Raw genomic sequence first — 288,358 nt, 5'->3', positions numbered from 1 at the left:
GTGTTTAGATCAGAGAATGGTCAATGAAATCTACAGTTCTCCATCCCTCTGTGGTTTTTAGCTTGTTTAGAGACATGGACAGTTCCCATAAATACTGTGCCTTTGGGGCTGACTCCATGCCAGGCAGACTTACATATTTTGGTTTCCATGCTGGATCACCTTGAAAAGCCCAGCCTTGAGCGCTGTCCCCAGGTCACCTCTAGCCCTGTTCTGGAGGAAGGCTGAGAGCAGCAGCACTGACCATTGGGACACATCAGGTCTCCTGCTTGCTGATAATTTTCTCTAGTAAACTGCTCGCCAGCATTCATATTTTCCGTCTTGCTTTGACTTTGGACAAACGAAGTCTTTAAGGAGTAGATTAATTCCTATGGAGACCCTAAGTTCATCAGGACAGGGTTGGGGTCTCACTGTCCAAATATACTGAACTTAAAACAGCTGGCACCTGCCAAGAGCTGGGCTGCAGAACCAGGGATTGTCTTGAACCAAATTGTACTCTTTTTTTCCTAGTGTCTCTGCCTGCCTTCCTACAGCCCCTTTGGGATCTGACCACACAGAGCGTGTGCGCTTAATTAAAATTAGTTTAAAAACAGAAGCAGTTGAAAAGATGCAGAAGATGCTGGGGACACAGCTGGCAAATGCAGAGCCTCAAGTTAAACTGAATTTTAAAAAATAGGTTTAAATCCACTGAGAGTATCTACACAAGGGTTTCTACCAGTGTAAGTTAATTGGTTTAAAAGAATGCTTTTAATTAATCCTGTGTGTTCCTATAGGTGGCTGAGACCTTCCTTGGAGGCAGCAGAAAGTGGCCAACATTCTCAGACAGGGCTGATGGCAGGAAGAAGAATTTTTAGCTCCCATGGGAGCCTGGCTGCTGTGCCAGGGATGCTGATTCAGACCCATGAAGTATCATAAAACTTTCTGTGTCACTTGGGGCAAGCTGCTTAACATTTTACCCATTTCTCTGCCCAAGAAGAAAAGGATAATTGCATTGAATTCCCTGGGGTGCCTAAGAATAAATATATAAAGCATTAGGAGGGGAGAAGATGCTGTAGTAATGGGGGCCATGTTAAATGTACCTCTTCCTTTCTATGAGCGAGTTCTAATGATGAATTTTGCTTTGCAGGGTAGCTGCTGGCCATACATTACTTTTCAGACAATGAAGGTTTTAGATGTGTCACTAGAATGATTACTGTCAAAAATGTGATGTATATTTTTTATGAAATTTAAACGTTTATAGTGCCTTGAAAAAATAAAGCAAAAAAAAAAAAAAAGAGGAAAATTAAAAATCTACAAACCTTTCACCCCTAACATCTTTCAACAGATCTTGTGGTGTTGGATGGAAAATGAATTTAACAGGATATTACAGTTCTGTTGCAATATTTCTGGTGTACAACAATATTATAGTTGGTGTTAAACTTTATTACTAGCCCTGTGATAAAATTAGTTCAATATCAGCTGCTTTTATAATGTGGTTTTACAATTGCAAACATGGGATAATGTGATAGTACCAAAAAAAAAAAAAAATCACAAACAAACCTAAATCCCCTAAACCCAAAAACATGGAGTGGAGGGAAGGAGCATAAAGTTACCTAGCAGGAAGGTGCAGGACAGGGGTTGCATTTTAATGTGGGGTGCTGTGAAAATTTTTTCTGCAGTGGCTTGAAGCCAGAATCAGCTTTTTGATTATATTATACACAGGCTGATGAGTGTCACTGTGAAAAGAGTCAAATGGGGAAGAGGCAGGAAAGACAGGAAAGAAGGTAACAATTTCATGGCAGTGATTGGTTTGCCCAAAGGAGAATTTAGAGCAAGGTTGAACTGACACTGGCTCCCCAAGGAACAAAGGCTTCCCAAATGGGGCTTTTTGAGGTTATTTGTGTTCTTGAATTGGGTGAGCTTAATCACACAAGAGTTTAGTATCTTAGGGTGGAAATACAAGCCTAAGCAGTGCTGTAAAAGCAAAACCAGTGTGTGGTGTTCAGACACCCAACCTGCAACACTCTGCCATGTTCCATCAGACATCTCCGTGTCACTGTGGTGTCATTCCCTGTTTCATTTAGAATCATGGAATCTTAGAATCCTTAAGGTTGGAAAAAGACTCCAAGTCCACCAAGTCCAATTGTTAATGCAGTACCACCATATTCACCACTAAACAATGTCCCCAAGTCACCACACCTACATGGCTTTCAAATAGTCCCAGTTATGGTGATTCTACCACTTCATTGGGCAACCTGTTCCAATGCCTGACAACCCTTTCAGGAAAGAAATTTTTCCTACTATCCAATCTAAATCTCACCTGCTGCAACTCATGGACATTTCCTATTGTCCTATTGCTTCTTACTTAGGAGAACAGCCCCCACCTCACTGCACCATCCTGTCACGGAATTTTAAGACAGTGAGAAGATCCCTCCTCTCCACCTTGAGCTTCCTTTTCTCCAGGCTGAGATCTCCAGCTCCCTCAGATGCTCCACATCAGACTTGTACTCCAGCACCTTTCCCATCTCCATTCCCTCCTCTGGACACGTTCCAGATCCTCAGTGGGTAGGGAGGGGCCTTTTTCTTTTAGTGAGCTTCTTCAGATATTATATAGTTTATATATCTCTTACTCCGTGCTTGTGTAGAACTTGGCGCAGCAGGAACTATTCCCTGGTGTTATCTGTGGTTTCTAGACCAGCATAAACCCCAGAAGATTTACGACTGGATAGCCTAGATCTGAACTGGTACAAACCTGGGCACCTCTGCTGGAGCCAGGACAAAGCAGACAGAGAAGGAGGGAGGAAAGCTCTGCTAAAGGTGGCTGAAAATCTATGTCTGGAAGCAGTGACTTCAAGGTTGTGTTTAGGATGGTGTTTCAAAGGTATATTATAGCTGATGTCTTGCTGTGTCTCCTTTGCTCTTAGGGATACCCTTCAGGGAACACCTGGCCCTTGCTACACCTTGTCATAGAGTACAAGATGATATCACACTAATGTCTTCATTAGTATTTGTTATACTATTATTTTATTTTTTTTTCTTCTTTGTGAAAGTAGGAATTTTACTTTTTGAGATTTATGGCATCTGCTATTAGAAGCAAGGCTGGAATTAAACAAACTGTTACACAAGCAGTTACTGTTGTCTGTGCAGAGCTCTGTGCTGATTTCCAAAGAAATTTCTGCTATAAAACTACTGGGCCAACATGGCTGCAACATTTCCTCTGCTTCAGCTTATTCTGTTCTCATGTTGGAGCACATCTCTAGTAAAAAGGAGGAAGGTGGAAAGAATCTGGAAAATGTATTGCCTATATGAGCAGTAAATGCAGCCAGCAGAAGCAGCTTTTCCTAGTAAAGCGAGCTGGGAATAATTAGGGACACTCACTGAAGAGTATAAAACCCTTTGGGCTTTGTTGTAAAGATCTAGCGATACAGATATGTGGTAGTTTCCAGAAGGAAAACACAGCTTAATGAAAAGGCATGGCAAAGTTTCAAAACTTGGAGGTGAAGTTGAGACATTCCCAAATTAACAGCTAAGCTGCAAACTGCCTGTGGAAGCCTGGGCTGTGCTAACACTTTTTTAACCCATCAGGCGCTGAAACCAGGGAATGCTTTGTGCTGGATACTTGAACTAGATTGCATCAGCACAGACCTGGTATGACAACCACACCTCAGTCCAGAAAGAGAACAGGGTGGGTGTAAGGACCTGCTCAGGAGGACATCACTGCCAGAATCTGTATCTAGTGTCTGGTGGTTCTAACATGCTTCAGTCTCACGATGATTGCTTTGTTTTGCTGTTCCTGTAACTCAAGACACTTCGGTTTTCTCAGACGCTTCTCAGATGAGTTGGTCCTGAAAGCCTCCTCTCCCTGAGACTTCTCTCCTCCAACCAATCCATGCATATTTGGGTTTGTGCAGGACTTTTTTTGAAGCAATTTGTTCGGCTCTGAATTGCCAGATTCTCCACAGCACTCCGTCCATTTTATGGATGAGTGGAAATGCACCTCACTGGATGCATTTCAGTGAGCAAGGTGAAGGATTGGAGAGCAGCATCATTCATTGCTCCATGATCTTAAGGGCCTTTTCCAGCTGAAATCGTTCTGTGTTTCTATGAGCAACACTTAAAGGAGAACATAGCATTGTGGATGATTTGATTAAAAGTAAAAGTGGCTGAAGGGTACGTGAACATGTAGGTGGGGAGAATTTAAAATGGTGAACAATTAAAGCCTGCATATAAACTGTCTACTTAACCCTGCAATGGCCTTGGTAGCTAACAGCATTGCCTCCACCCATGTCTGGAATCGGTGGAATGCTTAAGCTACACTGAAGAGGGGAAAAACTTCTTGAAATCTTTTGTCCTTTCCCACAGATGTTTATTTGTCTCCTCTGCAGCACTGTCCATTGAAGAAAGTACAGCATAAGCTCAGCCAGAAGGACTGGCTCCACCCGTGGTGACACCGGTGGACCTGAGCTGGGTGACACCAGCTCCCCTCTGCTCCTGAATGCGCATCCAAAAGCCTCCTGCCTCCGTGTCCCAGCTTTTGCCCTTGGGCAGGGTGTCCCCATCTCTCTCTGGTCACCAGGGGCCATCTGTGTCCCCTGCAGCATCCTCCGGAGCAGGAGCAGCGCTGCCCCAGCCTGGCCCCACGGGCAGCCACCCCAGGGTGCCCAGCGGAGCACGGAGCGAGGCCTTTTCAGGGGTGATTAGGAATACAAAGGGCTGTGCCTGACAATTAGAGAGAGGCTGTGGGAGTGTGACAGGCATGACTGGAATTTGGAGCAGATGAGCACTAAAATCACCCATGGCCGCGGCCTCAGCTTTATGTTTCAGCAGCAAGTTTTAAATTTGGGGGGACATGTCTTGTTGTTTTAGGTTTTTATTAATATAGATTTTTTTTTTTTTACAGCTTTCTCAGGGAGTTGGAAGGAAATTGTGCTACCGAATCATCCTGTGGTGGAGGTGGGAGGTTTTGCAGCATTTAGACCTGGAGTAAAGAACGGTACCCAGAAACAAACTGTAATGAGAGCCTGTCCTTTCAGAGCCAACCATCAGGGAGAGCAAATCAATCATGCCTCGCCCTCCGCTGGGACCAGGGATGATTGATTCAGCTCCTGTCGGCTGTCCATGGGCCGGGATGTGCAGGACATGAAAGGAGCAGAACAAAGACCCCATTACCGCAGTGGGCAGAGAGAAGGCTCCCCTGCTGCTTGATGCATCTCTCCCTCTCTAAGCCATTGCAGCCTCCCCCTCTTTGTCCTCCTTTCTCCTCTAGTGCTTTGATCCTTCCTGCCCCTGCTTTCCAGCCAGCCTGGCCCCAGTTCCCTTTTCCAGCTACTCCCAATTGTGATATTTCCTTGTCAGGGAAGTCCCAATACCCTCACGTTGCAACTGCTGTTCCTGGCCTATCCTTGTGGTCAGTCCTTCTTTCCCATCTATTTTTTCTTTCCTCAGCCCTGTTCACCCACCCTTGCAGAAGTGATAATAAAACTCAGGCTCAGACAAGTGTCTGCATTTTGGGATCCATTACTGGTGATGCACTGGCCTCCCAGTTCTTGCCTGTGGTTCCTGATGTCTGTTTCTCTCCTTCTGGGATGCTCCCATTTTTCTTTATTTATTTGTCTCAGTTAGGACCACGGAGTTGAGTCACAGAAGTGGAATGGAGCATAGTTATTTTGGTTTGAAAAGAGTTTCTGTCCCTTCCCACTGCACAGAGGAGTGTGAAGGGATGAAAATTTGCCTGTGATTTTTCTTCCCTACACTTCTTGTTTTCACCCACATTATTCATAGTCCCTGGCTCTTCCCCCTCAGGGCTTTTCTGGGCTCCTGTTGCTGAGTACCCCAGAAAGCTGATGGCTGCAGCTGGCAGTGCCAAGGCATTGGCTAAAGGGTGTGAGAGGTGTGGGGCTGCCTGGAGCTGACTCGCTCCTCTGCTGAGTGCCTGACGAGTTTCTGGTACCCCAAAGATGGATGGTGTGAACCTTCAAGCTGTAGCATCTCAGGTACCTTCTAAGACCAAGGGCCAGTGGGGGCTTTTCCCAGCTCCAGATGTCCCCAGATGTGGCTCTTGATGAATATTGAGTCCATCCTGCTGGAGTTCACAGGCTGTGCTGTCTTGGGCGCTGCTTTCTCTGGGACTCCCTGACTTCCTGAGGAAGAACATGAGTGCTCAGAGCTCCAGCAACCCAAATGCTGCTCTGGTTGGCCTTTGGCTTGTGAAGACAGATCCTGTTGCTTGTTTTGCCAGGAACAAGCCCTAGAGCCACAAACACATTTCATAAGGCCAGAGGAAGGTTTGATACTCCAGGGTACCCGCAGTTCAGTAGCTCTTTACTCAGTCCAAAATATATAGAGTGGATCAAAACATGGAAGACTGGCCCTTCCTCTGCTGATTCATGGGACAGTCCTCCCTTTAATGCATCCTTCCTTTCTCAGCTCTGTTTAATCGCCCCTTCATTGCTCATTCAGTCTCAAGGAAGTTTCTGGTTGTGCCGAGTGAAGAATTTTTATTTCTCCAATCCATATGCCCATGCAAGCTCAGCAAAATCCACTGGCACAGAGCAGCTTGGTTAGAATTCTGCAGCTCCAGGGGTAGGCTTTGAGCATGTTTTTTTCCCCTTTGTGTGGACACATATACACACACAAGGAGAGGGCAAAGGCTAAAACCTCAGAGGGGCTGCTTACAGTTTCATCAATATTTCATGATTAAGAAGGTGACAGAATTCTGCTTTATTTAATAAGAATATTCCCTAGGTAGGTCCTGTTTTCCCAGCCTGCTCCTGTAATTACAAACTGTTTGTGCATTAGCTGAGCAGCTTCAATGGGTTATCCCCCCCTCAACTGTTTTAAATTAAAGGGTTGACTTTTGCCTTGGTCAGACCCATGCTTTTTCTGGAAACCAGTGACATTTTTCATAGATTATTTTAAATGAATCAGGGAGGGGAGAAAAGAAAGTGTGAGAGAGAAACTGGGTGTGATTGGAGGAGCTGAATTTCACCCTCTCTGAGCACAGCTTGCGAGCATCAGGCCGTAGTAGTCAAAATGTCAAAAGAGACTCTCTAAATTAAGAATTGTAATCTGGGGGCAGCATTGCCCACCAGCTGGATAAATGGTGGCCTGCAGAGAGGTGGGTTTGGAATCATGTTCACCACTGCTACAGCTTCCTGCAGCAAAAGCTGTCACTGGGGGTTCCCACAACACAGAGTGCAATGGGCCAGTACCTGGTTGGCTTCTTAGGGCTGCCACAAAATACCTTTTTGTGAGTATGCTCAGTGCTCTGCAAGTCCCTGGTGCTTTTCAGACAACAGAAGCATGAGGAGCATGGCCATTTTCTGAGCTCCCAGCATAGAGATTGGAAGGGGCTACAAAAAAGCACTGCAGATTTTTGGCTCTTCTGCATTCCTGTAGCTCAGTCTGGGGATGGACACAGCTTCAGTGTGAGATGGGAACAGGTCATGTCCATTGGAGTGTTGTCTCACCAGGGGAGTGTGCAGTGGTGTCAATAAGGGAGAAAGGAGGGCTTAAGACTCCTTAGCACCCTTGTCTAATTAAATCTGTGACAAGTTTAGAAGTGTTTCTGTGGCTGGGGCCATGTTGGTTCATCTCTACCTCCTGATGTTTTGAGACACAGGATGCATCAGGGGCAATCACAGGAGCTCATGCTGGGAGCTTTTACCCTTGGGGAACTCATCTTGGTTGGTGTAGCACACTCTTCTGTGAGCTTCTGTGACAAAAGCTGATTTTCCCCTTGGACAAAGCAATGGACATCAGGACCCTAGGAACTCTGCAGCCCTTGGGATTACCCCCTAAACAGGATATGTTTCATTAACATCTCCAAGGGATGCTGTTAGATGGTCTGGAGGTGTCACTGTGGGAAAGCTCTGTCCTTTCAGGACTCCCCAATGCCTTCTGTTTCAGTCCACAGTCACAGCTTAAAGGAAGCAGTGTTTGCAGTGAGAACATGGCAAGCAAATGATAAAGTGAGCCACTGAGGGGTGCAGGAGGACATGGGCAGAATTCTGTGAGGTCGCTGCTGTTGTCTTGCCTCCCCACATTCTTCTGACTTCTTTGTTCCAGCCTTAGGAGGGCAAATTCCACAGGCGATCAGCCATTCAGCCTGTGGCAGCATCAAAGCAGCCTCATTTCCAGGGTTTGTCTGATGTTTGGATTCCCTGGCACAGGGACAAAGTCAGGATTATCCATCAGCTGGGGCACTGACAGCTATATGTGTCCATATGTGTGTATGTCTCTATTTGGCTCCTCTCACATCTAACACTCCTGGGGGTCTCCACTCTTCCTTCTTCTTGGAGCTCTCTCACCTACCTGGCTGCCTATTTTTATGAAACCTGTAGGAACCTCTAAGCTTTGGGAATGTTTAATCTCTTCATTTTTGGTGTGAAGTGTCTATTTGGTTCAAAAGTTATTTGGGATGAAGATACATCATCAAGAGTTTAGGATTTCATAAATAAAGTAGAAGTGACCCTTCATTTTCAGTGTCACAACTCCCACCTTGCCTCTCAATAGGAGTTAAGAGTACATTTAAAAAAAAATGTGGGTTCCCCCCCCCCCCCCCCCCATTTAAATGAATATCTGAATACATGTAGTTGGAAATGCTCAGTCAATGCGATGAACATGTGCTCTGGGTAAAGATAATTAGTGTGATGTGAACATCACTGCTTACTGGTCTTTTCCCTCTGAACACATCCCAGCAATCCCTCCTTCTCCTGGATAGTTTTCCCTCAGCCAACACCACATGGAGTCAGTGTGGTGCAGCAATAGGATCTGAACAAAGAGGGAAAAACCCTAATCTGTGCCTATATACCCCAAAGAGCATTTAAGACCTCCTGAAAATGTTTTCTGGGGCATGGGGACAACTTTCAGTAACCTTGAACCTGTGGTCTCCTTGTGGGGCACCAGCATGAGTGGCTCAAACCAACAGGCAGAATTATGTCCCACATTTGCCTACATTTATTTGGGACTCTGATGATGTGGTCTGTGGTTTCCACCTTCTCTGTGCTGCAATTTTCCTTTGGTGAAATGGAGTGCTGCTACTGACCTTGTGTAAAGTGCTTTGGGGTCTTCAGTTGGGAAGCAGCCCATGAAAATTATGTATTGTTGGGAAGAACACTATAAAGTCCTAAGTTCAGAATGTGACTGAAAGAGTTGTTGGCAGTTCAGCTGTTCTCTCTGAGGGATACTCTGAAAACCTAATGTCAATAAATGGGCACTGTGATGGCTCTGAAAACTCGTGCCACATAAAGGCAAGATGGGAGTGACTGAGAGGCTGCAAAGGTTTCTTTCTCTGTGGCAAATCACCAGTTAAATCTGAGCTGAGATTAGGCACATTTACTGTTCCAGGTTTAGAAAAGGACTATCAGGCTCTAGAGGGTAGACATGTCTGGTAGGGATAGTGCTCAATCTTTTTTTTTTTGAGACCAAAATTTATAAATTATGTTGTCCTCAGAAAATAAGTTGCCTTACTAAACTTTTTCACAGGTCAAGTCCAGCTCTTATCTGACTCCAGGACATGGATTTACTTTTAATGGAAGTCTTGAAACTAAACAAACAAAAAACCAAACAAAATATAATAACTACTTATTATCTGTTTATGCTCTAGCTGAGGGCTTATGGCTTCAGGAGTTTGCCCTTATTTCATGGGTAATTTTTCTACATTCCTGCATGTGGATGAGTTTATACCATTCTGTTAGAGCTTTTCAGAGGTCGGGAGGCAGCTGGGGTCAATAGGAGGCACGGGCTGTGCTCTGCTTCATGGAAGAGCCTTCTTGCAACAATTAGAAGTGAATGCAGTTCTGTGACAGCTTTACAAGGGACCTCCAGTTTAATTAGGCTGAATATCCCCCTAGCACAAGTGCCTCAAGAGTAGGAGAAGCAGCTGGACTTCATGCTCCCATGTGAGATGCAGGACAGTGATCCAGAGGCATAGGGAAGTTAGGGGGTCTCTGAAGAAAATTTCCATTTGGAAATTTTTCCAGGCTCTTCCATGGCTCCCAGTCCTGTGGCTGATCTGCAAGGTCAGACTGCCCTGTGCTCCCAGGCAGCTCTGGAAGATGAAACATCAGAATCAGCCTTGGGCATTTAGGGAAAGGATGGAGTCTGTTTGCTCTGTGGGGCTTTAGTCCTTCACCCCTTGGTTTGGCCAAGTGAGATTCTGCTACATGCTGGAGCATGTCACCAAATCCAAGGGCAGCCCCTGGAGTTGGGAGCAGAGCTGGGTGCCCCAAACAGCCTCTCTTGCACCACAAGGCACACTGAGGTCTGAAATCACCAGCTGCATCCATGGACAGCAGGTCTCTGATCTCATGAACTAAAACACCATCCACCCTTCAATCCTACAGGTGCTAAAGCATCTGTAGGACCTTCAAAAGTTGTCTATCACTCCAGGGGTGTCCCCAGCTGCTCAGCCTCCCTGCCCCAGCTGACCCAGGGTGTCTCCAAAGAGGAGCCTTGGTGCTGGGCTATGAAGGCTGCTGGATGAGCAGCAACACTTGAGTGTGTGCCCACGAACACAGCCTGTCAGCACTGATTGTGTGTCTCACTCTTTTCAGAGGACATTTTTTCCTGCTTTGAATGTACAGGCAGGATTTTTTTTTTTTGGAAACCAGCACTGACTGGACTAGCAGTGGAGCAGCTTGGGTACATGGATCTGTAGAACTGGCTATGGCATAGGCATGGCCAGCAGTGGTAGAGTGGAGGCAGGAAGGGCAACTCCGTGAAAAGATGGGTAAATAGTCCCAGTTCTTCCATCAGGATCTGTCTCCCACCAGCCAGAATACAGCAGAATGATACACACAACTGAAGAAATACCAGGCACTATTCCTGGAGTTCTCTGCAGCCTTTCAGAAAGACAGCCTAGCCAGGGAGGGGGAAGTCACAAGTTATTTTCCCTTTTAAACACAATACATGGATGGGTCTCTCACAAGCATCTCCGAAGCTCTGCTTGTGCTGATGACTCTGTTTGCTGCAGTGACACTCACTGAGACAATGAGAAAAAACTTTCTAGAATAAAATTTCTCAGAAGAGGTTGGCTCACCTGAAAATCAGCTGTTGGTTAATAAACCTTGATCTGCTGAGTCACGTCTTTGTGCAGTCTGGGCTGGTCTGCTCTGACCCAGGGAGGGTTTTGTGGATCTGAATGCAGAAATCTTTGGCATCCCTGTGCTGCTACAGAATCCTTGAAAACAGTTTTATCAAGAGTAGTTGTTACTGCAAAACACTCTGCCTCACTTGCAGTATGTTTCATGCAGTCAAGGACTAGGAGAAAGTTATATAGCAGATAGTAAACCCCACCTACACTACCTTTTTTTTCCTTTTTTTAATTTTTTTTTCTTTTTACAGACAGATGTCAGTGTCTTTGAGTGTATGCTACTTTTCAAAGGGGCTTTGTAAGCTGATAACACATTCTTCCAAGGCTACACAATACTTAGCACTGCTCTAACAATTTTTATCTTCAAAGTGCTCTCCCCTGTGCGAGAGGAAAATCAGTCTCTTCCCTGCAGAATTTCAGTTCTAAAAAGACAAAAAGGGGTTAGTGGAGAATGGAGCTACGTGAAACAAGTTCTCAGACAGTAGTTCACTCACTATAAACAAGTAATTTTTGGTTAAACTGAAACTTGGCAAAATCACACATTTTCAAATTTTTTCATCCCCAAAAAAGTAAAAAAATTTACACTTTTGAAAATATTGCAGTCTTGCACCTTACTGTTTGCTAAACCAAAACTTTGCATATAAAACCAGTATTTTCTTTGGAAATATATATATTTTTTTTTCTTTTAAAAGTCATAAATATGAAAGAACCTCATAGAATGAAACAGATAATTCATTTTCTGTTTCCTGGTTCAGACACTGAATCATGGAAAATAAAATAAATGCAGGGAAGCACTCTGAAAAAAGAGAAACATTATAACCCCTCCTGTAAAATGGAGAAACTAAATGGTGGTGGATACCACTGCACTGATTTTTATGGTCGACCTCTGGCTACCCTTGCCCTTCCCAGCCCCATGTCATGCATCAAAGCCAGCTTCGCTATACTCATGATTACTTGAGCACAGCGCTGAGATGCAGCTGAATTCCTTCATCTTGTACAGACCAGGAATTCCCTCTCAGGAATGGCTCTGCACAGCACTTCTGCCCCTTAGCTACTCTTTCTTCAGGACCAGCAGGCAGCAGAAGGAATACAGGAGCTTCTGGAGGTAATAAAAAATACTGTGGGATACCCACTGCAGATCACTTCTGTTGTATGATCCTGTTTGGGGTATGGGTAATACCAAACCCCACAGACACTGTGCTGGCAGCAGTGAGACATGAAACATCAACCTTCACCACAGGATAGCTCTTTGGTTTAGGCTGAACAGCCACTGGGCTGAGAGTTTTAGGTATGTGGTTGCCAGATAAGAGCAATATTCCCTTGAAAATTCATCTTCAGTATCAGTGGAGAACCAGTAAGCATCTGTGTTGATTGGAGGGACAGTTTGGACCATTCATGGGATCCTGGTTTTGAGTTACGTTTGCAAACTGCATAAGCTGTGTCCTATAAATGAGTGTGGCAATGGCCAAGGGAATGCTGCCTTAGTGGAGGGGATGAAGCATCTTCCTTGATGGAAGAGTGTGGAGAAGGTGCCCTCAGCTTCAGATTCAGGAACATCCAGTCTTCCTGCTCTGAGGTAGCACCAGTGTTCAGTTTGTGGCTCTCAAACTCCTTTCTCTTCTCATTTCAGGCATGAGGCTGCTTGAAGGGGCCTTGAAGGAATCTTTTCTCCTAAAACAAAGATCTGAGCATGGTTCTATCCTTGAAAGTCGGGAGTTTTTTGGAAATCTCCCATCTTGCAAAGGACTCAAAGTATGAAGTCCATCCCTCACTGGGGTTTGCACACCCTGCTGCAGACAGAGGTTGTACAAGGTGCTGGAGAGTACAGTGAGACTAAACAGTGGGACTTTCCCTTTCCTCAGAGCACCCTTGCTCTGCACACCTCGATAACGGCTCACACTGCAAATTTACAAAAGAAGCAATAAAAGATCACCATGAGCACTCTGAGAAGCCCCAGCAAAAGGCCTCAGCCTTAAAATAATTAGTATTGATTTGCTCCAATAACTCGGGCTGCATGTGATAGTTCCACAAGCTACATCTGCCTAGAGGCTTTGTGCCCAAAATAGCTTCCTTTTCCGCTCTCCTTCAGCTCCCGCTTCCTTCGCTCCTCCAAATCACTGCAGAGTAGCGTTCTGCAGGGAGCTATGAGAAAAATCCCATTATAGACTGTGTGGGAGCTCAAAAGATATTCAAAAAATGTGAGCCAGGTTAAGTGAGGTTGGAGTATTAGAAGACAAATTGCTGAAAACCAGGCCATGCTTCTGTGGTGTTTCGCAGAAAACAACCAAAATCAGCGCCGACAAAATATGTTCCTTCAAAATTTTGTTTGAGAAGAGGAAATGCCATGTTGTCTGCAGGTGCTAAAAGCTGGCTCAAAGTGTTGGTGAATAACTTTTTAAAAGCCCCCAGTGCTTACCACAGCTGTGCTAACATCACAAAAATGCTCCTTGGTCTTACCATTTTGGAATATAATCCCTGCAGAAGGGGGAGGTCTGCATTTTCCCATTAGTGACCAGCACAGTGGGTGTAACAGAAAGTTTAATTCTGGTTGGGCTGAGGGACATGAGAGAGCCACAAAGGAAGAAAAGGTTCTCTAACTGACTACCATTTCTCATCCTCCTCCTCCTTCTTCCCTGGTTTCTCAGATAACCTCAGGGAAGTTTCTCATGCTTGTCCACAAACAGAATGGGAAGGATTTTAAAGAAAAATTTGGGGGAGGTTGGAAGAAAATCAGTTCAATGTGTTCTGCCAGTTGATCTCCTTATGCAGCCATTATCGTCTGTGTTGGTTACCTTAAAGCTTTTCTGATGTGTGCAATTACTGATCCCCAGAGAGAAAACACACTTCACAATGTGATGCTGGGGCTACCCCTGGGCTCCAACTCCCTCCTCTCATAGCTGGGCACTCCTCAACCCCCATGTGCATTAATACATTCCAGCTTGTCCCATAGCAAAGATTTGGGTAATTTTTTCCCCCATTTTATTATTTGTAAAGCCTAAATAAATAAAGTCTCAAAGCTTCCAATAGAATTATATAAATCATTGGGCTAGTAAAATAGTCATGCCCTGAAAAACACACTTATACCATTCTTATGCTCTTTTGGGAACAGCCCCACTCTCCAAATGGTAGGAAATCTCTTCCTGTAACTTTCCAGAGATGCATGCCCCAAAAGGGGAGAGAAATATCCTTCCAGGCAGCTAAGAAGCAACAAAATTTTGGACTATGATTTAAAGGAATGAATGTTATGATAACAATACTTACCATGGAAATGAAGCCTTTAGGTGTGAGGTCATTGTGGATGAAACTGGACCAGTATCAAGATCCAAAATGATGAAATAAAATGGAAGCCATGTATGAGATGAACTTCTCAGGACAGATCAATTTTCTCCCTGCTTTAAAAGTGCTTTATTTCTGAGGGAAATAGGTAAGGGATGCAATGACATGGGGAAAAGGAACAATATTCCATCAGTGCTGTTGCCTGGAGAGTGATCTGATGGTTTCAGTGTCATGTGGGACATGTGTGGTGGTGTGTCCCAGGCTGTGCACACGTAGATCCACTGCACACACATCATACTCCTGGGTCTGGGCCTTCCAGGTCTGCAGGCCTGTCCTCAGACTAGATTTAACCTCTACGTTGGGCTGAGTAGTTGGGGCATGAGGAGAGGGGGAGCAGATGGACTTCCCCTGCTCAGCCTCTGTCTCGTTCAGAGGGACTCAGCCTTGCTTTGATCACACTTGCAAGTCTCGCAGCTGAACAGATGCCAAAATAGGAGCTGCTTTCTTGAAAATCTGGCCTCTAATAGCCTTCTCTGCTGAAAATGAGGAGACCTGGACATTTTTTGGGTGGGATTCAGCCCACAGGTTTAGATGTCCAGCTGTCCAAATTCCCATTGTAGTCAATGAAGGTCAAGGATGTCATGCATTTGTCTAAACATAGGCATTTGATGTCATTTCAAATGCCCTCTTTGATCCAGGATATCTCCCTGGAGCTAGCAAACATTACCCAAAATCTACTGAAAACTGCACCCCTATGGAGCAATAGCAGGGAGCTAGCAAGGGCACCCCAGAACCTCTAATGGTACCAGATGCCTCTTTTAGGCAAAATATTTTATCTCCTGATCAGTATTATGTAGAATCCAGAACAATGGACTTCTACAGATGATGAGCATTGACTAGATCTCCATTGGCTACAAAAGACATTAAACACCTACCTTACAACACACTTAAATTTAAGAGTCAATTTGACCCTTGATCCCATAATTAAGAGCTGATTCCTTCCTTTTGCTTCCTACAATTCATCACCCAAGTGGAACAGCCCTGAACTCTGGACTGGTGGCTCCTATCCCAAGCCCCGGTGGTGGGCAGGACACCTGCTAGGTCTGGTTCCTTTGGGACCTCTTGGCTGGTTCATTTGGAGACAATGACAAGGCCATGCCCCAGGTGGCTCCAAAGGGTCCAGTGGCACAGTAGAGCAGCCTGATGGCCAAAACCTGGGATGTTTCCAGTTCACAAAGCTCTGGAGCAACCCATGCCCAGCTCTCCATGTAATCTTTGACCTGGCTTTTCCCTTCTGCTTTGTTCTGTTTGCACTGTGTTCATATTATCCAGGTTTCAAGTGGTGGTCATGGTGCTTTCACTCCTTTGGAATTAAGGTAGGCTTTTTTGCTTAATTTTCAGGCTTATATAAATTAAAGAGCTAAGAAAGTGTATATGAATATGACCTCATTTTTCCCTCCTACCTCCCCCCACACACTTCCCCAGTTGACATGTTTGTGCAAATGTTGAAGATGAATAACGTAAATAGACTTCTTTAACAGTGATAGCTTATTAAAATAGCATGGGTGTGTGAATTTCTATCGCTAACCGGGAACCCTGCTGCTTACCAGTGGCAATGCCATCCATGCATTATTCAGCAGATGAAAAAGGCCATTGTTCCTGTGTTCTGGAATTAATCTGTTCAATATGAAGATTACCTGTCACCAAAATATCGTGTTTACTCAGTCCATCAAAACAGCCCTCTCTGACAGCAGTTGGGTTTCCCCCATAGAGCCCTTTGTGCTAAAATGTGTGTTTGTAAATATGACAGAGACCTGGTGGTGTTAAGGAGAATGCAAGGAACAACCTTTTTAATCTGTCTTGTGTGCTGGAGTTTAAAGCCTGTTGTGGGGGCAAGAAGGAAGAAATGCATGGAACAAGGAGCACCTGTGAGTTATAATTCAATCAGTCTGAAAACCATCGTGCTATTGTGACAGATCTAAATCCGACTTTCAGGCTTAAGCGCTTTCCAGCTGCAGCAGAGGCATGTGAGGTCCTTGACTTCATTATTTTGCTTCCATGCCCTTTCTGAGCTTGGGTACTTTTTTTTTACGGAAAGTTGTGGCCTTTCTCCCATTTCTCTTCTCCTGGCCCTTGACCTCTTACTCTGTTTGCTTCTCCTGCTGCCAAAGTGAGGTATTTGAACATCTGGCCTTGCCTATTTTCACCACTCTGCTGTATCAGATTAAGGAGGCCCAAGGCTGAGCAGTGCTGTGGCACATCTCAAAAGACTATTGTGGACAGACTGATGGAACCAAGATCTGGGTGGACAAAACCAAAAACCTGTGTAAAGTAGAAGAGTGGCCTGCCTGGGTTTTTTATTTTTGCTTCTCAATGCCCAGGATATTTAAAATAGGTAGAAATGCTACTTACACATAGTACCCTCCATTTTTTATTTATGCACAGTTTTCCCCCAACAAATACATAATAAAATATCCATTAAATGGGATCCTATGCCTTCAGATGCATGTGCATTTGCACAATCTCAGCTATAAACCAGTGATTTATTGAGTGGTGACGGAGGAGGTGGATAGAGCTGTCCCTGTCGTGTCTCCAGGTCCTTGCAGAGCCCCGGCTGAGCAGAGGCAGATGTGCAGCAGCAAGGTGCTGCCTGCCTCTTTGTCTGCAGAGGCACTGATTTCAGTCTCTCTCCCTTAATTTGCCCAGATGCTGCTTTTAATTAAGCTCCAAAAGTTTCATGGTCTTTGAGACCTCTTCCACTCTGTCAATTTTCGTAGGAGCTGGCAGGCAGCATGATCACAGCCTTGCTTCTGCTTAAATTCAGGCTGAGGTTTGTGCACAGAGATGACTGTTTCCAAGCAGGGTTAATGCATTCACCTGGGGTGTGAAGTATCAGCGATGCTGCGTGTTTCCCAGATGACCTTGACTCGGAGAGTGACTGGCCATATGCTCACTTAAGCTGATGGTAATTTTTTCTCCCTCTTGTTGACTTCAGGGGGTGTCTGATCAGGGCCCTAATCTCCATGTGTCTGTAATCCCAATCAGTAAATGAGCACGCACTTTGCTTCATTTAAAATGCGAGCTCCTCACGAACGCTGTTTGTACAGATTCCAGGATGGTGATGTGGGGGCTGGTGTCTCCTTCTGGATCAACTACATCCAGTAATAAATACCAAGCCTTGCCACCCTCCCAGAGTGGTGCTGTCCCATGGCCAAGGACTTTCAGAGTGTGTCACTGTCTCTGACTCACAGCTGTAATTCAACTGTGACATCGGCAAGGAGGGTAATCCAGGGAATAGCTTGGCCTTGTTACAGGAGGAATATGTCCCCTCACAGAAAGACAACTGTCTCCATGTCTGTTTGCTCTTAACTAGATAAAATCTGGTTGCTTTGAAAAGATGTTTTAAGGTTGTTCTGCCATTTTTGAAATTTCCCAAGGAGAAGAATGGATTATTTTAATGGAGGGAGCCAAAAGAAAGATAATCTCTTTAAAAAATATTTGGGGGCAGGAGTGGGGGGGAACTAGATAATGATATTTCTTTTAAAAATTCCAATTAGTACTTTTCGAAGAAATCTGTTTTCAGAAGTGTTTCTTTGCTCTTTCAACTGGCTGAGGCCCATTTTGTCAGTCTGAATGCTGGTGTCTCTGTTCTTACTGTATGGATCATGCCCCTGGCCTGGCCATTTGAATCCCCTAAGCTAGAAACAGCTTCATTCATTGCAAGTATGTCATCTCTGCTCCAGGCTCTGTATTAATAACTCTTTCACTTCAGCTGATGAGATCTAGATACCAATCTTGCTGAGGTCACCAAAGGAAAAAAAAGTGAGCTTGGTCACTTCTTCATTGACAATTCAACACAAACCATATATCTCTGCCTAGGGCATCTCACACTTCCTCCTTATTTTATCCAAATTGCACAAAAAAGCACCACTGAGGTTTCACTGAGCTTAAAAAAAATGAAAAAAAAAAAAAAAGGACTCCATGACATCATTCATATTTGGTACCTCGAATGTCATAGGGACAAGTGGCAAAAGGGTTCTCGTTTTATTAATGCAAACCATCTCTAATGGAAAGAAGCTGTGAGGCTGACCTAAGCTCTTCTCAAATGCAAAGCACAAAAACCCTGTACCCAGAGACATTACATAAAGCTAGTAACAGCCTTTTCTCTGGTGCTACTGAGTAGAGAAAAAGGAGCAAATGAATTCAAGTCTGTTTATCCCCATCTGGTTAGATGATGTGTTATTGGCAGGCCTGGCTGAATTTGCTTTGTGTGGCACCTTATACAAGACACCTAAGGCATATGTCTTCCAGATAAAAGCCAAGTCCCCTGATTAAAGGGTCAAAGCAGAGTGCTGACAGTAGGAAGACGAAGCAAGCTGTTACTGAGCTCTGTGGAGGGATGGGAGCAGAGATTTCAGAGCAAGACAGTGAAAAGCTGAGAAAAGACGCATTTCATCCAGGCGGAGATACCAGCATTGAAAGGACTGCACAGGATGCAAAAAAGAGCACCTGCTGTTCATGAAAACTGGAGAGAATTCCCCTCCAAGGACCCAGGCAGGGGCAGTGGGAGTGGTGTGTGAAGGAGACCTGGAAGGGGCAGATGCTGCAGTGTGCTCCTGCAGCAGGTACTGCACTGGTGGCCTTCACCACACCCCTCGCCTTGCCTGTCCCACCATCACCTCCTTCTTTCTCCTCACCCCCCCACTCTGGGTTAGCTGTGAGGACCTTGGCCTCAGGTCCAACACACAGGATTGGGGCTGTCCCAGGAACAGGCACTGACCTTTACTAAGCAGCTCCAGGTCCTCCTGCAGGACCAGCACCAGCACAGGGGTGTAAGAGCAGTTAGTCACCACCATTTGTCCCTTTCTTGTCTCTATTGCCTATTCCTTCAGGTTTTTGCCATTTCACATCTCCTCTGGGGACAGCAAAGCAGCCCTCCCTGCCTCCCAGGAGTAGAGAGTTGAACCTTTCCTGCATGAAATATTTCTACCCCCCAGCACCAGGCATGCTCTGGCAGCTCTGGCTCCATTCCTGGGGGCTGGCTCGTGGTGCCCTGTGGAAAAGACTGCTGCACATGATCCCTGAAGCAAAGATTAATTAATGAGTGTTTGCACAGCACTTTAAAGGTGTGAAGAGCCATATAGATGCTGCTAAGTATCATTGTTAATTATGATTAGGTGTAATATTGTAATATATAAATATTGCACAGTAAATAGCGTGAAGAGCATGAGAGAGGATTTCTGAGCAGTCATAGGTGTTTTGTCTTTATAGCTGGAGACACATCTACCCATTGGACACAAACCTGGTCTGGAAATTTGAAGGGTGCAAGCAGTGGGAAGAGAATAGTCAAAAAGCTATTTTGGTGGTAGACTGACTGTATGGATTTTTTTGTAGAGAGTGGGGAGAAGACAGAACAAAGTGGCATTTTTAAACAAAACATTGGAAAAAATGATTATTGAATAAGCATGATTTCTTCAGCCCATTTTAAGGACACTAAAACCTCACCAGCAGCAATGTTTTTGCCAAGATGTGTTTTGTCCAAAGGCAGGTTTTGGTACTGAGCACTGAGAGGGGTGACTGCAGCCCAGGGACTGTCCCTAGGGTGATCCAAACAGCCACGTAGAACTTTTCCTTCCTCTGTTATAGGAACTTTGGTGGTTCCTGGAGGATTTTCATCTGCGCCCCTTGGTGTCTGTGCCAAATGTTCAGGTCTCTATCTGGGCAGGCAGGTGTGGACTTTTCTGTGAGCACTGGCATCTGTGTGTCCACTCTGGTCACACAGAGGGACCAAGGTGGACAAAACCTGCCCTCCACATTGCCTCTGTGCTCAGACTGAGCAAATGGGCTGTAAATCTGAGGGTTAACCTCTTGACCCAACACACCTGACAGACTTGCAATTTTAAGTGAAATTCTGTTAAAGTCAAACACCTGAGTATTCTTGAGCCTGGGGCCCTAATTCCTCAGATTCTCACTTTCCTCACCTGTAAGACTGAGGACAATAATTCCCTTTATGAAACAGGTGGAGATGTATGGCCAAAGGGCCTGAAGACAAGGAGAGTTAACTTTTATTAAGTGGATTCTGAAGGCCAGAAGGACCACTGTGATCGATAGGTCTTGTCCGCATACCCTTCCTCTGCACACTCTTTGTACCAATCCTTTAGCCTCTGTTTTAGTGCTGGTTTGTTGTTATTCTATGCCTTAACCCACCCCTGAGACCTCCATCTGCCTCCCCCAGTGCCATCCAGATCTGCTACCTGGTGCCTTTGATATAGGGGTTGCAATGAGGATGAATTTATTAATATTTGTTAAAGGCTATAATTTGAGGGGCAGGTATATTAATCAGGGGCATGTGAATTCTATTGAAACCATAATTTGCCAGAAAGAAAAGAGAAGGAGTGAGTAGAGCAGGGAATTAGCACATGATAAATCTACTTAATATACAGAAGGAGAAACTTATAGGGAGCGAGCTGCTCTGCTTCCTCTCCTTTCTGTCATTCATGCCTTATTAATAATGCTTGTGATGTTAATTTTCATCTCACACAAATGACAAATAAAAAGGCCTGATTTATATTGTTCTTGAAATACAAAGATTCATACACAGCCTTGGAGAGAAACTCTGATCACTCATTCCCCCTGGTAAACATAAATATTCAATAATTAATATTGAATTTTCGAAAGGCTGATCTGTTCTCTTGATCTCTACAGCAGCCTGTTGACCCTGTCATGTGTTACAGGCAGCATGAGATTGAAAATTGAGCTTCATCTGTATCTGCACATACCAAGTGAATCCCAGCTAAAAGCTGCTGTATTAACTGTCTCTGACTTGCCACCACTGCGTTACTGCCTTGCTGAAGAAGTAGCCTTGAGTGCACCTTTCATGCCAAGCTTTGGAAATTGTTATCCAGTATTTGCTTAAGGGAGTCCTTGATATGTCCCATTCCAGCTTGCAGAGAGAGAGCTCTGCTGCACAACAGATGGCAGGAGAGCCTGGTTTTCCCAGGATGTGCCCACTCCTACCCCAAGAGTCCTTTGAGGTACACTGCAACCTATCTATCATAAATGTTCTTCTATACCATGTGATGGTCTGTGCTTTCTCCAACCCTCTACAGAGAACCCAAGCACCCTCTGGAGGGAAGGAAATGCCTTGAAGAAGAAAGAGAAGAAGCAAACAGTTCAGTCCTGCAGGGAACTTGGACCTGACTCCTTCCTTGGTGCTGGTGTATGGAGACCAGCAGGAAAGAGAGCAGGGAGTTGGAATTTTTGGCTGGTAACCACTGCTTCTTTCATCCACGAGGGCAGCAGTGAGGAAAAGCCTGCCCATTAATTCTCCCAGCTCAGAGCAGCTCATTGCTTCTGTAATTGCAATTTTTTGCAGTTTTGGATGGCACAGACCACTCTTGACAGGAGGGTATCAGCTCTTCTTGAGGCTGAGTCCACAGAGGACCATCTCTGTCAACTCACCAAGAGCCACCAGCACAGAAACCTCTCATGACCTGCTGTGTCATCTCTGAGAAGAGTCTTCAGCACTCACTCTTTTCTAGACCATCACTGCCAAAACAGCCACAGAAGAGGAACATGGAAAAATCAAAAGAAGGAATAACTTCCAATGCATGTTATTTTGTAAGTGAGCGTTAAAAGAAAAAGTAACGAAAAACCCAACAACTCCAAGAACACTCCTAGCAAAATTCCTCTCTGGACTCCCTAGTGGTTTAATCAGAATTTCTTCCTCTTTGTTTGACCTCTCACAACACCCCTGAACTATAAATAAACTTGTGATAGTTATGACACAAGCCAGGCTGCCAAAGCAGGCGCGGAAAGTGATGGAGATGCTATGAATGGTCTCTACCATTTGAAGTGTTAACCTTACTGTACTTCTTCCCAGCGACCAAGACAAGAGAAAAAACAGTTGAAAAATATCTTCTCATTTTGCACTTTCAAAATCATTCCCTTTTCAAAAAAATGCTTTTAAATGTATAGGTGCTTTTTTTGCCCATAAATGAATTGCTCTTTTGTGCAATAAACATGTAAATTGGGCTATCAAGCATTTCAAATACACTGTGTTCCCTTTTGGGTGTCATAAATATCACAGTGTAACCCCTGCCTCTGTTAGTTTTCGTTTCATAGTCAAGACATAGGAAGAATCATTCTCACAGAAATACCTTACTCCCTGGAAATGGCTCATTGTAGGTTACTAATCAATCCCTTGGGAGTCTGTAGGCAGACCTTTTCTTGCTATAAATTTGTGGCACTCCACTGAAGTCAATGGAGATTATATAAATCGAGGGTCTGACTCTGTGTGTATGTCTCCCACTCCCTCATGCATGGCGTGCTTTAATCAGCTGAAGTAGAGAGCTTGCTGTAGAATTTACCTGAGGATGGAGAAAAAAATGACATTAGAGAAGTGATCTTCTTTATCTAGGGCATGGATTTTCTGTTTGATGCTCGGGCTCGTGGTGATGGCTGGGAGAAACCTTATTTGTGAGTCTTTGGAGGTCTGCAGTGACTGAGAAGAGAACATTCTTTTAAATATTCTAAACAATTTTTCAGGGGTTTCTTGTTTATGAAGTGCACCTCTGCTGGTGGCACCTCTGACCACAGCAGCATTACTTGTCTGAGGCTGCACTCTTGAGTTCTGTTTGCTGACCCATTACTGCATCAAAAAGGGAGAGATTGAATTTAGCTCCAATAAAATTGCGTTAAGTTTCCAATAGACATCTTTTATTTCTAATTGGATATGGCATCTCCCTTTGAAAAAGAACCAAGTGCAGTGTTTCCAACAAAAACCTCTGGGGGTCCTATCTGTGACCTTCTCTCCAGAACTTTTAGTCAAGTCCTCTTGGATTAGGTACTTTGTTAGAAAACATACCTTTGAACTATATTGATAAACATTTCTGGCTTGACAACACTTGTAAACTTGTATTTGCAATGCAGCTAGACACATAGGACAGTCCAGAACACTTGAATATGATTTTTTTTTGTAGATTAAGGAGATGATGTGCTGTAGAGTGGGGCATATTTCTCTGTTTCCGTAAATGTCTATGTGAAAGAGGGAAATTTTGAACACCATCTTATTTTTGTCTAGACATTAACCACATCTTCATGAGTATTTGCTACTCAGAACTCAATTTTTTCAGACAGCAATGATCAGGTGTTTGTTTCTTAAACTGTTTGTTCTGCACATCCACTATATCCACTGGGTGACTAGCTCCTATATGATTAAAAAAATACTCCAAACAGGAAAATAATAGGATGCAGCATTGTGTTTTATTGAATGCTGAATATTATTAGTTCAGCCTGGCACAAATTCGGAAGCATTCTGGGCATTGCGTTTGGGTTTTTTTGAATGCTCAAAGTCCTAGCTCTACTTGTTTACAAAGAACAAGCAAAGCAATTCCACAAAATACCAGGAATCAAATTCAAGCTGTTTTGTTTACACTCATTTACCAAATCTGTTTCCATTCTCTGACTAGCTCTCATTGTAACTAGAGTTTATCAACATTTTTCAAACGCCAACATTTCAGTGAAACAGATTTGTTTGGGGGGAGGAAGAGGAAATGTTCACTTCATTCCAAAAAAAGAAGACTACTCATGAGTCAAATTGTTCAATTTGATTTTAAAAAATCCCATTTTCAATTTAATTCCACACATCTTGCAAGGTTCTCAACTGACTTAGAAAGTTTTCAAGATATTTCCAAAACACCCCTAAAAAAGCTGCTGAATGACAATTGCAAATTTACCTTGTTTCTGTCCAGTGAGACTGAGTTTCTGAGTATCCCTGTGTAGGACAAGTACTTCATTTCTCTTCACATCTCTGGCACTTCAAGGTTTAATAATTATAAATTATGAATTTATCTAGAACTGCAAGTGTACATAGACACCCTGAGGGCTTTAGAGAAATAATACAGAAGGAACTAGAGCTAAGGGGGACTAAATCAATATGTCCTTGTCATTGCTTTGAAGGTGATACATATCAGGTTATTGGCTTCACCTGTTCTCCTGACCTGTTTCCCCACCTGATTGCAATCACTGATATACATACTGAGAGTAATCTGTGGCACAGACTTGTCTGTAATTTCTCATTCTTACTCAAATCAGAAAACCCAAAAGATTGTGCATGGGCTCCAATGAAATGGCGCCTGAGTTAGGGCTGTGCTTGCAGCAGAAATGAGCCCGACATTTATGGCTGGGATTGCTGATCTCTAACATTACTGATTACTTAATATCAAATGTTTTGTGTCTGAAATAAGTTTCCTGGTAGTTTGACTTAACAAGTACGGTTTGTACAGCCCACATACTTTTAAAATAATTATTTTCCTCCCACAGCTATTAGTGAAAGCTGTGACATCTTCCCCTTCTTCGCAGTGATATGTCATCTCTGTTTCAGCACCAGATGGTCCAGGAAAATGAGCAGGAGAAATAAGCGTGTCTATTTTCCCCTTCCTTAACACAGCAAGAAAATAAATGTGAAATAAAGAATGTGTTACCTGTGCTAGGATAAAGCCTCTGGATATGATGGCTCTCTCTGCCAATTTCCTCCTTTGCTCTTTCCTCCTTGCCCCCTCCACCAGTGCAGTCATGGCTTGTAACTGGTCACTATGGATGGACTGGTCCTTCCCTCAGACCATCCTCCTGGAGATTCAGGTGCAGGAAACACCTCAGCTGTCTTTTTTTATCAAAACAGGTTGCACATTATGTATCATACCTGACCCATCTCATGATTAAGGCTTTCTGTTGGGATTAAGAGGAGTAACACTGGTTTCTGACTCTGCTGTGGAGACCTCCAATGACTTTAAATGTTGTTAATGCTTCGTGTTCCCTCAGCTGTCAAGAGGAGACAGTAGTTGTTGCTTTTTCTCCTGCATACTTAGGTAAAGGGCTTGTCTATGGTTCCTGAGTCAGACAGTCAGAGCAGGGATTCACTCCCAAGTCTAGAAAAGTGATCCTTACACTCACACCTGTGAAGTAAATAATATCTATCTATACAGGTGTAGAGGCAACTGACACAATAGTTTGGAAGAACATGACAAGGAAATCATTGTCCCACCACCACCAGACTCCCAGGCCACAGTGCCAGGCCATTCATGCCTTAGCTTTGACTGGAAACTGAAGATGGCAGTAAGTGGCAGCAAATATCCTCTGATTACTGGATTAATAAGAGAGGATCTTTTACTGACCCTCATGGCCTTGCCCTGGACAAGTGCTCTCCAGGCCAGTGTCCAAGCTGTCTAGGAGGGTTCAAAGCTGTGGTGTTCCCTCTTGTGATGTTCCCTAGCCAGTATTTATCTTTATTCAGCCTCAGCGTTCAGAGATAAAGGAGGAAGAAAGAGGAGTCAAGGATGGCCTTTCCAGTCCTCCTGCAGCCAGAATTCCTCACACATTAAGGCTGCTTACACACATCTGCCCTACAAATCCTCCACAGAATCACAAACTGGGGGAGGTTGGAACGGACCACGTGGGTCATCTAGTCCAACATCCCTGCTCAGCCAGGCTCTTCCCAGAGCACATTGCACAGGATTGCATCCAGACAGTTCTAGAATACCTCTGGTAAGAGAGATTCCACAACCACTCTGGGAAATCTGCTCCACTGCACAGTCACCAGCACAGTGAAGAAGTTCTTCCTCTTCACTCAGGCTGGAGCAAGAACAAAGGGAAGACAATTTGGACTTTAGGTCCAGTGAGCATGTAGAGCTTCATCCTCCATTTTATTTTGAGCTGGAGCTGCTAAACCAGCCTGAAGTTCAAACTGTCCTACCACTGCTGCCCTAAACTGCTACGTCAGGTCAGCAATCCATGCAGGAGACAGACGTTTTACACTGGAGACACATTCTCCCTGCCCTAGTGCAGATCCAGTCTCCCAGTCTAATCTGCTTGCATGGGAGGGAACAGCATTCATGAGGGTGTGAGCATGAAATTCAGCTGTGAAATGTCTGGCCCCTTGTTTCATTCTGCTGTCTGCTCATCAAAGTGTTTGTTAATCTTCAAATTCCCTTCAACTTCTGCTCCAGTGAATACATGTTTCAGAGTTTCCTAATACATGTTTCTTGTCCTTTTTCTTGAAAGCCCTGTCATTTATCAGATAATAGAAACAGTATGACTGAGATCTAGCACAACACAATAAGGATATAAAATATTCTGGATGAACATTTTATGAAGAAAAAGGTCTTGAACTTCCTTCAGCAAATTCCTTGACAAATGCAGGAATAAAGAGTACCTTTGCAAAAGCATAGATTGGGTCATAAGTATTTTCTGGCCCAAATTACAGCTGTTTATCTCCTCTTATAGGCATCCCTCAGAAATGGTTTGAGCAGTCACCCATAGTTTTTATTCTTGGCAAAATGCCATGCTTCCATTTTCTTTTCATTACTGGCTTACAATAAATTGCACTCATGTCCCAAAAGCAAAAGTCTCTCCAGTCCATTATCATTCCCTAGGGTCATTCTTTCAAACATAGTTAAACTTGGATCTCTCTTGCCTCTGAGGCATCTCTCTTTTTTAGACCCTTTTCCATTTGGACTGACTAAAGTTCTAAAAGGTTAAATGACTTGGCTGGGGTCATATAGAGACCCTGCACATGACAATAACCAGCCAAGCCCCTAAGCCCCAAGCCCTCAAGCAGTATAAGAGGATTTTATAGGCAAACCAGCTCAGAAAATTGCAGACTCTTAAATAGTTGAGTTTATAATGGAAATACTAAGAGAAACCTGACTGTAGCAGTGGAATAGTAGTAATGCATTACTTATTCCATTAATGGCTGTGTTCTTAATAGAAACAGGTTCATTACATGGTAAGAAGCAAAGTTTGCATTAAATAGAAACATCATTTGGTGTTTTATTGATTAAAAGGAGATTAGATTTCCATGATGTTCTTTAGCAAATAGGATGCCTCAGAGGAAATGTATATATTTATATTATAAGCAGGAGGGTTTTATTACAGCATAATGGAAAGAAAATGTATCTCATAATGATAGTTTATATCACACTAGGGATCTGATAACTAAAAGTTTAACTCCTAACCTAGCAGTGAAGTCCAGAAATCTGTATTCATGTATTAGTGCAAAACTAACCTTCTCCATTTGGAAAGTCTATTGTTCCATGCTGCAGGTGACATTGAGGTTAGACCCTCGCTTCTCAACCAGAAGATCAAATCAAACCTGTCCCTGTGGACTACATGGTGAGGGCAAATTATTACACTGAAATATCAGCAGAAACATAATCATCTCCAATCAGTAAATACATGGCACACCCTTGTTTCACTTCTCCCTGGATCCTTAATGGTATAAATATCAGCAATGCTAATTACCCTCGATTGATTTCATTGCTCTGTTTCACACATGTGTGGCTGTGAAGGCGTGCTCATTCTCAGCTTTAGGACTGTGGGTGATGGGCTGAAATTCAGCTGTGTGAGAGCCACCTTTCCACCTGCCCTGCTGCTGTAGTGGGGTCAATCCTGGTATCCCAAAATCACCACAGAAACTTTGGATAGCAGACCAGAAAATCTTCCTAGACCAGAATCACATCAGCTCAAATTGGAGAACAACCTGATGAAGGCCAGGGTGGCATAAGACACCTTGCAGTCTGCTCTGACTTACACCTTGAAGCATCCTCCAAATGCTCTGATACATATTCCCCAAGGACTGTCCTGGATTCAGGCTGATGGATTTAAAAACTAAATCTTTAAAACACTGTGTGGATCCCTGTGCTGATATGAGTGTGGGGGATGTGTAGACTGACTTAGAAACAAGCACCACCATGCCCCAGTGTGTATTTCCAGTTCAAGAAGAGAAGAAATAGGTGAGCACTTCTTCTGGGGTGGATGAGATTTTAGTGAGTGCCCCAAAGTGGATGGGTTGTTTCAAACACTCCCTCAGTGTGTAGCCTCTCTGAGACAATGTCCCTGTAGCAGATGTTGTCATTCATGGATCTATGGCTTGAAAAGAAACCCATCACTTTTCTATCTGCCATCCATCAAGTCAGTCAAGAGTTAATTGAAAGGCTGCCATTAACTTCAATGGGGCCAGACTTTGCTCCTAAATAATTCTGAGGAGTTCAATTAATGTTAATGGACACCTAATGCCGGTAACTAACAATCTCCCTTTAACAACCTAATTATTTCTTGACAGATGTTGGACTAGTAAATAATCTAGTGGTCTTTGGTGGTAGCTGTAAGACAGCTTTGGAAAAATGCCTCTCAAGGCAGTGTAAAAATGGTTTTCCATCAACCACCCTGCAGATGGTCAGATTTTACAACATGGCTGTGTTTTGATGACCTTTTTTTTTTTTTTTTACTGTGGCTGAAATATGTATGTTAGGAAGGAAATACTCTGAAAGTAGCTTGGTTGGCTTTACTGTTCTTCCAGAGCACAAGATTATAGTTCCTAAGTACTTACTGGCAAGTGTGACCTGATCATTTGTAGTCTAAATTTCTGTAAAATAAAATACCTGTTTCTAAATGTCTGTAAAGTGGGGTTGAGGACTCCTGTGCCTGACTATGAGCTTTACCCAGGGAGCAGCAACAGCTCTAACCATCCTTTCACCAAGGAATGCTGCATGTAAGGATGCAGCTGTTCAGAGACACAGCAGCTCAGGGTTTCCAGATGGGTGCAAGGGATGAGGTGGGATCAAAGACCATTTTAGAGGTCTCCCAAAACTTTTATTACTTAATATGACAAATGCCTCTTTCTAATAGCCAAACACAAAAAAAAGGACAATGTCAGAGGAGTAAAAGCCAGAGAAACCTGTGGAAATTACAATCGACTTCATCCACTGCCCTCTAAAGCCCAAGTCCCTGTTGTGCTGTCCTTTTGTGCTGCAAACAAGGGTTCCCAAAAGATAGCTCACATTTGTCACACAGGATGTAATCCAGCTGGTCTGTAGGTAATGAAGATAGCAATAGGAGCATGGAATAAATGAACAACAACAGTTTCAGGAAATGCTGCAGTGCTTCTAGATCAAAAATGACAAATTTCTGAAGCATTTGTGGAATATCTAAATTTCTGTTGAAAAATCAAAACTCTTCCATAAGAGAGGATAGGAAGGCATAATTAGAGTTGAAAATTAATGTGATTCCCCTCATTTTAACCAAAGTGTCATTGAGTTTGCCCCTGCAGCTCACCCAAGCTGTGAGATCGATGCAGCATACCGCCTTCCTTTGCATCTGCCTGCTTTTCATGTGTAACCTGTGTGAAAAACTTCACTCACAGAAGCCTTTTTCACCATTTTCAGAGGCCAGATCTAGAAAAGAGTGTTTCTGTAACCATGTCCACCTCCTGCCTGGCAGCTTGCCTTGCACTGCCTGGCACCAGCTTTGCCTTCTAGGCAAACAACAAAGCTCTCAATACTTATTGTTTTTATAGGAATGAGGCATAATGATGATATTTATACAGTCCAGCATGTGTCTGATTCAGATTAAACTGTGTGAGGACCATTTTTTAAGGATATGGTTTCCTTTTGGAGGGTACTGAAAGTCTTCTCAGTGTGTTTAATGGTGCTAGACCTGGACAGGAAAAAGGTAAATTTGATACATCTGTGAATTCTGTGTGTTCAAGAGCCTACTGGGGAAATGCCAAATAATTTCCCAACACAGTCCTACCTGAAGATAAATACTAGGGTGTTTATTACAGAGTGTGCTTGAAGGCAGCAGTTCCATATTTCAGGGAATTTGCCTGGCCTGAGTGTTGGCATGATGGTCAGAGCAGAGACTGAGGTGGGCACTGAAGGGGCCACAAATGGCTTCTTTTTTAGCCAATGTAGAGAAAATGGGTGTGACTATCTGACCTTAAAGCTGTGTGCTTTAGGATGAGCTGAACTGCACAACACAAGTGTCTGCTTCTCTGCACAGAGCTGTTCAGTGCAAGCACTGGGTCAGCTGAATCTCTCCCTCCAGACTTTGGACATGGATCCCTCAGGGGGCTGTTAAGTGGTCACTGGACCAGTGTTAGCCCAGGCCAAAGATGATGATTTACTTCTGTGAGAACTGTGATCACATACTGATCTGAGATGATTCCTGTGAGTTAATTCTTTCATTTGCTGACATCTGTTCTTCAGTAACTTGGTAATAATGCATTGCTTTTGCTTCCTGAATTTTGTGGCAACATCAAGTGTGACTTATCTCAGTGTAAGGCATTGCTGAGAGCTGGGACACTGTGTGGATGAGGAATTTTGGATGGGATTGGTTGAGATGCAGAGAAGGAAAAAATATGATGACTAAAGACATAATGCTTACATCTCTGCTTATAAATAAAATAGGCCAAGGCCTGTGCTCTGGTGCTAGAGCCACTGGCATCTCTCAGCTCACCTCCATGCATCTGAACTCTCTTACACTCATAATTAGACTAAAAAATGCCCCAGACTTAAATAATCTAAAGATTTTTTTTATTTATTTTTGGTAGATCAGATACAGATGCTGATCACTTAATTCCTATTTGGGGATGAAGAAAGCTTAGAGATGTGATCTGTGAAAGTCAGGAGGAGGTAATGGAAGGTAGGAAGGTTGTACCTCTCTTGTCAAACAGGGGAGGCTTTGCATCACTGGTGACAGAGAAGGGACAGAAGGCCTTACAAGGTTTTAGGCATGATGTTATCTGCTTGTCCAGGCTTACAACCCTGAGTGAACCTGCTACTGCTTTATCCAGGCCTTTCTCAACAATCACAAGCACTGGAGACTCCTCCAGGTGACAATTTTGTGGTTCTGCAAGAGTGCAGGACTTCATGGAGCTGAAATAATGTGCCAATCTACATCTGTGAAGCTTCACATCTGTCCACTGGCTGATAGTTTGAGGAACATAATTTTATGGTCATGTTTATTGCTCTGTGTGGCTGTAAATGCAGATTAGTCCATTTCCAAAGTAAGAACAAGACTTAAGATGATAAGCAGACATTGAAGAAGAGTATGGGGACACCTGGAACTTGTCAGCGCTGAAAAAAGTAAGGAGAGATTGTTTGAAGAAGTGAGATTTAAAGACAGATTTGGATGTGTGAAGATAGAGGCCCAGATTCTCAACTGTTCCCAGATGCTCTTGAAATACAACACAGCAATAAAATTAGGATTTGAAGCTCTGGGTGGCACAGAACTGGCAGATCCCTGGGGGTTTTTATACCATTCACTTCAGGAATTAAAATTAGGAAATCCTGCTTGTTGGAACTGTTTCTTAGGATCACATGTGTAAGTCAGAGAAGCTCTACTTCTGATGGATTTGAGTTGTAGATGGAGCAATTCAAAGTCATTTATAACCCCCTTTGGTCATCCACTAGAAGTATTTCAATGAATACCAGAGGAATGTGGCCCAGGAAACATCCTCAAAAAGAAGGTTAGATTCTGGAGCAAAACAAAAACAAGAATGGGAAAATGCAGCGATAGAACCAAGAAGACAAAAATACCTATGGAATAGTGTGGAGAAGGGAAAGATGAGGTCAGAGGCATCACAGAAAGAACAAGCTGTATATTCTCTGTCCCCTTGCAGCATCTGCTAGCTAACACATTCTCTCTCTCTTTTTCTCACTTTCATTTTCTGCACAACTCAAAGATGAAACTGCTCGTGGCTTTATTTTTGGCTTTTCAATATCTGTGTCCATATGAATTTTGCTCATCTGTATATCTCAAATAAGTGAGATATGAAATGTAATTAAGCAAGTAAATTAAATTAGTGTGATTTGTCCTGTCCTTGTTCTTTGCCTCAAGTCCATCTCTTACAAGTTTCCATGACTTATTCTTTCTGTGGGGAAGTAGATTGAAAGCCTAAAAAGAATAATGTGTTGAAATTAGCTTGGTGCTCATGGGGTTCTGGATTTAGTCAGGTTGTACTTTAGCAACATTAAAAGGTCAAGATCTATCCCCTCACAGCTCTTGAGCAGTGACTATTTCCTGGGCTATATTTACTTATGAAGGGAAGCAAATGAGGAAAGATGAAGGTACATGGTGTATCTACTCATACTGCTGCAACAGAAGCTCTCACAGTTCATCCCAGTGCTGTAACCACCAGGTGAATGATCAGGTTGAGTGTGTAAGGCAGAAGAAATGCTGACCTGGGTCAAGAGGCCCTGTGGGTTTTGAAGTGAGGAAAAAGAGCCTTGTGTGAATTTTGCATTTTTATCACTCTAAGTAGCTTGGGTAGAAATTTTTCCTTTCAATTTCTCCCAGTACTTGGAGCTGGTGAGATGATTGCTTTGTATTTTGCATTCTCCTTTCTTTTTGTGTTTGTTTGCTTTGTGGAAATGCATATTGCAAATGTCAAGAGCCTCCTGTTTCTGTATCAATTTCATCTCAACATCATGCACTTCTTGGGCTGACAGATAATTCATTGTAACACTACAGTGTTATGAAAACATGAACCCGTAGACCAGATCTGCTTTCCAGGCTTCTTAAAAGTGATACTTGGCCTCTGGCTCGTGGCCTCCTGTGCCCACCCCCAACAGCACTGTCTTCTGTCTTATCATCAGGGTTTATCATGCACTGACCCCTGTGGGGAAATGATGGTGAAAAGAGGCTCTATCAGCCTAGGACAGCAGCCAGTGGCCACCACCAGGTATTGGAGGGGACAGCTGAAGAGCCCTGTGGTAGCCAGAAGATTACTTTTCCCCTACCATGCTCACAACTCAATTTCCTTGTTTAGACATTGCCAAGCACCCTGACAGGTTTATCCTCCCCTTCTGCTGCACTCAATTCCAAATTCTGTGCCTTAATTAACTCTGTGACACATCTGGGTAGTCTGAGGTCTTTTTAAATGGCCTTTCCCTTTTGTGCATCCTTCCGAGCTCTCAGCCTTGGTCAAGATGCCATCGTTTCCTTGGTGCAGCATGCCACTGCTGAGTTACACATGGTGACAAGTATCATTCTCCTGCAGAATTCTGAATTTGTCCTGTGAGCTATGTAATATCTGTTAAAAGTTGTACAGTTCTTGCCAACCTGCTACTATTAAGGGAATAGTGTTACCTTAACCTAGAGTGTTCAAAAGAGGAATGGAGGAGCTGTTCCTGATTCTCCACCTACTCCAAAAGCTGATTTTTATCTTTTACACCCCCATTTTTCTGTTCTTTGGGGCTTGTTTTCTTAATTCCAGCTGCTTTGGAAGAGACCATACTAGCACCAAGGTGAATGGCTTGACCTTGCAGAGGAAAGTGTAACATGTCCTGGGGTTTTTCTCCTACTTCTGCCCCTGAGCATTAGGGACACTTATTTCAATGATTTAACTTGCCTCTGGCTTATGAGATGTGATTTTCCCTTTGGTCATGCCTGCTCTGAGTGCTCCTGGCCCTGGGGCAGAGAGAGGCTTGAAGGTGCTGGAGAAGAGGACTGTTTGCTTGACCCTAGCCACTTCTGGTAGTGGTAACCTACACACTGCTACCTGTGACAAGCTCATTAACCAGTCTGCTTATTGGCTCTTACCTCCTCCTGAAGAACTTCCCTCTAGAGCTCACGGTGCATTAGCTGGAGTGCAGCTTTTATGATGGAAATAAAGTGGCTCAGACAGAAACATGAAGTGTCCTCTTGGGGAGTGCTTCAAACAAGACACAAACCTCAGCGGTGGTCGAGATGTGGTTCCCCTTTTGTCTGACACCAGAAGGGGACAGGAGGAATCAGATAATAGCCACCATGAAAACAGCCCAGGCAGTGGAGAGAGATTGAATTGCATGATTAGAGAAAGATGCACTTAGTCGAGTTATTTGCAAGATATGAGCCATGTCAGAAGAGAGAGAAGACTCTTCCCAGGAGTATGAACACAGTGTTCTGGTGGAAACCTGAACAGAACCATTCAAAACCTTGTGCAGGCAACCTCATTCTCTCCTTCACCATCCTGCCAACAGCAATGAAACCCAGAGAACTTCCCCTGGGGTCTCTTGGCTGCTACTCATGGTCTTTGCCCATGTGGTACATGTGAACTGTGGTTTAATGATGAAAAAGAATGTAGAGCTCTTCTCTTCTTGGAAGCACAGCCAGTAAAACTCCTTCTCAGAGGAAAATAAGACCAAGTGCCACAGTATATTTGCTCCCTCAAAACTCTGGGAGGCACTGGTGCAAGTCACCCCTCTGCAGCCCTTTCAGTGGACACAGCAGCAGTGAGAAGAACCAGTCAAGTCCCCTGACACCGAAGTTTTCCCATCTTGCCGAGGACACAGGAGTTCATTTTCTTCTCATCCCAGCTGCCTGTCACAAGGACTATTCACTGTGTGTTGTGTTACCCCATACCAGAGGGATCTGCAGGTTGGCTTTCCACCCCAAAGGAGCACAGCAGGCCTTTTGGGCAGTGCTGCCACCTCCACAGCAGTTTCTCTCCTTCAATTAAATACAACAGGACTTCCTGGCTTTCTGCACATGAAGAAATGAGCAGAGTAGAACTTTATGACCTGAGTCAAAATCTTGTCTAGGTCCTTGGATGCTTCCCTACAAGCAATATCTGGAGGATATTCATTTACACTGCTACCAGGGAAGCCCCTACATCTGCTGTTCAAGGACTATGCTTTGCACCAGTTGGTGCTAATGGCTGGGTGGGTTTTTCTCGCTGGGTCAATGCCAATAAAGACCTGAACACAACCTCAATTCTGCACCATTGCCAAACTGGACCACTGGACTGAAAATTTATAATACTGGAATGAGCTGAATGCAGGAGAGACAGAGATCTTTTGAGAGAGAACATAATGTGCACAAACCTGGCCCAGGACACTTTTACTCCCAGTGGTCTGAGCAGGTTTGATAGTACACGTCATCTGGCCCAGACACTTTACTGGAAAAAGTTGTGTCAGAGCAGCAAACTCCAGCTCAGCTTGCTTTGTGAGGATGTGGATGCCTTTAAACCACGTGCTTTACAGGTCTCTCATCTCTGCATAACTGCTCCTGGTATATGGGAGGACTGGGCTCATTCGTGAGCCTTCATTAATTGCAGATGGCAGCACTGTTAAGGGAGTGGTAGATTTTGGTTTCTGGGGAGAAACTTTGCCTTGCTTTCACCTTCACACCGCATCAATTTACCCCAGTGTTCTCCTGATATGCCCTCCCCCTCCACTCCACCTCGTTAAAATAGTTGCACAATAATTGTAAATTTTACAGCCCTCAAATTAGATTATTTCCCTTGACACAGAAACAAACAGACTGCTAGGAAATGACCATTTCAGATTACTGGAAGGGTCACACAATGCTGCCGAGCCCAGGCCAATAGCTGTTCTTGCTTGCACATGTGCAATCCCAGGGATATCATTGAGGGCTGTGCACATGAAAAGAGAGCGTGCATTGCGCCCCAACATGCATAAATAGCCACGAACCCCATCCTGTGTACTGCTGTCATCAAGTCCAGACCGCTGTGCTCATAAACCAAACACAGTAAATTTAATTAAAGGATGATCCCACAATGCTAATCAGATACATGTGCAGATTCCAACCACGGGATCAGGCCCAGAGCTCTTGAGGGCTGAGACACATCCACTGCTGAGGATTTGTTAAATAATTTGGGGACTGATGAACCACAGGATTGGGCTTTGGGTTGTTTTGCTGGTGAGCCGAAGCACATGCCAAGAAATGCACCCAGAGGTTTTTCTTCCCCCTCCATGATGTCCCTGTGGCTGGCAGCAGCAACAAGCAGAGCTCCCTGCACCATTCAGGCAGGCAGGTTGCCCAGAGCAGTGCCAGGAACAGGCTGCTTTGATCCAGCACCAGGCTATGCCCGCTGTGAATTTAGCTCAGACCTGCTCTGGATTCACCAGGCCACACAGCAGCAAGGCTCTGTTCAGCTTCCAGCAGCTGCCAACACTTCAGAGGGAATATCAGCCTGGCATTAAACCTGATAGATGCTGTACAGGGACATCACTGTCGTGGCCATGCTGTAGCCTGAAGCCTGTAGGCACTTGGGTCCCGGCTCAGAAATTCTGAAAATAAAGAGCAAGTGAAAAAATTTTACCATAATTGTTTGTTGATAATCATCCTCACAGGAACTGTGGCAGCAGGAAGGCATCATCTGCTTGTGTGTGGAGACCACAGGATAATTTACATGGGTTAGAAGGTGTAGGAGAGGCTTGTACGGCTTTTACTTGTGCTGGGTTTGGGCTACAGCCTCTGTGCTGAGAGCTTGAGCTGAAGCCCACGCCCTGTCTCCTTTATCCCTGTGATCTGCTCTTTGGTGGAGGAGGAAAGGAGTTCAGCCTGCTTTATTGGGCACCTCTCCTCCTTTGACAGGAGAATGAAAGGCCCTGCCCCGAGTGTCTGTTGTGCAAACAGGAGCGGGAAGCCCCATTTCCCACGAGCTGCTCACCGCAATGCTGCCGCCGGCTGCTGCGAGGAGGAATCCAAGCTAATGATAGCAGTTATTCCAACAGTGTTAATGATTTGTAGAAAGATGAATTAAGCAAAGAGAGGGAGCTGCACAAGTCTATTATTACCCTGTGCCTAACTCTATTAAAAAGAGCTGAGCTGTTCATCCATTTATGAGCCATTGACAGGGAGGCATATATCTCCATGAAAAAGGTCAGATTGCTCCAAAATGGTCATGGGCACATTTCTTTTCAAGGAGGAGCTCTCTGTGACAGAAAGTCTGTGTTTGGCAGAGGGTTTCCAGATGCAAGGCTGTCTGAAAGACTTCTTTCCTGCCTGCTGCATGCACAAGGACTTACCTTCAGCTTTTGAGGTGCTGATTAAGGTGACAAGAAACCAAATTCTGCTTTGACTGCTTGCTTGCACCCTGCACATGGCAAATACAACCCTCTGGCAGAGGAAAACTCCTCATTTCTGGGGCTGGGGCAGGGGCAGGTCAGCCTTGAGGAAAGTTTAGTGTTTTGGCTAAGTGTCATTCCTCTGCCCCGCTCCAGTCTAACCCATGGAGCTTTCCCTGACTATCTGTCTCAGAGTATTTTAGGAAGCTGTCATTGTGGTATTGAAGTGCCACTTGTTTAGTGCAGTTGGGATGAGACAGAGCTGAAGTTCTCTATTGATCTGCAGAAGAAAAATAGCCTCAGCAGCAGGGGGGATAGCATTGCTGGCAGCAGCACAGCCTGCCTGGGAGGAGGTGGGGATGCTGAGAACCTGGCTCCTCACCCCTGTGGATGCACACACACCAGAGAGGACCTGGCCAAGGGCAAGACAGATTTGAAACAGGAATTACTGAGCTCTGAGTCTGTTTTTGTATAGCTCTTGGTACCACGGAGAGCAGATTAGCTGTCAGCACCTCAGTATGGATGCACCAGGGTCTGCCAGTCCTGCCCTGCCATTCCCCCTCAGCCATCAAGCCTTTCTCTCTGGTGGTGGCAAAGTCTACTGTTGTTAATTCACAATGGAAGTCAAGTGACAATGGATCTTACCTACCTTGTGAGCTACACGAGATTTAGCTGGAAATTATGACTTAGAAATAAAGCTTCATATCTCCTTCTGTCTAACAACCTGATGTCTAGTGCTGCTCTCTTCCTCAGAGCAGCTTGACAATGAAGGCAAAACCTGGCCAAGCTGCAGGTTCATCTGTTGGAAGCTGTGAAACTCCTGCAAAGTGTACATCCTTTGCAGGATCTACTCCTGTCTCTCCCTGCCAGCTGCAAAGAAGTTCAGGAGTGGGTATGTGCATGCCTGAAATTTTTGTCATGTCTTGGTTTCAGCGTGTTGTGTCACTTCTGTTTTGTCAGGGCGTGGTGTATCATCCTTGATGCCATGATATTATTTGCTGACATCTAAGGAAATAAGATGCAAGCAGGGTTTCAGCTGTCAGTGCAGCTTAATATTTGCACTGTGGTCATGTCTAGACAGCTGAAGTGAGACAAGGCTCTGCAATGATGGCAGCACAGCAAAAACAAGGTAAGAAGTAGACCATTGCCTGATTGCTTTAAGCTGAACATGAAAGGAAGGCATGAGAGGAGGGAAATATCATGTCTGTGTTTTCCATGGCAGCCTGGGCCACAGAGAAAATATGTTACTGATCAAGAGCACAAAAACCCTTATCATGGGAGTGGGATGGACCCTGCTCTGCCTGATCCCACTTCCACACTTCATTAGATCTGTCCATCCTTGCCTGCCATTAAAAACAGAGGCTGTACCAAAAAAGTAACTCCAACACCAAACTCTACCCTTCAAACCTTTAAGAGCAGTCTGTGCTCTGTACTGTCTAGACAAGGCACACAGTCCTAAATATTTCCTGATATTTCCTCTTATTGATAATGATGTGCAACACAAGATAAGCCCCTGCTGAAGATCAAGTGTTTTTTGTGACATGCAATCCAATTTGCCCATCCCCTGCTGCCAGCCAGAGCCACACCATTGCAGCTACTTCATGCAAGACAGGAAAGATGCTTGTAAAGCTCCTTTCAAGGGACATTGCTTCCAAACCAAACCCAGCATGTAGGTTATGGAAGGTCGTTCCCTGAGACCAGTGATGGGTGAACAGGTTTGTGTCAAATAAAAGATAGCCCTGACCTCTTTCTCCAGGCCTGGAAAAACTCCATTCAAAAGTTTGCATGCAAAGTTTGCTGTTAGCCAATTTTTTGTAGGGTTTTTCTGGATATGTGGGAAGGACATATCCCTCCAGTGTGTTGGCTCCATTGTGTTCACTTAACAGAGCTTGAAAAAGTCCTGTTAAAACCCAGCACAGCTGTGGGGAAGAGCCTAGGTTATATCCTTTAAGTCCAGATCTCATCGTGGCTTTTCAGTCCTCATCAATTACCACAATTCAGAACGAATGTCTTTTTTGCTAATTCAAACCAAATGACCCTAGAAGACATTCAATTGACATCCTAAATAACACATGTCATCTGTCCATTACTCAGGCAGATGGCTGCAGTTCCCCAAAATCAATGTCCCTCTGCCCCAATGCTGCTAAAGGACTCAATTCTACCTCCACACATTTCCGAGTCTCCTTACTAAAATCACTCTGATAGATCTCTGGAGACAACGCTGAAGGTTATGTTAATGAAGATAAAAGGGTTTAAGCAGAACTGCTTGGTGCTTTTGGTATCCAGCCCTATTTCCCCCAGTTTTGTGAGAAGAAGTTCATAAAGCAGTTAAACAAAACAAAGCAACAGGTTAAGCAAAGCAACAGGTTCCCAGTTGGAGTAAAGTGTTTGCTGTGGCCTGAGAAGACCTTTGTTAAAAAAAAAAAAAAAAGCCTGGAACTGGAAACTTCTTGGACAAGTGGAGTCCTTAAGGAAGAAAACAAGGGCTGCAAGCAATACAGTGGATAGTAGGGCTGCTATTTTCTTTCAGAACAGATTTTAGATAAGAACCAACAGGCACCAAGCAAAATTGATTTCTGTAGCAATTAAACCTACTCACCTTTGAGGAGTTTGTTACAACCTCAGAAAAGAGGAGATAAATGCTTGGGAAAGCTGCAGAAGATGTAACAGAGCATTGTGCACCACAGCCAAACAATTTGGTTGTCTCCTTTGAGTTTCATGGGATGAGGAGATGATGTAGCTGAATATGTGGCAGAGCTGGAGGGGCTAATTGAATGTTGTTTGATTAGCAGCCTCCTGAGGGATCTGCTGTGAGACAGATGGAATTTCATCATTACGAGTGCCATAAACCATCGCTGATTGCTGGTGGAGAACTTCACCTGGCCCAGAGCAGCACTGTCGGCAGCAGCAGTGGAGGAAACTGAAAGGCTGAAAAGATGGGTATTTATAAATACCCGAATCAACTGAGCTGGCCAACCATAAAATGGAAAAACTCAATGAAAGAGCAGCTCATTTTGTAGCAAAATTTGCATCTGAGCTAGCCCAGAGTCATTTATGCCTCAAGATGGGATGTGCAGACAAAAAAAGCAATGGCAGCTTTCAAAAACAGTCTCTGAAATCCATTTTTTCATCCAGAGGTAAAGGAAGGGAGCAGGGGAGGGTTTTATTTTGAGAAGGAGGAAGATGCAAGAAATATCTGCTTTCTAAAAGGCAGTGATGGACTTTATGGCATAAATGTAGAGTTGAACTGCCTGTCACTTTCCACAGAAGCACATCCAACACCCATCAATGAATTTATATCCCAAAAGGCAAAAGAGGTGAACCCACTGCTGAGTGCCACCCTGATATGTGGGCTTGCTTTGAAGGACTCCTTCTGGTGACAGACTCATGGTCTGTTTCTCTAAAACACAAATTCAGAGATAAAATACGGATTTGTCCTAAATACCTAGGCCAAACCCCAAACCTGACACATAGATATTGTTTGAAAGAATTAAAAGGGAAATATCAAATAGACCTTGTAGATAGAGTATTTCTCTGTGAAAATACATGCAGGTGCATGTAAAGTGTTAGGACTTCTAGAAAGGAGAATAACAGGGATTCATGGAGAGGATGGGTTCATCCTGAAATAGCTGCTGTAGGGTGAGCTCCCCATGCCCTTGGAGGGAGGATTGAGGAGGGGTGGTGAAGGAGGGCACCATTCACAGCTGCTCTTATCTGCCTGGATTGTACTGTGAGTTTCTGTGTTTGAACCAGGGGAAAAAAATGTTTCCTCTGCAGCAACTGAACACAAAGCCACATGGAATCAAGTCTCTGGAGGAAAAGAGCATCCTGTCCCTCAGACACGGGCTGTCAGGGTGGGGCAAGGGGCTGGAAAGTTTAGTGGAGTGGGTGCACAGCAACTGTCTCTGCAGACAGGGATAGATGAACAGTGAGGATCTGATTACCAGAAGAACAAAATAGGCAATGAGAAGTCTCAGAAAGCATCAAAGAGCAAATGAAACCTCACTGAAAGGGAGCCTGTATTTTACAGCAAGAGTAGTGGTGGCCTCAAGTCCAAGAGAAGTTATTTCAGAAACTGGGGGCAGCACGACTTCATAACCAAGTATCTGTTCTCTTGTAAAACTAGAAGTGTTGTAAGACCCAAAGGGTAGTATTTGGAGTACCTGGTGGGCAGGGAGAGGATTTACCTTACAGCTGTTCACTTGTGGCCTTTAAATAGGCTGGCCACCTCAGAGGCAACCAGCTTATGAAACACAGAAAACATTTTATGATAGATGCTCTCAAATACTTAAATTCCTTTAGAGTCATCACATGAAAAGCTGAGGTGACTTGGTACCAGGAGAAAAAGCCATAGAGGATCATGAGAAATCTAAAAAGCCATGAGGTCATGGCAAGTGCTTTCCATTTGGAGCGTCTTAAAGATCATCAGTGCCACATCCTGTGACATTTTGGTACATAACGTGAAGGCTACTGAAGGGTGGACAGATGGCTTCATCTTCAGGTCAGTGACTAGGGCAGAAAAGACTAAATTAGCTGATAAAGGAAAGCTAAGTTGTTGTGCTGTGAATAAAACATCTTCATCACTGTCTACATGGGAAGTATTTTATTTTTCTGGCATATCATAGCCTACCGAAAGGATTCTTCCATGGAAAAAAGGCAGGTTGGGCAGTGCACCCAAAAAGGAAATAGTCTGTAAGGTGAAGGATAATGTAGACATCCTCCCTCCACCAATTACTGGTATTGCAGAGATGGAGTCACTCCAAAAAGAGAAGGAATCTCCTTGGAAGATTGGAATGGGTAGCTTGGGCACAACACATGTTCTGTGCACAGTGCACACTGTTTTACACTCAGAGAGCAAGAATTATAGCAAATGCATTGACTATTTTTTGTCTAAAATATTTTCAAAGATGATGAGGACATGAGAAGTCCACCAGGGTATCTTCTTGCAAGGAACCCTCTCCTTCTTCCCCTCTCCAGCATCACTGGCATGCTCAAGGGATGTAGGATTGATCTCTTGTGATTTAAAAATTTGTACTGTGGGACATATACACCCACAGAACAAGGATGTTCATGGTGGCCTCAGTGGCCTCCACTGCCACGTCCCTGCCATGTCAAGGAGGTGCCATGGGGAACAGGTAGAAATAAGTGACATGAAAGAGCCTCTGATTTTTAATGCAGTGCATAGGAACTCTAGTTAATCATCTTGGTGATTAATGCAATGGGGGGATAGGTGTCACACAAGTGTTAATATCTTAACCAGGGCACTATGGAATGCAAGACACCCTCATTGCCTCTTTTCTGCAGCTCTGTGATAAATAAGACAGCAGGTTCCCACCTGCAGTGCTGTGAGCAGTGTTTGGTATTCTTCAACCAAACAGTCTCTTTGCTCAAGGAATCATTTTTTCCCCCCCACCTTGGTTGAAGCCCTGAGGAGCTTGATCCTTTTTGGGTAAACATGCTCCTCAGCTATATGAAGTTATTTCCTTTTACTCCCTTTTCTTTGTTTCAAGGAGATCATATGAAAAAAGCTGGGCTAGTCTGGAAGACTTTTATCTGCTCCCTGGAGGCACATCAGTCTGTGCAACAGCCCTGGGGAAGTGTTTGCGATTGCGTGGGTGCCAGATACGTGCCTGAACCCGATCAGCCCAGGTTTGGAGCCTACAAGTGCTCCTAGAGAAGGATACAAGGACCCGTGAAGGGAAAAGATGAGCTGACCTGCTGATGGACATGGGAAGTGTAGCCTCTTCTTCCTTCCATCCCCAAGTCCACACCAGCTCCTAACACAGAGCAGAGAGCTCAGGAAGGCCATGCAGTGAAGAGCCCAAAAGCAAGCCCACATTGAACTAGTTTGTGCCTGCAGCAAAGAAATAAATAAACCCCCATGGCAGTCGGCTGCTCAGCCGTGAGCGTGCAGAGAGGTGTGTGCTGTGCGTGGGACCGCAGCCTCCCTGCCAGCACCTCTCAAATCTGAGCACAAAAGAGCACGGTTTGGCTTAGCAGCTGCTTTTTGGAGTTGTCTCTGGCTGTCATTTTTGGGAAGGGATGGGGGCAGGGAAATTGGGTTGGGTGGCAGATGGTGTTAAACAGGAAAGGAGGCAGTGTTTGTTTGCAAACATGGCGAGGTGTCGTTCCATTATTGCCCGGCGCTCTTGACAAAATCAGTGTGGGAGCTTTCCTGCCAGCTACCGCAGCCCCTCAGCGCTGCTCGGCAGATGAATCAACGCCAACCCGGGAGCAGCTCCCTGCCCCGAGAGTCCCGGAGCGACGAGCAGGGGCAGAACGCGGCAGAGATTCGCTGCCAGGCACGAACGAGGACGGCGCTGCCCCGCATTTCAAGGCTAGCACGGGGCACTGGCAGCCTACCTTCAGCCTGCCTGCATCTCTAGCTGTTTGTTTCTCCCCGTCCTCGGAGATGGAGCGATATCGGCGGGGAGAGGGAAGTGCAGACGTTCTGGGAGGCGGCGGGCTCGTCTGGCTGTGCCCACGCGGCGGGATGCGGGTGTTTGGGGCCAGCGCTCATTCCTTCCTCGCCGCTTCCCTCTCATTCTCATGGCAGGGAGCAGGGCTCGATGTCACAGCCCTTCCGTGGTGGCACGAAAAGGGCCAAGCTTATGTCTGCAGCCACCGCAGGTCCCTTCCAGGGGGGAACCCAGCTGTGGGTGCTGATGGAGATGGTGATGCTCCCCTCCTGCATGGAGAGCATCCTGCACCCTCTGCACCTCTCTGGCCATGCGGCCGTGAAACCTCTGCACCTTTTGCACATCGGGTATAGCCACTGACAGCTCCTAGAGCAAGGTGGGAGTCTCAGGAGTTTGGCGTGTTCTGGAAAGACAGCTTTGCTGTGGTCTCAAGTTTAGGGATGATGGGGTTGGGAGCGGAATCAGAGATTTTATCCGTCCCCGTAAGGCCCCGGTCGCACTCAGCCTGGCAGGGTTTTGGGTGGCGGTCCCCGGAGCCAGATGTGGGCAGCAGGAGGGACTCAGCAGTGCCCTGCTGGACCTGCTGTAGTGGGCATCCCCCTGCCTGCAGGCCCAGGGCAGGGGGAGCGCTGGCAGTCAATGCCCTGCTAATCCTGGGGCTGCAGCCAAGGCTGCCTCCACGGGCACTAAGGGGGTTAAGCACTGAGGAAGAGATGGTTGCTTTTATGACCATTCCCCTAAGCCACCACAGACCCTCTTTTTTCTTGCATTTTTCTGAAAACACGATGCTTTAGGACACTGCTGCTTGTGCATCTCCTTTCCTCTCCTGCCGGGAGAGCCAGGATTGATGACTCAGAAATTGCTAAAAACATCACGCTTGGCACTGCCACGATCAGGAGTCTGGCTTAAAAATCATAAGATTTCTACCAAACAGAAATCAATTCTTCTCCCTTGTCCTCTAGTGTTTTTGATGTAGAGGTCATGCTTCAGTCCTCAGCTCTGAGGAATGTATGATTTTATTTGGTTTGCTTTTTAATGGAAAATAGGAGTTGTCATCTTGTCCCTGGGAGGGCTTGAGCACAGTACCAAGTTATGTGCGTGTCCCATGAAAAATGGGAGTACTGCCCACATGAAAGTGTAGGAAACACCAGGAAGGACAAATGCAAACACCCAATTCTGCACCATTAGCTTTTATATGAATATTAATGGCCAAGGCACCACTGCAGTGAGTCAAGATCCGGGGAAGCAGGTTGTCTCCAGATCCTGTGACCACTTGCCAACAGGAAAAATGAGTGAACTTTCACTGGCTGTTTTCAGGGCTAGATATTGTACTTTAACGAACAATCAGAAGGCAACTGGCTGGAAAATAACTGGACCTTTAACAGCCTTGGTGCTTAATTTACCATGTACTTTTTCTTACATTCTCCCTCTCATTGCTGATATTATATCAGCATGACCGCCTCCCTGACATCAGTTTTATTCAGATACTGCTGTTTCGTCTCGTCTCTGCTCCTCACTCTGCTTCCCTGGGCTGTTTCACCAGGTCTGCCTCACCTGTCAGGACAGCCCATCACTGTCTCCTCAACCACAGCCCGTTAGGAAAGGCTGCACCCTGGAAACCTCCATCTCCATGGTTCAAGCACCATCTTCTCCATCGGATTTGGGGCTGGTTTCAGGGGTGCTGAGCCCACCCTATTGGTGGAGGGGCCTTGTGTGGCGGCTCTTTGGATGGAATAATTTAAATCCGGGATTTATGTGTTCTCCATGCTTTAATTGCATCAAGGAATCTCTCACTCTGGCAGTGTGTAATCTCTCGACATTTCACATGCTCTGCCCGCACGGTGTCAGAAGATGAATGGCCCTTTCAGATGGGGAGTGCTTCACACCCAGATACACTGACTTACAATGCTGATAGACTGGAGCAAGAGATAAAGGATAGAACTTGTGTTGCCTACCAAACCTCACGGATTCAAAAATAAACTGCACTCTGTATTTATCTGTAAATTATGTCATTTTCACTCGCCTGGCTTTCTCCTTGCATCTTCCAGCAGATCTCCTCCCTCTTTCCTAGTCTCTAAACAATCTGCAAAGCATATCTTTGCCCTCAGGGTTTGCAGGGTGGTGCTCCAGAGCCAGCCTTGGTAGAACAGGCTGTTGAGGAAATGTGAAAGCTCTCTTTAGAATATGTATGTGAGTATTGTTACTGTTTGGCACTGAATCTGTCACCTGAAATGACTGAGATTTTCTTAATGGTGCATGCACATTTGGCTGGCTCCTTTTCTCTGCTCTCCTTAAAATAATTTTTGCTGTTAAATACTGTGGAGCTGAAGTCCTAAATTTAATTTTTTGGCGTTGTAACAAATAAGAAGAGACCACACCATACCGTCAGACAGAGTGGGAGAAAAGAGGTGACTTTATCTTCATCAGAGGAGCTAACATTAAATAATTTGCCCAAGGTCATACAGAAAATCTGTATCATCAGATCAAGGAACTAAAACCAGGTCTTTTTTCAGGGTTTTGATTATAGGACAAGTTTTATCATCCCAATCTGCTATATTTTCACACTGAAATATATTACTTACCTCTAGAACGGGCAAAACTTGCTTACAAAGGATATTTGCTATGTGTTCCCATCCAGTCAGAAGATCCACTGTGGATAAGTTCATATGCTCTTCTATAATTTGTGTATTTGTGCTGAAGTGTTTGGAATAGATGAAGGAGTTAATCTGCACTGAGATGTGGTACAGCACATGCAAGAACAGTCATATCAGACAAGTTTATGTAAATAAATAGATAAATAGAAGCACGAGTCAGAAGTTGGCTGATCTAAAATCTCAATGCTTATAAATCAGCAAATGTGAAGGTTCATCCAAGGAAGGAGTAGAAGGGAATGTGTCTCACTGAAACTGAAATGTTCTGTTTATTACAACCACCCAGATGATAGCTAGTAAATCTTATTTGCTTGACTAATAAACATTAAGTTACTTGTGCAGAAGAGGAGCAGCTCTGGCAGAATCTGAGGCTTAGCTCAGAGCAATCCCTACTCTGGCTGGACCTAGTTGAAGAATTTTGCACAACTGCTCCTTGGTGATTGAATCTCTCCATAATTTTCAGTCTGGAGGCTTTCTGTCCGGCCCATATGAAAATTCTTGGAATTCTGGAAACATGTCTGAGAGAAGATAATCGGTTTTGGCCCATGTTTATTCTTGAAGTGCAAGGTCAGGGTAGAGCACAGGGACGGGATGGAAAGGGAGGGGTGGTCTTTGCATTTCAGTTGCAGTCTTATGAAGCACTTGCAGCTTGAAAAATTGATATAATTACATGTATTTGAGCAGTCATATAGTTGAAAGTCAGGAAGAGAGAGGCCTGTCTGCCATAACTCAGGTGTGGTCCAGGGGAGGATGTGTGCATTCAGCTCCCAAAGACCCAAAGGATTCTGCCCTCTAACCCACCAGCTGAAGTTATGTTCTCAATATTCATTTTCTGGGTTGAAGTTTCCTGGCCATATCCCTCTGTATATGTACATGAACTGCCTTGGAAATGTTGATCAAATATAGCTTAAATTATATCTTTCTCTTCTTCTGAGAACATATGAAGAGTGATATGAAAATCTGGACTTTTTTTAACACAGAAATCACAGTTGTAAATGTTGTCCTGCATTTGAATAAGACCAGCAAATAACTGCCTTTAAAAGGGGGGATGGGGCTTTGAAATGGATACAACAGTAAATTTGCTTGTTTAATACTGCAGAGAGTAACATGATGAGCTGCTGTCTACTTTAATTTCCACTAATTTGGCAAGTTACTGGAGTAAATCTAGCTCCAGATTTTTGGAAGATCTTGGAGGCTTTTGAGCATATCTGAAAATCTGGCTCTTATTTTGGGTGTCTAAATGGGAATCAAACACTTGTAAAACAATCTAGTCCAGTTGTGGGTGCTGAGCACTTAGAAATATGGCCTTCAGTTGTCTAGAAAATCTGGCTGCTAACATATTTTAAGACTGAGAAAAACATGGCTGGAACATCAGGCCAAAGGAAACAATTTGTCTTGTAATGACAGGGTTGAGGGGTAGATGATATTATTTTAAATATGTACAGTACCTAGGTCCGGATGATCTCTGCTTCCAACTAGATGAGGATATAAAGACACTGGTAATGAGATTCATTACAGCAGTTTTCTAATCTCTTTCGCTGCAAAATACATTACATTTGGAATTTAACCGTGTGTGCAGCACACCAGGTGGCCAAGCTGCTTTTACTGGGAGAAAATAAAGAAGCTGAAATGCACTGCTATGTAGTGCTCTCAATGCCTAATAATGTCATAGAGGAAGAAGTATGCTCCTGCTCTCTGTTGCTGATGACTGCCGAGTGAAGCACATGTTATACAAAGTCACATATGCTGGAGAATAACGCTGCTGTGGGAGCCCTTAGCTCACTGGTATGTGACACTGCAATGTGATTAGGAAAGAAATTACATACTGGCAAAGAGCTTTCCCCCATTTTGAGAGTGAGAGAGAAGAATCACCCCCTTGGAAATGTTATATCTGAGTGAATTTACTTTTCTGTGGGCTGATATTCTTCTAAGGAAGAAGGATGCTCCAGCCACTGCTCAGCAGAAAGGACATTTTTTTGACTTTATTGGCCCAAAGTGGTCATGCGGCTGTGGAACAAATTTCACCTTGGCTGAAGCGGACAGCATTTCTCCAGTTACAGGAGAAATTTAGTCCGAGATTTGTGTTGTGCTCAATTTGAATATGGAGACTTAAAAATAGGGCTTCTAGTTCACATCCCAGTCTCTGAGGTGTTCCTGCTAACGCTGGAGGTGTGTTGACATGGCAACTCCCTAAATCTAGCCCTGAATGCTGTAAGCTTAGCTCCTGGCCTACCAGGACTCAGAACTCTTCTGATTGAAAGACTAAGTCAAGGCTTTCTGTCTGCTGAGGATGATGCTTTATCATGTAGGTGAGGCTGACCTATGGTTTCTTTCCTCCTAATCGCATAAAACCCCTCAGAAATTTTGCATTTTAATTTAATAAGAGAAGAGCTGGGCTGCTCACCTCTAGTATGTGATCATTATAAAACTCTGGCAAACTCCATTTCCCCCTTTTACTTCCTGAGCCTCTCATGATGCAGAATTCCTTTACCTTTCTCTTTCCCCCTATATTTTTTTGATTTGGATTGGAAGCTGTGTACAGGCTGTGAGGCACAGTGCAAGAAATAAATGCTATTCCCAGCTGTTTGCCATGGCTCAGATTCACTCTTTGCCATGGGCTGGGATCCAGTTGCAGGACAGATGCTTTAGAGTTTTGTTTATTGGATTTTCTACACAAAGGGTTGTGCTCCACATTGACTGGGAGCAGGTGGTTTGCAGAAAGGAGAAAAAACACACGCCATGTTTTTGTAATTTTTTCGACTGTCTAAGGATTCTTGTGACATACTGATTGCAGCTGGGTGTGCTAGAAGGCAGGGCTGGAAGTATCCATGAGACTGACATCCCATCACTCACACAAAAACACTGATACTCTAGGACTTCTGTATTTTCCAGAGCTCAGTGTTGCTGGTGATGTGACCCATGGGCAAGCTTGGCCAGCTCATTCCCCTTTCCCTTCTCCCATAAGTTCTTATTCTTTGGGAAAGCTGTGGACTGTGTGGATGACTCTGGAAGTCTACCATGTGAGATCCCAAAAATGCTGGAGAACCACCTAAGGGTGACCAAAATGCAGCCAACCCTCACCACGTACCTGTGAGCACACCTGTGTCCAGCAGGTCTGCTTCCGCCTCTCATCACTGCGTGGAGGAAACTGCCACCTTGGTGACAACTATGTTGGATATTTCCTCAGCCTGTCTTCACTGCTGCCATGGACATGGCTTAGAATGGATTGAGAAATGAAGCTATAGAAATATCTAGGAAAATTGACTCACTTGAAAAAAATAGAAGGAAACTGAATAGACCACTGAAGTCCAGCTTTTGAGGTTGGCCCCAGATGGACCTGAACAGTGCCTGGGCTCCCTTCCTGATCTTTTTCCTTCATCATTTGAACAGACATGATCCCCTGTATGGGTGAAATTTAGGTGTCTCCCCATCCTTGATGGATCATAGCAGTCATATAAAGGTATGGGCAAGAAATTCCCTTTATAGGACTGAGGGATACCTGGGTGTGGTCTGTGTGAAATCCCACATCCCTGGGGACTCCAAAGGAAAAGCAACAGCAGCAAAAATAGACTAGTTTGGGTGGCAATCCATGGAATGTCTTCAGCATATAATTTTAAGGTGAAATTCAAGGAGGATGTGGGGGGGCTCTCAAAAAATAACCATATAGAAGGCTCGAGAGCCATTTCTGTCAGCACATTACAGCAGTGCTGGGTTTGGATTTGGATTGCTCTGAGCAACTTGGTCTACTGGAAGGTGTCCATGACCATGGCAGGGAAGTTGAGACTGAGTGATCTTTAAGGTCTCTTCCAACTTAAACCATTCTATAATTCTGTGACTCTCGTTTTATGCAGTTAAAGGATGGGATGAGGTGCATGGTCCCAACAGCATGAGGAGCAGATGAGGCAGGATCCTTTTATTCATAGCTGTGATGATCAGTGTGTGAGCAATCCTGATGCCAGCATAGGTTTGTATAAACCAGCTGAGCTAATGAAGTGTGAGTAGGTGCAGATTTGGGAAGGATCAGCATCTATCAGTGGCAAAGTCACAAACAGGAAAAGAAGCTAACTTTCTGACACTGCTCACAGCCAGCAGGTTGCCAAGCTCTGGGCATGACTGAAGAACTTCTGTGGAAATTTAGGAACTAAGGATAAAAATTACTTTACTTTAATATACAGGGAGGTTAACAGGAGTCTGCTGGAACCCTTTAAATTGGCAAATAGCCCCATGGAGCCTGGGACATGTTAAGTGATTGTCGTGGTAACTCAAAGCACAGCTAGGCTGGAAGTGTTCACCTCTGTCTTGTGAATTCCTTAAATAACAAACACAGTACAAAACTCAATAAACAACCAGATCAAATCTCGATGGAGAGCCACTAGGAAAGCAGCTCCACAGAAGCATCTCTGGAGCAATACTGTGTAGAGAGGAGAAAATCACACAGAGATGCAGGCTGGAGCTGATGTCTGCTCTGGAAGGATTTACTGGCAGCATGGGGTGAAATGTTTTGGGCAGGGCAGGTTCTTTTTATTCAGCATTTTGAAGCAGGAATTGGAAGACTTTTCCAAGGGCTGAATCAGTCCTTCAGACTTGTTTGATGGATCAGAAAGGAATGTCAGTCCCTATTAATGCCAAGAAACATTGTGTTCATGAGCTATATGAAATGGAATTGTGGCTTGCAGAAAGGCCACAAGTACTCCATTCCCATGTCCGAAGTACATGGGATTCAGTGCAACAAATCTCTTTCCAAAACCTTCCTCACTATCTGTTACTTCTCTCTGTTGGGGAAATTTCAGTGTCTCTAGATTCTCATAAACTCAAAGGATCTTCTCCCTGAAGCACCATTATATCTCCCCGCTGATGGAAGTAGGTTCCTAAACCAGTGGCATGAATCTACAAAATGATGCCTCCAGGAAATGTCATGGGTGGGATGACTGGGGCAGTCAGCTTGGTCCCAGCTGAGTGGCAGGGATTAGGAGCTGTGGTAGGATAAGACCAAGCAGAGGCAGCTTGGAGGTACCCACGAGGAGCAGCTGAGCATCCCTCTCTGGGTGAATCCCAGTTCAGGCCTGCTGGATGAGGTTTGTGGAGCAGTTTGTGGCTCAGGGAGGAGGAGGGCTGTGATGTTACACTGTTGGGTGTATGGGTGGGTGGGATTTTGGGGGTATGTGAGGGATGTGGACCATAGTGGGATCTATGGGGTTACACATAGGAGGGTACTGTGCCCTGCACAGGGCTGAGGGAGGTGAGGAGCAAATAGGGGAGGGCTGAGGGATTGTGTGGATGGGTCAAAGTTCACTCACAGACATTGCACTGAGGGTGCTGATGTATCCTGGACAAATATTGCTAAGACATTACAGTCCTTGAAAAGCAAAAATTATTGGTATCTCATATTTGACCAGAATGGAAATATCTGAGCCTTGTGGATATAACATCCTTGACATGTTTGCATGTGAACTGCTGGCTTTCCTCCAGCCTACCTGCACTTTTGCCTAAGCCCTTATGCCAGGCCCCTTACCATGCCACACTTTGCTGTTTGCAGCTTGCTGATGGGCTGTCAAGACAGTGCACGGAAATGTCACCGTGCAGTTTGTCACCGTGTCATCTGAGTGGAAGAAGGTGCTGGTGACATGCAGGTCTTCTTCCCTGCCTGCCTCTTCCCTGCTCTGCTGCTCACAGCAGCACCACCATGACTCTTTCCAGCTCTTCATCACCCCTTGCAGAAGGTGGATGTGACTGGGAGCATCTCCCAGGGGCCCCAGGTCTCTGTCCTGGGCTGGAGGATGGAGTTCAGCTTTTTCCTGCCATGGCACCATGATTCCCAACAGCAGTGGGAATCCCAGGGCAGTGGCACTGGAGGGAGTCTGGTCCCTGCTGTGAGTGCTAGAGGACAGACAGCCCACCCAAACCCACTGTGGATATTGGAGCTGATTTCTTCAGTGAAAAAAGAGGAGAAGAAAAAAAAAAAAGCTTCATGCACAGTCTCATTCTCTGCCATCGTGTCCAATGCAAAAACCAGTTAAAAGAAGGAAATACAACTGCTGCCCTCATGGAAGGTCAGTATTTGGGCTTTGTAAGGTTGTTTTTTTTTCAGGATGAGGATGCAGTGAAGTGGGCCAGGTACCAAATTGATATGATTTCATCTATTCACCAAAGAATATCAACAAAATCCTGCTTCTCTAAATGCAGTGGAGACAATGAACAGGCATCCCCATCTACTTAAAAAGCTCTTAAGTGTAAGCAGCTTGTCTTTTTGTCTCTTCTTAAGACCCTGTTTTTTCAAGACTTCATTTCACCAGCATAAATCCTTGGCTCAGCATGGCCAAATGCAGGGAATTCCTCCTCTAAGAGTCTTCAGACACAGCTTGAGGTGGGATGAGCCCATGGGCAGTGCTACACACTGTAGATCAACATGACAAAACCTGGCAGACTTCTTGGCTCTGATAGGGTCAAACTTGATGTTACATTCAAATCCTGTGAGCAAGAGGGACATGGGTGATGAGCTCTGGAAGGTGGAGCAGCAGTGAGCTGTAGGTGTTATATGAGGATGTCAGGAGAAGCAGAATTCATCAAATCAGTCAGATTGCTGGTGGGTCTGGTTGTAAACAAGCTATTGCTGAATTGCCATCAGGTCTCAAAGTACAATAGTGTGAGTAAAACACCAGTTTATGGTTGTGGGGGCTTTGAATGAAGTGATCTCTACCCTGGTCTCCAGGAAATGAAGCAGAGGAAGCTGGATGGGGGCTGGATCACCCAGGTTTCTGTTATCCTCCTTGAACATAGAGCACACACCAAAATATCACACTTAAAAGGTAAAAGAGAATACTCACCATGATTTAAACCACTCCCTTGCCTGCCCTCTAAGTATTTTTAAAACTGAAGGATAATGTCAGACCTTTGTCTTGCATGAAGAATGAGTTCATTTCCTATTGAAGTATGACTAGCAGAGCCAGCTATTGGTACGGCAGTGGGTGATTTGTACACTGCTGCACACAGTTTGTCCCCCAAAAACATTGGCTGAGTCTTTAGCTGTTTCCCAAATCTTGGTCTTGGGAAATTCACTGGGATCTTTCTGCATTCAACTGGGTGAAGATTCAGGAGCCTCTGAGGAAGAGAGTCTTCTGCCTAGGTCTAGCTCTGCAAAGGGTGTTTGATCGTCCCATGGAAGTGAAAGAAGCGTGGTCACTTGTAGGGAAGCCTTCTGCTGCTGCACCTTTCTTAGGAGCTGATGTTCCTACAGAGGGGAGCAAAATCCCATGAGAAACAGGGTGGAGGATTTACACCTGTCTTGCTTGAGATGTGATTTAGCTGGCCTAGTTTATGTGCCTAAAAGACAGTTTTAGTTGCAAGCTCAGAGAAAGCTTGAGTTTGAAACTGTTCAGGGCATCTATTCTAGCCAAGTGAAGAGGGAAAGAGAATGCAGCTCCTCCAAGAAGTGCCCACAGAGTCCTTGCATTGTTTGAACTTGGTTCACCACCAAAAACAGAAAGCTCTGTCCTAAATGTTTCATTTACAGAAGCCTAAGGAATTTGTGGTTAGGCCCAAATCATCTAAATCAGGTCTTCTATCCTTTTGTCCTAATGATACATATCTGAGGACAAAGTAGTGTGCTGCTGCAAGAATAATGTCAGCAGGATTTCCTGATCTCATTATTTCCCAGCTCCAGGGGGAGACAATGGTCTGCATGGGTGATGAGTCAAGGTTTCTCATGCCACCTCCTGTGTTGGCAAGGATTCTGTCAAGTGCAGGTTTAGATCAGCTTGGCAGAAGGGTCAGAGGGACCTGTTGGCTGTTGCTTAAACCCTGGGGTAAGTCAGCACCTAGATGATTCTTCAATTTATTATTTTTTTTTAAACCTAATTCTGACCATTTGAAAACATTGAGTCATTGCATTACTGCAGGTAGAGCTTGTCTCTTTACACAGTGCAGCAGCTCAGCTGGTCCTTCTCAGAGCTCTCAGCATCTCATGTGGGCACTGGTTGCTGGACCAATGCATTGATGTGAAATTTTGGTCTCTAGGATTGTGTAAATATGCGTTTCTTAAGTTTGCCCTGAAAATTGGACAGATCCCTGGATTCAATTTGCCTGGACCTAAGAAGACAATGGGATGACAACAGGAAGGATTTGTGGGATGTGTGTTGCATGTCTCTGAAGTCAGCATCCCCGCAACAGAGGGACAAGATTTGGTCTTGGCTGCAGGAACCTCGAGCTTGACACTGTGTCTCATTGCACCCCAAAGCCACACAATGTAAATGTTTATTGCCTTCTTCCCGTGGGCCTGTGGCTTGTGTTTCGTGTCCCATGCAAGGCAGTGGGGATCCCCTCCGGAGAGCAGGGCTACAAAGGAACCAGGGGCCAGATGTGTACGAGACTCCAGCCCAGAGAAAAGTCCCCGCAGTTTGACTCCGCCAGGGCTGCAGGGCACGGAGAACAAGGGAAAATTGAGTCAGCCCCAGGATGCCATCCGGTCTTTAGGGCAGACAAATGCCTGTAATCTCGGCCGGGGCTGTAAAGCAGCATTGCTAGGCTGGAAGAGAGGAATGCGAGGCCGGGGAGCTGCGATAATGGAAGGAGGGGCTCGGCAGGAACGGGAGAGGAGCGGCATTCCCTCTCCCTATCTCTGAACCTGATGCGGGGAGACGTTCGTAGTTTCCAATAAGCAGTTCATTTATCTTAACTTAATGCCTTTTTACTCCATCGCTAGCAGAGTGATCCCAATTAAGGCAGCACAGCAGGGCTTCCTGTATAAACCTCCTAACACCGCCAGCTACGTTATTTGCTACAACCAGCCAGAGTTATGATCACCAGTGAAAAATAAGCTTCCTACCTGGCAGCTGGCCAGATTCATCCCAGCAAAGCAGCGGAGTAGCAGGGCTGGGAGAGGGAACGCATTGAAATGTAAAACAGTTAACATTTCTACAATACATGTCAGCATCCACCAAGCAGTGTGGGCAATTAAGTAATGTTACATTGTACACTTCACCTTGGAAGAAAAGCTCATTTTGATAGAATAAAATACCCAAATGCCACAGTCTCTACTGCTGAATTCAAACCTAAAGCAGTGTTTTCCCTTCTATGCACAACGCCTAGCGCAGAAATAAGAAGGGAGAATAAAGCAGCATGATTTTAGACTTAGAAGATAAGTAAAAGTGTGGGCCCTCTGCCAAGTTTCTCACCATTTAGCAGTGCTGAGATGGGATAAAGAGCAGATTTCTGACTGCTTCCCACAGCCACTTTTCTCGTTTTGCAGAACTGTTTTATATTAGAAAATAGTTGAAAATCTTTCACTGCATCTTTCTTTTCCCCCTCTGATTTAAGGGATCTTGGTGTCTCCTCCTCCCCCCGGTTTTCTGTGGAAGCAGCTCCTTTAGGGGTCCTGACATCACTCTGCATGGCAGCAGTTTACTTATAAGAATGATAAAGCCCTTCAGTGGAGTGACCCGGGAAATTGGTTGTGGCTGCACATGTCAGTCCTGCTGCACTTCTGGGTTTAATGTAGGGTGTCCCAAAATTTAGTGTGATAGCACTGCTGGAACCCTATGGACAGCCTTGAAACTGTGCAGTGACTTCACTGAAAAATCAAACAATGTATGTGCTTCTGGGCCTTTAGAATAGCTGAACTCAAGAGATGAATGGAAATTGCCTGTTGCTTGAGTTTACCACAATGGAAAACCTGTCTGTCCTTACACACACACACACACAAAAAAAAAAAAAAAAAAAAAGGATATAAGCAAAAAAGTGTAGTCTTTAGATTCCTGTGGGTTCTATTAAAATTCTTCCTCTGTTGCTAAGTTATTGGAGAGCCTTTAGCTTTCAGAACTGATTGTCCAGTATTGCTGGCTTGTCTTTTAAAAAAACCTGGATGCTGACTGGAACCAGACGAAAAAATTTAGCTGAAACATCTATTAGGAAACTAATTCTGGGAGATATTCAACAGACTTTCAGGCTCATTTATGATACCTCCAGATTCCAAAATGCTAAAGAGATACTGCACATGCTGCAGAGAAATAGAAGGACAGGAATGGGGAAGGGAGGGAGCAAAAATAAAGTGGCAAAAGTGTTAGCAACACTGGGAGGTGGATCATTTTAACCAGGTCTTCTTTTATCTTTGATCCAGGAGTCTCATGAATGCTACTGTTAGTTTAGTCACTAAACATAATATAATCATGATATTCAATGAATAAAGGTCCTAACTGCATTTATGTGAAGTTTCTGAGAGGTGTTTTGAACACAAAACCTGTTGTCATTGAAATGTAAAATGTCTTTTTCTGCCTTTTTTTCTGAACCTCTCTGTTTGAGGGCATTGTATCCTGGTGCTGCGTCTTCCTTTGGTGTGGTATTTTGGAAATTGGACTCAGATTCCAAAGGCAGGCTCTGCTCTTAACACTTTGAGGGTGTAGGAGGCTGGCTTTGATATTTTGCATCGGTTCTGCTGAACCTATTTCAGGCTGCAGTTTGATGGTTTACACAAGAAAATAATCTGAAGAAAGTAACATTTAAAACCTGATTGTTCATAAGCTACCAAAGCCAGGAGGAATTGTGTGTAATGGGAGAACTGGGAATCACAATTGTGCAGAGATTCCCTTCTGGTCAGTAATTTTATGCTTCCAAGTAGTCACTGGTTATTCATACCATACAGGGAATAATTTTTTCAGACGTCCCAGAAGAACAAAACTGGGTTTTGCAGGCAGCCAGGACTAAATTACCCCCAACAATGCTGTGTCTAAATAGTGGGACACTCAGATTGCAATGGAGAGTCCTCCTAGAAAGTGCCCATGTGACATTAGGGACATCTGAGCCATGGAGACTCCACTGAAGTGAAATGCCAAACACAAAATATCCTTCTGCCACCACTCCACTATGGAGCTGAATGCTTTTGTGTTATGGGCACATGTGCAAATTGTTTGCTGGGCTTTGCCTTACCATTTAGCAGGTAAGAACAAAGAACCTCCTGTTCTTTGTTTGAGGTAGAGCTGTGACACAGACAGAAAGTCCAGAAGGTCTAAGGCCCTGATCCTGCAAGGACTTTGCCCCCTGAACACATGGACTTAATTGGGGCTACCTGAGCCTATTGTTAAGCATACATGCAAGCCTTTCCCAGGCTGGAGTCTGGATTAGTAACCAGGACAATAAACTGCTAGTGGTGGCTTAGAATGCCAAGAAGCAGGTTTAAAATATTTAGGCTTGTGGGACCTGAATCCAAAGAAAGCAGATTCTGTATTTCCATATTCTGAACTGATGTGCCTGACGTGGGGTTGTTTTTAATGTTCCTGCAGCACTTTGTTATTATCTATTCCTTTTATTAACTGGGTAATGAAGTTGCTGCCTGTGGTAGCAGCCTGGTTCACCTTCTTGGAACAGCTCTGGTTGCATGGCAGATCCAGCAACAGGCTAGGATGAGCCATGCTTTTGCTGTGTTGTTTTCTGTTGTGTTTCCTGATTTCGTTACCTATCTCTTTGGCCTTTTAATGATTGCAGTGGTCATGTTAGTTTGCAGCAGAATTCATAGGCTGTTCTGTCTTTCCTAAAAACCTTTGAATAGAGCTCACCCTGTTAATTGAGTGCTGCAGTTGTTAATGTGTCCTGTTACACCCAAGTCATGAGCATTATGACTCTTGTATCTTTCTTCCAAACTTCTCTTTATCCAGTTAACACCCTTTTAATGACTTTTTAATCATCTGAAACTATTAATGATGCAACTCCAAACACCTTCTCCTGCTGTTTTGTCCTATACAGATTCCAACACAGGACCTGTGAGCTTGAATGGTGTCTGACTATGGAAAATCATTCCTACATCACTGGCAGCTGTTCTGTGTAGGAGAATGGGAGATGGGTCAGGCTGGATGAACTTGTTACCCATATTTTTGGGCCACTTATGACAACAAATAGGCACTGGAGTGAGTCCAGAGAAGGGCTATGGAGCTGGGGAAGGGTCTGGAGCACAAGTCTGATGAGAAGCAGCTGAGGGAGCTGGGGTTGTTTAGCCTGGAGGAGGGTCAGGGGGGACCTTATCGCTCTGCAACTACCTGGAAGGATGCTGTAGCCAGGTGGGAATCAGTCTCTTCTCCCAAGGAACAAGCAATAAGATGAGAGAGAAGAGCCTCAAGTTGTGCAGGGGAGGTTTAAATTGGATATTAGAAAAAAGCTCTTTGCTTCAAGGTTACAAAGCATTAGAACAGTCTGCTCGGGGAAGTGGTAGAGTCACCATTCCTGGAAGTGTTCAGGTACATGTGGATTTATAAACATGGATGTGGCACGTCAGGGGACACATAGCTCACTCCTGCAACTGTGGTTTGTGAGGCTTTAGTCCACCCCATTAAAAAGCAGTTCACATGCTGTTACTTGGAAAGATTCTTGGTTAGTTCAATAGCATAAATTCATTCTCTGCCTGATTTCAGAGAGTTTTAGAGCAGCCCTGGATGTTACTCCCTGTGCTCAGCTGAGACAACTCTGGGTAAAGCCAGCAGTGAGGAGAGCTGCTCTGTCATTTGCTTAAGGATCACTGCTACAAGCACAAAGCACTATCAGCAAAATGTCCCTAAATGTGAAATCCTATCACACATTCTGCAGAATGATTGCAGAAAATCCCCCTGTGTAAGCTGAAATACTGAGTACCCCAGATCCAGTGCCCTGAGTTCCAATTCCTTGTGTGGTACCCTGGAGATGTTTTAGCCCAAAATAATCCACAATGGTTTCTGTGAGCCAGAAGCTCTCCTGTGCACAAAAAGCCTGTGCTGATCTGTGACACAGAGAATAAATTCAACCCATGGCTTGAATGCACTGTGCAGTCTCTGGGTTTCCTGAGCCTCTGTGAAATTAGGCAAAGCAAAGCTCTGACAGCCCCAGCACACAGTGGTCACTCACCAGCAAATTCATATGGCCCTTGATAGGCCCAAGATATGGAAAGGTCCCAAACCTTTTTGTCCCAGTTTCAGCAAGAGGAGAAATGAGGCTTAAAGACTGCCTTTGCTCTCTCTAAATCCAATTCTCTTGGCAAGATGGGTAAAATTCATCTCCACTATAAACATCTTCAAATATTTACATACAATAACAATTATGGGCATTTTGATTTAAATGATTAAAACACCAGGCTTGACTAGACACTAATTGCTATTGATTGTTTAATGATATTGTGGAATGGTAATGCAGGCTTCATATTGACAGTCAAAAGCAATTGACCGAAAAGTCATTATCCATTTTTAGCCTTACAAGTAAATTGCCTGAATTTTGATTGAAAAATATTGCACTAAAAGTAGAAGACTTCCTAAAGAAAAAGGATGAAAACTCTAACCTCCATATTATTGAAAGCATTTAAATTACTCTCCTGACCACACAGCAGGAATACAAGAAGAAATGTAACCTTCATTTCCAGAAGGAAGCTTTGACTACAGTCAGTGGTTAGAGCACTAATCTTTTGGTTCTGGGACTGGGATTTAAGTTCCTTCTCTGATTTTTATGTGCAGTATGTTTATGGCCTCATCTCACTCCTATAATTGGCATTGCATTTCATCACAAAACCATTATACATAATTTAGCTGTGTTCTTCATAGGTCAGATCTGAGTAGAAGGTCACATTGAAGCTACCTAAACCATATGCATTCTGAAGATAAACACTTAATCTTGATTTTCATTCTGCTGCCAATTCTTTTTCTTTTTCTTTTTCTTTTTCTTTTTCTTTTTCTTTTTCTTTTTCTTTTTCTTTTTCTTTTTCTTTTTCTTTTTCTTTTTCTTTTTCTTTTTCTTTTTCTTTTTCTTTTTCTTTTTCTTTTTCTTTTTCTCTTTTTCTTTTTCTTTTTCTTTTTCTTTTTCTTTTTCTTTTTCTTTTTCTCTTTTTCTTTTTCTTTTTTTCTTTTTCTTTTTCTTTTTCTTTTTCTTTTTCTTTTTCTTTTTCTTTTTCTCTTTTTCTTTTTCTTTTTCTTTTTCTTTTTCTTTTTCTTTTTCTTTTTCTTTTTCTTTTTCTCTTTTTCTTTCTCTCTTTCTCTTTCTCTTTCTCTTTCTCTTTCTCTTTCTCTTTCTCTTTCTCTTTCTCTTTCTCTTTCTCTTTCTCTTTCTCTTTCTCTCTCTCTCTCTCTCTCTCTCTCTCTTTCTCTTTCTCTTTCTCTTTCTCTTTCTCTTTCTCTTTCTCTTTCTCTTTCTCTTTCTCTTTCTCTTTCTCTTTCTCTTTCTCTTTCTCTTTCTTTTTTTCTTTTTGTTTTTTTTTTTAATTTTTATGGGAAAGGAAGAAGAATGAATCCTGAAAAATTCTGTATTTTCTCAATAACAGTATACTTTTAGTGTTCTCACTGTATGTTGTTATGCATGCAGCTTACAGCATAATATGGAAACCTACTGGGTAAGGATACAGGTCCACAAATTCATTATCTTTCTGATCATGGCCTGTATGGGAACTGTGATGATATTATTTGAGTTAATGTTCCTCAAGATGTATGTGAATTAAGGCAGAATCAAAGCAGAATCATGGACTCCAGGATCCTCCTTTGGGAGGATCAGAGCTGGACTCAGCTTAAACAGAGCTAGTCAGCTCCAAAACAACCACCCTGATGTTGGCCAGGCCCAAATTCTGCATCTCATCTCATCTCATCTCTCCTACTCAAGTCAATGGTTGTCCAGGTTTCAAATCAGATCCAGTTTCAGGAACCAGACTGATTGCCCCGGAGAAGTGACTTCTATGGATTTCAGTTCAATGCTGGAATTCTGCCCCTCCTGAAAATATGAAGTCATAGTTAACTTGGGAAACAGGAATGACCCTTTAATTAAAGCAAGGATTTGAGGAGATGAGAATTTCATTTGACCTGGTAACTGAAGGATGGGCATCAGCTAAATGATCTGAATGTCCAGAAATTCCCCACATAGGTGTTCTCCTGGATTTCTCTACGGAGTGGTCAAGACAGGGCTGGCTGGATTGCAGTGCTGAGATTGTTGGGCACAGCCATACCAAAATCCAGCCTTGCCTGCAGTGTGGAATCTGGCACCCACAGGGGCATATCCTGAGTATGTTTTGGTTTTCTTTGCACTGGGGTGAGCCATCTCCCATGCCTAGATTGTCCTGGTCAAATTCATTGGGGGAAACAGAATAGCTCCACCAGAACACTTAGAAGAGAGAAGTGCAATTTTTGCACTTCAATTGGTTAAGAAAAACATGCCTTTTCTGTACCACTTATTGTGATACTCAGAAATCTCTTCCAAGAAAGTGAAAACAGTCACTCTTCTGAGAGTACACAGAAATCTCATCTTTTCTCCTTGTTCGAAGCACAAAGCTATTTCATTACAACTCTGAGAGGATGGGCTGCTAAATAGGATGCCTCAATCAATATTAAATCACAACTGCTTCTCAGGCTCTAAGAACAAAAATACACACTTTGATAATGCTGCTGTGACCCCATTATATGACAGGTATAAACCACGGTAACTAATGAGTTGTCATGAAATAATGTGAAAGGGATCGAATAAATTTATAAATAGCAATTTTGTTTTGAAACAATTCAGAATGTATTTTCTTAAATGAAATACTCAAAAATACTGGTCTTCAGAAAATGTGGAAATATTTGTGTATGGTACAATTTAGAATGGAAATTTATATTAGAAGGTATTACCTGCCCATCCAGCACAAATCATGACCTTCCAATCAAGGAATGCACTGAGGTTTGCTTCTATGTAAGACCAATGTTTTCAAATGTTTGTTTTCACTGTCAGACACCTAAAAGCTAAACATAATCAACTCAAATTTGCCTGATTTTTATAAGACCATTGGACTCTGAATGGCTATGGAACCTGAGAACAAATTTAATTCATTTTTAAGGCCAGAAAACCTTTAAAACAGCTCATGAAAAAAACCCTAAAAATCCCATTGTTACCCTACCCCTGCTATATCCTAGTGCTATATCCAGCTAAGTATTATCTTCCTGAAAAAAAATCTCATTTTGTCTGGGATAACACCATCCATGGATTCTTGGTATTCTGCTAAATTTTTTGCATTACTTGACTTTTAGGAAAGGATCATGGGTATTTTTCAGTTCAAAATAAATTGACGCTCCACATGCTGAATCTAGCACAAAAAATTTCTTTGCTAAAAATCCCATTAGGACCTGTGTTCTCTCACTGTGAAGATGCTTGATGATGTATAATTACCTTTGAGATTGACCAGTTTTAGGCTGAGTTCTGAGAGCTTTGGTCCTCTCATGCATCTTGGCAGACCCTATTGCCCTGTTTGGGACTTAAAGGGGAAAACCAAATTGCCCTGGTGTTCAGGGGCACTGAGAAGCTGGGAGTCAGGGACTCTGCTCCCTGATTTTGAGTGATAGAAGAGGTGAGTCTAATCTGGGATGACAGCTTCCCTGATGTGTGCAGCTCTTCCCTGACACCACATCCATTCTCTGTGCTGTTCCTGCATGAAGAACACACATGAACCAGATGGGCTTCTCCTGCCCATGAGCATTGGCATGAGAGTGGAAAGACACTGGCCAAGCTTCTCTGCTTGATGTTTATTATGTTGTTTCATTGGAATCATAGCTGCCTCATCCTGGGGAAGGATGGAGGTGATATTACCCAATTCTCCTAAGACACCTAAGCCCTGGGTGCAGTAACACACCTCTGGTCTCTAAGTTGTGCTCAGCAGGAGCAGCATGGATCCCTTTTGTCCACCCCAACCAGTGCCCAACAATGCTGGGACATCCTCTGCCTTCACTGCTCTCCAAGGGCTGCAGAATAGCCAGGACTGGCAGATTCACAGGGCTGGCCAGAGGGGAAGGAAAAATCTAACTTTAGCCTAACTGTAAGGGCTCTGAGCTGGGGGAAATCACAACTGGGCTCCAGGCCCGGCTTCCTGGCAATCCCGTAAGTTTTCCTTAACTCATCAAGGGAGGAGCTGTGAAAAGGTCTGTAGCAGGGACCACAAGCCCAGGTCTTTTCCCTTGACCACCAATCAATCCTTCCCCCAGTCTTTGCCTAGTTCTTGGGAAACATCCAAAATGTCCCACTGAGGATGAGCATTTAATTGCTAAAAAAATTAGCGCCACAAACACTGGCAGAGAGCATCCATCAGCCCGTACCACCACCTTTGCTGCAGCCCTGATCCCATCTTTGTACCTCTAGCAAAGTAAGAGACAGCCATCATGTATTCAATCAAGAATGCCTGGTGATGGTTGGGGAACATCTATGCAGACAGCAAGCTTTGAGGCTTAGTGCCTTTACACAGCTCCAGGGAAAGAGTCTTGGTGTGTACACAGCCTGTTTGGGACTTTTGATGAATTTCGAGTGTTTAGGTCTCATTTGAAACAGGATTTCAGCTACCTAGATCCTTTTGTAAATAACTACAAATTTTTATATATTTGTGCCTTGATATATGGTCTTTGGGTAGGATTCACAAGTATTGCTTTGGGAAATGAAATACTTTTGAAACGTCTGGCTAGGAGAATGCAATGGCTTTATTTCAAGTCACAAAGACTTTTGCTGTTTATTTTAGGACACTCAGTCATGCCTCTAGTGTGACACTGGAATTAGAGATGAAGAGCTATGTGTTTCTTTACAAGATCTATTTTTTCTTAGGTGATGGGTCCTCTACCCTTAAACTGAAAAGTTTCTATCTGAAACTGTGAAGCTCCAATTATGGGCAGTGCTGTCTTCTGCATATACATTCCATCTGCATTGAAACCTGACCATTCTGGTGTCAACAAGAGATTTACTAAACTTTGGATAGGTAAAACACTCTGAAAAAAAAAGCATATAGGCACTTTTTCTACATCTTTGTTTGTATCCCAGGTTGAATATGCTGGAATGCAATGCAGGTATTCATTACAATCCCTTTTGCTGTGCAATTAGAATAACATAGGAAATACTTTCCACTCTTCGGGCAGTAGCCCTGACCCAGCTAAGCACTTAAATGTAAGATTCCATTCAAATGGACAGGAATTTCATAGGATGAGAGTCAAAGGGTATATCAAAAGGATTTTTTGTATGTATCTGAGAACATGTATGCATACACACATATATTTCAGATTAATTTTTTTTTTCTTGTTAAATACCTAAAAGAAAATTCTTTATTTTCTGAATATTAAAGTCAGATCTAAAAGGAGGCAAATGCTGTTCTTCACAGCATTTACTTGAGGCATCTGTCTGTTTGATAGTACTTCTACTAACCCACATGCAGCACCATGCCAAGGTGGCCATATATGACCCTCAGAGAAGAGCTGGCTGGTGTGATGAGTGGGAAGGAGCTGTTCGTCCATCCATGTACACATGCCCTTAGTCATGCTGAGTGAATCACTTTTTAAAGAAAAAAAATAAATTCCTAGATGAGAACATCCAGTTCTTTGGAACTTATGATAGTATAGTCTGAAGTTAGATCCAAAATCCATGGCTGACTCTTCCCGCCAACAATCCAAGCCAAAATTCTTGACAGGAATAAATATCCTGGAACTCTTGGAGAGCCTGAGATCCAGACCCAACTTCTGCAACTTGTATTCCTTTCCAAGGGATTGAAAGGTATTTTTTAATTGAATTGTTGTTTTCTTCAAATAATGTAAGGTTTTGAATTTGTCCTTTCACCTCCAGCTCTGTTTTGTCACTCGCGAGCAATCCATACTAACATGTCCAGGTCAAGCATCCAAGGTTTACAAACACAGATTTGCATATCTCTCTCTCTTTCCTTGTCTCAAAAAAAGACAAATCTTACATGCACTTTACTTACAAGCATAACTTTTATTCCTTTTTAAGCTTTCAGCTAAGACGGAAACATTTAAAGTTCTTAGTGCTTGTAGCTCTTAAGGTCTGACTAGACACCGCCAGCAAGGAAGGTGACAAGCACTGGTGATTAGGGGATCAGCACTGTGGCTTCCTCCCTACACCTCTTCTGATTAGTTGTAAGGACATTCCCTTGCAGCCTTCAGGCCTCAATCCTCCAAAAAATTCATAGCTCTGCTTAATATCACACACAGAAACCTGATATATGAGGAGATCTGCAGAGTCAGGGCCCTGATGAACAAGGCATTGACTGAGAGAAGTGCAGGGAAGGAACAGTTTGATCGTGGTCAAATCAACTGGGAGTAGCACCAGAAACAAAATCTTGTTCTCCTTAGCATCAGTCCACCAAACCCTCCTGAGTGGCTCCTTCAATGAAGAAGCTGTTGCTGTCCTTTCTGAAGGACACTTTGCAGTACTGCTGCAGGTGGTTTTTCACCTGGGAATGTGCAAGCACAAGCTCTGAAGAGGTAGAGGCAGATAAAGAACATCTAGAGCTCAAGAGAGGCTGCAGCTGATGGAATGAGAATGCAGGAAAGCTGCTTTCTCACTTCTCCTGAAGAAAATCCTACAAGACCAGTTGGAGTCCCCTAATTCTATAACACCTGGCAAAGAGTTAAGTACTACAAAGGCTCCAGCCTAACAGCCACACTCTTTGTGAGTAGTTAGGAGCTCTCTGGCCCATTCTTCACGCTTTAGGAGGCCCCTCTCAAAGCAAATATACGTCAATAGTTTAGAGGCAGAAACTATCAAATCATGCTGTGTTACTCAGGAACAGAGAGAAGAAACTGGTATAATGGGAAAAAGAAATGATCTCACCTGCCTGGTGGTAGAGAGGCATTTCTCACAACACTTGATCTAAGAACCATCTAAGCCGCTGGCCATGTCTATCATTCATCATGACTTAATGAGAGAGGAATTGTCTCATGTTGGGTGCAGAGCTGTGCAACAGCAACAACAGTAAACATTTTTGTGCTTGTAGTGGAATCCTCATACCTTTCCTTTTTTTTTTTCCTTTTTTTTTCCTGTTTTTCCCCCCCCTTTTTTTTTTTTTTTTTGCTTTCGACATTTTCAGCACCACATTTTCAGCAGGGACTAGTTTGCCTTTATTTAGAGCTGTACACTCACTATGTGCTTTGCAAAGTGATGGATTGGTGTAGTAGCAGCAATGCAATGTGCCACTTGGACTGTCAGCTCAGCAAGGGCTCACCAGTGGATGTGGAGTCTACGGAGGTGGAGTGATGGTCAGGGCTTTAGAGAGATCCTCCTCCTTCAGGATTTGCAGTCATCATTTTCCAGAAGGATAAAAATATGAATTGCAAAAATGCCACTGGACCTTAGTGATCCTTCACATTTGAACACAGCTCCTGAGGCTGTGGCACGAGGATCACACAACTCCATTTCCAACAAGGTCATCCAGATACTGGATTCATTTTAGCTGGAGTGATACCAGGGTCCACAAAGACCCATAAATACCTGCCTCTACATCTTAGCCCTGTGGCACGGTGTCTGTGCAGGGTCCTGGCTTTTCTCTGCTTTACTCAGGAGAAGTGAAATGTCATCTTTTAGCCACTTCTTGTTTTCCCTGTGCCTCTTGCTCATGTCAGGTGAACATGGAGGTGTCTCCTTTTCTTTGAGTGCACTTGCCTTCCAAAATTTTCTCTCTGTGCCCAGCCACCATATCACAAAGGACAACGTATATTCAAGGCCAAGCCTACTACTGTGAAAATCTGATACAGGAAAGGGCAACCCTAGCGAAGTTACCATGAAACTATATGGAAAAAGGCATCGTCCAGAGAACAATAAATTGCTATTAAAATCTGGGTTTCGATATGTTATTTAATGATGTCAAATCCAGCTCTCTAGAGATTTTGTTTTCTGGCAGATGACTGCAGTCAGAGGCATGACAGCCTCAGGTTTTGGTAGAAAAAACACTTGGCAAAATAAGTAAGAAAGTGAGTGCTTCTTAAAACAAATAGCCCATTCTGGGAAGGGAAGGGGATTCAGAGGACTCACTGGTTCTTTAGGAAGATGGCTTTTCTTGCCTCTGCTATCCCCTCCAGGGCATGAGGATCACAGTGATCCACCTAGACCAAAATAAAAGTGGTAGTTGAATAAACAAACTGAGAAGTAAAAAATATTCTTTCTCTCCCAAAATCTACTCTCCTCTAGACAGAGATTGGAACAACTTACCAAGAAACAATAGGGCATTGAAAAATCACAGTGAATTACAGGGTGTAAAAAATGCTATGAAAAATTACACCCTTTCTCCCAAATATCAAGTCTCTCATCCTAAGGAAAAAGGTAATGGGAAGTTTTGGGGAAAAAAAAAAAAAAAAAGATAGTGATATTTAATATTAGTAAGCTGGACTCTTTTCCCCCAAGAGTGTTCTTAGAAAATCCTGGACTGCTTCTGATTAGATTGAAAAAAATCAACCTGAGGCAACCACTCAATGAGGAAAACCTTCTCTTATACAGCCAAAAATTTGCAGAGTTATAGGAAATGGAAAGCAGAACATTTTAATGAAAAGCATTGGCTTATATTAGTAATAGGCAGTATTAGCTTCTGTTAAAACAGTATTGCTTATCCATGGATGAGATTACAAATAACCACATTTCTAAGAACAAATTATGGCATGTTCATAGGAGCTGCTCCAAAACCCCTTGAAGTCCATGCAAGCCTTTCCACCAATTTCACTGGATTTTCATTTGGATCAAGACCAAGGACCTGAATTTGTTAAAACAGCTTAAGACGGGAGAGTGTTACTTTGAGCTAAAATTTGCAGCTAATTATAAAAATAGCTGGCTGTTGAAGTAATGTACAGGGAAACCACTGTTTGTTAATGAGAATAGCAATGGGCTTAGTATGTCTACCTAGAGGTAATAAATAAATGAGTCTCAGATTTAAAGTCTGGGTAGTTACCTGAAGCCAGGGTGAAAGAAACTGTAATATTCTTACATATGCTGCATAATAAGCACTGAATTTGATAAGGATTTTGGAGATTTGTCTAGTGACAATGGAGCTTTAGTATTTGAGTGTTTTTTTATAAACCTTCTTACACTAGCACTATTTGAATACATTACTGGATTATAGGCATTTAAAAAAGGACTTATGTCAAGATTCCGGTCCCACACTGCTTGGCACAAAGCATCAAAACTCAGGTCTTTGCATGTCCTGTTCCTGTATGTCTTGTACATACAGCCCTTTTGAACTTTTAGGTGATTTTGATCCTATTCAAATAGCTTTCTTCCTTCATCCTATAAATTTCAGTCTGTTAGATCACACTAGCAGAATAGTACAGTTTTCTTTCAGCAGATAAAACAACTCCTTTAAATTCTTGTGGGTGTTAAATGTCTACTACCCCAGTGCTAGTTGTTATAAAAACTGATTCCAAGCTATGTTCCACCTGGAAATGCTTTCATTGGAAATTTCTTCAAGTCTTTTTACAGTGAGCAGGTAATTTTAGAGTTTTTCCTTTTCATTGCCTGTATAAATTCATAGACTGTGAGTCTAATTCCTGTCTGAAGGCAGGTACAGGTCTTACTCTGAAGGTGCCTGGAAATGATTCTGTAGAGCATCAGCTAAGTCTTGGTACTGGGGTTAGCAGGGGAAGTTCTGCACTGTAACCAATGCATAGTCTGACTTCCCATGTACATTTTTGTAGAGTTTGTAAAAAATGAAGTTAAAGTAGCCAGAACATTGAGCAGATCTGGGTAACAGTTCAGTGCAGTGTGTGGTCAGGGACACTGTTAAGAGCCTGATCTGCATGTGTGAGTTAATTTATGGATGTTGGGGTGGAGAACTGAGGTCCACAGTTCTGTGCAGGTGTGTGGGGTGGTCGCTCAGGTGTCTGGATGCAGCACCCATGGCATCCCCAGCTCTCTCTTTGCTTGCCAGGCACAGCTGAAGAGAGTCTTTTAGGAACATCCTACCAATTCAAGTGTGGTTGGGGTTTATAAGGTCACTGGTTCTTGGTCTGTGCCTTGTGAGGGCAAGCAAGGCTGCTTGGAGCTAAGGCAGAGCACAGAAGGGACTTGGGACAGCCTGTTTTTCTGGAAAGCCAAGGGAAGCTCTGTGTATCCAACAGATGCTGCAGCCCTTGTCGTGAACAGGAGATTAATTGAGAGCTGCTTGGCCTCAGCTGAACCTGAAAGCAACCCTCCTTCCTTCTCCTCTGTCACTTTTGGCCCAAAAACAGCGGAATACTTGTGTCTCGGAGTTGTCCTTTCCATTTATGAGCCCTACACACACTCCCACAGGCAAAAGCACGGAGACTACTAAATCAGGAATGTTCTCTCTTTGTAGGTGGGAGAAAGAAATGGGAAGGAAGAAGATGTACCTGGAGACAGGGTGGGGAAAAGCTACAGGGCTAATTTAGGAAAGATGGCTTACTTTGCACAATATACAAACACTCAAAGGGACAGCGTGCAGAAACACCCACCGTCCTGGGGTGGAAGAGAGAACTCACACAAAAGAGCATTTGCAGAGCAAGACTTTGAGCAAGGACATGGAAATGTCCTTCTCTCTCTGCACCCAGAGTAGTTCCCTCACAGTCATCTGCCACCTTCTCTCCCAGTGGGGTTTTTTGAGGGTAATAGTTAAGGTGGGTCAGGGAAAAAAAAAAAAAAAAAATATATATATATATATATATTTTTTTTTTAATTTATATATATAGATATATATATATAAAATACATATATATATATAAAGATGTAGCAGCTAGAATGGCTCAGGCAGGTCAAAGATATCCCTTCTCTTCAGAGCAATCAGTCAACACAGAGAAAAGTTGAGGCTGATGGTGGAAAGGGATGAAATTTCTGCATCTGCCCCAGGCCAGGGAGGTGGGGTGTGAGGCTCTTTGGGAGGGATCTTTAGGCAGTTCGGGCACAGCTGATGAGAGGTGAAATAGAATTGAGTTGTAAGGATGGCAGAAAGGCAGATGAGGTCCAGCTGCTGGGCAAGGAGACAGACAAAAGGTGGGCACACAGAAGGTTGGGAAGAATGGGCTTTCCATGGCTTCCCAGATGACTCTGAAGCTGCATGCATTAAAACTTGCTTATTAGAGGTGACAGACTGACCTTTGTGACTCAGACAGGCTTTTCCATCCAGACTGGCCCATCCCACTGTATATATGGGATGTTGGAATGGAGGTAGGTAAAACCCACAGCTGTTGAGAGGCTCTTGGCATAGCCACAGCAAGGCATGTTCTGATCCTTCTTCCAAGGGAGCATGCTGCTGCTGAAACATCTGCAGCCTCTGGGATGGCCAGCTTTTGGGAAAACAGCAAGGAAGGGGTTGACTCTGAGATTTGAAGCAATAGAAGTAGGAGGATGGCATCTAGGAAGAGGGGTCTGATCTGAATATTGTGGAGTGAGGAGGCACCAGTACAAACTGAAGATCTTTGAAGACCCCAGCTTTCCTCTTCCTCCTCCAAGCTACATGAGCATGGTTCACGTGTGGAGCAGAGGCTGTTCTAGCTCCTGGACTTGCTCACAGCAAAACAGCTTTCAGTTTGGCTTTCAGTTAGCATAAAACCCTCAGACTTCTTGAAAAAAAAAAGTAAAATAAAATAAAATACCCTCTTGTAGCTGAGAAATGGGGGAACAAACTCTAAGTCTTTCTGTTGTTTCAGTTTTCTTTATTAAAGAGTAAAAACACTAATGGCTGAAATGCAATAGTCATGGGGGTGGGTTGTGTCATTCTGCTCCATCATCTAACTCAGGCTGAAAGGACACAATGAGGGACAGTGATGCCATACAGCATCCAGCATACTCTGGCATTATTAATATTGCATTGTGAAAGGTTTTTATCAGCTAGATTGCAATGGCAGTGGCAATAACACAAGGAAATTCCTGTACATGTCAGTACAATAATAATTATATAATTGTGCCCCAGAACTACTCTGTCATTAAAGAGGGCTCCAAGATATAAAAAAATTCAGCATCTGAATTCAAAAGAAATTAATTTGGCCAAAGTCCCTCTCACCAGTAACCTATTTTTTTGCCTGTTGAAGAAAGAGGCTGATGATTGGCCTGCTGTGCTCGTTTAAGGATCACCTCCAAAATAATGCCCTTTATGAAAAATTTCAATCAGGTTTCAGACCTTATCATATTGCGGAGGCAGCTCTTCTCAGGGTCAGCAACGATTTACATATGTCTGGTTTGCTGATCGCAACTTACTGTCAGCTGTTTTATTTTTGGATTTCTCATCTACTTTTCACAGGACAGACCACACAGTCTTGAGCTCAGCCTGGGGAAAAGTGACTGTACGATTTCCAGCATGGCTTTCGGTGAGTTCAGTCCCTATGTTACCACATCCACCAACTGATTTAGCAAACAAGATGGGATTTTGTTTTTTTTTTTTTAAATCCTCCCACAGCTTTGCCTACCAGTTTCCTGAAAATCAGAGCTTTGGGTTCATGCTTTAGTAGAGATAGTATCTTTTGTATTGGCAATTAAGCAGCATTAGAACTGAGTCGTGTGTGTGTGTGTCTCACTGACACCAGGGCTAATCTGTCACTGAATTCCCCTCCTGCCAAAAAAGGCAACATATTCCTTAAATAATCCACACATCAGCAGAGAAATGGGTCTGAATTTTCCTTTTGACTTCATCACTTTTATATTGCTCCTCTCCTTTTCCTCCTTTTGCACTATTCAACAGGAAAAATACAATCATGCCACTGAAGCTTGTGTTTGTATTCAGGGAGTCATTGTGTATTTTTAAAAACTACTGTTAAATATCAATTTTGTAATCAGAACAGAAAGAAGGATAGGGCCTCAAAACACCTTAGCCCTTTCCAAGTATCCAAATCAGGCTGCAGAACAAGGATTTTTTAGGGGGCTCATTGAACTTATATTCCTAAAAAGTGGCCAATTTCGAGCCATATACCTGGGGCATGAACTCGTGTATTCCAGCACCTCAGGTAGGGAATGCTCCTCTTAAAGGTCTTAACCCCATTGCTGTCACTGAGAGAAAATAGTTCTAAACTGCCTTATTTTTGAGAATCTGGGTCTTGTTGAAATGAATTAGGAGTACTCAGACCTATGAACCAGCACGTACCCAGCACAGAGCAGGTGTTGTTGTGAGTAGAGCTGGGACAGGCATCTGATATTAAAATGTCTTTTCTGGGTCTGGTCTTTGCTTTTATTTGCTTCATTTGCACTTCTTAAAACAGAAATAATGACTGTGAAAGGCACTTCAGGGTCTGAGAAAGTCAAGAGCAATTATTCTTCCTCTTCACTTCGAGGAAAGAAACCTAACAGAGAATAGAAATGTTTTCCCACAGAAAGGCTCATCTTTGTGACACTTTGCAGTGATATCAACCAAGACATGCCAACATACACAACCTCTGATTAATCCTGTTACCTTCAGGATCTTTCTTACATTCTTAAATCGAACCACGTGTCTTAGCATGGTGCTAGACCAGCCCGTGGTGCTTCACTTCTCTGCTCATGAAGACAAATTGGTTTAATGAAAAATTCACCTGAGCTTCTTGAATCCATTTGGAAAACAGAAACCTACTCTGGAGTACTTTGCTTTTTGTTTTTCTTATATTTCTTTGAGTTAGAAAAGGAATCAGGCATAGAGAATTAGCGTCCATGCAGAATCCAAGCGCAGCACGTCTGACACTTTAACAAAGTAATCGAACAAAAACCTTCATGAACCTGGTTTGTCCAGTTTTTATTTTCTCTTCCTAAACCCCACTTTTCCTCCTGCTCCTTCTTGTGTTTCATGACAGCACCTCAGGGCTTCAGTCATGACAGATGTCTCTTCTGCTCATACAAACACTAAGAGAAGTTTCCTGCCTTGAAGAGATTGTGATTTAATAGAAGGCAATGCAGCAAAGGCAGCAGAGAAAGAAGAAAAGGGAAAGAAGCACACTGAGAGCATGAGAAAAGCACATGGTGGCTTAGTTGGATGATTAGATGCTTTTAAAAGGCCATAACCCACAGGTATAGAGAGTGTAAGAGCTAAGAGGTCTGTTACAGCTTTTTCATTTCTTTCAATATTTGTTCCCTTTAAAAGATATTGGAGCCAGGTTTGGAGGATGTAATAGACTAAGTTTTGTAATTTTTTTAGGAGCAGTACGTTGTTCTATTTTTTTACCCCTTCATCTTTTTAACACCCTTCCATGTGTCTAGAGATTCTGAAAAAATGAGTCAGTAGGACAGCAAATTCATCAGTGAAGCTCCCTTTGATGTCCTCAGAATAGATGTCTGCAGATATTCCCTCAAGTCCCCTGTCCACTTCTTATTGACAGATTTGACTGCAACTAAACAGTAGGAGGCCAGAAACAATCTGTCAAAACCCCTTTTTATTTTTAATGTTTTAGTAAACACAGCTCTTTAGGGATAACATCTGCTTCCTGAAGAAGACTTCCACTTTGGCAGAAAAGCACTGGCATTTACACACAAATTTCCTTTCTCTTCCCTTCTTCTCTCTTGCCCTGCCTTGCTTTCTCTTCCCTTTATGAATTTTTTTCTTGATATTCTCCTAAAGTTGATGTTGTTGCCCATTACTTGTCAAGGCCAGGTTGGATGGGACTTTGAGCAACCTGGGCTGGAGGAAGGTGTCTCTGCCCATGGCAGAGGAGTGAAATCAATTGATCTTTAAGGTCCCTTCCAGCCCAAACCGCTCTATTAATCTCCAATTCTATAACTCCAACCTTACACAAGAGTTACTTGCTAAGTGAAGCAATACAGAGGAGGCTACAGCTCCACATACCCTGACTACAGCACAATAAAAGGGAGTGGAAGATGAAGTTGACTGGGATATAGTCCCTCAAATAGATAAATAAGCAAAGTTTGGGGTCTATGACTCTTCCCTTATTTTAAAATTGGCAAAATTTGCATTTAATCTAAAAAGCATGGTGGGCTCTTATGTACATCAGACTGATTGCCTGAATCTTGGCTGGTCACCCTCAGCTCCCTCTCTAGTCAGTGGAGTCCAGGGAGCCAACAATTCATTTCATCATAATTAAGTATTTAAAATGGATGAGAGAATCCTGCCTTAGGTACTTGTTTGTCTCCACTGACTGTGAGGGAATGATTTCTTGAGTGACCGACTCACCTGTGACATCTACTTAAAAGCACCTGGAGGTTGTCAAGGCAGACTCTGCCTTCTCAGGCTGATTCCTCAAGTTTCATTTCAGTCTCTCTCTGCTTTTGTGCCTCTTCCTTCTTTGTTAGCTAATGAACCTAAATTCTGTCTTCAGATGCTGCAAGTTGGGCCTGGGAGGATTGTATTTAATTATCACAAAAGTTGCAAATATTTACATTTCTACTGTTGTATACTGGCAGGTGTGCCTTTTCTTGTGGAAATATATCACTGCATTTGTTTGATATAGACATCAAAAAATCTGTTTCATATCCAAGTGGGTTTATTTACACCAACTATTGAGAAAATAATCACTTACCAGAGAAATAGTTTCTATTAATATTCATTATCATATGCCTTGAAAACCCATACAGAAAATGTAATCACAGCCTGAATTAGTTCTGTAATTTGTGCACCTGACACACAATTGTCTAAGACAAACTTTCCCTTTGCAATGTTCCACAGCATCCAGATGGGAAAGAAGAAATGCTGAAAAGATTTGTGTTACTTCAACTGCAGTCCGAAAGGGCTAGCCAGGTTGAGTTCTCTGTAAAAATTGAGAGTTTTAAAAGCTTAACATAGAAATTGGAGGAGGAAGAAGGTCCTGAGGCACTGCTGAGGTGTGTATATACTGAAGGGCTTCACTCAAACCCTTCAAAAAAAGGGTTGGAAGATTATGAGCTTCACTTCAGCTTGGAAATGGAATTTGAAAAATAAACATCAAAATGTTTTTATCGTGGTTCAGTTGGAGATGGAGGAAAAGTGAAGTAAAACCTAACTTGAGCAACTGATTTAGTGCTATAGCACGTTGGAAACTCAGCAGCAGACACAAAAAGAGAGGAACAAGACATAGGGGTGAGATTCATCTCTCCTAACTTCAGGGATAGGATCCATCTTGCAGAAATGTGGGTGGATAGAGAGTGATTCACTGACCAGACGTAGGAGTCTGCTTTACAGTGAGACAAATCGCTTCCTAGGCTCCACCGACCACGTTCAGCAGATCCCCGGAGCCGGCAGTGGGAGTGCAGACTTCCAGCTCACATGTAGACTCTTGCATTACACCATCCCACACTACCTCCTACCAGGCTGGCTTTGGGGACGGGATTTACTTCGTCTAATTTCAGACATCTCCGCAGCGCACATCTACATCAAGCTGGTCACCCTGGGCTCCCTGCACAGTCAATGGAGAGACGCGGATATTTTTAGGGAGTGAGTCACACCAATGCAGATCTGTCCCTCCCAACTGCTGGGCTACAAAGCCAAAGCCCCTCTTGCTTGATCCTGTGAATCCTGTACGCTCGTCTATATTTAAAAAAAGGAAAAGGAGAGGCTGTCACCTCAGACTTGCTGCAACCTGTAGAACGGGGAGCTGCAGGCTCAGTTTTGCAGAAGGCTTGGGAGACAGGTTTTCCCTTTCCCCATCTGCAGATACTTTTCAGCTCAGTCCCTGTGCCTACAGACAGCTCCAGGCCTTCAGTCCAGGTGGTGCTGTCACCTTGTCCACAGCCCTGATTCTGGCATCAACATCTGCAGCCCAGTGCAATTCCAGACCTGTGGTGCCCCAATCTGTGTGTTCAGAGCTTGATGTACCTCCAGGTTCTACCCAAGTGATGTGTAAGCCCAGCTCTGGTGACTTCCACACCACGGCCAGGTAGCCAGAGGTGTCACCATCACCTCAGTCATGAGCACGTGTTCTCTCTGGGTCATTGCTAGCACTATTATTTCAGCAAGGTATTTGCCAGGGGAAATTGGTTATGGCAAACTTCATTGTGATTTTTCCTTTATTTTCAGAGAGTTCTGAGCTTGGGGAAACACTGCTTTACCTGTTCTCAGCTTCTAAGATCTTGTGCCACAGTTGCAAGACCAATAAGAAAGGAAACAAAACCCAGCACTTGCACATTGCTTCTCTCCTTTGCCCAATTCCTAAAGTCCCAAAGTCTTTCAAACTGCACAGAGGAGACTTGTAGCCATGATTCTATGGAGAGTGAGTATCCAGCAGCCAGCTGGGCTGTTCAACTGCTGTTTTGGACAGGAAGGGAAGAAAATTGCTAAATGGCAGGGAAAATGGAGGAAGAAATTTAGATAAGTGGGAATAATTACCTGAGTTGGGACAGAGCCAGGACATTGAAGCAGAATATCTTCATTGTTTGGGCTCCCCAGTGCCATTAAATCTTCCTGGATCAGGACTTTGGTCTTTAGCTATGCATGAAAGGGGTCCCTGAGCAATGGCACTGTTGGTGGGCTACACTCTGAGCCAACAGCCTCAAAATGTTTCCCTGTAGGACTTTGTCCCTGCCACTTCCAAATTTACTTAGTTCTAAGAGATGTCCAGAATGGCTTCTTTTGAACAGGCAACTGTTGATTTTATAGTGAGCCACAGTTTTTCCAAGCACAAAACACAAAATATAACAAGCAGCACATCTGTCTCTGCATGGAGAGCTGCAGTCCAAATCCACTGGAGACAGGAAGAGCTAATTCAGCACTCTTGCTGAGCTCTATTAATCCACATATTTAATACAAACACAACATTAGAACTAATTCAGGCTCTGATGTAGAAAGCAGATGTAAAGGGTGCATGTGTGTCAGAAAATCCAGCTTTTCAGATTACCCATCATTTGTGGTTTGGATGTTAATGTGGTAGTCAAACCTCTTAGGATTATCTACCTGTCAAGAGGAGAAAAGTAGTAGTATTTTCTGCTAGGCAAATGTTAAACCACATAAATGAAGTTAGTCCATTGCCAGCTGCCTTAGAGGATTGTCTAAGGATCCACTGTGGTTACCCTGTTTCAGAACTAAAACTTGTTTATCTAGCTAAGTGAATTTAATTACTTGAATTATGTATGGAGGGCAAGATCATCAAGGATAACTTCATGTTCTCTGATTCCATGTCTGGGTGCTCAGCAAAGTTACACCAGAGAGGACAAAACTTGCAGCACATCCAGGAGCTCTGCCCTGCTGGCCTCTCTACAGGCTCAAATGCTCATGCAGGTATCCCCCAATAAAATTAATTATTTTCCTGTGCCAAAGGCATGCAGAAATCTGTAGGGCAGAGATTAGCAGTTAACACCGATAAATTTCTTTCCCATCCTTGAGGATGTGACCTCCTGAATTCCCTTTGTGTCTTACCTGTCAGGTCCTTACTGTGACATATTCCAGCTCGCCCTTGAAAGGGAGGTGTCTGCTGGGGGCAAAGCTGGGGCTGGTGCGAGCAGCAGTCGAGAGGAGATGGGATGAAAAGTATTTAAGGGTAGCCACTGTGCAGTTTCCTGCACATTCAGTGTAAAAAGTTTCCTTTCCCCTGCACAAAATCGATGAAGCCCTCCTTGTGCAGAGGAAGCCACCAGCACAGAGCCTGGCTGGGGCAATAGAGGTGTCCCCGTGCCCCTGGGAAAGGCAGGGAAAACAAAGAGCAACATTGCCATAAGGTAAAAACTCTTCGGTGGGGGAGGGATATTTAGTGCTGGTTCTTGTGATCTTTACCATCTGTAGAACAGATGGAGCTTCATTATGAGGAAGGGAACACCTTGAGAAGCATTATAATCTCACACCGGCCCGGAGAGAAGCAAAACCTGACTGCAGCCGAGATCTCTCTCGGAGGATTTTGGCTTGTGTTTATGGAGGTTTAGGGAGCAGGGAAAGGAGGCTAATGAGTGATTGGCTCAAAAAACCCTCTGCCATTAATTTTGTTAGCATGTGAGACGAGATGAGATGAGCAGGAGTGGCTTTATTTAGTTCTCTGTCTCAAATAGTGGAGTGCATATTTTTTAATCTGGGGAGCAAGCCTCATGCTTGCACCTCAGAGCTGAAGTTAGCCGGGTGGTTTTTGCTCACAGGTTTTGGTGCAAATGCTTGTTGCAGCCTGCAACCTCAGGATCTCGTCCAGGGAAGCAGCAGGATTCTGGGGACCAGCATGAAACACCAACGAGACGGGCTCCCGTTCATGAAACCATTTATTCAGCATGAGAACAAACTCAGGTCCAGAACAGAGAGCCCCGAACAGAGGCACAGCAGGGGTTTTTGAGGGACAGAACCGAGGGTTTCCACCTTTGAGGGTGGAGTTCAGGGTCAGGGACCATTAGAAACACAGCAAGGGAGAACCCCCCAGGGACTCAAACCCAATCAGAACTCCTGGGCCGCCCTTCACAAGGGGTTTGGGGTGGGACAATGTAACTCTTTGTCTCCCTGAGGCCGCTGCAACATCTGCTCCTTTTTTTTTTTTTTTTTTTTTTTTTTTCAAATTTTAATTAGGAGCTTAAAACGTTTCCAAACATACACCTTAAAATCTCACCTCTTCCACAGAGCACCCACTTTGCTTTGTGGGACACCAATAGCTCAATAACAAAACACATTAAGCAAACAGAAAAAACAAAATTGAAAACAAACACTTAAATCTCGGACTACGCCGGGCAAATTAAACGGTGATGGTACTTAATACAAACATAATGGTTTTTTAGTTCAGTCTCTTCCACTTTAGGATTCTCTGTTAGGAAGGGTGCAGCTCTTAGATCTCCTCTTACGAGGGGCAGAATTCTTCGATCTCCAGCTTCGGCTCCGGCTCCCATGTGGGTGTCGCCCTTTAGATGATCTCAGTGTGACACTGGCTTTCGGAGCTCGGTTACAGTTTCGATTTCCCCGGAGGAGGTGTTGCCCACGATGGAGAAGCACAGCCCCCAGGGGTGGAGCACCGAACAAAGGGATGGGGCCAAGCAGGAGTTACTGGGAGGTTCGGGAAGGGAAGGTTTGGGACCGGAAAAGAAGGAGCAAGGCGGGAAACAAGGGATCCCAGACCGCGTGGCCGGCGCCATCTTGGGATGGGGGGGGAGGCCGGGATGGACTTTCCCGGACAGGGAACGGGGAATATGGAAAGACAGGGGGTAAAGGAGGACACGGAACGGCGGGCAGACGGCAGCAACCCCGAGCCATCTTAGCTTTTTTCACCCTTTGTCCTGCCCTTAGGAACAGAGGAAAGGGGAAGGTACAGGGAGGTATACACCAAAAAAAAAAAAAGGAACTTCACAGAAGACAGAAACAGTCCACCGGAAGATCCATACCGTCCATAATCGTCCATAATGTTAATCGTCCATAATGTTGATATCGTCCATAGTGTTGATATCGTCCATAATCGTCCATAATACGTCTCGTTGGGTGATGTTAGGTGCTTGTCCCAGTGTCTGGTCTCGGCTCCCACACCTCCGTAATCCCTTTACTTCCCCCATGCCCGAGGCACTCCCAACCCAGTCTCCCTGCCAGGTACTCTCGAGTCCTCCTTTCCAAGGCGGGGGTCTCGCCGGCTCTCAAGCCATCAGCCGGGGACTTACGAGGTGTCCATGGAGCCGCTCCTGCTGTTCTCCTGGATGCCACGCATTCTCTCACCATTTGTTGCAGCCTGCAACCTCAGGATCTCGTCCAGGGAAGCAGCAGGATTCTGGGGACCAGCATGAAACACCAACGAGACGGGCTCCCGTTCATGAAACCATTTATTCAGCATGAGAACAAACTCAGGTCCAGAACAGAGAGCCCCGAACAGAGGCACAGCAGGGGTTTTTGAGGGACAGAACCGAGGGTTTCCACCTTTGAGGGTGGAGTTCAGGGTCAGGGACCATTAGAAACACAGCAAGGGAGAACCCCCCAGGGACTCAAACCCAATCAGAACTCCTGGGCCGCCCTTCACAAGGGGTTTGGGGTGGGACAATGTAACTCTTTGTCTCCCTGAGGCCGCTGCAACAAATGCTTTTATTTTTTCTTGTTTAACCTTTGTGCCTTCACCCTCTGTTTGCCCTTTGGAGCGTCTCTGAATCTGGCATTCTTGCAAATCCCAAACTCTCAGTGGCAAATCTCAGCCTTACCCTCTGTGTTTTTTCTGCATTGGCATGCAAATACCCGGAAACTGAGATTCATCCAGCTTATGAGAGGATGCAGCACAGATCCCCAGGAGGCTGTGCAGGCATTCCTGCCTCACAAGCCCAGGGGAGAGCCGGCTGCAGGGAGCCCTGGCCTGGGGGGAAAGCAGACCTGAACCCCCTGGAAAGTCTGCACCTGGCTTTGGCACCTCAGAGCCATAAATCAGCATCAGCAGCCCCTGGGATTCACCACCATCCTGGCAAAACACAGCTGAGCTTCAAGTGTGAAATGAAATCCAGGTGAGTTGGAGAGCAGCAGAAACAACGCCAGGAAGCTTCAGATCCCATGGGGTGAAGAAGTGCAGCTTTGGGACAACAGCCTTTGCTCTAGATGATGTCCTAAATTTCCCCTCTGCAAATTCTCATGGTCAGATTTTCCTGATCTCAAAAATTGTAACCAACAAGAAAATCTGGAATGTTCTTACCACTGCTGCAACAACTATGATGTTTGCCTGCTAGAGGCCTGGGAAGCTTTTTGGTGAAACATCTGGTCCACTGGGTACAGAGCACAGGACTGGGCAGCCAGACCTCAGCCACACTCTTTCTCCAGCTTCTCCATACAGCTTTTTTCTGTCTCTGCCTTGTCTCTCCCCTGTGTTTTTGCAGTGCCTGGCACTATGGGGCTGGGGGCTCAGCTTGCCTGCAGCAAGCAGCCCTATCCCACAATAAAGACATGCCTCTTTAGAAACTCTACCACCTTCTGTGAATAGCTGCAAGTTTGGTTCTGATCCAAGCAACCTTATCCACAAAGTACAGAGAGAACCTGTCATGGTGTGAAATACTGAACTCTGCCTCTATTTGGAGGAAAGCCATGATTTATCAAGATGAACACCACAAGGAGCAGATCCGTCTGCCTACCTAAATCTTCCTTGCTAGTTAACAGCTAGGCAGAAAGTTTTGTCTTCAACTTCTTTTTTTTTTTTTATTTTTTTTTTTATTTATTTTTTAAAACTCAGATCATTTATTCAAAGTGTAATGACGGCAGTAGATGGGGCTCATAACAGCTTCAAAATTAACATAATTATATTTGATAATAATCATAACATTTCATAATATTGATTGCTGGAGAGAACTGACAGCAAAAGAATGTACCAGCTGTCTGTACATGTAACATCTCCCAGCATTTTAACTTTTTGTCTCCTGATGGAAAGTATCTAACAGAGGCTTCATTTATGTATTTATTTATGTATTTATTTACTTATTTGGAGCTTGTTCCTTCATAGAGAGGGAACAGAGAGACAGCAGAAATACAAACTTTAAAGTCTGTTTCAAGGGAGGTAAAGACCTAAAATCTTTGATCTGGGCTCAGATGTATTTTCTGACCTCAACACCTCTTTCTTGACCATTCTGATCACACCACCTTTTGCTTGGCCATCCTTGAGCATTCCAAAGAAAACATCCTGATCCAGCAGCTCTGGATGCCCAGTGGGACTCCCTGGGATCCAGAAGCCCGTGCCCAAATCCACAGATGGTGGCTGTGGCTGAAGCTGGCTGAAGGGATTACTCCCTCACCTGCAGCCAGGAGCAGTGACACTTTATACCTGCACTGCTAAATAATTTCCCCTCTTTTCTCCTTCAGTCTTGGGGTGGCAGTGTCCAAATAGCTTCCTGTCCATGGCCAGGTGGACAAACCCCTGACAGGGACAGGAGCAGAGAGCATGAGCCAAGAAACCCCCCAGGAACAGGGCAGCCATGTGGGTCACCACAGGCCTGCCCTGGACATGAAGCTGTGATTTTATTTATGGGTATTCATGGAGCCTGGATGCTTTGCTGGTCCTAATTTCACATTTAATCCTTTGCTGGGCAGAGCTGCTGTGGTGCTGGTGTGGCATTTCCAATGGCCAGATGCTTTGAACTTCTTCATTTTTACCCTAGTGGATGCCTGCAGATGCAAGGCAGGGATTTAACTTTCCAGGTGCTTAGCAAGCTCTGAAAAGCTGTGTATGTCAAGAGGAACATTCAAAATCACGAGTCACATCAGCCAGCATTGTCTGGGGAAGTGAAGTGTTTCTCGAGAATATGCAAGTTTGAAGAAGAGAAATCAGCCTACCTCTCTCAAGCCTTATTCCAGCTCTTTAATTATAAAATCTTACGGTTGCTGAGCTTCTTTTGACCACTCAAAGGAGAATGAATTGCTAAATTTGTACTGTGGGGAATTTGTATTGTGGGAAATTATTACCACTCCTACCACAACTTTAGGGTATAAACACTTCTCCCTGCTAAGGAACAGCTCAGAGGGTCTGTGCATGGGGATATTTGTGTGTCTGAGAATTCCTTAGCGCCCTTCCCCCAGCTTTAACTCCTCTCCTACATTATGGAATAAGTAATAATACAACCCTGGAAATTTTTGGTGAGGAATTTGTTATGCGCATGCAATATAATGAAGTGTAGGCAACATCTGTGGCTGGCATTTTCCATCGTGCCGTGGAGTTTAACAGTGAAATCAGGGCTGAGATGCATTATCTGAGAGAGAAGGAGGGAAGGAGTGAGGGAGAGTCTGTTGACTTAAGAATCCCTCCAAAGAGCATGGGATAAGAAAATAAGGAGACTGGTGGAACAGTCAGTCCTTGTTTGGTTGGCTGACTGCAGATTGAACAGATCAAATATTTACTGGTGCTCCCAGTGCAGAAGAATAGCTGGATCTCTGGGTGATTGGAAGCAAAATGATACTGAGCTCTGTTAAAATATCATAATGCCTAATGCATAATGCAGTTTTTCAGCCTCTACGCTGCTTTTCAGCTAAACTCTGCTTGGGAAATCTGCTCATCACTGAAATAATTTTCTCCTTAGAGGAAGGTGAGCTGGGGAAGAAAAGCCACATTAGGATTGGGGTAATGAGTGATTTTTGTGAAGGGAAAAAGGTGCCACTGTTGTGAGTGGAAAGAAATCCTCTGAGGGAAGAATTCATCTCTTGCTGGCAATTCAGTGGGCAGGAGAGGATGGAGACACTCATCTCTCCCCAATCCTTGCTGGGGAGAGCAATCCCTGCTCCAGGGCTGCTCCTTTGCTCCTCCCTGAGACACAGGCACCAGGCACGGGAGCAGCCTACATGGAAACCTGCTTTTGGCAGAGGGCACTGCAGAACTTTGACCTGGCTTTTGTTGATGAGCTGTCCAAGCCCATGAAAACAGAGCGTTCATGGGTGAGAGCACCCCAAACAATTTCACACTTTAGGCTTTAGGCACAGCTGGTTTAGGATGGCAGCAGTGCCCAGGTCCCAGTCCGTGTGCTGGGAGATGTGCATGAGGCAGCAGCTGTTCCAAGAGAGAAGATCTCCTTTATAGCAATCAGGGAAGCAAAAGGAAGGAAGACACAACCTGAGTTTTCAGAATTGCTGAAATCCTTCAGTCTAATGACTTCAGCTGGTTTTACAAACACTTGGCACCCCTACGAGCTTTTCTTCTTGGAACAGCAGATGCAAAACTAGGGTGACTGCATTGAGATGGTAGGTGAAAGGAGAATGAGGTTCAAAAGACACATGTGCTTTAGCTTGGTACTTTCCAGCCTTTTAAAGCCTCAGTAAAATCCTGAGGCTTTTACCTAATGTTGATTCATCCTTGCTAAAGGAAAACATTCTCTTGTTGCAGCAGATAAGTCGCCAGAGGAAATTCTTAAGGATTTGTCTGATAATGAAAAGATGATTGGAATGGCTGAGTAAAAAGCATAAAATGGTGAGAAAGTAGCAGCAGAGTGGTTTGAAAATAACACGTTCACTTCTCTGTGTGTATAGCTCCACTGAATCTTTTGTGTAAACTCTCAGAATTCCTGGAAAAGAAAAATATCAACCAAAGGTGGCATTTTCCAGGAAACTCTTTTAAAAGAATCATCCTCATATTCATTCAGTAGGCTCTGCCAATAAATTTGTGTGTGAAATTGTAAAGCCTTTTGAGAGAGCAGTTGAATTAAAATTTGCAGTTGTTGGTTTGTGAGACAGAGAATTTTCCCAAATATATTGTTCCATAACCCCTTCCTCCTTTTTTCCTGTTGGTGACAAAGTCAGTCATTTTAAGTAATTGGTTTGTCCAAAACAGGTTTTTTAGGAATAAGAATTGAACCAATTTCTAAACATGAAAAATGGAAACTTTTGGAGTAGAAGTGCTTAAAATGTTCAGCAATCATGTATCAATATTTAATGCAGTGATTATTTCAGGTGCTGGAATGTGAAAATCAGTTTAATAAACATTTACTGTGTTTATTTATATGTGGACCTGTGGATCTAATAATTGACTTGATGGTGGTAGAACATGAAAATGAAGGATTCAGGAGTGAGAATTAGTAGAAAGTGAGCAAATTGCTCAGCACTTAAATTCCTACATCAAGTAATTTAGTCATGGTCTCCACTAATGAGCAACAGCCCACAGTTTTTCATCCAGTGTGCTTTTAATTCCCATGTGTTTTGATTTTCTGGAGGGCCTATTGAAGAACCAGGTGAGAAGTTCTGTTGCCATCCAGCCTGCACGCAGCTGCAGACTTCAGTCTGAATTGACCCATGTAGGAGACACTGATTTATTGAAGAGGATTGAACACATTAGAGATGGTCTGCTGGAGAGGAAAGAATGCATTGAAACACTAAGAGAATCTTCAGGGTCAGCCAGATTCAAAATGGAAATCACAGCTAATATTAGTTAATAAACTACTGGGAGAATGGCAGGAGAAAAGATGATTTTTGATCTTGCCAAGCGTGTCAGCTTGTTGGTGGGATGACTGAAGTGCCTTAGATGCTCTCCATAAATGTCAGAGAGAAAAATGCACCCTCTGAGGAAAAATTTGGGGTGTGTGAGATCAGAATGCCCTGTTGGGGAGTTCTGACTCCCTCTGTTACAGAAGCAGCCTGAGGAGATTAAATTTCCAACTTGGATTCCCTAACGATGTGCTCTGTGAGGAATCCTGAGATTGCCACATCCCAGAGCTGGTTCCTGAGGAGGGTGAATTTACATCCCTGCTTTTCTCTGCAGGGAAGGATGGCTCCCCAGGAGGAGGAGGAGAATGGCTAAAGCCATACAAATGAGAGGGAGGTTTAGAGCTCCTGAATGCATCCTGGTCTCTGCTTCTTATGCTAAGAAGCAATTGAAATATTAAAGGTAATAAAACATGATTTAGTTCATGCTGTGAACTTCAGTTATTTACTTCAGTTCACGCTTTGCATTTTATCTGCTGGGCCTCAGACTGTCTATGTTGATAAATCACCATGTTCCAAGTACAGAAAGGGGAAAGAACACTTTATTTCATAACTGTTCAATTATGAAAGCAGGGGAGGAGGTAAAAATGCATGGATCAATATCACTTTTTCCAGAGTTATCAATATCTCTAGTGTCATCATTATTTCACCCTTTCTTAGCCAGGGATCCTCACCCCCATTTTAAAGGCAGGAATAGCCACTTGTCCAAGAAGCCAGGGATAAAAATGAAGTTTCACACTGGGTTTAACTTCCTCCACTCTACAGAACTGCAGAGTAACACAGTGCTACGATTAAAAAAGCATTTCCTCCACCCAGGGAACCTCTGGACCCAAATCTTCCATGCAAGCACCATGTAGCACGTGGAGGTTGTCAACAGCAGCACAGGGATGCTCAGAGAGGAGCTGTTATTGCAGCTTTAGGGGCCTACCCTTAAAATGATGAATTCAGATACTAATTGACAGAGGCTCCCATAATTAAATGGAAAGTTGAAAATTATTTTCTTTTTTTCCTTGCTGTTCTATCCTTTTGCCACTCCCAACAAAGGAAAAAATGTCAGTCATAACATCAGCCCAGCAGAGCTTTGTCACTTTATCTCAGTTTTAAATGTTATTTGAATGTTAGCTCTTTACATTAGCTTTTCTTTTTTTTGATAAAAAAAGGCAAACTGATCATAATAGGCATAAAAGCATCATGAGAAGGTCATAAAATGCATCACTGAAATGAACAGGACATCTCCCACCCTATCTATTTGGTAAATAAATGCTGAAGGAAGTTTCTCTATCTTGCTGTTGTTTATACATTTCTTAGTGTACCCCAAGCTGGTATAAAGTGCCAGATTGACAACTCTGCTTGTTGCCAGAATAGTGACAGAATAGACTCCAGGCAGGGTGAGACACCATCATGCAAATGTGTTCCAAGCCTGTTTTGGACCAGACTGGGATGAAAGAAAATGTTAGGGGTGAAATATCCTGTGTGTAGCCCATAAAATCTTTTGTCACTATAGTCTACCATAGATGATGGCTGCATGCATCAGAATACAGAAGGAAAAAAAAAAAAAAGAAAAAAGAAAAAAGAAAATAAAACAGTATTAAAATATTTACTAAGCAGAGACTTGTCCAAGATTTACAAATACAGTGATTTCAGTGGGGTTGATGCCATTATTTGTGTGTGCACATTAAAACACCTTAGAGAGGTGATTTTCAGAGATCATAGAGCACTCCTCTGTGAAAAGTGTGCTTCTAAAACAACACACCTCTCCCTCAAAACCTAAACAATACTTCTGAGTACCCCACTGACATAAACAGGACATGAAAACGCCAACAGCTTGTGGCAAGTAGGAAGTTTCACTCTGTAAACTGCCTTTGGATTCTACCCAATCAAACATTAATTAAAATGGAAAGAAATCCCCTGACCCCCAGGTTGCCAGGAAGTCCTTTAGAAACTTGAATAATTACCTGGGACCTGTATGTATTCCCAGCCCAGGAGTCAAATAGGTGCTTTTCCTGATGATTCTGATTTTGTCAGAGTGGGGGGATTTAAAACTGTCCAGACCCTCATCATTTCTCGCTGATCCATCGTGTAACTCTGGGACAAAAATCAGGCCAGGGCCCTCCTGCTGAAGCTGAAGGTTGCACAGCAAAGTAAATGTATGCATCTATAAAGTATGTGATCTATACATTATAGCTACCAGTAGAAGCAGAAAAGAAATTTCCTTAACCTCTGTGGTCATTTGGGGAAGAAAAAGGACAAAAATTACTTTTTCTAACCAGAGAGGTAGAGTGGCTCATAGGAAAATTGTTTAGAGGTTTGATGAGGATGTCATCTTGAAACAGAAGGTGAGGTAAGATAAACCAATACTTCCATGTTTAAACACACATCTGATGGACAAAGCAGCAACATGGGTGTTTTTCACCTTGCATTTCACAGGCCAGGAGATGTCACGTCAGCTTTTGGGGGAGTTTTGCAATAAACTCCAACCTTTGGCTGAAAAACCTGCAATCCTTCCATTTATTGCTGCCACAAGAGCTGCTGCCAGGGCACAAACACCTCGGCAGAGGTTGGTGTGGCTCAGGGGCTGGTGCTGGTGTGCCCCTGAGAGGTCTGTACACACCAACACAGCCACAGGAAGGGGAACCCAACTGTGTTGCTTCATCAGCTCTTGCAGTTAATTGCATTTAATAGCAGGACCAAACAATAGCAATTGATGACTTAATGAGTTAGCAAGAAATGATTAGGAGAACATGATGTGGCTTTCAGAGCCTTATGACTGACACTGGGATTTGAAAGGGAAGAAAAACCAGGAATGAACAAATGTTTCCATCCACCCATCTTGCCTTCCTCTCCTCAGGAATGGGAAAGGCTCATGGGCAAAGAGCTCCTGGAAGAGTTAAGGCTCATCATAGGAAACAAATCTCACACTGAAGAACCTGAAGTAGGTGAAGGAGCAGGGATGGACGGGATGGGAGAAGTGCAGAATCATTTTTGCCAGAGCACCCTAATTCCCCAGTTAGATTCATGAACTTGGAGTTCTTTGTGCAGGAGACACACAGCAGAGCCTTGGACCAAATGCACAGCTCTGCATTTAGGACAGCTCAAAGATGAGTGCTTAACCTTACACTTGGGCTAAAGCTCCCTCCAAAACGGTCAAGAGCTATCCAAGAACTCAGAAACAGCAAATGCATTTCTCTGCCTTTTCAAGGGCCACACCTCTTTTAGAAACTGATTTCAAGCCATTTTCAGCCCATTGGGCATTTTGCTTAAATCCTCTCTTGGACCCTACTGACTGGCTGCTTTGATATTAGGAATGTTCTCCAGCTCACCCTGGACAGCAACACTGCCCTGAATTGGGACCATGTGAACGGTGATCATAAAATCTGATTCATTTTGTCCTTTTCTTCTACATGTTACTCTTATTTCCCTTATTGCTGGGCTTACACTGCTGGGAAGCACTCTGGCCTGGGACATTGAACACATTCATGTGTGTTATACATTTCCTTCCCTCTTTGTGATGGAAGGAGTCAGGGAAATTTGTGACCAAGCCTGAAATGAAAAGCAACCCATTGCCCCTTCAGTTTGGACGAGCAGCTGTAGGCAAAATTCTACCCTTTGAAAAGCTACGAGCTTTTGAGACCCCACAGGGTTTTCTGCTTGGCAAACCACGTGCTTTTGGGGGAAAGGAAAGTTTGGGTGCCTTTCCTGGAACGTGTCTGGGTGATTCCCGTTCAGATGTTACGTTTGTACCCGATGAACACTTAGCCAGGTTCAGCAAGCCAAGGAAGTGCTTGGCTGAGCAAAAGAGTTATTTGGGGCTTGAGTCATGGTGGAAATGAGCCTCTCTGAACATTGAGGCCCCAGCCAGGGTTGTGAAATCACTGTGTGTCCAGAGATCTCTCGTCTTCTGTGAATAACAGCTTTGCTCAGTTGACTTTTAGAATCCCTCTTTTTGGTCCTAATTCTCCTACAACAACATCTTGGGGAAATTTGTCTTAATCCACAACATGCTTGTGTTTCTGTTCATCATAGTCTAAATTTAGGCAAAGAGGAAACTACAGTCCACTTACTCTCCCTGCTGAAAAAAGAGGCTGAGATGGAGCTTTTACTATTTGCACAAGCTAATGGAGATACATCTCCTAATTCCTGCTTTGTCTCACAGATTTGAAGCTGCTTCTTGCTTGCTGTTAGGGCTGGTAACTGATAATAAAGGTAGCAATTATTTTTACATTGCAGGATGCTCAGTACAGAGGCTATGCAGGAATGTCATTACTAAACAGCATTCGATATTTATTCATGTATGTAAATTCCACTGGTTGAAATCTTGACACATTCACAGCATCCCATATTTCATTCAGTTTATCCTCTGTAATTGTTCCCAACTGCTCAACAGCTCTGAACGATGAGTCCCATTGAGAGCAGGAGGTACAATGAGTGTAGTGGCTGTTGCTTCATAAATAATCTCAGAGCCCTGAGGACTGCAAATGACCTTCTTGCATTTGAGACTGGAAAAAAGAGCACACTGCTAAAAAGCTCTTTGAGTTTTGACTTTTACAGTTTGAGTCACAGACGTGCTTCCTTACTCTGTCTTCATGAGAGGGTGGATGGCACAAAGGGCTATAAGGAACATGTGTTGTAAGGGTCATTGCTGTAAGCAAAGTTGATATATTTACTCTGGTTTGCTTTTTTTTTTTTTTCTTTTATACAGACTTCTTGTACAGAATCAGATTGTGCAATTGACAGGAGCTTTTCATAATTTAGAAGTATTTTAGGAACAAAAAAATTAAAGTGGATGTATGTCATAGTAGGTGGAGATTGAAGAGCAGTAGATTCGCATGCTATAGTTTTTATTTAAAATTTTTCTCCTGAATCCAAAGATTCTTCATCTTTGTCTGGAAAGCATTTTGGCATGACTGACTACATTCAGAAGGATTAATTCAGTGGAACTTCTGAACCTGACATGGTGGGCATGTGCAATACCCAAATTTTTTCCTAAATCTGTGTTCACATTGGTGGCCTTGGTACCATTGGAAATGCTTGGGAACTATCCCTGAAGTGCCTGGCATTTATACTGCAGAGTTACTGCTGCTTTGCAGTGGTCCAGCCAAAGATAAGCCCAAGAAAATGGAGTTCTGACTTTATTTAGGCACTGCTTTATTTACTTACTTCTTAGATACATCAGTGCTGAAATTTCACTCTCTCATTGCTGCTATGCCCCAGGGTACTTTCTGCCTCTGAAAGCTTCAGCTAGTTCAGCTGAGGGAAAGAGACCCCTCTGAGAGATCTGAGCTTTAATAAGACAGGGATTATGCCTTTCACCTTCACACAGGGCAATTTGGAAGACACTGCTAAACATGTTGAAAGACAAAATCAGGAGGCGAATATCTTCACGAGGCAAATCAACACCAGCACAAGGAAAGGAGGAGAACAAAACACCCAAGATTTTTTTAACATATCTGCATGTTGTTTGTTGCTTTAAGCAACACTTGAGCATTGAAATGAAGCCCAGAGAGGAGGTGGAAGAATACAAACATTATTACTATGTGTAAATGTGGATGTTTTTGAAGAAAGACTTGCCACAAATAATCACAGACTAGAAACTTGCACTGGGGAACCAAAAAGTGAATGGCTGGAGTCCCAAGCCCAGACAAGTGAAAGATAATCAGCAGGCTTGATCTTGCAGAAGGAAAGTAGTGAGGAGACTTGAACTCTCATTTAAAAACAAACAAAACTGATCTTGGCACAAAAGTGATCTTGGCCTTATTATTGCTGCCTAAAGTTTAAGAACTGCACAGTAGTGATTATCATCATGGAAGGGGAGAGAAACTGCTCCAGGCTCTGGCTGAAATTACAGCATCTTGTCTTCCACATACCAATCCTCTGCAGCTCCAAATCACTGCCTATGTGGCAAGAGGCTGTCATTGAAACCCTGTGTGCTACAGACAAGACACACTTGCTGAGCTGATGTTCATGGTCCTTTGACATTTGTCCTTTTTTATTGTTTTCTTTGAACTAGGTGATGTTAGACTGAAAGCATATGTTGGCTGCTTGTACAAAGAAAATCATGATCAACCAGCGCATATAAATTACAGCTGGTCTTGTTACTTCTTATTAATAAGAACAAATTTGAGAGGATGTGGTTTATGCTCACCCTGACAAGGATCTTACATCGTGTCTGTCTCCAGAGCAGACTTTGGAGCTTCAGAGTTTTGTATTTCTGCTCTTCCATGATGTAACCTGGCCCATCTGCTAAGTTCAGACTGCATCACAAGCTTAGCAGGAGTTACTGTGCAGAGAGCAGAGTATGAATGATGAAAAGGAGTCTTGACCAGCTAAGCTGCAAAGGCATTTGACAAAAAAAAGTCTGTGTAACTGTCACAGTAATTAATACTGAAGAGCATTTTGGTGCCATGAATATTGTACTTAAGGAATTATATCAGCTTGTTCAAAATGCATCATGAGAGGGCACATTTCATTTGACTTAGTTTCAAAAAGGAACAAGTAATAATACAATTACATAAAACCATGCCAGCAGGGAAAATCATCCTTTCTTCTCTTAGATTACTATAACCAGACTCTTTCAATTATTAAGATCCCAAGAATGTGTGCATTCATTGAATTTGAGCTTATCAAGACTCCAGCAATATTGTCCAGTGTTGCCAACTATTTATCAGGTGGTCTCAACAGGAAAATGAAACCTTTCCAAAAATTGCATGCTGAACTAAAGGTGTGACCACATCTTTTGTGCAGGGTGCAGCTCTGGTCCTCCAAGCCAGAGAAATATCCATTATAACTACAAAAAAATGTTACTAAAAAGGTGAGGAGGTTGCTTGCAAATATAAAAAGGCTTTAGTAGAAGAGGGCTATACCTGTGCTACTAAATTAAATGGTCTGGGGCCCTGAGGACAGGTAGCCCAGCCCAGCTTTCTTGTGAACAGATAAACCCTTCTTCTGCAACAAAGCAGGTGGGTCTGCTCCCTGCTGCCTCCTGGCAATCCCTGTTTGGATCTGTCCTGGGGAAGATGTAGCATTTTCACTGCTGAAGAGTTAAGAGGTTAAGAAAAAAACAGGTTAAAAAACATCAGGAATAGTTAAGCTCTACCTGAACCTGCCCTGCGACTGGGACTCGGTATCTTTCTTCCAGCTCCAGTGCTTTCAGTTCTGTTGGTTTATAAATATAACACTTTTTGCCCTCAGACATGCTACAGTTTTTCCAAGCACTTTTCAAGTCTTACCTTTAACTCTCTTCTGAAGTGGCTGCAGGAGGTGGTGAAGTAATCCTTGTTCATAACAATCTTTGTATTGTCTGTCTGCACACAATGTCCCTTGGGATCCAGCCCCGGGATTGGATGTGTACTAGACGTGACTATTTTAGCTATCACCTTTCTATTTAAGCTGTAGGATGCTGCTCTGCTCTTCCTTTTATTTGATGGCATCATCTGTCCTATTCTTCTTCCAGCTTTTTTGTTTGTTTTTGTGTTTGCGGAAAGTTCCTTGATTCTGAACTAAATAGAGAGGTCACTAATGGAAACCCTGAATCTGAAACACTGGGAAATGAGAGAAAAACTCTGCCCAGCTTTGAGGGACAACTTCTGGGTATGTTATGAAATTGGCCTCCCTTTTTTGTGCCTGTGGCAAGGGACACTACCCTGGAAGCACAGGAACATCGACTGTTCCGCATAGATCAGCTCCTGGCTCCATCTCCAGTGACCTGTACCCTGAGCAGTTATTTGCACCAGGATGTACTCGAGTTTTACATCCACCCCATGCAGTTATTGATCTTCAGAGGGCAAAGAGCAGCAGGGAGATGGGAGGAGAGGGCGAGTGACACCAGGGTACAAAGCTGCCATCTGGGGACTGAGTTCCCAGGAGAATAAATGTTCCAGCTGAGCTTTGTGCTCTTCCCCACTGAGTGTTAGATGCCAAGTCTGATTAATTCAGCCTTCTCTTGCTTTGTCATTGAAACCTTCATTGTGGTCTAAATTCATGAAAAACATGTTTCTTTTACCAACAAATTGATTTGATTTTCTTTGATAAATTATGAGTTATCATAAAAGAAAAAGCACTTTGTGTGCCTGGTGACAACTTCCTTTGAGGTACAGCATATTAATCTACATCCTGCATTTGCTTTGAAGCCAGAACAAAATCCTGAATCGTGATGTGTGTGCATGAAAAAGAGACAGACAGCAAGCTCAGTTCTGTTCTGCTACATCTGTGTAAATCCAGATCAATGCCAAGGCTGCAACAAGGATAAGGATCAGGTCCAGTATGTTATCTCCATGTATATCCCATGCTTGGTAGGAAGCAGGAGACAGGAAAGGAAGAAGTGAAATTTCCCCATTTTGCCCAAATGTCATCTCGCTGGTGAATGATGTGTTGACCGAAGGATGATCTTGCACATTAAAGGTAATATTGTGTATCTATATAGAACAGCTTAAAGTGAAGCAGTAATAAAAACAGTCAAAGGAAGCAGTTATGGTGGTAAATATCAGGGTAGCACAGACAAAATAAGTCAAAATGTTTTTTACTGACACAGCGTCAGGAAGATGTAGAGCTTGTTTCTCCACTTGTACCAGTTTTACAGCCACATAACTCACTGGATGGCAACAGAATAATCCTTGATTTGTGCTAGTTCAAGAGGGTCAAGCCATTACCCAAATTCTTAGACCAGCACTCTCATTTGATTTTGCCATAATACAACCTCTTCCTTCTCAAATCTGCCATTACCAAGCCTGTGTCTCCTGCTCTGACACCTCCAGCACTGAGGGACTGGATATCTGCAGGAAGATCCTCCTGCCCCGTGTCAGCATCCCATTTGCAAAAACCCTGTCCAAAGGCAATCTGCATAATGCTGAATGCAAGGCTGCAGCCCATGGAAAAGTGAAGAAAGGGTTATGGTGCAAGGGAGATATTTTACCTTTTGTTCATCATTCATCACTTCCCTTTGGTCTCCTCTGTTTTGGACTAATTATGGACCTCACTATCACTCTTGAATTTGAGCATATGTATATTAATGTGGCTTGAGATTTATACTTCCCAGACATGTCTAAACACACCTTGGTAAAGGAAAACTACTGGGTAGGAAGAGGTTAATACAGAGAAGGCAATGGATCAGGAAAAGATATCACAGGCATCTGTGCTTGGATAACATGGGAAAACCACAGAATAAAATAAAGAGGTGGTGAAATCATTGGAAAGGGCTGGTTTTATTAACATCATTGTTGGAGTCTCCACCACAGCCTGTAACACCCAAAACCACAGAAGCAGCTGGTCCCCTTTCAGTGAGAGAGACTCCCTGCATTCAGTGAGGTGGGGATGTGCTCTGCAGAAGGTGGGGACAGTGTACCCCCACCCAGCACAGGGCCACTGGGGCAGGTTGCCCAGGATCTGTGCCTGCTGAGCTTTAGTATCTGTGTCACACAGTCTCTGGCAGCCTGTTTCAATGCTTGACCACCCTCGTTGTAAAAAAGTTCTTATTTAATTTAAATGGTGTTGTACATATTTCAATGTATGCCCATTGCCTCTTGTCCTGTCCCTGGACAGTGCTGAGAAGAATCTGGTTCCATCTTCTGTACACCCCACGTTAGGTATTTATCCACTGCCTTCTTGTTCTTTAAGTGTTTGGAAAAGGATTCCATGAAGATTTTCTGCGTCATCATCCCAAGGATCAAGGCAGGGCTGACTGGACTGTATTGAAGGCCTTGGTGACATTTGCTTTCCTCCAGTGCTCGGGAACCAGTCCCAGTTGCTATGACCTTCCAAAAATAAAATAGAATGATGTTTGGCCAAGTCCTTCAGTGCTCCTGGGTGCACACCACAAGGTTCCAGGGACTTCTGTATTTTCAGATATTTCATGTGTTCTTTAACCTGATCCTACTCTACTGAGGGTGACTCTCCTTGCTCCATACTTTGATACAGGGTTCTGGTTCCTAAAGGCTGGGCTTATCAGTGAAGACAAGAAAAACACAACATCCAGCCACAAAAACCAAGGCAGCCTCTCATTTTTTTTACCTTGTAAACAATAGCAAGAAATGGTGTTTAAACTGAGATGAAACAATGTAGAATGTAGAGGCCAAGTAGTGTAGTGTCAGGAGAGGACACTAATGCAGTTCAGTCTTTCCTACTGTTCATGTGATTGCCAAATAGATGTTTTTTTTTCTTAAATAGCAGCCTCTTTGACCTATTCAGTATGTTACAACCACTAATGCCGCAGTTTACTCTTGTGCATTTTCCTTACAAACCTATAAATACTGCAGAGTCTTGCTTATAAATACTCTCTTAATTACACAAAAGGCTCTTGGGGTCTTCAAATGGCTTCCCTTTAAACACACCTGGCTAAAGCATCTGATGTTCTTCTCAGTGGGTGATTGTAACTGAGACAACCAGAAAGGAAAATATGCAATCTGGATGGGTTTGGATCTATTTCAACAATTATTTTAGTGTGTGTTATATGTAAGAGATCATTTGCATCTGTACAAGCCTTGGCTTTTCTTAAAATAAAAAAAACCCAAAACAAACCACCAAAATAAAACCACTTTTTTTTTTTTTCTATGAAGGCAGAGTGAGAGGGGAAAGAATTGTTTCTGAATCTTATCAAGAAATAAAATAACACAAAGTACATTTTACGAAAGAAGAGGCACACTGTGTCTTTTTTTCCACTGGCCTACAGCCTAAGGGAAACATTCACTGGCAAATCTAAAACTTGTTCAAAACCCTTTGGAGAAGCAGACTATTATTAAATTATTTATTTTATCTTTGAAGTGTTTCCATTTTTATACTGTTAAGGATTTCTCTGTAAAAGCCAGGGTGCCTGAGAATATTTGGCCTGTAGTGATCTTTGAAACATAAGCCCCCTTTTTTTTCCTCGCTGTCTTTTCTTCTCCCTCACTCTCTCCGTCCCAGTTTCTTCCCAAAATGAATGAGGATCTGTCTATTGCAGAGAGTCTGCACTCATTGGGGAAATTTAAGGAGATCTTAGTAGCTGAAAAAACTAGACCCTGGTTTGCACAGTTTGCTCAAATTTATTTTAGGAGAAACAAACCTGGCAGAATCAGAAAGGGTGGGAGACATATTCAAATGCTCTCGAGCACTTATTAAAATGTTATGTAATTAAATGTTAAGATCATGCCTGTAGCAGTGTCTTTTGAAATAGCTGCACTAGCTGGGCCTCCTGAAACCAGCATAGGAAAGTAATTCATTTAAAAGGTTATTGGCCATTGAGGCATATGCCTTGGGGACCTAATTTAATGGGAGAACTCCCACTGACTTGCGTGGGCTTGGATAGGGCCTGCTGTTGTTTCCCAACACGATCCTTGCAGGCTTGGAGGACAGAGAAATTCCGTGGCCATATGAGGAGCGCAGAGCTTGGTGTCGGGGTGAGGAGCTGGTGTGACCCCGAGGGGGATGGCAGCAGGGCTGGGGGGCTGTGCCTCCATGGGTGGTGGGTACAGGGCACAGGAAGGAGGCTCTGCTGGGTGCTGGATGCAGCACTGCTGCCAGCAGGAGCTGCACTACTTGAAGACACAGGGACCATCATTGTCTCTGCAGGATTCCTTACTGGATAGCAGGAAGAGGGAGCGCAATACACAGGCTGGCATGTGAGCCTGGTAGAAATGTGCTTTTTAAAACAGCATGACAGGGCTTTCTTTTCAGTGTTGGTTTCCCAGTTACTCCAAGGAGGGTAAATCTGTTCTTGCTGCTACAGGCTCAGGGAGCAGAAATGGTCTGAGTGTTGGGGGAATGGATGTAGAGGTGCAGCCTGGGCACTACAAGCAACTGTGTGTCAGCAGCTCCATCCCCCAGTGTGAGACATCCCACGCTGAGAGGGTGAGTTGTGTGGAGCTGTGTGTGTGTGGAGGAATTAAATAGAAAAAGGATGTGCTCTCCCATCAGTGGGATGGGAAGGGAGCATTTCTATGCAGCAGGGCTAAAGCTGAGCTCAGCAGTGAGGAGTGGGAAGGCTAGGGCAGGTTCCAGTGGTTAATGAGGCTGTTGGTGCTCCTTCCCACCAGTTAGTCCTAACCCAAACACTCAGTGACCATCATGGGGAATTTCTAACTCCAAGACTGCTGGTAGTGAGAGGTTTTGCCTTCTAGCCAGATCTCTTATTAGAGGGCACAGCTAAAATGCACTGGAAGCATGTGCACAATGCTCCATTTGTATTGCTGGACTTCATTCCACAAGGGAGGGCTTCTGTGCTGGTCTGTTTTGTCTTGTGCAACGTCCTTTGCTGTTTTACCTGCATATGATGATTGGGAAAATGAGTCTCTTCCTTCTGGGGAGTAATGAGAATCTTCCTTTAGTGCAGTCTGGGTAGCAGTGGATCATATCACACTTTTATCACCCAGCATATTGCCTGTCATTAGAAATCTGCTCATCTTTCCTTCATTTCTAAGGTTGGTTAAGTGCACTCAGCTGAAAATGCCTTCAGGTGCTGCCCCTGCTCTTACACCTCTCCTTCTACAAAATATTTGAAACTTAAGGTGCTGGAAGGGCATCTTGCGAGGGGAATTCTGCTGCTGCAAATTTAAAATCATTCTTCCATGATCTCTAGTGTCAGGTCTCTGCAAGACCAGATCAGACACATCTACAGACCTGAGTCTGGGCAGCCACATACCTTCCATGAACTTGCAGGAGTGGGAAGAGATAATTGTGGGAAGACTAACAACGGAATGATTCCTCATATGGGGTGAACCTCTGAATAGCTCTGAACAACTAATAAGCCCCTACCAAACCAGTTCTCTATGCCACATGGTCCTTTAGATCCTGAACTTTGACCCCAAAGCCAGAAGTGGTGTGTCATCAATCCATGGCTTAAGTTTGCTTCAGGATCCATGTTATGATGGGAAAGCATAATAAATCTGATGCCAAGATGTCCACATTTTCTGTGAAATAACTCAAATGGTTTCAAGTAATGATTATAGGACACCAAAAATATAAGAATATTAATGATTGAGAGGTTGTTGTAGTTCTGGGTAGCCAGAACAATAGTCTAGCTTTTGGTTCCAGGGAAATCAGTGGAATCCAGTAAACCAGCCACATTTCAGCTCTCAAAAGGGCCAAGGAAGGGCCCCAGTAAAATCAAAGGAATTGTGTGTGTCTGGGAGTGTCCCTGAGGCAACTGCTTCTGCTAGACTGAAGGATTTGCTGAACAGGGTACAAGGAGAGAAGGAAAGACATTTTCCTTGTGTACAGCAGAAAAACCAGATCCAACAAACAACATTATTTTTATGTCCCCTGAACAACACTGTGGGGTTTTTTTTTCAGTTTTTAACATTTTCATCTACTGCATGCAAAGCCTTACAGTCCGGCTCCGTTTTAGCAGATGGAAATTGGAGGGGAAGAGAAAAAAAAAAGGCTGCATGTGCTGACATATCCATATGGCATCCAAGTGAGAAATCACTTGGAACATGGGGCCTCCTGTGGGGTCACAGCCTCCATACGTTCTTTGACGGGTGCAAAGGGTCCTGGAACTTGTTGCTGCTGTAGCAGCAGGGGAATGGGGTTGGTGCAGCACAGGCTGGAAATTCCTGACAGAGACAGAGGGGAAGGCAAGAGATATGAACATCCCCCAAGGTGTTTCATTGCCTATCTGCCCCCAAAATCCCAGGCACCACTGGGAAGCCAGGCTCCTGAGTGATTTGCAGCCTCTTGCTGTAAAACGATAATTGCACCAGCTTTTCACGCGCAATAAACTCCATCTGAGAGAAACCCTCTCCAGCACGGAGGATCTGCAGAGGATGCTGCAAGCCATGTGGGGAGGGTTCCAGTGCTGGAGGAGGCTCATGTGGGCTTTCTGCCTCTCCAGGAGGACATGTGAGGACTGCACGTGCTACGGCAGAGCACGAGCAGATAAAGTAGATGTTTGTGTGTTGCTCTGAGAGGCTCAGTTTCTGCTTGAGTCATCTGAGCAGACACTCTAATGAGCAGGGTCTTTTCCCTTATCCCTTCCATTACCTGAACCTGTTCTGAAGTCATCTGGTACATCCATCCTTGGGTTCTCGTTGACTTCAGCAGGTTTGGCATCAGCCCTGTGTATTCCTGTATCTGTCAGTGATTCTCCTCTCTGTTTATATATCTGTCTGATGTGTTTATTTTCCCTAGTACCCATCACTGCAGTACACAAGGCAGGAATCATCCTCCACAATGCCAGTTTCTTTTGGCTTCTTTCCTGGGCGTGTTTGGCTTTGCACTTTCCCTCTAAAGTTACGGCTGGGATTCTCGGTTATCCTGCAGTGTTGCTCTGACTCTGCTGAGATGAAGGGTCTCCCGCCAGCTTCACTGGGAGCAGACTCAGAGCAGGGCTGACTTTTGCTGGGTATCCTGCCTTATCCTGCAGCAGAAACAGCCTGGAGCTGCTGTGTATCCTCCAACAAAGAAAAGGCAGTTGACTGTGACTTTCCCAGTAAATCACAAGGGCTTCAGACCCCCTTTCCCCTGCTGTCCAGGCTTAAGTGTTAGTTGTTGCATCTCTAATAAGGAGCTAAAATAGAGGAGATGGAAATAGTTTATAAGAAAAGAATATCATATGCAGAAAGGAAACTATTCAAAATGCATTCAGAATCATATATATAGATGTGGAATCAGAATTCTCTATATTTATATATATACACACACACATACAAATATAAAATCATATAAATTCAGAATCAAGGCAATGTGTGCTTGCAGCCCAGAAATCCAACTGTATCCTCAAAAGAAGGATGGCCAGCAGGTCGAGGGAGGTGTTTCTCCTCCTCTGCTCCACTCTTGTGAGACTCCACCTGTAGTGCTGTGTTCAGCTCTGGGGCCCTCAACACAAGAAAGACATGGACCTGTTGGAATTAATCCAAAAGAGCCCACAAAGATTATCAGAGGGCTGGATATTCACTTCTCCTATAGAGCTAGCCTAAGAAAACTGGGATTGTTCATCCTGGAGAAGAGAAGGTTCCAGAGAGACCTTAGAGCCCCTTCCAGTGCCTAAAGGGGCTCCAAGAGAGCTGGAGAGGGACTTTGGATAAGGGTGTGGAGTGATCGAACAAGGGGAAATGGATTTGAACTAAAAGTGGGTAGGTTAATTTTGGTATTAGGAAGAAATTCTTCCCTGTGAGGATGATGAGGTGCTGGAACAGGTTTTCCAGAGAAGATATGACTATCCCATCCCTGAAAGTGTTCAAGGCCAAGCTGGAAGGGCCTTGGAGCAACCTGGGGTAGTGGAAAGTGTCCCTGCCCACTGCAGGGGTCGGAAATGGGTGAACTTCAAGGTCCCTTCCAACCCAAACTATTCTAGGATTCTAGGATTCTATACCCATAGCCCCAAAATTCCACGTGTGTAAGTCAAGGGCACAATCCCCTTGCTCATGTTCAGAGTGCCAAGAGGAGTCTGCAGAGAAGTTACAGGACTGCAGCACTTGCAGTCTTCAGGATCCTCCAATCCCAGCTCTGGTTCAGCCTTTCTTCAGTTGTTTGCTGTGATCCTTCCCGAGCTCCTTTGCAGGGAAAACCAGACAGCAGATGCTCCTAAATCCACTGAAGTCTTGGGCTGAAAACCAGCTCTAAGACCTTCATGCACCCAGTGTTAGTGACTCAGCTCCAGGCCAACAAACACATTAGATTTGTGCCCCCTGTAGCTCTTTGCCAAAAAATCTGCCCATTTATGTGCCCTTATTTTATATTAAATACTAATCTTCATTACAAGCTCTAAAATGGGCGCCTCATTAGTAACTATCTGCAAACTTCAACTGTTTCAGATCAAGTCAGTTTTTACTTCTAATTGTTCAAAAGAAAAGAGTTCTGTGGAATTCCACCCTGCTCATAATTTTCTTGCTTGTACCTAAGCAGTCCTTGTAGGGCCTTATAAGAGGTGTGCACCTGTAAGAATGTGTTCTTGTAGCAATAAAACAAAAGATAACCACATTTAAATGCAGCTAACACTCATTAATCTATTGTGGACTAGAAGTCCAAGAAGTCAGTCATTATGAATGGACAGTTTTATACCAGGCATGAGTATTGCTTGGCATGGGTCCTTCTTTAATTGCATTATACAAACATAACAGAAAATTGACCCAAAGGGGGAAAACAATTTTATCCTTAGAACACTCTTCTGACTAAGTACAGAGCTTTTAATTAAATTCCCTATACAAAGTGACTGCCTGTCTCTCATGTTGAGCCTAATTGATATCAAAGCCATCCTTAAAATCAATATTTTTTTCTGGAAAAAAGAGCAAATACCCTCTCCACCCCAACAGAATTCAATAAATAATTTGATAGTACTTGACTCCTAACTGTAATCTTTGTCTCATTTGAACAGAATATAAAGTGAAAATTTGTCCCTACCGCCCCCCAGCATCCCCATTGCATCACAAATCAGGCACCACAAAATGTCACTATTCCTCCTCAGCAGGTCTGCTGTTTCCATTTATTTCAGTGCACCACGCTGAGTAAGGGAGGAATTTGAAACCTTCAAGTGGCAACACATTTATTCGGCTTTTGCTACCTGTTTTATATTTTTCACTTATTTATGATTACGGTTGCAATTGGATCCCATTAGAAGTCTCAGGAAGATCAAAGGCTTGTTAGAGCAGACAGTAGACAAACCCACACTCCTCCAAGGCTGCTGGGGAGGGTTTGCAGTGCATTGTAGCCCAGCTGCAAACCCCTAAGCAGGTGCCTCTACTCCTGGAAAAAATGGTGTGCAAAATGGGACCTTGCTTTGAGATGTCAAACACCCAAATCAAAGACCAGGACTTGTTCCTCACCTTTTCTTTCTCCTCTCCTTCATGTGTCCTTCTTGCTTTGTGCAGGGACCCTGTCAATCTGTCTCGTCAGAGCTGGCAAGAGAGTTAGCTCCCTTTGCCAGGAGCAGCTTATAAAACCAATGGAAAAGAGCAAGAATATTAAGCTAAATAATAGGGCTGTTGGTTTTGAGGTTTTTATAATTATTCAGCCAGATTTAGTGAAGCGCAGAGCTGAGAGCCTGGCATTGATTATTGCCCCACCAAAAAGATGGTCTAACCATAAGTCAAAGCAGTCACCATGTGCAGTCCTTTTGCAATGTCTGTTCCTGATAAAAGCGGGAATAATCTCTGCAGAGACCATTGCCTAGCGAGGGAGCACAGACTTGAAAGCTCAGCCCTGATCTCCAGTTTCTCTCTGTAATGTCTCTCTGTTGATACTGGCCCTCAGGGACTCTTGCTACAAGCACAATTTTCTTTCAAGAGCGTATGCTAATCGTGGCATTAGGGGTGTATTTATGATCTCTGGCTGACTGTGGCAGGTAAGATTGGGAGGGAAGTGATACTGAGTCTGCAGACAGATCACACTCATAAAGCATGATTTTGTGCTTCCCCTGCACCGTGACACCCTGAAGCACGGGGGATTAGCATAAAGAGAAACCCGCCTCAGTGTTATTGGAATAAAATTTCCTCCACGACCCAGGCAGCTGAGCCAGCCCATAGACCTGGCAGTGTGTTTGTGCATCAGAATAATGACCTGAGAGCTGGTTTTCCTAGGCAAACAGCAAGGCAGCCTGCTGTCCTGTGGTTTGGGAAAGGAGCAAGGCTGGGGAAGACTGGTGGCATGGAAAGATTATGTTATTTTACTTCATTGTACCCGGTCCTTTTTTCCAAGAAAACATCATTCATTTAGTCCAGAAGTTTATTTTGCTTCCAAGGTGGTTTCATGCCTTTACACCTCCCTGTAGTCCAAGTCAGAAGCAAAATCTGCTGGTTGCAAAAGGAGCCAGCTAGCCCTCCTGAAACATCTCCTTTTGGGGGGGTTTCTCTTGTGGGGTCGGCATCCCACAGCCCTTTTAAAGCTTTTCTGCTGTCTTTGGCAGATGAACACGACCGGAGCGCCGTGTGAGGGTGTTTGTGCACACCTGGGACCGACTGCAGCTGCCGGAGGGGAGCGGAGCCAGCGCCGCCGCCGCGCACAGAAGGCCCTTGTGGACGGCGTGTATTCAAACACACCTCCATCCCTCACCCAACCTAAACTTGCTTCAGCCACACGCAACGTAAATTAAATATTTAGCCAAGGCTGGCCGTACATCTGAACACCAGAGGAAAGTGAGAAGGTCGGGAAATAAATATTGACGTGGAGGTGTTGAGGCTCGCGGGAAGCCAGGTGGATGCATCATTGTTTTACAGGTTTTACTAAATGATCAGAGCCTGGCTCTGCTGCGTAAATCTGAAATAACTCTGCCAACATTAGAGCTACACCACCTCAAAACTGCTGTGCAGGAGCCTCTGTCCAGTGGGGTTGAGTATCTCAATGCTGTCAAGAAGACCCAGACCCCCACTTCCCATTAATATTTATGAAGTAGCCCTCAGGCGTCTTCGGGAGAGCCACCATAAAATTTCTGTTGCTGTAGGGAGAGGCCTGAAAGAACAATTTGCAGGCAGTTATTATTAGACATGGTAATTGAATTAGTAGTTATTTAATTATTATTATTAGTGTAATAAATACTCCTCACCTCTTTGGTCCTTCAAAATGAAGCCTGAGGAAATCCCAGTAAGTGGGAAGAGCTCCATATGGAGACAGCTATTAGGAAAACATGCAGTGAAGGAAGAACCAAAGGAAATATCCATAACCACCCAGAAGGCAACTTCTGCACACTCTGAAATATAGCAGAAGATGCCACTTCCAGAGGTGTTTTTTAGTTCTGGAGGAGTTACACTGGGAGACAAAATTGCTGATTTATATGTAAGTATATATAATGGGTTTTGCTTCATTAAATATGTGGCATACAGCTCCCCAGTGTAACCAGTTAACTTTCCCAGGGACAAGTTGCTTGGAGTTAGGAGAAACATTTATTTCCTGATGGAGGCTGTGTGGTGACAACACAGCCTGTGAAGGAAGGCAGGTGGAAGGAAGGGTCCATCTTGGCCAGTCTTTAACACAAGCTCAAGAGATAAGTGTTTGCAGTGCAGCATGCCAAAGCCACGTGGGGAGATTTGTCTCCTACCCAAGCTAATGATGGAGCAATGTCACCATATGTGTGGTTAGCTTCCAGCAGCTCCTCGCCTTTCCAGCACGAATGCAGGGTGACAGATTGTATATTAGACAAATTACTCTTCTCTTGAAAGCAGCCGTCTCAGTGATATCCAAGTGCCTTCTTCACTCTCTCTTCACTGAACTGTTTCTGCCCCATCATTCAGAGCTCTGTGCAATAAAAAGGTGGTCGGTGAGCAAGACTCACAGTGCTGCTCCTTAGGTCCCAGCCAGTGCTTCCCAAGGCTGTGCCTGGACCAGTGACTGCAGCAGGCTGCCATCCATCCTCCCATCTCCCTGCCATGTGGCTCAGCCACGCTGTCATCCACATGGGCAAACCCTCTTCCTCTGAAAAGAAAAGGAGGCCATATCCCAGCTGCCTGCTGAGAGCAGCCCTGCAGACTGCAGCCAGGGAGGAAGGGGACAATGCCAATGTCTCCTGGAAGGGGTTTGAGCCAGGCTGTGAACCTGTGTCTAGCCTGGGAAGGGTGATGGGGGGCATCTCCAGGCATTGCAGGTTGGAATGGTTTCCTCATCTTGGGGCTGCTCCCTGGAAAGTCTCCAAAGAAACAGATCCATCAGCACTGTGGGAAAGTGATGGGGAATTGATGTCCTTAAGGGGAGCCTTAGTGGTTGTCTCAGAAAGCAAATTCAGTAGTTGCCCTGGGGGAACTGGAAGGGACACTAGTTCCTTAAAAACATCATGTCCCTGGGAACACTTTGGTAGAGATGAATATTTTTCCCACTGTTTTCAGCTTTCAAAGACAGATTCCTGTTGCAAGCTTAAAATTTTAAGGCCTTTTAAAGACTGACCTCAGTTATCAGTTGATCCCCAAGTTCCCACTGGTCATTGCCTGTGGATACTGCATGAGGATCACCCAGCTGCTGGTGACAACTGTCCTGAGAAGTCTCCTCCTGGGCTACCTTCCTTTGAGGACACACTTGTAGGTCCCATCAGCCAGATGTTGTCAGGGGTCTGGTGCTCCATGTTACCCTCTGTTCATCTACATTTGATCTTTTTGCATTTTCTCTTTGACTATCACTTCTGCCCTTCTCTTTGACCCCTCCTGAAGCTCCTCCTGCTGCTCTGTCTCCAGGACATCACTATGGATTGTGCATTGCCCTCTAATGGATAGATTTCAAACTCCTCCATACACCAGAACTTTTGGTAAGATCCTTAGACCAATTAATGAGGTAGGAGGCTTGCTAGCCGCATCCAGATCTCTTTATATTCCCTGATCCCTTGAATCAAAATAAAATACCTTTCTTTTTTTCTCTTGTCTTTTTTTTTTTTTTTTAATAGCACAGACATGGGACTGAATCTTCCAGCTATTTTTATGAAGAGGCAGAGGAAATCTGTGCCAGTACGAACTCTGGTTCCTTCATGTCCGTGAATGCTTTAATTGGCTTCAGAGTTAGGAATGCATTAACAAATCTGATTCTGTGATTCCACGCATCTGGATTTCAGGGTGGGTTTTGGGTTTTTTAGCTTGCCTAATCCTGCTTAAAGTCTTAAGATTTATTTGTATGTTTATAAGACACAGCTTTTCTCATTATATGTATGTTATAGTCACCATTAAAGTAATACAAACAAAAGGGAAAACAGAATGGACTTGCAAGCAGCTGATAATTAATTACGGAGGACTTTTGAAAGGGTGGCTTAGCATCTTAAGCAATTCTTTTTGCTGCCAGATACATGGGCTTGTTTTATAAACTACAATCAATCTGCCATTGGGGGGGAAACTGCAAAATGAACTTAGTCATCTGAGCTCATTTTCAGTTTCAAAAACTGAAAGGCCTTGGAGTATAAAGTACCCTCTTCTTTTAATGTCAGTAAATAACTTGATTTGTTTATATGGTTTTCGATACAAGTAAACTGCTTGCCATTTAAACAAGTTCAATCAGCTGTGAAAATTGACATTTTTAACCATAAAATCAGACTTCATCCTACCACGATATTAAATATTAAGGAATCATTTAAAGGACAGTATACATTTCAGGAACCTGCCTGGAGAGATGAATGCCAATTTCTGCCATTCAGAAGAATGTACAAAAAAAAGAGCCCTTTGGCTGGTGGCCTGCTGCTCTGTAAAAGCCACTTTACAGACTTATTCCAACATGGTAAACCATCACTGCTCTAAGGAGACATCCAAGCTTCACATTCAGCCCTTGCATGGCAAAAACACATCCTCAAAGAGGAGGGATGGAAAAAGGGCGTTGTGTGCTGCTGCTGTCCCTGATGGTGTGTCCAGGGCTGTGGGAGGCTCAGGCAGGGCTCAGCATCCTCTGCTCCCTGGGGCCAGGGGTTTTGCAGGCCTGGGAGGCATCTACCTGCCTGTGGAAGTGAGCACTGGGATTTCCAGCTCCCCTCACTCACCCATGAGGCTGCTCTTGCAAGTGGCACTTGGAAATGGGACATTCCTACTATTACCAAGACTTCAGAGGTCTGCGCATACTCTTCTGGCCCCCACATTCTTTTCTTTTTTCCTCTTCTCCTTCCTTTTTATCCTCCCTGTTTCAATCAAATTTTGGGGACAAAAACACCCTGTGCTGGTTCTGACCAGGCTTACAACTGACACAGCTCTTCACAGCTCAACACCCCTGATGTCCTGCCTGTGCCAAAGGGGTCTCATTGTGTAAGGGGTTTCCTTCTGAATAGGACAAAGCAAAACAGCGAAGCACAGGGATTACTGGGCTGCTGAAGGGAGACAATGGGGAAACAAAACTCAGGCCAGAGAGACATTTATTTTTCGGAGGGGCATGGCTGCCCTTACACAATCCCTTTTAAAGCTCTGTGAAGTTTCTCTAACAAAATCCAGTCCTGCAGCCAGGCAGAAATCCAGAGCATTCAAAACCTTTTCATTCCATCTTTAATGTAAAAAATGTGCACTCATTTACTACTGCAAACTGCAAGGGTATTTAAGGTATAGGAAGTTTTAACAGCAGGCTTTGGGGTGTCTCTGCTTGAGCATCTCTGGCTGTTTCAAGCACAGAATGAGGATGGCAGTCAGCTCTTTCTGTGCTGATGAGCTATTGCGGAAATCCAAGTGGATGTAGGTTTTGGTGATCTGCTGCCTTCTGACTGAGCACATCCCTGTCATTCCCTGTCCCATACTGACTCATTTTTGCCTTCCCACCTAAATTTTGGCTCTATTTCCCCCCAGATCACCTGAGGTTTTTCTGATCCGGGCAAGGGGTGGGTACATCCCTCTCTTTCTGGCTGTGGTAGGGACTTGCATCCACAGTGGGGTGAAAAGTGGGTATTAATTCTGGGGGTGATGGGGTGCTGTTAGGATCAGAGTTTGCTGGCTGTTGTGGATTCAGGCTGTGACTGTGTTTTTCTCTTGTAGAAATTTTCCCTGGACACCCCCTGCCACCTCCAGTGCTGGAAGGTGACCTTGTAGCCATCCAGGAGCACTGAGCTGTCTCACTTGGCACAAGGGCTGGGTATGAACCCTCCAGATGAGCCCTAGGGATTCATTTCCTCTTAGCTTCCTACATGCCAGGCTGTGACTCTCTCCCTGCCCTGGGCATAATGGGAAAAATGCTGGAGAGAGAGCACTAACTCATCCCAAGAGGCTGCTTGCTATAGGGCTAGCTCTTGGCACTCCTTTGTTCCCCTACAAAGGCATGTGGGATGGGGGGAAGCCAATCCCATCATAAGTAAACAAATGCGCTGGGTTAAATTTTTTAAATGGAGTCATAAATAAAGAACTATCATTGGAGAAATCCCTAAAGACACTGTTTTTGCTAAGGGTTTTTTTTAATGTTGGCAGCTTCAGCAACTTTTGCAGAGATGTCAGAGTAAATAGCCTGCGATCCTACAGCATTTTATAAAAGTCTTTAACAACAAGAAGATGTTTATGCTTTCATATTATATGTGTTCCTAATAGACATTCTGTTCATGTCTCCTCATTTTATGTAGTGTAGAAAAAAATAATAATCCCTGTCTGCAGCATATCTCAAAATGTACATCTTTAGCAATTTCTGACATAAGAAAGAAAGAACTAAATGCCTTTTGGACAGAAGATAATCAGGGTTTTCTGGAGTTTAGAACATCCCATAGCTTCTGCATCAGCCATAAAAGGGGAGGGAGGGGAAAAGAGGTTTATTCTATTTAACTTAGCAAACAGAAATTTACTTGAGACTTAATCACACTGTGCAGCTAAATTTCCTGATACACTATTAGAAAGCTCTTTCATCTTGCAGATTAAAGGCTACCTGGGGAAGCTGTTGCTGTGAGGTAAAGGGTGCATCAACTCTCCTGGCTCAGTAAATACAAGGAGGCCCATTTCACTTTCAAAGTGGAGTAAATTTTCCTCATGAGTAGAATTATTACAAGCATTAGTTCTGTGTTCTATATTTACAGCTTGTATTTGGTTGTTTTCCCCCCAACAGAAGTGATCAAATCCATGATGAAATACAGTAGCTGAAAGCTGAATATCTCAAAATTTAACCTAAAAGTGAGCATGCACACATAACCATAGGCATTTTTAGCTCCTGGAACAACTTACCTAAATTCCCCATGATCTGACAGCTTTAAATCGAGTCTGGATGTGTTCCTAGAAAATACACTAAATTAGCTGAAAGTCAAGAGTCTGATTCGTGATTCCCATAGGGAGAGTCTGCAGTCTGTATTATGAGGGAGGTGAGACCAAATGGGCAGAATGGTCCTAGAGATGCCAAAGCCAAAGAACAACATGTTCCACACTGCTCTCAACCAACTGCATCTCCATGCAGAAAGAGTGACTTCATAAATCTCATTTATTTCCTTGCGATATCAATCCTTTTTTCCAGAGTTGAGTTCCTTCACCAAAGCTGGCAAGAAACTTTTGGGCTCAGGGTAAATACAGGTTTTCTGGAAGTGGTGATCCCATTTTCTGCACAGAAAATCTTGAGGGGTAAGTTCTGCCAAAAGGTGCTCAGTTCCTCAGACCACAGTTCCACATAATTGCAGGAGCTGTGCTGGCTGTGTACAGGGACAGCTCAAGCCTTGCCTGGGCAGAGCTACCTCCAGTCCTCTCTGAAAAGGGTTTTTTCTCTTTTCCTTTCCATGCTTGCAATCCACCACCAGAAGCTCAGTGTTTTCTTTAATGTTGTAAACAGTCAGACTGCTGCTTTGCTGCTTCCATGGCTGTGTCTGGCTGTACAACATTTTCAATATTTCTTTCATGAATGTCTCTCGTCCTTGTTTCAGTCCATTATCAAATCCATGCAGACTCACAATGGAGATACTTACAACACTTTTCAATGGGGTAGAAATCATTCCAGCTACAATTGCATCTGTTTTTGCTGCAAAGGCATGTCCTTTGTACTGCCCCTACACAGATAACCTTGGAGACATTGTTAGGGCAGAGAAGAAGTTTGGAAAGAGTGCCTCTACCAAATCTGGAGCAGTGACTGCAACTGAGATGGAGGCCTAATGAGCTTGGGCAGATCTTCACGCTCCTGTGGGTACTGGAGGCTTGATTAAAGCCAGGGCACTGATGTGGTGCTGCATAGTCAAGGCAGACCATTCAGAAGTAGATCTGGCATCTCCCACCACTCCACATGTCCATTTTATGGTGTTCATAAGGCAGTTTAAAGAGGCCAAAGTCTGGGCCAAAGGAATGCCATCCTAGAAATCATGATAATTTCATAACAAGGCAATCTCTTGCACTGTGGAATGATTTCCAGTGGCAGCTCTAGTTCTTGGGGCATTTAAATCTAGATCTGGAAATATTAAAATTAGCCATAGGGTATGACCATCCAAAAGGCAGCCTCCAGCTCCACTTCCACTGAAACCATGAACAAAAAAATGATTATAGATTTGCTATCTTGGGTAATTCTGAGGCCATTCCTGGCAGATGGCACTAGACCTGCTCTGCAAGGCTCTACACAGACACCACCTTCCCTGCTCCATAGCCTATGACTGCTACCAGGTACTGGGTGAGACACTTTTCTCAAGCAGGCAGAACAAAGCTCTTCAAATCTTCTGCTGAGCCACAAGGAAGTCACTGTTCCACCAGGATGTAACAAGGGATGATTTAGATTATCCTGTTCATATCTGTGCTGGTCATATTAATTTGGCATCCAAGGGCACTTAAGCATTAAGACAGCTTTTTGCACAAACAGCAGGGTAATGTACAGGGGTTTTTAAGTGGTTCTAAAATCTCTGCAGACAAATTTATGTCTTTAGTGCATAGAGCTTCAGGAATTATCTTGGTGGTTATGGTGTCTTTGAAGCGCAGAACATCCTGGATACCAAAAGCAAAAGGCAAGTACCAACTGGAGGTAGATGGAATTAGGGTGGCGTTGTTGTGTGGAGATGTGAAGTGAGGCTGGGTTCAGACAAGGACCTTCTTGTTGGATCATGAATTTCTTGTTTACACAGTTCTGCATTAGCACTTTCTGATCCAGCAAATCTGTTGCAGCTAAGCCACATGTGGGCCCACTTATAAAGGTTGGTAAAAAAAGAATTGGGAGTTCAACAGTAACCAAAAACATAGATATCCCTTGTCCACTCCCAGAACTGAGGAATATGCAGCTGCAACAATACACTGGGGACCCAGACTTATGTTCCCTAGGAAAAAAACTTTGGTGTATCATAGTTCTAAAAGTTACAGTTGGCAGATCATGGAAACTCCAGTGGGTCTATAAAAATCACAGATCTTCTTAAAGGGACTTTGAAGAAAGCAGAAATAAATAGGCTGAATATGGGTGGACTTCCTGATTAGTCTCCCTTCTGTTTATCAGGACCCACACCCTGTCTCATTCCCTTTATGCTCTTTCACATCAAATGGCTGAACAGCTATTGTGAGTAAATCTGTCATTAAGACCTTACTTACCTTTTTGATCAACTTTCCTGATGGATGCAATTTGTGGGATCCTAACCTTGCAGACCTAAGGCAACTTGGATGAATTGTGTTGATATGAACCAAAGCTTGTGCGTTTTGAAATGTTGCAATCAAATAATCCCATCTGTACTTGGGAGCCTTTAGCAGGCTGACTTACTGTTGTCTTTTTGCAGTAATTATAGAGCTGCATTGGTATGGAACTGCATTTTGGCTGAGCTAAAGCTTAGTCCCCTTAGCTTTCATCTCCCTTGCAAGATGAGTTGTAAAACCAGTGGAAAACTCCACATTTTTCTATTTAATGATTTCTAGGAAGACTGATCTCTTAGTGGCAGCGTCTCCTACTGTTTTCAAAATATCTCATCTTCTAAACTTCAATATCCCTGTAAGCTTCCTAGATGATAGGAATGTATTTTTATCTAGCTCTTCCCTGATTTTTGGGCATTTCAATTTTTTTGTTAACTACAGGAAGAACAAGAGAAGGTTCCTGTCGTCTTCCAATTCAAGCTTTGCCCAAACTCCTGATAATGAAATGTGATAATGCTTGGTTCCTTCTTGCACAGAATTTACGTGATATACAAAGAAATCTTCATCAACATTAAAAATTGAAATTATATTTCCCTGCTGCTTATTTGTACTGTATTTTGAAAGTATAGGCAAAGATTTTTTTTATATACTGGATTTCCAAGGATCTGGGTTTGAGGTCTGCATACAGGATAATAAGGGTTTTCTAAATGCTAGTCTCCTCCTGTGACTGGTGAGGTTTGCTTAGTAGTTCTGAAAAATCAGATCCATTGCTAAAATGTGCTGCCAGACAGAATTTGATATCTATTGTTAAAGTTCATTAGACTAAAGCCAAAAAAAAATCCCCGTCTGGTTTGGTGCAAAGCGCTTTTTCCCCTGAGTGCCTTTGGCTATGAATTCTGCATATTCTAATTTTAAAGTATCATTCATTTTCTATTTGGTGATAAATGCTTTCCTGTGTAAGAGTCTTTTGATTGCTCTGCTAATTAAAGTGGATAGTTTCCTTTTATGTTAGGTGGCTGGGCTTCTGGGTAACTGCAGTTTGCAGGGAACAGCCAAGGTTACATGGCAATGTTTATTACCTTTGCTCTCATCATTGATGGGTACATGTTCTGCAGCTCCAAATTCTCAGTGTATTAAATGAATTAAGAAAATGAGGAATTTGTCATTTTGGAAGCTTTTTGGTCTTCCTTTCCTAGAAATGGCTTTTTATCTCTTTGCTTTCCCTGCTTCATTACACTTTTGAGAAAGTTTTGATGATTTAAATGGCACAGAGGCAGACGTGGGAATGGAACTTCCATGTTGTCCCTTTTTTTTTGTTCCCTCTGAGCCTATTTTGGTTAGCATAGATACTTGTGATAGTGGCACATGAAAGTGCTTGGGAACTCACTCTTTTTGTGGATATTGTTTTAGTTGCCAAATGACACTGGGCCTTCTCTTCTGCGCAAATTCCTCTCTCTTGATCTGAACTGCTCTGGCAAGTGCAGGGGACTTGATATGAAATATTAGAAAAAACACCCAGAACAGGACAGATATCTATGTCCAGTCAGAGCAATCTATTCAAAGAAAACCTCTGTGGGTGGAGATCCAGCTACCATGCAGGTTGTTCTCACAGGCTGGATTTCTTCCGTGGTGGAAGGTGGCCTCGAAATCGCTCAGATGAGTATCTGACAAAGGACACTGTGGTAATCAAAGAGAACTACTGTATAAGCAAAACTCTTTCTAGGGAATGGGACTTGCTGACTGCACAGCAAAAGATCAAGGGGAAGATGTGGAAGTTTTGGGGTCATTCTGGAGGGATGTTACCCAGATTTTCAGGTGTGTGTTCCTGCAGGTCTGTAACTATGATGGCGTGTCTGTGCTGAGTGTGCACAGGGTTTAGGAGTGCTGTTAAAATGTGCCATTGGGATGTTTAGCTGCTTTCACATTGTCAAGGGGACCAGGAGTTCTGCTGATGGTGTGGAAATGTTGTTGGTGAGGGGAAAGGTTCCTGTTGGATTTAAAGACTATGTAAACTGATCTTCAGGAATCATATGGTGCAGGAAGGGGTACAGACCCAAAGACCACCTCCAGAGCCAGTGGCTAAAGGAATCTTAGACTCAAGAGTATCAAAAACTGATGGACCAAAATTTAGGTTTAATCCTGATGACAGTTCTTAAGGAAGCCCTTCCAATTGTCTTCAAGAGAAATTTGAAGATGTCTAGAGGCCTAGACTGCCTACTCTCCTCTTCATGCTAATTATCCCTTTCAGACCCCAGTTTCACTGATCCTGGGTAGTGGCAGAAATTATCAACCCTGCAGGTCACTTCAGCAAGGGAAAGCCACCATGGATGCAATATCTGTGGATAGGGCACCTTGTTTCAGACAGAGCCCTCAAGCAGCAGGAGCCATAAACTGAAAACGCTGTAACAGCATCCTTTTCAAACTGCACAGGAATAGCAGAAACCCAAACTGAAACTCTTTAGGCTTGGATGTTTTGATCCTCACAGGATCAGATAACCTGAGCTGTGAACAATTAAATCACCCTCCCAAACTAAACAGGCTTTTGAGATTAAGAGTTTGAAAGGCAATGTGTGCTGATACCTCCATAACCATGTCTTCTGGTTATCATGTGAGGGAAAAAATAAATCTAAAAATAATTTTGCCCTATTATTGGGGATATAGCTCTCTGCCTGCCTGGGCTAAGGTGCTGGGTGCAAGGTGAGATCAGCCCTGCCCTACATGCAACCCTCCCTTTGTACTTCCAGCAGCAGTCTGCATGGCACACTGCATTAGACATAAAGCTACACTACTTAGATTTGGCTACAGTAACCAGGATTTTCCTTTTATAACTTAGACAGGACATATTGTCTATATGACTTCCCTAGAACCATCTCTCCTGTTCTCCCTGAGGCAGAGCCACTGTGTGAATCACCAGCAGGATTAAAGAAGCTGCTGTAGTCTTCATGTTCTTCGCTTCTGCAGATGTGCCCCTTCCTTAGGAACAGAAACAAAGAGCTCAGACCTCAGGAACCTGCACAACACAGCCTCCAGTCTTGTTTACACCGTGTTTCCCATTTCTAGGAGCTGAAAGGAAGCCATCACCTCCACCTGCAGGGATGCCAGCACATTTAAACAGGAGGGATCATGACTCTTATTCCATGTTTTGTATCTGCAATTGCAGTGACAAATGAAGGCTACTACATCTTCAAAGTCAAGACATTCTCAGGTGGGTGCCTTTGAAATTCTCCTCCTTACACACTGGGGCACAGAGCTCAGGATTTTGCCTTTGGACCATCCCTACCCACCAGCTGTCATCAACAGTGAGTCTGACTTTTTCTACCTTGTTCTGAAGCCTCTTTTAAAACACAGAGGGACCCAGGGGAAAAAACCCACACTGCAACAGACATGAGTCCAACACCCTTTTGCTCTGTCTGTAATGGCTGTAACAGGCTGCCATTCATTACCAGGCAGTCTTACACGGAAAACAAATGTTCATTTTCCAGGTATCCTCTTGTGGGCAGGATGCTGTCTGCCCTGTGGAGGTTAATTTGCTGTTTTAGAAGTGCCACTTCAGGGTAATGCACTGCTAATAGGTAGCCAGCAGGTCCTGAAAACAAATATTCAACCGAATAATTCCAGAAATCTGAATTTCTCTGGATATTACGGAGTCCCCATGAATCCTCCTAATAATGCATTTTAAGCCTGGCTGCATTGGTTCACTGCAGTCGTAATTCCAGAGCCCCTGTAGAGCTGATGTGGATCAGGGGAGTTGTTTAACAGATGGTTTCTTTCAGAAGTTGCATAAGAAGAGCTGCTTCTTAGGCACAGGGCAAGCATCTGTGTGAGGATTTTTTGAGTGTTCAGGTAGCCTTCCAGCTCAGCACATCTCTGTCTGAGGCAGCAAGGTTAGGCATGGGAGGAGAGACTCAGGCCAAAACTCTGCCACCAGCACATAGATGAGAGACCCTGGGGAGGGAGCTGCTCTCCAAGTCCTCAGTCAGGGTTAGAAGTCCCTTTCTGTGATTCCCTGATACTATTGTGGTATCTGTACTGTATCTGTGTGGGCTACTGTAAAGTCTAGGAGAAACACTTTATGATTCCCTATTTCTTTCTGGCATAGCCAGGATCTGCAGCCTGGTATGTTTGTTCTGAATGACTGAGTCCCAAGGTCGTTGGGTGAAGCTGTTGCAATCATCTGCGGTTCTGCTCATGCCAGAAAAGTTGGACTTGTACAAACCAGGTTCAAGATTTCTTGGTCTTGCAATGACCAAGTGAGGGGTTCCCATGGGAATTGCATCCTCCATCAGTGAGATTTTCAACAGAGGTTACATGAAGATTTTTGGTGTATTCCTGCCTTGGGAAATCATAGGGTCATAAAAGGCTTAGGTTGGAAGAGACCTTATATCAAGCCCAGCCTCCCTGGAATGGGCAGGCACACCTCCCACTATCTCAGGTCACTCAGAGCCCTGTCCAGCCTGGCCCTAAACACTTATGGGACACACACAACTTCTCTGGGAAACCTCTGCCAGGTCCTCACCACCCTCATAGGAAAGAGTTGACCTTACCTTCCTACAGGTGTGCCCTGACCTCCTCCAGTCCTGGTAACCATTGGCAGTGACAGCCTTGTGCCATTGTGGGGATTTTGCCTCCTCTGTGAGAAGATAAACTCATGGTCAGACCCACCGCTGTGTGTTTGTGATCAAGGAGAAAGAGTTCTCATCGGCTTTGATGAACATTGGTTCATGTTTCCTACCATGCAGCCCCAAGAGGTAAGAAGCAAGTTCTGGAAGAAGTGATGTTTGATGTTCATATCACATCAGTAATTGCTCATTATGGCATGCAGAACAAAGTGAGCTGGATGATTTCCCCTTGATGTGGACAGGTTTTCTATAGGATTCTTGGTGACACCCTTGCTAAAGGTCAGACAGACCCCTTAAATGCATCGCTACCGCTGTGAACAGCACCACGAGGAGCAGGTGAGTGTGTGCTGTACCAGGAGTGCAACTGTAAAGAATTTCAAATCAATATAGGTCTAATCTAAGTTGAACCGAGCTTTAGGGATTAATTAAATCTTAATTACAGATCAAACCACACAGCCACAGTTATTTCTAAATTCAGAGGATGAGCATTCATGCGAGTGCTGGAAACTAAATATCACCTTTTTGCATTACTGTTATTAAACATTACACATTCATAACCTTTTCAGTTGTAAATTTTTAATGTGTGTAGTTATACTTTTAATTAAGACAAACTCTTAGGGACGCATTCTGCTGCTGTTATTTACCTTGGGCCCTTTTCCATCAGGACTTCTCTTAACTACAGCGGTTTGTGTGACAAAAGCACTATTAATTTATATTTATTTTTGGAAGTGTGCATAGCATGTTAGACCATATATTCAACAAGGGAACGTTTGAATCCAAAATAACTTGAAATGTAGGACTGACAGGCAAGAAGACACAAACTAATAGAGAAGAAAGAGCAATACAGGAAAAGGATGGAAAGGCAAGGTGGTAAAATTTATGGCTAACATCACTCCTGTGTCCACAATAGGTTATAAAGAATTTCTGAAGGTCATAACTGAAATAGGCGAGTGGACAGCGTGAAGAGACCTGACAAGTCAGTATTAGCAGCAGCCTTATTTTGTGGGCTTAGCTGTGGATCAAGGTCTTACTTTGTTAGGCACCACATAAACCCACATCAAGGTGAGAGACCTTGCCCTGCTATCCTTCAGTTAAACCATTGCTGTTGAATGGAAAATAATCCATATACAAGAGGTAGCAAGGAATATGAGACTGCTTATCAGTTGCAGATGCAGCACTATCATAAGACTGCTGCAGTGATAGATGGCAGGGTGTCTCAGGGTAATTTAAAGGGACTTCAAAAGGTGTATAAAAAACTTCTACTAATCACAAAGACTTTTTTAAAAAATCCTGAGTTGTGTTAGCTTGTTTTGTCTCAATAGCAGTTCTCTATGGGGGCCAGTGAATGTTTATCTCTGCAGCCACTAATTAGAGATGCCTCCTCCACCCTGGAGGACCTGAGCTGCTGGCAGCAGTGGGAGGTAGTTTGCAGTTCCCTATCTGGAGTATTGCATTGGAAATATGAGCTCAAAGGGGGAATGGCCTTGCAGAAAGCTTTAGAAACAATGAATTATTTTAGTAACAGCACTGACCAACAGAAAATATCTCTGAATCATTATTGCACCCTTCTCACTTAAGTTTTCAGCTCGAGTGCAGCTTCTGTCAAACAGGCAAACAAAAGGTTAGGATGTGTAAGAAATGGGATGGAGTAAATTTCAGTGTGGTATAAAACCAAGGCTTTTCTCTCATCTGGAATGCTATAAGTCACTGCCAAGGGAATTAAAGGATGTTCAGATAAGGATGACAAGAATAATTTGAGACTTGGGGGGGAAAAAAATCTTATATGGAGAGAGATTGAAAAGATAAGTGGTGTTTACGGTGGAAGGGAGCTAAATAGAAGGGCTGTGATAAAAGCCCGTGCTGTCAGGCCTGTGGCAAGGGAAAGAGGGGGAGTGGTGAGAGGAACCCAGGAGGTGTGAAAGTGCCTGAGCCCACTGGGGAAGGCTTCAGGCAGGGTGATGGGAGAGCTGGGAGGATCAGGGAGGAGCCAGAAATCCTGCTAGGCTGGAGGACATGAGGGCTCTGAAGGGAAGGGAGCTCGTGTTTGGGGCTTTTTCATGTCTCCCAACACATAGTGCAAAATGAAAGAGTAGAAGGCAGGAAATTCGAGATTAGATGTCACCATGGAAAATGTGGTGGCTTTGTGGAGCTCAGTTCCACCAGATGTTGTGGTGGTCAAGAGCTCAAGGAGATTAAGGAGGGACTGACCATTCCTGTGAGGAGTTAAAACCCAGTTCTGCCACAGTGAACATGAACAGACTGTTTAGAGTATTTGGCCATCAGTGAGTGCCACTAGCCTTACTCCAAATAAGAGTTAAGCATTTCCTCTCCATCTCATTCTGAAAAACATTTCAGCAGGAGGTCAAATTAAGTTTATCCAAAAGCATTTAATTCAGTTTCAGAAAGACAGCTATCCTATATTAGATAAATACCCACTGGATCTTAAGAGCATATTTATTTGAAGATTAACTGCAAGACAGAGTTGTTTATCCAGTGGAACAACTGGATTAATGAGGTGAAAACTGAAGCACCTATCTTATTCTTCTACAACTGATGGCCAAGCTTCGATACTTCTATATTTTAATTTATCCTGAGACGCTTTCCCTTGTGCTTCTCCTGCTCCTCCTGCCCAAGCAAAGCTGCTGACATCAGTCTGTGCAGCTTCAGAACAGGGAACTCAGTTAAAAATGGGTCAGTAGGGTCAATGATGTTAAAGAAGTCTTTGGGACGCAGTCTGGGGTCTTTGTTCTCCTTCTTGCCCTGCTCCCAGGACCCATCTTCTCTAATTGTTCTGCATTACAGGATGCCTGCAGACCTCAAATCTTTATTCTTCAGCTTCTTCCAAAATTTCATCCTTTGTTTTGCAGTAGGTTTGGATCCATTTGTCCAATAATGTTCCTCAAAGCAAATTCTTTCAGTTAGCCAGAAGAAGCATGTTCAGTTCCCTGGAGATATCTGTCCAGTGCCATCAGAAATGGTCAAACTTCTCCCACCTGCTGCTGCAGAGAAGCACAAGATTTTATATGCTTTATATGACTTGCCCCAAGTGCCCTGGGTATCCCTACATCCATTTACCACATACCCATTTTGACAACCTAATCATGCATTTTTGTGCTTTATTAGATGCCTCCTCCTTGGGGATATGAGAAATAGAACTTGGGATGTGAAAGCATTATGGCTGTAAATTTAGACTTTCAAAGCAGAGGAACAAGTTTCAGGTCCTGTTGATTTTTCAGCATATTCTCTGAATTTGTTTGAAAATACCAGCCTTCCTTGCAAGGCCAAAAGTAGCAGCACTACACAGCATCAACAGCATCCCAAACCAGCCATGATAACCTTGCCTAAGCCAGCTCAAAGAACTGCTTTAATCACAAGAGCAGCAAAATGTTCACCTCTACAAATCAGTGACAAATCAAAATCTCCAACATACCTTTAATCAGGGAAACATGAGGGAGTTTGTTGCTGTTTTCACAGAAAAGGCAACAGATATTCCAGACTAAAAATGTGCAGCACAAGACTAGACCTTGTGGGCATTAGTTAAATGCATCTAACTTCAAACTGGCTGCAGTTTTCATCATCATTCTCCACCCACCTAAGCCTCTAGTTTTTATGCAATGGCACATAAAAAACAATCAGTTGGCAAAAACAAGAATAAGCAGTAGACTGTGAGAAGGGCAAGGAATTAGCTTGGGGAGCTAGGAATCAGTTGAGTTGAACAGTGACTTCTTTAGGGGACACAAGATACAGATAGATCCTGACACCAAAGGTAGAAGGGAGGGAAAGAAATGTGTTGGTGACATCAAGCTGAGAGGCATTATCAGTCCTGAAGGGGCTTCAGATATCCTACAGGAATGTCTGGATGACCTCACAGATTAAAATAGCAGAAAGGGGGTGAAACTGTAAACCCTGAATGCACTTTGCATTAATTCCTGACATAATCAAAGATTCTGTGGGTTTGCTGAGATTGCAGACCCAGATGCATTGGTTAATCATGAGATGTCTGAGCTACCAACATCACATCACGTCATGTCAGGCTCATCCAAGCCTGTGATGCATCAGGAGACATTTCTAGCAAAGCTGCAGCTGCATTAATGCCACCATACACGTGGCTGGTGGAGCCTCCTCTGGAACAGCGTGTACAATTCTCATCCCTGGTGTTCAAAGATGATGAATTCAGATGGAGACAGGAAGGACCACTGATGAGGGAAACACCAAACTGCTCTGCAAGAGCAGATTACAGATGTGACTCCTTCTGCCTGGGAAAGACAGATGTACATAATGATAGGCCTATCAGGAAGGTAAACGTTAAGGGGGGAATAGACCTGTAAGTCTGAAGGACAACACTATCAGGAGAATAAACAAGAATTAATTGTCTATAAATGTAAGGTAGTAGGGAGGAAGAGGAGTTCAAGCAACAGAAGTGAGTCTGTAACAGAATCTTCTCTAAGTCATGGAGGCAAACCCCTGGCTAGTTGTTATTTGGAGTGTGATAATTTCTGAAAAGGAAAATATGGAATATCTGCTGCTGTAGGGACTTGTTTAATAAAAGCAAAACGCAAAGAACCCAAATAAAACAAAACAGAACCACCTTTAAACCTTGAATAACTTTCTTGCTTTTTATTTTCTCTTTTTTTCAAGTCCATTGCCCACAATTATGTTGTGTTGATATGAAGGGGGAAGATAACAACCTTCTAAGCAGAACTCCAGAACCCACAGTAAAAGTAAGCCCTCACTGACACACAATGTTGCTGTTGCTTAACTATTCTTCATACACTGAACCCAAGAGATTAATTTCTCCAGGCATTCTACAAGTGCATAAGTGCAGTTCCTGTTCCAAAATCTTAAAAAGTAAGGCAGGACCTTTTGTTTTGTTAAAAATGTTTTATGGTGTCTCAGGATACTTTCCACAGGGGGGTCAAAGCACTGAAATAAATTCAAAATATGCTTTTAGTGTTCAACTGATATATTAAACTGGATTATAGAGTTGTATCATAGGAAATTATCCTTGTGCTTTAGTTCCATTAGCCTACTTTAAGCATCGGTATTAAAAGCAGATACTTACTTAAATACCAAACTGTGCCTGGGTTATAATCTGTTTCTCTGATATCATAGATCATTTGCAAGCCACAAAGCCCCTTTGATCTCGCAGAATGCTCAGCTGAACTTAAAAGGAAATTAAATGCAGAGCTCAATTTTTCATTAAATTGTCACCCACTGTTTTAGAGTTATGACTCTTCAGATCTGTTTCTTCCAACAGGTGGACAAACAGAATGCTAATACCGTGGTATCTATGGAGTTATAAAATCTGCACCAGCCAGGAGATTTTCTAATTATTATCACTACTTTATTAGCAAGGCTAAAGCCTCGTTTTTCATTACAGTCCCAGGACACCCTAAAATGCAAGTGAAAAATCAGGTCTTTAAAAAACTGGGGACAATTCTGTAACCTCCGATGGTTTAAGGCAATGAGACCTGAACACATTTTATAAAATTGGAGCTACAAAGATCAGGGCTTATGTGCAATTAAAGAAGTCCTTAATGAGTGTTTTGCCTTCATAAAAAATGTTAACAACTCCTTAAGTCCTGCAATACAGTCTCAGACTTTTATTGTAAACTCAAACTGCAGCATGAATTCTTGCAGGTGCTTTTGCCAAGGGACATTCAGGGGGAAGGAGCCAACCTCCCTCGCTGTGTCTCACCTGACAGGGATGCAGAAGTTGTTGTGCACCCTAGGAGTGCATCTCCAGCTCCCCAAAACGCTGGCTGTGCAGGGGCTCTGAGAGGCTGGGCTGGGAAGCTGGGTGACAGAAGCCATAGGTGTGTGTTGCATGACTCCCTCGCTATCTCACCCTCAGAGAAAAGATCAATTGCAGCTCCACCAAGACAGCCTTTGGTGCCTTTAATCCAAAATGTGTCAGCTCCCCATTTTAGGCTTGAAAGCCTGTGGGCTTTGGCCAAGATTGTGGTGGTAATGGATGGGCTCATGCAGCTGCCTATTAAGGGCACAGTCAGATGCTGCAGATACGGTGGAGACTGGCTGGAGGGGAGAGGAGATTAGAACTCTGCCTGTTGAATGCAGCCATTAGTAACATCCATCCTTTTGGACTGGGGTGAGGGTCAAGATGTGCTAAGAGCAAAGCAGAATTAAAAGCTGAGTTGGATCTGTGAATTACCTGATCTCCAAACTCCGGTTTTCACATTCCAGAAAGAGGCTGGTGAAGGGGAATGACTGCAATGAACGAGGCTACTCTCTGTAGCACTTTGTCTGAATTAAACGCTTCTCTGCTTCTTATTTCTTTGCTTTAAACTATTTTTTAATTTTTTTTAGAATTTAATTTCTAATTGCAGCAGTCTTTAAATTGGAGGAATTTTGGGTGGATTCTGTCAGGTCCAGCAAATCCTGTTCTTGGAAATCTGGAGTTTCATGATACTGTTTTGGATAAATCTCACTCAGAGACTTGAAAAAACTTTCAGTTTTGAGAACTTGGCTGAGCTTTTGTTTGTTCACACAGGCATCCCTCTCTCCCAGAAAATGGGCTTGGATCTAACATCTTCATCTGTGTGCAGCCTGGCTGGCTCCTGGGCTGTTAGGAGCAGCCCTGCTAGATGTGTTCATTGCTTTTGTACCAGAACCACTAAGAAATGCAGGGCAGAGGATGTTTTCAAACAGTGCAGGGAAAAAAATGGTGGGGTTGTCTGAGCCTAGGTTGGGAAACAGACACCCCATTTCTCATCCTGAATTTCAGTGAAACAGTGAAAGCACAGCTGTTATTTCCCAGCAGAAGACTTTGGAAATACCAGGCAGATGTTTTTATTATAGGAATACAGTCAATGCTAGTACAATAAAAACTGAAGACAGCCATCTCCTCTGAGCCAGGGAGAGAGAAGACATTGTTTTTGTGCCCTCTTTACACAGAGAGTGTGGCAGGAGCTGTATTTTAGGATGCCTTGGTAAAATTAAGATGAAGGTGTATGGATTCCATGTCCAAGGCCTATTGGGAAGCACTGTTAGTTGAGTATCACAAAAAATTGCAATTGAAGACTGTCAGCCCAGGCTGTTTATAGCTGAACCCTGGAGAAAGTAGAAGCTCCAACTGTAGCCTAGTGGAAAAAAAAGCTCATAAAGTTTCCTTTTCCAGCTACATATCTGCAAGATCACAGCTGTACTGGAAAAAAAAATCCTAACCATAAGGTTGTAAGTGGATCACATCTGAGAGATATCCTCTCCTCTTGGCACAGGACACATTCTCTGCATTTTTTACAGGGTGAGAGGACATAGCATCAAGCTGCACCAGGGGAGATTCAGGTTGGGTGTAAGGAGAAATTTCTTCTTGGCAAGGGTTATTAAACATTGGGATGGGCTGCCCAGAGAAGTGGGAGTCATCATCCCTGGGGTGTTCAAGGAATGACTGGACATGGCACTCAGTGGTCAGTCAAAGGTTGCACTCGATGGTCTCAGAAGCTTTTTCCCAACCTGAATGTTTCTGTGATTCTGTGACACCTGAGTGAGAGCGATTCTACTGACACAGACTTGGCTGATTCTGATGGATTTCTTTGTCTGATTGGTTTGGAAATCTTTCCTTAATTAGTAAACCAGTATTAAAGGAATAGCTCCAAAGCCCTTTTGAGTCTCCTAGGGCTCAGATCAAGCTCCGGGTGACATTATTCTCCAGCAGGGGTGAAGATGTGGCAAGACTAAGAGTTTCTGTTGGGGTCTCTCTCCTGACCACCCATCGAGCCTTATCAGGACATGCACTTGCACTCACACAAAGAGAACATCCCTGGCTAGGAAGCAGCTTCAGGAGGAGGCTGAAAAAAATAACAGATGGGTGCAAACATAGCAGAAGAGCATGAGGTAACAGCGAGACAGTTAAAACTAGACTGAAAATACCTTTAGCCTTTGACCCGTGCCCCATCCCCGCTGTGGTGGTTTAGCTATTGTGTGCAAACAAAGAGCAGGGAGGAGCAGCTCTGGAAATGGCTCTGCAGTCAAAGAATTTTTAAAAAATTCTTTACACTTAGTCTCCATTAGTCTCATAATGTTAATTAGGTCTCCTGGGAAGTAAATGTTCTTCCAGGACAGCCTTTTGCTGGGAGGGAGAGTATGGATGGGAGGGAACATGATTATTCTTTGGGAACAGAAGGATTAGAAATCCCCTCTGATAATTGACAGGTCTAGCTTACTCTAAGATTCCCCAAGATAATACCTGTCTATCTGGGTGGGAGAACCAAAACCCAGGAAATCCAGTAGCGAGGGTTAAGTCTTTCTTTGCAAGGTCATAATTTTTCAACTTCAAAAAATGATGCGGCCTTACCCTGTGGTGGTTGGAGGACTCCTTAGGGCCCTGACTAACATCAGTGATGTGTTTGATATATTTAATGCCTAGGTTCAACTAGCTAACTGCCAATAATTAGCACTTAACCAGAAATAGTTGGCTTCTGAAGGTCTGAGAGAGGATACTCATGGTACAGGGATGCTGCAAGCTTCCAAGTGTGTCTCATTCAGAACCTGTGACAGCAGGAAATGCTCTACCCAAGGGGATCATCATTTGCACCATGGTGCTTGGAGGGTCTTGATCCATTTAAGCATTTCAAGGAACAGTTTACTGACAAATCGAAAACTTTACACCATCTTCCAGGCTCAGGAGAGCAAAGCTACCAGTGTATTATACAGCTACACCACACATAACCTCCAGACAGAATACGTTATTAGGATTTATTAGCTTATAATCCTTTTTTGATTAAAAATTATAAATCAGCTCATGTTTGATGTTAACCCATAAATGCATAGCACATGTCAAGCAAAGCACAGTGTACGTGGCCCCTGGGCATGCATGGAGGCGCCCACCCTGCTGCTTCCATCACTTTGCACAAAATAATGGCCCCGATCAAAGGAGTGTGGCCCTCTCTGTGTCGGGGATGTGGCTTTCAAGAGGTTAACTCTCAGAGATGGAGCATGCTAAGCTGTTGCGTTTGATTTATTGTCCCTCCTTTGTTCTTGTTTCTCCTTGAAACATAAAAGCTTGCAGCCCACAGACTCTTGACATTTCTTTTAAATGCTCTTGTCATTCAGAAATTGCCACAGTCATCTCCTGCAACTCTGCACTTAGTGTTCCCAGCCTGTTTGGGGTTACTTGCAGAAGGAAATGTGAATAGATTACAGGGCTCAGTCCAGCAAGGTGGAGAGTGTCCTAGCTCTGAACCAGCAACACACTTAACCACTTACTTAACTTCCAGGGTGGGAGTAGTCTGACAGAACTGTGTGGCCAATAACTGAATAATAATCTTGAGAATGAAGTGCTGAAGAAGTCTGCAATGTAAACAGCCTCTCAGCTACCGGGAGCAGCTGATGTTGTGTGGGATTTTTACAGGATCTTGTTGATTCAGGGGCACAATTGTGCCTTGCACTGGAGCCTGCCACTTCAATGCTTTTCTAAAAATCTCCCTCTCTAGGATCTGAGGTCAGGTCTCTGGGCACTTTGAATCCTCTGCCTCACATCTCAGCTGCTTTTCTGCCCATCCTGACCACACCACGCAGGTTTCCCTTTCTCTGGCAGGTGCTCCTGAGGGATGAAGAGTTCCAATGTGTGAGACATTTTGAAAGGCTCAGAACCTATTACCCTAGACCCAAACAACTCCATGGGAAACTCATTCTCCAGGCTTTGTAGTCATCTAGGGTTAAGAATGAAAGTTGAGGGCTAAGAATAAAAGTGAGGAAAGTCCTGAACTCTTGTGAAAGCACCCAAACTTTAATTTAAGCAAGCCTTATTTGCTTCAAGGCAAAGCAGGAATGCCGGGCTGCCAGGTGGAGCTTTCATACCTTTATGAGCCATTGAACTAACAGCACATTTTTTAGCTCTATTAGCTACATATATAAACAGTGATGGAGCTAATCAGCTTGTAAATGGCTCCATACTCAATATGAAAACAAGCTTAATATCACCTTCAACCGTGCCTTCTGAAAGGCAGCTGAAGAGAGGGAGGGCATTTATCAGGACCTTCACCTACCTCCTGACCTGAGTGGTGCTGTGGATCACAGAGAGTACTCAACTCACCTGTTGTGAATCTTATCCTCCAACCAGTGCTCACATCCAGGATAAACTCTCTGTAATCTAGTTCCTGTAAACTTTTTTTTTCCCTTTTTTCTTTTTTAATTTTCTTGGATATTTTCTTCATTTATCCTTTTTGGTGAAATTTATGTTTTTGTGACTTATGCTTCCAAAATCCTTTTCTTTCAGCCCTGAGCTACAGGGAGCTTGAATACTAGCCAGCTCTTCCAAGGACACATAGAACTTATATTTCCTAGTTGAATCCTGACAGTTCACTGGGCAAGAATTTATTTTTCTTCTCACTCATGCTGTAAATTGGGATAAAAATCTTAAGTTTTTCAAGTTGTTTGTGGCTGAATGTAGCAGTTGTTTCAATGAAAAGTCATGCAGGAAAAGCAGAGCAGGGTGGTGGCAGATGGGGGTTTCAGACATCTCCTGACAGATGAAAGGAATGGATCCACGTTCTCAGCTTCTTGGGTGATTGAGGACAAGGCATCCATGGGAAATGTGTTCCCTTCTCTTTTCACTCTAGCCTGTCAAATGCAGTGCTGCTGGAGTCCAGAGAGCACCTTGCTTCTGGCTAGGGCATCCTGGACATTTTGGGCAGACACAAGTGTGGGTGTGGGACCTGGATGGGCCTGGCAAAGGCAGCAAAACTTCAGGGAGTCTCCTCAGATGATTTTGCAGGGAGACGGAGACGCAGCTTTGCAGGCACCTGGGTGGGATGGCCTTATTTTTTTCCCAGATCTCTCAGTTCAGCTGAGGTGTCTATGCTCTGTGAAACTGCTGTTTTAAATGTTGCCCTCTGGGATTTGCAAGATGAGGCCTCAGGTGGCTTCAGGAAGCTGTGCTGCACTGAAGAGGCACAGCTTTGTCTCAGAGATCCTGGGTATGATAGCAGTGACAAGTGACATGAAAGGTGTGTTTTGCATGATGTACATGGAAAAGCCAATTACATGTAATTAATGTTGGTTAAATGCTTTGAAGATGAAAAGCTTTTATAGAAGTGTGATTAACATCTCTTCTGTCAAAATGATTGTCTTTCTAATGTTTTAAGAAGCTTAATAGCATGCTTCAGCTTTTCAGTGTTTATCTCTGAGATGTGATGACCCCATGGAAAGCATTCATGGAAAACTATATAAGAAAGGCCTTCAGTGGGAGTTGATGTTGGCCACAAACCAAGAGTAAAGACTGAGCCACTGTGGGATAGAGATGATCTGCCTGCTGACAGCTCAGTATCTTACAAATGTCCCTAATCACCAAACCAGTTGAACAATGCTAAAGTATTGTTTGATAAAAGGCTTTAATTGGGAGTGCTCACTGCAGGATGGCTCATGTGGCCTATGTAAGGATGACCTGTGTGTGCTGGATCCAGGTTTAGAAGGTGGATGGTAAGGTGTACCAGTTTAGGCTTAGCAGGACCCCAGCACCTGGCACAGGACTGAACTGACACCTCCAAATGGGAATTTTGCCACTGGTTTCAATGAACGCAAGAAATGACTACATTTTAGCATGCACAAAAATAAGCTGTTATTGACTGAAGGCTTATAGTCAATTGTCTTGCTCTGACATATTTTGCTTTTTACTGTAAATAAAGCGGATTTGATTGTAAACCACTCAAAGGAGATGAGAAACAATAAGGGCCGGACGCTGAACAATAGACGTTCTGAGAAAATAGTGATTTCATACATTGGCACTTGTTGTTATTTTCTGAAAATGAGTGCAGATGTTTTACTGTGCTGAAATCACTCAAGACTTTTATGGCAGAAAGAGGACACAGAGTAAATAAACTGGTGACAGGTATAATGAAAGACATTCCATTTATTTGCCTGTTCAGAGTTCGTTTATTCAAGGGAGCCCTGTTTTGCCTACTACAGGCAAATCCTTGAGACCATCTTGAAGGAGCACCTTCCTGGAAAAAAGAATTGTGCAAGATCATTTAGCAAGCCCAGGACTTCTGGATGACAATCAAATAGATTACTTAATTCTTTGCAAGCAATTCCTAGAAAGCATCAGTTCCCAGAAAAGACATATACGAAGGCTCTGCTCTTTATTTGCTGGTGGGGGAACACAAGAGATGTGCCTCCAGTAGTGAAGTGAATGTCATTTGAATTGTTCTCAGTGCTGTTGCCAAGAAAAGTGTCCAGATATCACTCAACATCAGCCAGATAAAGGTCAGGGAGATTTGCAGGCCTGTAGGAATGGCACAGATCATACACTTTCAGTTATCTTCTGTATGAGCCAATCCATTTGGGTTAGGAACAGTCACTGCAGCTTTTCCCTGTTCAGTGAAGGTTTCCAGATAACTCTGAGTTGCTGGGACCACCTTCTCCTCCAATGTCCAGCCAACCTGGCAAAACCCTTCCCTGCCCTGCCCTCCTGGCAGTGGTGGGTGAGGGGGTGCTGGGGTCAGTATTGACCCCAAGAGCTGGAGCCAGATTTGCTCTTGAGCAGCAGGGCAGTGCCATTCTGAGCTGTCATCCTTCAGGACACTCGTTCTGAGGTCCCACAGATCCCTCAAAAGCACCAGTGATGGGAGGTGGGAGCATTCAGGACTCACAAGGTGCCACCTTTACCCAGTGCAAGGTCTGTCAGTCTACCCAAGGCAAACCAGGTGAGACAACTTCAGCTTCACTTGGACCTGCTAACACACAGGGAAGATAGATGAGGTCCTCAGGGCTTATCTCTGTCAGTTCACATTTATTAATACTTTGTCTGCCTTGCCTTCACTGGGATTTTACCTCAGGTTAATTACTCTGTATTTGCTAATGCCTTGTAGGAACATGCATCCTTTCTCCCCGTGAAGAGAAGCTGGATCCAGAGAAAAGCTTGCTTTTCCTGCAGCTTGCTGGAGCACTGGCATATTTGTCTTTCAAAAATGCAGTTGGAAAAAATATCAAAACCATTCCCACACAGCTCTCTCTGCAGGTGAGGATTTACACCCTCTCCCACAAGGCACCAAGCAATGCTGCTAGGAATCAGCTTTGTACCTATCCCTGGTATTTATTGTGATCAGATTTTCAAGTCCACCACCATTCCTAAACACAAAATGCCCAGAAAAAATGTTTTAGAGAGAACTGCAAGACAACCTTTTGCTCAAAGGAAGGCATATGATAACTTCAGCTTTTGTTCTTGTGACCTGCCCTTGCAAGACTGAAAAGAGCTTTGAGCACACACCCAGGAGAGCAGGAAATCTCTCCTAGGGATCACTTGTAAAATGGCCTGGTTTGAAAAACATGCTGCAGAAAGAATGAAGCCTGACTGCAAAGGAGAGCAGGGTTTTTTTTTCACCCATGAATAGGATTTCGAACTAGCAGCCAAAGTGAATCATTATACATCCTTGCCATATGCCACTTTCAATCAATAAGGCCTTATGCTCTGCTAACAATCATCCTAAACTATACCTATTAACAAGAATGCACATTTTGGTAGTAATATTCCATGCACGTCACTGCACACAGACTGCAAACAGTCGAGAGTGATCACAGCCGAAGGGAGATGGCTTCTGAAACAACGTGTGGACACACACCACACTGTAGAGGCTGCCACTCTTACACGTGTAGGCTGGTTTTTTGCTTTTTACTCCTACAGTCTGATGGGTTTTTTTCTCTCTTTCAAGCACACACATTCTTGATGACCCAGACAGTTTATTTCCTGATGGCCCAAGACTTCCTCAGAAGCAGCTGATGCTCTGAGGATAAGGTGCAGCAATAGCCTGGGGAATGAGATATGGCTACAACAGGACCACTTCAGTTTGGAGGGAGATGACAGCAGTCATCATGGACTAATCATCAGTATGATGAGTTCACACCTGAGCTAATCTCTCTGTGAAGATTTGAAAACCTGCTATAAAAGAGACACAGGTTTTGAGGCATGTGGTGCAGGAGCAGGAAGAACAGACTTTATTTCCTACTGGGAAATTCCTTCCTATTTCCTACAGGGCACCTCTGTTTCCCACTTGCTGTTTCTTTTATCTACTTAACATTGCAAACTCCTCCTGAGGGGTGTCATTTCTCCAAAAATACTGAGCTTGCTGAAGCAGCTATTGACTGGAATGCCCCAGTTTGAGCTGCTCAGGGCAGCCAAGTCCTCCACCACGGGCAGGAAGCTCTCAGCAGGTTCACCCCAATGAAGCAGAAATCTGCTCTTGGGCAGGTCACCTGTGGCTCCCCTGCGAGTCAATGGAGAGCCAGTCAATACTGTTGATGGAGTCTACAGTGATTCATCTCTTCCTAAAGGAGATGTTTAAAACCGAGCAGATGAATGGCATAATAACCCCCCATTTCTCCTTGCTGCCTGGAAAGCCCAGCGTGACAGCTCGCACTTAGAAGTCTACTCTGTAAATAGCTGATATGAGTGGACCCTAATCCCTCCCAACCTTCCCCTGCCCTGGTGCTCTCGGTGCACCTCAGGCATTTGGTGGTGCAGCTCTCCCTGCTGCCCAGAGATTTACAGCTGGACTGAAGGATGCCACAGCAGAGAGGCAGCCCCAAACTCAGCTAGCTGAATCATTCCTTCCCTGAGCAACAGCTTACAGCCCCTAAGACCCCAAGCCCCCAGTTCCAGGCATGAGCCAGAGCCACAGCAGTGTGTGAGCTGGGGTTGCAGCAGCCCTGCTGTCTGGCTGTGCAGAGCTCTAACAGACTGTACAAAGTCCTGTGACTGAGGATCCTGGATTAGCAAAGCATGTACAGTATGGCAAGTCCTAAAACAATGGCCTTCAGATGATACCACATCAAACCCCCTTCTATCTTCCTCCCAAAGGGTGAATTTAAGCTCTGCTTATTCCTGTTTTATATCTAAAGGCTGCTTCTGCAAACCTTGTGTGGATAATTGCACGTGGTCTATGTGACACTCTTCATGGGTAATCCTTGTGTGTTTTGCAAGGTTCAACATAAAAATTTGTTGCTAATCAAAAGGCATTGCTGCTTGGATGTTTTCTGTGTTGCAAGATAACCCCCAGTCAATCAAAACTCCTTCAAACAAGCCCTGCCTTTGCTTTTTGCTTTGCAACCTGGTTTCCTGTGGGCGAAGGTGGGAAAAGGAGAACGTGCTTACCTTTGAGCACAAAGCTGTGCAACTTTGGGTGTCAGTGATACCTCCAAAATATAGCTGAGGTGCTGCAGTGCCCTTTTTCTGGCTTTCTGTGCAAGTACACATCCATAATAGCATCATTTGTTGCAAAGATTTCACTCTGTTTCTTCCTCTCTGACACAGCCTGCACTCATTGAATTGAGAAATCCTTATTCCTCAGACAATCCTTCTGGCCTCTGATGAAGATTTGCAATCCTGGAAGGACTGTGCAAAATTTATACTAGTAATTTATCATATTTGGAGATATTAATGATATACAAGCTACTGGATTTGGTACCAGAGAACTGGCCAAACTGCTGCTGTCTATTTTATGTGTGAAGTAAATAAACATGATCAAAGGGTTACCTCTGGCTTGAAAATGCAGTCATACTACTAATATCAGCTGAAGTAATTAAAACATATGTATTTGTTTAAGTGTTTTGTGTAGATGTTATCCCTATGGCATCCTTTCTCTTCTTTTTAATAACCACAGACATTTTGACAATGGTGAGATCTTTAGAAATGAGGGCAGTCAAGGTAGGCAAAAAATAAGATTTTTCCATCACAAGCATGCTCAAGATCATGTGGGATGAAATTTCAAAATCACAGCCCCAGAATCCAATCCCTACAATCACAAAACCAGACAGTCCCATCTAGTTTCACATCTGGAAAATACAGACAAACACCTCCTAACACATTTGGCTGCTGTTTCTGGCCAATACAAGATGCACCTGCTCCCAAAGCATCCCTGGGGATCCTGTGAATGCACGGATGGGGGTGCAAGGCCTTCCTTATGGTAAAGCCAACAGATGGCTTTAGTTGGGGCTGAGCAAACAAGGTGGTGGATATTTCACATGGAAAGGTTCCTTTTACATGGCTTCAAAGGGCTGTGGCTGGTTTAAAGATGAACTCTGATTTGCCTGTGGCTATTTCTCCCTGTGGTGTCCCCAGGCAGGACACGCTGAACATTTGGGACACAGAGCTGCTTTCTCACACGTGTCCTCTCTGACTTTGCAGGAAGGATGGCACCTATTGAGATAATGATTCCATTACTCCCCACTACACCCAGAAATGCAGCTCAATCTCCTATATTAGTGTGTTTTTCCAGACACAGCCAGTGGGACCGACTCTGCATGGACATGTTGGGCTGCATTCGGAGCAAACTCAACTCCCTGAGCTGCAGCTAATTAGAAGCTGCTTCCAGTGGGTGAGAGAAGAGCTTTAGCCAAACTGTGATCTCCAGCCAGACTTCAAATCCACACCCCCAGTAACAGCACAGTGTTTCCTACTGGTGCAGACATTTATTAGTATTTGTGTGTTGTCAGTTTTTTCATCCCTCATTTCCCTTTACATAGTTTTATTTTTCCCAGTCAATAAGAGTGATTTTATTGTTCTTAATTAGATTTCTTTAGGTTTCCCATAGTAATTAATGCACTTTTCTTCAGCAGTATAACCTATTACAGTAGTTAAAATATTAAATCATGACTGTTGCCAGATGTAAGGGAACAAGAAACATAGGTTTTTCAATAACCACTTTGTCTTCATCTTTTGAATTAGTTTGCAGCCTGCTTTACATTTTTGGGTAAGTAATAAGATTTGTTGATTTGAATGAAGAACGATATAAAAATAAATTGCATTGTACTTTTAATTACATAGTCTTAATTTTTTGTGGTGACACTCCAGGCTCTCATATAATGTTGTTTAATGCTTACATCTCTTTATTGATTTGATAATTTAGATACAGAAATGTGGTTTAACTTGCAAATTTCTACATTCATTGTTGGGGTGTTGTGCTCATTAAGGAATCAAGGGAATTCTGCATTTCCCCCATCTCCTTCACACACACACACAGAGGGATGTGTGTTCTGTATTTGCTTTTTCTCAGGCATGAAATCTCAGCTACAGAGATGTTTTTCTTCTCCACCGCTGTGGGACCATGAACCTCCCTGTGCCTGACACATCAAAGCAGGGGGCTCAGTGTGATGTGGGTTGCTGCTCCAGGGAGCCCTTTTTTGGGGGATTGCTTGGAGGTGCTTGAAGGTCGTGGTGGGTAGTGGGCACATCAGCCTTGATTGGGCTTTTTTCTTCACCTGGGAAGTCAAATACCCTCACAGAAGTGAGAAGGGTTTGAGTCCACCCTCCCCACTGCAGAGGGCACGGTGGGAGCAGATCTTGCAGAGCCCCACAGAAAATGTGGGATGAGCCCCAGCATCTCTAACCCACCTGTTCACTCACCTCAGCTCTCCTGGAATAGAGCCTTGGACATCTCTCCATCCTATCCCAGGCACTGTCAGCCCCTTGGCTAAATTCCACCTCTACAAACTGTCTCTGAGGCGGTGGTAGTTTAGGTTTACTGTTCCAAGCATATTTCAGAGTTTCTACAAGTTAAGCAAAATTAAACTTTTCCTTCAAAAATCCATCACCACAAAACTGTTTTCCCCTCCTCTTCATTAATGATTTACTTTCTGTGGAATAAATGCACCAACTGAGGACAGAATCATTATTAAAATCTCAGTTAACAACACAATATTACTTTGGTCCTTTCATTTCCTCCACTATTATAAAATTCAAGATTCATTTCACTTATTAATATTAGCAATCTAATTTTTTTTAAATTTTGATCAGGCACAAATTAAAAGGGGAATGGTATTATGGAACTGGCACTAGAACTGATTCCTTTTTATTCTTTTTTGTAAAATTTTTTTTCCCCCTTCCATCAGTTCTTTCTTTGCATCTAATACTGCCTTATTTTGCATTGATATTCTGGGTGACTTCATTTGATACCTTGCATTATTCCCATGGAATTCAACTGGAAGGGGCCAAGAGAATTTATTGGATGGTGATTAAAATTAAGGGCCAATGAAGAGAAAGGCTGGCACATGGGTTTGGGAGCAAGAGAGCTGGACTCTAGTCTGAGCCCTGCCATGAAATTGCTCTGTGACTCTGTGCACATCATTTTATTTCTCTGTTCTGCAGTTTCCATGTGTTTAAAATAGGAGCAGAAGTGTTTGCTGCTCATTGTTCAAGTCTCCCAGCAAATAAAACATGATGTATCAGGGCTAACTGAGCAGGCAGGCACAGACCCTCCTCTCAGGAAAGCTGTGTCCTACAGCAGCAGCAGACAGTGAGGACAAGGCAGAAGAGAGACACAATATTTTTCTGAGGGCTTACAAATTGCTCCTATTCCCTTTATAACAGATTATTGTCGTTGGGCTCTAATGAGATTTCCCTAGTGCCCCTGTAACACTAAATATAACCTGTGATATTCCTCATGTGCAGCATCTCCTTGTGGAAGAAAAGCTGGATTTTCAATCCTTTAGAGTAAGCAACTTCTACAGTTATGGCACACGTACTTCTCAGCTTGATTCTGTGCCCCCACAATCCTGGGAGCTGCACATCAGCTCAATATGCATTTGATTGCTCTTGCAATCCTCTTGATTACAAACAGGGGATTGCTATTGTGACAGGACTTCCCAAACGCTGAAGAACTGAATTCCAATTACTTCAGTGGCTACTGGAAGAAATAAGAAAAAAACAGATGGATAAATCCCTTTAAGAGGCTCCCAGTATAATCAACAACACCTCAACCATCCCTGCAAGAGCTTTGTCTAACAACTTCCTGCAGTGCCAATCCCGCAAGAGCCTCTGGGAATATCCCTGAGCTGAACTATCCGAAACACTGGAAAGTTTTTCCTGGTCTTTTACCTATGTTTTTCCTGCTGTAGCTGAAGCCCATTACTCACCCTACTTGCAGAAGGTACAAGGACACATTGTGCCATTCCTCTTTGCAGCAGGCCTTGCACGTATTTGGCAATTTGTTTTGTCTCAGCTCAGTCCCCTCCTCTCTCTCAGCTTTATCTCAATGGCAAGTGTTCTACACCTCCAACCACTCTTTATGCACCGCTCTGGGCTTTTCCCAGCTAAGCCAAATGTTTCCTGAGATGTTGAAAATGTCCTTGAGCCAAGACCACTGCCAAGAGAATTGGAGAGGTTGTCCCATGCCTTCTGCAATGTGCCCCTCAGAACAGGCATCCCAGCAGAGCTGCTGGATTTTTGCAGCACTGGGTTTCTGCTGTACTCCCAAGCATCACAGCCCTGCATCTTTTTCCCCATGGCAGAAGCCTGGCCAATTCCTCTTCATCTTGCATCTGAGAAATTGATTTTAACTCCTCTGCCAGGGAGTGCAACATTTTAATTACTTCTGTGGATAAAGTCTGTAGTTCCCATTCTGATCTGGACTTAAGAGATAAGTAAAGCAAAGCCTATCAGAAATTCTGCAGAATCCTGAGCTGGAACCAGGACACCAGAATACCCCAACCAGTACCTCTGCCATATGTCCTTCATTCTTCTCATCCTTGCCTCAAATTATCCTTGGTTTTTTAAAAAAAAATCTTCTTTCTCCCTCCTCATCTTTATAATAATTCTTTCTTCATCTGGTATTAGGAGCATTTGCACCTGCAAGCATTTGAACAAATGTAGGTGAACAATTTAAGGGTCTGTGCACCATCCCACAGCATGGATAGGCCACAAGAATAGAAAACAGATTGTTTGCATTCTGTATTGCTGATAATTTCCCAGCTGTCAGTACCTGTTTCTCAATGCAAATGAGTGGCAAAAATAAAGGACAAGATCAGTGGCCTTTGGGAGCAAGAGAGGCCTGGGTGCATAAAGGGCCAGGAAAGTCAAGACATAAAATGCAGTCTTCCTTCCAAAGGATCTAGTCCCTATTTAAGGAGTACCAAGACACCTACAAATAGATAAAAACTTGGGTCTGGCTATAAAAATATTTCTGTTTCATTTGTCTGAAATCCACTGAGAGGCACTGCTGATGCCAAGAACCCATAATACCCTGGCATCACAACCTGCAGGGCTGTCTGCTCTCACTTGTGAATACATTTATCACTGATAATGTGCCAAAATGTCCAAGAGCTGAATACTGGGGAGCACTGGGAAAGGGAGCAAGTTCTCATAGGCATGACTGGGTGCAGCAGGACCTTTTCTGCATCTATACTGGCAATGTGTCTCTCTCAGGTCCTTACAAAAGTGTTGGATCAGTTACTGGAATCTTAACAGAATAGTTTTTATACTTTATATTTGTTATGACACATGGAATGTCCTATGCAGAAGGTGCAAGGCAAGAAATAGTTGGTATAGGCAGGTAAAGAGGCAAGACCAAGGTGGAAGCACATAAAAGCCAGAAATGGCTTGGATGAGCCCATCAGAAAGCTCTTTGGCACACCAATGACCTGAAATTCAGCTGGGAGGGATGAGTCCAGTGGAATGGATTCAGAGCTCAGAGCTGAGGAGTGGATGTCAGAGATGTTGGCATGGGGAGTCCAGGATTTCAGTAAGGAAATTTAGCCCCTGGGATATGGGTAAGGAGCCGAGGGATGGAGTGAGGGTCATGCTGCACCACCAGAAATACAAGAAAGGGACAAAAGAATTTGCTTGCTTGGCTTTGGCAGGGTGAAGAGAGACAATCTTCCCATGTGAAAAAGCTGAAGAAGACAGAAAAGGGGGAATTGTTTCCCATGAGCTCAGTAAGGACCAAATTACATCAGGAAAGGCTGAGGCTACACAGGAGGAAGAAAGTTCTGCAGGTGAAACTCTTAATACCCTGGGAGACTGGAGCACTGCAGCAAGAGGTTGGATGAGCATTTACCAGGAATGCCATGGGTCAATTAACCACTGCCAAAGGCAGGAGGATGGATGGGATGGCGTGTGAAGATCTCTTCCAACATTAGCTCCCTGCTTGTACACTGGCAGGATGTGGGATGAGCTTTGTCCAGGAGAGTTACACCAGCATTTCCCCACAAGACAGGCACTTCATGGTGTGAAAAACCAACTCTGCTCCCAATAAAGAAAAAAAGGAAAACTACCTTGTTATAATGTCCAATTCATTACTCAATACAATGCAACACAATAAAGTTGCACTTTCAATCCTAGTGCATCTGCCTTGCTCTATTTATACTGTGGTCTTGAGTGTTTATCATCTCCTGCTAATGGCAATAGAGGATTTGCCACAAAAACTTAATTATTTGCCTTCTCTGAGAGGGTATTTTTCCTGATTAAAGCCTTCCTGAGAGCAAGGCAGGAAGCACTCAGCCCCACCGGGCATTCTTATACCCTAACCACTGAAATCTGGGACAAAGGCCAATAATCTGGGACAAACTCTAAAAATACACCAAACACTCCAGGACATATTTTATTGGTCCTTCCACACATGCCTTGAGTGTGTCAGGAGGCACAAGGCCACAGGTAACAGTGAAAATTAACCCTGCAGTGCAGTCCAGCTGGCTGCAGCAGGGATATGGATGATTTTCTTCAGCAAAGCCATTTCCAAGGGACATGGCACCTCTGCAAGAACTTTCCTGTTGTTTAAATCTTAATTGCAACCAGTTAAAAACCTCGAGTTGAGCTTTTTAAATAAAATGCTGGAATTTGAAAGATGTTCTTCTGCCAACTAAATGCCTGGGGAGAGAGGAAGGTGAGGGAGCGGGAGAGATGACAGGCTTTGGCTCTAGGCTGCTGTAGCCACCATATGTGCTTTAAAAGACCTGCATTGCATTTCCAGGTAAAACACCTGAACACAATGTGAGTAAATAATTCCTGTCCTCTTTTCCAGGGGATGGTGACTCTAAAAAGTCAAGGGCTGTTGTATTCCCAGGCCCTTTTTCAGGTGCTGCAAAACCCCAGAGGTTCTGCTGGCAGCCACCCAAAGGCATGCAGCACTTCAGGCTGCCCTGACCTGGCCCAGACACTCTCCAAGCTCAGAGCAGGTTTCACACCTCACCCTTCCCCCTGACAGTGTCAGCAACGTGGGCTGTTGTGCACAGCAAGGTGGAACAACCCGAGCACATCAGCAGCTCCTGAGCCCCACGTCTGCAGTGTCACATCTTGGCTGGCCTCATGCCAACGATGGGGACATTTTCTTTAGCCCTTCTGCTTGTCACTCTCACTCAGAGGCTTTGTAGACAGCAAGAATGCAAGTAAAATGGGACCTGCATTTATTTACACTCAGCTTTTAATGGAAGGAGGACAGAATGCTTTATGGCCACAGAGCAAGAGATTAATAGACTGCCATTACTGGAGGCTGTCAGTCAATAGGGTTGTCACCAAAAGTGATTCCAGTGTTACTACACCAATTTGGGAACACATTTTCCTGCCAGGCAACCAGCCAGTCTTAAACAGAGGAATTTTGCTGCCGTGGCACTTGGTAAACTGTTTGAATGGTCACGTACCATCAGCTGGTAGAAATACCTTCCACTGAATTTAACCTGCATTGACTTCAACTGGCTGCAGCACATGCTCTTGGAAGTTAGAAATATTTACTTTTTTATGAGCTACACCTCATCAATGCTGTTATTTGTATTTTACAGGGAATCTGAGGAGAGCTGAAAAGCAGGGGATGTCTAAATTTAGGATTGTAGTTTGCTTATATATATATGTATATATCTCTCTAAACTGTGCTTTTCCTGACTTCTGGCCACTGTCTTTGGAGCAGGCATAGTTTTTGTACCTGAGGTTGAGAGAAGGCCCCCTGTGAGCTGAGAAAGCAGCACAGCCTGGTGTTCCAGAGGAATTAGAATGCTGGTTTCTCAACACTAAAAGGCACAGTACTGCTCGAGGGCATAAGACAAAGCTGGCAACCACAGGAGCCTTAAGTACAGTGCATCTCAATGGAGAAAATACCTGAAAGGAACCTCAAACATCAGGCAGTCAGTCCTTTAGCACTGTGACCTGGGTTAAAAAAGGATAGAAAAGGCAGTCCTTTACCAATTAAATATATTTATTCTGTCAGTGCAGAATTAGTCATGTGGTGTACATTATCCTCCTTGTCTGAGCACAGGAGTCTCCAACTTGAGTGTGGGTGTGCTTTGGTACCCAGCAAGCTGACATGACTTGGGGGTATGGATTAGAGCCTGGATTCTCCTTTTTGGGGGCAGGTAACACGCCAATGGCATGGTTACTATCAGCATCAACCGTCCTCTAGAGCCTTCATGCAATTAAGTTCCCCACCCAAAAAGCCAGACAAGTTTTCCTGGATTTAAAGAGGAATAATTATACAATGACTGCTGGTTACAGTGGTAAAAATAATGACCTATGCCTCAGAAGTCCTAACAAAATCCATGGATGAGTAAAATGACACTAAAGCTCCGACCTGAACAAAGCTTTGGCACGTGGCTCTCATGCCAGCTGACATGTGCCAGCGGCTGGTATTTACACTCTAATCAAAATGCAGCTGAAAACCAAGGGAAAAGTTCAAATTCTGGGGGACAGCAGAACTGCTGGATTGTGGGCATTTTAGTAACAAATCCCTTTGCTCTGTAAATTCCCTGCTAATTTGTCAACATCTGATGCCTTGCTCTTTAGTCTGGAGCTAAGAAAAGCTATCAAAAAATATAGTTTAGGGCCCATTCTGTCTGCTGTATCACTTGCTATTTTTGCCAGACACATTGAAGACAGACTGCAAAGGGCAAATTTGTCAACACGGGTGGGTTTTTTTAGTGTGAAGCCCAAGGGCTCATACAGACAGTAGCAAAGACTATCTGCATCCACGTCTGGAAGTTCAGGCTCTGATTTCAAGCTGCTTCAAATATAGAAATTCCAACAAAGTTAATTGTAGCTGCATTATGGAGAGGTGACAGCAGTGAGTCCTTAGAAAGCTGGGGAAGGTCTAAATCTGCCTCAGTCTTGTTCCCTTTGGAGTTAGGCAAATCCACTGGGAGCAGAGGTTATTCCCCAGGCTAATTCTGGGTAAAAACCCCATCAGGAAATTCGGCCAGTGAGATTTGATTTTGTTGACCACAAAGCAGCAGCCTTCCTTGAAAATAAGGACAAAACACTTGAGCAAAACCACCTTTTGTCCACGTGTTGAGAACTGTGCAACATCACCATGATGTATCAACTGGTCTGTGCTTTTAAAAGCTTCCTAATTCTGCTCACAGCTGAGAACTTGCCTTACCGTTATATTAAGAAACAGCTCCATAGTGTGGGTTGGTTATTACCAGGAAGCGCTTAATTACAATAAAATGTGTAGTTAAAGTGACAATTTATTTACTCAAGGTTATGAATATAAATTGGTTTTTCTTACCCATGCATTTTGAAACAGGGAGGCAGAGGCTGGGATCCCAGGAGTTTCTTTAGGCTGGGTGATTTTCAGCAAGCAGCTTTAGGGACCAGTGTGGAAAGTGAAGCCTGTGAACCAGTTTGCTGCCTCCAGGCCACAGCACACAGCTCCCACCTGTTGCAAGTAATGTGAGTTTTGCTTAAGAAGTCTGGAAACAGGTCCCTTTAATTGCCCCAGAGCTCTGTAACCTGCAATGAACCAAAGCTGAGCTGAAAAATAAATCCCGTTAGTGAGCACTCGAAGAGATAATGAAAATGTTGGGCCCTCTCCTCCCAGTATTTTCCATGTTTTATAACACCTCTGTCAGTATAAATTTCCATTCACTGAAAAAATTACACTTCACGAGAGCTACAATAGGATTTTAAGATAAATGACATGCGAGCACTGCAGTTTTGTGCAGGCTTAAGTGATCCAAGTATCTTAATCACGTGCACGGTATCAAAATACATGAATTTGACTTGTTACAAGAGTCACACGAGAAAGATTGAGTGTCATATGAGGCTGCAGAGCACAAACCATCTTAGCTAAAATTTATTTTAGGACAGGAGAGTTTTTTTAACTGTTAAGTATAATTATTAAAAAGCAGTCTGAGCTGTGCAGCTCTAATGACAGTGAAAACAGAAAACAGCTCTTGAAAGTGCTGCTGGGAAGGGCTCTTCTTGTGAGCACTGCCTGCTCTTAGCGCTTGCTGCCTTTATTCACCACTATTTCCGAAATTCTTGGAAGGCTGATGAAGTTTTTATGTGTCATCTTGCCAAAGCTGTAACATTATCTCCAGTGACAACACTCACTCCTGGGCTTTTGTGTTGCAAGTAGAGAAAATATTTTAACTTTTCGAGCTGGTAAACACCTCCCTGTGAAACAAGATGGGAGGAAATTTAATAAATGAAACTCCACGGAGCAAGAATTCCCCGGGGTGCAGCTCTTGGGGGTGGCTGGGTTTGTCCCGGTGCAGGAGCTGCGCCCGTCTCACCCTAAAGGGTGGCTTTAGGACAACATCCCAAACACCCTGCACTTGTTTCCTCAAAAGCGATGACAGCCGTGTGATAAACGTGCTCCCGAGTCCCTGCCTGCGATTCAGGTGCTGTGAAACGCGGCTTTTCATAGCGCTGCCATTAAAAATAGCCCTGGCCAGGGAGTGTTTGGAGCCCGGGCAGGGACGCAGCCCAAGCGATCCCGTGTTACTCACCCCGCTTGCTCCCCAGGGCTGATGCTTTCTTGGACCCAGCTAAATGTCTCGTTTTAGCTGATCATGGGGATGCTGGTACAGTGAAACACTAGGTCGTATTTTATCACCCTACACATTTCTCCATACTTCAGCCACGTGGTAGTTGTTTAACAATTTAATCCCCAGATGAAATAAGCAGAAATTTTGACCTATTATTTGCTTTCAAATGAAACAAGCAGCTTTATAGGAAATATTTACCCATTATTTGTCACTTCTCTTGAGGTTCCAGATGTATCCTGAGCTGCTGTAGCCCAAAGCCAGGACATTTACTTCTCCTTTGACAACTGTTTTGCATTCCATTTCACATATTGCCTGGCCTTCTCAGTGAGTTTTGCCACCATCAAGTGACAAACATTTTGGTGGCAAAATCAGTCCTCACTGTGAGCAGATTAAGAAGCAACAAACCCAAACCCTACTTGTGTTTTCCTGAATAAACAGTGATCACCCCTGACCCATCCCTTTGACAGACACATCTTATTTTCTGTTCTGTGTGGCAGTATCCACCTTGCTTTTTCTGTGCCACAGAACCACTTCACAACTACATCTTTCTGGGCTTGTTTTTTCACCCTTTTTGCTCTAAATACAATTTTCTTGAGCCTTTTTCATAGCTTTACTACATTGCCCTTCAGTGCATGTGTTAGCTGTAACTTTTCCCCCCCAAGAGTATCGTGTTTAAAGTCACGACCACTGTCTTCCTGCCAATGTATTCCTCTTAACTTACAGGAAACCTATGAATGAGGTATGATACCATGAATGATACTATTAATCACTTTATTGCAACTGCACCCTGGAATCCCATTCACTGTTGAGACTTTGTTACGCAAGTGCTGTATGTATATAAAAACAGTCTCCAGCTTCAAAGTGCTTACAAGCCTTTGTAAAAGCCTCCTGAAGTTTTCTGTGAACTTGTTACTGTAAGAAGAAGAAGAAGAAGAAAAAAATTACATAGTCTTCTTGGAACAAAATGCTTCTCAAACTTTTAGAAGAATGATTCATGTTTACTCTTATCTCCCTCCAGAGGAAAAAGAAAATGAGTTTAGGAATATTTTCAGCCTTAGTCCCCATCGGATGAATTTGAGGGAGCTGACCTGCGATTCACTGCTGTGCACAGCATCCATCTGTGCCACGTTCCTTTCTCCAGTGACTCAGTGGACCTCACAGACCCACAGTCTTTGGAATGACCCAACTTCAGCATCTCCCCCTTTCTCTTCCACTAAGATTCCTTTGGTGCTCCCTTTAGCCATATTATTTAGTTAAAATAAATCGTGGAGAGTGCTCAATTCCTGTAATCCTGGCAATGGAGAAAACCTTATTAACCCTGAAATGCCCTAAAAATGGTTTCTGCTGATGTGTCCCTTCTGCTCTGGGGACTCTGGACAATGTCATTGAGCCATTGCTCCTGCTGGATCTTGGGGTCAAGGGGCTGTTAGGGTGCAGGGGCTCCAGGACACGAGCAGGGAGCACACATTCCCACTGCCTGGAAGGGGATTGTTTTTTCTACAAGGACATGGTTTATTCTTGGCCCTGTTGGGGGCTGTGCTGCCCTCTCCACTTGGGAAGGCAAGGGGCCAGAGAATTTCTCCAAAACAATGAGATGGCTTTGCCCTGTTCTACCCCACCCTCCACCCCATCCATAGCCCTGCCCTCCACCACTCCCTGACCCCAATCCCCCCCAGCCCTTAAAACCTCCCCTGCCAGCCCCCTCTGCCATCCCCTGCCCCTGTTTGCACTCCTCCAATTCCTGCTCCTAATGCCCCCAGTCATTCCCAGTCCCTAAATCTTCTGCCCTGTCACTCCCTGCCCCTAAACCTGCCCCCTGCAGCCTCCTGCCCCTAGACCTGACCACAGTCCCCTGTCCCTATCCACACACCCCCTCTGCCACCCCCTGGCCTGATCCACTTCCCTAACCCTAACCCCCTATGCCCTCCACCATTCCCTGCCCTATTTGCACATCCCACAACCCCTGCCCCTAAACCCCCTAAGCCATCCCTGCCCCATAACCTGCCCCATTCACACACACACCTTCCACCACCCTCTTCCCCCAAACCTTCCTCTCTAGACACTGCCCCTAAAACTGCCTCCCTACCCCTAAACCTCCTTTCCTTTCCTCCATGCCCCTAAATCTCCCCCCTTCTCCTAAACCTTCCCCCTGCAGCCCCTTGCCCAAAACCTGCTTCTATCCACACTGCCAAGTTCTATCTCTAAATCTCCCCCTTCCCCTCAAGCTTCCCCCAGCAGCACCCTGTCCCCAAACCTGCCCCTATCCACACATATCCTCCACCTTGCCCTGTCCCTAAATCTTTTGCTCCCAAGCCCTCTGCCCCTAAATTTCTCCTGCCAGCCTGTTCCACTATCCCCTGCCCTATTTGCATTTCCCCCACCCTCTGCCCCATAGTCTCTTCCTGCCACCCCTATGCCCCTAAAACCTGCACCCGTCCAAACACACAATCTCTGCCACCTTCTGGCCCTAAATCTCCCCCTCCAGCCCCGGCCCCTAAAACTGCTGCCATGCACACATCCCCTCAGCCACCTTCTGCCCCTAAACCTCCACCTCCCCACAACCTTCTGTTCCTAAACCTGCCCCTATCCACAGACACCCTCCACACACTTTTCTCCTAAACCTCTCCTTCCAGCTCCTGCCCTTAAACCCTCTCCCAAACCTCCCCCCAGCAGTGCCCTGCCCCTACCAACACAGACTCACCCTTCTACCCCTAAATCTGCCCCTTCCCACACACCCCCCTCTGCCTCCTTATGCCCTTAAATCTGTACTCCTACCCTCTGCCCCTAAATCTCTCCTCCGCAGCCCCCTGAACCTGAACCTGCCCACGTCCACACTCATCTCCTCTGCTCCTAAATCTCTCCTCCGCAGCCCCCTGAACCTGCCCATGTCCGCACACCCCTCCGCAGCCCCCGGACCCTGAACCAGCCCCTGCCCATGTCCATACACCCCTCCGCAGCCCCCTGCCCATGTCCGCACACCCCTCCGGAGCCCCCTGCCCCTGTCCGCACACCCCTCCGGAGCCCCCTGCCCATGTCCGCACACCCCTCCGGAGCCCCATGCCCATGTCCGCACACCCCTCCGCAGCCCCCTGCCCCTCTCCGCCCGCCCCCGGGGCCTCCCCGCGGGGCGCGGCCGTGACGGGCAGCGCCGCTCCCCACTCAGCGCCCGCGGAGCCCCCGCGCCGCACCGCCCCCTCCAGCCCCTTTGTATCCAACATCCGGGTTTCCCCGCTGGCTCCGCGCTGGCTTCTCCCTTTTTTTTTTTAGAAGCCATTTTGGACGCGGTTCAGTTTTTTTTTTTTATTTATTATTAAAAGAAAACCCCAAAACAACAACAACAACAACAACACCCCAAGCCCCATCAAACCTCCCTTTCCCTTCCCCCTCCACGCTGTGCTTTATTTTATTCTCCCGCCTCCCCATCCCGCACATGGCACCTCCCGCCGCGCCCCCGCGCCCGCCGCCCCGCTCAGCCCCGCGATGCCGCGGCCCCCCGCCGCCTCCTCCTCCTCTTCCTCCTCCTCCTCCTCCGGACCCCGCGGCCGCCCCGCGCCCCCTCCGCCGGCCCTTGCCTGCCGCTCCGCAGCCTCCCGGGATGCGGGGTCCGTAAAAACCGCGCGCGGCCCCGCTCCTGCCGCCGCCGCCCCGCTCGCTGCCGGCGCGGGGAGCGCGCGTGGGTTGCGCGGGGATGAGGAGGAGGAGGAGGAGGAGGAGGAGGAAGAGGAAGAGGAGGAGGAGGAGGAAGGGGGGATGCGCGTGTGTGTGCGGGGGAACGCGGGGAGCGCGCGCGGCTGCGCGGGCATTGCGCGGGAAGCGCGCGGGGGGGGCGGGGGCGGGGGCGTGTGTGCGCTCGCCCCTCGCTGCTGGGGGAGCCGGAGGGGCTGGGTTGGGAGGAGGAGGAGGAGGGGGAAGGGGAAGAGGAGGAGGAGGAGGAGGAGGAGGGGGAGTCGGTGTGTGGTGCACGCCGCGCTCCCAGCACAAAAGCCCAGGGAAAGAAACTCTTGGAAAGCTGGGAGCGAACGGTGCGGCCGGGCAGGAGCAGGTCGAACCGTCCGGGTCCGTTCGTCTCCACTGGATAAATTTTGCAACTGCGAAGGAATTAAATCCGATTTTCTTCTTGTTGTTGTTTTTTTTTTTTCTTTCTTTCTTTTTCCCACCCCCTACCCCCAGGATTTTTTTCTTCTTTTTTTCTTTTTGAGAGCGAGAGGGAAGGGAGAGCCGCGCTTCTCCCCCCCTCTTTTCACACGCTCGATCTTTTTATTTTTATTTTTGTTTCCCTTGGGGTAGAGGTGCACACGAGGAAAAAAAAAAAAAATAAAGGACTATGTTTGCTTCGTGGCTGACTTTCGCCGTGCTCTGGGGAACTTTCTGTGCAGGTAAGAGCCTTTCGGCGTGTTTACCTCCCGCTCGGGCTCTCGGTCGCGTCTCCAAATGCAGAATTGAATGGGCCGTGCGGTTATTTGCAGCCACCCTCCAGCACCCTCCGAAGCAGAGCACAGCACCCGAGCTGGGGAATCACCCCACCGTTGCATCGGCTTCATTGCCAATATTATTATTATTATTATTATTATTGTTATTGTTATTTTATTTTCACTCCCTCGCCCTCCCTCTCTGTTTTCTCCTTGCTCGCAGGACGAGCCTTCCCGTGCTGCTTTTTGTTCCCTCCAGGCAGCCTGTGGGAATTCATGGCAATGTAAACACGGCGCGATCTCGAGGAAACTTTGATAAAATGGGCATTCACTTCTGGGCGGGGGCGTGAGGGAGAAGCCGAGGAGGTTGCGGCGGGGGGACAAGTTGGGAGCGGCGGGAGCAGAGCTGGGGTCGCTCCGGAATGGAGCGGGGTCTCTCAGGTAGTGGCCATGTGAGCGCTCCGCTCCTGCCGGGCTGCGGTTGTGTAACTCGGGGGGGGATGCGGGGGACCCCCCCCTCCGCCCCGAAGGGACCCCCCGGTTCCCCACAGCCCCCCGGGACCCCGCGGTCCCGTAGGGGTTAGCACGGAACGAGCCTATTGGGGCTGGTTGGCTCCGCGGGGAGCCGGGAGAAAGTTGGGAGAAAGGGGGTGTGTGCGTCGGGGGGTGCCTGGGGAGCATCCCTCCGGAGGAGGCTTCTGCGGCAGAGGAGGGTGTTTGTTTTGTATCTTCTTCATCCCGTTTATTTTGCGGACATGGGCTGGCCCCCAAACTTCATCTCCAACCTGCGGGGTGCGCGTCGTGCCGAAGGACGCGGGTGGAAGTTCGCTCAAAGCCCGGGCACAGCCGGGGGAGTTGGAGGGGGCACCCGGGCAGCACTTGGGGAGGCGGGGAGGGGTCTCCATGGGGTGCCCCATCCCGCAGCCCTCGGGGGGGCGGGAGGGGTCAGACCCGCTCTGCTGCCCCCAGCAGTGGAAACGCGGGCACGCTGGAAATCCCCGCGCTCCCCACTTTCCCTCCTTGTTTTAATTATTGTTTACATTATTATCATTATTTTCCCTATTATTATTATTATTATTTATTATCGCTGCATTTTCCTCAGAAGAAGTCGGTGCTGCAGCAATTTTGCCTCCTCCCCCCTTCTCGCCTGGTCAGCACGACCCCTGCGGGGCTGAGCCCGCAGCCCCCCGCCCCGGCTCTGGGCAGTGACTTGTTAGGTTCCCTCAGCTCCCGGCCGGGGGCTGGGGGCCCTGGGAGGGCCGAGGGGATCCTGTTCGTGCCCGGGGGTTCCCGGGGGCAGGCTGCGGGAGGCAGCGATGCTGCAGCCGTGCCCGCTCGGCGATGGACAGCCGGGGGAGTTCCCGGCGGCTTTGCCATCACCCGGGGCACGGGTGGGGGCCCGGGGGTTTCCCCGCGTGTGCGTGGCCGTGTCCCCCGGCCCGGGGAAGGCGCTGCCCGGCGGGGCCGCGGAGCGGAGCGGGGGGCGCGGAGCCGGCCCCGGGGCGCTCCTGCAGCCGGGCTTCCTTTGTTCCGAGTGCCCATTAAATATGCGCTGCCACCGCCTGCCTCTGCCATTACCGGCGGTGCCAGCGCTTCGTTATTTTTTAAGTCACACCGAAAGTGCGTGCGAGTGGCAATAAAAAGGGAGCAGACAATAAAAAAAAAAAAATAAAAATTTAAAAAAAAATTAATGTCTTAGTGAGCGAAGCCAGCTCGCGCTTTTTTATCTGATGGCTGGGACACTTGTACGCAGCTTTGTTTCCATGTGTTGGGAAGGGGGTTGTGCGGGTTTGTATTTACATAGCAGTGCTGAGGAGAGCAGGTATTTTGGAAGGAGCAGGCGGGGGGGGGTGGAAGGGGGGTAGTGTGTGTGCCAGCAGCATTCCTGGTGCTCGGCGTTGCTATCATCACAACAGCTCTCCTGGCTGGAAAATTCTATTATGTGCATAAAGGAGATTTATGGTCAATGTATTTTCTTTCCATATATCTTGGAATCCTTTTATCTCGGGTGATTCAATAAAAGAGATGGCTTCCGGATTTTTTTGGTTTTGTTTTGGGTATGGCGTTATGGTTTTTGTTAGGTTTGGTTTTGGTATTTAACCTGATCCTATGGCTCTGTGCACAGAGTGACTGAAATCTAAGTTGGAGGAAAAAAAGCGATTGCTTTTTAAAAAAAAAAAAAAGCACCCTGAAATCTTCTTAAATGTATCATGTTATGAAAAAGATAATCTGACAGGGCATACCTATGCTGAATTTTTTCTCCCCTTCTGAAAATACAATAGAGAAATCCCAGAAAATGAATATAATTCTGTTTATTTGGAAAGGTCCTTTTGAATCACTAAATCAGTGCACTAGCCATTCTGTAAATCCCTCCCTCTCTTTTAAAGCCTTTCTTGTGATATTTATGAGTATTTATCAACGTGATCTTCATTGTCCAGTTTTCCCTAAAGCTGTTCAGTAAAAAAAAAAAAAAAAAAGAAAAAAAAAAAAAAAGAGGAAAACAAGCTGAGATACCCAAAGTTGGAATGTGTTGCTGGGATTCAGAGCACCGGGCTTTGCTCAAAGTATGTCTTTTGTGTGTGTACATGTTAGGGCTCTGTGAAAGTGGTGGGCTTTTCGAAAATCGCTTGACCTCCATTGTTGATGCTTCTCATCTCTACCTTGGCTGGCTGTAACAAAGCAAGCACGGGCTGCTGTTCTTTAGAAAAAATAAATAAAAAAAAAATCTGTTATGCTTCATTTTTTTGGAATACTGAGGATTCATTGAGGAAAACATTATGCTTATTTTTAGCCCTTTGTTTGCAAATTCTCTGCAGCCCAAATGTTCAGAAATCATGTTTTAATCGATGAGCTTCAGAAAATACAGAAGGTGTAAAAGGATTTTTGTTGCAGAATGCATTGTTAACATGTTTTCCAAGCCATTACATTACTTTTATTTCAGTACAAGTTTAAGTAATGCCATGCAGCAATGAACTGTGCTGCAAATGGATATGGTCTCCTCTTTCACTGTCTTGTATTTATCCTCTTGTGCTTGAGAAAGGGAATAAAACTGGCTTCATTAGCTTGCTAATTAAACACAATGAAGTGCGTGGCCCAAGGTTAATGGCAATGGCCTTTAAAAACACAAAACTCTTGAACAGGTGTTTAGGATATATATTTTTTTAATCTGCTATCAAATCTGGATAATTATACCACTGAGATAACCACTGTCAGAGTTCTGTGGAGAAGAAAATGCTGTGTTCGAGATGCCAGTGATCAGTGTATTATTTTTAGTGGCATTATTTATAAACACCTCTCAGGTCCTGCACGACCTGTGGTTTAGCTCCCCCCTTCTCCTCCCCTCTCCATTTCGAGGCATCTCCTGCATCTTCCCTTTGCTTCCTGTGGACCAAGCAGCATTAAAAATCCCATATCCCTGGGCCAGAGTGAGGGTCTACCCTGGGCCTGGGGAGTTAGCTGAAGTATTTACACGCTGTAATTTCTGCCATTGCTGGTGCCTTTGAGCAGCCCGTGCAGGCTGTGAGGCTCCTGCTCGCTGGATGCGATGGGAAGAAGCAGCCAATTAAAGCGGAGGGCTCGCACGCCCCGCGTTCGAGCTGTCACCAGCCTCCTGTCCACTCTGCTCTCCATCAGCTAAAACACGCTTGTCAGGTTTTTTTGTGCTCCATGTGACGCAACAGTTGTGGACCTCCCCTGCTGACACTGAATAGATGGTAGAGAAGAAAGAAACAGGCCAGCCTCACTGTTTTTTCCTTCCCCCCCCCTCCTTTTTTTTTTCTTTTCTGTTTTGTTGTTGTTTTTGTTCTCCTCTCTCCCTCCCACCATTTTCCTGCTTCCCCATGCACACAGTCCTTGCTTTGCAGATCAGCCTAGGAGGGTTCCCTGGCTTCCCCAGTTCTGGGCAGCAGCACCAGTGCACAGGTTGAGCTGGAAAAGGGCACCTTTTGAAATGTTGGTAATGGGATGATGGGACCAGCCCGGGAATCCTGCTGCTGTGCTTTCCATCGTGCCTGTCTGTGGGGTGGGTCCTCATGCAGAAGTGCTGCAGGTGTAAAAGGAACCAAAGCAGGCTTATCTTTATTTATCAAGGGTGAAGAGGCTGGGTGGCAGAGATTTTTTGAGGCTGGGCACCTGGCAGCGGTGTGTTTGTGTGCTCTGCCCAAAGGCAAAGTTGCCTGTTCCTAGAAAGCCACAACACCTTTAAAATAAAATAAATAGAAGTCAAGTTTACTCCATGTTTGGGACCTTGTAGCAGAAGGTGTTTTGGCTGTCATGTTCCAGGACCTGCTTTTAGAAACATTTCTAAAATTTAGTGTTAAAAGTAGTTGACCTTGTGGTGCTGCACTAGAACAGTCAGAATTAAACTGGATTTTAGGAGCAGGGGATCTTTCAAGCTCCCATGAAATGTAGCACCTTTCTATCAAGCACTCCCAGGACAGTGGTCTGAAAGCTGCAAAAGCGACTTGTTAGTCCCGTGCTTCTGGCTCTGCAGGGCCCAGGCAAGGAAAGACCCTGATGCTCTGATGTCTCCTTATGGTGCCCGCCAGCCCTGGCCTGGAAATCTGTGTGTCCAGCCCTGTCAGCCGGCACTGGAGAGGTGTGGCTGTAATTTGGGAAGGGTGCAGGTAGGGGAGACAATCTGCCGAGCTGTGATCAGGACCCATGTGAAAGCCCTGATGGGGCATTGCCCTCAGGCAGCTGGAGAACTGCTTGTGCACTGAGCAAGCCTGGCGAAGGCAGCGTGGGGAGTCAGGCTTGGTCGGTGCCCCCTGCAGAGCTGGCATTCCCGTGCTGCTGGGCTGGAGGAGCCGTGGCACCAGGGCAGGGGCTGAGGTTCCCAGGTGCCCGGTGGGCAGTGGGGTGTGCGTGAGGCGCTGAGCCTTGGCACAGCCCGGGCTCCAGCGCGCTCCCAGCAACAAAACCTTGTGGGAACTTGGGAAATGGGAACCGCAGAGTGCAATCTCTGCTTTAAAGAGGTGTTGTCTTTCTCTTTTATCCCTCCTTGGCCTTTGATTTTAAAACTAGCAGGGGAGTGTGATTTTCCTGCCTGGCCAATAGCACTGCCTGTATCTGAATTATTCAGTGTAGCACTTGGCATTCTGCACCCTGTTCCCACTTAAGCTCTTTTTCGCCTGTTCCTTCATGTGGAGATTTTCACATCAGTGAAATTGGATGTGTTTAAGAGAGGTGTTTGTGGCCAAAGTATTCACCAGTATAAACTCTTCTCTTCCCATTCCCTTTCCCCTCCATTAACCATTGAGGATCAACTAATGTCTAATCTCTTCTCTTCATTATTACTTCATTCTGAAATAACTTTGTATCTCATTAGTCATTTGTTCCTTTAAGGTATATTATAAAAATATACATCACTTTCCCCCAGTTGTCTTTGTAAGGCTTCTTGGAGCCACTGAAGTCAGAGGGGCGAAGAAGTAAATTAAAGATGAAACACTCTGCCTATGTTCTGCAGATCCAGCACATTTTATGCTTAGATTTGAATATAACTGTTGGTCTTTTTAACCAATTTCATATTCTTTTCTCTCTGTCATCTTCCTTCTTTACTATGGTACAGCTTCAATTCAAACTAAAAGTTAAGAGCAGCAATTGTCAGTGTACACAGTAAAATAATAATATGCTTCCCTCCAGCACACAAGTGCCTCTTATTTTGCCAGTATTTGAGTCTTTTACTCTGATTAGGTTATTGCATGTGGCATTGGTCCATCATGCTACTTAAGAAAAAAAATCTGTTGCTGGTGTCTAGGTGCCTCAGAAGAACACAGCTCCTCTTTTTGCAAAGTGCTGTTTGTGTAGAGAGAAGATTCCTCCCCCAAAAACCCTGACCAGAGGGGCCAAGAGGGAGGAAATTCTGTCTGCAGGTGCTCCCTGCTGCATCAGGAAGTGGCTCAGCCAAGGTCACACCAATATTTTGTACCTGTACTGGAAGAATAATCTGAATGAATAAATGTTTCTGTATGGGGTAAAATCGGGCTTCAACCTGAATGTGCTCTGTCCACCTTATGTGATTTCTGAATTTCTTTTCTTCTGATGACTGTGTTGGAGATGGTTGGTGTATTTTTAGTCTTGGAAAGATCCTTTTCTCTTCAGCTGAGCTGCCTGCAAGCAGGGACCAGCTCATGCATACAGGTGTGCAGAAAGAAATGCAGAGGAAGGAGCAGCTTGTGCCTGGCTGGAGGAAGATGTGAATGACCTGTTCCTCATCAATAATTCCGCAATTTCTACCTTGGTGTGTCATTTCACCACAGATTCGGTTTCGGACTTTGGGGGAGCTCTGCTCAGAGGATTGCACAGGCCTGGCTGCAGAGCAAGAGGCAGCCTGGGCCTGGAGCACACTTTTTTTTGCCTTCATGATGGGTTTGGGGTGTATTGAGGAGCTGAAATAAACCTTTGCAAATGTTTTATAGAAGTGAAACTTGTATCTCTGGATGTTTAACCTGGGAACATATCATAAATTTATCAGTTATTCCCTGGTGGGAGTGACTTCTCTGAGATCTTGGAAGTCAGTGGCAGGGCAAGGGCAGGATGCCCCCCATCCTCTTGGGTCTGTAGTTGGTGCTCTGACTGCTGCATTAGCCTTTTTTGTGTATCTGGGATTAAATTTGCGTGGAAAAATAGAATGTTCTGGTAATTTTATTAAACCAGAGGTATAATTTTGGGGTTTTTTTTCTCCTGTCTCAGTCTCATAGTAATGTATAGTGTACAAGTGCCTCCTCTTTAAATACAGAGAATAAAGCACATGCATGAAAAGATGCAGTGCTTTACAATCTGAACTCCATTAATTTTCACTGAAGTGGATACTCATGCAAATTTAAATGTGGATTTTGAACTGGACTCTTTATGTCTAATAAGTACCTTTGTGTGACAAAGGGAGAAGAAAAAGGTGAGCAGAGGGAGCAGAAGGGGCGAGTTAATCCTCCTCCAGTAAAGCTGGAAATGGAATGTATTGCTGTCAGTTTTGTAGAGAAATAAACAAAACCTGTGGGAAATGAGTGTGTGTCTGGCACTTTCTGAACCAACCCCAAATCCCAGACCTGTGCTGAATGAGTCCCAAACCACAGCAGCAAAGGCTGTCATTTTAAAAATTCCATAGTAGCTGGCACCGTAGGGTCTTAGGTGCTGTGACTTCCTCTGCCTTTTCTTTTCAATTATTTATTTGTCTTATTTAAAGCTTTTTCCCATTATAGAACTTGTTTTCTTAATGGTAGCAGAACTTTAAATTTTCTGTGTGGTGCCAGTAGTGCTAATGTAATGCTTCTTCCTAATTTACTTCTCTGAGGTGTGAGATGATAAGCCTTTGAGTGGATGAGAGAGATAAAGTTAGCTCCATTTGTGCCTGATCTATCAAATGGTCAATCTAGGTCGCTAACTGTTCTTTTCTTCGACATTTAGCTATTTAAAAATGCCTTGTGTAATGGGTGCAACTTCTAAAATTTGGCTTTTAGGAATATTTTGCTTATACATAATTTACCTCTGCTGACTGCTTTGAATTTCTGGGGAGGGAGGAATGCAACCAGAGGTCTGAAGTGAAGAAACGTTTAATCAAAACTCATCTCCTTTTTGTGACTTTTAAAAAGTATTTCAGAAAATGAGAATATTGCAGGGTTTTCAAGCCCATTTAATGCTGTTCTTATGTTTTGCAGTCTCTGGATTGCTGCTGAGGGTTGGTGGCTGTTGCTTCAGTTTGGCAGAGCTGCTTGCAAACTCCCCCCTCCAGTTGCTCTGCTTGCTACTGATACTTTCTTCTCCTGGGAAAAGAGGGCATTTGAGCTTTGCACAGTTGATGTCCAGGCCTTTCTCTGAGGCAGCAAGCTGAGCTTTACAATAGGAAAGTTGTGAGGAGGTTGTGGCACTGGTCTTGGAAGAGCCAGTGAGCTTTGTAGGCGCTCAAATGTGAGAAGGCAAAGGGTTTTCTTCAGACCTGAGCATTGCCACATGGATTTGCAGGAGTCCCTGGACTCAGCAGAGGGAAACTGCAGTTGGCTTGGGATGCAGCTGCTCAGCAAAGTACAGATCTGTGGTTATCCTGGTGGGAGCCTTGTCCTCATTCTTGGGACAACCAAGCCATGGCAGTGCGACCTTCAGGCTCCCAGCTCTCTTCTTTCTCCAAGTCTTTATGTTTTGGGGTTTCCCCCCCTCATTATGGCAACTGGAACAGTGGGATTTGTATGGCCACTTTAGTTCCTGAGGGTAATTAATGGGTTAAGAATGCTAATTCCCCTGTATATTTGCAGGCTGAGAAATTCAGTTGTCCTTGGGTTTTTGTGGCGAGAGTATCCAGTTACAGCCCGGCAGCAGCTATTGGGCAGCTCTTGGGTGCACTAAAGTTTGAACTCATAATCCTTTGCTTTCACATGCACCCACAGATTATCTGGCACTTTTAGCTTTATAGGAAAGTTTCTATTAAAGTTTCTTACACCTGGGGTAAGGCATTTTCCCAAATATTGCAATTGTGCAGCAAAACACTCGCCTGGTTGGCTCCTAAAAAGCGAGGTTTTGTGGTGGGCAAATGGCACCAGTGCTGACACACCTGGAACAGTTCCCTGCTGTGAAATTCCTTTTTATGGAAGGAGCCTGGGATGCAGATAAAGCCTGGCACAACCTGAGGCAGGGTGGTGTTTTATGATGCTTGGTGCTGCCATAATGGGATGTTGGCTCTGGCTGCTACCAGGTGTGGTGTGGAATTGAGTGCCCGGGTCTGGTGAGAATTCTGGAGCTGTGGCATCACCATCTCTGCATGAAACCTCAGGTGGGGATGCTGTCATGGGGTGTGCCCTGCCATTGAGCTGTCTTATCCATGCTCCTGGGCTTCCTTTGGAATATTTCAAAGACAAATAATTAAAAAAACAAAAAAAAAAACAAACAAAAAAAAAAACAAGCACAAAAACCCAAACCAAAACACAAAACCCATTTTCCTTCCCCCAAGAAAGCAAACCTCAGAAAAAGCTGAAAAAGTCCCCCCAACAACCCCAAACTCATGGAGATGAATCTTTTGATGTGATTGCTGTTGTTTACTGCCATAGGCTCTTCCTCAGGCTCCTGGAGCATCTTTGTAAAGTGAAATCATGAATCTGGGCCCTGTGGAAGGGCTCAGTAACAGCAAGAAATTCCTGTGTGGGTTTTAATAATCTTTTACAGTGTTTGCAACAACACAGTGGCCCTCCAGTCCCAATTTCCAGGCTCCTTTGGGTATGTGATGAAGACCAGCAATGCCTGATGGAGCCCTCTGATGAGCACACTTGCTGTCCCTGGGCATTTCCTCTCGTGGGTACAGCTTGGTGGCACAAAGCTCATTCAGCCTGAATTTTGCTGGATGCAAAAAAGAAGAAAAGGAAAGGAAAAAAAAGCCCCACCCACTGAATGTGCTGTCCCCAGGGCTGGTCTCCTGATGCCCTGACACTGCCTGTTCACATTGGCCAGAGATTGGCTGCATGTGTCCATTCCTGGAGGGTATTTTTACATTTATACTGTGCCTTAGATAACGATGGAAGTCTTTTACAGCTAATTTTTATTGCTGGAGAAAAGTTTCCTCTAGAATACACAGTTTCTGTTATCATCTAATGGGACAGAGTGTTGCTAAAAGCAAACATGAGAAACGTTTTGGTTTTTTTTTTTTTTTTCCTTAATTGGTAATAGAATTTCCTCTCCCATGCAATCGTGTAGGGATCGACTATTTATTATGTAGCAGCTGAAAGAAGCCCTCCAAGGTAACTGTGAGCCTCAGAGGTAAACGAGATGCAAGAATATCTGTCTGGGTAACTGTGTCTGTGGGCTCCTTCTCAATGAATCCCTGATGAAAGAAGAGACCCTGAGCAAGGGACGTGTCCTCCTCCTGCACCCCAGAGTCGCCCTGTTGATGTTCCCGACGCTTTTTGTACATGGAAATGATTTCAAACGAGCTAACATGCACATCTTTGAAGTGTGGTGCAACAAAGTAAAGTTGGCTAAAAATAGGTCTTATTATGAAAGACAGGCAAAAATTGGGAGGGGGGGGAGCTGAGAGTCATTTTTCAGGCATTGTTGATAGAATTTCAGGGTCCTGAGAAGGGAAGATGAATGTCTTTCTGTTATAGTAACAGCTGCTCTCTGTCCATCGGGATGTAGTGTTTGCCGATCCAACTCATAATAATTAAACAAAAGAGTTATTTCATAGCAGCCTTGGTGGAGGATTTATGTTGGAGTTTTATCTTTTTCAATTTATACTTTTCTTCATCTGATTAAGAAAAATATGAAGTTAACCTTTCACCTGGACTGAGGCTCACCCCTCGTCAGATCCTTTACAACTGAGGGGAAGCTGTCTGGTGACTGGGCCATTCAGAGCTATATTAACTAAACAAACTAACAAAAAAAGTCATTTAGCTTCTCTAATGCACTTGTTCTTTGTGATCTTTCCAGGGGTTTGGTGTCCTGAATGCGTGATTCAGGTGAAGTCTCAGATGCAAAGTGTAGCAGCATTTTGGGAATGGATCTGGGTTTTGGGAATGGCTCCACTTTGTGGGACTTTATTCTGATGCAGAAATAACTCTGCAAAACCCCTTGGTGTGTGTCAGTCTTGGGGGCAGAGAGGTCCAGAGCGAGGCAAAGCTTCCTTACTGGGTACCTTCTCATGTACTCAGCCACAGCTTTTAACACAATTTGGGGTTACAGCCTCCTCATTGCAGAACTCTCTCACCTTGTTCTGTCACCTCCCCCTGCCCCCGTGGAGACTTTCCAGAAGATTCCACCTGCAAATGTCTGGTTTGTCACTTCTTTTCATCACAGTGGCACAGCTTTTTTGAAAGACATGCTGAAACTACCATTCCTTGAAGATCACAGGCTAGAATTTTTCCAGTGCTGATGCACCACAAGCAGCTACCTGATGTCCAGGGCTCCTATCACAGGATCCATTCCTTAATGGAATCCATGCCTCTGTGCAGCTGTCTTTTGAACCCTGTCTGTTCATTTAATACCATTTACCCCTCTCCAAAGGAGAGCAGGCCCAGTTGGATGGTAAGGTTAAAACCTGAGCTGTGCTATGTTTATATTAATAATTTCCACTGGTGAAATATGGATCTGAGACTTTTCTCATTCATTTAAACCTCGTAGTTAATAGGCAATAGTGGAAATGTACCATGTACATGATTATTGCAGTGACCTGATTTCACATGCACTTCTTACCTGACTTCTGAGAAAAAAAGAAAAAAAGAATTATATATAAAATTGATTTTGGGAGCCCTGTGAAGGAGAAGGAAACCACTTATTTCAACCCCCAAATTCCTCTGAGCTGTAGAAACATTGTCAAAGTAATTGTAGCCTTTTCAAATCTTTTTCTGCGTAGATTTCTTTCTGTGTAGTCTTGGAAAAAACTGTGCTCTGTTGATGGATGTCACTGTTTTTTTACTTGTGACAAATATCTCCCAAGGAATTGTTTGAGTGATGTAGAATTGGTTCATGTGTAAAATTCTAGCTTTTCATGAATACTTTATCATGTATATGTTCTTCTGGATTAAGGTGTTATACCTTTAGTGGTTTGCTGTGGGATGTCATCTTAATCATTTTTGCTGTAATTTAATCATCTTAATTAAAACTGCATTGAATAATGGAAAGTAATTTGGGTCTGGAGAGCAGTGGGGTTTGTACATGGTTTGGTTTTTTTTTTTTTGGTTTGCTTTTTTTATTTTTTGGGGTTTTTTTTGTCTTGTTAGATGATGGTAATGGTCTTGGCAAGGTTCTGCTAAAAATTAGCACAGTGTATAAAAACTCTTGTTGCCAAGTTAGTCCAGTATTTCTCCAGCTAATTGTGGCCTTGAAGGGTATAATATAAAAGGTCATCTTTGTTAGTGAACTGCAGGCTTCTCCTGTGAGACAGAAATCCATGTCCTTATCAAGGATGAAATCTTGGCTCCTTGGTTACACAACTGAGCTTTGCTATAATTTGGACATCATTAGGCTCTTTATTAAAGCAGAGGAACACTCTAATCAATCTTAGTTCTTTGCTTTCTTAAATGTACTTCTGTATCTGAATTTGTGTTATGGCTTCCCTTTCTTTTCATACTCCGTGAACCCCATGAAGGAGAAGGGTCTGAGAAATGACGTGGGATGAAAAGTTGCTGGTTTCCTCTTTTAGGATGTTCCTTTCCCAGAAAGCTTCTGATTGTGATGAGGGTTATGAGAGCTGGGATGTTCAACCTCCTCATCTTGTGTTGAGAAGTAGGAGGAGACATTCTGGAAAGAGCAACCACTCAGTCTGGTTTGTGCTCTTAAACAATAAAAAAAAAACAAACCATAAAACTCCACAGAACCAAAATTTATTAGTGGTTGGCATTACTTTTTATTTAAACCCAAACAAAAGGGGTTTAATTGGTTTTTTTGGTGGGAAAAAAGCCTTCTACCCAAGCCTGATTTCTGTTTCAATGGCACATGGTCAATGGGCAGAATTGTGGGGGAAAGAGGTTTGTATTGTGCTTTTATCCCTTTTTTTATGTTCTGGGATTTGTTTTCATTGGGATGTTGGCACTCCCAGGAACGTATTTTTGCGGCTCTGACTCGTGCATTGTAAAACATAGCCAATGCTTGCCATTTCTTTGTTCAACTGCTGTTTCTTTAACCAGCAGATATTTTTCTAGTTGGATAGCTAAATTAATCTTTCCCAGTTAGATCTGACTTTGCACAGCCATAAAAGTTAGATCTGTGCTTCAGCAGAGCTTCCTTCTCAAGATTTTGGAGAGTCTAGAATTTAGTGGCTTCCATCACCTCTGTTTGGATGGATGATGTGACAAACACTGCACAGTTCTGCAGTCAGTCCGTGTATGTGCTGTGGCTCTGCTCAGATAACTCACTGAGCCTTTAAAAACAAGTGAAAACTGGAAAAGAGACTGTGTTGTGCTTGCAGATGGAGAAAATCCAGGGACTTTGGTATCTAGCAACTTCTTTTCAGGAGTTCTGCTTTCCCCTGAATCTGCTTACAGGGGCTCCCAACCTCAGGCTGGTACCAGCACCAGCAGCTGCTTGCTGTGTGATGCTTGCTGAGGTGCTGAGTGGCATCAGAAATGGGCTGTGCACCACCTCATTTACAACCCCCTGGCTGGTACTTCCCCAGGTCCTGCCTAATGGATACCTGTGCTCTTCAGGAGTTCTCCCCTGGACTCCCTCGTTCGTGCAAAAATTTGCTCTTTGAGTAATTAGAACTGAATGTTTCTGCTCTGGAGGGGTGAGCTTCCTCGAGCTGCGAGTTTTTAATGAAAACTTTAGGTTATGAATGTGTCATCATCTCATTACTGTTCCTTACTGCGTGGCATCCTGTTGGTCTAAGGTTGTTTAACTGTCTCCAGCCTAAACTGAGCGCTGCTTTTGGTATTTATAAACTCTGCAACTGTAAAGCCAAGCCAAACCTCAAGTTTCAGCAATGGCAGAGGGGTTGAAGACAGGGAGTTGTCTCTAAGGAATACAGTCTATTATAGGTTGTGTATAAATCAACCTCTTGACTTGTGGGTGTTGGGAGGAAAATTTCCTTGGGGACTAGTAATCCAGAATCAGCCTCCTATAAATCTGCTTGGATCTTCTCCTGAAGCGTGTGGAGGTACTGGAGAGCTGATTATGGATGTAGACCATGGATCTGGGAGTGTGAAATACTGCTGCTCCTTCCCTTCCATCACCACGCTGGACAGACAGGTCCGAGGAGCAGATTGTTTTCAGTGTGGTAGAAGTGATGAGTTCATTGTTCTGTTCCCTCCCTCCCAGTAAAACCTGCAGACTTGGCTTTAGATATTGGGACTTGAAAGCAGACAGAGACAAATATAACAAGGTTGATTATGTTTTCTGGGGTTTCAGGTGCAAGAATGCACGTTAATCATGTTTTTGTGCTTTTCTGTATTTATTTTCCCATTCCTAGAGGGCTGGAAAATATTTTTGTTTAAATGAAAAGCGTTGTTTTACATATTCTAAATGACCTTGAGGTATGTAGCAGCAAAAATCCAGCTCTTCATAGGCTAGTGAGAAATCCTGGGAAGGAAGAACAGGGCAAGAACTGATGTCACCATATCTGTAGGAACAGGTTGGCTCTTGTCAGCTGGACAGAGGCAGTGTTTGTCTGTCATTGCTTTCTTCAAACATAGAGCGGTTCAGTTTTATGGTGCCACCCGGTTGCCAGCAGCTCTCTTGGTGCTGCAGGATCAGGCACCACCTTTAAGGTGTTGGACTTGTCCCATCACATGTTGGTCACCTTTTCTTACCCATGTCTGTCCTGGTTTGCTCAGTGCTCAGATCCAGTGTTTACAGGAGGTTTCTCCTAACGGGAAACATGGCAAGTGATACATGAGCTTGGTTTGTGAGTCTTTATTAACCTTTTTCTTTTATCACTTCTTGTGACACTTGCCTACTTCTCTCATTATTTGGGTTGTTTTGCTTTTTGTTTGTGTCCTCTCCACCTTTCTTTCTCTTTACAAGAAGTTGTCTGTTCCAGCTTCAGTAATTGTTTCCTCGCTTACCAGAACAAAAGCAGCTGAGCCTGGTGGATTTTTTCCCTTGTGTGTGTGCAGGGATTTTGCCAGGGTATTTTTATGGATGCTGCTGCTGAGCTCATCAGCAGTGCTGGGCAGGAAAGCCAGACTCTGGTACAGATTAGATATCTTTAGAGATTTTTATCTCCAGTTTGCAGGGAAGGATGTCCTGAAGTCAATCTTCACAGTTCAGTAGAGGAGAGGAGTGATGGGGGCTGTGGGCAGGGACCCTCTTGCAGCATCTCCATCACAGAGAAATCATCCTGCAGTGGTGGTCCTGTCAATCCTTCAATGTTTGCAGTGAACTCTTCCCTTCCCCTGTTGCTCCTCACAGCTGGAGGAGCCTACCTAGAACTGGAGAAACCTGTCTCTGCTCTTTCCCCACTGAGGGAATCCTCTCTGTTGTCCAGAGAAGCTGTGGCTGCCCAGTCCCTGGGAGTGTCTGAGGCCAGGCTGGGCAGTGCTTGGAAAAACCTGGGACAGTGGAAAGTGTCCCTGCCCATGGCAGGGGATTGCAATGTGATGCCCTATAAGGTTCCTTTCAACCCAAACCATCTGGGGATCTTCTGGCTCGCTCATTGAGGTTCTGGTGACAATTAGTCTATTCTCCTTAAAACCATGTCCAATAAAAGCTTTTATTTATCTGTCTCCTAAGTAGATGTTTGTGGGTGGATGCTTGCAATACTTTTTGCTTATTTCTTTTCCCACTCCTTGTCTTCCAAGAGCCCTGGAGGGGAGCTGAATGAAACCCTCTGGCTGGAGCATCCCCTGTCCTGGGCTCATCTCCTCTTCCCAGCAGGACCACACTTGCCACATTTTTTTGCAGTGCCTGCTGTGATTAGATCCATTTTGGCTGCAATTTATAGACACTGCAGGGTCCTCTTGTGTGACACTCATCCCTCCCCCATCCCCTGGGTATCTGGGACACCGTTACCTGCTGCAGCTCTGTTGTTTGGTGGAGGATGAGCTGTCAAGAGTTAGATCCCAAACAGGCAGCAAGTAGCTGGACTGAATTAAACTGGGAATGCCCTACTAACCCCCTTCTCCCTCCACTCACATCTTTGGAAATGTCTTTTATCTGGACTGTAAATTAAATTACCATTGTTGATGTGGCTTCAAAGAAGCAGCAAGAATGAGTTGATGTGAGCTCCTGAGAGAGGTCTTCCACAAAAGTCCCCTCTTAGTAAAATGTTCTGGCATCTTTTTTCCTTTCTTCTCTAATTTTTTCAAAGTTAGAATGGAAATAATAATTCAGTGTTTTCAACTTTCATGATACATTTATAGAGAAATAAAAGTCCTATAAATGTCTGAAGTATTATCTCTTCTTGCAGGCTTCATTGTAAAAATATTTATTGAGGTTTCATGGGCTTAAAGTATTGTGGTCAGCACCATGAATGTAATGGTTTTGTTTAGGTGTTTCTTCTTCAATGGCACTTAAAAAAAAAAGCCCCAAAACCAAAACAAAGCAAGAAAACCCTCATAGCTTCTTTCACTGGATTTCTGGTATTTATTTACCACACATGAACCTGAACAGGAAAAGCAGCAGTTCCTTTCTCTTGTCAGAGCTGATCTAGCACCAGAAAATAAGTGTTTAAAATAATACTACGTTTTAGTGGCATACAAAGTTTGTTTAAAAAGATAAGGTATGAAAGGGATAGTTTTGTGAAGGATGTTTTTCTTTGCTTATTTGTTGGGGGATTTATTCTGGGGGGGAGGAAGTGTTGCTTTTTGTTTGTGTTTTTGTTTTGTTGGTTTTGTTTGGGTTATCAGTTTTGGAGCTTTAGAAGGTCCAGTTCCCAGGGAAGAGAAGGAAGGGGAACAAGGAGCATTAACACGATTTAGAGAGGAAGGAGTGGAGTAACGGGAAGATTTGCAGGAAGAGAGACAAGGAGGCCTGTCAGTGCTTCCATTATTTTTTGTTTGTCCTCTTCTGCCTCCGGATCTTGATATCACGTGGCTTAACACTGATGGATGGAGCACTTAACATTGAGGGATGGAGCAGAGATGGAACACTTCTCCAACAGGGAAAGGCTGAGAGAACTGGGATTGTTCAGCCTGGAAAAGAGAAGGTCTTGGTGTGACCTTATTGGTACCTCAAGGGCCTGTAGGAGAGCTGGAGAGGGACTTTTGGGGAGGGAATGGAGGGATAGGACAAAGGGTAATGGCTTTAAACTGAAAGAGGGGGAATTTAGATTCCCCCAGGAATAAATTCTTTACTATGAGGGTGGTGAGGTCCTGGCATGGGTTTCCCAGAGAAGCTGTGGTTCTCTGTGGATTCCATCCCTGGAAGTGTTAAATCCAGGCTGGATGTGATTTAGAGCAACCTGGTTTAGTGGAAGGGATCCCTGCCCATGGCAGGGAGGATGGAACTGCACGATTTTTAAGGTTCTTTTCAACCCAAACTATTCTATGGTTCTATTATTTGATGGTGTCTACATCTCCTACACATCTGTTTATCTTTCTGCTAAACCCTTCCTGTTGAAATGCTGGCTTTCACCCCTTGGGGCTGGACAAGGGACACTCGGGCACATGGGGATGCTGGAGGGTGGTGGCACACACTGGGGTGTGGACATGCCTGGGGGCTGGGGGTTATTGCAGGTCCCCTGAGATGTGGATTAGTGATTATAAAGTAACAAGGAGGTGTTCTCGAGCATTCTCAGCACTGATGCCCCTTTGATTTTCTTCTGGAGATGCTGATGTTTCTTGTCAGATGTGTAGCTGAGATCATACATGGGCAATGAGGCATTTGTGGGTACCAGAGCAGACCTGGAAATCCCCAGTGCTCAGGAAATAGAGGGTGGAAAAGCAGCTTGAAAGTTATGTAAGTGTCTCAGGCTGATATCTTTTTATGAGATGCAGCTACCTGTTTTTTTTTTTTTCTTACTATTTCCTTCTCTGTAAAGGCATGAGGCTCAACCCTTTTGTGAGCTGTGGTGGCATTTAGCCAGGCCTGGATGCTGAGGCTGACACAGAACAGATTTTGGTGCAAGAGATAGACTTTCTGGAAGTGACTGATGAACAAATTCCCCTCATTTGTCAGTAAAAGTACAAACTTTGGAAATCTGGCCCCTGCATTGGCCAAGAAAAGACAAAACCCAGTTGTGGAGAGTTTCTGTAACAGGGATATTGCTCCAAAACCCAGCAGTGGTTTCTTGTTTTCTGCCTCTCCGGAGCACTTTGCAACTTCTCCTCCTCAAGTGGTTGCAGCGGCTGACATAAATATTTTTTCAAGTAAAAAAAATAATCTTTTCTGCAAAATGCAGAGGCCACTGTGTGTATGTGCAAACCTCCCATCTGCAAAGGGAATAACATAACCTGTGTCCTTCCAGGCTTCACCTCAGCTGATCTGTACCACATGTCCTTCAAGGTAAGCGGCTCGCAGCCAGAGCAGGAGAAGAGAAATCCCATTTGAGGCTGACCTGATGCCATCTGACATTTCCCTTATTTGAAAAGAGGAGGTTTGAAATGGAAATGGCGGGGCTGGCTCGGAGTTGCTTTAGACCCTTACAACATATTAATCTTCAGGTTGAATTACAGCCATGTAAAATGAGGGTTTTTTCACTCTGTGGTGAAGATTTATTATTCTTCCATGGATCTCCTAAGTTTGTTTGGGTCCTTGACATGTTTGGCACCTGACTTGGAGCATGTTGGGATGTTGATGTGTACTTAAACTTGTGCATCCATTCTGTCAAACAGAAACCTCCTTAATGATCCCTCTGCTTATGTTTTATGGGTGATGTGGTGCTTGTTCCCTTGTAAGTAACCAATAGATTCTTGCTCCCTTTTTAGCCCTCCATTTTGGGGGAGCTGCAAGTTTGCAGTGTGCTTCCAAGAGGAAGGACATACCAGTGCATCCTGCCTGTGCTCCAGCAGTCCCTTCCCTAGGAAGCATTCAGCCAGAGGTTACAGAAAATAAAGCACCTCTCCTTACTGCAGAATATATTTTTTCAGTGGGGTCTAGTATTTTTAAGCCTAGCTAGGACTCTGCAACTGTTACTCTGCTTGGTTTTTGTGTAACAGCATTGGCTTTGAGGCATCCTGATACTTTCTGTTGGCTTTGTGCCGGGGTGAGGGTTTTTGAGCCTGCCATCCAGCTTTCCATGACTGTACAGTTTGGAGTGTGCCATCAGCAGGCAGCAGATCCGAGTGGTCCCGCCTTGGTGTGTGCCCTGCCCTTATTCCAGCTCCTGGTACTTGGACTGGCAGAACAGGTGCAGAGATGTTTGAGGCAATGAAATGCCTGCCATTGGGAGCAGAAGTTGCTGAAAGATCGTGTTTTTCTCAGTTTTCATTGGCACGTGTGGTGTCTCCAGGAGGAAAGGCAGCAACTTCTCAGTTCGTTGTATTTCCCAAAATCCAGCAGCTGCCTGGTGAGCTGGCTGCTCCTCTGTCCCATCTGTATCCTCCTTGGTGCAGCAGTGTGCTGGGCTGGGGTTGCATCTCTCATTGTGCTCCCTGCTGGGCACAGCCAAAGAGTGGGAAGAGCCAGAAGAAGGATGTGATGGTCCCTGTCCCACGAGGGAAGGGTGCTCTGCTGTTATTACACTTTCTCCCCACACTCCCTTCTACAGTTGCATCTCATCCAACATTCCCAATTCTCCTTGTCCCAGCACTCATCTCCCTCACCCTGCTGGGTGCCCTTTAAACCACACTGTAATCCAGACATTGGCTTCATGTGGTCTGTGGGCCACCAGCCAGGCTGTGGGACAGGAGCCGCTCTCCAGAGCACTGCTGTGGCCTCAGGGACATCCACACAGCCCCCCCAGGGGACATCAAGATGGGCCAAAGGTGTGTGGGGACATGGGGAGCATCAGGAAGGTGAAGGAGATCTGGGGATCCTCAGGGGAGTTGTCCCAGGGAAGGAAGGATTGCATGCATTGGGGGGGTGCACATGGTGGCTCTCCTGTACCCCTTGTTTCCAGGCACTAGCGTGTATTTGGGAGAGGCAGTCAGGATTTTCCTTCTAAGAAATGACTGCTTTGAGTAAAAATCCCTGTGTGGAAAAGCTGCTGCTGTCCTGGTAGAATCACGTTTGAGAGTGCCATCTAATGTGAAATCACAGCTGAATCAAGATTTGCATTTTTCTTTTTCTTTTTTTTTTTTTTTCTTAGGTTTTGTTTGCATTCCTAAAAATCATCCAGACATTTTCTCCTTTTTAAAAGCAGCAGTGCTCAAACCTCTCCAGCTGCCGTTATGAAATGAGGGAGTTATTCCAGCTAAATTGAGTAGATTGGACTGGAAACACTTCTGGAAATAGTGTGCAGGTTGTGGACCAGCTGTTGGCAAAACCATCCAGGGTTTCATACACATAGTGGGTCCCAAAAAAAGAAACAGCATTTTGCCATGGTGATTCCTCCTCTCCCCCACCATTTATTCTGCTACAAGCACGATCTTGCACTTTTTAATTAAAATTTGAGCTGTGTCAGCACCAGGAGAGGGCTGGAAGTCTGCAGTATGAAAGGGCAGTGATTTCTTCGTGGTGGCTGGTTCCTGTGCCTCCATCAGGCAGTTGGTGACCTGAGACAATGGCAAGTGTGAAGGGACAGAGTGGAGAGAACTACTTTTCCTCTGATAGCAGAGTTTTCCTTGTTTTCCAACACCCCTGATAAGGTGGCTCTTCCTCTGCTGCACTCAACTGGTGGCCCAGCAGCAGAGGGAGTAGAGAAAAAGTTTGCAGTAATTGAGATAACTCAGCAGAACATCCAGCGGGGAGCAGGAGGGGTCCACTGGGGACAGGTACACCCATGCTGATCCTAATCCATCTTGGCACTTGTGAACGTCTCTGTTTCCCCTAGTGGTCTCTCCACATCTGCCTCAGTCTGATGCTCTCTGGCTCAATCCAGTGTCTCAGAGGTTTTCTGCCTTCCCAAGAGTATACCTGAACCCTTTAATTGAGAGCAGTGGTTGTGCACTGAGGGCTCACCACCCTCCTTCCCTGCCTGAGCATCAGGCGTGGTGGGCTGGCTGGGGGCTGAGCACAGGACAGCCACAGAGGTTTCTGAGTTACTCTTCTCTTAGATGCCTTGTCAAAAACTCTCCCAGCAGCATCTCCCATCTTTCACTGGGAAGAATATCATCGTCAAGAAAAATGGAGAGAGCCAAATTCTTCTTTGTGAAGCATATGCCCTTTTTCACTCCTTAAATATTTCTCCTTCCCAGTTTGAGTCGCTTCTTAATCCATCAGGTTTTCAATCAGGCACACACAGAAAGGAATTTTGTTCTTGTTTTCTTGCTGCACTTGCTTGTTTTCTGCTGTCAGGTACCCACCCAGTCCAGCTGGAGGCAGCTGCTCTGCCCAGGAGCAGCAAAGTCCAGACACAGCTTTGCCACCACTGCTGAGGTGATCTACTGAGTGAATCCAGCTTTAATGCTGTGCTTTCAGGGCTATTTAGCTAGTTTGATAGGGCCACAAAGATGATTGAAGGGATGGAACACCTTCTCTCTGAGGGAATTCTGAGAGACTTAGGATTGTTCAGCCTGGAGAAGGCTCTGACATGACCTTCAGTATCCAAAGGTGGCCTGCAAGAAATCTGGAGAGGGACTTTTGACATGTAGTGATAGGAGAAAGGGAAGATGGTTTCAAAATGAAAAACAGAATAGGTTTAGATTGGATATTGGGAATAAATTATTCACTGTGTGGATGATGAGGCACAGGAACAAGTTGCCCAGAGTAGTTGGATGGGGATTTGGGCAGCCTGATCTAGTGGGTGTCCCTGCCCATGGTGGGGGATTGGAAATAGATGATCTTTAAGGTCCCTTCTGACCCAAACTATTCTAGAATTTCTATGATATTTGAACATCAGGGGGACCTTTTCTGCAGACTCTTAAAGGAAAAATCTCCAAATGCTTTAAAGTGTTGTGTTCAATAGTCTGTAACTTCCTCCAACCAGTTGACCAAGAGGGTGACAGAACTGGGGAAGTGCTGATGGTTGCATCCCATCTGCTGCTGAGTTCTGAGCCCTTAGAACTTTGAAATATCTTTGCAGATTGAGAGGTTCCTGTCTGTACTGCATGAACATAGCATTTAAAAGCAAAAGAAGAGGTGGATGCTAGCCCCTCTGTCACTCCACAGAAAACCTTGGAAGTGCTACAGCTCCTTGCAGCCTTGGCCAAGGACTTGTTTCCTTTTTGATGCACTTTAGCAAAAGTGGGCTACTGGGAGTGTTGGCAGCTCATTTCTTGTGGCAGAGTGGCAGCTGTGTGGTGCAGACCCCCACAGCTGGCTCTGCAGCATCAAGATAAGGTTCTGAACTGTTGCTTGTGGTCTAACAACACGTGGCTTTCAACAACAGCTTTAAACTTGGCCATGCTCTCATTTTGGGGAGGGCCAGGTGATGGGGAGCTGTCACAGCATCCAAGTAGGCGTGTTGTGCTGGGAAGGCAAGAAACTGCATCTTCCTTCCTGTGCTGTGAAGTTTGCTGGAGATAAGACACTCACAGTGTTCGTGGTGACGTGGTTAGGTGACCTCCCAGGACCTCACTTAACTGTGGGTGAGAACCCCCCTGCTTTGCCTCCCTGATGATATCAGAGGGTTAGAGCTATCACACAATTGTTACCTTGCAGTAAAAATAAAATTTTGGGGAAATTTTACTCTTTAGCTGCTTTATCTTAGTTTATTTTGCAGTTTGAATGAAAACACCCCATTCCATTCTGCTGTACATGGAGTCAGAGACCCTGCATACCTTGTCTGGAACCCAAAGGCACTCAGCAAAGTCCCAGGAGAGCTGTATGTGGGTGTACTTGGGACTGTGGTATGCTGATATCCTGCTTCAATGTGCACTGTGGCTGGGGATTTTTTGCTGGGGACTCCACGTGCTTTGGAAAGCACTGCTCTGCTCTAGGCAGGAAAACAAGGATCTGAGGGGGCTCAAATTGCTGCCATCGACCTCGGAAATCCTCTGCCTGGCTGTGTTGAGTGAGAGCCTTGCTCTTGGCGTCGGTGGGGAGGGATTTCACCCTTTGGAAATGTTTCAGAAGCATTAAATGCTGTCCCTCCCAGCGTGCCGACCGCGCTGGGATGAATTTTCCCCCTGCCCCCTCTTGCCAGGGTAACGTTTACACCTGCTAAAATTTTCCCTCACATTTTTCAAATCTGCATTATCAGCACAAATTGCTTTCTCTTCTCTCTCTCAGGTGTAAAAACCCATTTTGAGTGGCTGGTCTGCTTTCCAAGGAGTTATTTAAGCACAGTAGGTCATCAATGTATCGCACATATTACGGCCATGCCTTGGCATTTGTTTTGCGTTTGTAATCCAACACCCAGCTGCTTCGGCCTCAGACTCCAGGCAGCTATTTAGTGCTTCAGCTTGTGCTGAGGAATGCATTGTGGTGCTGTTTACTTCGTTACATGCAAGGCTCAGATGGAGTACAGTGAGCTTCATTTAAAGAAAAAAAAACAAACCCAACACAACAACCAAAGCTGAAAACCGAGGGGAGGAAATAGACTTAATATAGATGTTAAGTCAGGGTAAAGGGACCCAACATAGAAAATTTGGGTTACATTCTGCAGTCATTGCAAGCATTCTTGCTGATGAAAGCAGAGATTACTTACAGTGCAATAGGGAACTGGACCAAAAAAAAAAAAAAAAAAAAAAATCCATCTACTCCTCTGCTGCAGCTGTTCTGTTGCTTCTCCATCTCTGGCTGAGCAAAAAGCACTGGAAAACCCCACCCCAAGCAGTAAATGAGGCTTTCCTCTGGGAATACTCAGGTTTTGCTGGTCCTGATCTAGGTTAACGTTTCAGTTGCAGACTTTGGATGGTTTCACCCAGCATTTCCATCTCCCCACACCCTCCAGTTCCACTGAAGCGCTATGGGGTCAGTCACCCGGTTCCTCAATTTGTATCTAGTGAAAGTGTGTGAAGCCAAGGCCAGTTGAATTCATTACGTTTAGCTGGATAATTAGGATGCTGCTGGTTATGTAAGGGGTGGTAGTAAGCAAAGCTTTTGATCAGCTGATGAGGATTTTGCACGTATTCCTGCTGAGGCTCTCTAAGTCTCCCCGGGGGTGAGGAGCACTGGTGGCTCTTAAGCGGATCTGTGGTACGGAAACCTTGCTGCTCTGGGAGAAGATGGAGAGGGCAAAGCTCCTCCTGCTCTTCAGCAGGTGAAGTCTGTCACAGTGGTGGCCTCTTGGTCACAGAGCAGCTCCTCGTGGCAGAAGAATATGTTCTCTCTGAAATGGGCAGTGATTAATGGGGGGCTATTCCCGTCCCTGTGCTGCAACAGCTGGTGTTAGAGGAGGGTCAGGGGATACAGAAAAATTCAGAAAGCTGAGCCTCTGTCCCTGACTGTCACTCTCCTGGGTGAATTTGGTGGGGTCCAGGTGGTCAGCTGGACTCCCAGTTCAGGCTGGGTGCAGCAGGGGTACATACTGGTGTTATAACATAAAAAAGGGATTTTCTGGGCTGGAGGCTCAGCAGGTATGTATGTGAGCTCTTGGAAGAGCCACTGCAGTGCACTGACAGCTCCAGATGCTCCAATTGACACGGCAGGATGCTCAGTCATAAAGCTTTGCTGGGCCAAAGAGGTAGCACATGGTCGGGTCTCTTCATGGTTTTACTGGAAGTGAGTGATAACCTTCTCCTCATGCTTTATTAAGCTTGGGCCCATTGAACTGGGATTTCTTTAAAAAATAATGATGGCCTGAAAAGAATAAAATTGGTATTAGGATACAAATCTTATGACAGCTTGGCTGTATGAACAGTGCACAGTAGGTTGGTGGTTTTTTTTAGATATTGGGGCTAGAGAACAGTAATTCTAGTTTTAGGCTTGGGTTGGTTTTTGTTTGTTTGTTTTTTCTCCTTGTTTGATTTACCCATTTATCACTGGGCTTTCTAAAGATGAGACCATCTCCATCTTAAACCATTCTGTGCCTGCTTTTTATCTTCTCACTATTTTTGTGGTCAAGAAACAAGTGACATTCTGTGTGATGGTACAAGAATACATCCAGGTAGGCCTGGAGTGCTGGATGGACACAGCTAGCCAACAGAGCAGGTTTAAAATGCATTGGGGTTTATATGAGCAAAATGTCCCTTGACATATGTAGCTGCCTCTGGCTTGGCATTTATTTTTTGGGTTCAGAGATCTGCTTTAAGGCTCAGATGTCACACGTTTTTGAGGGATGCCATTATATCCAGTAAGTAAACTATGCTGGGCTCTGGGAAGGATTTAATGAGTAAAGGTTGGATCAGTGACCTTTTCCACATGTATTGGTTTGGATGTGATCCTGCTACAGAGCCTGGTGTCTGAATGCCCTGCATTTGTGCCTGGAGTCAGGGCTTTATCAGTTGAACTCAGCCTTGCTTATCAAATCTTGAGGTAGAAGTTAATTTTCACTTCTAAAAGGCAAAAATACTTTTTCTTTTTTCCCTTTTAATTTTTTCCTCTCCCCCACCTTTTTCCCCCCATCTCTTCTTTTTCCCCTTCCCCTTCCTCCCCTTTTTTTTTCTTCATAGGCATCATCCTGTAGAAACTATCTCTGAACTGTGTTCCCGTGTTGAAAAGAGAGAAAGAAAAGAAATCTAAGCCTATTTATAACAAGGCAAATAAGAAGAACCAGTATTTCATTGAGAAGGGACTAAGACATCCCTTAATTCCAATAAGCTCTTTGTCCTTTGCAGTAGCAGTAAAGAAGGATCTTCCTGCCTCAAAGCTGATGCTTCCAGAAGGGTTTCCTTCTGTCTTTAGATTTGGAGAGGTGTTGGATCCTGCAGACATCTTGAGCTGTGAAATTGTTATTATCCAGCTGTTTCTGTAGTGGAGGGCAGGTAGAAGTGGCTGTGTGGATTTCCTTTGCCTGTTTTCCCTGTCAGGGTATGTTCAGTGTCTTACACTCTGCAGTGGTTTTCATTAAGGTGGTTTCCAAGCAATAGCACTTCAGTGGTTTTGTTTTCTTTCTTTCTCTCCCTACTTTTCTGTCGGCACATCTCAGGTTTGAGAAGAGTTGAAGAAAGCTAGACACATTTTCTGTGTTTTCTCACCTAACCTGCCAATCTTTCCCTGCAACCTGAGACCAACTCCTACCTGTGCTCCATTTTTCCAGACTCCCAAACCTTTGCAGTACCAGGCTTAAAAAAAAAAAAAAAAATCTCCTAGCTGATGCTTTCTTATATGTTATGGGATAGTCTAAAAATAGTGCTCTGCCCTTTTTAACAGAACCATGTATTATTAAAGAAGGAATGAATAGGCGATGGAACCAGAATAAAATCTCCCTTCTTCTCACTGAAGAGAAGCTTTAAAAACCTCTAAGTGAAAATAGTTGACCATTTTGAAAACTGGAGCTTCTCCTTGGGGACTGCAGTGTAAACTTTGAATTTCTGAGCTTGTGGCGAGGTGCTTGTTTACCTTTTCAAATTCAGTACCCAGGTGATGGGTGCATTTTTTGGGTTTCTTTTCTTTTATTTTTTCCCCCCCACCAAGAGGAGCAGCAGCAAGGATGGAGCTGGAGCAACCCTCACTCGCCTGCCTCTATGCCCTTGTGTTTCTGCCAGGTGCTCGTAGGTGGTTTATATATAGTGATAACGGGGCCAATTGAATTTATCTTGGGATGCAGAGGTATAAAACACTCCTAAATCAGGCTGGTGGCACCTGACACTGCACAGTCACTCACGGGGGTGCTGCTGTGTAAAACGACACCGCGCTGCTGCCGTGGCATCTTGGATTGGCTGCTGGCACAGATGGAAGTGAACAAGATGCCCTGTGCCTGTTCTTGTCTGAATGACCGGTTGGGACAAATTATTGCAGGGTGTTTCTAAGCAGCAGACTCTTCCCTTTGGCTCAGTTTTCTCTGTGTGGTGCTGGTTGAATAACAGTGTGTGTAATAAGCAATTAATGTCTATACATTTAATTTTAGAGGACACTGTAAATAACAGGTTTTACTTCCCTCCCTCCCCCAACTGTTGCATTGAATTTCATTCTCTTTAATTATACTAACAAATGTGGGGAAAATTATAAATATTTATAGTGGAATGAGTGGCTTTATTCCATGAGTGAGTGAATGTCCCAAGGTTGATTATAATCTTCCATTCAGTCACAAATCAAAAGTATCTATTATACAACTTCAAGAATGAAACCCCAAACCTCTGCCAAATGCAGAATGAAGCAACTTCAGATGTCGGGAATGTTGTTAATATGAACCATGGTGTGACTGGCCAATACATTTTGTTATCCTTCTTTCTGAGCAGCTAAAAAGTGAATTATATGGCTGTAGTTCTGGTGTGACAGTGCATTTTAGATGCTGCCAATAACTAATTTTTGAAAAACAAATGTCAGGCATTGTGCTTTGACATTGACTTTGATTCAGCGCGTCTCTTTTAATTTGTTAAAGGATATTTAGCCAGGCATATGAAATGATGGGAACACAAGTATTTTTCCCATGTCTTTTTGCATTCATTGTAAAACCCCTTCTTTCAACATTGTACTTATTTCCCAGGTTTCTCTCTGACAATCTGGGTTTCTTCCTGCATCCTTTCCATGCATGCTGGTCACAGGAGAAGCCATCCTCCTGGCAGACCAGGGTGTTACTGGAAATGCTGCATATCCTTTCATCTTGAAGAGTATTTATTAGCAGCTTAAGCCTTTCTATGACCACAACATTTTTTTTTTTTTTACTTAGTTTTTTTGCCTTTTTATCTCATTTGAGAAGTGCTGTGCCATTACAGAGATGGTCTTGTGCAATAAGAATAGTTTCAAGTGGAACTGTGGAGGAGTGGACTTTGATTGTGTGGTGGAAAACAGGAGCCAAATGTTTGATATAGTTTAAGACTAACTAGTTTTCATCATCTTATTCCTGCTTTTGCTTTATGACTCTATGGCTGAGAAGAAAGGAAAAGCATCTCAGCTTTCACTACTGAAGGTTTGATTGCCACCACAATGTTAGTGCTGTGGAGCAGCTCTTGGTGGATGAATTCTTCAGACTGTGTCCTACATCTCTGCTAAACTGCTGGGACAGCTTCTGTGGGCTCTGCTTGTCTATTTGCATTGAGCTGCCTGAGCTTTTTACAAATGAAGGAAAAAATTATATATATATATATATATATATATATATATATATATGTGCATGTGTATGTCTATATATATACTTATATAAAAATAAAAAAAAAGCATTGCAGCTATAACCACTGAGTAATGGCCTGTTTGATTAAAATATTCCATAAAAAGAAATATAGAGAAGACTTTCAAACCTTCTTTCAGATCTTTATTACCTATTCTTCTTTGTACCATCCAACTGCTGTAAGAGAGCCAGGTAGGTTTTTAATGGTGTGGATTGTATTTTATAAAACGCCCAACATAATAGAGTCCTAACTGGAGCTTGTAATAGAGACAGTGATCATTATTGGCAATAAAAAGGGGCAAATTTGCTGGAGGTGTCTTGTGATTTTATAACTTCAGATGTCTATCTTAACACTGCGCTTAAATAAGGGGTCTCAAGTTAGGAATTTTAGGTTAGCCTAATATTCCCACAGGTATCATGATTTGTTTTGACTTTGAAGAGCTGAAATAAATTCGCTTTGGTTTATCACTCTTCTCTTTTATTATTGAAGCAGACAGAAGTGGCAGTATTTTCTAAGTGGTCAGATGAAATATTGGTTGTATAACTTTTTTAATAGGTGCCTTCAACTGCAAATAACAGGTTTGAGTTGAAGCTTTAGTAGAAGATGTCAGGCATAAATTTCTACCCTTTTTGTTGGTTTTTCTTAATTTTTAGATTTGTTGTGGTGATGGACAAATGGTATATACTCTCTGATGTCAAAGCTCCTAGTATTTGTTCCTTTGGCCTTTCTTCTCCACCCATCAACACTTCAGCCATCCCTCACTGCTTTAAATATCTCCCAGCCTTTCCTTTTCCCCTTCAACATGTCCTTCATCCCCAGCATCACACAATCTGTTTTTAAACTCCTTTTCATCATCTTTCAAGCTCCATCCCTGGTCCTTAGGTGAACCTAGTGGTTTTTCACATCACTTGGATGATTCTGGCTTTGATCATCCATTTATTTGGCCCTGCTGTGGGTGTCCACAGCAGCTCTTCCGTGTGTTCCTTAAATGGGTCCATGAGGATGCTTCCTTCTAATTGTTCCTTAGGACCCCAAGGATCCTACAAGAGGGTTGGTATTCACACACATTAGGAAAAAGGCCCTTTAGATTTACTCAGATAATTCAGAGAATCCTGGAGAAAGAATTCCACAGGATGATAAGGGATCTTTCCAAACCCGATGAATTTTAGGCGGTGCCTGTGTAAAATCACATTATCTGTGTGTCTGGTGGATTCCTGTTCTTATCTCTGTTGCTCTTCCTTTCCATTGTTTCTTCTCAAATTAAATTGCAAAGGACAAGGTGGCAGGGCAGAGAGGGGGGATAGGCAGGAACCCTTCATGGAATCATAGAACAATTAAGACTGGAAAAATCCTTCAAGATCGTGGAGTCCAACTATTAACCCAGTATTGTCAGGCCCATCCTGTCTCTAAGCACCCCATCAACACATTTTTTGATAGTTCCTACCACTTTGAGAGCTTTGTCCTGTTGCAGACCTTTGGATACTACTTTAATTCCATAACATAACTATCCCCTGGCATCTTCCTGGGGCTACACTGTGCTCCCTGCATGGGCAGGCAATTTCACATCTTTTGTAAGGACCACAATGACATTGTGATACTCAGCAAGGACTTCCTTCCCTCCTGAAGCTGGAGTAAGGTACTCATGGGGCATAAATTGCTGGTAAGGCCCCTGGTAGCCCAGCTCCATAAGTCAAACAAAATATCGATTGTGAAGGTCTTCCCTCGTATTTTAACCTCACGTTGTGTCACACTGGGTCTCAATGGCCACGCCATCGGGAAGAGGAGGTGTGCTCATCACAGCAGGAAGACCTGGAGCGCTCTTCTAAGGGCATAATGAAGGTGATGTTTACTGATTATTAGCACACACTGTCCCATTCCTCAGTAGAGCTGATTTGTACTTCCCAGTCCAGGAGGCACCCAAGTGTGTGCTGAGGGTGAGAGCCGCCGGAGCTAACCGGGAGCCAAGTGCAAGAAGGAGGGGGCAGCAAGCAAGGTCCTAATTTTTCTAAAGGAAAGCATGGCTGAACACCTGCTGTTCCCCAACAGAATAATATGAATTTGCATCAAAAAAGGGTCCCAATCAGTTGTGCTGGCTGCTTTTGAGGAGAGCAGTTGTGTCTGGAGGCATTCTGTTGGGGGAGATGTCTTCCAGTGAAAGCATTTTCCACACAAGGGCCATGGGGCCCACCCCGCGGCTGGCATTTACAGAGGGGTGGAAATGCTATTTAAATTTCAAATGGCCTCAAGTTTTCACAGTTGCCATGTCAATAGATCAAGTTCCTTGAAATACATTTTAAGCGGAGTTTACACAGAGCCGCGGGAGCCCGCATTGACTCCAAGGGCTGCCTTTATTGTGCCTCCAGCAGCGGTAAGTCAATATGGCACATTGAAAGCAGCCCTGCTCCGCCGCTGAGTGAAAGTTAGCAAATTCCCCCTGTCTCCTTCCAACTCTTTTTTTTGGGTAGCAGCATGTTTAACTAGCTGAAATGGTCTTTTTTTCCCCTCTTCTTTCTTCTTTCTGACTCGTTTAGGGAAGGCGGTAATTAGATCAGGCTACTGAACTCATCACATCTTCCAAATGCCCGTCCAGGCACAGCTGAAAAACTGGAGTGATACAGGGGAAGGGAACAGGAAAACAAGTGGCACTGGGACAGTGCTGATAAGGGCAGTCAGTTTCTTAGTACAGAACAATAGAAATAAAACTATTTGACAGTATTTTATAGGGCCAGAAGAGTGGTCATATTTCATTGTAGGAGGTGATGAAGGTTACAGGCTTCCAGGGACAGCATCCTCTGGGACTGACCTGTTCTGACCCTCCCTCTAGCTGTTATCCATGCCAAATTGTAGTCCTCATTTATCTTCCTTCCCTATCCAAAACAGATCCAAGCAGGTTTGGGGCTTACAGCAGAACCCAGTGGGTTCTGGGCAAAGACTGCTGGAGATGGGGCTGTCTCCAATGAGAGGTGGGATGGACATGGCTGCTCCTGGGAAAGGCTTGAGATGTTGTCATTAACTTCCCCAGCTGATCCATCAGGGTATGAGTGTACCTGACACAACTGCCATGGGTTAAAACCACTGGATTTTTTTCTGGAGGGATGGTGTGTGGAGCAATGCACTGTGCTTCTGCAGTGCTGTTGTTTATGGCTCATGCTGGAATCCAATTTTCTCACTGGTCTTCTGGCATGTGTCCGCACTTGGAGCATGCAGTGAGTCTGCAGCACTGGAAACTGTCTTCTTTGATTTTTACAAGGCATGTTTGACACACTTCTGGAGATGCTATGTGTGCTTCCCTCTCCATCATCCACTCATGTGTGAAAAACTGACGTTTCTCCTTGGTGTGCCCACCATGCAGGCTGTCCCTTGTAAAATGCTCTGTAATTATCTCTCCCTGTGCCTTCCCAGTGGATAGGTGAATCTGAACATCCCCATCTGTGGTGGGCAGATCTCAGCAGGTTCTGATTTTGAGTTTGGCCTGCTTTTATATTTTACTATCTGCAGTCTTCCCCCTTGTGCTGGAGTAGCCTGTGAGGAAGTTGCAGCAGTGTGAAAGCTGGAGCGTAGACTTTGAATTTAAAGTGCTCTGGTGTGAGCTGTTTTGTTTCTGTTTGGATTGCACCTACCACTTCTATCCCCTAGTCCTCCCCTGCCAGGATAAATCGCTCCTGAGGTGACCACGCATTTCCTGGGGAATGCCATTAACTTGAGCAAGCAAAGGGCTGGCCTGGCATGGTGCCATGTGGTGTTAGGTGCTGATGATTGATCCTTTGATTCTGCAACCCAGGGAATGTTCCTCTCCCTTTACCAGGGCTCTGATAAAGCTCTGTGATTGTGGTGCCCAAAAAAAGGATGGTTAGATTTACATTCTACCAGAAATAGAGGGTAGCATGGCAGAAACATATGTCTTGATTCCTAAATGGAGAAAAAGAAAATATTTGGGAAGGAAAAGCAGTTCTGTGACTAATTATTTTTAATTGTTGTCTTTTTTTAAAAAAAAGATCAAGATTGTTAGAGTGCTTCTTTCCCTCCAGAACATCTACAAGTGATCAGGCTACCAAACAGACTAATTAGATGTCAAATAGACTTCAGTTCTTAAATTGGTTTAGTTACACAATGCAAAACATCACATTGGGAAGCAGATGGCGTGTCATTTTTAATATGTCTTGTAACTTGCCTGAAACCACTTCAAAGTTTCCTTAAAGAAAATATTGTTATTACTGACCAAAAGAGATGCCACTGAGTAGCTCTCAGCATAACAACAAGATGTTGGGCCAGTGTCTTGCAAATATTGTCAGTGCCTTCAGTGGCTTAAAAACAGAGGTATTGAATTAAAGGGATTTATATTCAGTGCATAAAGAGCTGGTGCTGTCTTGGAAAGTCAGGACCCTTTAATTGGGACCCAACTGAACACCATAAAAAAATGAAGGCTATGATATAATTAGTTTTGAAAAATTCTTTCTTTGTGCCCAGACTATATAGTTCAGTTGGCAAGTCTGTAGGGCTGTGCCTTCCTTGGGAGTGCCTGTGTTGCCCTGAAATCAAAATGATCCATTGAAAATAGGAATATGGGGAACAAGAAACCCTGCAGCAGTGGGGGAGACCCTTGTCCTCATTTGCAAAAATATGAAAATGGCTCGATATCTTGTAACTTGGGTCATTACAGCATTAATAAAAACAGCATTAAGTGCTGCCAGGCTGCTCCATTACAACCTTAATTACAGAAAGAGTAGGAAATGAGTGTTTGGGTGAAAAACAGCTTTAGGATGGTGGTGGAGATTAAGCATTACCAAATTGGAGGGAGAGCTGTGCCCGAGTGATCAAAGCTAGGAGATAACCTCGGCTGCATTTCAAATCCATCCCCAAAGCTATGCTTCAGTGGCTTTGGAAGGGGTTTTGTCACATGGGCAGAAAGGTCCATGAGATAGTGACAATAGCGATGAAAACAAAGCCAGTAGTATGTGAAGGGATGAGATTTTTTTTTTTTAATAGTCAATAGTCTCTAATATATATGAAAGGTCAATTTAAGTGTCCTCAGATGATTTAATGCTTGAAGAAACACTTCTTTCCATTATAGGTTTCACTAAATATTGTTAGAAGAGTATTGGTTTGGGTTGGGGTGAAAAACAGGAAATAAATCAGTGTAGGCAAAACAAGGCAGAGAGTTTAATTTCTCTCTAATATTATTCTTTCATACACAGCCATTAGTTTCTTCTTAGTTACTTAAAATTCCATTTTCTAAAGGAAAGTGATAAATGCAGAGAATTAGTTTGAAATTAGTATCTTGATGAGTTGTGCAAACTTTGGAAATATCTTCTTCTAGCACAAAATAATAAAAAACAAATAAAAAAATAGAGGATTTTCCTCCCTCCTTTCCATCCCAAGCTCTTAAATGGCATGAGGAGCAGGGTAAGCTTTGCCACAGGGCATCCTCATATCAAGGATGCTTAATTGCCTCTGAGTCTAGTAATCTAATATATGAACAAATACCAAACACATTAATTGTGTTGATTTAAAACCCATTTCCCCTCTTTTCTTTCTGCTTCCTCCTCCCCAGATTTCTTTACATATTCATCCTGTTGGTGACAGACCATCGCTTGTGAAATTGGGTGATGTTCTCACATGTTTTGGAGTTGGGAGGCTGTGGCTTGCAGGGTGAGGGCTGCCTTAGGAGGAGTTTGGATACCTTGGAGGTGGGGAATGCTTTTTGCTGGGATGAGGTGTGGTCTAAAACTGCTGTTGGAGGTGGGACCTTTGGTCATCCCCGCGTGGAAAGAGGAAAACCAGGCTGGATAACACCTTCCCTGGGAAGGGAAGAGGGGAGATGGCCCTTTTGAGTTATTTTCACACCCTTTAGTCCCCCTGCTGGTAACACAAGTTTTAATTAACCTCATTAATAGGGGCCTCAATCAATCTCTGGGCGATGGTTCCGAGGATGTCTTGCTTAGGGACTCTCCAGTAAGTGTGTTTGGCACTGGAACGTGCTGAAGGTCTTTGTCTTTGATGTTAATTGCTTGTGTCATCCCTCTCCCTGCTGCCAGCTACTCAAGCTTCTGGAGGTTTTCCTGAGCAGCAGAGAGTTTCTTTGGAAAGAAAACAACCTTGACTGTACTTCTGATTGTTTTACGTGGCAGAGTTTGGCTTTCAGTGCAGCTCAGGGGCGTTGGAGGGAGTGGCAGAAGTTTGGAGAGGAAGCCCATGTGGACTTAGTGGGGAGCTGGGGAGTTTGAGGTACTTCTGTCTTTTGGGTTCCTTAGAAAAATCTGTTTCTAAAATAAACTAAAAAAGCAAACCCAAGATCTGAATCAAAACAAGTAATGAGCAAGATTGCTTGCCCTTGGTTCTTTGTGGCTTCCCCAAAATGGGGGAGTATGACAACGTGGAGCTGCATCAAGGTCATGGAGTTTTGCAGGATAGCAACCAGGTGGAAGAGAAGGCAAAAGTGAAGCAAAAAGACTGGAATGAGTTCAGTTTTTGGTGGAAAATGGCCATCCATGGTGTTTTTGTTGCACGCTGTTTTCTGTTGAGTGCAAATCACATCATAACATTTTATTAATCTCTTGGAATTACTTTGGTTTTTAGCACCTGATTGCTTTAATCCAATGTGGTTTTGTGGACCCATCCACATTTTTACTAAGGATTTACAGATCTTGGGGAGCATTTTTAATAATATTGGCAATAGATCATAGATTTGCCCTAGACCCTTCATAGACAGTCTGTGCATCAATACCTTCAAAACTCTCATCCCTTGAATTATGGTTTTGAGAATTTGGATCCAATAGATTTTGGTCCATTCGGTTCTCTTTTTTTAAGGGCAGAGCAAAACTGGGAACTTAATTTTTTTTACGAAGGCGTTACGGAAATTTTCAGCACAATCATAGTTTTTTCACCTTGCAGTGGGAGTAAAAATCTGGGGGGCGTGGAGGGGGCAGGTGGGTTTTTGGGGACCTTTGCTGATGGATGTGGGTGTTTCCTCACCTTCCAGGTGGCATTGGATTATTGGCTTTGTGTGACTCTGGAATAGGAAAAGGCGTTGGAGAGGAAGCAAGAGGCATCTCTATTGCCCATCTCAAGTGTTGAACTGCTTGTTATTCCAATCACAGATGTTTTACCTTGCTGTTTGTTTTCATGGAGGTTCAGCTCTCACAGTAGCCTCTTGACCATACACTCAAATGAACAATAATCACCCCAAAAATCTTTCATTCTCCAAGCTATTTTCAATAACTAATTTTTGTTTATGCCATATCCAAAAAATTCCACCCTTTTAGCAGCCTCCCTTGGTGGCTTGCAGAAGAATGGGAAGATCTCCTAACCACTTCCCCCATTTTATTTTCCATAAAATGCAAGGATTTTGAACAGAAGACCTGACAAGTTGTTTCCTATCATGCATTGTAATTATCTATTATAATAGGGAATAAAGGATTAATTAGTTTTCAAGCTGCAGATATGATTTAATTAGTTTTCAAGCTGTATCTGAAACACCTGTCTTGGCAAAATCAAAGTGTTTTCATTTGGAGGGGGAGGAAAAAATGGAAGGGAAGGAGGGGGTCTCTGATGTTTGCTGACCTGCAGGGTTGTTCCCCCATTTTCCACCCTTATTGAGGTGTGATGTGCTTTTTAAATGCCCAATTTATAATGTGTTTGTTCTCATGTACACACACTTGCTCAGGACACATCACTGCCAGTTCCTGCCATTCTTCCCCAAAATCAAAGAAATTGTGAGTGCTCTCTGTACAATGCATGTTCTGTCTCCAGGGATGTCACAACAGAAAGGACCAAAACCCCAGAAGCTGCTCTGCCTGGCAGTGCAACTGCAGCCTCTCCACTGCCCTTCCCCTCCAAAACAATAATAATAGTTATAATAGTAATAGTAGCAATAATAATAGTAGTAACAATAACAACAACAATAACAACATCAACCACAATGATAACAATAATAAAGGATTGTAATATATGGTATTATTGCATCTATCTTATATATTTTATATAGTGTTTGTAATAATTATTTTTATTGATATTATGATCATCATTATTATCAAAATCCACAAGAAACCAAGCTGGTTCTTCCTCTCTCCCATCGCAAAACCATATTTCAGAGTCACTCCTCTCACAAAACCACATTTCAGAGTCACTCCCTCCTCCAAAGAGGTGTGCAAAGGAATGAGTTTTCCTTTTTGGAGGTGAGAAAATTTCTGGGGAAAAAAAAAAACAAACAAAAAAACCTTGTTTGTTTTTTTTTTTTTGTTTGTTTTTTTTTTAATTCAGTGTCTGTTTTTCTTGGCACATATATTTTTTTTCTCTCCATCTTCCTTTCTGCCCCCAGCCCGACTTTTCGTTGGAACCCTTGCCTTCGGGAGCAGCTCTCCCATGGCAGGCTGGAGCAGGGTGCAGCGTGCTTCCCTCCTGTAGTAGTAGTAAAGGTCACGCTTCCCTGCGCTGGCTTTTTTGGCCGGGTTATTTTTAACTCGGGTCAGCCCATCCGCGCTTCTCCCTCGCGCCGCTTCAAGGTCCGCGGGAGCGCCACGGCGAGCCGGCTCCACTTGAGTTCATTTCCTTCTTGCTGTTATTATATTCCTTTACAAATTTTGATTCTGGGTTCTTCTTTTTTTCCCCCCCTCTCTAATTTTATTTTATTTTATTATTTTTGTTTTTTGCTGGAACCGCTGGAGCTCTGCGGTTGGGTTGCGCCTGGGTGCTCGCCAGCAGCTATAAATAGCGTTGTGTACAAGCAAGAAGTGCCTGAATGAGGTTGAGCGGCAGGAAAGGAAAAGCCCCTTTTGGCTTCCAGCTGGCTGCCGGCCAAGCAGCGCATTGCTTCAGCAGATGAGTGTTTTAAGGTAGCGTGGGAAGGAGAGAGCAGTGAGTAAGATGGTCTTTCTCTGGTTAGAGGTGTGTGTGGATGTCTCCGTGTGTGTGTCTTTTGTTGGGCTCTGATTTTATGAATGGCTGGGGTGGCTGGTGATGCTGAGGGCAGCTTTGGTCCCTCGGGAAGCACGTGAGGATGCTCTGGAGGATCCCTGGTGAAGTGGTGCTGGGTTGGGGGTCAGGTAGGTTTTGGGTGTGATTTTACACCTGCTTTTGACATCACTCGAGTTTCTTCTGCCTTTTCTTTCTGGTCTGGAAACGCTGCATTTGAGGTAGGGTGTTGCACACGTGGATGGGTGTCCCAGCTCCAGGGCTTCTCAGTGCAGCTCAAGATCCTGGTGGGATCAGGAACTGGGGATGATCCCTCTGCAGCAGAAGGGATGGGACTGTCACTGCTCCCTTCTCCCCCATCATCTCTGGGGCTGAGCTGCTGCTTGGGGGCCCCAAAGAGCACCCACAGCCCCAAACCTGCTCCTGAGGCTCTTCCTATCCCAGGGATGGTGATGATTTCCTGAATTACTGTAGCACACTGGTACAACTGAGGCTGTGCAAACAGACTAGAAGAAAACACTCAAAATCTGTGCTTCAGAAATACATTTTTACCCTCAGTGAATAGATAACTGCTTTTTAATCAAGGACTTTTTTTAAGAAGACTTTTATCTCTTTATATATATATATTAAAAAAGCAAGTAAAAAGCGCTTTAAGTGCCATAGAGAAGCATGGATTAAATGGCAGTTACTATTGAATCAAATGAGTTTTTATCAGAACACTTAGAGACGCTTTTTCAATAAAGACTGAATTGGAATGGGGAAAAAAACACCTGAGTTCCCTCTGTCCAGTTCTTTCAGCTCCACTGAAAGGCTTTCTAGGGAGAACCAGCGCTCAGCCTGGGGAACCTGCCAGGTCTGTGGGAAGGAAAGAGGATGAGGAGAGTTTGGGGTCTTTGGCTTTCAGATTTAAAACCAATAAAACAACCACAAAATTTCCTTTTTTGAATTCACTAAATTTTATTATGAAGCTTGAGTATTTCAGTGAGTTACGAAATACTAAAACCAGGTGAGAAAAGTAGAAGTTTAGGGAATTTTTCACTTTTCCCTTTCCTTATGATTGTTTTCAAACTCAGTGAGAAACATTTATGCTAAAACAATGCGTGTTTAAGAAGTGCAGTTAATGATTTACTCAGCTGGGTAAGATTTCCTTAAAACTTTCAACCTGATGAATTAGCACTACGAAAAAATGAGCAGGACATTGGGGATCAACTGATCTGCTGATGATGGCAGCAGTGGATTTTAATTGTGATGATAATGAAGCAATGATTGCTTGTGTAGCAGGACAATAGTATCAGATGTTTGTGGTCCCCTGTGCTGTGTCCTGATATGATTTAGCAGTTATTGTCACCAGAATAAACTCATATCTTCCCCAATGCACCTCAGAAAAGCCATACACTATGGGGTTTGCCCTCTTAAATATTTTGGGGACTTACTTCCCTCCCCCACTTTTTTGTTTGAAGCTTCCTGTTATTTGCAATGACCACCCTGCAATGCAGGTAATGCAGTATTAATTTAAAGAAAAATAAATCAATCTCCCTCTTTCTGGTTTCATAGCTGTTCAGCTGTATTGTATTGCTGGATCATTTTTTCTTTTCCTTCTGTAATTGAATAGTCTCAAAATGCAGGAATGGCACTCTATTTATTTGAACTGTTTAGAGGAAAATTAATAGGGCTATTTTTATGATTGGTCTTTTGTGTCATGGTCTTATTTTTCACTATCTGATTTATGTGGCTAGAGTAAAAGGACAAAAAAAAATCAGCCTCATTTGAATTGCTGATATTTCTTTTATAGATGTTTATGTTGGGATTTTGTAATTTCTGCTTTTGGAGCAGGACACCAGAGCTCCAAGCAGGAGGATGTGAAACACAAGGTTTCTTTTGTGCTGTTGTGATGTCAGGGCTGCTTTGATCCCCCACGGTGAAATGTAAGATGCTGCAAAATGCAGGATGGTTCGAGAGACCCAGGGATGCTTTTCCCCCTCCTTAAATTCTTCAGGTGTCTGGATCAGAGTGAGACCCTCGGGAGGGAATGGAATAGGGCAGGAGGTGCTGGCTGGAAATGCCATTAGGGGAATTTGAGCAGAGGTCACCAGAGCCCTTTCTTAAACTCAAGAGAAGGTTGCGACCCCTAAGTCCTGGTGGGGCAATGTCCTCTTTGAGGCTCCGGGACTGCTCCCGGATGGAACCCAGACGTGCAGGGCTGGCTTTCCACTTTGGAAAAGGGAACAATTTGTTCTGCACGGTGGTGTTTGCTCACCCCGGTCAGAGATCAAACGTCAGGCTGAGCTGGGAGTTTGCAAGGGACAGTTTGGAGAGTCTGTAAAGCAGTGGACATGGGGACACCGCCTTCCCGACCAGGTTTGATCCTTCTCCTGGGCTGTGTTTTCTCCCTGATGCTGGCTGTGGGCGTGGGGGAGGTATTTCAGAGGTGCTGCTGCATTTACTTGTGCAAACACAGGGTTTGGGTGGGGGGAGTGCGTTGGCAGCTGGAAATTAGTGACTGCCTGGCCAAATGTGACTGTGTGGGGACTTGTAGTGCCAAGAGAACGGGGTGGCTCGGACCCCAGGAATGGGACAGGGGGCTGGATGTCCCTGGCAGTGCCAGGGGGTCAGTGATTCCTCAAACCCAGCCCTTACTCGGCTGCACCCGGCTTATCTCTCACTCCCTTCTCTTAGCAGAGGAGTAAAGCATGAAGTCCCACTCTTTGTTTTGCCCGTGGTGAGCAGCTCTGCTATGGTATAATCCATTTAAAATGCTGAAAGTTCCTTTTTTCCAAGCCTTTGCCTTAGAGATGATTTGAAGCAGACAGATACCATCAGCTTGTGGCTCTGTCCCTTTCCTCCCCTTTCCTGGGGGGAAGGTCTGTGAGGACATGAGGGGGTGCACAGGGACCAGCCGCTCCCCAGCATCGCTGTCATGCTGAGCCACAACTGGAGGTCACCGATGGCTCCTCGCCTCTTCTGGCAACAAGAACTTACTACCCAGAGGGACACTGTTATCTCTGTGATAAAATGCTATTTATGTGGGGGGTTTTATTGTTGTTTTTTGTTTGTTTGTTGGTTTTTGGTTTGGTTTTGTTTGTTTTTTTTTACAAATAGCCTTATTACAGTCAGAGCTCTGGAAGAGTTAAATCATCCAGCTTTAAGGAGCCTGAGCCAGGTGAGGCTTTTTGCTGCCTGGTCCCTGGGAGCTCCCTCCACTCAGTGGCCTTGGCTTGTTTGTGGAGCCGTGGCTGATAGGGAAGTGTTGCCCTCTAATAAACGAGAGATAGTGACTAAGGAGATGTTAAGAGCAGAAGGTGCCACATGAGAAACAAACACCAAAGCACTTTGGGGGCTGTTGGCAATGATTGCCTTCCTGTGTGGACTTTGGTTCATTCCTGGCTTGCACAGTTCATGGACCACATCAGGGTGTTAGGAAGTTACTGTTGTTTCTAGGGCCAAAGCCTCCTTTTTGCTAATTATGGCACAATGCCACTGCATTTTATATTTTACATTGATTATTTTTTTTTTAACTGTATTGAGGTATTTTAAGTTAAAACCTGGCATCATAAGAGTTTTTATTTTTTCTCTAAGCACCTAATGCTCCTAGTTAGGAGCTGAAAACCTCCTTCTTATGGTGGGGCAGCACACCCAAGTTTCACCACTCCAGAAGGGATTCACATCTCATGGTGCAGCTTGGAAGGTGCTGCATCAATGGTGAGAGACTGGAACCACATTGCTCCTTTGAATGTCAGGCAGAACAAGAATGAGACTTCATGATTTAACTCCTCTGCTCAGCCAGAAAAAAAGAGGCATGAAAAGATAAACTTGTTCCTCTTAGAAGACCCTATGCTCAAATTGGTTCTATAGATGTTATAGCCATACTTGATGGCCACTTTTGCTTCATCCTGTTGATGAGAGGAAGGATGAAGCAGTCATCAGACATGCTGGACATGTAGAAATGCCTGGGTTAATCCCCTGCTCTCTTGCTCATTTTCCCTTGGGTCTTCTATAAATTACTTGGTCTTCCAATGCCCCAGCCTCATGCCTGTAAGTGCAGAAAACACTTTCCAGCTGCACTGGGAGGCTGGAATTGATGTATCAGTGTTTTCAGGGTACTCAAATAATAGAAATAATAATTAAAAACTAATTCATTGTTAATGGCTTATTAATAATAAATAACAAACATGACTGAATAATTATAAGAAAAATAAACACAAAAATAAACTTAATAGCTTAAGCAGCAGTTATGTACTCACCCAGCATGTGCCTTATGAAGTTGTCTCCTGTTTATATGCAGGATAAATTGCCTCTGTGATAATCCTACATGGGTATAAGTTGTCTTAGGAGATGAGGTTGCATGAGTTTGGGTTGGATTGAAGGACTTCAAGTGAGCTCAGTATGCAAAGAACAAGATGCATCATCCCCAGTAAAAAGATCTTTATTGCTACTGTTATGTATTTCTTATGTTTTCTTAAGAGTCTGTTCATGGAAATTATGGAGAGGGGTTTCTGGGGTTATTTCAGCAGCAAAAGTATCACTGGATACTTCCTCTTCTTGAACTTTGGAGTGTGAGATTGCATCTCAAAACCACAACTCTGTACAAAGGAGCATATTGGTGTGTACAGCATAATTATAAGTGTAATTAGCCCTCTAATTAACGAAAGTCTTGATTTTGACATCCAAGGTAGTGTACTGGTGGTAAGAAAGAATACATGTTGCTGTGACAGGGCTGCACAGTGTCCCTGGTGACTCACTGAGAGCTGCTGGTCCTGGGGAGCTCTGGCAGAGCTGCCATGGGGATCCCAGTGAAATATGTAGGGCAGGGATATGTGCTATTAGGGGAATGATGTCGGCACAGTGCCACAGAGGTAGAGGTTAAATCATTGTGGCCTAATGCAGATTGGCACTAAACCTTGCCAAATTAAATGTTCAACCTTTTCTCTGTCAGGGGTTGCATTAACCACTGGTGTAATTGAGAAAAAAACAGTAATTTTACTCTGAGAGAGTTCCGAGAGGTCTTGTGCCTTGAGTTGCACGAGTGAATAGTACAAATGTCTGTCAAATTCAAGTGTTCATACTAACAGGTTTTTACCAAAAATGAGCCAGCAGGGAGAATTAATTCTAATGCCAAGAAGAAGCTCCTGCTGCAAAATGACATGGCCTAAAGAAATGGAGAAGAATGAGGCTTGAAAGGAAAGGTAAAAACACTCTTTTTGTTAGTGGGGTGTTAACATTAATGAGCTGCCTTTCTTTTTGCCTGCCTCTTTCTAGCAGTTTGGAGCTCTGCTAGTTCTAAATTAGGTAGTCTTTAGTTTTGTTGCATGTTTTTCTGTTTTCTCCACTGAAGGAGGAGATGCCCTTCTCTAACTGCATTTAAAAGCAAGTGTCTCCTCTGAGCAGAGGTAGCAGTGAATCCAAGGAGATGAAAAGTCAAACAGCTGCTTACTCTTTCCTATTTCTCTCCTGCTTTAACATGGAAGCAACTGAAAGGCTTGATTGCTCATGGTACAAATGATTTTAAGCAGTACAGCCATGTAAACCAGATTTAATTTTTGGCATCATTTTTCATTTGCACCAATGAGGTTTACTGGTGACTCGTGTAGCCTCCTGGTTTGGAGAGAAACGAGCTCTGCAGGGGCAGTCATGCTGATATGGTGGCCCAGACCTTCATCAGTCTTTATGTTCCTTGTGATGATGCAATTTATTATTTTCTGGAAGCTCCTTTCTGCTGTATCTATTTGGTGTCATCTCAGCAAACTGCAAAACTGATCACCTTGGCTGCGATGACTCTGCAACGCTAGAAAGAAATGGTTTGGTTTTTGCGTTGGGACAAGGTGTTGAGTTCCTGATCCTTTCTGTGCCTGCTGAGAAAACAGAGTTGTTCCACTGCCACTTTCCATGGTGGAAACGACACAAATGTGTGTGTGAGGATGTGGAGAAGAGCATCCACTCTCTTGGGATAGAGGGACTGTTTCGGTGGGAGAAAACCCATTTCCCTGGCTTGGAGGGTTGGTGCAGACCCATCAGAGGTGACAATCTTCTAGTGAGGTGACAATCAGCCAACCTGCAAGGAACCTTCAAGTGGAGTGAGCCTCCCAGGAGCCACCTAGTCACTGATAATCAAGCCCAGGCCCAGCAGCCTTGCTGCTCCTTTAATCTTTCCTGTACAACCTGAGTGCTGTCACAGTCATTGAGGTATCATGAAAAATTCCCGATTTAACGACACGGCCCTGACGGCTGCAGCATCAACCCCAGCTCTGCCAGGAACAGCCCCTGTGGGTGTTGTTTGACTTGACAGATTGAAGGTGCTCGTTCAATTAATGCTGCATCATGGTTCTCTTTCAATAACGCAGGAGGTGTCAGCAGTTTTGTTTACAAGCCTCCGTGCTCCCTGCTTTAAGTCCTTCCTGACAAAAGGATGTTTAAATGCTTGCATTGATTCCTGGCTCCGCAGTGCAAAATATCCACATGTGGCAAAGACGTGGAGATTTTTCAAAGCAGCCTAAAGGATTTAAAGTGCTTTTAACAGCTCCCAGGCCTTGGACCACTGCTTTTAAGCATCCGTGAGTCACAAATAGATTTAGAAGATAAAATGCTGGATTCTACTATTTCTCTCAGCACATCCTTTGCTTACTTATTTTTTTTGAAGAAAGAATGCTGGCTAAATTTACCCTTTGGAATGTTTAGAGATTCATATTCACAGATTTGGTCTTTCTAAAAAACATGTTGGGTTTTGTAAAACTTAGAAGTAAGATTTCTGGAGACTTTGTCATAAATCTCTTCCCTGTCACTGAATAAACTACCCAAAAATATAGTCCTTAACAATTTCATATGTGGCACATGTAAGAAACTAAGATGCTTTCTAGTTTTCAAGTAAATGCTTGAAAATAGAGAGGTGGGTTGTGGTTTTGATTTGTGGGTTGGGTTGTTTTTTTTTTTTTGTAGAAACCCAAGTTTTTAAGAAAAGTGGTTAACTCTTTCCACTTTTCTGTGGACTTAAAAGTGTTCCACCCTTGAATGCTTCCTTTGAAGATTTTTTTGAAAAGGCTAATTTTGTGTTTCATTCAGACTGTCTTATATTAAGAATGCCCAGTACTGGAGGAAAAATGTGGAAGGAGAAAAAAAAACCCAAACAAAAAACACACAGAATTTCGGTGTGAGACCATTTCACAAGTCAGATACATTGGAGTTAATTGGGTTTGTATCATCTTCATCTGCAGTGGATCTACCAAAATAGCCTAGATGACTGCTCTGCTCCATCTGGTTCTTATCTTGCTTGCTGTAATATCCCTGTGCCACGCTGTTGTGGCCAGCCACGGCTGGGAAAAAGCTGGCTGGAGATTCCTGAAGATCCTCTCTGTGACACGTTACCTACTTGTCAGGGGCTCACTTGACAAATTGAAAATTAGCCAAATGCTTTTTCCTAGCCAAAAGTAGCCTGAGATGATGTCTATGCATCATACCAAAGAGCTCTTTTGAGTTCCTTGAGGTGCCTGACTCCAAATACTCCTCAGATTATTAATAGTGCCCTAATAAACCTGGAGAGCGATCCTATAAATTTCAACATGTTCAGAGGTCAAACAGTGAAGTCAATATTAATTAATAGTCAAAAGCAGTGTTTTATTTCATGTAATCAGCCTCCTGACAGTCTGAGCAGTCTTGGAGGTTAGTTACGCTCAAAGAGTGGGAGCGATGCCAGGGCATCCCATGCTCTGTCGCTATAAAATACCAAATAATCTGGAGCTTGCATGTAATAGCTGAAGATTTAATGAATCTCTTGAAATGCTCTGTGATCCTTCACGAGGGGTGGTAGGAGTGATGTGCTGCTGGACCTCGAGGTGGTTTCTCTTTGCCCTCTCCACCAAACACCAACACAAAAAGTTGGCTTTATTATGAGGGCAGGAGAGGGGTGCAAAAACTCAGGGCCTGGGGTGACCTCAGGTGGTTGGAAGCTTCAGCAGCTTCGTGGTGGCAGCTCCAAAGCAGAAGTTTGCAGGGGGAAAGGAAGGACACGTGGAGGAGCTGTGCATTCGTAGCACAGATGGGAAAAGAGAGAGGCTCCATGGGGAGGGAAGGTGTAGATGTGGTGCTTGGGGATGCAGCTCATGGATGGACCTGGCAGTGCTGGGTTCATGGTTGGACTGATCTTAGAGGCCCTTCCCAGTCTTAATAATTCTATGATTCTAAGTGGATGTCCCTGATGCTAGCTCTAGTATAAATTAAATTACTTCAAATTTGTTTAACATGCACTACTGGGAATATTTGAAGGTGTAAAATTCTGTTTTGAGGGATCTGTCAGATTACTGCACTCAAAAGCCATTCCATTAATTTGTGGGAGAAATTTATAGATTATTCTGCCTTTCAATAGCTGACCTGATGCTCCTGGAAATTCCTCATAAACTCTTCTCCTTTGCCTGGCTTGTAGCTGACATCTCACCTGGTTCTGGCTGTGGTGTAGAGTCACTCTTGGTGGACAAGAGTGTGTGATAGCAACAACTCATTGCAGGATGTTTGATAACACAAAGCCCATCTTGCCCTGAAGTTCTGCCTTCACTCATTTTGACACTACCTCAAAACTCCAACGTGCTGCAAACACCACCCTCCACCCCTAAAAGGACTGAGGGGGTAAGAAAGAAAAGCAGAAGAATATTTGCCAGGCAGGTGCACAGATTCCCCTCAGCCGAGGATATTTGACAGTGCAAGGATGGATGCTTCACCCAGGTGTTTGTATTTTCTCCCCAGTCCGTATTTGGAGTGAATTAAGGTCCATTTTGGCTACCATCTCTCCTCCAAGCGACAGGCTTCTCATAAGTTATTTATGTGGGATATGTCACCTGATTAATTATATTCCCATAGAACCTGTCGAGGCTGATTCAAAGCATTCCCTGGCGTGAGGGGGATTCATGTGTGATGGATCCGTGCTGGATCCATGGTGCTCATCTCCAAACCTGCACCATACTTTGTTCTTGGGGGAGAAAAATATAAAAAATTTGCAGAGATTTGTAGCCAGCTAACCCAGGCAATGCTTCATTTTTGTGGAAGGAAAAAAAAAGATTTGTGGCCAGTGAAAGGTTTACTACTGAATTTTTTAAATATCACGTATACACACATGCACACATAAATAAAATACATGAATATAAAATAAACATATATTCACTGCCAGTGCTAGTTATGGTACATTGGTGTTTTAATTCAATTTAAATACATTTTGCCTGCCATCCCTTCCAGCTGGAGTTGCAGTCTCCAGGTTGGAGTGTCTGCAGTGGAGTTCCTCACCATGAGGTAGCTGGGGGCAGGGTAGAGTTGAGCATGTTGATTCTTCTAAAGCAAAACTTCCTTCTCTTTTCTTTTATTCTACTGTTGAAGCTGCTCAATTCACTCCAGGAACATGAAATTATGACTGAAGCCATCCTATGTCCCAGCTTTGGTCCCTGTTCAATGGAGCACATCTTGTTATACTTGTTTAGACCCAGCATGTAATAGTTTCTATAAGGCCTTTGCTGAAAGAGGTGGACTAAAGAGTGTGGTCTGAATGCTCTGAATTGGTTGTTTTTAATAACATTAACCAGATGTGAGGCAGCCTTTGGAGGGGGGAACGTGTGTAAATGGAATGCAGCAGTGACGTGCTCTTCATCATCCACATTTTTATATCCTGATGAAAAGAAATGTTCCAGGTTTTAGCTATTTTTCAAAATAATTGTCTAAGTCCTTTGCCATATCTTGAGCTTTCCTTCCATGAGCTTTTCTTATCCCAAGTGTTTTATAAAGGAGATGTTTGGTGTTGGCACTGCATCTCTGCCCCCTCTGTTTTCCTGCTCAGCCTTTTGACATCGGTGCCACCTCAATAGATGGAGTTTTTGAAGGTTATGTGTTCCTGCTTCTGGCTTGTGAGAGCTTTGTTCTGCCATCACCTTGGCCAGATGTTTTCTCCCATCTGGGCTGTCTGGGGTTTTGGGGTGCAAAACCCAGCTGCCACAAGGAGCTGCAGGAGGCATTGTCCCATGGGTCAGCCCTCCAGCAACTTCTTCAGCAAAGCTCTGGCTGACAGGACATGCCAGAGCTGGTGAAATCCTGCAGACTTCTACAGCTGCTGCCTTTTCCCACCTTTTCATTTTTTATTTTTTTTTTTATTATTGATAGTGTTTTGACTTCATGTCTGGTTGTAATGGATTTTTGTGCATCCACTCGAAGATGCCTCATTGTCACTTCTCCTCTGCCACAGGAGTGCTTTCTCATTCTGGCCACGTGTGGTTTTTAGCCTAAAACATGTGAGTTTTGAGTGTGTGCTGTCAAGCACATCTCAAGGCTTTTTGGTCAGCAAAGCACACGTGCACTGAGCACTGAATGACCCAGCATCACAGTGGGTTTTCTTTTAATGCCAAGTAATCAAAATGATTTAGCTTGATCCTTTCTTTCTACACCTGTATAAAAGCAGGAGCAATAACCAGAGATCAAGTAATTTGCTGGGAGATGGGCTTTTGGGGTGTGTTTTTTTCCTTTCAGTCCAAGGGGTTAGAGGTTAGTCTTGGCTTCACTGGGGATGAAGGTGTGTTCCTGTGGTGTGGGTTTAGATTTTAGCTGCAATCTGATATATTTTCTTACAAGAAAACTGGGTGCCTCCTCTCCCCTGTAGCATTTCTTGCTCTGTTTTTGCTGTTTGTTTGGTTTTTTTAAGTGTGTGCCTTCATAGAATCATAGAATGGTTTGGGTTGGAAGGGATCTAAAAGATCATCCACTTTCAACACCCCTGCCATTGACAGAGGCCACTAGACCAGGTTGCTTCCACAAAGCCTAGAAGCCTGAACATTTTGTGTTTCAGTTTAAACATGTGCTTATGTGCTGCCTTGGCTAGGGGAGGTTAGATCCTAAGCTACCACTTTCCCTGAGAATTTGCCTAAAAAATCGCCACAAGCCTCCAGCTTTTTTCAGCTACACTTGTGACATGAGTAAATAAACAGGTCAGTGCTTTTGTAAAGGACCAAATTCTTCCCAAAACTATATGCAATAACCCTTGTTGATCAAACAGGGGTATTTTGGGTGAGACCATCCACTCATCTGGTATTTTTTTCAGTGATATCACTGTGCCTGTACTTGAGCTTTTATTGCTGTGGCTACATCAGCCGGGGATGCTTCAGCCACAATGCTGGGGGTGATTAAATATCTGCTTTTAAAGCGAATTCCTCTCTTGTGGGATAGCTTTGAATGGATGGAGCCTGATTAATGCCCACAACTGAGTTTGGGCATTCATGCCTGAACTCCAAGTGTCATTTCCATGATAGGGAGAGGCAAAAAAGCAATGTCAGGAGCTGGCTTGAGTGGTGAAGTGTTGGTGTTGAGTGAGAGGAAGGGCGTGGTGGGTGGGAATCTGGGGTGCCTACCTTGGCTGTGTTTTGTTCTCCAGCTTGGCAAAGATGTTGTACGTCTCAGCCATAAAAAAATAATACTTAGGTACCTCAATATCTGGTCAGGTCTGAACCTTAGAGCTGTCTTTTAAAGGACGTTGCAGGCCTTGTGTGATGGTTGGGTTTAGGTGATACATCCAGGCACATCCAAGTTTGCCAGCAGGTGCCGGAGTTTGGTCTTCCATCTTCATCCTTGTTTTTTTACTGAGTCCTGAGAGGCTTTGGGTGGGATGCTGAGATACCCTTTCTCCAAATGGGCTCCTCCTGTGTTTCTAGGGGAGGCTGAGTGAATGTGCAGAGAGAGGATTTAATGCCAATGCATCCTCCATCAGTATTTGTGTTGAATGGACACAGAGCTCACTGAACTCCCCTAATCTCTGGTCTGTGTGGCTGAATGATGGAGACAGTCTTGGCCTGCTTTGGGGAGAGGAAAGGAATGTGTAAAGGGAAGCAGGAGCTGAAGTTGCCAGGGAAACACGAGCAGGGATGCTCGCATGGCTCTCACCTGATCCCTGCCACAGCAGCTCTGTGGCGCAGGTTCCCTTTCATACAAGTGTCATGTGGCCTCCTGGATGAATTCATGGTCACAAAAAGCTTCTGGAATTGTCCTAAGGCTTGAGGGGCAGCAGTGGTGCCCAGCAGGAGACCCCCAAAGAGCTGGGGACATGCAGTCAGCCCCATGAGTGCTCTGGGGATGTGCTACCCATCAGCATCACAGCTGGTCCCTGACTGGTCTGGGGAATGAGGCAAACGGGGATTTGCTCCTTTGGGATCACTCTTGGGGAATTGCCAATTCTCCCTCACTGAGAGGGAATGCAGCAGGTTCAGTGATTTCTCCACTTATGCCCATGTTGTGGGAGGTGGGGATGATGCTGGACCCATCTGGGGTGTCCCTGTTTTCATCATTTTTACCATTCTTCCTACTTGTCCCTCTGGATTTTGAGTCCCAGAGTACTTTGGTATTTGAATAATTAGTGCCAGGCCATGTACCCTGTGCTTAGCACACCCCGTACCAGGAAAGATGACTTCCATCGAATTTATGATTATGCAGGTATTTTATTCCTTGCAAATGTTTTATTTATTGCAATGGTTATTGATAGCTGCACTTACCAATTCTGTTAAGGTAAAACAACCTTTTGTAAGCAGTAAAAAAACCTGCTTTTTTTATTTGTGCGTGTGGAATAAAAATCAATCCTGGCAAAAATTTGAATATCTGGATTCCTCTTGGCTTCCCCACCTGGTAAAATTTAATAATAGCTTGTAAATGTTTTCATCAGCTGCTCCTCTGTTCTTTAATTGAGCGCAGATGAATTTGAATGAGTAGTTTCTGTATGACTGGGTGGTTTTTTTCATGTTTAAGCAGCAACCGGTTCCATTTAAGCAGTGAGTGCTTTTGGGAGTCGGATGCAGGATTTCCTAAAGTTTGGAATGGAACAGTTGAGGAGGAAAGCAAATGAAACTTTTCCCGTGCTGGTGGGTTCCTTGGGAAGCAGCTGGTACCATGCAGGAATTAGAAGCAGCTGGCTTTGCTTTATAACAAATCAAGGGAGTGATTATCTCGTGATAATCTTGCCCCCTTCATCTCTTATTGCATGAGTAAACACAACTTCAGCTTGCAAACTTTGAGTTTGGCCTTCCACCTTTGCTACCACAGATGAAAATTAGGCATGCTGGGATGTGCTGCCCCTCCATCAACTCTGGCTGGCATCATCCCTGTCGCCCTGGGATGGTGCAAGAAGGGGATGAGCTGGGCTGGCTGTGCCAAGAGCAGTGATGGAGCCCAGTGCCAGCTCATGGATGAGCTGTTCCTGACTCACATGAGCAGGGGCTGCATTTCACAGCCAAAAAGCCACGTGGGGAGAAGGTGGGTGCTGCAGGGCTCCAGCTGTGCTCCATGAACTGTTCTTTCTGTGACATCTGGACAGAGACTGCTGCTTTGAGCTTTAAAGAGAAGAAAGGGATCAAATAAAAGATGGAAAGGCCCCTGCTAAGAGGTGAGGGTGGGTCTGGCACTGTGGTGCCAAGGAGTCAATGTCTGGAGTTCAGCAGGGTGGCACTGGGTGAGATGAGCTCAGATTAGCAGAACTCCTGTCTTTAAGAGCCTTGGCTACATCTGAACTTGTGATGGGCTTGAGAGGCAGCTGGCACGCACACGATGGGCTCCAGGGCCAAGCCTCAAATCCCTCCTGGCCAGCTCACCTGAGTGCTGCCGGCAGGTTGGCATTGCCCCTTCGATGGATCCCAGCGCCTCAGGCTGGGCTTTGCCTTTCCAGGCTGCTCTTAGGCCCCGTTTAAAAGGAAGGAGAAGGCATGTCCAAACAGAAGACTCCTCATTCATCTCTATTTTATTCCTCACCCTTCCCCTGCAGTATTTTCCTGCTGGGAGGGTGAAACCATGAGCTGGAAGGATCTGGCTCCCCGCTTGTCAGCGGCGCCGGCGTGGCCGGTTTGCTCGCCTGGAGGCGGGGAACGCTCGGTGTCAGCTCCTGTTCAAAATACATTTGGTTTCTAAATTGAGACAGGGATTCTGCACAAACACTTGGCATAGGTGAGCTGGAAAAAGGTTTTAAGGGTAAGCAGGTTATTTATACTCTGTCTTGCGTGTCCAGCCTGTGTTTGTGCTGCTAAGTCGTTTATGTTTATTTTATGGAGAAAGACCTGTGCCGTAAATACTCCTCTAACCAGCAGCCAGCAGCAAGAGCAGAGTGCCACAGGATGCAGTGGCCAGCTTGGATGGAGGAATATGGTTGGGAAGCGGGGTTTAAATAGGATTTAGTCCCTTCCTAAGGAATATATCTAGGGCATGGTATCCGGTTTGGACAGAGGAGTCTGGCTGGGGAGGGGGGTTTAAAGGGGGTTTAGTCCCTTCCCAAGAACCACATCCTGCACCTTGCAGCAGCTGAGAGATAACAGTGGGCTGAGTGGTGCAGAGCCTTTGTTATCCATCTTAATTTTCAACACTGGAAATATTTTCGGGTGCCTTAGGCTGGGAGCAATCACAGGTACATGCATATGATGATTTTTTAGCAGGTATTGGGCCTGCTTATATGGCAGTGATCCCACCTGTGAAATCCCTGGAAAGTATTGTGTAATATACATTTTCCTCCTTGAGCACTCAGATGAGTAAAAGAGGTTTGGAGATGCCTCTTGGTTCAGGGTGGAAAGAAGGGGTTTGAAACTTGTGGGGTATTAAAGAAAATCCCTGTTGTCCCCTGTTGGTAGTGCACTTATCCTCACATTTGTCTCACAGGGTCTTTAGTGGGAAAGAGTTAAATGTCTTGTCACCTGTGTTCATTGCAACAGCCTTGAGGAGATTTCTTGTCTTCAAGAAATAAATGTAGCACGTGTTCAGCTAAAAATATTGCAGGAGGAATCCTCCCTTGGCCACAGCCCCAATATGGGAGAGCAGCTGTGAGTCGCGGGGATTTTGTTTGTTTTTAAACTTCATCTGTCTTCAAAGTGATGCTGTCCTGGGGTGTCAGAAGAGCCAAAGTCCCTGTTGACCTTTGTTTGCATCCACTGCTGGCCATGGAGAAGCTATTTGCAACATGAGTTGGAGGAGGCTGTTGGCTTTGTTTGCAGTTACCTGCAAAAGCAGAAAACCTGGAGGTTACTGAGACGAGTTGAACTTTGGTAGCTGCAGCATGGAGCACCTTTGATGTTGCTCCTCAGTGTGACAATCTGCTGCTGCACAGAGGTAGAGGGTGAGGAGAAGGGTCTCAGCCTGATTTTTTACAGGAATCAGTCTGTGACACCAAAACTTCCTCTTCGAGCAAGGTTCCCGTTTTGCTGTGTTAATGGGCAAAATGAATATTGACCCTGAGAACTGACTGTCTTCCTCAGGCTGTGTGTGCCTTTGATCAGTTCGCTGCTCTTGAAAAGCACGCTCCTGTGCGTGTCTCAACGGGGTGGGATTTCTTACATTTGGCTTAACCTTCTGCTTTAGGGCCTTTTACCCACTCAGGTAATTTCAGTTTGGTGTTTCTGTTGTTAAACTCGTAGCGTGGGGTCATTGCTTCCTGGATAAATGGGTGGCGTGGGATAGGGCTTCCTGGCCAGCTGGGATGGCTCTGCAGGTGGATGCTGCTGCTCATTAACACAAAAGTGCTGGGAAGCTGTCCTCCAGCACTGGCATGCCCTGTGATAGCTGTTCCCGCTCCCAGACAGATCATTTTTAATGATGCTTCACTTTGCATTGTAAAAGCAACCCTCCCTCTTTTTTTCTTGTTTTCTTTATCTCTTTTTTTTTCTTTTTTCCTATTATTTTTTTTTTTTTTGCATTGCTGTCCAGTCATTTGCCCACCACCCCAAATCCCAATTGAGACCTGATGCTGAGGGCCAGATGAAGCAGTGAATGTATTCAGCCCGATGATTTCCACATGAGCAGGGCTCTGTGCCGGTGAAAGAAGTGAACTCATTGCAGAAACCTCCCAAGAACAAAGCTTTGGAGAAAGGATCAACCTTATTAGCACATTTAAGGAGAAAGGGGGTTTGTCACTGTATCAGTTTATGCTTCAGCACATTAGCGTTGTAAATCTCTTTGTGGAAAGATTGATTAAAAACTGTATTTTCTTTCCCCTTTAAAAACCTAGAAAGAAAAAAAAATCAAATATCCAGCATACTAGTTTGCTTTAAATATTTTAACACAAGTTTATGGGGTTTCATGGTTTGGAACCTCCTGCAATTAAAATGATTTTTTTTTTTTTCCCCCAAGCAATCTTTTGGTTTCCCAAGTATTCTTCTGGCCTTTTCACTTGAAAAGGAAAGGCAAACTTTCATGAATTGAGCAGGGGCACTCTTTGAATGAAGTGAGGGTCAGTGCTTCTCCAGGCTTTTCTTCCCATTGTTTGAAAAATACACTGAGGATAGTGGGAGCAGATGTGCTGCTTCTATTTGGGCTTATTTTGGCGCTAGTATGGATATATAAGAGCTGCCATTGCATTAATTCCTCCCATGGTAGCTGTGACTTAGTCTGTGTTCCTTTGTAAATGCAGAACCAGCGTCTTCTCATAAAGAGCTGGTGCTTTTCATTGACACCATCCTGCTAAAAAAAAAAAAAAAACAATAAAAAAGGTGAAAAATATCAGTGGAAGTAAAAAATCAGTGAAGAATCTCTTTGTTCTGTGATTTATGTTGTGGGATAGACACCCTGCACTTGTGACCCCTGGCAGAGGTGTGCCTGCCACAGCTGGGATGGGAAAACTTGGCCAGCTGTGTTGGTGACTGAGGGTGAGCATGCATCATCCAGCCATTGATTGCTGAATGTGACATGTGGTTTCTAACAGTACCTGCCACAGGGATTTAATTCCATGGGGGGGGAAAAAAAAGTGGAAGTTGAAGGAGATTGCATTTAAAAAACCTGCATGTGATCTGTCTGTATTTCACACTATACAAGAAGATTAGCCATGCTTTGAGCACTAGACTGCTAATTTTGTTTGGCCAGTGGCTCTCAATTTAACTATGCCATAAATGAAATGGAGAATGGACACTTATGGGCATGAATGTTTTAATGCTAACAAAAGAAAAAGCTCTGTATGTTTGTTAGGGTAAAAGGGTGAACATTCTGGCTTTGGAACAGAGGTGCTGTAGTAATTAAAGGCATCCAGAAACCTGGCAGATCTTTTGGTTTTGGGGGAAAATCCTTCAAACAAAGGCTTGATTCTGCCTACATAAACTGATTTGAAAATCTCTGTCTTTAGTTACAGAGGTTTCACCCTCAGCTGGGCTCTGACCCTATAATGGAAGTACTCTTAAATCACTGTATATTATAGATGGAATCCTGCTTTTAAGGGAGGTGTTTTCTGGTGGGCACACATCATTGCAATCCCTGCTTCAAGGACAGTATCTCTTTTATGAGGACCAAAACTCTTTCACCTTCTGAATCTCTCATCCTCTTGAAACAGAACAATTGTTCAATGGGAAATGTAAAGTACGCACTCATCCTGCCAGCAGCAAAGGAGGTGGTTTGTTTTGGTTGAGGAAAAATACCTATAATATATAAAATACATATAATTGCTCACCTGTTCATCTCCATTTCTGTCCCATTATCTTACCTTGTTCACACAGGAGTGTGGGGTGTGTTTTACCCAGGGGAGAGGGCAGAGGTGGGCTCGGGTCTGTGCCACACGAGGCAGCCGTGAGAAATCCCCCTTGCACGAGCAGTGGCTCCAAAGAAGCAGATCATGGTCTGCTTGTCCCTGTGTAACAGGCAAGGAATGAGCTTTACCCCATGAAATGCCCATGTGGGAAATCAGTGACACGTGTCCCTCTTCCCCAGAGGGGGATAAACTGGAAAGAAATCCTGGTCTGCTCTGCTGGAGCTGCCTTTGCTGCAGCCCCTCCTAGCTCAGCCTTGTCACGAGGAAATTACTGCTTTGCACCTGATGCATTATCAAAAAATATCCACTTGCAATGAGGCTGGATTAACCATGACATTTTACAAGGCCAGCTGGGAGGAATGCTTTGTGATTAAGGGAAGCTCATTTCTAATGAGCCCTGAGCTTTACTTTCCAAAATATCTCAGTTTTGGAGGGTGAGATGTGTATTTCTCTCTTTCTTTCCAACAAGCACGTTTTAAAAACAGAACTAAACTGCAACCAGTCAAACCTACTCCATTGCCCTGGTCAAATAGGGCTGGAGGGATGCTGTCTTCAGAAGGATTTATGATGTATCTGTGTGCTTGGAACTTGCTGTGGGGTACTCAGCCATGGGCTGACAATTCAGGGAAGAGTTGGGATGACAAAAGGAATTATCTAGCAGAAGTTTAGTGTGATTTTGGGCTTGAGATTTTGTAGGTGTTAAGGTTGTTGAAGAGGACTGTGATGCACTAATTTAACCTTCTATACAGAAGGGACAGAGGAGCTTGATCTTCTGATACCCACAACCTGTCCTTTTTGTGCTGGATGCTTAAAATCCATTACAAGACAAGAGGCTACTTAAGCCTTTAACGTTGCTCAGCAGTCAGCAGAGCTGGAAACAGCAGGAAGGATGAGGAGCAAAATGATACTGGGTAAATCATTCCAAATCCTGAAGGGATGCCCATGATATAGCAGAAAGCTCTGCTGAAGGAATGGGACCAAAGACCTAATGCATCATGGAGTTTGAGTTGAAAACCTTCTGCCTGAGCTCTCCTGCTAGTCCAGCATGAGAAAATAGTACAGGGAGAAGTTGTGTCCTTCCTCTCTGATTTTTTACAATTTTTTCAATAAAATCCTTATTGATAGAATTTGGCTGATTTTATTTATAACACTCTCTAAGTGGAAGATGGAAATATGAGTCAGGGGATAGAAGTCTTTCATTCTGTGATAATGAAGAAATCTTCCATCTTAGGATAGTGAGATGAGGCAATATAGCATTGAAGAAAATACCAGGAATGCACATTTGGCTGATGGAGATGATTCCTCAAGGGGAAAAAAAAAAAAAAAAGTCATTCTTTAATCTCTTACTGAGGGTGCCCCGAGTTTGGGATTCCTGTTGTGCCCCAGAAAACATCTTTGCAGATTCATTGGACTCCCCTGTGTGCTAAAAAGCATGGGAAAGGGTTGCTGGCTTTCTAACACTGCTGCAATGAGCTCTGCTCTTGCCACCCCTTTGACAGATGGTTTGCAAGGAGGGATTTCCCAAAAGCACATGATATTGACTCAGCCCTGCTTCCAGAATCCAAGGGAAATATCTGCTGAGGCACTTGGAAACCCCTCCTGGAGTTGCTCAGGTCAGTGGGGACTTCCACATGTGCTTTGATCTTTCTGTCGGCAGCTTTTTGCAACAAAGATTTTGTGGAGAGCAGATATTCAGCATTCCTTAAGACTTTTAATTTCTGTTCTGCAGCAGCTCTCAGCATATTTTGCCTTCATGATGATCATTGTTAGAAGACCCAGATCCAGCGCAGCTTCAGCACAGGGAGACACAGAGGGCATCCCTGGAGCTGCAGAGACATTTCCAGTGCAGATAAAATCAGGGCAGTGGCTTTCTGCCTTTCAAACTCCCCTCGATGTTGAGCAAGACCAAGCCCTGCAGAAGGGGACGGGGCAGGAATATGGGAATTTGGATGCAACCAGCAAATCTTGGTGCTAAAACAAAAAATGCAGTGGCGAAGGTGTTCCTATCCTGAGCACTGTGCTCTTAGAGTTCTTGAGTGACTTTGAGTCTTTAGGAAGGTGCATTGCCAGTGAAATCACCAGTGAAATCACATCCACGTGAGGCTTTCCTCCAGTGACACAAAGCTGCCTCGTGCTGCTGCCAACAGCTCCTGGGATGCTGCATTGGGCAGAGCTCTTTGGACTGCTGTTGTAATGCTCTGGCTCAGCACAGCCCGTGTTTGCCTACCTGGTTTAAAGTGTTACCAGCTCCTGAATGGAGAAACTATCTGCAGGAACTCAATAGCTTCCCTGCTTTTCAGCACTGCAGCTTTTAGGAAGTGGCTGCTGTAGATGTGGTCAGATGAGCTGTTGAAATTAAAACATGATATGGATTTAATGTGAAATAGCTGCTCCCAAATGGCTGCATCCATCTAGATATTCCTAATCTGGAGTGGAGATTAATTTTTAATGTGTTTTATTTCAGTGCAATACATCCATGAGGCTAATTTGAAACAAAGCAGTATTATTCCAGGATAAACACACTTGCCTGTGGGTATTGAGAAGGAAGAGGAGCCCGAGCAGCTCTGCTGGAACAGCTCCATGTGTGCACAAGCCACAAACCCATTGCAGGCAGCACTCGCCTGCTGCAGTTGTAAGAGGGAGCCCATGATGTGGAAAATCCCTTGCAGATGATATGTCAGTCATACCTGAGGATCAGCCAGGAGGGAGGGATAACAAACAGCACTTTTGCTTCCCAGTTGAAGATGTGCATCTTTTAAAAAACTTGAGTAAATCTGTAAATAAGATGCTGGGACTTCCTGGGGAATTGCAGTGAGGGGAACAAGTGGTTTTAATATTGGAGAATAAGAAGTGAAAACAGGTGAAAAAATAGAAAAGGGAGTTGGTGCTCCTGATCTTGATCAGTGTTTTAAAAGCAGCAAGATTAATCAAAATTCTTTGCAAAGCAGCATTTTCTGGGGTGCTGGCACGAGGCCCGCTCTCAGTTAGCTCTGCAGGACTCGTTTGTGCTGAGGGTCGTGTGAGGAGATGAGGAATTTTTCAGAGTGGTTCTGGGAACTCATTAGGCTAAAAAACCCATGTAAATCTATGGTGGGTGAAAGTTATCACTGTACTTTCCCCTTCCCATGTGCCTGAGCCAGGCTGCCTCACCCCTCCATCACCCCCTCCTCTCTTGGTGCTTGTCTGCTTGTGTGGACACGGCAAACCAGAAACGCTCCTCCCCGACCCCTTTGGACAGATTCTGGGGTAGGGAGAGGAGCTCCCAGGTGTTGAGGTGCATCCAGGGTGCCTTCACAGCAGCAGAAGCTTCCACACCAGGCTGTCTCCTCATCCTCTCCCTGCCTTTGCAGCTGGCATTGTGCCCATGATCCTGGGCAGGTTGGTCCTCCCCAGTGTCGTCACACAGAACTGTTGTTGCTGGGCAGAATGGAAGGATTTTAGGCTCCTGGGTCCTCTGTTTGGAAGCTGTACAGGATGCCACATTTATCTCCTTTACAGAGTTAAATAATGGTGTGCTTTTCTTCCTTTTTTAATTTTTTTTTTTTTTTTTCTCATGGGGGCTTGTGATGCTTTTTTTGCTTTGGGTATTTATACATCCAGACAACCCTGCCTGCTAATGCTGGTCCCTATTTCAGCACAGAGCAGCTCCTTCCTTTGAGGTTGCCTTCACCTTTATTCTGTGATAAAATGAGCTCAACTTCACCCTGGTCTTACCTTTAGGGCTGTGAGTTAACCGAGATAAGAGCTCTGGTATTTTTCTCTTGGTCATTTAGAGGTGCTCAAAGCCCTGGTGCCAAACAGATGATCCAAATTGCATCCACCCAGTGACAAGGACACGTGGAAATTGGGTGAAATATCCCTTTGCTTTTTGGGTTTTTGTATAGATTGGGTTTTGCAAAATGGAAGAAGCTGTCAAAACTGATTTCTGTGTTTTGTTGCTTGGGAAATCAAAAATCCACTGTTTCAAAAGAGTGAAGAGGTACAGGGCTGCAGCTGAAAGTGCAAAGCAGTAAAATGCTGTGGGATCCTGGACTGTTGAGACTCATCACACCCCTGTGGCATCTTCTTGCCATAGGGGAATGCTCAATTTCATCTCAGTTAAACCCAGTGAGTGGTTTGGTTGACAGCAGTGACACTCCAGGCAGATTCCTTCTATTTGATAATGTGCTGTTTCACCTCTGGTAGAAATGGGATGCTTTTCATCCAGCCCCAACATCACCTGTGCTAAAGTGGTTGATGATTGATGTGATTTTTTTCCCCGTAGATTCAGGGAAATCTCAGCAGAAGGGTGGAGTAGAGCAGGAAGCAGCAGCAAACACCATCTGTCCCTCAAGGGGGAAGATCCTTCTCCTTCCCTATTAGAAGATTAACAATAATGAAATAATTCTTTTATATTCACAGCTGGTCAGAATATCCTTGCCTGTCTCAGGTCTTTCCTCATGTGTTTGCTGGGAGTTTTTACAGGATGAGAGGGCTCACTTTCTTCTAGTTCACACCCCTGGAAGTATTCAATGCCAGGCTCTGAGCAAACTTGTCTAGTGAAAGATGTCTCTGCCCATGGCAGGGGATTGGAATGAGAACATTTTTAAGGTTCCTTCCAGCCCAAACCATTCCATGATTCAAAAAAATTGCAGCCTTGCTGGGAGCAATGCTGTAATAATGTGTTGATGTGGAAGTGATCCAGGCACTTTGGTTTTCTCTCAATTAAGCCTTACAGCAGGTTTACCTGCTGGAATCAGGAAGATTTAAAATGAAAATGGAGACATTCAAATGAAGATAGCACACAGAGTCTGATGGTGATGGAAAATGGCTGTGAAACATTAGGAATGGCAGACTGAAATCTCAGACAGTCAGAAGGCAAATGAAGAGCAAAGATAAAAAGTTCCTTAGAGATGTTTGCTTCAAAAAGAAAAAAATTAAAATAAAAATATTGTGGAAGCAGACTGGTACTGATGCACACCTAAAAGATCTGCCAATTCAAAGAAAGAAAATGCTAAAAAAAGAAATTAAAATTCCATGTATTGTTGGAAAGGCAAGAGACTGCTGCCTTAGAAGTGCCATTGGCATGTGTGGCATGTTCTGAAATTGCTTGGGAGAGTATATTGGATTGGGGTGGGGAAGGGAGGGAGAGACTAATTATATATAATCTTAAAATGAATTAGGTGATATAAATGTAATGAAAGCAAATCCTGTTCCTGGAGAGACTTTTCAGTTTGCATTTTGATATCCTAGGGCAATGGCATGTTGCTCTCTGACAGACAACCATTTGATTTGGAAATATGTGAATAATTGAGAAGTGAAACCTCTTTGAATTTGTTCCTTTCCCCTCTAGCGTTTGAAGGACTAATTATAGGAAGAGATGCAGAATGCCCTGTGCAGGCATGGATGCAGCCAAGTTTCTACTTTGCTGGTTGCATGAGTCACTGTGCTGCATCCTGTGCTCCTTGGTACGTGTCCTTGCTTCAAAAATTATATATTTATTTTACAGATGGAGAGGTAAGTGTGTTATGCTCCACGTCAGGGAGCCCTTGCTGGAGACACCTGAGCCAAGGGGATGCTCAGCAGTCGGTGGTGGAGGCAGGGGATGGGTTGGGATGTGCGGGTGGTTGGGTAGGAGTAAACACCGATGTGAAGAGTGAGCGCCTGAAAGCTTCAGCATCTTGGCAAGGCTTGTGCTGCTGGCTCGACTGAGAGGCAGCGCCCTATTTTAAGATGATTTTAAAATGGGCCTGAGGATCCTCCTGTCTGCAGTTCTCTGCTTACCAGCAGCCAGATGCTGACCCTGATCCGGGCAGGAGGGACCAGCTCCCCACTGCCAGTTCCCTGGATGGCACAAGCAAAATTGATGTGTCCAACCCAAGCTCTCTGAGGAGAGGACAGGGTTAATCAGCCTCATGGCTGGTCTGAGGCATTTGGTCTCATTTATCATCTCTGCCTGTGCTCAGCCCCAGGATGGTGGGTGTGCCAGGGGAATTAGGGCCAGCGTTGGGGCGGGAGACACCGAAAGCATGAATAAAAATACTTCTCAGTCTGGAAAAGAAGCAGGATTTCGCTCTCTGGAAGAGCTCACAGGTCCTAAATAATAATACTGTACAAAAGTATGAATGCCTTAAAAATATATGAAGTCCTCTCCCACTGAAGGTGACATGCATGATGGGAGCAAAACTGCTGCTGGGTTGGGCTGTGTGGAGGAAGAGAGGGAAGCACTTACAGCAAGGTGATGGATTAAAAGCTCCCAGCCTGTGTGTGAGATCTGTAGTTCCCAAGCTGTGCTCAGCAGACCCATTATAGTGTCTTCCCTTAGGCTTTTGTTGTTTAGGTAACATGGAAAGTTTGGGATCTTCTGACATGGATGAGTCAAATATTCCTGGTGGCTCATTCCTGACATGATGTGTAACCTTGAGCTTGGAGCTGTGCCTCCTCCTCCAGCTCTCCCCACCTGAGATAACTGGGATGGTGACATTTGCTGCTGTTTGTAAAGCAGTGCTGGCATGGAGACCTGCAAAGTGAAACGGGGTAGGATGCAGGATGCTCCACTCACTGTTCTGGCTGAGAGCCGACGCCTGAGGTTGCTCAAAATGCAGCACATCCTTTGTCTCACCATCTTTAGGCAATATGGTGTTTGGGAAGAATCTTAACACAGTGAGGACCAGATGTATGTAAAGCCCTTGGGGCCATATTGAAATGCAAATGGAAATTAAATAGTGCATTACTTCCAAGAGTGGTCTAAAGATGAAAATGCTGTGTTGGGAGACTGTGCATCAGAAGCGGATAGCTGGGTGTGAGCCCTGACAATGCTTTATCCTGTTGGGAAACCTGCATGCAATGCAGTGTTGTATTTGGGGTTTTGAGGTCATTGTTACACAGATTATTTAAGCCTGGATGCATTTTTAGCTGGACTTTGTCTAAAGAATAAACATAGCCAGGGCTGTTTTCCAGTCATCAGCTGAATGGCCAGATCAAGGGCTTGAGTCAGCGAATCTTGCAAAACATTTCTGACTGTCTTCAAAAATATTTCCTAACACTTCTTGCTTTTGAAAATGTAATCATGCATAAAGTGATGTACGTTAGTTTTGCTTTGCAAATGATTCTGGTGCCTGGATTCTGTGTGTGTGTTGGCTCTGCTTCTCACTTGCTTGTACAGTGTTCTGCTTCCTACATTCATCCATGTATGCCTGAAACACAACCCCAAGATGGGACTTGTCCTCTTCCAGGAATAAAATAGCTACATTACCTCCTTCTGCAAAACCAGGATTTGTATTTTTGTTGGATTAGGGGTGTGTGGCTTATATGAGCAAAATTAACCTGCATATCCCACTAAAACAGCTGCTGCAAACAAAGGGCTCCAGCTCTTGCTGCAAGGCTTGTAGGTGTGCCTTGGATTTTGACTCAATCTGTAGAACTGCTTTTCAGTAGAAACACCAATATTCTTCATATTTCATAGTGAGCCAGCTAGTCCCCATTACTTGTCCCATCTAGAAATTGTACTTTGTATATCAAGGGAGACAAAATGTTAATTTCTCACTATGCTGAGATAAAAAGGGGTTGAGAGATGTCATCTTGGACCAAGCACTGTGGTGACATCTCATTTCCACTTAGATTTTTCAAACCTGTGTATTGACTTGTGGATACTTAATCTGAGATGTTTTAAACAGTTTTTGTTCTCTCAAGAATGAGGTGCCTTTTCAAGATAGCTTGGGCTGGTTATCCTGCATGAAAATATTTACTCCCTTTAAAACTCTTGGCCCTTCCCAAATACAGCCAGGCAGGCACGTGGCTTCCTCTGCTTCAGTGTAAAGGTCACTTATGATGTGTTGTTAATGAATAATTACTACTGCATGCTTCCCTCTTCAAATTGCAGAGGCATCCTTGCTACATAAAACATTAAAAACTTGTTAAGATGGAAAATATCAGCAAAGAGATAAAAAAGCCTGTGCAAAATCTCTGTCCATTGGGAAATGGTTGCAAGGGCATCAGGGAAGGACTCTGGCAGGAAGAGGGCTTAGTGTTCTTCCCTCCACAGCTGTCAGCTCCAAATGGCACTTCTGGGCTCAGGACAGTTGTTCAGGGGATTGGGTTCCTCAAATCCCAACATGAATAGAAATGCAGGCTTTGGGGATGGGTGGGGATGGAAACCAAGAGCAAAGCTGCAGTCAGTGACGTAGTGCATTTTGTTGGTCAGTACCTGCTTAGGTGCTGCAACATTTGCATTTATTTTTAAATGATGTTTTTAGGTTGACAACATTTAGTATAGGAACTGGACAATGGCCAGGCCAGAACAAAAGCCCACCCAGCCTGGTGGTCTGACCACACCTTTTACTAAAAGATGAGAGGGGTGGACCAGCAGAACAAGCAAATGCACGTGGTTCTTCTTAAAACATTATGGGGAATCCTCTGAGAAGGGGTTCCCCACATCACCTGCCCTTTGGGTGAGGAACTGCCTTTTCCAGGTGTGCCTTGAGACTGATCCCACCAGCTGTTGGTTCATCACTTGTTGTTTACCACTTGTTTCATCCTTCATCACTTGATTCATTCTTCAGCAGTTCCTCATTTTTGCAAAGTGGGGGCCATTGCAGAGATCGAGGAGGTTGCTCAGCAGTTTTGTTCTCCAGTTTTCATTCAGAATGAGGAAGACTGCATCTCTGAGTGCTCACCAGAGCCCCCAGGATATAACTAGAACAGAAGGTTATGTTTTTCTGGGCTTATTGTATTAAAGAAAGTGAATCCTCTGCTAAAGTATTATATTGAAAAGCTTGAACTGTGACACGATGCCCACGGAAAATACGTACAAGCAGCTTGGGCTGACACTTTCCTGTGGTCTTTTCTTTGCTCCCAAAGAAAGACATAAAGGTGGAGGGATTCCCCTCTGTGCTGCTGCCTTGTCTGGGGCAGGTGTGTTCACCTGCTTGTTGGTGTGGAAGCAGATGGTCCTGTGCCCTCCAAAAAGTTATCAAAAGCTTTGTTTGCTCTTCTCAGATGGCTGCAACACCTTACCAAAGTTCAGGGAAATTGGCTGAAGAGCACTGGGATCCATGTGTTTCAACCTAGTGGGGAAATTACTGATTTAATTACTCAATGGGCTGCTGTCACAATGTGAAGCTTTTCACATTGCCTTGGAACTTTTTATTTTCTTTAGTGAAAAATGGAATTTTCTGGTGGCATGTCTTCCATTTCTGTTCCTGCTGATTAGCAGGAGTGTACAGTAATATCACATAAAGTACATTTTATTAGAGAGGTGGGACTAGTTTGCATGCCTGTGTCCCCAGGTAAATCTGAGCAAGGGGAGGCAGTGAAAAGACGTGTTTAGGGTTGTAGTTTGCTCATCTCTCTATAGCTGCCAGTCCTGTGTCTGTGTTCCTGCAGGCACCTCTCCTATCTTCTAACTCAAGCACATGGACCAAAACAAGTGATTATTGCATCTTGCTGATGAAGCTCTTGAGGCGAAAAGGTTTCACTGCAGCCTAAACTGATCATGTTACAGGTTATGAAGGAGTATCTGAAGTGTTTGGGTTGGAAGGGACCTTTAAAAATCCTTTCTTTCCAACTCCCCTGTCATGAGCAGCGACACTTTCCACTGACCAAGTTATTCCACACCCTGTTCCAAATGGTCTTGAACACCTTCAGGGATGGGACATCCACATTTTCTCTGGGCAACCTGTTGCAGTGCCTCACCACCCACACAGGAAAGAACTTCTTCCTAATTTATACTTAATATCTTTCATTTTAAAACCATTTCTCCTTGTCCTATCACTACAGGCCTCGGTAAGAAGCCTTTCACCTTTCTTGTAAACCTCCTTTGTACATTGGAAGGCTGCAATAAGATCTCCCTGGAGTCTTTTCTTTTCTTGAATTCTTATTGTATTTCCAGTGATAAATGCCTCTAAAGACTTGTGGTATCTCTGAAAGTGCACAGACAAGAGCACCCCCATCTCCTTATCCACATACATCAGTATCTAAATATGTGGGAGCAGCATCAGAGATGGGGCTAGTGGAGATCCCCACCTATCCCAAGGTCAGGAAATTGGGAGTACTGTGCTGAATCTTAGAATATTATTTTATGCTCTTTTACATAATACTGGAGCCCGGTCACCATGGGAACTAAATGGTATCCAAATAGAAAGTTGAATGGGAAGGGAATGTACCCAGTTTAAGGGCTGGAGCTGTTGAGCTCAGGTCATCCAGAAAGCTTGGATGTGGATGGAGTGTAAGTTCTTCCACTCCACATGCACACTGTGTTCCAAAGTGTTTTAGTCTTCCTATGGTGTGAGAAAACCAGGAAGGAAAAGACCTGTCCCAGAGCACGCAGTTATTTTATTGTTTCCCACCTGTGAAACAGGCAGGATTTCCACTTCCTGGGAAAATCTGCTCAAAACCATTTTTATTTCAAAGTGGGATCTGGATGCTGGTTAATGCTTGTAATCAAAATGAAAGCTAATAGGTGACTTTTATTTTCCCCCATGCCCCTTTACATAAAATCTCTTCAGCATCTCTTTTATAACTTGTCTTTAGAGAATCCCCGCAGTTATCCAGACGTTTCTTCCGTGCCTTTCATTATTGTAACAGAAACAATCACTGGAAATTGCATGATGGTATTTGGGTTGTGCTACATTCCTTCCTCAGGTCATTTGACAGCAGCTTTTTTCAGCAGACCCAAAGGAGAAAGGTGCATTTCTGTAAACATAGGACAAGTCCTAAATGTGCTGCAGCCACTTGGGAGAAGATTCCATTGTAAAAGAGGCTCTTAAAATCGCTCATGTGGGATTTGCCATTAAGAGCATAAAGACTGGAGAAATGGACTTCTGATTTGGCTGGCAACTTGCTTCTCATCCTCAAAGAATTTTAGGAATGCCTTTACTTCCTTTTGGAGGGCTTAAGGCTAGTTTGTGATTGCAAGGGCCAGAGACTTGCTTTTTTCCTGCCTCCCTTCTCTTTAAGGCTAGATTCTGCTGGCTTGTTAACTCTTGAAATACCAGTGTACACTGGAGAAAGAGCTTTTGAAAAATCAGTGTTTTCTTCTGCAAACCTTGAAGGTCTAGAGTGTAATGCAAAAGACGTCCCTTTGCACCAAGGAGTTATCAAGCATTTTCATGTGTACTGCTGTGGGCTGGATGGAAGAATCCCTATTTTTGGATGTGGTAATGAATGCTTGTCCATCAGTGTAAGACTGGCTATAAATTGTGCTCGTGGATTTTTGTGCACTGCACTTCCATCATGTTCTTCCTCTTTGAGCAGAAACGCACCAGGGTGTCAGACCATTGGTGATTGCTGATGTGCTGGGGAGATTGCAGGTCAGACTGGAAGCTAAAATGTGCATGTTTCATTCTCTAGGACATGAAGAAATATGGGGATTTTGTCATTGTGTATTTTGTATAGTGTATAAATGGCCTTTGCCCAAAAGGGCTTGGTTCCCCACCAACACAGTGAACCCTCGAGCTTTGCTGCAGCTCAGGGCTCTTTGCAAGGAGCTGGACAAGCATCCCCTGCATGGTCCTGCACCATTTCTTGGTTCCTCTGAAGCAGAAGTTTGGTTTTCTCAGGTCTATAAAGAAGAGACCCCAGTTGGGACCTGCCAACAGCCCTCCATCACAATGATGGACATCATAGACTTTCTCTCTGTCACTGCTGCCTCTTCAACTGGCTGGCAAGGAAAAGCTGTGGTGTAGCAGAAACATAATCTTAGAAACCTGATTTCTAGGTAGAGATAATCTTCTCCTGAGAGCATTTTTAAATTAATTCTTCCTTGAGTTTCCCACTTGCTCATGTAATCTGCTGATTAAGTGACTCATCTCTATGGTGTATTTGAATTCTGGTCAGTGATGGAGTTTAAAACAGCGATTTTTGAACTGGTTCCATGGTTTAGAGTGGTTGTGATTTTTATTGCCTTTCTTCCTCCATCCTGCTGAGAAAACTGCTCAACTCCAAGCTTTGATTATTCAAGTAGAAGAGGGTGACAGGAACACAAACAAGCATCATTTAGTTCTTGGGGACACGTTTTCCTGATGCTTGACCTTTTGGACTTCCCACATCTTCTTGTCCATTTACATGCATTACAGTTTTTCCAATTACCAGTGAATTAAATTTGGAATTGTGGTATTTGGAAATGTCAAGCAGAATCAATAGAAAAGCACTTGGGGCCCAATCTTAGTAGACTCAGCACATTTTAAAGCATATTTGAAATGTCCCTGCTGATAAATCTCAGAGGACCCTGTGTAGATTATGAATTGGGGTGCTGCTGTTCTGGTACCAAAGCTCTCTCTGGCTTGCCAGGTGTGCTGTGCTGTGTTGGACACACATCACTCTCTCCCTGGAGAAGACCTTAAAAATCAGAAGCTCTGAAAATCATTTTTGCTGGTGGCAGTGTCACAGGATGATGAGGACAGTGGGATGGAGCAGATGCATGTGAAAAAGCTGGGAAAGGCATCGCCACATGATTATTGCTGTTCCTTAAACCTCTGCACTCCACAAGGAGATGCTCCCATATCCTTGTTCCTCTGCCTGGAAAGAAATTCATTTTCCAGGCCTGCTTTGAAAGCTTTTCAAAACTTCACTGTGTGTGGGGAAAATATTTATGAATGTACGTGATTTCACTTCCTCCTCCCATGCTCTTTGGAGACCCCATGCTGGCATGAATGGGAGAGAACAAATGATTGTGTTCTAAATGTCATTTCAGAACTTGCTGCATATTTTACTTAGTGATTTGTGGAATCTGGTCAAGACTTGCCCTCTATTTGATTTTCAGGAGTGCAGTTGGAAATACCTTAATCTTGCAATTAAGCTCTAATATTTTCCGTTACAGAGGCTGCAAAGTTTGGCTGCTGAGACACCTCCTTGGTAGCTTGTGTGCAGAGTGCTCAACCCACAAGGGGCCATTTTTCATGCCAAAGAGTAGTCACTGCTGTTACAAGCCAAATAAATGGCCTGCTTAATGCTCTTATAAACGCACACCTCAAATTCAAGGGGAAAAAAAATAATAAAAATCTTAATAACTATATGCCTGTTTGGAAACACGTGGTCTGGGGGAGAAAACACAACCTCTCCTTTATGGAATTCCTCTGTGGAGCACAGAATTTTCTTGGTGTGGTAGGGCAAAGGAAGCCTGGAGGTGTCTTTAGAGGACTGGGGGGGATGGAAGAGCATCATTTCAGAACTGCTGTCCAAGGTGACATCCTCAGGGCTGGTCACACCCGGACAGGCAGCAGCTCTGGGAGTCTGGATGTGCAGCTCTGGTGCTCTCCTCCACCCCAAACCAGGCACAGGCAGGCAGGAGGCAGCAGTGCCCTTTTTGGATCTGTGACTTCGTGCTTGTCGGGGCTGGCTTGATTTTGATTTCATTCTCTTGGGTGTAGCTGAGGAGGAGTATGTATCTGTGCAAAGAAAAAAAAAAAAAAAGAAAAAGAAATTAGGAATTAGGCCTTTTTTGTGTGTTATTACTAATCTGGTTTGAGCTCTGCTGTCCAAATTGCCTCGTTTGTGACCCAAAGTGCATTTAAACATGAACTGCAGAAGCACCACGGCATTAAATGCTTTTGATTGATCTCCCTGATGGTTTTATTAAAGAACTAAAACCTTTTTGGGGGAGACAGATACAGTTAGTGATCTGAAGGGAGAAATGTAATTACGTTTTTGGCTTTGTCCTTAACTGAAATGATACAAAATAGGATTTTTCTAATGGATAACTAAAATGATGTCTTCTTTAAATAAAATATAGAAGTGACCCTCTGAGTTCAAGTCAAAAATGCTCTGCTTCCAAAAATTGATTAACTGCTGGCAGTGTTTCTGTCCTGCTGCACACCAGGCCAGCCAGCAACCTGGCCAAACCTCCTTGGATGACTCTGCCTGGCCAGAGGAATGATTTACCAAACCTTTTCCTGAGAGATCCTCCCCTTTGTGCAAGAGATTAATCTCATCATCTCTGTGTGCATGTATGTGTACATGGACACTCAGTATTTCACTCATCTGAGTATCGCTGTCATCTCACTCTGCTCCGTCTTCCCTCTGCAGGATCTGCCTGGTTTTGTGGCCCTGTGAGGAGCTGGGGTGCTCCATGTCCTTCTCCAGGTCCTTCTCCACCTGTTTGAGACTTAAAATACCAGGGAAATTATTCAGAAGAATTAAACCATAATCGCATCTTTTCCATGTGCTGCTAGTAATAACTCCTAAAACACACCCCTTACATTTTACAAAACAGGTTTTGCTGTCTGTTTGGGGGAAGATTCTAATAAAGACCTAATTCTTTGGAATAATTTTCTTGTTATCATTTACTGACTTAAACACAAGTTAAAAAAGAGATATTGGGGGGGGGGGGTTGCTACACAGATGTCCGTGGAAGCTGTGAAGTGTGAGTCATGGTGTGAATATAGAAGCCCTGAGTTGTCATCCCTGGTGAGCAGGGAGGATGTATTTCTTAATATTAAAGTTCCTTTTTTAATTTTAAAAGAAAATGACTTAAAGCCTCCTGTCCTTTTGAGAGTGGTTGTCAATGGCATCATTGCAGGTTACCATGGCAATATATGCTGAGATAATAGATTAACAGCCATTGATTGACTCGAAAACTTGGAGCTCTTTTACTGTGGGATAAGCTAAATCTATTGACAGAAAACAAAATTCCAAGTAATATCTTCCCTTGGCGCTACACCTTTGCTTTCTCAGTGCTGCCTGAGCCCAGATTTACCTGATCTGGCTTAAGAACCAAGACATTTTGCGGTAATAGATGCTTCTAATTAGCCATCTCTGCATCCAGCTGGCTGGATGGGGCATCTCTGCCTGGACAAACCCTGGCCATTGAGGTCCCCAGAGGTGGGGTGAAGTTTTGGCTTGAGAAAGAGGCTCTGCAGAGTCACAGGGGCTTGTTTCTGCTCTGTTGTTTAAAGCCTTTTGTGAAAGAACAGGGGATAAAAGCAACAAGTCTCCAAATCCTTGCGTGCAGTTACGTGCTTAACCACAGATGTCATCATGAGTTTGATGCTTTGCCTAAAAATGTATTTAGCCCCTATTATTTAAGTACATCAGGATGATATCACCCCGCTTGGGGAATGAGTGCTGGAGCAATGCTTAGAAATCTCACATTTGTTTTGTAGAGATGCAATTGGGTGGTCTCTCCAGAGCAACATTTTCCAAACATTCCCAGTTGCAAGCCTTCATCTGGCTTGATTTTGAATTTCTAGCAGCAACTATTTGAAATAGTTTAATTTGCAGTCCTGCACGTGACTCCTAGGCAGGTGTCTGGGAGAGGGAGAGCTGGGAGGCAGCAGCTCTCTTTCCCTGCCTTTCCCTCCCCACCAGTGCCTCCGGGAGCGCTCCACAAACGCTCAGATTGTGCTCCCCCACTGAAGGGTGTGCCAAAATGCAGCTGTGCGTTTGGAGGCAGCTGCTTTAGCATCCCTGGGAAGGGGGTGAAGTGGCTCATCCCAGCAGATGCTGCATAGCAAGGTGAGCAGCCAGCAGCCCCTGATTTCCCAGCTCTGCTCACCCCTGCCACAGTTTGAGGGAGAGCTCTTGAAAGCAAACTCAAACCTCAAACAAAGGGCCCAACTTCCATAATCACACGTGCAAGAATTGCATCCGCAGTTGCTTAATTGCTACATGCAATTACCCTCCAAATTAGAGGGCAATTACCCCAATTCAGTGTACAATCTCTGTCGTTTTATATTATAAAATTACATGTACAAATCGCTATATAGGGACATAACGAAGTGTTTGCAAATAACTTCAGTTGCATACACTGTTTCATATATAAAGCCTGGTGGTTTTGACAGTCAGGCAAACAGACTGTCTGGTAAATCACTCAGTGTTTATGCAGACTATTTTGACACATCCCATCTTTTCGTATATTCTTTCATTTTAGGTTTTCAAAAGGGGACAGGCAGAGATAAAGAGCTGAGATTTATAGCAGCCTTCATCCTTGGGGAAGATATTCCCTATGTATCTAATTATGAGTTAGGAGCCAGGCAACTGCTAACACCTAGACCTGGAGTTGCTACACTGGATCTTGGCTATAATTTAGAAGCTGTTGGATAATGATACAGCCTCAGTGATCTGTCAGCGACTCCAGATTAGGAGAGCAGGGTTTAGTCTCAGATCAGCAGCAAGGTCCCATGTCTCAGCAGGCTGAAGTCCTTCAGTTCACGAGGATCTTTTTTTAATGAGCTCCCTCTGTGCCTTGCAACTCCCAAGTAGAGGCGAGAGGTCTTCCCGTGTCGCATGGTGCTTCGACTGCTCTTCCCATCATTATGTGCCTCAGATGGGTGCTGGGGGTCTTGCTTGCCAAAATCCTAGTGATACTTCAGTCATTTGGAGCAGAAAATTGACCCAGGGGAATCAGCATAATGACAGCTCCTCAGGACTGAGGTCAAAAAGTTGATTTCCACCCCAAAAATGGGTGATGATGGTTAGCCTCCCTCTGCCTGTGTGATGTATGGGAGTTATTTGGGCTTGGTATTTTGTGTAAAGGTATTTCTGTGCAGCTTTTGTTCGAGGACAAGCCACACTGCGTCATCCCCGAAGCACTGGGTGGATGCAGTGGGATGCCAGAAACCCATCTGCTCCTGCTAAGCCTGGTTCTTCCTTAGGCTTTGATTTCAAACAGGACTTCAGGCTTTATTGCTTAAATGACTATTTGTGGATTGTGGTATTAAAAAGTTGATTGTTTTTGCCTGGCTGCTGACACGAGGCTCTTTTCTGTGTAGAGAGCTGCAGCTCAGAGTGGGATGCAGTCCTGGGGATGCTGTGCTCCCTCCCCATGTCCATGCTCCTGCTCCACATCCATGCCTCTGCTTTGCAACTTTTTTCCCCAAATTTTGCATTGTTGCTGGTGGAATAGGCTTAGGCAGGAGAGGAATGGGGACCCAATGAATGAGACCAGGTCCCACAGCAATCTTCAAACACTTGCTTAGCAAAGGTTTTATATCTCATTGCACCCAAGTCCCATTGATTTTCTGCCAAAAGCTGAGCAGTTCTCTGGGGTGTTTATTTTCCATCCCACAGGAGCAGGATGTTACCAGGCAGTGCCACCAAATGCAGGAGCTCAGGAGCTTTCCTATGTATCAAGTCTGCTGCGAGGGAGATGACAAAGAGTGAGGAGGGGGAGAGCAGGACTGCGGGGACACAACCCCTTTCATCTGTCTCAAACTGTGGTTTGTGACTGCACTGAAAGAGTTTTGTTTCAGAAAAGGCCCTTTTAGGGCAAAATTAATGATGTCACTCCTGTCAGATGCTCAAGTTTGGTACAACACTTCTCTTGAGCCCGGTTGTACTGCTGGGGGCACAGGGGAGCCCAGTCAAATCCTTGTGCTGATGCATCAGCTGTGCTTCCTGCACATATCTTGGGGCAACACCCTCTGATTCTTCCTGCAACTTGAAACGAGAAGCAGGACATGGTTACCCATGCCTTTATCACTTGGCTGAATCACAGAATAGTTTGGGCCAGCAGGGACCTTTAAAGGGCTTCTAGTCCAACTCCCCTGTGGTGAGCAGAGACAGCTTCAACTATATCAAGCTACAGCTTCTACTACATCAGACCTCTGCCCAACCTGTCCATGAATGTTTCCAGAGATGAGCCACCTACCACCTCCCTGGACAACCTGTTCCAGTGTTTTACCATCCTCATTGAGAAAAATACTTCTTCCTTAATTTTTTTTTTTTTAGTTTAAAACCATTACCCGAGGTCCAGCTCAGTGTTTCTTACAGACCTATAGTGGCCTTTTTGGGGGTATCCATTGCCCAAGGGGGGAAGAGGAGGCAGGATAAGCTACACAGCTCCCTGGGGATGGATGAGCAAAGCTCAGATTTCCTTGTCTTAGTCACCACCTTTCTCCATTTAAGAGATAAGCCCATGTTTTGACTCCCCCTCTCTCTGTTCAGTGAGGGTTTTACCGCAGCAAGTGCAGAACAGGCAGTTAGCTGCAAACTTTGGTCTCTGCATGATCCATTACAGAGCAAGGTGTGAGTGTTTCTTGATGAGCTAAAGCAGCAGGTAAATTAATACCCAGACCTGGAGCCGTGCCCCTTCCTGCTGAGACCATCTTGGGTACAAACAGAAGGGTTTCTTGCAGTCGTGAGCACCCAGCGGGGCGAGGATCCTACCAAATGGCTTTTAAAGAGATCTGAAAGCAGGTAACAAACACGCAGGTTTTTAAAGTGTCTTCTTAATGCAAGCATCCTTAGGAGCTGTTATACAGAAAGCATACATCTATTTAGTAATCTAAAACTTTATGCATGCTTTTATTCAAATCATCTAAACTTTGACAGCGGGGGGGAAAACTGGAAAAGGCCTTTTTCCTGGCGTGGTTGCTGTTTGCAGAGTTGGGTTTGCGTGTTTGCAAGCAGCTCTTAGTCTTCAGATGAAACTTGTTCCAGAAAAGACAACTGTCTTGGGGGAAGGGAGCCTGGGCTCAGCACAGGATTTAGCAGCCTTGGTTTGCTGGTCCCAGAGCTGATACAGCTCCTGCTTCACATCTTTTCAACATTCCCTTTCCAAAGCACAGTGGAAATATCAAATCTCACTGCAGCTCTGTGCATTGCATTGGCTGTCGTTTCTGGTGGGGAAAACAGAGGCTACACAATATTGCTTGAGGTTGCAGATGGTGGTGGCTGAGCTAGGATTAGATTTTGGGGCTACTTTCCAGTGAAATTGTTCATTAAACCTTCCAGCTTTCTGGGAGACGGAGTTGGGGAGGGAGAGGAAATTTCCGTTTCCATCAAAAGCGATATTCATTTTGGGATGATAAAAATGATATTACAAAGTGTATTTCCAGGAGTGGAGCAGAAGATGATAAGTGAGGATTAGGTGTCAGGTACCAGCTAGAAGCCATGTGATTTACTACAATGAGGGTGGTGAAACTCTAGCCCAGGTTGTCCACTGAGGTGGGAGCTCTAGAAGTATTCAAGGTCAGGTTGTATGGGGCTTTGAGCAACCTGGTCTAGTTGAAGATGTCCCTGCTCATTGCAGGGATATTGGACTAGATGACCTTTAGAAATCTTTTCCAACCCAAACCATTCTATGATTCTATGCAGTTAAGATATTTATTCTTTCTTTTATAAGTAAAAAGATATCACCCTCCACCCCCACGCACAAGAGAAAGCTCTTATGCTTTCCTTCTGATTTAACCAGTATTTAGCAAAAATGCTTAATCTGTCCTAAAAAAGCACAGTGTAAGTATCAAGAGAACAAATATCAAGGCTTTAACAAGGAGTGTCAATATTGACATTGCTCTGTGTTAAGGGATATTGGTAGGTTGTTTTCATTATTGTAAGCAACTTGTCAGAGGAAAACTCTGATGGAGCTTTGCAAGCGCTGATAAAACCTGCAGGTGCTATTGAAATTGAGCTCTTGTTCATGTGTGCTTTGAATATAATTTCCAGTTTCAGAAGTCAGCTTAATGACATTCTCATACCCCTACTCTCTTGCAGTCTCTCCCACGATGCAGATCAAGCAGTCTTCCTAAAAAGTGTTATTGAAGCATTGAGCACCTCAGCAGTGTAATAGATGGGTAATATGATGATTGGCTCTTGCAATATAGGGATTAATATTATGTGTATATTAAGAGAAGGTGTGTTGAGGTATGACTATGTTGTAGTTGGTTGTTTGGGTACCCTCTGCTCTCTCCACAATCCCATTTCCCATCTCTGCATTGCTGCCACCGGACAGCCAGGGATTGTCAGGGTGTCAGAGAAGGTGGAGGGAGGGTGTGCACATGTACCCCTTGCATGGGGCAGCTGGAAAAGGGGAAAGCTTGTTGCTGGAGATGCCTGGCATGACAACACCTCACCTCTGATCAAGTTGCAAGAAAATCTCCAGCAATGGATGGCAAAGAAGACTCAACTGGCAGACTTTGGGAGGGCCAGGGTTGGCTGATGCGACCCCAGGGGTATAAAAGGCGGAGCAGCCACTTTGTGGATGAGTCTCTGGCAGTCAGCCACGCTCCCAGTCCTGCCCTTCTTCCTTATTCAGTCCTTTCTAGTGTTTGTTGAGGTTGAATAAACCTTTGAAATTTTAAAGTGAGAGGTCTTTTCTCACAGGACCTTTCAAAGAGATCTTCCTAGTGCGATGAGTTTGGTCCATGCCATGAAAATTACCCATTGGTGAGTCCAGGTGTTGGGACTGGGAGCAGGTTGGACCCATCACCCCTAGCTTATTCAGAACTGTGGTTTTCTAGTTAGAAACTTAGTTCTGGGCTTCACAGAGGTCTGGCTATTCTGGGAGCACAGCACTTTTGTTTCATCATCCTGTGGGACCTATTTGTGCTTTCTACCCAGTTGTCAACACATTTTATTGCGATACCTACATTTTCCATGATTGCAATCCATCAAAATAATGGCCAGGCCTGACCTTACCTTAGGCTGGGTAATCCCAAGGAGAGATGGCTGCAGGGCATTTCAGAATTTACAGAATCATCATGGTACGGGGCTCATGGTACCTTTTGTGTTTGTCTGCTTACAAGATGTGCGTTTGTTTCATCCTTCATTTTGGTTTAAACTAATCCTCAAAATGCCACAAAGCAGAGTATTTCCAGATGAAGAGAGGATTTCTAAGGTTTAGGGCAGAACAGGTCACCTGCAAATATCAGTGTTCCCTTATTTGACTCTGGTTTTAATGGATGTGTCTGCAATTTTATTTCATTTCTGCCACATGGTGGCTATGAGGGATTTGTTTCCCTGGGGGTGGTAGGAGCTCCACAGTCCTTTGGTACGAGGCTCTAAAGGAGGGCAGACCCACAGGCTATGGAGACTCCTTTGTTTGTGGTGGCCAATCATCCATTTGGGGTGGCCAGCGTTGTTTGGGGAACACAACTTTTTATTGCTTGGGTGGAGAGGCACCATGAACTATGTCAAACGTGGTTAAAAACATGGCATTTATCATATGGGGTCTTACCCAAATCCTGGACCAGGATCTAAGTGAGGAATGGCCACAGGTCTGGCCCTCCTCTGCAGGATGAATATTACTTGTTCTCAGTTACATCCATGGAAGAAACTGTGTATTTTTATGTGGTGTTTCACAAAGCAGTGGTGGAGAGGGAGTAACTCTGTTGCATGACATCCCAGCAAGCATCAAGTAGCACCCTGGGAGGCTGTCTCTGCTAAACAGGGTGTCTGTGGTCAGACATTTCTGGGTATGCATTGCCTTGTGCATCCCTTTTTTAGAGTCCTAAGGTTGAAGCATTGTCCAGAGGAGATCTGGGAAGGTCTCAGCAGGGCTCTTGACTTCACCATGAGCTCCTGTGTGAGCTTAGGCAAACCTGACCTCTCCATCCCCCACCTCACCCCAGAGGAGAAGAATAATCTCCACACCGTGCTGAAGCTCACAGTGCTGAGCTGCTCAGCTCCCAGGGAATTAAATGCATGCATCACCTAAAACAGAGCCATGTGATTTCCAGCATCTATTTCTGATTTTATCTGAATGTTCTTGGGGCTTGATTTTTGTTTTCAGGACCAGGCCATGGGGAGGCTGAGACAAGGGAGTGCATCTACTACAATGCCAACTGGGAGCTGGAGAAGACCAACCAGAGCGGCGTGGAGCGCTGCGAGGGGGAGAAGGACAAGCGGCTGCACTGCTATGCCTCCTGGAGAAACAACTCGGGCTCCATCGAGCTGGTGAAGAAAGGCTGCTGGTTAGATGACTTCAACTGCTATGACAGGTAATAGGTCAACTGGTTTATCTAAATACAGGTTTAATCGATCCTCTGTGTGTAAAAGCTTGTGATTTTTTGCATAGAGGAAAAGAAGGCGAGTCCAAGTTAACTGGTAAAAGCATCCCCTGCAATTACTTCTGTTGCTAATGCAGCTCTCAGAATTGTCACTCACCTACTTTGACTTTCTAAGCAGAAGTTGCAAAAAGTCACTTTTAGGTGTTGTGGGGTTTATTGTTTATTTTTTCCCTAGCAAAGCTTTGATGATTCTGGCATTCATTGAAAAACCTTTCCTGTATCATCAAATGAAGACCAATATGTTCTTCCAGGAGCATTTGGTAATAGAAAATAGAAAAATAGTGAAAACTTGGTATAATTTCTAGAAAAACACAGATATCTGGGGGTGGCTAGGGGTTGAGATATTCTGGCATTTGTGATGTTGCAAAAAGTTCTACTGTTCTTTGGCTGAGTGAAGAGAAGGGCAGGAAAAAAGAGTAGGGCAGCAAAAGCAATGTGAATTTTTGTGTCACTGCCTGTAGCAAGCTGAAAAGGAGTGAGGTTTTGTAGTGTGAAGGCTCCAGCCTCATTAAATAGCTGGGAAAATTAACTAGTCTTTTCTCACTTCCCTTGATGCAATTCTACAAAGGGGAAAAGAATTACAGCTAAAGAAAACAGCCCTATGAAGTTCCGCAGTTGAAAAGGACAATGTTTGGTAGCTCTAAGCTCAGGGTTTTTGTTAAGAAAAACCCAAACCAATGACCAACCAACCAGGCCAAGCCCAGCCCTTTCAATAAGGATTAGCAACATAAAATTCAAGGATTTCCCTTGATATAACACTGATGTAGGTCGATCTCACCTTTGTGCAATTCTCAGTTGTGCATCTTTGTAGCTTCTTTCTGAAAGTTTTAGGAATATCAGGTGCTAAGCTGTAGGGTTAAGCTGGAACTAGATTTGTCCCATGGCTGCAGTGTTTTCTCCCTTTGGTGCTGTATACCTCCCCTGCTTTTGTGCCTGTTGTCTTGGCTTATCTCCACTGTAAGTTGTTCCTCATCTTTGTTCTATTATTAGCTCCAGAGTTACTTTCCTACCACACCTATTCCCTTGCCAATTGAGTAGCCAGCCTCTATATATAGTTAAATTTTTATTCTTTCCCAATAAATCAATCCTCCTTGACCCATTAGTCATCTTAATGCCGATTCTTCTGAGAACAAAAGGTCACTGTAGTTTCCTACTTCCAAGCAGAAGTGTTTACTGTAAACAGATTTCTCCTTTCAGTGCCGGCTCTCATATCCAGTGACACTTGTATTGTCACTGAGTGTCTCTGCAGGGATGTAGTGGTTCTTAAACTTTGTCATAATGTGTTGCTCTGTTACAATGGTAAAAAGTTTCCAGGGCTCCTCGCCAGCCTTTTGCAGCCCTAGAATTGAGCATCCAGTATCCCATTGCCTGACTTTTCAAAGCCACAAGTTCCAGGGCAAAGCTAAAAGACCTTTTGAGAATTAAAAAAACAGTACAAGTATCAAAAGCAACATTTAAAATAAAGGTTAGCTTTAATTATATAAAGGAATAAAGCCTCTTTAAATGCAGTCCTTTTCATTCTTTCTCTTCCCTTGAGTGCCCTTGGCAGACTTCCATGCAGGCAGTGTTGCATCCCAAGGTGGCAAAAATGGCTAAGAAGATGATTTTTTGATCAGCAGCGCTGTGCTGACACTCTTTGCGTCCCTGGCACCTTTGGATGCCGAGTTTCTGGGAGCAGCCTTGGCAGATGCACCTGTATTCTGTCTCCCTGCTCTCGGAGCACAGGCAGCGCGTGCTGGGATGTGCCGAGCGCTGCCCCCTTTGTCCCTAGAATGTGGAAAAATTTTGGAGTGCAAGGGTTGGGACGTTGAGGGTGACGTCTCCTTACTCTGTTCTTTATCCTGAGGAAACAAGAACGTGGCACATGTACATTTAAGGTTATAGGAAAAAGGTAGTGTTTAAAAATCGACTTGTGTGCTTTCGTTTATTTACACAGCCCTGCTGGAGAGGTCATGTTCACATTCTCCTGCAGAGCACGTGAACTGCTCCAAAACGTGCCCTCACTGCCACAGAAAAATGTGTCATTCTCTCCCACTGTCTCACTTGTAGTATTTGCTGAGTGTAACATGTCATGCATACCTGGATGGCTTCACTCAGAGACAGGGATAATGAATTGCAGATGTGGAGCTGGCTGTTTTCACTCATTAGCTTGATTTTTAACCAACAGATTTTGCAAAGGATGTGTTTTCGATTGAAGGCTCCAACACTGATGCCCTTAAATCCAAAGGACTTGTTATCTGATTTCACGAAAAAGCATCTGGAAACGTTGTTTAACTTGTTGAAACATCTTTGTTCATTTGAATAAGTCAAATGGATCCTTTTTAGCTTTGAAGTTGAAAAAAATGAGAGCCTGAAAAACAAACCAAGTGCTTCCCAGCTGAGACCTTGGAGGAGACACTTTGGCTATAACCAGTTTTTTCCCCCAAAGGGAATAAAGCACCGAAAACTACCCAGTGCTAGGAATGAGGAGAGACCTTTCCATTCTTCTTGTGGCAGTATGTCAGTGATAACACAGAAAGGGAAGCTTGGCATGGATTCAGAAATGAGTAATAATGTCAAATGCATATGATTGTTTTGCTACTTCCTCCAAGTGGTCGAGGGAAGGAAGTTATGCATATAATTTAGCTGGGCTTCAGGAAATAGTTTGATACAGTTCTCTGTGGAGAGCAGCTCTGCAAGCCTAATAACTAAAAGCAGAGCGTAGCACAGCAAAAGGTGGCAGGGAAGGGAAGCAGCATTTAAGAAACAGAAAGAAGTGACAGCTAGAGTACTGCAAAAATCACTGCACATCTCTTTTTGGCATTGATCTGTGGGGAGAGGGAGGATGTGTGGAAGTGGAGTTGGTTTGATCCATGGAAGTCCCCTAAGGCCTTGCACAATGTGGAAGGAAATCTCAGTGCTGGGAAGTCTGTAGCACTATCAGGATAAGAGGCAAAGGCAGAAAATGAGAGCTGCAACCTGATTTTCTTAAAGGTTTTTGTACAGAAATAAGCTTTTCATGGAGGAGATGGCACTTGAAAATTAAACTTAAAAGCCCCAGAAACAAAATTAGAATCACAGGGCCCTTGAATGGTAAGGGTTGGAAGGGACTTTTAAAGATCATCTAGTTCCAACCCCCTGACATGGGAAGGGATACATTCCACAGGACCAAGGATGATCCAAGTGCCATCCAACCCAGCCTTGTAACACTTCCAGGGATGAGACATCCACAGCTTCTCTGGCCAGCCTGTTCCAGTGCCTCACTACCCTCACAGTAAAGAATTTGTACCTAATATCCAGCCTAAACCTGCCCTTTTTCAGCCTAAAGCCATTACCTGGAACTGTCACTGCATGCCCTCAGACCTGCAGCTGCCTCCTGCTGTTGCTGCTGCTCTCTGGTGCCCTTCAAGTGTGCAGAGCTGGTGATGTTTAAGGCTGTGGGAGCAGCTTTAGCTCAGTCCTCATCATGTGTGCTTTATGGCACAATCTTTAGTTGCATGATCAAATGCTTCTCTGCCCTGGCAGCATTCATATGGGCTGTGGGAAAGTCACTGCTCAGGGACTGAGGCGTCTCTCTGTCATTTTTCTCCTTCTCATTCTGTTAGCAGCGGCTGTTATTTATTACTCACCATTCTAATGCCCGCAGTACATATGGAAACATTTGTTTCCTTTGCAGTCTTTTCAAGGGTCTTTGGTATCCACTGGGGTATTTGAGTGCCAGCTTGTCTTCCGTAGGTGGTGACTGCTGCTCTGTGCAGCACAGCTCTAGGGAAAGGTGTGTGGAGAAGACAATTTGGGGCAGGTTGGCTCCCAAAGACAGGCAGGAGCTGGCTGACAATGTTTTTCTCTCCCCTTCATTCTGTGTCTGTCCCTCCCTGGCACAGGCAGGAGTGTGTAGCCACAGAAGAAAACCCTCAGGTGTTTTTCTGCTGCTGCGAGGGCAACTATTGCAATGAGAAATTCACCCATTTGCCTGAAGTCACCGGCCCAGAAGGTGAGTGACTGGGAGGATGGGGAGAGGGAGGACAGAGGACTGGGATGACTCTTCCTCGAGACCCAGTTTCCAAGGACTTTAGTAGGAACATAGGATGTCCTGAGCTCAGGGAGACCCACAAGTCTCTTTCCTAGCTGTGCATAGGAAACACTCAAGATCCAGACCATGAGCCTGGGAGTGCTGTCCAAATGTTCCTTGAGCTTGGTGCTGTCACCACTTCACTGGGAAACCTGCTCCTTCCAGTCCCCAACACCCTCTGGGTGAAGAACCTTTTCCTAATATTTGTCCTAAACCTCCTCTGATCCAGCTTCATGTCAACGTTGAGTTGTTGGATGTTTTGGTTATGAAGTCAGAAATCATTTTGCTACAGTTCTTAAACAATAGTTTTTTAAGGCTGTTTTACTCTATGGCCAAAGCTGTACCAACACTTTGGATACCATCAGTAAGGTTTAGGTTTCCTTTATGGTGGACAGTTCAGTGTGGGACATTACTAAACAAAATCCCACACAAGGGGAAGAAGACAGAGTGATTTATATAGCACAGATTGAGCCTCAAACTCTTAAAAGGTGTTTGATGCCCTCCTAATTAAATTCATAGGTCATGAGTCTCCAGATACCTTCAGCATCTGGGATTTTTGCATTGGATTCTGTTTTGTTGGTCTGGGGATTGAGAGGGAAAAGGGTGTGTGTCAGCTTTCAGAGTCTGGATATACATCAAGGAAGAAAAGTAATAGTAGGTCCTTTTTCAGAGGTTAATAGAAAAACAATGATTCTTTTAGGTGCATACTTTTTAAAGTATCATTCAATAAAAACTATTAAAACAGGTGAATCCTTTCCTTAGGTTGGTTTGAACTACCTGCATTTACTGAGATGTTCCAATAGACCTTTATCAGATTTTCCTGGGCTGTCCTTACAGGTTTCTAATTGTTTACATGGGTTATATTATCTCCTGTTATTAATGTACCCGTAGCAACCTAGTAGCAAATATTCTTTCTCTCACAGTTTTTTGTTTAATTTGGCAAGTCTTGCTATTTTTTCCTTCCCTGTCTCCAACATAGCAACATGGCTCCATTTAGTATTCCCATTGTTTGTGTCTCAACTGCACTGATGTAATTTGGAACAAGCACTACTGTGGGAATAGTGCATTTGATTGTGGCTCCGGCAGCATTTTACTAAAAACTGACAACTTGTCAATCACTGTGAAAGGTAAAGCAACGCTGCAAGGGATTTCGTGCTCTCTTAATACATTTGGAAGGGTTAAGCAGAGGAAATGTTCTGCTTTTATGTATCCCAACAAGAAATACCTATCTTAAATAAAGGTCAGATGGAGGCTCAGCTTGCAGAGTGTGGTTTGGACCATTGTAACTCCATTGCTACAATTACTTCTACAGAGTGGAGAAAAACATGGAGCCTTATTAATGCTGTTGGGTGTGATGGGACACGCCAGCCAGCGTTGCCAGCTTTGGAGTGGAGGGACAGATGAGGTTTGGTTGCCTCTGGATGTGCAGCTGACAGTGCTGCTGCATTCCTGCAGGTCCTTTTCCCTGGCTTACACTGCTCTTTTCTCACAGTCATATACGAGCCTCCGCCGCCAACGCCCTCCCTGCTCAACATCCTGGTGTACTCCCTGCTGCCCATTGCTGTGCTGTCCATGGCCATCCTGCTGGCCTTCTGGATGTACCGGCACCGCAAGCCTCCCTACGGCCACGTGGACATCATTGAGGTGAGGGGGTCACTCTCCTTTGTTTGGGCCTTGCAGGAGGCATGGGGGCTGCTCAGTGTATGTTCACAGACATTTTTGATTCTCTTTTCAGGTGGCCTAACTCTTCTTCTCTGCTTTTTGAAGCTGGTGGCACAGTTGGCCTCCATGGAAGTGTCAGGCTGATGGGTTTAGGTGGGGTTACCACCATGTCTGAGATACCTGAGGGAGGGAATTAGACAGCCCTGCTTGGTGGCTGCCTTTCCTCCCAAACTCTGACCCATTGCCTGATTTCAGCCAACTCTGTAGAGCATCAGAGATCTGAGAGATGATAAAGTTCCTGCCAGCTTCATGAGAGGAGGGAAGATGCTTTCCCTGATGAAGCTCAGGTTTTATGAGGCTTTGGGGTGACCTAATTGTAGCCTTCCAGTACCTGAAGGGAGCCCACAAGAAGGACAAAGAGGGACTTTTTACAAGAGCATATGGTGACAGCACAAGTGGGAATGGGTTAAAAGTGAAAGAGAACAGGTTTACATTAGATAGTAAGAAAAAATTTCTTCCCTGTCAGGATGGTGAGGCCCTGGCACAGGCTGCCCGGGAAAGTTGTGACTGCCCCATCCCTGGAGGTGTTCAAGTCCAGGCTGGATGAGGCTCTGAGCAACCTGGTCCTAGTGGAAGGTGTCCCTGCTTATGGTAGGGGGGTTGGGACTGGATGATCTTTAAGGTTTCCTTCCAACCCAAACCATTCTATGATACTGTGAACTTTTCCCATCTGAAAGAAGGTAGAACAGAGCTCCAACCCTATGCTCTACAGGGTTGCATTTTTCTGCTGGACAAATGCAGAGTTGAAACAGATGTGATCTGTATGATGCTGACAGAGCTGTTCACTGCCCATGGCTGGGGTGACATGGAACATGCTAATGTAGTGAAGAGCAGCAGGAGGTTTTGGATTGGCTGTCTGGTCACAGAGATCAAAAGGTTCCCACTTTTGGCAGGAGGTAGCCTTGAGGACATCAGTGCTTTACAGCCCAAAATAACTTTTGCTTTGAAAACACAGGAGAATTCAGGATTTTCTCAGAGCATGGCAGGCAGTAGTGTCACAGAGGAGGTGTAGATTTTTATATGTGTTCTATACCAATACCTTACAGAGCAAGCAAGACAGGGAATTTCAGGCTGTTCTTGCTGCAAACAGTACACCTGAATAATTAGTATTAAATAAACATCATTTCTTCATGCTTCTTTTCCCATGTGCAGTCTCTCAATTCCTCCCCTCCCTTTATTTTATGGTCCAGCTTCAGCTGGTGACAGTGTTTTTTCTCTTGTGCAGGATCCTGGCCCACCACCCCCTTCTCCCCTGGTTGGTCTAAAGCCCCTGCAGCTCTTGGAGATCAAGGCAAGGGGACGCTTTGGCTGTGTGTGGAAGGCTCAGCTGATGAACGACTATGTAGCAGTGAAAATCTTCCCTATTCAGGTGAGAGGGGCACTGCATTGGGTTCTTACTTGCCAGAGGCTTTCTCACCAGTGCTGAGATGCTTTAAGTGCCTGTGGAGATTATGGTTTTTGAGACCATAACAAAGATGCATTTGGGCTCTTCTGCTGGGGGAAAAAGTTCAAGGACCCTTTCTTCCTACACTTCTCCCTGCGTTATCTCATTACCAAATGCTTCCTGTAGTAGTACTTGTTGCAAGAAGGGCAAAAACAAGCACATTCTGAAATCTACAGGGTATGGTAACTTCCCTGGAAATGTCTGTGTTGTTAAAATCCAGCAAGGCAGGGTGCAGCTGTGGTGCCCAGAGCACACACAAAGAGCCAGAGCCTCGGCTTTGTGTGTCCTGCCTGGCTGGGTTGTAAATCTGGATCCAAACCTGGTGAGCAGTTTACAGCCTCCAAAGGCACAGCCCTGGTGCTGTGAAAGCAAATTGCACTGCAGCGTTTCTGTCAGCTCCTGTCTTCTGCTCTAGGAAACCTTTGAACACTCCTGACTCGATTCTCTAGGAACTGCAGATGAAAAGAGTAAAGCAATCAAAAGTCAAGTGAAAGAAAAATGACTAAAACATCTTTGTGCTCCTCCACTGTCTCCTTTAGTTTTTCACCTCATATTTGTTGTCATAGTGTTGCTAAAGGAGGTCTGTACGTCTTCTGTCCAAGCCAGCTGTGACCTATCAGTAAATATTCAATAGAGCCTAGATTAGATTTTGCAATTGCAACAATTACAGTACAAGGTTGATCCTGGGTGCTGTATGCACAGGCTTTTTCTTGCAAGTATCCTCAGTAAATCTTGAAAAATCTTATTTCTCAGTAAGGTTGAGTTTGGCTTCCTTTCCGCTCCCCACACATGTCCTTTAGGAACAGCTGAGGATAATTTTGGAGAGGGGAGACTGAGGACAGCAAGTTGTCTTTCTTCTTTAGGGAAAACAACCTCATTTTGAAGGGATACATCACATCCTAACACTGGAGCATGATTTTTAGAGTAGTGTGAGCAGCTCTGACTGAACTGAAGGAGCTGTTTGCTTTAAAGGGAAGCGTGATCTTTGATGGTGCGTTTCTCCCTGCTTCAGGATAAGCAATCTTGGCAGAGTGAGAGGGAGATTTTCAACACTCCTGGCATGAAGCATGAAAACCTTTTGCAATTTATCGCAGCAGAGAAAAGGGGGACAAACCTGGAGACAGAGCTCTGGCTGATCACAGCTTTCCATGACAAGGTAATGTGTCATTATATTGCACATATATATCAATGCATGTACATTTTGGGAAGGCAGAGAGGGAGTTGTGGTACAGCAGGATTATAATCCCTGTAATCTATCCAGTCTGTTCCTGGTGGGCCATGACTCTGTGGCAGCAAAGTGCTCCTGCTCCCTTGCTTCAAAGAGCCTTCCTTTAGTTTTCAAGGCTTTCCTACACAAACAAAGGATTAATAAAAGTGGGATTTAGGAAGAGAGAGAGGCACAAAAGGCCACAGCTCACATCTGTTGTGGTCACCATCCCTTGATGTGCATAGATAAGCATCATGTGAGACAGATTTCGCAGACCCACCTTGCCCCTTGCAGATGGGCTCCATGTTTGCTTTTGAGGCTTGGGGCACATCTCCCACTTCATGGATTGCTTTAGTTATAAAACATGACTAACACTTAAAACAAACGTGCAAATCTGGGGTTGAGCCAGCAGTGTTATCCCCCTGTTAAATCCAAGGTCTACTTGAGTCAATCATTGCCACAGCCAGCTGATACAATGCTTCATCTTGCATGGAAAGCTTTCCCCTTGCTGAGGTTAGATGAATTGCTCTGGTTAAGATGATTTTTTCCTTTCCTTACATCCCTCCCCTCCCCTGGCAGATAAGTAGACATCAGGAGGTCTGTGCTGTCAAGGGCTGAAAACTCATGGATGCTTCTGATTTTTATTTCTTCTTTTTACTTTCACTAGTGATTTTTCTCTCCCCCTGCCCCGTTAAATCAAGGCTCAGATTTTTCAAGCATTCTCTAAACCATTCTCTAAACTGATGAGTTGGCACATCTGTCACACAAGGGGTCTATGGTTAAGAACTGACAGTGTCCTTTTCTGCAGGGTTCTCTGACAGATTACCTGAAGGGCAACATTATCAGCTGGAATGAGCTCTGCCATGTTGCAGAAACAATGGCCCGTGGCTTGTCCTACCTTCATGAAGATGTCCCCTGGTGCAAAGGTGAAGGACACAAACCTGCCATAGCACACAGGTAAAGCCTCTTTCGTAGACACTGTCTTTGAAATGATGCTGTTGAATGGAGGAGGAAGTTGTGCTTTTAGGAAGTAAAGGCTTTTTAACCCAGAAAATCCTGTGCTAAGACAATAAATTTTTTTCAACCACATATAAAATGGTGACAGGCAAGTGTCTTGCCTGTGAAACAGCATAGTTGGTAGTGGCTGATGGCAAATGTCTGAAGAGTAAGGGCTTCCCTCTTCCATCAGCTCTTCCCTTGTGGTGGGAAAGGAATTCTGGTTGCTGCAGAACCACTCTGAAAGGACTTGGCTTGATAATATTATCATATTATGACCCTGTAGTGTATTTCTGTGGCTGTACCAGGAGTTGGACCCTATTTTTCCCTGATTTAGACTGATAACTTCACTGTTATCAGTCTTCCCACGGAGCCTTTGATCATTAGGTGAAAAATGGAGAAACAGTGGAAAGGCAGAAAATGGCTGCTGGTTACTTTTCCCTGTAGTTTTATAAGGCCCAAACCGTGCCAGGGTGCTTATGAGAGACACCACAGCAGATGCCACCCTGCCCCTGAGACCTCCTGGCACACACTTCAACCCACCTTGGTGGCAGTGTGGAGGGGACAGCAAGAAAGCAGTTGTGTTAAACCATCCTCACGCTTTAGCCCTTCTCCAGAGCCCCACACTGCTTGCCCTAGACTAAAGCATCTCTTCTGAGTGGTTTGCTCATGGTAGGGTAGGATGGGGGAGATTTCCAGAAGGGATTTACAGGCTGTAATCTGCGGCCATACTCCCCCGCCACCCACCGCATTTCATCTAGGAGGGACTTAAACCCCACCTCCAGCTGCAGCAATTTGTAGCCGATCTAGCAGGCCTGGCTTCATCTATGGCACAAAAATCCCTGTATTTGCCTGGGTATTCCTGCCCCCAAAACACCCCACCTCCCCAGACCTGAAAGTTCAGAAGAGCTGGGGGCTTTTGAAAGAACCTGCAGCTGCCTTTGTGCTGCTCCTGGAGCTGACCCCTGTGTCCCTGACATTTGTCCCTGTAGAATAAAGGCAGGGGTTTATAGATGAAAATTCCTGAGGGTGGGGAATGGAGGAAGGCTATAGAAAGGCTTTAAAGCAACAGACCGTGCTCATTAGTGTCCCTGTCCATTTAGCAAGTGATAAAAGCTGGAGAATGCAGCATTTGTGTGAATTTAGCACATACCTAGTGGAGGAGGGATTTCAGGACACAAGGGATTTCCCTGGGATTACCCCACTCCTTTTAATTTTATTTTTGAAAGAAAACACTAAATGCATTTTAAATCTGGGGAGGGGGGCGTGGGGGGTGTTTTTGAATGCACTTCCCACAGTGCACATGGATGGAGATGCTGGGGTTGCCAGGTGGAACTCCCCAGTCACTGCTGGGCAGGGGCTCAGCCAACTCCTCTCTGGCCCCCGGCACTACAGGGAGGATTAAGGTTATGGAATCACTTGTTGGTGCAAAAGTGCCCCCACGTGGAAGCTGCAAATAAAATCTTCAATGTCTCAATTGAATTAACTCACCCATTACTCATAGTCTGCTTGGTCTGTATTCCCTAGTTTGAAGTGCTATATGAAAAAAAAATATTTTCTTCTTTTCATGCCACTTTTCTTTGTCAGTGACCGTTTTAGAATGGTCTAATGCATCTGATATTATGGGAATTCTACTTGGCACAGCTTGGATTAAATCCTTCTCCCTGACCTGGATACATTTGCATTGCAGCTCAGACTTGCCAGTTCAAGGTGGTTTGTGAAAAGAAGGAAGGAAAGCATGGAAAAATGGGGAAATGTATGGAAATGGGGGGAAAAAAATAGAATTGCAAAGGGTAATCCCTGCATCATTTATCAAGATGTAGGAGTTAACAGTTGCATGCCCAAAGGGCACTGCAGGTCAGCAACAGCAGCACGTGTCTGTACAGTAATGCTGGTTTGCATCTTGTTTCACCTTGGAGCCACATCATTCAGGCAGATTGCCTGATAATTTCTGTGTGGTCCTCATCGAGCCACTGCTCTGCAAAAATCTCGTGCACAATCTGTACCATCCTGAGGGCATAATCCCCTAAAGCTGAACGAGCAAAGGCGTTTATCCACGGCATTAGATGATGGCTGTTTCCTAAGCCTGTGGGGAAGCTGCTATAGCATGGAAGCAGACAGTCTCTAGGGCAACAGATAGTGGGAAATGCAGTTTTTCTGTGCAATGGAGGGGTTCTGAAGTTTGGGAGGCTCTGCAAAGCTGTACTGAGTCCCTAGAGGTGATGGAGGCTGGTTTCTGCTGGGGTTCACTGGCTGCACAGTGCCCTCCAACTTCACATCCACTTCCCCCATCTTAATCCTCAAGCCAGAAATGCCCATCATGCTGTGTTTAGCTTAGAAAGGATAAATCCTCTCTTCTGATATTTTAAGCTCAGAGTCAGGGGCTGGGTGGCACAGGATGAATTTTGCTTGCAGTGCTTTGAGCTGATGCTCTGGCATCTGAGACTGCAGGGAGCAGCCCCTTCTCTATGGTCCAGCAGTTTCTCTCTTCACAAAGAATTTTGACAGGTCTCTCTAGTGCAGAACAATCGTATCTGCCCTCATTAATTATTTTGTGCAGGCCTGCAGTGTCCTGCAATCAGCAGGGTCACCGAGTGAATTGATGATAGGGAAGTTATAATGCTGAGCATACAGGACAATTGCCATCTGCTGTCTAAGGTCGGTAATTTAATTAGATTGCCAAACATTCCTTTTCAGATGAAAATGCAGGAAGCCCAGGGAACACGGCTCGACTGGTTAGGCATCTCAGTGTGATCTTCCTCCAACCCCCACCCTTCCCAGCCTCTGCAGATTTACCTGAGCTGCCCTGAAATGATGCCACTGCAGCACAGGACTGACACAAATGTCCCCTTCAAGCACAGACCCACCACCTCTACTGTAAATTCTTACACCTGCCTGTCAGCTGCCTGCTCCAGCCCTGACAGCGTGTCTGAGTGTGGCCTCACTCCCTTCCCTGCTTGCTTTCCAACCCTCTGATTTCTCCAGGGAAGATCAATCCAGCAATTACAACAGAAGGCTAATAGATGACTATGGCAAAAGTCTGTTGAAGCATGTAGTCAGGGTGGAGAGAGTCTCACCAGCATCTCCAGCATCTGCTGATTTCCAGAAAGATCTAATTTTGTAGATAGGAGTAAACATCCTTACTAGGATAAAGATTAGTTGATTTTGTTCTTGGGAGTAAGAAGGGCCCAGAAGATGAGGGTCCAGAGATGGCATTTGGAGCATGAAATGGTGCCTCATATACTGCTTGCTCTAATTAAAAGAGCCCCCTCAGATCAGATTTTATTTTGAGATTGATTCACTGTAGTTTGGCTGACTCTGTGCTGGTCAGCTCAGGGCTGCTTGGTCCTGTTTTAGGGACAAGGGCAGTGAGGAGCAGCCAGGCTTACAGCACTGGCCATGCTGAGAATGTGGGGAAGAAAGGAACTGATTTACTGGGAGCTGCTAAGCCTACAGACAATGTGTGTGCTGCAGGGTGATTCAGATACATGCCATGATAAACCCTTCCCTTACTTCTTGGCTTGTCCATAGGGACTTCAAGAGTAAAAATGTCTTGCTCAAGAACGACTTGACAGCTGTACTAGCTGATTTTGGACTGGCCGTACGGTTTGAACCTGGAAAACCTCCAGGGGACACTCATGGACAGGTAATCATTACCTTTAACTTTTTAAAAAGTTGGCCTTGCCATAGCTTCTCTAGAGTGGGGGCTTGTTTGTGTAGATTAATTTAATTCTCTTTGAGATATGTATTTTTTCTATAAAAGCTTGTGCTCAGAAATAAATTCTAGGAGCTTTTTTTATATGGGGGAATTTGGAGTCTACTGCACATACCACTTCTCTAGGCTGTAACACAAATATTAGAGCTCCTAAATATTAATACTGATACCACAATACAAATATTAATAAACCTAAAATTATTAATTTAATTTTAAGAATTCAGCCAGGCTAGCTGCTTGGGTGACCTTTGGCACAGCTGGCTGTGCACTGTGTATGTAAACAATATACTACAATTTCATGGCTTCTTAATTTTTTGCCTTTGTGTTGCAGCAAGCAGCCTCTCATTCTGCTGTCATACCTGGACAGCAAGTCCATCATCCCCTCCTTGTTCTTCCAGCACTTTCTGAATTCTCATCTCTAATTTAATCTCATTTTTTTTTCCTTAATCTCAGAAGGAACAGACACTCTTCTGAGTTAGCCTTACTCAGCTTTCCTCATCTTTGTCACCTTTTTTGACTTTTCCAGTATTTTGCACATCTTTCTGTATCATGGCTTCACTCCCTAATGCTTCAGCTAACAGCAGGAAGAGATGAGAATTTCCCTAAAGGAAATTATTAAAATTGTTTCAATTCCAAAAAAAGGTGCCTTTTCCCTTTCTGTGCTGTCTAATCTCCTATGTTATGAGCTATGCTAAACATAACAATGGAGGCATGGTAATGAGGACTGAACTCCCTCAAAACAAGCAGAGGTCTTTTCCAAACCATGGCAAGCTGGGATTCATGCTTTACTGCTTCTGTGGAAGCAGACTTGTTTAATCTAGGGCTGTCAAACCAACACCTTTTCCTACCACTTCAGGATATATAATTTTTTTCTCTTCTCTGTTTTTTTTTTTTGTTGTTTTTTTTTTTTTTTTTTTTATATTTTTTTATATTTTTTTATTGGGGGGAGTTGTTATTTGGGCTTGTAATTTTTTGTTGGGTTGTTTGTTTTTTCTTTTTTGAATGAAAGAGGATTAAACTTTCAACAATTAGGATAACCAAGTCAGACTTGACCTCAGGGTGTTCTGCATGTCTCCAAAGACAGCATTTTCTCATGCAGGGCGTGCTGCTGGAGCAGCATGCAGCGGGATGCAGACCTGCAGCGTGCACTGAATGAGCATCACACATGTAGCCTTGCACTTTGGCTTCCTCCTTCATGTAGCTTATCTGGCCTCGAGTGATCTTAATGAGAATCGGTGTCAGAAGAAACAGCTCCCCTTTGCTTGTTTTTCGAGCGAGGTGCACCTTTAGCAGCAGTGGCCTCCAGGCTAATGAAACCAGCTGTCACTCACCTCCAAGCAGCAGAGGCTGAGGGGCCCAAATGCAACGTAACTTGAGCTGTGTTTTTTCTCTGTAGGTGGGAACAAGGAGGTACATGGCTCCCGAAGTGTTGGAGGGAGCCATCAACTTCCAACGAGACGCCTTCCTGAGGATAGACATGTATGCCATGGGACTGGTGTTGTGGGAGCTAGTCTCCAGATGTAGAGCAGTTGATGGTAAGAATACACATCTTCTCTTCCCTGGGGAGGGCTCTGTTTCAGTGTGGTTTAGTGGTCCAGAGAATGGATCTGCCTCTGTTTTAAAAAAAAAAAAAAAAAATCAATGGCATATTTTTATTAAAAGTAGCTAGCCTGTTTTTTATTTGTTTTTTAATATAAGGTGTTATATATTATATATAAGGTGTCCCTGTGTATAATAACCTTTGTAAGTGCTCAAGTCTCGAAGTTCTTTTTACCGTGTTGGTTACCTTGCAAATTGCTGGGAATTCAGAGGGAGAAGGTGATGCCTACAGGATGGGTGTCCTTTACTCATGTGCCTGCTCTGTGCTGCTCTCTGCATTCCTGCCTGTGGCCAGGGCATGCCTTGGGCTCCTGAGATGAGCCACACAGCCAGTTTGGCTGTCACCTCGCTGCTGCAGGGCACTGGGGTAGCCTGAATGGAAAGCACTTTAGTGAAACCAGGATCACAGGGCTGGAAGGATCCTGGGTCAGCAAACCCATTTCCCTGATATTGTAAGTCATTAGTTATTGATCTTTGACTTTTCCTGATCAAGCCCTCTCTCAGCCCAAGGGTTAGGGCTAGGTTTGTTGTTTCATTTACAGCTTTGGAGGATCTCAATTTCTCCTGAAGGATCTAAATGTATGAACTTCACGATGTCTCTATTCTCCATTTTTTTTATCCTAAAACAGTGCTGCAAAGTGAGGCATCTTTTTTGTCCAGCCAGCACATCTGTCCTTTAGTGACCCTTGCCATGTGCAGGCCAGGGAAGAAGTCACATCATTGTCATAGTTCCAAGGCTGTTTCCTCAAACTTTTTTCTTCTTGTATAGATATGGGTGTTCTGAACCGAATATCAAGTTCATAAAACAACAGCACCTCCCTTAGACTTGAAATGTTTTTGTTAGCATTGCAGTAGGACTGAGGAGCATGGTTATAATTAAAATGCCTCCTGTAAGTCTGTGGTAACAGAAGATCTCATCTTCAGAAATACAGAAATGCACAGTCTAATGAGGTAAAATGCTGGAGGAGCAGGGAGCTGGGAGCACAGTAGGGTAAATCAGTGGTACACAGATCACTCGTGAAGGAATTGCCCTTCTCAGTTGAGGTACCCCAAATGTTCACTTTCATTTTTCCTGTCATGTTTGTGATCTCCTGCCAGTTCAGGCAGCTGAGATACCCCAGGTGCCACACACAGCACCTTTGAGTCAGAGGGAAGGCTTCCTTTGAGATGATGGGGAGTTACACTGAGCCTCATTTGCACTTCCAGCTCAGAAGTGATGTTGTGTAAACAGCACATGTAGCTTGCAGATCACCAGTGCAGCTCTTCACAGCCTGGGTTCCTCTTGGAGGAAAAGGAAAGTCTTAAGTGACCCCGTGCTGTACACTGGAGCAAGTGTTACAGATTGGTTTAGTGACTGCCACTGAGTAAACAAGAATAACAATAAGCCGTTTTAGTGATTTCATTATTTAGAGTACCTTAACATTCTGTTGTTGGTGTCACAATTCATGACCAGATGAAGTGGTCAGCTCTTTTATTTTAGTCTGGAAAGACCCTCTTAAAGTATCTCTGCTCTGGAAAGAGGTCATTCGTTGCTACTGAGAAACTGTAAGTGATGGCATGGAGCACCCTGAGAAGCCCATCAGTTAAGCTGGGCTGCTCTTTCTGAGAGAGCATCTAAGCATTGCCAAAAGCCAAATGATGTTTCAATAAGCAGAAGTTATTGTTATCATCCAGCATCTGCACTGATACCCATAACAGTTGTCTCATTCCCATGGCCCTGGGCAGTTCACAGCCATAACTGGTATAACTAAAGCGTTCAGAAATCATTTTACACTTAGGAGCTGGTACTTGGGACAAGTGCTTCCTGCTCCAGTGTGTCAGGGCTGACTCAAACCTATGAACAAACCAGATCACAAAGCAAGAAATTATAAGTGTTTTATATGCTTGACCTTGCTAGTCAGTGCTAAAATGAAATTATGCTCATGTTGAAATCTTTCTCTAGGTTATTGTGAGTTGAATTGTTGTGTTAAAATGTGGGGAGGATAGGTTGATTTGCTCTGTGTATTAAAATAAATCACGGTTTACCTGGCAAACTTCCTCAAGGAAATGATGGGATCTGGAGGCCTGGCTGAGGGTTCAGATTTGTAACTCAACGAGGTGGAAAATACATGGCCAGACAAGCATCAGGGACAGCAAAGACCATTGTGTAGGAGGAATGTAAATCACATTGTCTGCAGTGACGTGAATGTCAGGCTTTGTTGCAGTGGGTTGAGGTTGCTCCGGAGCTGCAGCTCACTCATGCATGGGGATGCCGTGGCTCTGCAAAGGCCATTTCTCCCCTAACCTGATTCTCTGTGTGCACCATAGGTCCGGTGGATGAATACATGCTGCCTTTTGAAGAAGAAATAGGTCAGCACCCATCCCTTGAGGACCTGCAAGAAGTGGTGGTTCACAAGAAGATGCGCCCTGTGTTCAAGGATCACTGGCTAAAACATCCCGTACGTCCCTCCTGCTTAACGGTGGAAAATATTTTCCTGTGTGGTGGGAATGAGGGACGTGGTTATGCATTCCCAGAGTTAGAAAGAGTCAGCTCTGGGGAATGAGAGGTTGCTCAACACCTTTGTGCTCCATTTTCCTTTTATCTCTTGTTTTTAGAGGCTAAACAAGCTGAATAATCAGCTAGTGCTGAATGTGAAGCGTGTGGTGCTTTAGCAGGGTTCCTTTAGTATGGTGAAAGAATGGAAAATAAAGTCCTTTCATTAAAAAAAGAAAACAATCCATACCATTGGAGACACACTCCTCACTAGCCAGATACCACGCAAGACTTGGAGCAGTTTGTGGAGGAAAAATCAATTAGATATGAAAGCAAGCAGACAATGAAGCAAAATGCAGTGTGGGTTTCCCAGAGGCAGTGCATTTCAGGCTCACGTTTTTAATAAAAGAGCTGATTTTTCTTAGATCGGGAAGATGAGAGATGATGACATCTCACTGGGCTTCAATAAGAAGTCAAATGCCTCCATTTTGCCCAAACTGCTACAGATTTGGCTAGACTCAGGTGTACTAACTCATTTCCCAGAAGTTAGGGAGTGCTGTGGATTGCAAAAAAAGATGAGTGTTCCACTTCAAATGAGGGTTCAAATAAGAGCTGTGCTCTTCAAGCACTGTTGAATTCAGTTTTTTTAGGGATGGAAGAGAAGTGATTGCAAACAAAGCAAATGGTTTCATAGTAACTGATACAGTGCTGCCAGCTCTCACAGTTTCATCATGGGAATCTTAATATTTGTTGTCTTGTAAAGCTTCAGCTGCTGAATCTTGGGATTTATTTTGATATTAAAAAAAGCGCTTTTGGGGCTGAATGCAACCAAACCTTAGAAAGCAGATGCTTAAAAAAACCCTCATGAAAACACATATTTAAAGTAATTTTTGAAGCTTATCTCATGGTAATTGGCATACTGTGGAAAAATACTTGTAAGGTTTTTTAGAGCATAGGCTGTATTGAATGGACCTCTCCACCCTCTGACAAGGTGGTGCCCATGATGCCTTAAAGATATAGAAATAAAGCAGTATACTTTCAAGACATTATTACTATAGGAGGTAATATGAAAACTGGTCTTTAATTGGAGGTCTCTAGGGGCAGATATGGAAAAATACCCACCCCACATGTGGCAAACAGAGTTTTATAAGTTTAGCAGATTCACATAATTGACAAGAATCCCCAGTTAGAAACACAGGTGTTGAGGTAATTCCCCCTCTTGGTTCAACCTTTTCTGGAGCCCCCCATTGGTACTAACTGTACTTTGTTTATGAGAAAGTGCCTTGGGAGGGTGGCTCGTCCTTGGTTCCCAGGAAAACTCAAGTTAGGATAGAAGCCTTTGGAATGTGCTTTGTCTTTCTGCCTATCAGGGCAGCAAAAATACTGGAGCTAGCTAGGATCTATGCAACTATACAACAATAGTCTACAGAGCTATCGATACACATGCAGGAAATACAAAAGCACAGATGGTGTTGGCATCCCCCAGAGCAGGTGACGTTGCTGAAGGTGTTTTCTCCCCGTTGCTGTCCGCAGGGCCTGGCGCAGCTCTGCGTGACCATCGAAGAGTGCTGGGACCACGACGCGGAGGCGCGGCTCTCGGCGGGCTGCGTCGAGGAGCGCATCGCGCAGATCCGCAAATCCGTCAACGGCACTACCTCGGACTGCCTCGTCTCCATCGTGACGTCCGTCACCAACGTGGACTTGCCACCCAAAGAGTCTAGTATCTGAGTCCTGGGTCCTGGTTCACTTTTGTCTTTCCAGACTCAGCGGATTTAAAACAAACAAAAAAAACAACAAGGAAAAGAGTTAAAAAAAAAAAAAAAAAAAAGTACAAAAAAAACAAAATCACAAAAATTCAACAAACCCATGAATGCAGCTGCTATTTTATCTTGACTTTTTATTATTATTGTTATTATTATTATTATTATTTTTTTGGATTGGATCAATTTTACCAGCACATTGCTCTACTGTATTAAAAAAAATGGACATTTCAGCAAGCATTCAGGTGCCGACTAATGAATGCAGAAAAGGTGCAGGTACCTCAGAACCTCAACAAACTCACTTCAGTTGTTTTTATTTTATTCAGTTTTCTGGGTTTCTCTTTATCAGTCTGTCTTCTGAGCGGAGCATCTGTGACATAAAGCTTACATGACATAAAGGAAAACCACCTACCACCTTCGAAAACGCAATGCTGCAAACTGTGGAGGAAACTTAAGACTGTTATGTAAAGAATACACCTTCCTCAAAAGCATTTTTTCCCCATTTTGGTTTTGGGTTCAGTTTCTTTTTTATTTTTTTAAATTTTTTTTTGGAAGTGAGCTTCAGAAAAAAACAGCAGATGTGTCTTTTACGGATCTAACGGGTGTCATTGTAACATGGGAAAAAAAAAAAGTAACTGGGCAGCGAATGTTAATTCTTGATGGTATAATTGAAGGGGGGAACGTAGAATAGGGGTGGGGAGAGTGACGTTGGACTTGGCAGCATTTGGGGAAACATCATTTGCTATGGAGCTACTTCTCAGGTAACCTTTAGAGGAGGGGAAGGACATTTCTGGGCAGAGTATTTACGGCTGCAGCGTATGGAGAAAGCGGAGTTAAAGAGGCAGTGGTTGGAAGACAGGCACTTGTTTCTTCCTCCAGAGTCTGGGTTTGGGTAGTAAAAGAACAAAGCCGGACTATAACTTTTATTTTTCTATTCCAGGTAGTAGTAGGAAGGATGCTTTTAAGCAATGTCATCGGGACAGTTGGGGAAGTGTAATTTCAGAAGCACTTTGGTAAAATACTGGAAGATGAGAAAATTTTTGCATCTCGTTTTAAGTGTGAGTCAGTTGAGAAAAATTTGCCTTAGGTTGATTATCTCTCAGCCCAAGCTAATGGTGCAGATGGTGGAAAGAGGAAAAGGGTGAAAACTGGTTATATCATTTTTTTTTTCTTTATTAATTTGGGACTGGGGGAGTGAATGGTGGCAGCTGGCTCCTGTGGCATCTGAGGAGCCTGGGAGCTGCCTGGCTGCAGGGAGCTGAGGCAGCTCAGCAGCATCAGTGATTCCCACAGCAGCTCTCCCACTGATTTCTTTGACGCTGCTTTCTCCTTACTCTGTGATGAAACTCTTTTGTCTTAAAGTGGTGCATATTCAAAAATACCGTTACTCTTATTATGCCATAAACTCGCTCTAGTCAGTGAATGTTCCTAATGCTGCTGATTCAACATTGAAATATTTTTTTAATTTGCAAAACATGCAATGTTTAAAAAAATAAAAAACTTAAAAAAAAAAAAAACAACAACCAAACACAAAACATACACACACACGTTACGTGGCTTCCGAGGTTTAAACTGAAAAAAAAATTAAAAACTTCATGACCACAGACCACCTCAAACCAGAAATACCTCAGAATTTTCTACTTGTATGAGTTTTATTATATATTTTGTTAGTTGTGTTGTCTTGTAGTAAGTATATTTTAATGTAAGTTGGCTTTTATGACAAGGGAGTTTTAAAAAAAGAAAAAAAAGAAAAAAAGTTCCAAAATCTTTTAGGAAGTGCTACCATTTTTTTGTTGTTTTGTTTAATAAAGCACCATTGTAAATAACTGTATACAGTTGTAGAATAACTGCCTATATAAGGTACCTGGGCATTATTCACTCTTATTTGTGAAGGCTGTTTCCATTCTGTGTTTTTTGTTGGTTCTTTTTTTTTCTTTTTTTTTTTTTTTTTTTTGGGTCTGTTTTAGTGAAAGGACAGTACATCTTTTTTTTTTCTTCTTCTTGTTTTATTTTAATTCTTTTTTACTTTTTTTTTTATTTTTTACTTTGAATATAACATGAATTCTGTGTCTTGCTAGACTGACAAAGTTATGTCCATTGGATGGCCAGATCTTCTAAATTTTTCTTTGTGTTAAGCCAAAATGCAGTCCTAAACTAATCACCCTGTAATGGAAATGTAGAAAGTCTATATTATATATAAATTAATTGGACTTCTCTCCACTGCCAAATTTTCAGTGTGCACCCTTGCACAGATACAATTTATTAAGCAAATGAAACTGCTAATTGGAGAAAATATTAAAAAAAAATTGAAATATATTTCTTGAAAAGTATAGCTTTAAAACCTAGAGGTCACAAAAGAGGACATGGTCCTTTATCTTGAAGAGACATTAAGAGAATTGCCTTAATTTGTCTAACTGAATAAAGTCTTAACCTATTCTTTCAAGTTACTGAATGTATATTGCATATTAGTGTGTACACACATGTAACTGTGTTTCCGTGTGTAGGTTTGAAAGTTTCTGTTTCTTGATGTGCTTCTGTTGAGAAAATCTTGACAAAACCAGACAGAACGATACCATTTTGACCCAGCCGGTGTCCCCGGTGGCCGTTGGCACCTTTGGGCCTGATGCTGCAACATACCTATGCTTAGCATTGAGGGTGTAGGTAGCTCTTCTGGTGTCATGACATTAGGCACTCACTTAATGTTAAGTGTGGTTGTAAATGTTTGCAGGATCAGTATTTTTCATGTTTAATACATTTCTGCACTGAGATTTATATGAAAATGTGACTATGTTTTAGAAGTGAAGTGATGTAAGGGTTGGGGTGGAGCGTAGAGCAGTTAAGACTGAGTGAATACTTGTTTCGAGGTGGGCTTGCTCCCTTTTCCCTGGGAATGGGAGCCAGTTCCTATTGCTGCAGAAAGAAAAAAAGCTGTACTGTCTTTTAACTGTTAATATCTGTTTGCTCTTCTGGATTTTTTCCTTCAGCATTACGTATTATAGCTAAAACAGGCTCATTACAGCAGTTGCTTTTTTATCCTGATTTCTTTAAGAAGCTTTAAAGTATTTATTGAAAGTGCCATATTATTTTAATAGCCTATTAAACAGTGTCTGAAATCTTCTCTTTTGAGAAAGCATAAACACAAATTCTCACATGTAGCTTATCTTACTGCGGGGAACTGCATGACCGTACAAACCTTGACCGAATGTTGATTGTAAAGTGCTACATCTTCCTGGTGTAATGGTTCCTTATAGATCATCTTGTCAGTAGGATTCAGAAACTGATTTGAAAAAGAATTTCCAAATTGGGTGTGCGCTGGGTAACAAGTTTTATATGTATGTAGGTACGTGTGTCTTGCTATTGCAGCATAGAAAAAAATCCTGAACTTTTAATTTGTACCAATTTGGATAAAGCTGTTTTTTAAACTTGTATTTATTTATTTTATTAACAAAGACAAGCTCTGATTAATTTGTCAGTCTTTCAACAGCTGAGCTGTCAAGCAAGTAGTTTTCTCACCTCTAATCCATTTGAACTCTCATTGAGAACATGATTTTGGTTCTGTTTGGTACTGCAGAGCCTTTTTCCAAGTCAGGAATTGGGCACATCCATAGGTGTAGCTGTCATATGCAACTGCAGATCTTTTCCTCCTAACACTCCCTTGAATATGACAGTGACAACACCTCTTATGTTACTTCCCAAGTGCTAAATTTCACTTCCCATTCAGACTTAGAGGAAGCAGTTCTTCAAAATTTGACTGCAGAATTTTATTGGTCACCTCCCTCTCTCATATGGAAGTTCTCAGGTGAATATTAACACTTAATATCCTGAGTAAAAGTTCCCCTTGATTTTAGCAGCCAGGATTCCCCATCTTTCTGGTCGAATTCCCTTTTGTGGATTCATTGCACTGGCTGGGCTGGTTTCCTAAGTGCAGAAAATTTGAATTCACATTTTTAAACTGGAAGAACCACAGGAACTAAAACTGGGGTGTTTTTTTGAGATGGTAGAGCTGATGAAATTGAAACAGTACAGCAAGGCTGGAAATTGTATATGGGTTATATTGAAATATACATGCAGCCTAACCATCAGTTAAGTAGTACCAGGACTGTTCTTTGTGGTTAAGGATTTTAGCTGGTCCCAGTCATTAAGAAATCTCTGTTTAAGACAAAAGTAAACCACTTTTTATTCTGCCTTGTTCTTTAGCAGAAATTCTCTTGCAGAATATTTTTATGCGCTAGACAGTTACACCCATGAAAGTGCCCACGTCTTTGTTTTGAAGAGAAGCTCTGTGAGTGCTCCCCAGTAACTCCCCTGCATTTTCCTTGGGTCTCCTGACTCCCTGCTGCTCCCACTTGAAGTCAGTGGTTTCAGTGAAGGCAGATATTTGCAGGCTGGGTCAGGCCTGGCGTTAGGAATCCTGATCCCCTGTAACATCGCAGCACTAAAACCGGGGAACACGAGTTTTGTTCCTCTTGTACGACTTTCTAGGCAGACTGTCAGAGCTTGCCCTGCTTTGCAGGGAAAAGGTCTGGTTTCACTTAGCAAGGAAGGAACTGGTACTGCAGAGGAAGGTGCTGGGTGATAAGGTGTGACAGTGCTGTTGCTGCAGTCCTCTTCAAGCCACACTCCGCTTGGGAAGTTGTTAAGCAGGAAGTGTCCCGCAAACTTCTGTCACTTTTACATACAGGATATTGTTTGGTAACATTGTAAATAAAATAGACTATATAATAGAGGAAAATAAGGACATTTTGACTTTTTTACTTTTGGAAAAATATATATATATTTTAGTTACATATACAAACAAAAATTCTACATTGTGTGAGAATTCTTTTATACCACAAATTATTTTTGTAATGTCTAATATGTTTCTGCAGGGAAAAGGGAGAAAGGTCTGTATATGCACAGCAAATAAATAAAGAAATATATATATAATGTTTAAATTAAGTGTGCACTACATCAGAGTCTAGAGGATAGAACAAGTGTAGCCTGAAAACAGTTTGAGGAGCAAGTTTGGATGTACTTGGACATGCTTTGAGGACGGCACTGAGTATATGGTTAGGTTATCTTGCATGTCACATCCCTTCTGCTAAAGATGCTTATTGCTTTTCTGTGGCCATCTTCAGTTAACCTGGGAGGAGTTTTTTCACGTGTTCATGCGAGTGTCCATGTGTGGGCAGTGTGTCTTTTGGCATATGCTGTGGTGCTGCAGTGAGTTGTGAAGTCAGGGTGGTAAGAGTTTACCGAGGCCAAATAGCCGGGCTGGTGTCGCTCGCTGCTGTATCCGTTCATAGCAGCTGTGTCTGCTGCACTGACAATATGATCTGTAAGGAGCTGTTGCCAGTGGAGTCCTGATAAAACCAATTCCTAGAAATTCCTTCTCTCTGAAGTGACACAACTAATCAGGCTTCAACCAGAACACACAGATATGTGCTCTGTGTTCCCAAAATCAGATTTAATAGTCTGTGTCGGAGGCACTAAAGAAAAGGAACACTGTCATGTCCAAAGTCCTACTAAGAGAAAGAGCTTTCCAAACCTGTGTAACAATACAAGGTATTCTAAAAGTACTAAAGAAAAAAAAAAAAATGGGGGCAGGGGGGAGGTTAACTGAATTTTCCATTGGACTTAAAATTCACTCCAGTCTTTTTAGTCCTCTCAGCTGCGATAGCACAGTGTCAGTGGGTGAGAGGTCCTGAAGAAAGCTTTACACCAAACAACTCAGGGCACTGCCTTGGAGCTGGCTTGACAGTGTGCCTTTTGCAATTAGTGCTCACTAATTCAAGCGGGCTCCTGCAATTACTGAGTTCCTCAGCCGTGTTCTGGTGAAGTCCTGGCCTTGTGGAAGCCAGGGAGAGAGTTTCCATTCAATCCTGTGTGACTATGAGAGTGTGTGTGTGCTCCTGGAACACTTTCTAAGCACACCTGGTCCCTTATTTACATGGGACTTCCTTTTTCATGACTCGTTTTAGGGTGACGCTCAGTTCCCTGACTGAAGTAGTAGCCTATGGAATAAGCAGCAATGCCTTTTGTCAGGACACTTCCACAGAGAGAGATCATACTTGTGTTACGTCCATCTAGCTGTTCTGAAATGTAATGCTGTTCTGTTGTGCCTTTATTTTTCCATGTAAAAGCAACTGCTGTAAGCTTTCTTTCTCTTTTACTATTTTTTTTTTTTTTAAATTTCTGTCTGAAAAAAACACTTTTCATTGCCCAGCTGTCATTTCTGGATGCAGTCTGTGATCCAGGTATTTCAAGAACCAATTACCTCAAACCTCATGTTAAACAGTATTGCTATCTGGATTCTCCTTGATACTACAATATTGTAACATACACAAACAGGAACCTTGCTCTATATGGGTGTTTATATATATGTATCATATACATACATACATGTATATATATGATATATATATGTAAATGGAAAGTGATCCCCAAGGACTGAAGGAAAAAAGCAAAACTTATTTTGTATTCCAACATTGAAACCAAAAGGGCTTTTCTGAAGCTCTATAATGGCATTGTGCTGGATATCTAGAAAGAAGAAGTGTTTTCTGCAAAGTGCTTCCTTGATTAGCCTTTTATTTCAGTATTTTAATGGGGCAGATGATGTGAATAAAACACCTCTTCTGCATTTTTTGGTCCATTTTGAAGCAGAAGCCTCTTAATCTTTCCATTTGTTAAAAAAACCCTGAAAACTCAGTTTATAACATTCCAATAAGGTTGGTATTGCAAAACTCAAACATGTTCTAGGAAAATTTCATAGCTTGTGATTTTGTGACAATGAAGGCCATACTTCATTCATTTTTCCGGTGTTTTGAGGAACTGAAATTTAACCAGTAACCATCCTAGTCAATTAAAATCCTAATTCAGTAGTTACTGGCATCTCTGCATTGCCACCTCTGTTAAAACACCAAAATAAACTCCAAAAACAATTGAAACCAAAAATCCAAGCATGACAGAGGAGGAGGAGATTGGAGCATCTCATAGCTTTGGAAAGTGGACTTAGCAACTTTTTGGATAACAAAAAATACGTTGGCAAGAGCTAGAACCTGTCTGCCCCTTTCATTTTCCAAATACCTATTCCCAAAAACCAACACATAAAATCAGACCTTCAACTACAGCAACTTCTTAAAGAGAATTATGTTCAGGCTATATTTTGGGGAGAAAAATAAAAGTTGGACAGTTTTTAAAATTACCATTTTATTTTATGTGTTCCCCTCCCAAATGTCTGTTTTTAAAAAAAAATAATGTATCCATGCAGTTGATACAATATTAGTCTGTATTTTACTTGGACAGCACAGTAGCTTTCCTGTCTAAATACTGATGAATTTGCTATTACTAGTAATCCATTTAATTACTGGTAATGAATGGATAGTAATTAATTTACTGCTATTAAAGGAAGAGAACAAGATATTTCCCTTACCCCATTTTTTTCTTGACTGCCTAATGTTTCTATGGCTATTGATGGTTGATGATTATTATCTTTGGTAAATCAAAGTACTAAAATCTCCCAGAAGGAGGTATTTTGCAATACTGCTGGCCTTCCAATGGAACAACCATGATGCAAACATCAATCTCGTAGTGGATGAGGATTGAAGGAAGTGGTTACTGCAAACTAAGTAACATTTTTGGCCTCGATTCTATGCCATAAGCCCGCACAATGCCATTGTCAATCTGTTCTATCTGCTTATGAATCTGCATGATCCTCATGATAGAGTTGAAAGCTTGATCTTTCACCTGTTAATATTTTCACATTTGTCCTTAAGTTTGACAAATTTTGTACTGTAAAGTTGACTTAAGTACAGTTTGATGTCAATTCTTGTGGAAAGAGCTTTCTGCATGTAACATTAGATGCATACAGTTAAACAACACAGCATAGTACAAAAACTCACAAGAAAATGTTTTGGCACCAGCAGGAAGAAATCTCACCCTAACCATTTGTCATTTTAAAACCATCCTATTGTAAGTTTTACCAGCTACTTCTAAATTTGTGCTTTATTTAAAGAAATAAAATAAAAATCCTAAGACTTGTCTAGCGTAGTGAAATATGTGTATATCAGTTTTAGGATAAATAGCTAAGTCTTATTACGCTGTGTTACTTAACTTGTATATATAGAGTATACATAAGAGTTTGCAGTAACCTGTTTCTCCAGGATTTCCAGTTGGAATGGATTTAAACTCAAACTATGAGATTAAATGATTTAGAAGATTGCAGAATAAACTGAGTGTAAATTACAGGAAGCTCTATCAGATGGTGAAATAATTTTTAAAGAGTCTTTTGGTCCTTGGCTCAAATTCACTAAGTACTGTTTGTATACCAAGATATGTGAAATGTAAATGTTGTAGGTTATATTTCACTCTTGTAGCTATAAAAATGTAGAACAGAGATAGCTTGTACTACTGAGTTAACAAAAGTTATACTAAAGTATCCTGTTAAAGAAAAAAAGTATAGAGAGTTAAGCTCGTTGCTGTAACCCCTTTTGGATTGAAGTGTGCTGATTTTTTATATATGTACATTTTATATATATATATTCTGCAGAAGTATACATATATAAAATGTATGTATAAAATGGCCTAATGCAGACATCCATTGTATTGCAGTTATGAAATGAAGACATTTTGGAAAGAACATTGTATCATAGTTCATGAATTTGCAGTGGATCTTTGTTCCTTTTTACTGTGGTATTTTAGAAATGAGTCTCAAGTTTGAAATTAGATCTGCCAAGTTGGAGTTTTGCTGCTTCAGCTTTGCACTGGGTGTCTGAATAAACCAGTATGAATGTAGTATTTGCCCTGTGTGAAGCAGCTACACCCCAACAGATAGGAGGAAAAAAACCTAGAAAGAACTATTTCAAGTTTATCTTTTTGTATATGAAAATAAACAGTAAATTACAAATAACTGTTTCCCTTGTTGGTGTGACATTAAAACTCATTGTTATTTTTTTGTCTTTTGCATCTAGCTGGAGGATTTCCTTCTTTGTAGATGAATGTTTTTGGTGTTTCAATGGCATTTCTGCCGTTCAAAATCCCTAAAAAGTCCCTGCAGAGGCATAGCTGAGGCCTGCCTCTACTAGCCATCACTTGCAAACAGTTCCAGAGAGAAGTGGGAGCTATCTCACATTCACAGAATTGTAGAATGGTTAGGGTTGGAAGAGACTTTAAAGATCATCCAGTTCCAACTCTCCTGCTAAGAGACACCTTCCACTAAACCAGGTTGCTCCAAGCCCTATCCTGCCTGGCATTGAACACCTCCAGAGAGGGGACAGCCACATGTCTGGGCAACCTCTGTCCTACTATTATTATTATTATTATTATTATTATTATTATTATTATTATTATTATTATTATTATTAAACTGCTTATTATTTAATTGCCCTTTTGAGTGTGTTGCCCCTTGTACCACAGTGGTAATGCCGCTTATCACTTCTAGCAAAGAGCTGTTCACACAGGGCAATATGTGCATGTGAGGCTGTATCAAGACAGTCCAGCCATGTAGCTGCAACTGCCAGAAGCCAAAGGCAAGGGAACTTGACCAGGAAAATGATAAAAAAAAAGCCAAAAACAAAAGCCTGAGTTCCCTGTACTCATAGCACCACTTTCAGGTCTGTAATCCTCACATGAGGTGTGAAGATGCCCTCAGCCACACGCTGAAGCATGGCCAGACCTCTCCAGGAAAATTGCCTGCAGTAAAGTAATGGTGGGACCACGAAATCCTTATATTCTGGTGTTTGCCTACGCTGAACTGATCCTTTCTTTCAGAAAATTGCCTCTGGCCTGGTGCTGGGTTGAAAACACGTAGTATGGATGGATATGAAGCAAATATGGACATAAGCAGGCACTTGAGAGGGAAAAATAGTAATAATCAGGCTGGTGGTTTTCCTGAAAAGAAGCCCATGTAACATCACCCTACAGGGACTAAAGCCAACCCCATACCACAATGTTTGTGTGCGGCCTGGAGAAGATACGGTTCTGGTGAGATTTTCTGATGACCTCCCAGTCCCTAAACGGGTACTTGTAAGAAAGATGAGGACAAACTTTTTAACAGGGCCATCAGCCAAATACATATTCGTAAGCAATCCTACATATTCAAACTTCCTTAAATATCCCTGGCCCGCCCAAAGTCTGCCAGGTGACGACTCTTTGCCGTCCGCCGGTGGGGACAGTTTTGGCGCTTGGTTGAAGCTGAGGTGTTACCACGCCAAGGCCCCGGCGAGGCTCCCGCCATGCCCGGCTGCCCCACGCGAGGGGCGCCCTCCCTCCCTCCCTCCCTCCCTTCCTCCCTCCCTTCCTCCCTCCCTCCCTTCCTCCCTCCCTCCCTTCCTCCCTCCCTTCCTCCCTTCCTCCCTCCCTTCCTCCCTTCCTCCCTTCCTCCCTTCCTCCCTTCCTCCCTCCACACGGCGAGCAGGGTGGCAACGATGCAGACAGGAGGAGAGAGGATTGAAGGGAGAACAAGAAGGGATCCAAAACCAACCTACAACAACGTCAAAAAGAACTTTAAACCTCAATAAATCTTGTTTTAATACACATAACATCCATTCCTCTTCTGCGAGAGCCAATCACCACACCATCCATCCCACCGCATAACAGGGACAGTTTAGCCACTACAGTCCCTGTAGTCCCCCTGAGGGAACTCACTTTATTTTTCCACTCTTTATTTTGCTCACTTTATTTTTCCACATTTACTTTCAGCTATCGGTAAAACCCCGCCGGGCTCCCCCCCTCACGCGGTGCACCCGCACTGAGGCGATGCTGCCACGGCTCCCTCAGGGCTGTGCCGAACGGGGGCGCTGAGGGGCCGGGACCGCGCCCTCCCCTTCCTTCCCTCCCCTTCCCTCCCTTTCCCTCCCCTCCCCGCCGCCATGGCGGCCTTGCCCCGCCACCGCCGCTTTCTCGGCGGATTCATCTGCGGGGCCGCGGCCGGGGCCGCTGCATCCTGCTGGGCTACGTGGCGGCTCCTCCGCAGCCAGAGCCAGCCGGAGCCGAGCCCCGGGGGGGCCCGGGCAGAGGGTAAGAGCCGCGGGTAGTGGGGACACTGCGAGCGGCGGCCCGGCGATGCGGGAGCGGCCGGCTCAGCGCGGCCCCGTGTCCAGCAGCCCCGCTCTCCACAGCCGCTTCTGTCCCTAAACTCTCTCCTCCCCCTCAGAAAAGCCTTTTCCCTCCTTCTCCCATTCCCGGATACTGCCGGGAGATCGTGGGGGTCCCTTGGTACCTGGGCCGAGCTGAGTGAGGGAGGAGGTTATTTGGGGATGCTGGGCTGTAGCTTGTAATTAAAAGCGCTTCCCTTTGCACCTGCTCACGGCAGAGTGTTGGTTGCAGGAGAAGAATGTATATTTAGTTTTAAACACACATTTGGAGTCAGACCATAACTAAATTCAGCTGTTGCTGCCCTGGACGAGCCGAGTCTCGTTTATCAAGTCTGGGGTCTGGTGGGATTCAGGTGTGGGGAGAGATGTTTGGGGCACTTGAGAGAGTGAATGGTTTTTTCCGCAGCCTCAAGGCTTTAAAAGTACCGGATTGTTGGAAAGCAGAGGAAGAATGGCTCTATAAACACGAGTTGCTGGTGGACAGATGGCTGGAGAATGAACAAGACAGTAAGATGGGAGTAAATATTCCTCAATGAGAAGAAGTTATTGCTTGGGAAAAAAATGAAAATTCAGTGCAGCTTTCATTCATTCATTCAGCAGAGTATAAGTGTTCCCAATGAGGGCAGGGCTTGCTTGTGCCCAGCTTGTAAATCTCAGTTTGTGAGGAATTTGATTTACAGCTCCAAAGGGTGGAATGTGTGTGTTGATCTCCTGTGTCTGTAACTCCTTGTTGCCTGATTTGTCCCTAAACATCTGAGAGCTTTTCTTTGGTAGAAAGAAAATACCTGATAGCTTTTCTTCTGCCCTCTGTAGGAATTGGAGTAGATGGATGAGTTAGTCCTAGAGCTGAGATCCTCATGTTAAAACATGATGAGAACCACAACCATTTTGGCAGATGAGAGTTTCACTGGATAACCATCTTAATATTTTTTAGGTCTTAATTGTGGCTGTAACCTTAAGTAATTCCATATACAGTAGATTTACACTCCCTGAGTTTTATTTGGTTTTTTGTTTTTTTTACTCTTCAGTTTATGATCACATTTCATCTTTGGGTGGTTTTCTGTTTATTTTTTCCTTAGAACCAATAGAAGAGGCTCTGCTGGAAAGATATGGATTTCCTGAGGCTGGAACAGAGACCAGATGTTACACAAATCATGCACTGTCTTATGACCAGGCAAAACGGGTGCCTAGATGGGTGATTGAACACATTTCAAAACAAAAGATGCTGGGTAGGTAGGTGTTTATTTCCTTATGTTTGTGATGCTCTGAATGGGCTTTGCTGCTTACACAAGGTGGACCCTGGAGCAGTCAGTGAGAAAAGTCCTATAGTGATCTCTGAGAGGGGAGCTCAACTTGCCTTTTCATAACATGAATGGAAAGAAGATGAAACAATGAAAATTATTTTTTCCTTACTTGATTTGGATCTGCAGAGTTGTTTGAGTGCATTAAAATGGCTCCTGCTTCCTTAGTGGATTTAGTTCTGAGGTCCAGTTTATGGCAGTGGAGTCAATGCCAGTGGTAGCCAGCGCTTTTAATACACAGATCTTGGAGATTTGCTCAAAATGGTAGGAAAATATCCATTTCTGAGGTAAAAACTGAGCAGAGGGTATCAACAATTATTCAGAGATAGATATTACATTACCTCCTCACAGCAGCCATTATTTACTCTGATACAGTTCTCATACTCTCTCTGCTGTTCTTTATGCAAGACAGGCCCAGTGATTTTTTTGCTGTCAGTGGTGAATGAAATATGAGTGGTATACAGTCATTGTAAATTAAATTTATGGCATTAGTTCAGTTTTTATAAGGCAGATTATTAGTAACGGAGGTAACCATGTAATTGTAAAATGTTTTATGGAAGCAATAGCCCTCCAAATATATCTTAATCGCTGTCTTCAAATTACCATTCAAAATTAAAAGCAAGATCCTGAAAACATTATGACCAACCTGTAAGTAGCATCATTGATCCCACTTCTTTCTGAGAAAAAAACAGTAATTTCAGGGTTACTTTCAAGTGGGCCATAACAGCTGAATTGTTAAAATGTTTTCCAAATAATCAGTTGCAACTGACCTGCAAGCTGAAATTAAGCATCTTGAGGCATTCAGTTGTGACTTGTCTGTAACTACTGAAACTTAGATTTGAGGAAGACATGTCTTGTTTGGGGAAGACTGAAAAGTCATTATGCAAAAACCCATATATTTTGTTGGTAAATAAGAACTTAAATATTTAAAACACATGTCAGAAAGAAATAAGCATTACCTGTAAATGAGATACACAGAATTCAGATTAATGTACTGAATCCTTAAGCATGGGTCATCTGGCAAGATATGACAGAATTAGATCTTTTTGTCTTGTGATTATGATGGTTTCCTGATAATCTGAGCATTTAGTGTGCTGTTCTTCAGGTGATGCAGATCGAAGGCACTGTAAATTCAGACCAGACCCTAACATCCCTCAGATGTTCAGTGCTGTCAATGAAGACTACCTGGGCAGTGGATGGTCACGAGGACACATGGCACCAGCAGGAGATAACAAATTTTCAACAGTAGGACTTTTTTCTCCCATCTTTTTAATTTGTGTTTCTCAGTTGGAAAGGGTCAAAAGACCATTACAAGTAATGTGCAATGTTCCTTTTGCAGTTTGTTTTGAGGTGGAACATGATGTCATTATTGATGCACAGAGCTGGATTTGGAGTTACAAGGTCTGTTCCTGACTGAGCAGTGTAGGATGCTCTCACAGTCTGCTTCAGGCATCTAAATCAGGTGCATGCTCTGATGACATACCTCTCTTCATTAAATCACACCTACATCAGCTTGTTTGGCAGAGATGATGTCCTGAGCAGTGTGGTGTTAAGCAAGTCTTCTCAGCCTCTTGCATGTCACATTGTCTACCTATAAAATGAAGATGATAACCTTCACCAAGAAACCCCAGAAAGTCTTCAAAGCTCAGTTAAAGGGAGACAGGGGCAATGATGTCATCGTGGCCAACAGCTGCTGAGATATTTAAGGCTAGATTGGGCTAAGCAAAGATGCTGTTAAGTACTGTTCTGTATTGGCAAGGGGATTGCCTGGATGATTTAAAAGGCTTTTTCTTTTCTTGCAGTGTGTATGAGGTAAATTAGACCCTTTTGCCATAGTTCTTTCAGTCTATAAAATGTCTTCACCTGCCATTTATTCAAGCTGTAAGAGAAGCATGCCTTAATGCCTTGGCTGACTTACAAAGCAGCCTTGAATTTATTGGATCCTCTTGTGAAATGTGCCTAATGCAGCAATTTGTTAATTAAGAAGCAGTTTGAATTTGTATTTCTCCTGGAAGATAGTATTCAGTGGGGTGGAGTGACAGCACAGTGGCATGTGGTAAATGAAAGAATCAGTTTTATTTCTATTAGAAGTGCCTTTGTTATTATTTATTTGCGACATCTGGGGAATTTTTGCTGGTGAGCTCCCTGTGCACAGAAATCCTGGGACCTGGCTTGAAATGCAGTGAGGTGATACAGTCTTTCAAATATAGGATTATAAGAATTGAATTCACAGTCTAATTAGTGGAGGTGGTGTTTGCTCATTATCCTAAGGAGTTCTGTCAGTCTCATCACTTTGCAATAGTAGTATGTAAAAAATACTGACAACTACAGGATCTGTGAAAATTCTGGATTAAGATCTTGGAGTTTTTTCTCTCTGTATTTCCCTTGCATATTGTCTAGTGTTTTAGCACCAACCAGGTCCTTCACCTCTGGAGGTATGGGAGCTTCTGTTCTGAGATGTTTATGGCACTTGTACAAGATGAAATTAAGCAGATATATGGATGTTTGACCATTATGGTCTCATAAATCATTTCATTACCTGTACGTTATGTATGTGTAAAATATTGATGAGTATATCTAATAAAACTTTCTCTTGTAAAGGAAAGAAAAAGTTAGCCATTGAGCAGTCAAATAAATGAAAAGCATGCTTGAAAGTGCCCTTCCCATTCAAAATGAAAAATGACTAGTTCCTTTCAAAGACATTACCAAACTGACGCTGGGTGATAGTAATTTCTGTGCCTCTAGAATTGGACATTCTTGTGCTGTTTATGACAGGAAAAAAAGTAGGTAACTTTGCATGGTTTCACCTCAACTGTGCACCTTTTAATCCAAAATAATTTTGTAGGTGTTCTGATTTAGGTTTTATTTGATTTTCTGTGTTAACAGATGTTAAAACTAAACTAGAAATGGGATTCTGATCCACAAACTGCTAAAATGTGTCTTCAGCTCATGAATGTTTCAGTGAAATGTCATTATTTTCTTTCTCTATGCAGAGAGCTATGGCTGAAACGTTTTATCTGTCTAACATTGTGCCTCAGAATTATGAAAATAATGCTGGATTTCGGAACAGGTGAGAAATTACTTGTAAGGAAGCTAAGTGGAAAATAGCAGGCAGCAGCATAAATCAAAAATGCTTTACTTTCAATGGTTCTTCACATCCAGGTTTTTAAGAGCAGTTTATCTGTAGAGGTCATAGGAGCTTTCTCTGAAATGGAGGGCAGCTCAAGTCCTCTCAGTGAATGAGCAGTATAACAACTACTTTAGTTCTTTATTCAGTCAAACCATTGAGGACTTCTATTTAAAACAGACAAAATTATGTCTTCTGTCTGATGTGGGGTAAAAGTACCAGGCTTAACTGTCCTTAAGGAAGTTCTGGCAGAAGCAAGGAGAGGGTTTAGATCTTCCTCAAAGAAGCACTTGCAGTGTGAGAGTATTCCCAGGTCTGTGTGTGGATGTTGGTTCCCTTTGAATCAGAGAACTGAGTGCTCCCCACTGAGCTGTCACTACTTCAGGTCTGAGGTGTTCCTTCAGGTCCTGGCTCCCAAAGAGCAGTCAGGCAGGATCTCTGTCACTTGGAAGTGCTGACTGGATCGACTTTGAGGTGGAGTGGTTGTTAAATTTAAACTTGCTTCATGTAAGATTTTTATTCTTCCCTTCCTTTGAGCAGAGAATATAGTAAAAGCAGCATTCATCCGGTGCTTCTTGCATAGGACTTACAGAATGTGAAGGCTCAGAAACAGGAGGGGAAAATGATAGATTTCTCAAGGTTCACTCAAGGGAAGGTCAGCAAAATTATATACAGGGTTCTAATAAATGTCCATCAAAACTGCATCATCACTCATTTGCGCACTGCTTTCCAGTTTTACAAGAACGTGTGTAAAATCAGATGAGCCATTCAGTAAGGTTTTATAGACAAATAAAATGCCATAACATTTTAAGAGGGTTTTTTTCTTTTTTTAATAACTCAAGTGTTTGAGCATAAATTTTCCTTATACCAAAACCAGGCATTTGTACCAATTGAAGGCAGGGAAACCCTCTATGTTTCCCTTAAGCAGGATCTCTGCCTAATCAGGAAATCATAGGGAGTGTTTGAAAATTTCCTCTGGCACTATCAGCCCTGAAGTTTAAGCAGTTATTACCACTTTTTCCCAACCCCAGCACCCTGTTCCCAGATTTTAAAGGCATAAAAAAGGCAGCAATGCCAGGCACTATCAGCCCTGAAGTTTAAGCATTTATTACCACTTTTTCCCAACCCCAGCACCCTGTTCCCAGATTTTAAAGGCATAAAAAAGGCAGCAATGCCACTTTTTTGGTCAATCATTTATTTAATAATAAATATTTTTAGGGATACTGTATTTCTCATGTGTTATATCCCTTCCTAGATTCAATATTCTCTTCCTTTCTCTTGCTTTAATTCCTTGCTTCTTGACTTGTCATCTGAAGTGCAGGTAGACAATGCAGTTTAGGCAGTATAAGTGTGTTGTTTTCTAAAGTGGTGTTTGCCCTCCTGCTTTGTGTTTTTGCTGGTTTCCCAGTTCCAGCTCTGCTAGTAGCCTGACTTTGGTGAGTCAGTTTCATTTGCCAGCCAGATTAGAAAATTGGATCAACTCATGAGATGAGTTCTAGAACCAGCATGGAAGGTGGATTAGGAGTGGTCAGCTGTGACAGACAAGGGGAGCTGTAGGAAAAGGGAGGGCAGGACTGTAATCATCCAGCAAGCTGCTAATAGCAAACTGCTGGACTGGCACCATGGTGTGCTCTAACTCCACCTTACTAACTCCACCTTTGTACTCTTCATTCTCTTCCAGCTGCTATTAAACTCTTTTCTGTCTTGTTTTGAGTGTGATTTCATGGTCACTGCAGTCTCTGCCCCTCCTGCCACCAAAAGCAGTTTGCTCCCTAGCTGCGTTTATTCCCATTCCTTCCAGGTGGTGTTTGTATTGCCCTGCCATGAGACAGCCTGAGGAGCTGGGCTGCTTGGAAGCAAAGCTGGTGGCAGTAGGAAAAGAATTCACTTGTAGTCAATGCTTTGGTGTATCTTCATGAAGAAAGGGCTCATTCTTGCTCCTTCTCATTTGTGTGGCTCCTTCTGTTAATACACCTCAGTACCCAACAAAAAATTTTGGTGCTCAGTACCCAGCACCAAGAAAAATACTGGTTTTGTTTAGGGATGTTGACAAATAAAGAATGCTTAAGTGGCCCAAGGGGGAGCTGTGAGGAACAAGAAAGAGAGAAGGTGATGAAACCTCCCCTTTTCAGAGGCAGCCAGATTAGCTGGGATAATGTGTCTGACACTACTCCATCCATTTGTGTGAAGTGCAACTCTTACCTTTGTAGAGGACCAGTGCTTACTCACTGTATGTGATTTCTGTAACAGTTGGATTGTTAAAGATGTGCTGTAATCATAGAATTACTTGGATTGGAAGGGACCTTAAATATCACCTAGTTCCAACTCCCCTGCCATGGGCAGGGACACCTTCCCCTAGATCACATTGCTCAAAGCCCCATCCAACCTGGCCTTGTTAACCTTTTGTTTTCTGTAAAATAGGTATGATCCAGAAACCTTCTTATTTGAGAAATAATATATGCTGTAAACTGAATCAGTTTAAACAGCAAAAATATGGTAGCATTTCTGGAGTTACTGCTTTATTTTTGAACAGTTTTATATCTATTAAAAAAAAAAAAAAAAGCAGAGTTAGTGGAAATGGCACACAGAAACTTTCCTCAGTACTCTGAACTACAGAAAGAACTGTTTCAGGACTTTGATTCCTTGGGGAGAAACACACAAATCCAATAATATGTTAAAATATGATAAAACTTTTCAAAGTAAAAATGCTTCAAATTGCTGTTTAGAACAATTCTATTTTTCTAATCCCAAGTGACCACCAACAGTATATTTCTAGTGTCAAGTGTGGGAGTAAGTAGAGAACTCGGCTATTCAGACGTGCTAAAGCTGCAGAAACCATTTTCAGATATGTGCAGTAACACATGTCTGTCTGTAAATAAATGAACCTTATTTACAGGGGACAAATGGGGAGCAGGACTTGGGCCTACATTTTACTTTCTTTGACTTGTGAATCACTCAGATGAATCTGGAAAAATGCTCCCTGTCAGTAGTTCACCCTTCCCTTCACAGTGTGTCTCAAAGAAAAGAAAGATTAAATCTTTCCAGCTGACTTTTCTCTATCTGACAAATATGTTCCAGAATGGAAATGTACTGTCGGGAGTTGACTGAGAGATTTGAAGATGTTTGGGTTGTTTCTGGACCTCTTACCTTGCCTCAAACAAATGGTGATGGAAAGAAGAGTGTTACTTATCAGGTATGTATATATGTTGCTGGGATAATAGTAGTAATTATTTATTTAAAGTTGATATCATAATTTGATAAAAGTTGGGCATCTTAGTACAGGCAAAATGTATAAAATGTGCAATACTTGTTGGGACAAGATTAGCAGAAATGTTACATCTTGCCTATACATGAAGAAGCATAATTTTAAAATAATTTGTTTATTTATAGAGATATATTTCATATCCACAGTCAGCAGTAGCACTGTTCATCCAGTCAGAGTCAGTGGGGTTTGTTAATGCACAGACAATTCAGTCAGTTTCTTCATGTGCTTTAGAAACAGTGGAATGCAGAGGTAGTATGGGTCTCTCCAAACTCTTTAGTTTATTGGAGTTTATTGCAGTTTCACAAGCAGTTGTTTGCTGCTACACCCAGGCATCACTTGGATGAGGCCACTTGCAGCTGAGATTCTGAGCATGCCAGAGTCACTTTCAAGACTTCACCCTAGTGCAGCGTAATCACTGGTCAATGGTACTGATACTCCCCTTCATTTAGCCCCCTATTTTTATTATCTGCTTAAAATACTCTGAAGATTTATCATGCACAGTCTGTAGAAACCATGACTGACAGACAGATGGGACAGGCTATGAAGCTGAGGTGAATTTATTGTTGCTCTCCCAGATTTACTCGTAGTAGGCTTGTGTTTAGACATCTGTAAGGTTTGAGAATAGTAAGTTACTCAAGAGAGTTGCCTTCTGCCCCCACTGCAATGAGATTTATTTCTATTTGCAGTTGCAGATGAAAGCTGGCATAATGCAAATAATAAATGCTGCATTTTGCACCTCTTGAAAAAACACTTTTCCTTGAAAATAAGTAGTTGAATCAACTGCAGCTTCAGCTTATGAGCAATTCATCTTCCAACTAGTTCTCTGAGGAGCAATGAATGAACTTGCCAAAACAACCTATTTCAGAGGGATGTGAGAGACCCAAAAGAGAGAGATGTTCATCTTTCAACACTGGCTTGTTTTGCAGTGAGAGTTAGGCATTATTTCTCCTTTGTAAATACAAAGGTGATTTCCATTTGATTGTACTTGCAGCTCAGTCATGATAGAATGTAATTTTTCCCATTTGCTTTTACCATTTTACTTCTTGAGAAACTGTCCCTTATGTCCCCAGCCACACATGTCAAACCTGGACTGTCACAAAATCACAGCTTTGGATTTGGGTTTCTTATTTTTGAGGGGAGTTACACATATGAAAGTGCAGTAGTAATAAGTTACCTTCTTCATGTTGAGTAGCAGTTCCAAACTTCAGCTCTCACCACATCTTTGTGAGGGAGGTGCAGACTGTGCTCATTTTTCAGGTGGATGAATAAGCCATGCTTTAGGGATATGACCAATGCCAGATGATAAATTAGTGACAAAGCCAACTTTAGGTTGGCTGTCATCCTGTGCCACCTACAGGTGCTCTCTTCACCATTGCTCCTTCCACATTCCAGTGTTTCTTTTGTCTGCCAGTGCTGATGACTGCCAGATCCTTCCACAAAATGCTTGATTACCCAGTGCAATAGAAAATAAGCCATACTGGGTTTACTGGGTGTGTTTTGTACTGCTGTAGAAAGATTGAGGCAGCACACAGAGTAGTCCAGTGCTTTTCAATGACAGCATGAGATCTGTCCAAAAGCACATAGCTGGGAGCAGGAGGGAGATGTTCCCTCTCAACAATCTTCAGCTGAGCATTTGGCTTCCTGTCACTCAGAATGGTAGAGAGTTCTCCAGGCTTGCACACGGCTTACTGGGATTTGCTTCCTTGTAGCTGTCAAGATACTGCATTTATTTTTCATCCTGAAAAAATCTATTCATCTTGCATAGCAAAGAATTAAAAATCCCGAGCTGCCTTGAACATATTATAAGTGGAAATCATTTCCAGGAAGAAGTTAAATCATCTATCAACTGCATCTATCAATGGAGTCACTTTAATCTTGCTCATCTTTTTCTCGTTCTTCTCTAGAGAAAGTGTTTACTTAGAAGAAGAAGATTGCATTTTCTGAGAAATGACTGTCATTCTCAGTCTTGGTTTTGAAATGTAAATTTTAGTATTCCACAGGTAAAAATCAGAGCAGATACTGCATCTTACTGGCTTTATTCAAAATAACTTGATACCTAGAAAGAGTGGTGAAACAATACTGGCACAAAATAACCATGCTATTGTGATTCTCATCTCATTCAATTCTTGTCTTTTGTCTTCATCATCTTTGGGTTTGATGACAACACAGGTCTTTTGGGAATGTTTTGTCAGTTTTGGTCTTACTATGAACTGAAGTTCAGTGTAGGATTGAAAATGATGAAGTGATGGTGTTCCTGTTCTTGTGTCACCACTTGTTCACATTCATAAATCCTTTTACTCAGCTTCCTACAATGAGATTCATTATGTAAATTGATTTTTATTTGAGTACAGATAATACTGTCTCCAGGTGGGAAAAGTAAAATAGTGGGTTTTGGGTTTGTTTATTTGTTTAAAATATTAAATTTTTAATTGGAGTCCTCTAAATAAATACAAGCAAAGAACGATGGGGTTCTTATATTTTGAAATTTCTTCATGCCTTAAGTTTTTGTGCTTTGCATTGCAGTTGTGCTTTGAGGAGAGAGACTTCAGAGTAGATGGGAGTGTTGGGTTTGTTTGTTTTTCTTTTATCAACACATACACTTAAAGGATGAAACACAGCCTGTCAAAGCACTGGAGAGAAGTTCAGACAAACACCTTGGATATAATTGCAGTCATTGCCATTGATTTTGGTAGTGTGGGATTCTGCCCCTGAAGGAAGAACACTAAGGGTTGTAAAGGGAAGGTATCTCTTAGCTGTCTTGCAGAGTGAAGTCTTCTAAGTTCACACAAATGACCAGACTGAAAGGGGTTTTAGTCCTCATTGTTTGGGCATGAGAAGCTGGTGTGAGAAGATGTCCTTTCCTTCCTCTGTGCTGTTCAAGGAGAAGTGCTGCAGTACACATGAGAGTGCTGAAACTCTCAACCTGTAATCTGCCCATGCCACTCTTAAGGCTCAGCTGCTCTCTAATGTTTTTGTTCTCTCAGACTAGAGCTGTGAAAGGGAAAAAAAGAAAACACAGAAGTGCTACAGTGAATTTGTCTGGATTGATTTGTTTCAGATCCTCTCTTCAATCTTAGTTTCCTTGTTTTTGGCTAAAGGAGTGGTGAAATACGTATCCATGGTTTTACTCATGGTGTTTTTCTCATCAGACATCCAGAAAGGTTATTTTTAGATCACTATAGAGGAGAAACAGAGTCATGGCTTTGTTCCCAGTTCCTGCTTGGACTCTGGTACCATTTGCTCTTTAATTCCAGAAAAAGAATTAACCTTGAGCTCCTTAGATACCAGCATTGTTCTGTCTATTGGCTGAACTTGTGGTATCCTCAGATATGTTCTGTCATTTCATCTGTCTCCAGCGGAGGTTTTTATTGCAAGGAGTAGATTGATGACCATGCTTGGTATCTGAAAAACGTATTTTGAGAATATATGTAGAATAGAATGCCAACAGGAAAAATCTGTTCTGTGTCATTGCAGAGGCAGATGCAGGTTTTTCATCTTTGTCCAGATCAAATCAAAATGACATTGTCTTGTTTCATACATTACTGCTCTTCAGTGACTGTCACTTTAGTGATTTTCCTCTGTCAGCAGATTTGGAGTTTGAAATGAAAATTTTGCAATAATTAACTACATCATGCTCAGTGCTCCACCCTCCCCGTTCCCATGGCCATCCTAGTGAATGCTATTTCAAGAATTGGCTGTGGCTGGCAAATGAAAATACAGTTTAGATAACATTTTGTTTGTTGTTTGAAAAAGACATTCTAATGTACTTTTTACTGATAACATGAGGTTCATACTGGAGTCGTGTGTGCTATTTAATTTTCTAAATTGAATCACCAGGCTGGGCCAGAGAGGCACAATAACCATTCCAGAAGGCACAGGTGTCATCTCTGTCTGTGGCAAATAACCAGGAAACAAATTGCACCTCTCAAATATAAGATGGTACTTTATGGTTTTACCCAGTTAACTTTCAGAACTAGTATAGGTTTGTCTCTTACCAAGATACTGTAGGAGAAGGAATGCTTGTTAAAGGAGGAAATAAACCTGGGAACTGTTCCTTATTTGTTGGCAGCTCCAAGTGTTTCCAAGGCTACAGAGATAACTACTGGATGTAGGTCCTTACAGATTCTCATAAACTTTATGCAAAGGGTTCAATCTTAGATCAGCTGGTGGAAGCCATCAGAGCTTTGTCAGCCCTGAATTTAGATGTGAGGTACAAATGAATGGAATAGACACTGGGTTAAGGTGGGAGGAGAAGAAACATCGAAGGTGCAGGAGAGATTAATCGGATCTGCTTTTATTTAGCACTGTTCCCATTCTGAAGGTTATGCTTCATATGAGCATATAACTTCATATGAGTTATAGGAAATGGGGTGTTAAGGACTGTGGTGGATTCATTTATAAGTTAATCTAAGTGGATTCTGTGCAAGCAGTAGTCTGTCATCATGTAAATACAATTTATTACAGACATGATATATACATTCCCTCTTTATTAAAGAAAAAAAAAGGGGTTAGGGTATCTGTCTTTTAATGTCATAACTCTGTATTCAAAAGAGTAGCTGTTTTCTCTACCATCTCTCCTTTTTTTTTTCCCTTCCCTTTTTAGGATTGCCAAATGATTTGGCAATAGCAATCAGACCAACCATAACAAATTAAATTTTCCTGAAGTACATGCATTTGCATTTTGGAGTGCTTGGCTGTGCAGATTGTTACTATGATTTTTATCTGTAGTGTTTTCTGGTTTGTGTGTTGCTAGGTCTGCCTTCACACCCCTCAGTTCTTCTCAGTGCCATCTGATAGAGCTCTCTCAAATATTGGGGGAAAACACTCTGGGCAGAATCAGTGCTGCCTAACAAACCCAGAAGGAACTTGAGTGAAGGCAGTTAATGCTGTCACAATGATCGAGTAAATAAAGTGACACTGATAGTAAATGGAATGTTTTGTACTGCCAGAAAGTCTGTTTCTATGCACAGTTCAATATCAAATGATAATAAAGCTCTGGGTTGCCAAACGTGGCATCACATCAGCAGGAATGATGTTATATCTGCAGTGGAAGATCTGATGGACATGGTCAGTATCATGCTTGGGGAACAGGAATGATTCCTTGAAGTCTGTCCTCCAAGAAACGTGCTGGAAGTGTTAATTTTGCTGCTGCCAGGTGGAGGTGGAAGGACTCTGTCGCAGGGAGCTGCGTGTGCTTCTTTTCAGATAGTTCTGTTTGCGTTTCTGGCTCAGTTCTAAACTCAGGTTAGAAATTCATAGAGTGAAGAAACAGCTACTGGAGTGTCAAGGGAATTGCTGGACCTGACATTTTAAAGTATTTGATGGTGGTACCGTCTGATGAGAGGACTCTTCAGTGTGTGCTGGTGGTTAAGGCATGATTGAGTGTGATTTCTGTTTGCCAGGTTCTGAGAGAATCACAGATAATTGACAATCCAGAGTTGCCTCTCACTGATGAAGGGCTTGTTAGTCCCTTCTGCTGATTCTGTGCATGGTGGATTTTCAGTTTCTAGTCACTAGGTGGCAAAATACCACTTTTGGATTCACGAGCCCTTTCTTTTAAAAATGAGCTGTACCCTTGCAGAGGAAGATAATTTTTTTACAACCTGGGAAGCTGTAACAAGTCCGGTGTAAAATGAAAATTTGATAACATTGGTTTGTGTTTAAAATTTCCAATAATAATAATACCCTGTTTTCTTCTCATATAATCTCAGCTGTTCTGCCATTATATTTCTTATATGCCTTTTCACTTGTTCATGGAGTTTTCTATCTCATAAACTCCAAACTGACATTTTTAGGGACTGCCTTGTATTTATCTGATTACCACCATGAACGTGGCATTAGTTCATGCCAGATGCTTAAACTTCCTCTAGATGCCATTAGCAAATGTCTTTATTATTATTTCGATACTTAAGGACTCCACAGGTGTTATCAAATTTGCTTCATCTGTTTTTAAAACCTGCAGTCAAGAACAGGATTTGGCCAAAATTAGGAAGAGAGCCAAGCTTAAGCCAAGTCCTCATCTAGTGACTTGGCTGTGAGACTGAATTTATCAAAGCTCTCTGAATTCTCTCTGGTTTAAGAAATGTTCTGCCCTTATCTCTCCCTGTGAGCTTTTTAAGTTTTTTACAACTGCTTACCAACACGTTTGTTGTTTCAGTGATAGGTAAACATCTCTGAATGTCAGCAGTTGCACACATTTTAATGGTCTGCCCTCATGACAGCTGTCCATGTTTTAATTGGGATTTCAGAAGAGTAGCAAATTCACACACACTTGTAGAATGTCTGTAATGATAGAAAAATAAAAACACTGCTCTGAAAATTACATTACGATAATGGTACATTATTAGGTGATACTAGTTCAGTCAAAGAAACAAAAATGAAAGGAATAAGCTGCAAAAATTTAGGGCAATGCACATTCTTACATTGAATTGATATAGACAGCAAAGCATCTGAAATTTCACATTGGTTTCCCAAATGATGATGGGAAAGAAATATATTTAATGCTATAAAAAGAAGGCTTTTAGCTTGAGTGCCTTTTTTTTTCATGTTATGAGCCTGTTGAAAATTCGAAAGATTAAGCAAAATTTTGTAGCAATTACAAAATGGGAATTTTCAAAAGATTGCACAAAAATTTGCCTTGTGGGCTGTTACCAACATGGTGTGAAAGCATGTGGGGCAGCAGTGACTTCAAAAGGCCATTGCTATGTTTTCTTGCTTGTATTGGAGCACAAAATTCCTTTTAGAATCACAGATACTCTTAAAAAACTGCTGCTCTTCTCCAGCTGGGACAGAGCCTGTTTCAGGCCTTGATTTGTGAAAGATCATCTGCTGCCTGTGGATAGACAGGCACAAATCAAAGTCAGCATCTGTGCGTGGATAATCTTGAGCCATTTTCCATCCTGTTACAATAGGAGCATATGCTCTCTGCCAGGCAAAGCAGTGAGATAAATGGGATGGTGCAGATCTGGATAGTTATTGAGGCTGCTGAAGTTTGGGAGGAAAATCCTCTAGGTGGCAATAGGAAATGGAATTGTGGAGTTTGTTTTTCCTGCCTCTTTCTTCTATTCCAATCTTCACTTTTGCAGGGTCACACTTCTTTCTCTGGCAGTTGAGCTGGTGGGGGGCAACTCTATGGAAACGTTTCTCTGCAGCTTCTCTGTTTACTCCCATAAAACAGCAAAGTGTGGAATATTACTGGGAGCAATGGTGGAAATACTTGGCTGTGCTCCAGAACTGCATTTCCTTTTTTGACAGAAATCATTGGGTCACACTGCAGAAATTACTGGTGATGCATCCTGTGCATGGTGCACATAAAGTGTTAAACTGCAGAAAAAGACATTTATTCTTAGTTATGCATATTTACTCTTGTCAGAGAAATCAGGCACTGACCTTTGATGGTGTTCTTCTCCAACAGAATTAACTGGGCATAGGATTTTTATGCCCTGTTTTGAGTAAGGAAGGGACACCTGTGGACTCTGGCAGTTTGGCAGGCTGAAGAGGGTTTTATCTGCTTTAACAATATTAGCACTCAGTGAAGTCATTGCAGTAGTAGTTTGCTGCTGTTCAGAGAAATTGGTATGAAGCCTATGCACTGCTTAAATTTTACAGAAATTCTCAAAAGAGAGTTTACGTGGAACTGCAATGGTGCATAAATTACATATGACCATTACATACATGGAGTTGAATATAGATCTACATTTCTCAAAAGGCCAGCCCTTCCTTAATTTTGAACTAATCCTCTCTGTTTCATCTCTTCTCTCTTCCTAGGTGCCCATACTATGCATAAAAATGCATTATTTTGCATAGAACATATATATTTGCATAATATTACATAAGCACAGGGTCTGTTTTCCCTTAACACCCACTTGAGGCATTCAACATTTCCATCTCATACCTAACTGTTCTGTGTGCAGCTCTATTCATTCCCCAGCCTCTCTATCCACCCACTCAGCCCTCAGCCTCAATCCCCAGTTCCCTCAGCTCGCTCCACACGTGTTCACCTGTTTGTTTTACATATTCCATGTACCTCCCTAATTGGAGCTCCTTGTGCAGCTCCATCTGTGTGCTTGCCCTTCCTCTGGTCTTTTACGCACCAGGGTGAGGATGCTGGGATGTGGATGCATGTAGGAGGTGTGGAGAAGGAGGGAGCAGAGCTAAGGAGGGCCTGCTACAGATCCATGGATTTGTAGTGGGAGAAGTATGCAAAGAGGCCTGGAAAAGGCCACACTGCATGGGAATGCTGCAGGTCAGGAGGTTGCTGGTCCAGGAGGATGCTGAGGACTGGGGTTTAGCCTCACTACTGCCTTCTCTCAGGAGGCTACAGCCTCTTCCTCCTCTTCCTCACCTTCCTCCCTGCTGTAGGAATGAGCAGGAGGTGGGATTGCAGTGCAGGCTCTGCAAGCTCACTGCTCCTGGGGAGAAGGGGAGCCCCAGCCTCCTGCCTTTGGCAGTGTCATCACTGGGTGCCCTTGGGTGAACATAGAAATATGAACTCCTTATTTCCCCTTCAGGGATTTTCTTGGCTGTCTCCATCTCACCCCCAGTATTTTGCAGGTACTCCCCAGCTCAAGTGCTACTGGTCTCAACTAGGTTAAAACTCCCAGCACTATTCATTTTGTAATTCAGTGTTAACTCACCAGATACAACAGTGTGCTGCTGCACTGGTTTTAGTACATTTTAGCATTACCTGTGCATCAGTCAGTTTTGATTATTTATGCTGTTGGTCCTGGGGAGCTGTAGCTCTGGTTTCACATACAGAGAATGCTAAATGCAAAGTGCTTTGACACTCAGGAGCTCTCATTTCCCTATCAGCTCATCTGTCATCATTGAAAGGGAAAGGTGATTTGGCATTAGGTATTTATTCCTTAAGCAGTTTCAGTGGCTGGTTGATGTCTAGGCAGAGTATTACTTGGGAGAAGGTTGGTGGCATAACCGTGACAATTTTTGTAAGAAAACAACCACCAGATAATCCAACCCACCCTCAAAAAACCAAAACCCAACCCAACCAACCAAAAAAATGCAGAACAAGAACAAACCTACCCAAAAAACACACAAAACCCCACCTTCCAAAAAACCCCAAACAATGAAAAAAGTTTAAACTACAGCAAAACTATTCAATAGCCTAGCTTAGGGCAAGGGATGGAACACAGTAGATAAATCTAAGAGCATGTGTTTTTGCACAAAAAATTGAAAGAAATTATCAGTTTTCCCTTTCTCCTGAAGGTCCTTTCTCTGGTTTTGGTCTAACCAGTCGGACTTTAGGACCAGTCATTTAAAAAAACTGGCAACAGAGGTAGAGGACACAAATCACTGAAAGAATTTGTAACTGAAATTTAATTAACTGTTGGAATAGACCAACATGAACCTTGGTTTGGTAGCCACAGGCAAAATTTAATTTTAAAAATGTATTTTCATTTGCAAAAGGGCTGAATACTCAGAGAAAAGTGTACATAGGAAGTGTTTATTATGTGATTGAGTTATACTCAATATATGAGTGGACAAGGTATGCTTTTGTCAGTGTTGGCACTGGATTAGTTTGTAAAATACTTACAATTAATGTGATAAATACCTGCTTTCCCTGAAATGGTATTTTAAGTCTATCTAACAAAAGCTGTCAAAAAAATGAGAACAATCAGTCTTTGCTTTTGCAGGTATTGCAAATCCTGGAAACAGCACCAAATTACTGGATTTTACATACAGAATAAAATACCTTTGTAGTTTTTGTAAGGGATCTGCATCTTTTTCTTCTGTTGCAATTAGAATAAAAGCATGGATTTGAGAAGGGTACTTACAGAAGTGTTATGCAAAACTCAGATTTTCCATGTGTGAGCCTGTTAAGAGTCTCTTAAGATGACAGATTCAGTTCAGCAATAGCAAAGAAACAGAAAAGCCTTATTTAATGCATGCATGAACATAATTTTTTAAGTCCTGGAGAGATGACATTTGCCATCAATAGGTGTATTCCCCTGGAGTTATCCCTGGCACAGGATGGGGTGTCTGCTATGTGCATGTGAGTGTGAGACTTCAGCAATCCTGATCCTCCACTCTTGGGGCTCCCCTTAAGTCCCTGGATCCTGGTCTGTGGGACACAGGAGGGAACCCAACATGTATGAGCATTGAAGTTGGATTGTAGGGAATTTATGGAAGAAATAGGTGCATTTTCTTTGGATAGGCTGCTCTTCCAAGAAGATACTGAGTTACTGAATGTACTGTATATCTGGATTCCCTCAAAAAATGCTTACTTAGGTAAAGTAGCTTTTAAATGCTACCTGGGTGTGGGTAATAGAGAAAAAAATAAGTGACAGATGGTAACTTCGAGTTGATTTGAAATGTATATTAAAACCTCCACGATTTGGAATTGTCAGGTCAGAACTTCTATTGTATGTTATAATATTAAGTTACTGTAGTTACAAAAAGGAGAGAGGCTCCAGAGAGAGGGAACATGAAGATGTGGTGCTTAGGGATGTGGTTTAGTGGTGGACTTGGCAGTGCTGGATTAATGATTGCACTTGATAATTTTAAAGGTCTTTTCCAACCAAAACAATTCCATGATTTTGTATCTGTAACAGTCCTTTCCTTTTGGCAGGTAATTGGAAAGGATGATGTGGCTGTACCATCCCACCTGTACAAGGTGATCCTCGCCAGGCGGAGCAGAATGTCCTCAGAGCCCCTGGTCCTGGGAGCTTTCGTGGTGCCAAACGATCCCATAGGCTTCAGCCACCAGCTCACTGACTTCCAAGTCAGTGTTGAAGACCTGGAAAGAATGTCAGGTTTAGTCTTCTTCCCCCAGGTGGACAAGACCAAAGATGTTAAAAATATCTGTGAGGTGGATACCTGCAAACTGATGGGCTTCAAGGAATTCACGCTGTACATCACTGCCCGCAAAGTGCAGAGCGCCCGGACGCTGCGCCGGCTGGAGAAAGCCATGGCAGAGTTACAGGAGGCAGGGATTGAGCCTGATGAGTATCTCCTAAAGCTTTACAAGAAGAAGGAGGAAGAACTGCTGCAGGAAAAGCCAGTAGCAGCTAGAGAGGGGAGAGCTGGCTGAGTATTCAGGAACATGTTTGGGTTTTTGGAAAGGGGAACTGAAGGCAGACACGAAGACAAGGGCACATTGACTCATCCTTTTTTGAGTTGTGAAAACAATAAAGAAATATTTGGAAGCTAATTGGTTTGGAATAATGTTCATTCTTGTGTAACATGATGCAAACATGTGGTTGGCTGCACTACTTAGACATGGGAAGTGTAAGTGATCCATTTCTGGCCTGAGTAGATCACTGGGCCTCCAGGAAAGGCTTTGTGCTATTTTCCACCTGGGATGTCAGACTTGGGGTTTGTGTGGAATCCCTTCTAGGAATAGCACAAAAATAGACAGTAGACACCTTGGGAATACAAGTGGAACATGTTTACATGGAATTCTGCCCCCAAATGTCTCTCACTGCAGTGCTGTAGAGGCAATTGTACTTTCTGTAATAGTTTGAAAATTAAATTGATTAAGAATTATTTCATTTAACACTCTTTTATTAGAGACGTGTAAGACAAAATATGGTCTTCCCTTAGTTGTATTAACCAAAGCCTCACCTGATCTTGTGTGATTTGGATACTTCAGCATGTCAGGAGCTCACAATTGTTATCATTTGTGACAAACTTATCCCACCATGTATAATTCTGCAATTTTTTTGTAAGAAAACCCCAATAGAACTAAAGTTTAATCAAGTGCCTACCAGTGTAGTTTGGGTTTTCACAAGTTAAGGTAAGATTAATATTTAATTTTCACCACTAAGTTCAGATAAACGTATTTTCATATAAAATATTTTCTTGCATATTGTTTGATTTCAGAGGTGAACACTAGTCATTGTCACTCACTGGCTTTTTTCTGCCTTTGGACTATAAACTCTGCAACAAAACTTGTTTATTGACTGAAAATGCATTTCCAGTTCTTTTTAGTGGCAACTGATGTTTATCAGATTTACATCTACTTGGAAGATTAAATGAAAATTTTTTCATTAGTTTCGTACTTTTATTTGTGCAACTTATTGTGACTTGTATCCTCTGACATCTTCCATCTGGAGAGAAAGAGTAAAATCTGGAAATATTTAGTATTTTTTTGATGGTGAGACTTGATAGACATTTAGAGTTTGTGCTATAAAAACACCTTCGTTAGTTTTCACATGAAAGAAGGGTCATGTAGTGCCTGGCTGAATGGGGATGTTTTCATAAAGGATGAATCAGGAGCATTATTTGGATGCTGTGAATCATCAGCTGGGGCTTCTAAGAGCTCTGTAGTTTCCTTCTCTGCTCAGTTGCAGTATCCCAAAGCAGATCACTTCATAAAGCAAGCCGTGGTTCCCATGACACTTCTGTGTTTGCCAAGAACATGTACTCAAAATCCAGACATTTAAATCCAGAGAAATGTCACTAGCTAAGGACATCATAAAAGCCTATTGCTCACATTAATCAGAGACAAATTGGGTGAGATCCTGACAAAATGTTTGCTCATTTCGATTTTAGCCCAGAATTGTGGTTGAAAATCCTATCAGACGTAACAAAAGCAGTAAATTGCAAATCAAGAAGCCACATTTCCTTTTGCAGAATACGGAGGGTGTCAGGGGAGTGGAGCGGGGTTGTCTGGAGTAACAAAATGCCAAATTCTTCATGTGCCTCACTGTGGTCCAGTGAGTGTTTCACTGGAGTCCAAGCAGCCTTTGGGCACTGCCATGGTCTCACCCTTTGAAACCTCCCCAGTTGCCCTTCGCATTCTCTTCTTCCCCATTCTTTGAATTATTTATGATTTTTAATTCAGCCTTCCACCTTCCTCTTCATCCTTTCAGCTGGGAGGTTGCAGATCTCCCCTGCGGTGCTGACACCCCCAGGGATGGCTGAAGCAGATCTCAGTGCTACACATTTGTGTCCACCCATAGCAAAAACCTGCCTTGGGACAGTGCCAGGGGTGTGTGAGCAGCTCCAGGTGTATGTGAGGAGCTCCAGGTGTGCGTGAGGAGCTCCAGGTGTATGTGAGGAGCTCCAGGGGTTGTGAGGAGCTCCAGGTGTGGGTGAGGAGCTCCAGGAGTGTGTGAGGAGCTCCAGGTGTATGTGAGGAGCTCCAGGGGTTGTGAGGAGCTCCAGGTGTGGGTGAGGAGCTCCAGGAGTGTGTGAGGAGCTCCAGGTGTGCGTGAGGAGCTCCAGGGGTTGTGAGGAGCTCCAGGTGTGGGTGAGGAGCTCCAGGTGTGCGTGAGGAGCTCCAGGTGTGGGTGAGGAACTCCAGGTGTGGGTGAGGAGCTCCAGGTGTGCGTGAGGAGCTCCAGGTGTGGGTGAGGAGCTCCAGGTGTGCGTGAGGAGCTCCAGGTACCATCCCTTACTGCTGACAGCTCACCACTGTGACAGCAGCAGAAGCACCGAGCGCATTCCTGTGGAGTCCTGCTGTGGAGACAGCTGCTCCCTGAGAGGACCTCTTCAGGCCTTACATGCCCCTTTGGATTCCTGTGAGCCCCAATTACCATAATTTCCATGCTTTGTGGCTTACAGCATGGCCTGAGCTCCCTGGATCATTTTCAGCCCCGTTTGAGCATGGTTGGTGTTCCTCAGCTCCCCTCGGAGGGCGGCAGCAGGTGGTGAACCGTGAAACCACTTCCAGAGCTGCTCTGTGCCAAAGAGAACATTCACCTGCTCCCCTCCTGCTGGTTTCCTGATCTCAATTAACTATGGAGTCTGGCATGGAGCAAAAAAATGTGCTTTCTTTATAGTAGGAAATAAAAGATGAGTAATAGCAAAGGGGTGAGGCTTTACACACTTGTTTGAGCCACCTCTGTGAGTAATTGATTCAACATCCATGAGAACTGTGCTGGTGTCCGTGTCCATCTGTCATTCCTGTGGCACAATTAATCATGTGCATCTGTGGTGACAGTGGGAACCTCTGTGCTGCAGCTAAGCAGCAGGAGTCCTGGAAATGCAGAAATTTGTTCTTTGTTCTTCCGCTGCTCTCCTGTGTTTGTTTTAGAAGATAAATGACCAAACCACAGGGGAAAGTTGACAGCTGGGCTGTCCACAGACTGATACAATGTTTTCTGATATTCTCCTGCTCTTGACTGTTTCTGCTGGGCTGGAATCAGGGTGGAAGTGGTGGGAGACAAGAGGCAGATGGGAAGGGAATGCCAGGAGGAGCTGTTGCTGTGCTCATGAACTTTTGGCTGCTCTCGGTGCACTTTAGTGTTTGGCCTTTTGAGGGCAGACTCCTTCCACAGTGTCAGCCCCGGCAGCCAAAAATGATGGGGGACATGGCTCGAGTGTCTCTGGCCCATAATAACTGTATTTCTCTTTGTGATACTGAAATACCCGTTTAAAATGAGCTGTTTCAAGCATTATATTGAAGCATTATATCAAGAGCAGTATGAAGCTAATGATTTTTCCTAGATAAGGGTTTTGACAGTAATGTCTGGAAGTGCATTCACATTGACCACCCAAGTTGTGTATCTGCTACAAAGATAATTTTGTCTCCATCTTCCTAAAGCATTTCATTCTAGGTGAAGATTTAACTGAGGATTTAACCCTGCAGTGATGTCTTGCAGTGCTATTGATTTACATCTATAAACACAATTGGGTGGGGAGAGGGGAGAACTAAAGGAGAACTAAAAGTTCTCCTTTTAATTTTTGTGTGGTTGGTTTATTTCAGAGCAATTTTCAATTTTTCCCATAGTTTTAAAGATGGATCTTTGCTATTTGTGTTGAGTGGTGCACTAAAATATCAGTTTCTCACCTGAGAAAGTGATGTATATTGCATACACCAGGATACACCAAGATAACCAGAAATTTGAGGATTTCTTTCCTCAACAATTCTATGATTCCGTGCTTCTCCAGTACACCACCTGGTTATTGAGGTGTCCGAGCAGATGAGCTGTTACAGCCTTGTTTGATTTGGTTCATGGACTTGAAGCCCCTGAGCTTTCTGATGGAAACTCCCAGTTTGTACGATTCCTGCCAAACTGGGCAGCTAGAGCCGTGCTGTCCCTGGGGCTGCTCACTGGAGACACAGCCTTGTGAGCCCCAGAGAATCTCAAAGTCTCCTGCCTGCCCGGTGCCTTTGTCATCTGTGCAGGGGGGTGGAATGGGCTTGTCGAAGTACAGCAGCCTCGCTGTGGCTGGTTTTGGTGGGAGGTCTCCACAGTGAAGCCATCTAAAGATGCTTCCCCAGGCAGGGCCAGCCAGGGGGGTAAAGCAGAGCTGGGACAGCAGAGAAAAGAGAGAGGGGCTTTTTGGAGGCAGTTTGCAGAGCAGTGGCACCTCTGGTACTGTAGCACCTGGTCTCTTTATATGTTTAACCTTTGCCAGCGTGGTGAAGGAAATCCCAAAGCCTCCTGTCTGTGCCCATCCTGGTGCCCATGTGTTTGCTTCCCAGCAGTGACGCTGTGGAGGAATTGCACACAAACCCCAGCGTGCTGTTGCTGATAACCCGGCTCGGTGGGCTTGTGAGGAGCAATTTTGCTGTTATTTCTGAATTGTCTTCTGCAGTCACATGGGAAAAGCTTTTCTCACCATGCAGCGAAGGAAATGTAGGAAATGTTTCAATGTTTCCTTTTTTTAAAATTTTTTGATACAGGTCCATTTAATCAGCTCCACACAGTGGTGGTGTAGCCAGATCTCACAGGCTTCCTAATAACCATCTGCTTGTGCAATTAATGGCTTTTCTGCTTTTGCCATAGCGTGGAGGAAAAGAACCAGAGCTCTGAGTATTTGCTTAAAATATCTGAAGTGTGTGTGTGTGTGGATGCTCTGGGATGGAACTTGGTACTGAACACCCTCCACTTTCCCACGTTGTAAATTACTGAGGAGCAACTGGCCTTTCCCATTGTGCCATTCAAACACGGCAGGTTCCCCACCTGCTGTGTGAAAAATGAACAGCTGTGGCAACGTGGTATTCCCAAAATACTCACTCCCAAGAGATGAACACAAGGCTGATAATGTTGGTTTGAGAAGTACGATGGCTGCCATCCCGGTGGCTCCATTAATAGTGGGAGGGGAGAGAGGCATGAAATGGGTCTGAAAGGAAATGCTTCCAACTCTGCTTAGGAAACAGAGAAGAGATATTTAGCAGATCACAGAAGTAAATTTGGGTTGTGTCAAGAATAAGTATTTCCCAAGACAACAAGTAAAAACCCATGGAAGTTTTCCCCATAAGCTCTCAGCAGCTGATGGGGCAGGGCTGGAGCCAGGGAGGGAATGGGAGCACACACTGAGCTGCTGGTGTTCACAGCCCTAAGCCCTGTCCCACCTTCCCTTGGATGCATCCACATGGAGAAAGACCATTCTGTCTCCTTGCCAGCCTCCTTTTACTTCCCTATATTAAGAAAAATGCTATTCCTGTCCACATGGCTGTTTTGTGGCCCTTTGTTGCTGCAGTGTCTCCAAAAGTGAGGTGGCCATGCCCACCCCCTGGGGAGCCACAGTGGGACACAAAAGATTAGCCAGCCTGGCTGTAGAACTGGGCTTAAGCTTGGATTTGGTTACAGAGTGTTGTGAGGTGCAAGGTAAGCTAAAACTGGAAGATCTGAATATATGTGAGAGAGCTGACCTGACCGCTGGCATTGCTAGAGGGGAGGATGCCAAGCTGTGCCCTTGGACTGAACCTGAGCTGCTTCAGTGGGAACTGAAGGACTACAGAGCATCACCCTGACATCAGGCATCATCAGCTCTCTTCAAGCTCTGCTGTGCTGGATCTCCAGATAAAGGTTTAGCTGCATCTTGAAGACATCTGTATTGCTACTCCTACTGCTACCCTATTGCTAACTGTATTTTTGTATTATTAATACATCAGACTGACTTTCCAGCCAAGGGAAATCTAATCAGAGAATCCACTAGTGATCACTGAGAGTTCAGGACCTCACTGGTGAGAGGTGTGCTGGGGACAGGGCTGCCTTTCCCCGCTGCCCCTCACTGCCTGTGGTGGTCTTTGGAGCCCTGCAAATACTGCCAGAGTTAAAGAGCAAATGCAGAGATTGTTTGGTGTGTGTTAGCCCAGGAGACAGCACCTTACTCCTTTCCTTGTCCTGTGTCACAGGCATCTCAGAATGTCAAGCAAGTTTAAGAGGAAAAAAGCTGCACAGGGAGAAGCTGTGCAGGAGCAGCAAAAATCTGCATGGAAATTTCCCCATCCTCTCTTGTCTCTGCTCCAGTCTTCAGGTGTTTTAAAGTGTGGGGAGATTCCCGTGGGCAGGAATGTAAAATGTGTGTTTGTGTGGAGTTGGGATTGGTGTGTGGCTGTGTGGGAGAGTTTTGGCTCCAGGGCTGTGTTTTCGTTATGTGAGATCTGTGCTGTGGCGCGTGGGAGATTTCAGGAAAGAAGTTTCATTTGCTGCCATCGGGGTAAGTCTGGGAGCAGAGCAGCACTGTCACCTCTTCTGGGCTTGCCTGTCCTGAGCCCTTGGCAGGTGTTCAGTGTCCAGGGCAGGCCATGTTCTTCTCCAAAGTCATATGAAAAGAAGACACACCCACTGGAAACGCTGGAGGCCAATATTCAACCACTCCTGTGCCTGATTTGAGCTCCACATCCCCAGTTTCGGGGGGCACATGTCCTTAGTGGGGATGTAGGAAAAAGTGTGATGGGAACTCTCCTGCTAAAGTGCATCTACTGTCCCTAAACTGCTCAGAATGTTTGGCTGCCACTGGGCCAGCAAGGGAGGATGCAGTATTGTGGGTGCTTGTGGGTGCTGCAAGGTGTGAGCCTGTGCCCCACGGAGGCTGTCAGTGCTGGGAAGAGGTGGGTGAGGCTGTGCAGGAGCATTCTTGGTGTCTCCCTCACAGCAGCATCCCGGTGCTGCACACATGAACAGGACAGCCCTGGGAGATCTGGGATTTCCCATGGCTTTAGGAGTCCTGAGTTAGAGACACTCCTGCTACGTGTGCGGAGATTTCAGGGACTTGAAGATAAAGCCAGGTGATATTTTTTTAATGCAACATGTGACAAGCACAGAAGATGTGAAGTCCAGGCATTTGCACACTCTTTTTCATGCTGAACTCTCCCTGAAGCATGACCTTCCTCACCCCCTCATCCCCCTCATCCCCACGTACTCTTTCAAAGTACAATTTCACTTGCTCTTTCCCCTTTGCCCTCCTCCTCTTTCGGAAGCTGCCATCACCAAAGCCAGCGTGTTGCTCTTACTAATGGCAAGGTAATCAATTTGAGTCACTGTATACATTAGTAATGGCCATGTAATTCTAGTGCAAATTAGGTTTGGGCAGGCTGTGAAGCCCGAGATGTCTCGTCTTCCTGAGCAGAGCTTGGATTTACTGTCCTCTGGGGAAGGCCACAGTGAAACACCCCTCTCCCCCCCTCACAAATCCTCCCTTGATTGGATACAGTATGGTTGTCTGATTAAAATTGTGCAGTGGTTCAGAAAATGATTTTCAGCCAGTGCTTCACAGTAAATTACTTTTTTTTTATCTTTCTGCCAAGACAACAAATTTTTACCTCAAGTACAGCTGTACTGTAACATTGAAATGAGAAGCTCAAGAAAAGGAAGATGCCAGCGAGGCAAAGATGAAGGGGGGCCGGGAAGCACCTGGTGTGGTGACACCAAGGGACATCCCTGCTGCAGCTCCCATGAGCCCAAAGCCTGGTGCCTACTCCCAGGATGATGCTGCCACTCACACCCAGATCCCTTTTCCCACTGAATCAGGTTTGCCTGTGCTATGGTCAGTATTCGGTGGACAAATATCTGATGCCTTAGGATTTTAGCTGTTATATTTTCATATATTTGTAATCCTGCAATACTTCAGTGTATAACTCTAAACTCCATACAGAGTGTGAGCTGCTGCTTTCCCATTTTGGTCAGACACAATTCCTCTCCAGGCCTGGGAATCAGGGGCCCCAAGAAATGTAAATAAAACAAGTGAGTTGGGGGGAGCAAACTTGGGGTAAATGACTTAATTACTTGAAGCTGTAATTGGAAGATTAGCCCCAGTGTGCAAACAGACCAAACTTATAAAAGTGTGAAAACCCATGACTCATCATCCATTTTGGGTGAAACCCCTGGGGGGGCTTCTTCTGCCCAAAGGTACCTGAAGGCCCTTCAATAAATACAACTGCTTTTTATTCTCTTAATTTTGTCTGGCCTCTGTTTTTAGGTAGCCCAAGAAGGCACCACGTCCCAGTACTCACCTCTGTGTCCCTGTGTGGGGTGTCCCATACCCTGATGTGCCTTGTCACCAAGCTGCCACCAAATGGGAGGTAGATGGGAGGAGCATGGGGTGTGTCCCTCCTGACACTCTCCCCTCCACCCCGATGGCCACGGCTACCACGGGGGCAAGGAAAGCCCCAGGACAAGGTGCCCACCAGTGCCAGCCATGAAATGTTTCGCAGCTCTAGGTGCTTAAAGCACCCACTTCACACTGAACTGTCACTGAAGGAAATGCTGAGTTTCTCCTCAATCCATGGAATGGTGTCTCCTGTTTTCCATGTGAGCAATCCCAGTGATGCCTGGAGATCCATCTGTCCCTGGTGCCTGATCTTGCACAGCTTGCTCATTGAAAACACTGCTGATGCTTCCTCCCACATGGGGAGTCTTCCTCTCCTTCACGTGCTGTGGCCAGGCCTTGGCAGGGCAGGATGGAACTTGCAGGATGAATCCAAGATAAATCTCACCTTTCTCGTGTTGCCCAAAGGAAGGTCAGTGCACCACCCTGCCAGACTTTCTAAAAAGCATCTTGAGCATCTGTCTGCAGGAAGGTGTCTTTGGTGATGGCAACACTGTCCCAGTTTTGGCATATTCAAGCCTTAAGGAGTCTCGAGTTAAGCGTGGAGCCATCAGCCCTTCCTGGTGGCCTCTTGTGGACCTTGTGCCCACCTGATCAGTGCTGAGCCTGTGCTGGGTCTCCAGGCATTGGGGACCCTGGACTGAGCCTTGCCCCCAGCACCTCCCACCCTATGGAAGAGGCTGGGCCTGTGGAAGGTGGCAGGATAAGGAAGAAAACCAGAAAAAATAATCCATGCAGCAAATGTGTGCCTGAGAGGGAGTGGTTGGTGGTGAGGAAAGGGGAGATGAGATTTTTTTTTAATTAGGGACAGATAATTTATTGTCCAAGTGCTCATGTGTCAGTGTGTAGCCGTGTCATTTGAAGTACCTTTCAACTAGTGGTATTCCACTGCATATATTTGGGTTGACACTGAGGTGAAGGTCTGAATCTACCATAATTTTTTGGCTTTCCTGCAGGAACTGTGACAGCCTGGGGGAGAGGACAACAGGCAGTAAAGCAGCTTTATGTGTGGTGTATTTAAGATATATGTTTGTATTCAAATAAATGTGAAACAGATTTCCTCCCTTTTGAGATAAAAAAGAATTAAATGGTAACTGCAAGTCTGTCCATGGCAATGAACCACCTGCCTCTTTAACAACCTGGAAACATGAGATAATTTACATATGGCACAAACAAGTGGAAGAACTTTCTCATAACCAGAACAAACTTCCCACCTTTGCTGCAGCTCAGGCTCTCCCCACTTTGGATTTGCTTCCTGAGCAGTGGGTAGAGCGAAGAAGGGAAGGCCTGTTTATTAAATTAAGAAAATATGTTCCACAGCACATTGGCACTGAGCTGGAAAGGAGCAGCTCCGTTGCCCACTCCCTCTCCTGATCCCCACAGGACCATTCTTCACCAGGGATGATTTGTGCCTTCATCCATCCAGTTTGAAATGTCACATTTCCTGCTGCAATTAGAAGGATCTTTTACCCACAAGATATATGTGTGTGCATCTGAGGGGGTGTTTTCGTGCCCTTCAGGTAAATGTTTTATTAAGCAGTGTCCAACACATAGCGCAAGTAGGAAGGAAACATATTGCCAAAGACTGTTATTGCAGCTTTCACGACCTTTCAGAGGTCCCTGGGAACTGGAAGGAAGGAGTGGGCTTACAAAAAGAAATGTAATATTGTTTTTAAGCTGAGGGACAGGAGAGATGTGGTTTCAGTGTGCTCAGATCCCAAAAGGATCTGCTTTCACCCTGGCAGGGCTTGCCAAGATGAGTCTGTGGGGACACAGCAGAAGCAGCGGCCCAGCCCCTCCTGCGGCCACCTCCGGGCAGTTGGCAGCAAAGGTTCACCACATTTTGGTGGAGACAGGACAAAAACTGCCAGAGGACACCTGGTGCAGGTGAAATCTTCCATGGTGCCACAACAGTGCTGCGTCCTGCTCCGAGGGTGCCCAGCATCCCTGGAGGGGGTTGTGGCAGTGGTGCTGCCTGAGCTGAGCAGAGGGCTGGAGAACCTGTTTTTGGGAACTCCAAGGCAGCAGGGAGCATGCTGGTACAATGCAAAGTGGCAGTTTCTCGCTCAAGCTTGGCCCATGCCGTCTGCCACTCTTCTGTGGGACACCTGGGCATAGGTGGGGTGATGACATGGGCTGGGGGCTTTTCTTCCTGAGAAATCTGGATAAAAGCAGCCATTTTGGGGGAAGAAAAAGACACAGTAGCTAATGCAAGCCATTATGTAGTCACACAATTTAATTTACTATTACAAGTATACCTGTCCATGCTCTGAAAGTCAGGAAAGGACAGGCCTGCTTGAGGAGTACATTCTAAACATGGGGGTCCTCTGATTCTGACATTGTATCTGCAAACACAGGATGAGATTTTCAATTCCAGTAGCTGTTGAGTAAATCCACTCTTTTTAATGGAGTACAGAACAGATCCAACATGGTCTTGACTATGACATATAATTCAACAGGAATTATGTTTTTGCTTCCTGCACCTGTCTATGCATAAGAAGATGAGGTTCCTACCCAAATGGCTTAAAAATTTTCAGGTGTGATCCTAAAAACCCTTATTCACATAAGTATTCTCAATTACTTCCAAGAGCGCTCTTCATAAAAAGGGAATTTGTCTCTTTAGAGATGGAGGTGTGTTGCCACTTCACTTTTGGGGTGACTGCACAGGTACTGGAAAATGGCCCAAGATATTTGTGGCATTTTTCCATCTATCAGACTGTTTTCCTGTACTTTTCCTTTTTTTTTTTTTAAATTTCACTTCTTCCCTAATTCCTCAGTGTTCTGGCACTGCCTTCACCATGCAGTTCGCAAGGTGCTGCCCACTTCAGACAGGGCTGATCAGCAGGGAAAGATGACCAGATTTTGAGTAGACAAAAGGAAAAGCATGAAGCCAAACCTTAGTACAGGGATGTTTTAATTACCCAGCCATGATTGCATTACTCCAGCCCAGAGGAAATATGACTAATGCCATGTCTGTGCTTCTGGTGTACGACTGCTCTCACATCCAGCAAGGACTTATTACATATTTCAGAGGTGTGACTAAAGAAATGGTGAGCAGAATGTGGAAATGTGGAAAAAGTCCTATTCTGTGTGCTAGGAATTTCTAATCTGGGATGGTGGGGGATGTCTATGTAGTCAGAGCAGGACTAAATTGCCATTCATCAAAGAAAATCAAAGTTAGGCTTCAGGGAAAGCCATCCTAACTCTGAAGTGGTGTGTGATACTCTGGCTCAAGTGATCCCTGGGTTCTGCTGAGTCTTCTCTGAGGGTGCTGACCCCTGCTTTAAGCATGGCTTGTTCCCTTTGGAGGAGACAGTCATTGACTGAAAAACTCAGGAATGGTCCTGTGAGGAGAGGCCAGAAAGCAGCTCTGTCCTGCTGTGTGTGGCCTGCACTACAAGGTGATGGTCTAATTTTCCATCTCTCTGGCCTGGCAGTGGTCCATCCTGGTCATTCCAGCTCCAGAGCTGGAAATGGAGAAAGCCTGAGTCTTGGCACACCCACAGCCTGTGGGAGGAGGGAATTGAGGAGCTGTAGGTTTGACCCTGTTCTTGCTCCTTAGAAACTCAAGCTCCCATCTGACAACCCCCTGAGGATGCACAGTGACCTCCTGCACAGGCTGAGAGGTGGTGTGGAGAGCAGGAGCTCTTGTTTGATTCCACAAGAGAGTTCAAAGTGACTGAAGATATTTTATGGGAGACCCAAGCTCCAGGAAAGGCAGGAGTTCAGGTGTCTCTGCCTGGTGCCTCCTACCAGCTCATCACTCTGCTGGTTCAGCTACAGCTTCCTGGCTTCAACCTCCAGAGATCTCCTCCTGCTGAAGGCACGAGGGATGTGGGCAGTCTGCATCTCCCCAGTGTAGCAAGGCACACAGAGGATTTTTACTGTCCTGTGCAACCCCCTCAGCAGATCACCCAAATGGTGCTTGCAGCCTTCAGGGGGTGTCAAACCCTTCCGAGATGCACTTTTAGTTAGGAGTCAGCACTGCTGGGTCAGGGCCTGCCATGAAATGTGCAATTATCTCCTTGGTGAGGTGTAATTGCAGAGCCAGATTTGCTGCTGATGGAAAAGCTGGGTGATGACCCCGGTGGGCCAGTGCCAGCCCCTGGAGGTGGCCGTGTGCCCCGTCCTCCCCCTGTGTGCCCTCACATTACGGACTCTGCCTTTAAAACAAAGACAGAGTTGACGAGCTCAGCCAGTTTTCCTGCATTAAACAATTAGAACAGCAAACACAGAGGCTTTACATCACTTCTCCTCTCAATGCCTACCACCAGTGTCTTCCTCCCAAATGAGTTTTTAACAGCTGTGCTGTTCCCAAAGGCGGCTCAGCACCATTAGCAGCCCCCCATAACAACTGCATCACCTTTAAGCATTACAGGGCTGAGCACCACTTCTTTCAGGGATGCAATTAGGCAGGTGATGGGGCGTGATGCCTGCTCAGGTAATTGATCAAGAGCTGGTCAGCTGCTGCCCCGTATCAGCAGAAAAATCAACGGTGATGATAAAAGTTTGCTAAAAGAACTGGGAATGAGGGAACAGCGGAGCTGGCTGCTTGTGTGGCTTCACAGGCACTGCTCTGATGTCTCCAGGGACAGGATTTCCCCTTCCAGCTGAGCTGCAGGCTTGGTTTGTGAAGGGCATGGAGGTGCTGCTCACCACCTGCACCTTGAGGACTCCCTAGGCAGGACTGGAAGTTTATCCTTTTGAAGATGAATGAACAGATGGACAGGGCTGTCACAAGGTCAAATGTGGAGTCAGTGAAACCCAAAGGCCCTCGCCCCTTTTTGCAGGCTTAGCCACTTGATTAAGTTACTGCAGTGATTTTTTTCCCTTCTTTTCCTGTTGTAATGCTATTATTGCCTGCTTAATAAACTGCAGATATTAATGACCCATTAAAACCTTCTGGAGAAGTAAAATTAATTGGGAATTTCAATCTCTTGGAACTTCAACTGAAAAACCAAAAGAAAAACATTAAAGACAGACATTTCAGCATAAGCCAAGCTCCAAAAGCCCTAGCTCAGCTGCTCTCTTATTTGTAGGTGCCTCAAGGGTCTAAGTTGCTTTTGGTCTACATTTATTCCCTCTTTTTGAGTTTATATTAAACAAGATATATTCCTGTAGCCTGTAAAGAAACCCAACCAACCAGCAAAAAAATTCCCAGCCAAATAAAACCTCAAAACAAGCTATGTATCAAAATATTTTATTTTAGAGGGTTTTATGCACAGCAGCACAATTGAATTGGAACTGTTCTCATCAACATATGGATGACTGAGGTATGAAGAAACCCATCATGTCACACTTTTGCTGTATCATCACTCCAGATCAGTGACAGTTCACATCAAAAGAGCCCAGTGGTAGGCTGAAAAGATCTTGAAAAATATCTAAGGATCAGGAAAAAAAAAAAAAAAGGCAAAATTTATTTAAACTAAAACCAGGCAATGAATTACACCCTTCTATAAAGATTAAGGGCATTGGCTGAATCATTAACATCCCAGTGTCCACAGTGGGACTCTGATTTTAGATATTAAACTTTTCTGCCAACCGTAATGTGTAAGCATGCAGGAGTAGGGGAGAACAAGAACAAAAACCTCATCCCTGCAGAGTGTTTCCTTGCTTGGCAGAAACTGTGTTTCTGTGACATTGCATGTATTTAGCTGAATTTTATTTTCTTGGACTTGATCTTGGAGGTATTTTCCAACCTTAGTGATTCTGTGAAAAGAGGTGAATCAGGCATATGTAGCAGGAGGAAAAAGAGACCTCTATTAAACCATAGCTGGAATTTGTGGCTGAGTCATGGGAACAGTTTACAGATCAGCAAGGCAAATTTCAGAGGTAGAGGCATTCATCCAAATCCTGTGCTTTCCTCTAAAAGTGTCTTGCTCACAACCATTATAAATGGAATTATTCCTGGTCAGAAAAAAAATAGGATGACCTCTTCCCATCTTATCTTTCTTGTCCAATTTGTGAAACATTTGAGCCTAACTCCTGTTTGTGATTGTCTTGTGCTTCTTGTGGGGAACCAACCACAGCTTCACACCCCGAGAGGCTCTGGTTTCTGGGAGATTCTGGAAATGCTTTTGCAGGAACATTCCCACAACAGAGCAAAGGACAAGGCTTTTCTTGGCTTTTCCAGCTTGGGCCTGCACAGTGCTCAAGTATGGGGGCAGCCTGGGACTACTTTTCTTTCTCTTGTTTTTTGTCTCCATTTCCCAGAGTTTTTCATGCTTATCTCCATGTATGTGAACACAGTAACTTGTCAAGCAAAGGGACTCTTGCTGCCTGCTGTGTAGGTTTTACAGCAGTTTTTAGGGACTTTGCTGCCCCTTTGGATGGCACATGAGAAAATCAACAGTTAAATCCCTCCCAGTGAAATGTGAGGTGAAAGGATCAGAACCCTGCATCTTTCCAGCTCATGAATACCCTGTGACAAGCCACTTTCTGGGCTGACCCCCCTTCAGACATCAGTTGATCGTCCTTCTCCTGACTTGAGGAGCAGCCTGAGAAGGGAAGTGAGATTTCTGAAGTGAAAAGTGCCCTGTGATGAGATAGGGGAGTCAAAGAGACACAGACTGCTCCTGGACTCCCAGCCTGTGGATAAGAAACTGTGGCTGACACTTATGAGTGAGAGGGGAAAAAATGCCTTAAACCCATGTGACACTTATATAACTTCAGGCCTGGGATGTTTTTCTCACAAAGGAAGGACGAGTGTTGCCAGGGGCAGCTTTCATGATAAGAGCAAGCCAGTAACCTCTGAAAACAGAGAGTTTCCAAAAAACAAGCCTTCAGGAGAAGACAGAATGTTCCACATCAGGCTCGTGCCCCTCTTGACTGCAGCAGGGTACAGAGGCTTCTGGTGGCTCCTAAAACTGGTGTAAGTTAAACAACTGAGACAAACGAGTTTTTTTGAGTGAGGCAAGGAGGATTTTTGATGTGGAGGATGCTGGAGAGTGGGAACACACAAGAAGAAGGGGAGGGAAGTGTTGGAAATGTGGTCACTTTGGAGCACAGGAGACCTGACTTTGCTTGGAGAGGTGGGCTCAAGGCAATCATTTTTCTGGGAACTTTCTAAACTCAGCAGTCCCTCCTTATTCCTTGAAAGCCTTTAATTTTCCTCCAAGAAACAGAGTGGGAGAGCACTGAGTTTCCCTCTGAATCATTTGGGATGGTGTAAAGTAATAAGTGCTTAAGAGAAACCATTTAACACTGCACCTTTGTAGATACAGAAAATGTGACACAGGCAGGAAAGGGAGGTGTGGAGGGTGACCACCATGGGTTAAATGTAGACCTGGACCTGTACAGGGTCCAGGGCATCCTCAAAAAGCTGCTGTTTGGTGGCCCATTAGCTGGTGGTGGTGACATGCTGCACTCAGGAGGTGACTGCCAGGCTGAGCCCAACCTTGTCCAACCACATTTTGGCAATTTTGGACAAGTGTTGACAATAGAGACAGTTCAGACTGACTGACCACCTACTTTAGATGTTTGCTGGTTTTGTGAGAGCAGGAGATGCCTCCAGAGGGGTGGATTGGCAAATCTTACCCCAGTGTCAGTGGGTTCCTGCTCTGGTGCTTGTCTCTGCTCCGAGCTTTGCCTTCCCTGTCTCTCAAAGCACAAAGATCACCCCCACACTGGATTTCTACATCCTTCAAACTGTGTGCTGCTGCCCTTTCTGCTTCTCCAGCAGTGATGGGTCCACAGCCCCTCTGCAAGTGCCCTGTACATGGCCTGGTCTTCAAACTGGCCTGGCTGACTGCTTGGGTGTTAAATCACTTTTCCTGTGCACTGGAGGGATGGCTGGGGGCAACACAAGGAGCTGGCAGGAGCTGGCAGGGAGATTGAAAAGGGATGGACCTTTGTGCTTTCAGAGAATTCGGTGTGTTCCCCACAAATACTTCTCTGTACTCCCTTCTATTGATATTTAACATTAATGTGTCCCAGCTTGTCCCAGGCAAAAAAGACACCCCAGGGCCAGGAGGCTCAGCAGGATAAGTCTCATACAAGGGGTAGGTCTCACCTCACAGACACATTTTAGTCTCAATGCTCTTGTTCTGCCTCGCAGTGGCTTCCCTGCCCTATCCCTGTCCATGCTGCCCTCTTTGCTAATGGATCCAAGGCAGCAGGAAAGCAGGAATCAGGGTATCAGTGCTGTGAGAGCTCCTCCTCTGTGAGCTGCACCTTGTCAAGCCAAAGCCGCCTGACCCTGGCATGTGTGCTTGAATCACTCTCCTGTTCTCCTCTAAATCCCCACCTGAGGTCAAGCTTTGAAAGAAAGGTCAGATCCATTTGAAGGCTGTCCAGAGAGGGACTGAATTACTCAATCATGAGTCACTGAAAATTAAATTGATGCAAATGTTCATTTGACAACCTGTAAGTCTGGGGAGAGTTCCAGCCTGACCACAGGCTTTGTGCCAATGCAGCTGGGCTTCCCCTGGCTTGGAGGAGGTTTTTGCAGCAGGTAAACAAGGGGTGGGAGAGTCCTCAGAACACGAGAATTATCTTTTCTTCCCAAGGCCTGACTCATGGCGTGAGGGGGATCTCTGCAGAGAGCCTGTGTCATCACTGTGTCACCGCCTGGCAGCACTCCTGATTAGTGATCCTGATTCTGGGCTGTTGGATTTTTTGTTATCAGCATCAGAGGTGCTGGACACAGCAATGCTGGCTGACTTGAAGAGCAGCTGGACATTCCCAGCTCTCCTAATAAATCATTAACTACTCCAGAACCATCACTGAAGTGTACAAGGAAATAAGCAATTACCTCCTGCCCTAGAGGAGCAGATCCTGTCCAGAACTAGAAAGTGTCTGGGGATAACAATGTAACCAGAACAATTAAATGCTCTTTTGTGTTTGCTAAATTCAGGATTCTATTCATAGTTTTACTCTCCTTTCCCAAAAGTAGGGGGTGATTAACTTTGAGACAACATTACTGGCATTGACTGACCTTGCATGAGCACAGCTGTGACATTTTGCACTGGCTTTGCATGGGTCTGAATGACTAGAGCAGAAATAAGGAGAAGGAGAAACAGAATCTGTATTTCACAGAATCATTTAGGTTGGAAAAGGCTTCTAAGATGGTCAAGTCCAACCTTTGCTCGACCACCACTGTATCAACAAAGCCCAAAGTGCTGTGTCCAGTCATTCCTTGGACACCTCGAGGGTGGCAACTCCATCACCTCCCTGGGCAGCCCATTCCAGTGCCTGAGCACCCCTTCTGTGAAGAAGCTTTTTGTGGTGTCTGACCTGAACCTCCCCTGGCTCAGCTTGAGGCTGTGTCCTCTCATCCTGTCACCTGTTTCCCAGAGCCTGACCCCCAGCTGGCTGCTCCCTCCTGTCAGGAGCTGTAGAGAGTGAGAAGGTCACCCCTGAGCCTCCTTTTCTCCAGGCTGGGGCCCCTGAGCTCCCTCAGCTGCTGCTAATAGAATTCACTCTCTAGACCTTTCTCCAGCTCTGTTGCCCTTCTCTGGACACACTCCAGCCCCTCAATGTCTTTATTGAAGTGAATATTTGCCACATACAGGCAATGAACTTAAGGTTGTGCAGTCCAGCTCAGACAAGTGGAAAAAGGCCAGAATCGAGGTTATCTCTGTGGTGCTGCAGCACAGCATCAGAAGGGTGCTGAGTCCTGTACAAACTTTAAAGAGAAATCTAGCTAAAGATAGGTTTCTTAGCAAAATACAGCCATGTCATAGGGCTACATCACTGTGACATTTGAAATGCCCTTTATTTTCAGGTTATGATTTAATGCAGACACAGGATGACTTGTTTTGTCAAAAGTGGAGTCCACTCAGAAAGCCTGAACTCCTCCTTTCTTTAGGAGTGACCACTAAGCCTTGGCACTTTTCTTTGCCCTTTGTCTAAAGAGCAATTCTGGCCTGATAAATTCTGAGCTGCATTTCTCATTGCTTTTTAATTTTTAATTGCCTCCCTGCTCAGGAGGCAGTCAGAACATACTTTCAAATAAGATTTATTGTATTACTTGTATACCTAATCAGACGATTGCTGTTTATCTTAATCATGTATATTACTTCACTCATTTCAACATGGGTTCCTTTTCAATATCATTTCAAAGTGTCATGACAGGCCTCCAGCTAGTATACAAAAGCTTGGAAGAACTTTAATGGGTGATATTTGTAATTAAATTTTAAATGAAACACAGACATCTCTTTAAAGATGGCAAACCCATACCTTCTTTATATTTGTAAAGTTTGTCTTTATACATATAAATAAATAGATAAGTATAGAGGCTTCATAAAAGCTCTGTGGGCTTCTTCTCCCTGTTTTCCTCGTTTTCTGACCGCTTTGGACTGTATCTAACTGTGGTTATTTCACTTGGAAACTGAGAAATTGCTGCAAGTCAAACAGAAGCAGTTCTAAACTTTGGCCTGAGAGGTGAATGATATTTTAGAGGAGAGATTTTCCTGCCGCTTTTCCTTGTGCAAGCTGATTTATTTGCTTTGGAAAAGGCTGCACTCACAGCATTTCCTGGCTGGAGTGGAAGTCCTGGGAGTCCCATGGGGGAGACTGAACTCAACACACTTTCAAGACAAAAATTATTAAAGACAAATAATTTGGACAAAGCTGGGAAGAAGTACTAAATAGAACTGAAATCTTTGATAATCAGCCAAGGGTAGGGAAAGTGTAAAATACCAAGGGATGAGTTGTGCTCTTTTATTCAGCATCATTTCTCTGCAAATAGCACCAGTAACATTCCTGCAGGGCAGGCATACTAGAGATGACTAAAATTTAAAGTGTTTAGTTTGCTTAGGCAGGAAAACAGGAAAGAACAAAGTTTCTCTGTGTAAACAGAAATTTCATGTCTGTCAGACTGATTTTATCCCAGAGAAAAAAACTCGATCAGACAAACAGAACCTATGGGATAAAATGTGAAAGCCAGAGAAGTAAAAATTTCCAGGCTCAGCCAGTTTATTGATTTCCTTTCAGCAACACAGAGATGATTTGCCACATTA

At 44.0% G+C, this 288,358-nt stretch overlaps 2 protein-coding genes across 4 annotated transcripts; both read left to right on the top strand.

Annotated features, from left to right (window-relative positions):
* The first annotated feature begins 144,314 nt into the window (after nt 1-144,314).
* ACVR2B (activin A receptor type 2B) lies at nt 144,315-248,268 on the top strand. 3 transcript variants are annotated; one of them, XM_058833162.1, is made up of 12 exons: nt 183,557-183,592; nt 186,326-186,417; nt 220,144-220,351; nt 224,284-224,393; nt 225,964-226,115; nt 227,419-227,562; nt 228,650-228,793; nt 229,653-229,801; nt 233,372-233,486; nt 234,952-235,090; nt 237,462-237,592; nt 239,161-248,268. In XM_058833162.1, the coding sequence occupies exons 2-12, from the start codon at nt 186,399-186,401 to the stop codon at nt 239,353-239,355; spliced, it is 1,506 nt and encodes a 501-aa protein (XP_058689145.1). In that variant the 5' UTR covers nt 183,557-183,592; nt 186,326-186,398; the 3' UTR covers nt 239,356-248,268. The 3 variants fall into 3 exon arrangements, with proteins under 3 accessions (XP_058689143.1, XP_058689144.1, XP_058689145.1); XM_058833160.1 differs by lacking the exons at nt 183,557-183,592; nt 186,326-186,417 and adding an exon at nt 144,315-144,746; XM_058833161.1 differs by lacking the exon at nt 186,326-186,417 and having other exon boundaries at nt 183,527-183,592.
* A 1,944-nt stretch (nt 248,269-250,212) lies between these two features.
* Nucleotides 250,213-269,319, top strand: EXOG (exo/endonuclease G). The gene is made up of 6 exons (XM_058833306.1): nt 250,213-250,382; nt 251,539-251,688; nt 252,866-253,005; nt 254,754-254,830; nt 257,966-258,080; nt 268,738-269,319. The coding sequence occupies exons 1-6, from the start codon at nt 250,235-250,237 to the stop codon at nt 269,197-269,199; spliced, it is 1,092 nt and encodes a 363-aa protein (XP_058689289.1). The 5' UTR covers nt 250,213-250,234; the 3' UTR covers nt 269,200-269,319.
* Nucleotides 269,320-288,358: the final 19,039 nt, after the last annotated feature.

Source organism: Poecile atricapillus, chromosome 2 (genome assembly GCF_030490865.1).
Source record: "Poecile atricapillus isolate bPoeAtr1 chromosome 2, bPoeAtr1.hap1, whole genome shotgun sequence".
Classification (NCBI taxonomy): domain Eukaryota; kingdom Metazoa; phylum Chordata; class Aves; order Passeriformes; family Paridae; genus Poecile; species Poecile atricapillus.
Note: the sequence above shows the minus strand (reverse complement) of the source record. Positions and strands in the feature narration are given on the sequence as shown.

Excerpts from the sequence above, each read along its gene's own strand:
- ACVR2B (XM_058833160.1), top strand. The coding sequence starts at position 144,695 with ATGTTTGCTTCGTGGCTGACTTTCGCCGTGCTCTGGGGAACTTTCTGT. Across the intron at positions 220,352-224,283 it reads GACTTCAACTGCTATGACAG|GCAGGAGTGTGTAGCCACAG; the intron begins GTAATAGGTCAA and ends TCCCTGGCACAG. Across the intron at positions 233,487-234,951 it reads CAGGGGACACTCATGGACAG|GTGGGAACAAGGAGGTACAT; the intron begins GTAATCATTACC and ends TTTTCTCTGTAG.
- EXOG (XM_058833306.1), top strand. The coding sequence starts at position 250,235 with ATGGCGGCCTTGCCCCGCCACCGCCGCTTTCTCGGCGGATTCATCTGC. Across the intron at positions 251,689-252,865 it reads TTCAAAACAAAAGATGCTGG|GTGATGCAGATCGAAGGCAC; the intron begins GTAGGTAGGTGT and ends GCTGTTCTTCAG. Across the intron at positions 253,006-254,753 it reads GAGATAACAAATTTTCAACA|AGAGCTATGGCTGAAACGTT; the intron begins GTAGGACTTTTT and ends TTCTCTATGCAG.